Genomic DNA, 288358 nt, shown 5'->3' with positions numbered 1-288358 from the left:
CTCTTCTATAACTTTACCATTGATGAAAATAGTAATAGGATCCAGTACTCTTCTTCCAGTGAATGTGATACACCTACATTTTTCCAATGACAACTGCAGACCCCTAGAAATCATTCACTCATTAATGATATGAGTTGCCGCGTTCACCCTCTCTTGGACCTCAATTACCGTCCTGCCCTCAACTAGTACCGTGAGATCATCTGCATATGCCAAAACCTCAACTCCAGCAGGGAACATTCTGTGCAGGAGATCATCAATAACTAGCAACCATAGCAGCGGCCCCAGGACCGATCCCTGTAGCACCCCACCGTGCATCTCAAAATGAATTCTTCCTTTCTGGGCTTTTATCTTCTATCGGAAAGATAGTCCTCGATTTGCCTACATATATATAAGGGCTCAATCCCTTTGTGGCCATTGCCCTGTTTATGTGACTCCAACTGATTGAGCCAAAGGCATTCTTTATATCAAGTGAAATCATTAATGAAATGCGTCTTGTGCACCATGTGCCTCTTCTGACTTCATTAGCCCAGTCCGAAATCCTACAGATAGCCTTCACAGTGGACCGCCCCCGCCAGAAACCATACTGGTTTGGGCTAATCCCGACTCTCTGTTCTAGTTCCCGAATAATACGGCCCGCCAGCATTTTTTCCACGAGTATCCCCATGTATTCAAGAGGCTCAGGGGTCTGTAAGTAGCGTCCTCCTCCATGGGTGCACCTTTAGGAATGAGCACCACCTTGGCCTCTTTCCAACATGCGGGGAAAACTCTTCTCTCCAAACCGTAACTGGCAACCTCTAATACTTCCCAGGGAGTCTTCTGGACCAAACCTTTGATCACCGCAGCAGGGATTCTGTCTGGTCCAGGGCTCTTCTTTAAAGCCAGACGTTTGGCCGCTAGTTGCAGTTCATCTATAGTAAATCTCCTGCTCTCACATGGTGTGGGTCCACTATCATCAGCTATCATGCTAGGGAACAATCTCGCCACCTGCACTTCAGCATTAGCCTTATCCAAAATAGGTAATCGTCTGCCGAACTTCTTAGTTACTATACGATAAGCTTGGCCCCATGGGTCAGTATCGAGCTCACTGCAGAGATTATTCCAGCACTCTCTTTTCCTTTTCTTAATTGCTCTGTTAAGGGCCCTTCTAGTTTCAATATACCTTCTTGCTATATCCTGGTACTCTTCCCTACCATTTCTGAGAAGTCTCTGTTTTCTTCTCCTAAGGAACTGGAGCTCTTGTCTCATATTCCCGATCTCGGTCGTCCACCAACATACATTACGTCTCCTTGCAGCATTACTTGCCACTCTATCTATCTCTTGTCTAATTATATTTGATAAAGCTTCAGGGGTGTGCTGCTGCCTGCCTTTTAGTCTATCAGCTGTTCTACTGGGGTTTCATCTCCGGTAAACTCTTTCAAAGATAGTTTTTCCCCAAAAGAATCGACTACAATTTAATTCCGAAAATAATCTCTTTAAAAATGGAACACATTTTGTTTTGTAAAAAAATTATTAACAGACCGATGAATGACTGATCTGGCAAAGCAATCTACATCACAACCACGGTTTAGTTCTCCTTTTTCTATAAGGTGCGGTCAAAGATAAACATTCACAAATTCCTACTTCTTTCGATTCTATAGTAAAGTACGTATAGACTCTCCAGCTGAAACTGCAGGCCTTTCAACATTTTTTCACGATTTATTTAACACTTACTTTCTTCTCTACTTCTATCATATTCTTAAGAGTTTGAAAATGAATTCGTGAGTTCGACTATCTAAAACACACACAATACCAGTTATCTAAAATACTACACAATTTCATTATATTCAGCAAATCAGTAAAAGTATTAAATTCAATTTAAATTGTCCGTTACAAAATTGTACACTAGGCTCTTAAAATTCTTACTATCTCCAGCAACTACACAACAATTTTTTTATTGCCACCCAAAATATACAACTACTTCGAAATCAAACTACATTAACTTTACTGAATTGTTTATTGAAAAGCAAACCTAGATAATTTACACAATTTTAGAGCTAAGTTATTCACATATATTACTTAAATGTAAGAATAATGCAAATGATTGATTCATCATCAGGTAATTTGAATCATAAAGATTTTTTGATTACTTTTTAATGTTTGTGTACTTTTTAAAACAAAGGATTACCACTTAAATATGATGCAATTATAAACAATGATAAATTACAACAAAATCAAAGAATAAAAATACATTCATGGTATTGATTGCTAATAATGCACACAACACCCACACTGCAAATGAGATTTATTAGCTCCCAAAATATGTGATATATTATTATTTAAGAAATAAAAAATTGAATTATTATGGCCAAACGGCAAAATATTAGGAATAAATAAAAAATAAATATGATTTCTTGAGAATACATTATTACAATACTCAAATTATAGGGGTAACTTAAATTATACGAAAAAAGCAATTAAAGTCATGAACTTTTTTATAATACATTCAAGAATTGTTTGCCTCTAAAATATGTATTTCTTACAAACGTTTTCCATTTCTCATGCTCTTTACTAGTTTATGAGTTATAAAAGAAAATATTGTATTTTATTTTATTATTTTATTTTTATATTAATTTATAATAATTGATGCTACATTTATACATATTATTTATACATTTACTCAAAATCTCCAAGAACAAAATCTAGAATACTAGATCTGATTTGTTGTTCACATTCATATATCAGTGCAAAAAGTGAAATACTTACGGTACGATTTTAGTTTGTTGATATAAAAAAAGATAACTCAAATTTAAGATTTTGAGTTAATTAACTCAAAAAATTATCTCAAAAATATCAACAAATACTAACTGTTCAAAATGTAAATGTATCAGTAACTTCTGCAACTGACTAGTTTAAGGATACACTTTTTTTAACAAAAGGAATAAGCACATTTAACAATATTATTGTTCTATTTGAATACTGATAAATTGACTGGTTATAAAATGAACTAGTTCAATTCAGCTACATAAAGAAAAGAATCCAATCAGAGGATAGACAAAAAACTTAGCCCATTACGTAACAGTAATGAAATGACCTTGCTCTCTATCTGTAGAAGTAGTAGCAGATGGCAGCTTTCCTGTTTTAGTTTTATTTACTTGTTGATAAAGAAACTACATATAGAAAAAGCTGTTATTAACTGGTTTATTGCCACAAGACATTAACAAACCTATATAAAAATAAAAAAGATTAGTTTTTTACAGTATTATTTGGCATTACAATTTAGACTGGTATCTTAACAATGTAAAAAGATACCTAAATCTTTCAGTGTAAAAGTTCAAAATGAAAGTTAAAAATATTTTCAGAGGAGAAATTTTGCAATAATTTTATTCAGTAATAAAGTAGTACTTATCGGTATGCTTAGAATGTAAAACCATTAAAAAATCATTCATGAAGCATAGGTTGTTCAGAATTGATGAGAGACAGAATTATCTTGAATGTAAATGGAAATGTAATTATTTCATTAATCAAATAATTACACTGAAAAGAACTGATTTAAGAAAGCATTCACATTGTGTATAATGTACCATCAAGAATTGACTTTTATCAGAAACATAAATAAACAAAACAAACTATAGTAAAATGATCAATATTAACCATTCTAAAATAATAATCATAGTTTAAATACAGGTTTAGCCAATGAAGTTTTAAACTTAGTTAACTGTTTCAAAAGAAATAAATGAAAATATATACCTAAATTTTCAGTATTTTTATCACTAACATTGAGCAAATGCTAAAAAAATTCAGAGATTAGCTTTTTTTTAGATATTATGACAAATGATTTTAAGTGGTAAAATAAGAAAAAATTAAGTCTCAGCTACCAACACATATATAAAGCGGCAAGAGTCAAATTCGCCTTTCAGAAATATACATGCTATATTTTGTCAATATATTAGCTTTTATCAAATTTTCTCAATTACAGTTTAGGAGGGCAAGATTTTTTTGGGCTGGTGGATCATGCAGGTTAATAATGTTTGTAGATCTTTTAAAATGATTAAGTTTTCTTTTTTTAGTTTTTCTTAAGTAAAAAACAAAATTAAAAATCACAACAATAGTAAGAGCAAATCCTTTTAAGTTACATTTATTTTTTCATATAAACAGTAAGAATATTAATTGTAATCTCTTTAATGTATACTTTATTGTGTTTATTTATGTATTTTAAAAATTCTAGAAAATTTTATTTATCAGTACACCAGATCAAGAGACACATTATATTCAACTGTGTAGATTGCATAATTATGAGTTATTTTCTTGCCTCATGAACATCTTGCAGTTGCTGATGTTTCTGTTATGGATCATTAAACATTTTAATCATTTCCATCTCTGAAAGTAAATTTTGCTTCCAAAGATAAATATAAGGGAGAAAATGAATTATGAAAAACTGACTGATATTGTTAAACAGGAATAATGGGCACACTGATTCAACATTTTTTAGCCTCTTGATGTTCTCAATTCTGCCTTCCAAACAACTTAAAAAACAATATTTCATTTTTAACAATAATCATGTAGTTATGGGATTGAAGACACTCATAACCAAAGGTCTTGCAGATCTATCAATTATAGGAATAAGTTCTGTAAAAAAACATTGATGACAATTGATTGTATGTTAAAATAAAATCAAAAAACTGATAAAGCAAGCTAAATTCAGTCGTTGAATAATTCTTTTAAGAATTTTAAATACTAATTATATTATACCTAAAATAGCAGGAAACAAATCTTTTAACAGAGGATAGGTTTGTCTGTGAAGAATTGTACTTAGTAAAAAAGATCAATAATTATTTGATTTATGTTCTTAGAATGATTTCAATTAATTCAGTCCCTTCCTCCTCCAAATATTTTTTATGTTGCAAATCTTTTAAAATAAATCTCACCAGTAAATCTCAAAGAGATACAATGCATAATTCCTTATCCCTTTACTTCTAAATTCCCAGGGTTGATATAACTACAAAAATTTGTTGATAAAGAAATGTTTATATTAACCCACTTTTGTCATAAAAAAGTAGTCTGAAGATCAGTAAAATATTGTTAAAATCATCCAAATTTGAAAGAAAATTAATTTTTAATTAGTTCAAAACTTCAATCCAAACACTTTACATTGTTTTTAAAGTAAAATATTGATCAAAAATTGTCTTCATTTATATTTAAATTCTGCAAAGTGTTTTAAACTTGAGTTCAGAATGGTAGTACAGAGAAAGAATAAAAGAACAAGAATATAAAGATTGGACTATAATAAGTAATGCTGCCTCTTATTCCTCTTCTCTTCCTACTTCTTTTTTGATGTTTTCTTCTCTTTCTTCTATTTTTTTCTCTTATTTTAGTTAACATTTTTGCTGATAATACAAAAGTGAAACCAAATACTGAACTTCAGTATTTCTCCTAAGTTTAACTGAGATAATAAAGATGTTGTAACTGTCTTAGTTTTCTCATCTCATGTAAATTTTGTTCAAAAATTAAATCAAACTAACAAAAATATAAATTTATATATGAAATTCAGGGGGTTGATATGTTTAAAATATATTATTATTTCCGATTATTCCCCTTCAGGAGAATAATTAACTTGAGCCAGTCATGGCCTTACTTCCTTTTTCTCTTTTCTTTTCTTCTCAAAACCTCTCCATCTATTCACTATTTTTCTTCTTTCTCTTCTCCATTCACTGCCTTCCTATTGTTTCACTTTTTTGCTCTTGTTCAATTTTCTTATTTCTAATTTCATCCCTAAACTTCCTTCTGTTCATGACTTCTTCATCTGAGATATTCAATTTTTCCAGGTCGTCTTGTATTTCTTTCATCCAAATGGATTTCAACTTACTTTCCTTGACAATACTGAAAATTTTCTTAGTGCGTGTCTATCTTCACCGATTTTGCATAAGAGTTCATAAAATTGTAGACATCTTTTCCTAAACTTCTCGGTGATGGAGTCTATGTTTTCATTTAATTCCTTTATGGGACACTTGATCAAGGTTGATCAAGGGTCTCTGAGGACCACACTGTGAATTTTCTGTTCTTGCTTCTCAATTTCATGAATTTTGTCATTTCTCTGATAATTTTGTAGTTTCTGCTGCATACAAGGCCTCCAGCAAGACAACTGTCTTGTAATGCTGTAGTTTTGCATTACAAGACTTTTGTTATAATGATTCCATCTAAGCCTGTACGCTTTTTGTGGTTTGACTGTTCCTTCTGTGTTGGATATTGTATTCAGTCCCATGGGTTGGATGGTTTCTCCCAAGTACTTGAAGTGGGGTGCTTGTGAGATTTTGCCGTACTGTGTTTGCAGTGGAAATTTTCCAGTTGATTTGGTGTCCGTATATTGTGTCTTTTCATAAGAAATTTGGAGTCCGGTTTTACAGAATATTTCATGCAGTTTCTCCAATGCGAAAATGGCTTCGGCTTTGTTTGTTAACATAGCCAGGTCATTTGCAATGGCCAAGCATTTAATAGTAATTCTATTTCCTTTCTGTTTTCTGATTTGGATGCCTTTCATTTGTTTCTCCCATTCTCTGATTATCTTCTCCAAGATGATGTGAACTAAAGTGGAAATAAGCCATCCCCTTGTCGGACTCCTGTGTGAACTTCAAATGCTTTTGAGATTTCTCCCATGAATTTAAACTTTCAGATGGTTCTTGATAATACTTCCTGGATGATGACTGTAATCTTTCTTTTGACTCCAAATTTTTGTAGGGTATTAAACTATGTCTGTCGATAGAGACATAGGTTTTTTTAAAGTTGACAAATGTGACTGTGGTGTTCCGAGATCGTGTGATGTGTAGTATGGTCTTGAGGTTCCAGATTTATTCAATGCTTTTCTGAACCCTACCTGATACTCACCAATCTGCTGATCCGCTTGGGGGTCGAGTTGGTTAAGCAATGCTCTAGAGAGGAACTTATAGGTGACTGGGAAAAGTGATCCCCCTCTGTAATTGTTCGTATCTGTCCTGTCTTCTTTCTTATGGAGTGGGTGTATCAAGGCATTCTTCCATTCTTTCGGGATTTTCTGTGTTCTCTAGACATCCAATATTATTCTGTGAGTTTTAGGCATTATGTTTTTGTGGTCCAATTTCCAGAATTCCACAAAAATTCTATTTTGCCAGGAGTCTTGTTGTGTTTCAATTATTTAATTAAATTCACAACTCGTCGTGTGTTTGTGGAAGTGAGTCAGGATTTGGTGTAGGTTTTACAAACATTAATTGTACGAGGGCGCTTTGCAGTTGAGAATTGTATTAAAATATTTGGCTAGAATTTAAAAGTTAATTTTTCATGTTAGTTTCCAGGGTCCTGTTGAGTCATTGGAAGCACAGGCTAGGAGGTTGGTAGCAAGATTTTTTCTGAATGTCTTGTAGAAATTCCAGGTGTTGTTCTTGGTAAAGTCATGTTCTATTTCTTTCAGCCAATTATTGTCGTAATTGCGTTGAACTCGCCAAATAATTCTGAAGGACTTTTCCCTTATCACCATGAATTCTTGCCACTTTCCACTTGTTTTATGAATGTTGAAATTATTCCAGGCTCTAATCCTATCCTCAACAGCTTGATCACATGTGATGTTCCACCACCTGTATTTTCTCTTTCTCAAAGGTTGGCCTAATTTTATGGTTTCTTTCAGTTTCTCTGCGGATTCAGACCAATTCATGGTATCCACCCTATGGAGTTCATCACTGATCTTCTCCTCATGAGTTTTAGGTATTCGGGGTCAGTACAGAAAGTCTGAGTTATTCTTGTCTGTTTTCTACTGGGTTGAAATTTTACATTGATTTGGAATAGGTCAGACTCGAAGAATCCTTTCCTTGTTTTTACATTGAGCACTTCATTGAAATTTTTCCTAGAAATGGCAATGTGATCAATATGAAATTTTCAGAGCGTTTTATTGGGGATTTCCACATCTTTAGCTTATGTATGGGTTTCTGGAATTGCGTTGACATAACTTTGAGATTGAAGTTTTAACAGAAGTTTATGAAGCGTTCCCCATTTCTATTGGTCCTGTCGTGAGCAGTGTATGCTCCTGTGATTTTCCTGTATTTCTTCTCTTTACCTAATTTCCCGTTATTTATCTAGTAGAAACTTGAAGTGAAGTTTGGGAATCTTGTTAGTGGTTTCCTCCAAAAGTTCCCAGAAGTCTTCTATCACCTGCGGTTTTTTTCTGTTATAGTCGTTTGTTGGTGCGTGTTCATAAATCAGTGTTTACGCCTTGTTTCTTGATTTTACTGACAGCTTCAAAATTCTTTCCGATGGTGAGATAAAGTCAATGACAGAATCTGTGACTGACTTATGAACCACAAAACCTGTACCAAATTGTTTGGGTCTTGTATTTATCTGCACTGCGGGTTTTCCCTTATAAATCCTGTAGCTTTTTGAGTCAAAGTGGCATTCATCTGTAAACTGTATCTCTTGTACTAGCAGAATTTTAATGCTGAATCAGTCAAGCATATTCATTAGTATTTCAATTTTTCTGGTTTCAACAGTATGTTTACATTAAGTGTACCTATGAAGAACTGAAGAGTTTTTAAGAAGCTCCAATTCTTCTTCACATGGCATATCTGGTCACCCAGAATCCTACGACCAGAATGGGAGTTCAGTCTACTGATGGGGGCCTGGGATAGCGGATCTCTTTTCTGTTGTTTCCCATGGTTGTTCAAGCTGAACTTTTTTTGTGGTGACCTCTGGTGGAGATCATGTAGCTTAAAGACCTGATTCTTGAGATCAGGACATATGTTTAACAGTCACACCAACTAGGTGAACAGCACTGACCACCAGCCGCTGGAAACCAGAACAGACACTGGTGGATTTAATTAGTATTTGGTTTGCCCTGGGTATTCATTTCCCAAGTACCACCCATATCTAGGAGGATTTCCCCTATCGACCACCTGGTGAGGTGCCTAATGGAGGATCTAACAACCCCACACAGGGATGTGTTAATATTTTTGTATTTAAAATAAATTTATTAAAATAATGAAATCACTTTTGAAATTTACAAAAACTTGTATGCACACTGATAATATACCAACAATTTATTTCAACCCGTGTAACATAAGAAACCAGTTCTCAATGTCGTAGGATAAATCAGATGCCACTTGCTCTTACGCCGCAGAAAAACATATTTTATTACTGATAGGACTGACTTCAACTGTTTTATTAGAAAAACCACTGACAAATTACAGACGCAAACTGAAAAAAATCATATTAAAGAAAGTAAAACAAATTTGCTTCAGAATAAAGGACACTGTTACAGGCTACCCTTGGCTGAACTTTGTGGCAAAGAGGTATCATTTCTACGTTTATCTCAAAAGGTCATCAGTTTAAATCCAAAACAGACTTCAAATATTTGAGTTATATCTACCTGTGGAGAAACTAACCAATACAATTTAAAAGAAACGTATGTTTTATGGATCTACCGACACTTGGTTCGCATGAATAACAATAGACTTACAAAGAGAATATTGTAAATGGATAGTAGTCTTGTACAAACTCAGGTCTACCATTCCTGAGATGTATAGTTATTTGAATCCTAACCACCAAAGAACACCGTTATCCACAATCATAACAAAACTATACACTAACATAAAAGTAGCAGAAACACTAATCATTCTTAAAAACAAATTAAAATTCAATAAATGCATCACAGAAATCATGAACATACTGAACATTATTCTAAAATAAAATCACTTTATATTCAAAAAAAAATTTGACATGCAACCTAATAGTCTTTTTGTGGGTTGCCCTAATTCCAGTATTCTAGCTGAAATTTTTCTACAGTTCAAAGAAAAAACACATATATTCACCAACAATATTTACAAAAATAATATTGTAGTACAGATATATAGATAATTCAATCTTATTGACATAAGGCAACACAAAGCAATTTAACTATTAAAGTGTATAAACAAAATACACCACAAATTTGACTTCACCATCACAAACAAGTAGCACAGAATGCACAGAAAATCAACAATGACAGACAATGTCATCCATAACTCACATCATCCAACTTTACATTAACTAACTACTATTCCAGCTATACTTTTAGAAATATGTTTATAGATTTTTCAACACACCTGTCAGTTGACCACTACATAAAAGAACCTAACACTATAAAATATGTAGCGCAACAAATGGATACATACCAAATTCATTGATGCACTTCTATGTGAAATTAACAAAAAAGATAAAGAGAAACAAAACAAAAAATATATTCCATCCTACAACAATAAATAATTAAAGAAAAAAATAGCTTGCAAATTGTAAAATTCTGAAAATAATTTAGCTTTCAAAACAAAAATTAAAATAAATAATTATTATTTATTTTAATAAATAATAACACAATAGCCTGACACATACAATAAAAACTGTTCCAATGTTTAACATCAGAATTATTCAACAATGGTCAACATCAACGTTAATACCAGTCAAAATTTGTTAATACCACAGACACAAATCCACCAACCCACCGGATTGGTCTAGTGGTGAACCTGTCATCACAAATCAGCTGATTTAAAAAGTTGAGAGTTCTAAGGTTCAAATTCTTGTAAAAGCAGTTACTTTTATATGGATTTAAATACTAGATCGTGGATACCAATGTTCTTTAATGGTTGGGTTTTAGTTAACTACACATCTCAGGAATGGTCAACCTGAGACTGTACAAGACTACATTTCACTTGCATTCATACATATCATCCTCATTCATCCTCTAAAGTAATACCTTACAGTGGTTTCGGAGGCAAAACAGAAAAAAGAGAAGATCCAAATCACCGATATTAATGATAATTGATATTCTGCACAAAACAGAACACTTCTTAACACCTTTGAACATTATGAAATAAATTCAACTAAAAAAAAAAGGTAATAATAATTTAGCAAATACAACTTAAACCATTCCCATTTTTTTACTGCAATCTTAATACGTAACTAACTAATTGAAAAAAAAAAAAAAAATACCATCAGTAACATCAGCTGATGCATTTGTGAAAACAGCAGTACCAATCACTGAGGTTGGTAACAAAGATGACTAAAAATATTTTGAAGTAAGATTTTGAAAAAAAACTTTTTTTTATGAAATATGGTGTTGTATACTTTTAGAAAAGTTTACATTAAAAACAGCAAAATAACGCAATACAGCAGAATTAACTGTTACAAATTATGTAACAGAATCTGAAAACATATTCAATATTTTAACCTCAACATCAACCATATAGTCAGTGCTTTATCCTTGACATTGTTTGAACTTGACTTCATCAAAAAATATTGAATTTAGAAACACTCTAAATTTAACAAAAACAGTACATAAAATGAACAAATTCAAACATATCAATTGTAACATTTAACTATGTATTGAAGGGGTTTCCTAATCACTTTAGGATTGGTTCCAATAACAACAGAACTGTGATTCTGTTGCTCAGTGGTGTTGCCCACTAGCAACACTACTGATTAAGATGGTATATATCAACTCTGTAAAGATCTCGAAGTATATTTCCATGTATCTAGAATGCAAGATAATTTTTTTATCTCTTTAAAAGAAAATTGTATTAACTGCTTAGGTTTTTAATGTAGTTAACACAAGTAAGAGGTCTGAAAACTAAAGTATTTTTTAAATGATATATTTATAGATCTAGAACATATTTGTGACTACATTAAATTTGATTTTTATATAAATAAATTTTACTGTTAAGAATTAAAACAATTCTAGGTACAGGGTAAAGTTTACTAATAGAGTGCCGTTTTTGCTTTTGCAAATTGTGAATACTGTTTGCACAGATTTCAAATTATACATGTAGTGAACTACACTGTTTTTTATTATCACTTGGGCCACTTTTATTATCAAATAATTGATTTATTAAGAAAAAATCAAAACATTATCTTTCAGGCAACTCTACTTATAAATGATAATGACTCCATGTACCCCTCCTGTGTCTGGTCATGAGCCTGCTCAGCTTACCAATCACAGCATCGTCTCACTGCATTACCCTCTTCAAGTGCTCCGTATACAGCCTTCTTTCTTTCTTTCTTTCTTTTTCTTGTTTAGCTTCCGGTAACTACCATTTAGATAATACTTCAGAGGATGAATGAGGATGATATGTATGAGTGTGAATGAAGTATAGTCTTATACATTCTCAGTTCGACCATACCTGAGATGTGTGGTTAATTGAAACCCAGCTACCAAAGAACGCCGGTATCCACGATCTAGTATTCAAGTCCATGTAAAAATAGCTGGCTTTACTAGGACTTGAACACTGGAACTCTCGACTTCCAAATCAGCTGATTTGGGAAGATGCGTTCACCACTAGACCAACCCGGTGGGTTTCCGTATATAGCCTACTAGTTTGCGACCATGCGCCTAGATATTTAATACATCTAGACGTAAGGATTATTGTGTCACCTATTCTAACTCGTATTTCTCTGATTCTTCTACCTGTTAAGGCGACCACCAATGACTTATTAGGCGCTAATGTCAGTCCTCTCCCTTCAAGCCACCTTTGTATACTATCAACTACGGCTGCTGCACAATCCTCTATTTCTTGTTCCATCTTGCCGGTGATCAGGAGAGCCAGGTCATCGGCATAAGCTATCAGTTTGGCATCCCCTTCAAACTCCAGTCTCAATACTCCATAGTAATCAGTAGTGTTGCTAGTGGGCAACACCATTGAGCAACAGAATCACTGTTCTGTTGCAACTGGAACCAATCTTGAAGTGATTAGGAAACCCCTTCAATGCATAGTTAAGTGTTACAATTGATGTGTTTGAGTTGGTTCATTTAATATATTGTTTTTGTTAAATCTAGAGTGTTTCTAAATTTAAATTTTTTGATGAAGTTAAGTTCAAACAATATCAAGGATAAAGTATTAACTATATCCTTGATGTTAAAATCATTGAATATGTTTTTCAGATTCTGCGAGATGATTTGTAAGGGTTAATTCTGCTGTATTGTGTTATTTTGTTGTTTTTAATGTAAACTTTTCTAAAAATACACAAAACCTTATTTCATAATAAATTTTTTTTTTTAAAAACTTACTTCAAAATATTTTTAGTCATCTTTGTTACCATCCTCAGTGACTGGTATTTTATAAGAAATTTAGGATTGCAGCTCAAGAAATGGAGCAAGTAGGGTAGTGGAAGTTCAAAGAACAAAATTACATTAATCAATGATCAGATGACAAAATGAACTGATATACATGTAAAATAATAAAATCATGATTGATCTTCTGATATGCTTCAGCCAGACTATTTCTCGAAGATGAAATTGCATCATAATTTTAAAAGTATTGAAATATGTAACCAAATACTAATTATTTTTATTATTTTAATGTAAGTCTTACATGGTATAAGTAAATAACCATATGACATTGTACGCGTACAACATAAACTGTTTGAAGTGGTCAAAGATTTATTAAAATATATTTACCCAGCCCAGCAAAATTTAAGTAATTCTTTCCCTTCCCAGTAACAGAAAGTAAAAAATGACTCGCCTTATAATAAGGTCAATCATCAGTGAATCACTTCTTAAATGTACTTAACCTAATAAAAATATTTTTAGATATCAATTATGTGACTGACATAGCATGCTTCTCCACTCCCTTCTGCACTATGTTAATGTTTCAACTCCAACATTTTTTTTTTATAATAAATCTTCTAAATAAAATTATCTAAAGATAATGACATATAACACAACATAATGTAAAAATACTTTTAAAATTGTCTTTCTAACTTCAAAATCAATGTTTGATACTAACTGAAGCTGTTTGATTCTTCTATAATTTGTTTTATTTAACTTTTATAAACATTCTATTTTACTTTAAATACAAATATCGTTCTTTGGATTTACTTGGAATTTTTCCATACTAGGATCTTTCACAGTTAGTTAAGCAGCTCTTCTTCAGTGGAGTGCACTGCTGATATCAGTATCTATCTTAAAAAACTAGGAAACTTCTTTAGTATACAGTTAATATAAAACACCTCTTATTACTATGAAAAAAAGAATATATAGTCATTATAAAGAAATTCACTTCAATACTTACTTCATGAATACTTTCAAATGGCCTAGAAATACATGTAACACTAAGTGAAATGAAATTCCTATGGAACATTATGGGAAAATATGAAGATGTAGGGTTGGAAATGAAAATGAGGGAGAGATTTTGTATTTGGAAGCTAAAGAAGATAAAGTAAAACAGATTGTAGTGGTTTGGTTATGAATGAAGATGGGAGAATGGTGGGTTACAAAAACTAACTTTAAAATGATAATATGAAAACACCTACTGAGTGATGGAGCTAGATGGACATATGGAGATTTTTATCGAGAAATTACAGAAAATCTTAAAAAATGGATTTTGTTGTTTCACAACCCAACCCAGAATTAACTTGCTACAATGAGAAGATAGATATATATTCTTCCATTCTCTTTGATTTCATTATCTTTGTTTTACTCTCATTTATTTTGAGTTTGAATGTAACCCTTAATAATTCATCACTTCTTAACTCATTCCCAGCTAACAATACCATAATTTAATCTTAACAATGCTATTCTTTACACCATGAATTGTTGTTATATTGAACAATTTTTTGCTTTTATGTTTTTTATTACTTCTTTCAAATTATATAAACAAATTTAAAAGCAATAATGACAGACCTTCTCTCACTATTTTCTGTACACCTGCTTGATTTTTTTTTCTTTTACTTTTATTACAGCTAACTTATTCTTGTACAAATTATATGTAATTTTTCTTTCTCATTTTTCCATCCTGATATAAAATATATTTACCTCTTAAAATTTAATAATAATTTATGTTTTGTTCAATTCAATTATCCAGTTTCTGCAGTATGTTTTAAAATATGCAATTTGAAACAATCGCTACCTATGTAATTTTTGCCCTGTTTTTTTTCTTATTTTGGTGATACATTACAGAACAATTTATCTCTGAATGATTAATGGATATTAAGGTCTCAGATATTTTTAAGGTGTCTTTATTAAAATCACAATTAAGTTAGTTCACTTTTATATTTCCTATTATGATTATGATAGTATGATATGCTTCAGTTATGATATGCTTTCTTGACCTATTTTATTTGTTTTAGGGTAGTGTTCCTTTTTTTGTAGATTATTGAGTTATTAAAGACTTTTATTAAATTCCTGAATAAAAAATACAATACTTACTGATATAAAACTACAAATTGCTTAATTGCTTTCTGATTACATGTAATCTGGATTAGCAGACTAATTTTCTCAGCAGATGTATCATCATTGTTTATTATTTCTCAGGAAATGTACTATACTTATTTTAATTAATACGTTTTCTTAAAATTTCACATTCTTTTCTTTTTTACAGCAATTCTGAATTAATTATTTTGTTAGGCCTAAACCTACACAAAATGTTATTTATTTAAAAAAGCTCACACAGATTCTATGCGTAGAGTATACAAGTTGTAACCTACTTATTCACAAACAAACTGATAAACAAATATAGTAAACAATTTAAATAATAATCACAGGTAACAACATCAAGATTTTAACATTTGCAAGATTTTGAAACTTCATTAAGTACGAGTATATTCAGTAATGAATATAAAAAAAATATTTTTAAATACAATAATTTTAATATAATTATTTTATAAATATATTTAGAAAGGATACAATAATCGAATGTGCTGCATAGAAATGACGTTTCATTTATGAAATAAAACAGCATTTAAATTTAAAATTATTAATACCGATTTATACAGTTTTAGTAAAAAATTTAATTCTCCCCTCTACACCTGTGAGAAATGTACAAAATGAAATTTATGGTAAGTTAAGAGAGTTTTGGAACCACTACTTATGGTATTAGGTGTAACCAAGAAGATACATAATTGATACTTTCAAAGAAAATTATGTGATCATATATAAATTTACAACACTTTACTAATTGTAAATGTAATATTTTTGACATTTTCATCACTAAATTAACTGATATATTGTCACTTTTAATAATGAACAGGGTTCATATAAATTTTATTTTATCAAATCCTATTTGGATGTGTTGTTCCCTGCCTATATATTCTGTGAAACCTTTTGTTCAATTGAATTTAATGAATGTAAAAAGGGAACATCATTTACACTTAAAATTATTAATTTTGATTTATACAGATCTTAAAATTTTGATTTTTAAAATTTAAGTTCCCATTTACACCTGTGAGAAAAGTACAAAATCAAAATAATTATTAAACCATTAAAATCTTTTATCTATATGTGTGCTAAGTAAACAATCAAAAAATTTGTAGACAAGCTTATATGGATAGTAAGGCTTGTATGCTAAGAAAAATAAACAGTGAAATGCTCTCTCGTATGGAGAATTCTTCATTGAGTTAAATACATTGTTACATGTAGCCATACCAAGCCCGCCAAAATGTTGATGCACTACTGTATGAGTAACTTCATACAGTTACTCACTGTTTACTTCACTTCACTTTGTTTACCACAGTATAGTGGCTGTGTAGTGAACATCATTATTCTCCTCTAACAGAGAAATCAGTTGTAATTAGTGTGTCTTTTACCTTATACACTTGAGTTACATCTTAGCCATAAGATTGAGACATATAATGTAGTATAACAAATTCCCCTCTCTCAGTAGGAAAATGTTTATGCAATCAGAAATCAATGTTATAATGTTTAAAATCCAACTATTTTGTATATACATTCTTTAATCTGTTATTCTTATCAATATTTTTTTTTTTAAATTGTATTTTCTCCTCTTCAACTGCCAGGAGTGGTGAGTCTGATTTGGAATTCAATGTGACTTGTTATTATATTATCCCAACAAGTATATGATTAGAAATAAAGACAGTCATTTTAATACATTATTTATTTTAAAAATAATGATTGTCATTTGTGGTCAACTGCCCTTTATCTTTATTAGTACATCATCATATTACTGTGAAACATTGAGGTAAATAGTTTTTATATAATATATGGTTTGAATTTATTTTTTTTAAAGTACATATAATTGCTTCTTTTACTTCTTTATGATTGGTTTCATGGTTTATCCTTTATTTTTCACTAAACCCCAAACTCCATTATTCATTATCCAGATTCCATTACCCATTCGCTTTGCTGCAAAAGTCTTGTCTGTATCATTGTTGGATCCATCATTCTGGTTGCAAAAATTTTCAAAATTATTGAAACTTATTTCTGGTTTTGAAATAACAAAATGAATTCATTTAAGAAAAACAACCCAGTTTCCTCCCACATTGATTGCACTGTTACTCCGTCTGGATAAAAACTAACCTGGCCTCTGTTTTCTATCCTAAAAACATTTAATTATCATTTTTACTTTGAAATAAACAATTATAATGGTAAATGAAATATTTAATTAGTGATTACAAATTTCTAACATTACATATATAATTAATAACACATATTTAAAATTTCTCCCTGATAAGTTACAGTGCAATCATATTAATCAATGTTATAAATCTTTGCTTACTTATAGTGTGTCCAATATAAGAACTATCCTGTTGTACATAAACTTTTGTGGCGCACGTGGACTGCTTCCAAAAGTATGAATCACAATTTGCTAATAATTGTTTTTTGAACATTATATTCTAATTAAAATATATAACTGATTAAAAACTATCAAAGTAATTTTTATCATTTCTACAACTTTCCTTTGCCTTGAAAATAGACTGTTTTACAGTATAGAATACTCTCCTAATAATTCATTTGCATATTTAATTTTTTCATTATGGACAGCATTTCCAGATACTTCTCTCCTGATATTTTACTTCAAAATACCAAAATCCCAACAATGCCAGGCCAGATTTTTACTGGTTACACAGGTTTGTTCAACTTAGAGAGATTTATTGAGATAAATTTTATTGTTTTCTGAATACCAGCACATACAGCTGTGCCTGTTTATCTGACCTGTTAATTTTAAGTTAATTTCATAAATCCAAAACATATTTAAAAATGGATTTAAATCTCCTTATTCAACTCGATTTCACATCAGTCTACAAAACTATACCCTGGCAACCAAGATCACCTTTTACCAGATAATGTTTTAACTGTGGTATTTAACAAATATTTCTTAATGAAAAATTCTTTAATCTGATATGGGTTTCTCTTGTCTTTCAGCAAACATTGTTGATTTACTGTGAAATTTTACATTTAAACTTTTAATTTCTTTTCTTTCCTTACACAGTTTAAGGATTGTCCGCCTTCTCTTAGATTGTCCATAATATTACTATGCTCTTCAGAATGCTTTCTTAATTCACAGAAAGCCTTTTGTGTTGGTAAACTGAATAAAAATGACTGAATAATCAGTTATTAAATAATCAGAAGAACTAATAACATGTACTTCAGCTGGATAGTGATCAGTTATTTTAATGGTAAATTTAAGAAGCAAAAAAGAGAACCAGTCAAGTGATAGTGACATATCTAACAATAATGTAATGTAAAACTTCAGTTTTCAATCCAGCAGATAGTGTGACCGATATTCACATATGCCTGACATTCAGTACAAAAAATATACTGAAAATATTTGTTAAAATTCAATGATACAATACAAAAAGTAGAATAATATACGATTTAAACCTTGCAGTTTATTAGTAATATTACATCTATAGTACTTTCTTGACTGCAGGACCTTCTCTCTAACCTGCTTAATATTAAAATCAGACATATCAGCAAAATCAGGGTGGTCGCATATGAATAATACTTTAGCCTATGTAGAAAGTATCTGGTGTTTTATTCTTTTTAAAGCACTTTACTAAATAATGCCAATTAAAACTTTATTAACAATTGTTTCAACACAATAAAATTCTGGCATATTCTGTCATATTTAAACATAACATAAATATTCTTAATGAAAAGGTTCTTTATAATCATGTGATCAAAGAGGACACTTACAGACAAATTTATTAGATTCAATAACAATGGACAAACATCCACATCTTGAGAATAACCACATCTTTAAGAAACACCATTATTCTACAGTAAATGAGTATTAGCATAATGTAACAGATTTTTTGCGTTTTACACTTAGTCAAATTGCACTAACTAATAACATCTACTTAGAGTACATTGTTTGAAACAAAGAAAATAATAAAGGTTGATTGTTGCTCTGATGCACAGATTGGTTGTAAAGAATTGTCAAATCTTACAATTTCTTACAATGTTATTGATGCTTTGGAATAATTTTATATTATTCCTCAGAATGTTGTTAGTTCAGCTACAATATTAAAATGATGCAAGTATAACAATTCTAAACCTGTAATATAAAACCTGGGATTTTCCAAGGATTAATATTTCAGTCTGAAAGGAAAAAATGATTTAACTAAATTAATGCTTAACATCCTCCAAATAAATTTAAAAAATATTTGCAACAATATTTTGTGCCAAATAAAAAGCTTTAATAACTTAATAATATATAGAAAAGGAGCAGCAAATAGGAAGGAAAGTAAACAAATTATCTATACTTTTTGTTCTATAATTTATTTACACAAAGGTAGGGGTTCAACATATACAACATTTTTCTATGTAGTCACCTCCATTGCCAATCCATTTGACGCAGCAGTCCACAAGCTTGTGTATTCCTTCAAAGAAGAAGGTTTATGGTTAGTTCCAAAGCCTCTTTTGCACCATTTCCTGCAAGTCTAAGTTTGTGGAAAATTGACTACCTTGCAAAGCATCCTTGAGCTTTCCAAACAGATGAAAGTTGGTGGGAACACAATCTAGGGTTAAGGAGGGTGTACCATTATCTCAAATTTCAACTTGTTGATGGTTAGAATGGTGTAGCAAGCCATGTGTGGGTGGACGTTATCAGGCCACAGCAACACTTTCTTCAGCAATAGACTTTAAGGAAGCTGAGCTTGTCATGGATGATCTGATGGGGAGAACTGCGGCAATGTTTAAAGAAGGTGCTAACTCATCGATGATAACTCGCCTGTTCACCAGAACCATCTCTCAATCTTGTTTTGAATCTTGTCATCTGTAGTGGAGGTTGAAAGGCATCCTGCTGCCCCTTCATGTGTCACACTTTTTTGCCCACTTCTAAACTTCTCGATCCATGCAAAAACACTTTTAAGAGATAAAGATTGTATTATGATAAAAGTCTACTATGAATTTCAGCCCCGTCTAACCAGAGAAATCGGATCATTACTCATTTTTCCTCCTTGGTGCAAACTACTATCTGAGCTGACATGTTTACAATGAAATAGCTGAAAGGCAAATGACAAGATCGGGATCAAATTTTGTACATGAGACCACAGTCGTACCAACTCTAAGCAAACATGTGCTGAAGGCAGTATGACAACCTTGAAGGTGTGTCATTGTGACAAATGTTTATTTCATTTTTGACTTGCTCTTGTAAAATAGGCCAAGCAAGCATACCATAAGTGAAATAAATTACTAACAATAATAATAAGCAAACATAAAAAGAAACAGTAATTGTAATAAGGAAACATACAAGTAAACTAAATTATTTGAAATTTTAATAAACCTGCCTTCAATATCTGAGGCCTTAATATCCAATACTCTTCATAGATAAACTACTCTCTAATGCATCACCAAAATGAGAAAAAAACCAGGGTAAAAATTATGTAGATAGAGATTGTATGGTTTCAAGCATACTGGATAACATGTATCATGATTACTACCAAACCAATAAAACACACAATAGGTTAGGTTCCACATCTGGGTGCATCGTAAGCATTTTATGTTTGGCAGTGTAGAACATACCTGAAGTTGCCTCAATGAAAAGGTTGTCTCAAAAATAAAAAAATAAATCTGTTTTACAACTTATAATAATTGCATTAGTTATTAAAATTTACACCAGTCCCAATTTGTTCAACTCTCCATTCTCAAATCAGAAAAGTATGGATAAAAATATGATTTATAGTAAAAAAATAACAATTATTAATTAAATTACTAATAATTTACCATCAGTTATAGTAAATTAATTATTATTTACCACAAGAGCACTAGTTCACAGGAGCTTTAGGTAGTAGTTTTCAAAACATGTTGAAAAAATTGATCAAGTAACACTGGTCAACAAAATTTAATTATTTGTTTGTTAAATGAGAGTGAATGGCTGATTCTTATAGTATTTTTTTTGCTGATTTCATATATGTTAATAAATTTTTTCCATCGACCTCAGTTTTTTGTAATTGAGATTACTTTTGAAACAAACAAAAAATGTATGGTGAATGTAATATTACAATACATTACATCCATTTTGTACTCACAAAATCTATTTCTTTTGGATTTTCTGTTGTAATTTGCTATAGGTAAGTCCCTCTTTAGATTCCAGCAGTAGTTTCTTTGTAATTTTTAAAGAGTTCACTCAGAGTTTTCTGTAGTTACTGCTCTTATGAATTCCAAGAAATTTGTTTATCACATCTTGAAATGATATCCATGCAGCAACCTCCAAGTCATTCAAACATTCTTCAAATGCCAAATCACTCATTAGTTTTCTTATTTGTGGTCCAACAAATATACCTTCCTTTATTTTAGCATTGCTTATATTAGGGTATTTGTTTTTTAGAAACTGAAACCGTGCACCATTATGACCCATTGCTTTAACTAAATTTTTTAATAAACCTAGCTTAATGTGTAGTAGCGGAAGATTAACATTTTCTGGTTTTGCCACTGCCTGACTAACAACATTCTTCCCTCATACAGTCAGTACCTCTCTCTTTGGCCACTGCTCTTTTATGTAATGGTTTTTCCTATCCTCGCTGTCCCACTCGCACAAAAAGCAACAGAACTTAGTGCATCCAAATTACAGTCCAAGTAAAAGCACTATTACTTTCAGATCTGCAGAAATGTGCTATAAATATTTCTCATACTGAATCTTGCTCAATACAAGTTTCACATTTTCATAAAACTCCATCATGTGAACAGGATATGCTAATGGTATTGATGGGTATTTATCGCCAGTGTGAAATAGAACAGCTTTCAAATTAAGCTTTGACGACTCAATAAAAAGTTGCCATTCAACAGGATAGTGCATATGTTCCAAAGCTTCCAGTAAAGAGTCCACATCATTATAGAATACAAAGTTTTCTTACTGAAAGAAGAAAGGTTCATTCTGACTATCTCTCACGGAAAACACTTATTTTAGTGTTTGGTTGTAATCCTTGCATTCTTGATGCCAGTATTTCTGATTGATTCTTTGATAAATTTAGATCACGAACCAGGTCATTTAATTCTGATGATTTATTAGTATAACTATTTTCTAAAAAGTTTATATCTCTTTCTTTATCACCTGATAAGTCAGCGCAAGATTTGACGCTTTCATCTTCATCTAAGTTCTTTGTTTCTGGTGGTACTGGAATTGGAAGCTCTTAGCAAGCGGCACTGGCCACATGGCAGAGGAAATATCAGGCTCTTTAACAGTACATCTAGTTTTAGCTGTTGTCCCAGTTATTTTATTACATAAAAATAACAGTCTGTGGTGTAATCCTTTGGTTCTCTCCAAACCACTGGAATTGTAAATGACATGTGACAAAATCCATTTAGCCAATCAGTCAACAATGTTACACAAGAAGCACAGAAAATATCAGGAGCCCAAGATTTGTCCTGATCACCTAATTTACATCAAAATACAGTTCATACAACATTTTTATCAGTGAAGTTATATTTCTTTTCTGAGACTTCAATGTTACCTCATCACAGATGTAGCAGAAATTGTTTGGATGATTAATACAAGTGCAAGGCATTGTTAATACATAACAATGACTAATATTGCTTAAAAAGAAACTTTATAAACACACTAATTTAATAAACATATACTCACTTTACTGAACAACATATACCTGCATGCAAATAAAAAAACAAGCTACAAAACTTAATGTTACACACACAAGAACTCGCACTTGGATGTAAATTATAAATATTTCTCTAGTCTGGACGACAGGTTATATGTAAATATAATGATGACAGAAATAACTAATGAGTTTATAGTAAGATGAAAATAGGAAGAATGAGTCACATTCTTGTTCATTTTAATTAGTGTCTAATTAATGAACATGATGAATAATGTCTAACAAATCAATGTGATAAGAATTAAGAGACTGTAATAAATAAACAAAAGCTATTCAGCTGATAAATAATATAATAAAATACATTCACAAAAGCTATGCTTACGGAGTTCATGCATGATACTACTGGAAAATAAGAATGGTAGTTACAGAAAAACTAAGCCTGATAAAAGAGTTCTGATTTCATATTTGAAATCAGAATGAAAAACACTATACGAATCAGTTATTCACTCTCATTTAACGAAATCATAGTTGATCAGTGTACTCTTTGATTATTTTGCAGTAATGTTTTTAACCTTCTTATATCAATATAAAATCCTTGGTTTTTATTTGTATTTACAACTTATCAATGTCCTCAAAAGTTCTGGTATTTGTTTTATTTTCTGTACATAGTTATCTTACATCACACTAATATACTCCTCTTTGGAATGGTGATTTTCACATGACTGTGGAACACTATAAGATTTACAGTGTGTATTGAATACTGAGATTTACCTCTTAAGTTGAGAACAAAAGAAATAAATATGTAAAAAACCTGACTATTCACAATTGTCTTCATGCATGAGATATAAATTAACTGAATTTGAAAAAAATATTGTATTACATAGCTTTTGCAATAAAAGGCTAAAAAATATATTTTTTTTTTAATCTTAAATATAGTTAATGTAATATTTAAAAATGTTTTACAGCAAATATCAGAAATTTAGGAAAATGCATGTAGTTTTGTAAGTGTTACCTCCTTAAAAAAAAAACAAAAGCTATAGACAGAATTTTTTTTGCAGTTTCTTCAAGTATTTAGTATAATTATATATTTAAGATTATTTAAACTAGAAAGCAGCTGAATTCATAGTATAATTTAAATGCATTACATGATATGAACCCTGCTCCAAGGGCAGGAGCTCAAGAGTATTTCTTCATCACTGACAGGTTAGATGGAAATAAGGAAACAAAGAAAAAAACTGGTACTATCTGAAATAAATAAATAACAATGTGCAAAATGAACTAAAAAAACACAATTAAATACAACCACTATAACTAACATAGTACAAGATGTTTAGATCAAAGAAGAAGCTTGAAGAATAAGAATATGAATAAAATATAATTGGAAAGGCAAAGTAAGAAGATTAGGGGAATAAAGAACAACCATGCCCACAATAATGCTGGATCTTAGTTTAAAAGCACTAGAGCAGGAAAAACAAAGAGGTGAGAAATGAATAAATATATATATGCATAAAAATGCATTGAACAATGAAGCAATTGAATGTAAGTATTAAAAATATACAGTTCAAGATAGTAAAAAATTATGTTGAAGTATCAGAAAAATAACTAGCTTATTTTATAAAGATATTATTCTTTTTATAAATTATAATTAATTCAGTAATCAAAATTAATTATTACTAATTCTTATAAGAAATTACTTCTATAAGAAATATTCTTATTTTATAAAGAAAAATAAGTTAAAATAATAGTTTTAATCCTGGAAAATATCTGAAGTCAACCAAAAAAGATTTGGAAACTACTAGTATGCTCTAATAAAAATAGCAAACAGATTATACTTTTGAACATTTTCACTTGAAAAACAAATGAAAGAGAAGATATGCTTATGAATTTTCATGAAGTAACATTTTCTTTATGTTATGAGTACTTTCTTTAACAAAAAGAATGACAGAAATGGATAAGGATAAGTCCAATTAGTTTAACAAAACAAAAATTGATTTTTTATAGCAATATATCATAGGTATGCCAGTACAGGCCAGATCAGCAAAAGATAAAATTATCTGACTTTCATGGATAATAAAAGTAAAAAAAAATGATAAAAACAATAAAAATGATAAAATCGAAGAGTAAAGAGAGATTCATAAATTTCAAAAATTAAATAAATTTATAAATTAGCAAATCATAAGAGTAAGGAAATCAGAAACTAATAAAGTGCGAACTTCATAAATGAAATAATTACACAAATAAAAGTAACACCAACAAGACAAACAGAAAAATCTTACATAAACAAAACAATAAGCTGTATACAAAAAGGGCCAGCCTTACAACAAGGAAAGAAGTAATTAATGAAATTAGACAGTATATAAGAGTATATAACATAACTAAATAAATTCATTAAAAAATATAGAAAAGACATTAAGATAATATAATAAAAGAGCTAATAGAAAACAATAAAAACTTTAAAATGTTAGAATAGGATTTAGTACTTGTTAAAAATATATAATGACATTGAAAAATATGATGGAAAAAATCAAGTGATAGAAAAACCATATTATTTATTTTATTTTATTATTGGTTATTTATGTATTTATTTTTTTGAGGCTTGGTATTTAGGGTGCATAGTCTGTTTCATTTGATCACTGAATAATAATTCCATTTACAGTTTTTTACATATTGCGAAAAAGCTTCACAGCTTTTAGAAACTTGATGGCTCGGTTTATAGCCAGGTGATCATTTGCAAGGGCTTCTGTTATTTTGCCTTTCAGACCATATCTGGATTTGAGGTTGGTATCTAGATTGCATTCATTAATTACATGTTTCACTCAGTGAGGCTCCACAAGAGCAGATAGGTTGTTGCTGTCCCTGGAGGAGGTAAATGAAGTAATTCTCATATGCCCAATTCTTAGTCTGATGATGCAAAGTTGTTCACACCATCTGCACTCACCAGGCATAGGCCATCTTATTGACATCTCGCATGATGACCTGTAATTTTGTTTGTGGGGCAGTCCAGTTCAGCTGCCAAATGGTGATAATGTTAGTTAAGGTTGCTTTCCTCATATATTCTGGTATAATGACAATATCCTCTACTGGTAAGTTGTTTGCAGCAGTCTTAGTGGCAGCACCTGCTTCCTCATTGCCTTGAATGCCAACATGACCTGGGCTCCATGTTGTAGCTGAAAATGTCTGAGGAGCCTTAGTGTCTTTTGTTGTGGCACAGATCAAAGATCTTCCTGAATAAAAGATCAGCTGTTGATTTGTTGTCCGTGAATATAAGCTCCATGAATATATATAGATGACGAATTTGACGATACCATATGTTTCACAGAAGCACAATGCTTACACAGCATATGCTTCAGTAGTGAATATGCTCGCCTCCCTTGGAAGTGTCCATGTATGGAGAATTTGATAAGCTACAATGACGCAACCTACTCTTCTATCTGTCTTCGAACCGTCAGTGATCAAGTGATCCAACTTGTACTCATCAAGAATCAATCTAAACAGAACGCTCAATTCTGTTTAGGTGAAAGTTTTCTTGTTGCCATTCGCGATATCCTGATGATAGTAAAAACTCTTCATCATCCTAAGTGAGGTTTCACAGTATTTGTACAGGAACACTTTCAGAATTCTGATGTTGTAGTGCTGAGTTAATTCAGAAGCACGAATGACGGCGGACGAGTGTGTGTATGACATCGTTTATAAACTTCTTTCAGCTTTGGTCGTATTGTACTTGTATAGTTCAGATAACTAGGAAAAGATAAAATTTTCATCATGTATTTTAGTATCATCTTGTTCTGTCAGACGTCTAGTGGGTTTTGTGCCTGTTTCACAATACCGTTTGGCAGAAGGACTTGTATGAAATGCCGCCGATGCATAACACAGGCCTTCATTGTGAAGAGGGCCTTTTTAAACATGATTTCCTGCTGATGAGTATGCTGTGAAGCCATAGTTCGATCTTGGACAGTACTGTCGCTGTATGGAAATGTCCCTCTTAGCTCCATGATTTGTATGGGATATAACCTCATAAGATTCAAAATGAATTTGTACCTGGATGATAGATAATTTATATGTGGCCTTCATATTAAAAATTTGTTGAAAGTTTGACCAAAAAATTTAATACTGTCTTTATACTATAGGCAGGTGCTATTTGCAGTCAGGAGTGGGTCCAGATGCTGTTTTTTTTTAATAGAAGTGAAAGCAGGAGGTTTTAGCTATTGAAAATGAAAAATCAGTGTCTGTGGTATTTAACACTAATTTGTGTATTGCACCTTGCATTTTCCATTTAATCACTGCATGTGATGTGGCCAAATAGAATAGTACTAGATCATCTACATACATGCATTTTCCTACTGACACTTCTATACAATCAAATATGCTATACTTATATATATATATATATATATATATATATATATATATATATATATATATATATATATATATATATACTTTATTTTCAAGCTCATGTCAGATTGACAGTGAATGTCCAACACAACTTGAAAAGTTCTGTCTGTGAGAAAGCTGGAGGTGAATTTGGGTTAGTTACCTCTAAACTTCCATTCATACAGTCGTCTGAGAATGTTAAATCTGAAATTTTTTTCAAACACTCTCTAGATCGAAGAACAGAGCAACCATGAGCTTCTAGACAAAAGAATTTTGAATGGGATTTTCCAGATAGACTAACAGATTGGTGGTGGAATGATGTCTATGATATCAACACTGATTGACTTCAGAGATTGTGTTTTTCAAGACACCATGTGAGCTGAGAATTGGCCATTATTTCCAGTAATTATCCTAAACAGCATGTTAAAGACATGGGACGGTAGTTTACCATTTTCAGGGGATCTTTGCCAGATGTCAAGAGAGGGATAACCACAGCTTCTTTTCAAACCTTGGGATAGTTTTCCTGTATTAAATATCATTATATATATTCAGTAATCTTATCAGTACTGCGTTGGGTAGTTGACACAATATACTGTAATGAACGTTATCTAATTCCAGTGCTGTGTCTTCAGCAGGTTGAATGGTAAATTGCAGTTTGCTCATCGTGAATGACATGTTCCAGGCATAATCTGAGTTTGTGTTAAAAATAATATATTGTTCTGGTTCTTGTCATTTCAAAAAGAAAACTTCTGGGTAACTGGTAGTTTTACTAATTTGAGCATACTGTGTACCTAGAGCATTAGCAATTTCTTTTGTACTTCAGATTAGTTCCCCTTTGTGTTATATGTATGTAAGGGGACTGAATACTGATTTGCTTGAAATTGTTTGGATTTTCCACCATACATTGGTAACTGGGGTATACCTTTGTATTGCTGATATGTATTTCTACCAGCTAGACCGTTTCGCATCTAATATTTTCCTTCGAGCTTGAAGGTAACTTTATTATCACAGTTGGCTTATGATTATATCTATTAAGAGCTATTCTTTTTGCTCTTATTACCTCCTTGATCTTCCTGTTTCACCATGGTACTGGAATTTTGGATGAATGATCACATGTCCTTGGAATGAATTGCAATGCAGCAGATGTGATAGAGGAAGTGAAATTCATTACGTCTTCTTTCACATTAGTATTGATGAAATTCTTATGTACCATGGGTATATCTATCATTACTGGATGCTATTGGATTGGCTGTCACAGCTGGTGATTCCACCTCTGTTGGCAGGGGGTATGTGGAATGTATGGTGTGATCACAATCCTTTGACATTATCTTGCCCTGTGCTGTTCTGTTTGCAGATCTCTGCTAAGTATCTTTCTATAAAATTTGTTAATACCAGCATCAAGTCTTTTAGTATGTGAGCAGTCAAGGATGTGGTTTAGCTGCTTGAGCGTAATTAAGCTTTTCTGAGTTATTTGGGCAGACAACTCGTTTGGCCTCGAGATATTTGACTTTCAGTGTAGACTTCACCTCTTGTATGGCTACTTCCTGTTTTTATGTAAGGGAATACCACAACCTTGATGAGTGCTGCCCACCACAGTTGATACACTTCATCATTTCCAAGCAGTGTTCATCACTATGCATAGATTTCCCAGAGAGACATGTCTTAATTCTGGCACATTTGGAAGCAGTGTGTTCAAAACATAAAGACTGAAAACACTGCAATGATGGAGGAACAAAAGCTCGAACACTTAATCTATGTACACCGGCTTTTATATTGTCCAGTAAGTCAGTACAATTAAAAGTCAGCACAAGGGATGCAGAAAGAATCAGTTGTCCATCATATCTCACTGTGAGTCTCTTACAGGTAGTTACCCCTTGAGAAGCTAGTTCTTGAATGATTTCTTCCTCACTACAATTCAACAAATCTTTGCAGATGATGACACCCTTGGTGGTGTTCAGGGTATCATGGGAATTCATTACAATATCAATGTTACTGATTTTTCTCATTTCCATTAGCTTCTTACTTTCAGGATGTCAACATTTCTATAAGACCAGTAGATGATGTTTTCCTAATATTTTTAATGGCAGATCCAGCATAAGCATTAATTGACTTCTCAATCAAAAGACGACTGATTGTCTCAAAATTCTTCTCAGTTCTTTTGAAATGAAATGTTTTGGTACAATGATTGCATGCATTGCTTGTTTGGAAGAATTGATCAGAAACTTCAACTGTTGTCTTTCTTTTCTCTACCCTGCTGAAAGGGCTTTTTATTGGACGAGCGGTTTTTTAGGGGTCTCTCAATCATTTTTTTCTTAGTTAATTTCCATTCATATCTCATGAGTACTGAGATAAGTTTAGACCACTGCAGAAGAGCTCAAACATAGTGCAGCTTTTACAACAGGCTGGTTTAGCAGCTGTCTTCCTCTGTTCAGATGTGCTTTTGCTTATAGTCGATGTATTCGCTGGAGGCTTATCTTTATTACAGGCTTTATAAATTCCTTATGAGTGAGAGACTTCATTCTATTGTCAATTATTCTCTCAGTCATAATGGCCAATATGAGCGCAAATTTGCCGAGAAGCTAGTCTGTATCAACAGAAGTTGGAGCAAGAACTGCAGCCGCAGCCTGAGCATAAGTTGTTGCTCTAGGGTTGCAGGAGTGTACAATATTCTTCATCTCGATGTAGCTGACCTTCTGCAGGGTTTTGTCTTTCTGCACAGCTACCTCAATGTAAACAGGACAATTCCTCAATCTACATGAGTGTTCTTTACAGTTCACAAAGGAAGGAGAAACATTGCATGGTTCTCCTTCATGAATATTCTCATCAAACATGCATATTTGTGACCTTTTGCACCGAGCAGCAGTGTGCCCAATGACACCTGAAACATTCACATCAGGTTGGATGTTGCGGCACAAATGCCTGAACATCCAACCTGTGTATTCCTGCATGCACTTTCTCCGGCAGGGCTGATTTGTTGAAAGTAAGGACATGAGAGGCAGATGAAAGAACTTTGCCGTTCTTTTTCATGTATAGCCTTTGGCACTCAATCACTCCTTCAAGTGTCAACTGTTCTACAATTTCCTGCTCCATGCAATTGAGTGGATCCCGACAAATCACAACACCCTTTGAGGTATTAAGGATGCTGTGAGGATCAACTTGTACAGCAAACCTCACCTATCTTCTTTACCTCAAGAATGTTCTGTGACTAGCTGTCATTAACCACCTCTACATAAAGTCCATTGTAACAGATTTCCTTTACTGGATCTCCAACACAATTATTTATCTCCCAAGTGATAAGGAAAAGACTTATCCTTGAAAAATTACCTTCTTCTCTACTAATAACTAAATATTTTGGTTTAAAAAATACACTTGTACAGAGCTTGATGTATAGTTTTAGCCACTTTCTCTAAGCTTGCAGTCTCATAACTCTTCCTCCGTTTTGCTTCAGGTGAAACAGGTGGTTCAAGATGAGGGTGTTTATTACTTGATTCCTTTGTCACATTTGTTGATTGTTCAATTTGCAAGATGTTCAATCCCTTCTTTAGCAAAGCTAGCCTCGCTGGGGTACACCCCCACTCCAGGGCTACCAACTCTGGAGGTCTGGTCTGGTACTCTGGTGGAAGTGGCATATGTCCTGGCGAGAGTGGATGCCCAATCTCTGCAATGACTCCAGGCTCCTGCACACCAAAATACTCAGGGCTCTCATGCACCGACATAAATGGGTCCTTAACTACATGCTTGCCATCATGAGGAGCATGTGAAAAGTAGAAAGGACTCTGTTACACTACTATTACTTTGACCCTGGCCACAACATAGCCAGCTGTAAAGGTGGTGTGAATCCATTTTCTTAATTATTAAAATTTTTCATACCTGCAGGTGGCCGAAAATCCAGTCCTTTTATTGAGGCCAGCAGGTGGAATCAGGCCAAAGAAAATTCTATCTCCAAGGGAAAACACTCAGAGCCCCATTAGCCAGAATTATGAATAGTACACGCTTACAGCTGTTTCCACCCTGAACTTGGAACGCAGATGTTGTGTTCCAGATGTGGGGATTATCTACCTCAGGGCATTATAACAATAACAATAATAATAATAATAATAATAATAATAATAATAATAATAATAATAATAATAATAGTAATTATAATTATTATTATTATTATTTTTTAAAAAACTAAAAATAAAAACTTATTTATATCCAACAAAATAGAATATGAAACAAAAATCACTCTATAGATTAGACAAAAAAGTACCAGCAACAGAAATATGAGAAATAGAAAAAACATTAAAAAATCAAAATTAGCATCCAAGAGATTCTATGAGTTTGAAAAAAATTAAAAGCTGTTTGGCGTGTGCTTAAAAACAATAATGGTGCTACTTCATAAGCGGAATAATTGCATGTTTTTCAAGTATAAAAATGCTTATAAGAGAAAGCTAGAGAATTACTGATCAATCAGTTTCTTCTCGCTCATCTGTAAATTATTTTAAAAATTTCTTTAAACCAACAGTCAGTTTTACTAGAAGAACACCACCATGTTAATATTAACAATGAAAAAAAAAATTTCAGTGAACATACCATATTCAAAAAATAAATATTTAAACTTCAAAATGTAAAGAATATAACATATAATATTTAGCTTCTAAATTTTGAAGAAGGACTGAATTCAATTGAAGTTTGGATTACTGTGAAATTCTACCAAATCAAGAAACACATATCTCTGTTATTTAGAAAAATCTGTGAAATGCCGGATTAGGAAAAACTCACCTTTACTATTTGCAACTAGTTCTTCCTAACTATTTGCAGCTGGTTTATAGTGTTAAGCACACTGCAACAGGAGAAGAATAGCATCAGTAAATGTAGAAAAATTATTAATTTAAAATTTTCTAATTATATTAATCTGAAAGCAATAATTATCAGAAGTAATATACTAGTAATATCACAATGAAAATAAAGAAACATTTTTCTTGAATTGATTATTTTATACTTGTTTTTAATATTATATTTGGGGTTATTATATGTTTTACAAGATGCAATTTAGTAACAATGATAATAAAGTTAAGTGTATCACAAGAAATCTCTCTTCAAATGAACATTCAGAAAAAATATATGAAGTAAAAACATTAAAAAAGTTTTTTTTTTCATTTTTAATAATTCAGTGATACAAAAGGATTAATTATTAAAAAAACAAATTTAAATGCAGTTTTATTACTTTATTATAATTTTTTTTTTAAATAATAACATTTTTAAGAATAAATTTAAAATTGATTATTGTTTAAAAGTCTTTGCTTTATTCTAAAATTTTATTAGTATTTTGGATTTGCTTTGTTAAACCAACAAGTAAAGGAATATAGTATATAAATTCAATCAACTTACAATGAAGCCCTTTAAATCCATATTTCAGCATTTAAACCCTAGATAAAAATTAATACTCATAAAAACAAATGTTTTATTCCAAGTAAGATTTTAAACCTAAATTTTCAATAAAAAATCCTTCATTCCAATCAGATTGCAGAATTATTCATTCTTTTTCATAAATGAACAAATTATATCTAATTTACAGAATTTTATTTTCAAACACTATAGATTAATACAGTGCTTAGTAATAATTTAGAAACTATTTATTGTTATGGCACAGATATTGAAGAAAAAAGATCTAAAATTATTTATTTACATTATAGAAGTAAAGATAAAAAAAACTATATAATACTCATAGTCAAGTAACTGTTACAATCAGAAAGTACTGACTTGTAACTGGTTTACAGTCATCTGTTATTTAACTGCTGTTCATAATAAGATTTGTATGCAAGACTGTGTGAATTTTCTTCTTCTTTAAAAGAAATACGTGGATTATCTTGACCTTCTATAGTATGAAATGTAGTAGGTACTCGGCGATCTGGAATAGAGTATCCTTGTAGATTATATTTGTGTGGTGGGCTATGATAATAATCACTATGTCCATAAACTCCATAGTTTTGATGTACATCTGGTTTGCATAATTTAAAAAATGCTATTACACCTGGCACAACTAAAGCCAGGAATCCAAGCACCTTCTTAAATGAAGCCAGACCTAGAATTAGAGGAAGAAATAGAAGCAGCTTCAACTTGAATAATTTTAAAATGATCAGCATCGGCACAAAAAGCTTTTTCAATTTTGTCCTAGCTGAAACACAAATCAAATAATCATTAGATACATTTATGGATACTCTTTTAATAAATGAAAAATTAACTTTTAAATAATACAGTTAACAATTATTGAAATCAGAACTATAAACAAGTGATTACAGTTTTCTGAAGTGTTTATATATTAGAGAAAAACTTTGAGCTATAAATAAAAGAAAAATGGAAATTTGATTTGATCTATTTCTCTTCTTGCAACTGATTTTCATCTCTATCACATAAACATATTAGTAAAAAAACAAAAATATGTTTTATATTTTATGAAAATAATTAAAATGAAAACAACAACTATTTACATAAAACAGAAATTACTGAAATAGAAAGTTAATGTTAATAGTTATACCACAAATTACAAACCAGGTAGATGAAAAGTAACTTACACCCTCCCCTACCTCTTTTTATAATTGAGATAACTGGATGCGATTTGCAGCATTCTTCCTTGTACTGAGGGGCCAGTTCAATTTCATTTTAAGAGCTCCATGAGATTAGAAAAACTATACAATTAAAACTGAATTTCATTTCATAAAAAAATTTAAAGAAAAACATTTTTATTTCCATAGTTGAGAAAGTCAACCACTGATCAACATTTAAACAAAGGTAAGTTACATTTCTCAAAATTTACATTCATTGCTGATTTTGTTATCATAAGCTACAGATGTTATACTCAAAGTTTAACTGCATTAATGTTATTTTTAGATCAGGTTTCTTTTTTAAAAAGTAAGCTTAAAAAAGTTGAAATTACAAAGATCAAAAAATAAAAAAATTAAAGATATCAACATTATAAAAAACCTTAATTTATATTAAAAAAGTTTAATCTGACTTAAAAATTTGGTTTTGTTTTTTAATTTAGTTAAAAAACCATAATCTAATATTTTTCTAATTCAAGACAAGAGTAGAAATAGTAGTACTTTTATTTGGAGAAATAAAAAAATACAAAGGAATAGCTAATGCATTTAATGTGCAGCATCCTAATTATACAATTTCCAGGATCATAGTCACCAATTTAATAGAAAAACTTCAACACTGGTAGCATTTTAGTTCATAAAAAGCCTGGCCGATCCAGTACAGATGAAGTTCTTGAAGGAATATTAGCAGAAATCTCTATTAATAATTAACAATCAACAAAAGTAAATAGACAAAATAATAATTTATCTAGTTGGTCAGTACAAAAAATATTAAAAAACATAAATGCCATTCATACAAGATTCAAATAGTTAAAGAACATATTGAAGATGATTTTGATAGGAAGGTTGAATTCAGTGAAATTTTGACACAGAGATTATTTCTTGCTTCAACATATTGTTCACTGATGAAGCCTAATTTACTTTAAATGGTGCTCTTAATAGACATAACATCAAATACTGATCCTAAGAAAACCCTCACTGGTATCGTGAAAGTCATACCCAGCATCCAGAGTGGTTAAATGTATGGAGTGGAATAATAATAGCTGACACACCTCTTAAACCATTTCTCATTAATGATAAATTAGATGGTGATTGTATTATTTGTGCTACTGCTAAATTAACAGATAATTCCAGCTCTCAACAATTTGAGTGAGATAGCTAGTAGACCAAAAACAGACAATCTTTATCTAAGAGAAGATGTGATTTGAGAGATATGTTTTTCCATTTAAATTGTGCTCCTCTGCACCACACTTGCAACATTAGAAATGTGTTGAACCCGCAGTTTTCTAATTGGTGGATAAGTCAATGTGATCAGCAAGGTCACCTGACCTGAATCCCCTTGATTTCTTCCTGTGTTGGCATTTAAAATCGACCATTTATAGCTCATAACAAACTTCTTTTGAAGAATTAAGGAAATACATTCAGATAGAATGTAGCAAAATTTCACTAGAACGTTTTCAAGATGTGAGAGTAACTTTCAAGCAGCATCTGTATTACTGCATGGAGGAACAGGGAAGGCAGTTCAAACATTTATTATGTGATGAGGAGCAATAATATTTTTTAAACTAAATAATTTTATTAGGCGGTATTTTAATCCCATAAAATTACAAGTGTAGGACTTTCATTAAGTAAAAGGTAAAATCAATTGCACATGAAAAACTAATTAAATTGCAAACTGTTATTTACTAACGTTAAATTAAATTATTCATGACTAAGTTTAATTGAAAAAAGTCTTTGAAAAATTTTAATTTAATTTTTTTTTCAATTTTTAATTAACTTAATAACAAATTGGTCACCATTTTGGTTTAAATAGTCAGAATTTAATTTTTTTATACTATTTTGCTTGTCTTACAAAGGCCTTTAAAACAACATAACACATGTACCTATGTCCCATTTAAAATTTTTGAGCTGTCCCTATCCTCCACCTTCCTTGAAGGCCAATACTCTAAATTGGGGCTTACTAACTTAGCCTCTCTTATCGGATAAGAGTTCCAAAGAGAGAATCAGGATACCTCAAATAACAAAAAAATGAAAGGGGACTATATAACCATAGAGTTAGCTATCTAAAATACATTATTAGCCGCCATTTTGGATTGGGAGATCAGAATTTAGTTTTTATTGTATTATTTTTCTCATACTTTAAACTGAAATATCAAATGACTATTGGTCTCATTTGAAATTTTTGAGTTGCCTCCATCCCCCGCCATACAGTATTCAAAAAGAGTGAATTATACATTCTTTGAACAGCCCCTTGGTACAAGGAAGAATGCCACATACCAATACAGTTATCTCAATCATAAAAAGAGTGAGAGAATCATAACAGAGTGAAAGAGAGAGGGAGAGAGATATTAAATAACAGATGTTTTGTGAGTTTGAAATAAACTGTAAAAAATTTAATTAAAGAAATTTAAGTATATTTTTAAAGGTTTCCTTGAAAATATTATATGATGTAATTTTTTCATATACTGGTAGGTTATGAGGAGTATCTTACAAATTGATTGTCAGATAAGTTAAAAAATTTTAGCGAATAATGGAAACATAAAAATGTACACAATGAATAAGGTTCCTGCAACTTTCAGGAAGCAGTTAGTTTGCTAATTTAGGTGTGATGGTAATAGAAGATAACCTAAATAAACATAAGAACAGAGATTAAAAATGATAGCTACTGAAGGTAAAGCAGACGTAGATACAAAATCCACTTGATCGAAGCGAATGTAGTAATAAATCAAAGGAATGGCTGACGCGACATGTTTTCAAAACCCGATTTCGATATTGAAAGAAAGAGTGAAACAATAAACAGCAGATAACTATAATTTTGTTGAGACGTGAAACTACATTTTATAACTAAATTACGGATTGGTTTTTTGTTTTATTGTAATTGTAATTTTCTTTCCATTGTTTTTGTCACTGTAAAATCATATAAAAAATGTGAAGAAAAATTTATAGAATCATAAAATTACTTATATGTAAATTTAAGAATTTAAAAAAACCTTTTCCTGAATGAAACATCTCAGGCAGAACACTCAGGCATTTTACAAAATAATTTTATGTAGTAAAAGTCAGAAATGTTTTAAAATAACAATGTGTCAGTTTATTGTACAATTTATGGAATCTCGCCTCTCACAGTTAATGTTTTCTATACAACACCGTGTGCGAAAAACCGAAAAGATAAAACCAGGCGTACCTAAAATATGTTCTAATAAGTTCCATCGTTTAAATCTTAATACATTCTAAGATTTAAAAAATTTTTTTAAAGAGCAGTACTACAATTATTAAGGACATGCTAAAAAAATTTAAAAAATAATTTGACAAAAACTTTGACAAACGTTTGTGTGCTGCAAAAAGGTTTTAAATTTTATACTTATTATTATTATTATCGTTATCGTTATCATTATCATCATCATCATCATCATTATTATTATTTTTTATTTATTTTTTTATCCTTTGAATTTTTATGGGCATCGACTGCTAAGGTCATTAGCCCTCGTCATAATCTTTAAAAGAAACTACTATCACCATCTGGATCGTCATATGTAAGGGTGTAAAGGGCCCTTACATTTTATTTAAAAGCACAAACTACACAAAACATTTAAGACATAAAGACGAGGACAATCACAAACACTTATGGGGTGTAAAGGGCCCCAATATTAAAATTTGAGATAGGTTCACAAAAGACCATTAAATTAAAATTAAAATTAAAACTTATCATACCACATCTTTCCTTCTTTCTTCTACGAGTCTCATTTATAGTTTGTTTAAGCACCCTCGGGGCGATTAACAAATATAAATTTGTTAATCGCGAGTGACCGATTCTAAGTCTGGTCACCGCTACTTGTTCACGGCGAATCAACTTAAAGTCGCTTTTCCATTAATAAGGAGAATTTTAACTGAGTTTAGTTTTGTATTTAAACTCCTCCATTCAGCGTTCCACTTGCTTCTTACTATGTTTGTTAGACGGTTTTTAACATCTGCCACTCTTACAGGAAATACATCCAAATCATCACAGACTGTTGCCTTTCTGGCAGCTTCGTCTGCGATTTCATTACCTGTAATACCAGCATGCCCCGGAGTCCATACAAATACGCATCGCTGTCCTCGTTGTTTTAGTGCGTATAAAATGGACAGGATGTTTGCAATTAGGACATCCTTAATGTTATTGTTCCGAATTGCGACGAGTGCACTTAATGAATCGGAACATATTAGCACTCTCTCTTCGCAATAGTGTTCAGTGTAGCGAAGAGCTTGCTGAATTGCAGTGAGTTCTGCCGAGTAGACACTGGCCACATCTGGCAGTCTCCAAAAGTGGGCTTCTTCATTTACATATATCGAGCATCCAACACCATGTTCGGTTTTAGAACCGTCAGTATAAATTCTAATATGTTCTTCGTAACTACTGACGGTTGCCAAAAATTTCTTGCTGGATGATCACTGCTGGTTTCTTTTTTGTTTATCCTTGAGAGAGATCTAAACTTGTATTAACCGCTGGCAAGAGCCATGGCGGTATTTCTCTAGTAGAAATCGCTAGTGTCTCTGGTATAGCAATTTCATATTTTCTTCTTAATTCGTAATACCTAATTCCGGCTGGTCTGGAATAGGTAGCACGATGTTCATATATTGCAGCCATAGGATGATTCATAAACAATTTATTATTTATATGAGCAGGGAAAGCCCATACATTTGCTGCATATCTTAACAAAAGGATCTCTCTTCTATAATGTAGTGGCATTATTCCGGCTTCAGACATCAGACTAGCCGCCGGACTTGTGCGGAAAGCGCCTGTTGCATATCTTATTCCGTTATTATGTACTACGTCTAACTTTCTTAAGTGTGACTTTCTAGCGGATGAATATACAATACACCCGTAGTCTAGTTTAGATTGAACCAATGCTTTATACAATCTCAATAATGTCTCTTTGTCTGAGCCCCAATTTAAGTTCGATAAACATTTTATAATGTTTAGGGCTCTTTTGCATCTATCACTCAAGTCCTGTATATGTAATCCCCATGTAAGGGATTTATCCAATACTAATCCTAAATATCTTACATTGTCTTTATATTGTATTGGATTATCATCAATTGTCAACGCAGGACTTTGATGAGGAATTCTCTTCCTACAAAAGTGTACACAGCACGTTTTTTCTGGTGAAAATTGGAAACCGTTATTCTTTGCAACTTCATTTAGAGCATTGATCGCTCGTTCCAATTTGTACCTCACCATAGCAGTCTTGTTGCTGGCATACACAATTGCCAGATCATCAACATAGACGCTTTTTCTGATTTCTGCTGGAATGGCTAATATCAATTTATTGATGGCAATAGTAAACAAGGTACCGCTCAACGGCGAACCTTGTGGTATGCCATTTTCCAAATTTCTTACAGATGAATATTCGCTACTGACTCGTACTTGGAAGTACGGTCATTCATATAGTTGCTGAGCAGTATAGACAGATTGCCACGAATGCCCCATTCATGTATCTGGAGCATTATACCATGACGCCAGGTCATATCGAAAGCCTTCTGAAGGTCAAAGAAGACTCTGACACAATGTTTAATGAAGCTGTTATATATAAGTCCTCTAAGCTGATCATTTGATCAGTGGTAGAATGGCATTGCCGAAAACCTGCTTGATACGGTGATATCAGGTTTTCTTTTTCCAAAACCCAGACGAGTCGATTATTAATCATTTTTTCCAATATTTTCCCCATAGCACACGTCAAAGAAATAGGACGATAGCTATTGGGTCTGTTAAATTTTTATTTTCCTTTGGTACTGGAACAACATGAGCTTTTTTCCACTGCTGCGGGTACGTTCCATCCCGCCATATTTTATTATAAAGCTCTAATAATCTACGCTTTGCAGTGGTATTCAGCTGCCTGATCATATTATAGTGGATTTCATCCGGACCAGCAGCTGTGTTACCTGATTTTTCCAACGCTTTCGCGAATTCTTCCATTTTAAAGGGTACATTATATGAGTAATTATACTCAGTTTTGAAGTTTAGTAGACCTTCAACTTGTTCTTTTTTAGTGCGAAAATCTTCTTCGTAGTTGGCCGTTCTGCTGGCCTTTTCGAAGTGATTGGATAACAGCTCTGCAATTTCATATGGAGTGTCTTTTATTTCATCTTCATCTTGAAGGCTAGTTGTGGGAGCAAAATCATTGCACCCACAAATCGCCTTCACTTTCCTCCAAACATCTGATGCAGTAGTAGTTTTATCAATGGATGACACGTATTGCTGCCAGGATCGTTTCTTAGAATCTATCATGAGACGTTTTGCATTCGCCCTGTATTTCTTAAAGTCAATAAGATTTTCTGTGGTAGGACGTTTCTTAAAGGCGTTATAGGCTCTTTTCTTTCTTTTTATAGCTTCACTTATTTCATCGTTCCACCATGGAACGGGTTTTTTCGTAAGTTTCCCAGATGTTTTGGGAATATCTCTTGATGCCGACTCAATTATTGCATTTGTTATGGCGTCGACATCGTCTCCGATAACTCCAGTTGTTTCTGGGAGTATCGTTCTCGCTGTGAAGCTCATCCAGTCTGCCTTTTCAAATACCCATCTTTTTGGGATGTGGTATATTGTTCTTGTAACATCAGTTACAATTTGCACCGGGAAGTGATCGCTTCCATGCAAATCGTCTATGACATGGAAGCTATACCTCGGTGCTATCGATCCGCTTATAAGTGCAAGATCTATACAGGACGTCGATCCATCTCTGGCATTGAAAAAGGTTCCTGATCCGTCATTTAAAATAATAAGTTCTGAATTCATCAGGAACCCTTCCAGTTCTCTTCCACGGGGATCTACTCGAACCGATCCCCAAAGAGAATTATGAGCGTTAAAGTCACCCACCAGTAGGATAGGTGGGGGAAGCTCGGAAATTAGTCTTGCTATGTCATCCTTATTCCAATCAAAATTCGGCAAGTATATGCTGCAAACAGTGATCTGAAGCGGACGCTTCATTCTAACGGCGACCGCTTGTAGGTTTGTGTTTAGAACAACCGCTTCGGTGGTAGCTCTAGTCGATGTTAATATAGCTACTCCACCTCTAACTCTTACATTTGGCGGTTGATCTCGCCGAAATATATCAAATCCTTTTAATTTAAAATTTTCAATTCGGCGGAAATGCGTTTCTTGCAGACATATACACATCGGGTCTACGTCGTGTACCAAGCGTTGGAGCTCATGGATGTTTGAAACACATCCATTGATGTTCCATTGTACAATCGACTCGCTAATTTTTAATTAAATTATGTCCTAGGTTTTCCTTTCGGCCATCCTTTTTTTCTTTTCTTCTCCATATTGCGAACGGCATCATGTTCGCGGAGAACGTCGTCGCCGGTGTAGTTCCGGTCTCCGAATCGGAGACCACCGAAGTCGCCGACGACGACGGGCATGGATCGGCGCCGGTTTCTGGCGCCGATTGAGAGGCGGCAACCTGGCCGCTCCCTAACACGGGGGGGGGGGGGGGGAGTGGTCACCTGGGGGGGAACCGGCATATGTCCTGGCAGAGAGCGGATGCGCAGTCTCTGCACTGACTCCAGGCCCTTACACACTGAGGCTTTCAGGGCTCTCATGCTCCGAACAACATGGGCACCTTAACTACATGCTTGCCATCGCGGGGGGCATGTGGACAACGAAAGGTCTCCGTTACACCTGCAAATAACTTCGACCGTGGCCGCCACATCGCCAGCTCTAAGTTTGGTATATGTCCACTTCCTAATCCATAAATTGTTCATATCATGCAGGTAGCCGAAAAATCCAATCCATGAGGGGACCTGAAGGTGGAAACAGGTCAAAAGAAAAGCATATCCGAGGAATTTACTCGGAGCCCCGTTAGCCAGCTATATGTATTGTACATAAGTACGGCTGTTACCGCCCTGGACGTGGAACGTGATGTTGTGTTCCGGACGTGGGGATTACCTACCTCAGGGCATTATTATTATTATTATTATTATTATTATTATTTGATGGTACGCACAACTTTTATCTGACAAAAAACAGATTACAGAAATTATTAAAAAAAAAAAAAAAAAAAAAAAAAAAAAGAATTGAACGACAAATATAAAATCATTTTATCTTCCTTTGTTTTAATGAAAAAAGTTTATTTTAATTTTTTAAAATTAAAATAGATTTATTTTAGAACGATTTATTTTATATTAACGATTTATTTTAGAAAGATTTTCTCTTGGAACGACTTAAAGAAAAATGCTATGAAAGAGTTTGTATAGACTCAAGTAGAACCATATCCGACGGTTACTTAGTAGTAGTAGTAGTATAGATCCTGTTCACGCTTCCTATAAGTATGGTGAAAGTAACATTATACTTTCATAAAAATAGAAAAATAAAAAACAGGTTGGTAACCAATACCACCTACTATCGAATAAACTTATTATTCATGAACTTTTCTTTGCGTGATTCATCGTTGCAATAATAAGTAACAAAGTAACTGAAGAGTAACAAATGAGAATCACTTATAAAATATGGGAACATAGCGGAGTATGTTTCTTTTCTTACTAGTTACAAAACACAATATATTACTTTTTATAAAAGGTCAACTTTGCATGTCACCTAATACATACAGTACAAAATACATACATAACCTGTTCGTTGATATATTTTTAATTATTTGGAAAAATTGGAATGTTATATTTGTTGTTAAATCAGTTACACATTTCTTATGCATAACAAAAGGAGGTAAATTAATAATATTAAACATTTTATGAACGATGAGCCCGTCTCAAGGATTTTTAATGTGTCAGAGTTTATGTACAAATGAAAATTTGTAAATAGCAATCCGATATAATTTTAAATTTTATATGAAAGTAAAAAATAACAATAAATTTGATTTTATTCCGACTAACAATTACGAATAGGAAAAATAATATTTTAACTACTCTTTGTATTTGAAAGAATGTGAAAGTTTTTTCAATTGAGTTAAAACTTATTAAAAAATATGCAAAGTAGATGAAGAAACTGACAAATAGAACGTCTTGTTATTTTTAGTTTTACTACATGAAATATAATCGAAATAGCGAAGGAGAGTTAAATGTTTTCATCTGAACCACTAGATTCTTTGAAAGTACTTCAAATAATGAAATAAGAAAGTAAAAGGAAAAACAGTCTTATTTAATGGAAAGTTAAAATATATTAAATATTCAATTTCATTTAGTTATTTTAGAATAAATTACCACACGGTTGATATAATTCGTAAACTAATTAGCTTTCGTAATTAACAGCTAGATTAAGGAGATAAAAACAGTATCTGTTAGCATGAAATATATAATGATCACTACGATAATTATTCGTACGAGGTATTCGTTGGTTTTGAAATTTTATATTTAACACAAACTCGTAGTTTGTAAGTTTATCACAGGATTCAATAGGTATAACCAAAAATGATGCGATTTTTTAGGCGTTTTTCACGCGAAATTAGGCGTTTGAGAAATAAAATAAATTTTCCACAGAAAAACCTTTTAATGCTTAAAATATTTATTAAAAAACGAAATTAACAAACTAATTATCTCGTATTAAGAAACTGCATATTCAATACATTTTGAAAAATTCGAGTTCCAATCATTTTTTTTGTAAGCTATTTTCTTATAATGTTAAATGCGTTATTTAAATTTTGTAATATTTCTCCGGTGTGATACCTCCAGTGTTCTATATTTCTAATCTTCAGCTTATCAGCCGATAAGAAGAGCATAGAATACTTACCTTTCATTCTATAGAATACTTTCCTTATGACATACTAAGAACAAAAATGTCAGTGCATAACAAATGAAGGGATATTTTATAGGCCACTGCACATCGCTAAATTGATCTCAAAAATTACATTAGCAACCCTCAACAAATTTCTCACACGCAATGCATGCTTTGTTCTGCAGTACGAGTCGTACCTTTTTGAAACTAGACATTGTCAGTATTATGCTGTTCACGTTGATGCTGAAATAAAACCTCGATAATCTAAACATATCGTTCCTCAGTAACACTGATTGAATATCTATTAATATTATCTGAGAAATAACGATCTGTAATGCCCCCACTCTGATAAGACTCCGAACAACTTTCTCTGAGTTCAATCTTCGTTCATGAAGATTTCTCAGATCTGTTTATGATCATAAACAAAAAATTCTGCTTGTTAACAAACCTGAGATATAAAAACTAGTTTTATAAGATATCAGTAACATATTTAAAAGCAATAGATTTTTTGGATTAACTCCTGAATTTTAAAGAGCAAAATATACGAGGTAATTTACTTCGAACAATAGTAACTGCATGATTTGAATTTTCTGAGGATAAAAATAAGAATCTAAGTGAAGGATACAGTGAAAGCTGAGATTAGATCATTTTAAAATGCGAGTGCTTTCTTAAACGAGACGGGGAATTTACTGTACGGCAGATTATTACTTTTTGCATTATTTTTAGTAATGCGAATGGTTTTCAATAGCTCAGTCCTCTTCCACATTTCGAATCTGTATCATTCCACTTTCTTATTACGACAGAATAGTTTGTGAAGTTGAAACTGGTCCACTGTCTAGGTCAGAAAAATGTTGCCCAAGTGTTTGCTAAACTTGCACTACACTTTCGCTCTTTGTAAAACAATTCGAATCAAACACGATGTTGAATACTGAGTTCCCCCATTTTAGTAATGTTCAAAACTATTAATAATTTAAATTAAATTAGGGATTTTAAAGTTAAATATGTATTGAACGATTTTAGTACAGATGAAATTGAAAATAATGAATATTCCATTAGTTCAAATTCTCAGAGTACAGAGTAAATAGAATACTTTAGATAATTTACCCAGTTAAAATATAAAAATTATATTAAAAAAACCTAATGGAAAATAAACAAGAACGGTAATACATTTTTAGTATTAAAAATATATTAAAAGTGAACTTTCCGTTACCGATCAAGACTTTAAATAATGATTTTTTAAAGTCTTTACTTCATAAATTCAAAAAAATGTTAATGTCATAAAAGTTTAACATTATTTAACGAATTTTTTGGTGAGAAATTTTACAAATTAAGGTAAGAAAACTTAACGTCAATTTCTTTCAAATAAGTAGTATTTCCAATAGAGAATTTTTTATGCAATTCTGTATACATTCTAAGGATTTAAAGTCAAATGTTATAACAAAAACTTTTTCTTTTTTACGCATTTTAATCGAGAACTAAAATTGTAAAAATTTTAGTCGCAAACAAAAAATTAATAAAATTGTAGAGTTAGAGTTAGTTAAATGGTAATTTAACTATTCTAGCTTCGTTACGTTAACCAACAAATTTGGTTAACAAACTTGTAATTTCTAAATATAATATTTTTTAAATTTCTTGTTTAGTTATTTATCAAACGAAAATGAAAATTAGAGTGTATTACGTTAAATTAGGATGACGGTATTTACAATACTTTAATAAAATTATGTTCGTTGAATTTACTAAATATCATACATAACATATAACCTAAATGTTTTTTTAAAATTATTACATGCGTATATTTCGTATATTTTTACATTTAACTAAAAATAGTCAAAACATTAACATTAACTTAAATGAATTTTCAAACACATTTTATTGCATTCTAAAATGTTGAATAAGTAACAAAGATAGGAAGGACGTAACATTCTTTATAAATGATATATTCTTTGGCCTAGTGTAATCGCGTATGCCGTAATGTTGTACGCAATTTTGCAGCGATTTGTAAACAATTGTGTCGGTCAATTCGGTCATTGACCCTGCTGACATGTTAGTTTCCACGTAGGTTGAACGTGTCGCGTGAATTACACAAGGTCATAGTAAAAATATTCTTCCTTCATTTTCATTACTTACGAGTAACTCTCTGTTCTCTGGTGTCCTACAACTACTAACCGTATTTCTAAAAAAATGAATAAATTTAACGAAAATTATCATCATGAAAAATTGTTAAAAACACATTATATTTGTTTGTCATTTCTAATAAAAATTAATAAATTATTTAGCTTTATTGTTTAGTGCAGAAACAATATTACGATAGAAATGAGAATCTTTGAGAGTTAGTACTGTATTGCGGAAGTTCGTTTTCGGTTCGTAGGGAGAAATCGTAAGTACGTGTTCAGAGTGTCGAATTTTAAATTGTCTTCAGTATTGACAATATGTTTTCAAATGTCGCATTGCTAACCGATTTCCATGCGTACACATTCTAATCGAAATGTTAGTAAAATGATGTGAAACATTCTGTTTAATTCATGTGCCTCCGACATCATATTTAAGACATTCGTATCTAAACAAAAATCCCTCAAAAAACCTTTAACCCTTAAGATCCCTTGAAAAAATAAGCCTTCAAAAAAACATGTATCTCTACGAAGATGAACTTCTTCCTTTTTTTGAAGTGTAGAATTTCCCTGCTACAAGTAATTTGAGAGGAGTTGCTGTTTTCTTAGTTTTTATTACGTGACTAGCTAATGTGATCTGGTATCTTTAAACTCTAACCGGTTAGAGGAAGGTTCGGGGATCTCGCTTCCACCAATCGTTAATTTGATAGTTGAAGTTTGTAAGTTATGGTAGGTGGTCGTGGTTGGAAGAAGTCATAAGAAGGCAATAGTAAGTTGTGTAAATACACTGATGTAAATGTCTGCCGAGGCATTTACATCGGTGGCATCGGAGGCCAAACTGATGACTATGATGTGTTATCAGGTTTAGAGGGTCTAAAAGAAGACTTCCGGTAAAGCCCATCAGAACCAGGAATGACGTGAGTGGCGTGGTGACCGGGATCGTCACAAGGCGGGTGTCTTCTCCTAAGGGAATGAGGATGTTATTACACTTCAGTTTGCGTACTGTAAGTGAATTGCGTAACAAACTGCAGGTTTTTAATAGCGTAGAATAAAGGTATGACGTTATTTCTACTCTGAATTATCCCCTCATTACTTGCAGTTTCTCCGAATTCGTCATAATATTTTTGCATAAATAGTAATATTCCGTTTTAATCTAACTCATTCTTTTCATCGACCGCTAAGCTTTTCAAAATGATAGAAGGAAGTTTTGGAAACTGTATTTGAAATAGATGTAATTTATTTAATTACTTAATTTTAATCCAAATATTTTAGTCGTGTAATTAATAAATCAAAAACGTAATTTGTAGAACCGCAAACAGTTTTTTTAGGTTTTCAGATTTACAACAGTACATGAGAAAACATTGAAAAATAAATTGAGAATCACGTGAACTAAATAGAACTAGAACACTAGAACATATTACGTTAGCACGACGGTATGAGAGCTTAGGAATTTATAGTTTAGACACGCTTGGATAGAAAAGATGAGACGAATACTTCTATAATACCAGTATGAATCACATTCAGTCTGAAGGTCGTTTTCCATTTATATTACAGCAGTGTATACAGATGTAAACATCATTAACAAAAAGAACAGAAATTCTAATAAACACGACTCCTGGACTCTACTAATGATAATGACACTATATTTCGATATTTAATTATTAACAGTTTGTTTATCTATCCTGAACTACACTATTTTTCAATTCAGATGTTTATTTAACACGTTCCGACATGTCCGGTTGTAATATGAATATATATTATAATCTTCATGAGATATATCTAAACGCTTTTATGAACCATTGTACCCTGTCTTTAACCTGTTCATCCCCAGACCTAGAAATATTTTAACTTGTACAAGTACTATCGTTTATACTTCCTTGTACGCGTACAAGGAATTATACTTCCTTGTACGCGTACAAGGAAGTATTATAATCGCGAAAAATTTCGGTTTTCAGATTTCAACGGAAATATCCATTTCGACCAATTTCGGTGTGACGTCTGTACATACATATGTGCGTATGTATCTCGTATAACTCAAAAACGATTAGCCGTAGAATATTGAAATTTTGGATTTAGGACTGTTGTAACATCTAGTTGTGCATCTGTCTTTTTGATTGCAATCGAATGGTCCAAAAGTGTTCAAAAAAGTCCAAAATCCAAAAAGATTTGGATTTTTTACTTTTTTTTTAACTGCAGTAATAATTATTAATGATGTATTATGTAATTCACAGATAGCGATTTATAAGAAATATGTAAATGATCGCATGCAGAACTAACACCAATATTTATTGAAATATTGTAGTGATTATATTGATGAGCTGTGAGTTTATTGATATTTATTTATCGATAAACACTCAATTTCAAATTATTTCAACTGTTACTCTAAAACAACAATAAAGAATTTAACTTTTTGTTACTTCACACTTCAGTTTCATTGTTTGTAACGGCCACAGAGTTCTGTAACTTGAAGAAATTTAAATCATATGGTAAACATTTCAGGTTTTTTATTCAAGTTTAAATCAAAATACTTAATTAAGCAAATTTGCAGCTGAAAAGAGATGAACTGGATTTGAAAAAAATTGTTTTATCTTTATTTGATTCAAAGCTTGTTCTTTTCAACATAAATTAAGATATGACGAGTTTTATTAATTTCTGTGGTTCTCAATAATTAAGGAATTTTCTCAACAAATTAAAAATCGGTCTTACTACTTAAGAATAAATATTGAACAGGTTACCGAGATTTCACGTAATTATTAAATATTCTTGGCGTAAACTACCATTTTCTAACTTAGGCTGATCAGATAAAACCCGCTCAGATAATAATAAGCAAATTGTTTCTTAAATAATTGTTATTCAAGGACACTATATTTTTTGGGCCTTTGAAACATGAAATATAAAATAGTGAACATGAAGAGGAACTTCAATTCCAAGCAATATAAATCAGCGATTAACTGAACTGTTGTTCAAATAATAATTCGCTTTCATTAAGTTAGAATAAATACGATTGCTGATAACAGTGTACTATTTTATGTACATAAAGTATTTCGTCTACTTTTAATAAAGCGTTAGTTAGCAAGTTAAGAGAATAAATTAAACTCGACAGACCTTTTTTTAAGAATTCATATTATTAAAAATATGAACTCTAAAAACGAAACGTTTATAGTCTACATCAGTAAAAACACACGTTTCTACAAATTCTCATCATAGATATGACAGAAAAATGGAAGTACTGTATTCTACTAACTAGGTTGAAAATATAAGTACCCTAGATGTACAAAAAAACACAACACATAAAACTTTTATTTCCTGAAAATTAAAAGTTCGTTAAATGAAAACAATATTATTTCAGCACATTTATAATACTAAACAAAATAGTATCAATTAATTAAGAAATAAATAAGTAAAACTTACAAAACGGGCTGTCATTCTTATCCTCTAGTGTGTCTAATTCTGAATAAATTTCATCAACAAATCTAGGTGTATATCGCCCTTGTCCGGTAATATCATCGGGTACTTCGATTTCAAACGCCGTTGATTTAATAAATCGTTCCATCTTCCTCATTATAAACTTAACAAATTGATCCCATTCTGGTTCATCTGCCCTCGATTCTGTTGAAAATTCATATGGCTCTCTTGACAAGAGCTGCAGATGATTTTTTGGCATCCGCGTGAGGCTAACTTGATCGGAGAGAACATACTTTTCCTAAAAGAAAAAGCATCCTTTTAAAATACGTCATATGGGAATTACATAAAAATACGGTCTCAATTTCATACTAAATTCATTATTTCTAACTTACAAACAACACAAATAAATACAGTGGATATCTGTTAACAAATTTTGTATTATAGATGATTAATTAATACGCTAAAAGATAATTTTTAACTACTTAGGGGATGAAAAAGCATAAAATGCAGAATATAAACCATTCATATTGCATAAAGCCGTTAAATATTCCCGTAAACCACAGTATTTTTGGTATAATAAAAGAATCGTCAGTAATCACACAATTACAATTAATTTTAATTGTAAAGCTAAGAGCCATATTATCTCCTTAACACGGCATTTGTACACCCTTTTAGAATTTCTTTTTTGTTCCATTTATTCAACTGTACAGTCATCGTTTAATCCAATTTTTTCAACAACTGTTCAATCTCCGGCTCAAAAATTAAAAGTTTTTTGGAGTTATAAAATGTAAATTAAGGCATTAAAATTTAAAAATAATTTACGTTTAGTTAAGATCTTAAGTTAGTTAAGATCAAAATAAATATTCTCAAATAATATTACAAACTAATTATGAAATAATGGCACACAATAATTTATTGTGTTTTTTTTTATGATAATGAAATTTTTTATTCATAAAGATTGTATTTGTTTTTATTCAGAAAAAGAAATAGAATTACACAAAACAATACAAAAAACATACCGAATGAAAATTTAAATCGGTAAATGTAAGAACATTCAAGGGCAACACATAATGTTTGTAATACGCTGTTTTAATTTAACTTGCGTAACTTGGTGACAGTAAATGAAAAACCGTGACGTAGGAAAGTAAAAGGATACAGCTACAACAAAAAACAAATAATCAGACAAAAGGGAGAGTTGTAAAAAACTGGTAAAATAAAACTTGCTAATAAAGGCAGGATGGTAGGTGTGAATTAATACAGCTTCATTTAAAATGTATTCACAAAAGTACACAAAGCCCATAAAACACATTTACTAACTGTTTACTCACTTTTTTCCTGTTTAGCCTCCGGGAATCATCGTCAGGTGTTTCTTCAGAGAATGATATGTATGAGTCTAAGTGAAGTGTAGTCTTGTACAGTCTCAGTTCGACTGTTCTTGAGATGTGTGGTTAATTGAAACCCAACCAGCAAATAACACCGGTATCCACGATCTAGTATTCAAATCCATGTAAAAATAACTGACTTTACTAGGACTTGAACGCTGGAACTTTCGACTTCCAAATCAGCTGATTTGGGAAGACGCGTTCACCACTAGACCACCCGGTGGGTTAGACATGTTGCTCACTTTTTTTTTTTTTTTAACCTCCGGGGCCGCAGTTAAGCATTACTGTACAGAGGATGAGATGAATGATTTGTAGCGTGTGTGAAAAATGCCATGCCTGACCGGGGGATTCGAACCCGGGACCTCCGGGTTGCTCACTTGTGGAGAAATAAGTTAACGTACTGTTAAGTAAAGACCAGCTGCTTTTATTTCTAACCTAAAAAGATGGCAGATCGTTTAATTGACCTGTTGTTTTTCATGTTCCAAAGCAACATTATAAAATCCAGTTTGTGGGTTTTATCTTCGCACGATGACTAATATTCATTAACAATTCTATAATTATTAATTTTCCACGTTAATTAAAAGTCAGAAAACTGAAATGTTGTGATTTATGATTTAAGAAAAGACAAATTAAGGCGATAAATCCATTTCACTATTAAACTTTTTCTTCAATATAAGATTACAGAATTGAGGCGAGATTAGTTTTAAAATAAATAAGCATGATGAAGATGCCTGGAACGAATCGACCTTATCCATTAATATTAATAATAGTCTCAGGATAGATACAAGTACCCTGAGACTATACAACCATTTGTATTTATTAATAATCTTACTGTCCCTTTACACTTTAAGAAAATCATATTGCTGAATTCATCAACTTTAAAATTTCCTAAGTTTTATGAAACATTTTTTGTTTTTCGTTTTCCGTTCACTTCCAACTCATTATTGTTAACGTGACTATTGAAAGATGGGTACAAAAGTTTGAAGACTCTTGACTGACGCCTCAAATTAATTCTCATTTTAAACCAAAACCACAAATTGAATGATGAAAAATTAAGTAATATATGTGTTTATGTACTATTTTTTTTAAACCAGTATAAGTCAAACCAATTTCCCTCTTACAGTGGTATAACGTATTACTGATCTGTGACCTCTAGTAGGCTACATAAATTAATGAATTCTGAAAATTCATTCCTTTTAGCCATTCAAAATGCAATATTTTTCCCTTTCTACTGAGGAAAACTTTTCCAAACATTCCAAATATGTTTCGGTATGGCCTAATTGTCAATGTTAGCACTTAAGTAACTTAATAATAAAAAGTAACTATTCCCGTAACATGGGTTTAACTGTTTAATAAAGAACGTTTGGTTTTGTTATTAAATGATACTTTCATATTATTTTCCTGTAATAATTTCCATTTCCTTATTCCAGAAATATTTCAAGTCACTTTTGTTGTCGTATATGCACTTACTCTTTCTGATTTCTTTGATGTTCAATATTTATAATTCTATAAGTTGAAATCCTGATCTAAGACTACTTCAGGTTTGCCAAAATATATGAATTTCCTGGTTAAGTAACAGGTGACACGCGGGGTAAGTCAAATGACTGCCATCTCACTGTCGCTAAACTATGAATTTCCTGGTTAAGTAACGGGCAACACGCGGGATAAGTCAAATGCTGCCATCTCACTGTCGCTAAACTTTGTTACTACCCCTTAGACATTTCTGTTCCCTCTGCCAACGGGATTTCTTATCATTGAGCCGTCATCTCTAAATTTAGGCACACGTTCTAAAACTGGGCACTACTATCCGTTACCAAATGAACACAAGTGATTTTCAAAGTTAATATTCCCCGTCATCACCATCACATCCATTGATTATGTTCAGGTCTTATTGGAGTACTTATTAAAAAGGTTTTACTGGAGTGAAGTTATTAAAAATAAAATTTATCAAAAATTTCTGTTTTATTATTTCATATACCATTCTAAAATTATCTACAGTTTTCGCGTGTTGGTGTTGATTTTATGTCAACGTTTATTACTCGAATATGCTTTTCAATTTATTTACGGTAAAATTTGACTCGCAACAAAAAACTGTGATTATAAATTATTAAAATTATTATTACAAATAATTTACTTTTTTCACATTCTTTACAAATATTTGTAAAAGCACTCCAACTCGAACCAGTTTTTAAAAACAGACCAAACATTGAGTTTATTTCTTAAAAAAGCGACATGTATCAACCTTGTGAATTTGGAATAAGGTATGTTTCACTGGTGCATAAACGACCTCTACTTTTTTACTGATGATTGCAAGGATGCGAGATCTACCATTTAATAATACTTGCCATCAGCTGCAAAATACTTTGAGCATTGAGTTTGATATACCATCTATCAGAAAATTATTTTAATTCTCTGTTCCTCTACTTCTCGAAAGGCCTGCTTTTCAAAGAGTTATGTATCTTATACCTTGATTGGTTCTATTAACCTAAGTATTACCGTAATATAACAACAGGTTTTTCATCAATTAGATAACTAAATAAGTTTGAGAATAAAATTTTCTCATTTGCACAATGAGGTTATAGTTGGAAGAATGAGTTATATCCTTACACGTTTGCCTATCTATACAGATTTATTTTTGACTGCTATAAGTTAATTATTTTTAGTCACTTATCATTATTTTGTTTCTTACATAATTCATGCACTTTTATTTACTTTGTTTATATGGGATATTAAATTTATTAATTTACTGTCGTTTTTACTAAGTCCTTGTTATATTTATATATTTCGTTAATGGGATATAATGTGTCGTGATTAAGGATCATTATCCAGCACATTGCATCTAGGATGTTTCATTATACGAGATAATAGTTTTCGTGTATTTTTTATTAAAACTTTCATCTTTATTCAACTTCTAAAGTTAACCTATATAGCCTGTAGTTCGGTACGTAATTGTCGATCAACTGTCAGCTGTTCCTGGTAACAACAGCGGGATGACATATGCAAGTACGAGTTTACAGACTGTCAGAAAGCGTGGGTCTTTTATATCATGAAGAGATCCTAGAAAAATGTCACGCCGAAGGCTGATTAAGAAAGATATTGTCGACAATATAAGTGACCTTTCCTGAGTGAAGCTGATACTGACGGCGGATTCCTAAACGTATATGCTACCATGGCAGTCTGTACCGCTACTACGTACACCGAAGAAGTCGCATACTCTTTTACCGATGATTTTCTATTATCTAATCAGTACGAACACCTACCGATTGAAGTCACTAAAACAAATTAATCAGAAGAAGCCTGTTAGGTCCCCGCCAATTGTTATCTACGGCATCTAAGGAATAAAACTTTACAAGTTAATATAGAAACAGTTGCGACTAAAAATGACTACGTGTACGGATAATTAATAACAAACAGTTGCGAATAATTTCGAAGACTATGACTAAGTTAAGTGAGCAAAGTTGTTATTCGTGATCATCATTTTGGCTTCCAAAGTGGTCATTTCACTATCGAACAAACACATAGGATTACTAATTTCATTATCAGGTGTTTGGAAAGGGAGAAATATTTTTCGGCAGCCTTTATGGAAGTCCATCAGGCCTTTAAACTACTTTATAAACTCAAGTTGAGCTTGTCTCAGCCGTTTTTCTTGATCTTGCGTAACTACCTAGATGGTCGTTTTTCTCAGGTTAAATATAATTAGGAGTTGTCTAACCTTTTTGACATTCCGTCAAGAGTTCCAAAAGGTTCAGTTCTGGGACTGATTTCGTACTCCACCTTTACTGCAGACCTTTCTGGACTAGGAAGAACTGAGACCATCGTTTGCTGTTGACATGGCGAGCTTGGTAGTCGAGACGATGACCCAACGCTAGTCTCGGCTAATCTGTAATCTGAGTTGAATATAATCAGCGGGTGGCTAACTAAATGGAAGATAACAGTTAATCCGGTGTAATCAATTCATGAGATGTTTGCAGTGAGAAGAGGAGACTGCAAACGAGTCCATCTATACGGTGTTTGCATCCCACATTTTGAACATGTGCGGATTTTACATCTAAACCGTTACCTGACATGAAAAAAATATGCGAGAGAAAAGAGAAAGCGACTGAACATTAAGTTTAGGCGGATGTACTGGTTGCTAAACCGTAAGTCTCAGTTGTCATTGCCTAACATCAGTTTGTTAGGCAAACTTGTTTCTTAAAAATATACAAGTTTATTTTTTAAACCGGTTTGGAGTTACGGTATTCAACTTTGGGGTACAACATACCCCAGCAACACTGAAGTTATTCAACGGTTCCAGAATAACTTATTCGGGAACATAACGGAATTGCCGTGAGGAACAACGAGTTACTCCTACATGTAACGCATACTATTACTTATATGTATTCTTTTTTGGAGGTTTCAATGGATATCTCTCTTTCGTGTTATTGTTTTGTGATCCAATTTACTTATGGGTTCTACATATGTGGTTTCTATGTACGCGGTATACTCCGATTCTCATTGTAGCTGACATACAACGCACCCAATTAAAATAGCAGTATATTTTATACATCCGATTTATATTTTATATAAAGAAGAAGCAAACAATACAGACCTTAACCTTAAATACAAAATACAAAATGGATAAAAAAAAAAGTATGATTTTGGCTAAATTCAAGTAATCGAGAGCACAGTCGCATACACAGATTACGTAAGTTTGGACTTAAGATTGAAAACAACTAATTTAAAACATCAAGCAAGATTCCTCCCAATATTAACATTGTTAAAAGTAATTTCGTATCTGAAATGTGAACTTTTAGTTTCTAAAATAAAATTTTCCAGATTTTTAAAGTGTTAGAATTTATATTTTTCTTTAATAATATTAAAATAAAAAAAACATAAGCTTTAACAACAGCCCTAGGCATATATTACCAATCACTTCGGGGAGTTTTGTTATAAATTTAAACACAAGATGATATTTGTGCGCTGTAATTTTTTAATGATTTTATTATTTTAAATTACCAGAAAATAAAGAAGTGAGATGAGAAACTTAAATTTTTAATTCTGCAAATATTGTAATCCACACAAACATGTACGTACACTCCATTATTACATCCTACGTATATTTTTCATATTTTACTAAGTAGATTAACTTTCCACAATTAGCAACGATTCTTCCTTTCCAATCTCTCCCACTTTCTTCCCGAATTACGTATAAAATATTTGGGCCTGAAAGTTATAAAAGTACGTATTTAATATTTTTAGTTATTAATATTGCACCATTAAGATAGTGTTTTTGTGAAAATTATTCCGATCAATTTGCATCGTCACCGTTTGATATCGGGACTGTTTAAGTAAATCCGGATAAAGTTATTCGATATATACTGGTACAAATACCCAGCATAAAAAAATTGTACAATCAATAATACATAAGAATTCATAAGACTATGAAAACTTAAGCGTATATCACGATAAATTTCCTCAAATCTTAATATCAAAATTACAAATAAAATAAAATAATTACAACTTATAAAAGTCAAAAATAGATTTAGGAAACTGGCAAATGAACCAACAAAAGGACGAAAAACGTTTAAAGAATCCAAAATAATCGATTTACCAGCCAGGCACTGTATAACATACAGGCCGATACTACTGATTAATTCAATAATATTGAATTATTAATGGGATACATTTTTTAACTAATAATAATAATTTAAATTAGCCTGAATTATTTATTATTCATGTACGAGCGCTACGTAATGTAATCAATACAGTAACAACTCAGCAATATATAATCAAGAAAAATATTTATAATATTTTCCATAATTCTGTTTTCCACAACACCTACTGAAAAAGAAGTATACGAGTCAGAAATACGACATGCCGATTAGCTTACCTTATTTTTATTTGGATATATTATATTATTTTAACGAAATGTTTTATAAAGATTACAAAATGTTCTCAGTCATTGACTATAAATATATTGAAAAATAAGAACATTATTTTATGAATATGATAAGTCTCAGCCTTGGAGCATGTAATAAATAATTAATTATTGTACTTTACCTGAAGAAAAAAATCATCTAGCGTGGACAGTACGCGATGTTTAAAGCACTCATAAAGATCTCCATCGAGGCAAGCTTTGTTAGCTTTCGCTAAGTACGGATCTGTTTGTTGCGGAGTTTCAAGTCCAAGCCACTCGAGTAAGTTTTTACTCTGACGGTTTTTAGTTGAATTAGAAACTGTGATGTTGACCGGCTCGGCTCTTAACACGCTGAGTACAATCAGACAAAGCCAAACGTGTTTGGTACCTTCCATGTCACGACCGTTAGTTACAATGCCACACTGCACTATGTTCTCGTAGGAAGTTCCTCTCTGACTGAACCTTCTACAGCTACAGCGTATCTAGCGAAACAATAATACAAACATTGAAAGTTAACTGACCCACATCTTCTGACGTCTAGCATAATATATAAACATGACTTCCACCGGACGATTATAACACGTGCTCAGTAAATCATTCATTATTACAGCGTCCAAATTTTTTAGCAATGAAATTTTTTCAGAATTGTAATTCCATTCAGAATTTTTTTATTATAAGTTCATAAAATAAAATGATGGGTTGATATGTATTTTTAATAACTGTTAAAATTTACAATTTAACAAATTCGGTGGGAGGGGAATAGCACACTCGTTAGAATATCAAACAGATAATTAATTGACTTTTTCAAGTGAAATACTATCGATAATCACTTTTCGATTATACTATAGTTCTACAATGAAAAACAGCCACATTACAGAAAGTGCTTTTAAGATGGAAATGCAATTAAATTCGGCAACGATATACTCCATTACACTCATTAGGAAATAATTACTGTCTTCATTAAAACAACGCAAATATAAGTACTTTTAATTTCGAATTTAAAAAAAAAATTATATAAATTAAAAAGGGGTAATAATTAAAAATAATAAGAAAACACTTCACTTATTAAAAGACTTTTAATTTTTGTTTTAAATCGCATAAATCATTAAAAAAACTAATAAGTGTTCTGAAGGAAATACTAGTAAAAACTGAGTAACCAATTTGAGTATATAATTTCTGTCATCTACAAATATCTGCGTTACAATGAAATTGTCCACACTAAATTTCAAAGTAGATTCTTTCCTGTAGATTAGGAAATAAATGAATGGCTTCATCTTTTTAAGCAAATAGTTATTTATAGCGAAAATCCTCACTTTTGTTAACGGTTGGAGATTTTAGCTATTAAAATAACAGCTCAACCGTCTCTCCGCCCGCACCTTATGACATACTGACTGACGAAAATATAGATTATGGAAGCATCAACATCCACATCTACATGGCAGAGAGTCCACGTAAAAACCTTCGTCCAGGAGAACCTTTGTCATCGGACGCGAAGAGAAGGAAGAGCGTCGAGTTCAGTGTGCCGGAGAAGAACATCGGTACAAAGTTTCGATCTAAAAGCTTTGGACCAATTCCAAAGTATCTGGTGATAAAGAAGAAAGAAAGTTTTACCTTCCGCATCCCATGTTTTAACATTTAACTAACCTAAGTTTCCTGAGAAAATTAAGGGTGGGTTTCATAGACCGGATGTCCGTTCTTTCATCCCGTCGTCAAAGGACGGACGCAACGGACTCCATTGTGGTATTTGGGATGACGGAAATTCGGACCTACCGCTGCGAGATGCACTAGAAAACAGATCTGTCCCTGTGGTGATCCATTATATCCGGATGACCTCTGCAAGGATCCGCCGGTTTGTTTTAACTGCCATGGACATCATTCTGCTAGATCGCGAAATTGTCCGATATGTAAGGAGGAAGTAGCAATACAGTAGGAAAAGGCCATTCAAAATTCAGCTACTTCGAAGCCAGAAAGAATGTGTTCTGCAGATCACCGAAGCTTACGTCCTATGCTCAGGTTGCTGCGGCTCCTGCAACTTCTTTTAATCCAAAGGACATGATTTCTGAACTGGCACCAGCATGGTCGAACGTATCATCGACCATAAATTGAATAATCGACCGATTAGAGAAAGTAATCCAAAGCCTATGAAGAAAGAAGAGGATGTTTCTATACAAAAGTCTGTAACACAATCTAGCAATGAGCCTTCAACCAATCAAGAGGTCAAGGATACAGAAGCTAAATCGCCGAAGAAATTCCAAAAAAATGTACATATGGTAAAAGTTGAAATACACAAAAACCCCACAAAGGGAATTGAGACGCCTGAAATAAAGTTACTAGAAAAATAGGGCTTTGAAAGTCCAACAATGGAACTACCGAAAGCATAGAGGTTTTTGAATGAGAAGGTGGGCCACTTCAGCCGTCCCATAAACTTTAGCGGGGAGCGTTTTACTCTAACACGCCACTGACTGCCAGCCTGGCATGGCATTTTCACACACGTTACAAATCATTCATCTCATTCTCTGAAGCAATACGTAACGGTGGTCCCGGAGGTTTAAAAAAAAACATACGCTACTGACTACACAATCGGAGCTGGCATAATTTCATGCCGGCAGCGTGAGATCCTCCTTGACTTACTGCGGAGGATCAGAAGAATCCATTTCCGAGGCCTCAGACAATCTCGAGTTCAACATCGAAGCCTACAGGAAAATGGAGAAATAAAAAAGAAAGGATGGCCTAAGGGTAAACCTAGGAGATAAAAAAGGGAAAGCTGTTTTGTATGTATTTATAAATCAATTTGTGATTGATATAAATTATGTGATTTTTTTTTTTTTTGATAGTTATTTTGACAACATTTCGTTAGAAATGGTGAAGTGTTTTAAGTATTTTTAACTTGTTTCAAATGTTATTAATGTGTCGTGTTTAAGTAGCAAGGGCTCTTTACAGCCTTCTATCTTGTTTCATTGAGGTTTAAAATATCCTTTAACAAGCCTATTTATTAGATGATATGTACTAATAATACTAGTCTTCTGACTACGTCACTAGTGATTTATCAGGCAGGGAAAGTAATTTTGTTTTTTTATTTGTGAAGGGGCTAATGACCATAGTAGTCGATGCCCCTAGAACCTCAATAAAAAAATAGATAAATAAAAATACTGAACACAAGTTATTAATTGATAGATACACTAAAGGTACGTTTTAATATTTTAATTTGCATAGTTGATAAGTATTTATAAGTCTTGTGTTTTATTGCTAAAAATATTTTTTCTTAGTAAAATATAATATTTGCTCTTAAATACAATTCTGCCAAAATTGGAAGATGTACATTAATAATAAAAACATGAGTTGAAATGAGAACTTTCAAAAATGCTTAAGTAAACATGAAAATTTATATACATTAGATAATTAAGAGTAAACATCTTTTACATTTTTTTTAAAATTGAAAATAAAAAAAATAAGTTTCTCGTAAATAAAAATTTACTATTTTTTATAATTATAATTAATAGAAATATAATTTCAGGATTTTTTAAATATCCTGAAATATATATTTACAATCGGTTTGTAATTAGATAATCTAATAAATTGTAGTATATATATATATATATATTATAAAATATTGCAGTTTTAATATTAGGATTAATAACGTAACTAATATAACTAAACAATTTCCAAGCTTACATGCTATTTCTGAACAAAACAAAAACTTCTTGAAAGGCTATGATCTAATTTAGCTAATTACAACCAAAATTTAATCGACACTTTTTAAGAGCCGTAAACAGATCAATACTGCCGTGTTGATACTGCAATACTTTGTAATCTAAATCACGTACTTCTACAGAGAGTCCTGACAGAAACGTTATTTTGTTTAATGTTGAGGAATACACATGTAATCGAAATAGAAGCTTCCTCCCGAAACTTTTTTTAATACAGTTGAATTAAAAATAAACCTGACTGGGGTTTTTATTTAGTTACTGTAATAACTATTTTTTTTTTTTTTTTATTTATTATTGGATATTTTTTTTATTTCTTTTAATTACTCTAAATTGTATTTATTTGGCTGTACCGTATAAAAAAAAAATAATAAAAATATACTATGACTATTATTTGTCATTTTTATGATACTATTATGGTTTCTAACACAAGTAGCTTGCTCAGAAAATAAATAAAATGTCAACGATTATTTGGTATTTTCACATAAATGTTTATCTAAAAATAACAATGCATTTGGTCCTTTTAAATAAGTATAAATTAAAAAAAAAAAAAAAAAAATAGTTACAAAGCTAAATTACAATTTGGAAATTCAGAATATAAGAAAGTGCTGAAAATTGTAATACTTTTTTTAAGATTGCTTTAAAACGAAAAAATGTCAAAAACATGATTTTTATAAAATTGATTAATTAAAGAAAGAAATGGACAAGAATTTTAATTTTATCCACGGTCTTTTGAAAATAAGTAAATGCTTTTTCAAAGTTTTAATAATAATCACAAAGAAAACATCCCAACCCCGTAGGGGAAGTCTTGTAACGCTTCCGGTCGCCATACCCCCATCCCCGTTCATATCTCTGATGGTCTTTAACGGGAGTTCACAAAGGCAATACTGAAATCTTAAAATTTCTTACAGGTGAAAATGAAAAGTGATTAATGAAAATTGTAACTAATGAAAAAAAATAAGAAATAACTGCAGCCGTTAAGTCTCTAAAGTAATTTACCATATATTTTTTTTTAATTGTGGATTTTATTTTAGTACTTAAGGAAATTATTTCTGAAAAATAGCCCAGCCTCATTTAGCAATAATACTAATAATCTGCATGAATAATGATCATAAGATTTACGCATGAATAACGAACAGTTTAAGTGAAAGGCATGATGACTCAGTTTAGGGAAAGTTCTTGCATCATTTGGTACAAGAAAGTAAAAAACAAATATAAGGAAAGTTTCAATAATAAAAACTTAATTTAAGTGTGTGCTTGTATACCCACTTATATATTGTTTTATAACGAGTGTATAACGAACTATGCCATAGAAAGCAATACTGTTACTCAGAGACATAAGCTCTTTGAGCAATTAAAATAATTTTTTCTTCAATTTTGAAAATATTTAACAGCCTTCAATTAATTGCCTGACTGGTTTGAACACTTAAAAATTTTCTTCTAATTTTTTTTATGCTAATCTGAATTTAGCTTTTATTTTTTTCTAAAAATTTTATAGTTTTTTGGCGAGTAGTAGCGTATTAGCTGCGCGAATTCTTAGTTGTCTCGGTCCAGTAACAGAGAAAGTTTCTGTTGACAGAAATACAGAGAGCAAACCTTCATTTACAATCGTAGTTAAGAACACTCGGATCCATAATTTTGCCTTCGCCAAAGTTCCTTACGTCACTAATACATTATTACACTTTAGCAGCTAATCATAAATCTGCTTCAGTAAAACAAAGCTTGTCTTTGATCTTGTATGTATAGAAAACTTGTATGCATTAAAACTAAGCATAGTTTTAATCTATAATTAGCTATATCATCGTTGATGGTGGTATTAAGTGATTATTTTTATTCCTAAGAATTATTACCATGTCCAACGTACACAACTATCAACACTATAACCAAATCAAATATTAAGCAAAACATACGCTATAAATTATCTCATAAAACATAACTCATTTGATGTCAATAGAATCTCATCTGTCAGCAAATTAATAAAAAAAAAAATACGAAATATAATCATGATGTTAATAGTAATATACAAACTTAGCTTATTAAAAAACTGACTTACCTAATTCCAAAAATTAATCATATTATAATATTACCCCACTTCCAAATTGGCTCCATAAATAATTTTTACTATATTCACTAAATTTACACATTACCTAACACACAATTTAATTTCTTTCCAAGTTACACTATTTCTTCAATTCCTTTCAATAGGTTCTTCTCGTTGTCATCACTGTCGTTCTAGGAGCAGAAATCAGTTTCATGTAATTTTACAATAAAACTCTCGGAAATTTCATCTAACATCGGTTAAAGTAATAAATAATTTGTCCCACAATTTTTCGCTGTTTTTCAAACTGCCTTCCAGAAGTTTACATTATTCTATAAAATTTTCTTTCGCCAGTTCTGTTGTGTCTTTTAAACTGATTGTTACATTCTTTTGGCAATGTAATTTTTATCACTTACCCAGACATTCTCAATGCCATGATAAGGTAATAATTTGACAACAGTATGTCCTTTTTCAGCAGACAAAGAAACTATTTTAAGCAATTTAATTCACGGTTTATGTAACTTTATCAGCGGATGTAATTCAGGTTTGAACATTTCACATGAAAATGGTATTTAATTTTAGTAAGCCAGTCGATCGAGTCTTGTTCTTTTAAATTTGAATTAGGGGCTGGATTTATTTGAATATTGTGGTACGGTGCATTGTCCATGACTGTTACAGATCTCGATGACAGATTCGGTAGCAATTCTCAGGTTAAATATAATTAGGAGTTGTCTAACTTTTTTGACATTCGTCAAAAGTTCCACAAGGTTCGGTTCAGGAACTGATCTTGTTCTCAATCTTCACTGGAAACCTTCCTAGTCCGGGCCATGTCACTGTTGCATTATTTGATGATGACATCGCAATCTTGGCAGTCGACGATGACCCGACACTAGGCTCCGCTAATTTGTAATCCGACTTGGATATAATCAGCGGGTGGCTAACTAAATAAAAGATAAACGTTAATGCGGCATAATCAATTCATGTGATGGTTGCAGTGAGAAGAGGAGACTGATGCCAACGAGCCACCTTTTTCTTCCTCTGGTGAGGGGAGTGATCGCATTTACGGACAAAGCGTCAGGTACGCTAACAGGTTTCGCAAATGTTATGGTATGTAGCCTGCGCCTACCGACTAAACCTTCACCTCACCAGCCCCCCTTCCGAGGCAGGAAACCGCATTAAAGTGTTAGTCAGCCCAAGGAGATGCCTTGGAGCTCAGTGTGTTCAGAGTCACCGTGCATCATCACTGTCGCCCATCCACGCAAGCACGAACGAACGCCAACTCTGCAGAGGGCTGTCTGTCCCCTCTTCGCTCTACAGTATCCTTCACCTCACTTCTTGAGGTCTTCTGTGTTCTGTTGGACGGTCCGCATGTTATTATCGGGGAGCCTTGCCTCCTCATTTGAGTTGAGTCAGCCAAGTCACCTTAACCATGGTTGCATCTCGTGTCATCTCGCTATCTGTTCAGCAATCCACCCTGCTCCTTCTCTCGCACTGCTACTGCAAGCTACTCTCTGTCTTCCCTGAGCATATACTCCAGCATATTGTCCGGCATCAGTTGCAGAACCCCGAGGTCTCTCCATAGAGGCACCCACCTTCCACAGTCGAAGAAGGTGAGCTCTAGTGTATCTACTTCCCCGCAGTAGACACACCCAGGGTCTGCTCGTAGACTAAACCTGTGCAGGTAGGCTCCAAAATCGCCGTGGCCAACGAGGAGCTCTGTGTAAGGTAGTAATTCAGCTCCCCAATCCTTTTTCTTTGCCACGATTCAATACCTGTGATAAGCCTCCAGGTCCACCTTCCCTTCTTTGACTTGTTCCACTGTTCTTGCCAGGCCGCTGTAAGCTGCTGCCTGCAGCTTCGCTGGCGAAGTCTTGCCAGTATTCGTACCGTCTCCCCCGAAACTGTCCTGTACGCCGTTGTTATACTTAGCACAACCCTGCGCTGTACGGCCTGTAGCTTCCTCTTGTTTCTCGCCACTCTCATCGCCTCACACCAAGATGGCACAGCGTACAAGACGATTGCGACATGACCAGTCTTCTCCTTGAAGTCCTGGGTGCTCCAGTCCTGGCTATTACCGCCGCAGATCTCTCCGCCTTCTCGACAACATACTAGATATGCTCCGTGAAACCTCTATTCTTCTCGATGCCATTCACCTACAGGGTGATCTTCCTTAACCTTCTCCTCCAGCCATGGCCATGAGGCAATCCTGATGGCGGCATTCCCCGTCTCCACCACGTCCCCTAATACTAGCAGCATCAGGTCATCTGCATATGCCACAACCTCTGTGTCTCCGGGGTACTCTAGTCTGAGTACCCCGTCGAACACCACAACGATTCCACATGGATGGTGTTTTCATTTCACATTTTGATCATTTACGGTACCTAGATCTATACATTTTTTTTGTGTGTTAAAGAGGTGGAGGAACTCCATTTACGGGCGCCGAAGCAGTGCCGGATTATACATCTAAACCATTGCCTCACATGAAAAAAATATGCGAGAGAAAAGGGGAGGCAACTGAAAATTAACTTTAGGCGGATGTACTGATTGCTAAACAGTAAGCCTCAGTTGTCATTGCCTAACAAACTGCTGTTGTATAAAATAATTTTTAAGCCTGTTTGGAGCTAAGGTATTAAACTTTAACATGCATCAGCAATATTGAAGTTATTCAGCGGTTCCACAATAACTTATTCAGGAACATAACGGAATCGCCGTAGTATGTGAGGAACAACGAGATCCATGAGTGAGTATCTGGGGATGTCATACGCTAACGAGGTTCACATTTATTTCTCTAAATATTTCTTTCCCCAGTTCTGTTGTATCTTCTAAATTGAGTATTACAATCTTTTGGACATCGTAATTTTTAATACGGAATGATAAGGTGGTAATTTGACAACAGTATGTCCTTTTTCAACAAACAAAGAATCTATTTTGTCCGTTTTAAATCGCGATTTGTGTAGTTTTATCAACGTATAAAATTCAGGATTGAACATTTCATGTGAAAAGGGGCTGGATATATTAGAACATTGTGATACGTTGCGTTGTCCATGACTATTGCTGATCACGATAAAAGATTCGGTAACAATTGAGACACAACCCAATTTTGAAAATTATTTTAATTCACATCTTTATGGTATCACCCATTTTTTGACTCGATTTAAATATTAGTTATTAGATTTAACATATCAATCACTGAAAGCAGTATAAAAAACGATAGGTAGTGGTGCTAACGTACATGTTAAAGAAAAATTACCTCTAACAACTTCCCTTATCTGCCGTTGCCTTAGATATCAATATCGTCAAACTGTGAAAAAGCTAAACGTGTTCCACAAAAACTAATAACATTTCTGAAATCAGTGCAAAAACTTGGTTAAAAAACACATGATTATTACTCATCTGATATCATGGAGACTAGTATAATTAACTGATATTTCTTGAGCAATTTTAAGATGTACTTTCAGGAAGTAAATAATACTTCGAATTATCAAAAATAAAAATTTATTCTGAGTTTGTTTTAAGTATTAATGATGGTAGAAACTTGTATGGAATAACCATTGAAAAATGTAATCTTATAAGTCGAATAGAAAAATATTTTTTTAAATTTATAAATTTATTTTCTTAAGTGCAATATTTTTCTATAAAAAATATTGTTTCTATCTTATCATTTATTAATTTTTCTTTCAATAGTTCCCTTTTAAGTGTTAAATATTTTAAATACATATTATTCAGTTTTCATCTTTCTTCATTTTAATTTTATATTAGAAAAAACCATATTATTTATTATGCATAATCTCTCATTTGTTAATAATATGTATTTTTAAAATAATAGATGATAATAATAGTTGAAATGGGAAAATATTACAGAAAAACCATTGTTATATAACAATTGTTTATAATTTAAATACTTAAAACTTGATATATTGTAATATATTGAAAAGTTAAATAACGAATTAATATTAGTTACATAATTAATTTTTAAATATATAAATTAATTGATATTCATAATATAATATTTAAAAAAACAAAACAAATTAAATAAATTTTTAATAATTTACAGGAATATTTTGTTTTATTATATATTATAATAATTTTCTTTCTAATTTTCGTGACTTTTTTCAAATGATAATTTTATACACATGTGTAATTATATCTTATACAGATGAAGTATGAAATTTAAAAATAATATCAAATCTTATATCCTAAGCATAAGATTAAAATGAAATGAAGTAAAATAAAAATAAACCTTTTGTACTAAATGACAACGGAATATTAAGCTTTCACGTTTTTTTTTTTTTTTTTTATTTATTTTTAGGGGGTTCCGTTAGTGTGGAGAGAAAACGCCGCAGAAGGGAATGAACTTCAGAGGGTTCTGTCAGCGTAGAGGAAACACCGCAGAAGAAAGTGGATTCAGCGGATTCTGTCAACGGAGATGAAACGCAAAAGGAAGTGAGAGTTTAGCAGGTTCAGTCAGTAGAGAGGAAATGCCGCAGAAAGGAGGGGAGATCAGCTGGTTTTGTTAGCGAAGATCAGCGGGTCCTGTCAGCGACGAGAAAACGCCACAAAAGGAAGTGGAGGATGGTCAGGATGAGAGATACTACAGATCCCACGGGTACACATCCAAAGTGCTATAATGTGCAGTACTAGCGAGGGGAACGCCACAGAACGGAGAGGAGGGTTGTGGGATAGTGCACATCCGACGGGTGCCAGGAGGCGTTGGATGGGGTTTCGACCGGGACGCGTTGGGTGGGGCTCATCCAACGGGTAAAATTGTAAAATGCACATAATTCAGCTTGAATTGCTTTGTATCATAACGTTGCTATAATTATTGTTCCTTCAATATTATAAATTACTGATACTGTAATAATTTGTTGCTCATTCACTTAAGAATAGTTTGAAAATCAGAAAACTTATATTGATCTAATTGTTGGCACTTTTGTAAACGAACAATCCTAACCCATTTTATAAAGTATATATTTATTTACATTACACCTTTAATAATCTAGGTAAGTGAATTTAAAATATTGTTACAAAACCGGTATAACGGACCTGATTAACGGATTCCTGCCAATTAAGAAGAAAGTAGTATAAAATATAATAATGGAAGGAATCCAAAAAGGGGCTAAAAGAAGCTCTTTCTGGAATGCTAACAGATCTCTTTAACAATTGTCCTTTGTAATACTGCCCGCTGATACACCTAAACAGATGTTTTTCCGTGAGAAGAGTTACCGGACCGGGGTAGGAATTTTATAGGAAAATGTGAGAGCGAATGATCATTCTCACGCTTCGAGTTTTGTCCAGTCCTGCAGGTAAAGAAGACAGGAGTATAAATCCTCCGCGGAAGACCAGTTGACAGTCAGTCTGCGAGAGAATGCTACGATTGAGTTCTGCGAGACAGTTCTAAGCTACGAGTTATTATGCGAGTTTGAAGCGAGAGTCTTCTGCTAGGAGGTCAGTGAAGGAGAGAATTTCTAGTGCGTACAGGTTCGACGCGATCAAGGTGACGACACAAGTAATTCCAGTTACTGAAAACAAGAAGTGATTCAGTGAGTTACCGTTAGACATAGGAGAAAGAAATAATGTACTAAATTTCATTCATAAACTGGTAGAGTAGTTTTATTTGTGAACAGCAAAGGTATTTGTAGTAAAATAACTTTATACTTGGCTTATCTATTGTATTATTATTGTTAATACAAGGGGGGGTTGTTTAAAAGTGTTAAGATACGCGGTCATGCTAATGTCTTTTGTTAATGGGACTAAATTCTGGTTTTTAATATACCTGTAAATAAATTCTGACGATTACCTCTAATTCTGCTTTGTATGTAATCACTGTTTTATTATTATTATTGATTTGTCTTGTTTTACTTATGTTTTTAAACTAATAAATTGTAATTATATAAACACTTTCAGTTGTCAATATCTCAATTTCCTGATTGAGATACCGCGAACAAGACAATATATAAAAATTCAATCTCTCTATAAACGCTACTATAATGGACTTTTCACAATAAGATATAATCTTTGCAACATTGTTTCACTGTAATCAAACGATAATTATAATGTAGAGGATGGAAATGAAAAGAATGTTAGAAGAAGATGGTGTTACGAGAAAATAGAACATTGATTTATGAAAACTGGTTCCACAAACAGCCCAGATCATCAAATCTTATAATATTTTAATATTACACATTAGAATATATGTTAATATGCTTTGATGCTAACAAAAATATTATACTTAAAGTTTACACGGTACACAATTTTATTATAAACTAACTTACCTGAATTGTTAATGTAGGTCCGTCCAAGTCAATTATCGACTTGAGCGCTGGATGAAGAAACTAGAATATTCTGTAATCTTCCATGGAAAACATGTTGATGTTTATAAATAATAAGATTACCAATAAATATTAATAAAAACAGATTATTAACAGATAATACAGTGGAAACCGCGAATAACGAGCTCGCTTGTAACGAGACATTGGTTGCAACCAACGAACAACATTCCGAGATTTTTTTGGTTTTGTATCTCATTAATAATAAATTAACTTGCTTTTAGCGAGGTATCAATGCATCATAAACAAAAGGAAACAACTGTCTGTGAGTGATAAAATCCAAATTATCCAAGAACTTGCACGAGACCTATCAAATTCAGATGTTTGTAAAAAACTTGGACTTTCTTCGTCCACAGCTTCAACAGTATGGAAGAGTTGCGAGAAAATTACGAGTGCTCTTGAAAAAAATCACACAAACAAAAAAACTCAGGCTATGTGACAAAGACGACGTAGATAGCGCCCTCTTATCGTGGTTTAAAGTGAAAAGAAGTGAAAGTGTACTTATCGAGATCCAGTTTTAAAAATGCAGGCTAAAAAATTCGCTATAAATCTCCGCTACGCAGATTTTGTTTGAAGCAACGGATGCTTAAACCGTTTTAAAAACAAACATCAAATTATTTTTTTTTTTTAATTAATGGGGAAGCTAACAGTGTAGACAGTTCAGTGAGCAATTGGGCGAATGATAATTGGCTACTTATTAAATCGGGTAATAATGAAGAGGACATTTTTACTGCCGATGAAACCGGCTTGTTTTATAAATTAACCCCAATAAAAATTTTTAATTTAAACGTGAAAAATGTACTGGTGGTAAACAGTCAAAGGTCAGGATAACTATTTGTTATCTCAAATTCAACTGGGACAGAAACACGAAAACTTTTAGTAATAGGGAAATCAAGAAACCCAAGTTTTAAGAATATAAAAAAACTTCCCGTCGGTTACATGTCTAATTTTAAAGCACGGATGACTAATGATTTTCGAACAAGAAACTCATAAATGAGATTTGGAATTGCAAAAAAAAGAAACATAAAAATTTTATTATTGATCGATAATTGCCCCATTCATCTGTCACTGCAGAACTCAAAAAATATAAATCTTGTGTTTTTACCGCCTAATAGCACAGCAAAACTGCAACCGATGGATCAGGGGGTTATTCGCAGTATTAAAGTTCATTACAGTCGGTTAATGCTTTTAAAAGTTATTGAGAACATGGACAAAGAGAAAGAATTCCAAATGACGGTTTTAGACGCTATCTAATTTATGAAGCGACTTTGGTGTAATGCATCAGAAGTTACAATTCGAAACAGTTTTAAAAACTCCGATCTCGTTTCACGCCATATTTTGATGGAAGATTACCACGATGAATACGATATACCACTCTAGAATGGATTCATACTTTTAACTCGACATTAAATCAGCCTTTCAAGAATACTCAATAGTGACTACGCAACAGCCAATGATGACGTACATACTACAGAAATTCCGACTAATGAAGACATTATTAGTGAGGTAACTCATAGTCGTGCAGGTAACAGCGAAGCTGAGAATGAAAATGAAGATGAATCTACTACTCTCCCAGACGTATCAGTGATTGACGCCAAAGAATGTTTTAAAAAATTAACGGAATTTATTGAGACTAATAACATAAGTGATGAATTTGTAGAATACTTGAATAAACTACAAAACTGTTTTGATGATTACAGGTATAAGATTATTAAACAAAAATAAACGATTTTTTTAAGGTTGCATTTTTATATGTGCAATTAATTTTTGATGCATTATGTTAGAATGAAGAAAAAATAGATTAGAATGATTGTTTTAGATTTAATAAATACAGTTTGTACGTAAAAACGTGTGACGTGGGAATTTTTTGTGGTGTTCATTTGTTACTTTCCTCGATGATTTGGTAAGTTTTACTGTACACTTATTATCTTCTTTTTTTTTGTTAATTTTGTTAAACTCGTACAGTTTAGTTTAAAAGCAAAACATATTAGCGTCTAAAAATTATATTATATCTAAATTTTATTTGTTAAACTATAATACAAAACACTTATTTTAAAACAGCTTCTTCTTAGGTATACGTATATTTTGCATTATAATAGATAACGACGGCGTAAAATTTTACGATTTACGAGGTGGCAACTCGGAAGTACCGAGCACTCTGCTATAACGAACATATTTGATCGGCCCCTTGAATCTCGTTATACCCAAGTTTTACTGTATAATAATTCAAACACTATCCGCTCTAATTTATTATTGAATTTTTTTTATTAATAACGGCGGAAATTGGTAGCTTATGAAAGGATGCCATGCGTGATCGGGATTCGAATCCGGGACCTCCGCACGATATATCGAGACGCTGGTATGGAGATTAATGTATTAAGTAAAATAACTTAAAAGCTTAGGTAAAATAATTAGGTTCAAATCCTAATAAAGACGGTTACTTAATGAGGATTTGAATACTAGATCGTGTATACAGGTGTTCTTTGGTAATCGGGTTCCAATTAACCACACATTTCAGGAATGGTCGACCTGAGACTGTACAAAATTACACTTCTTTTACATTGTTACGTATCATCCTCATTCATCCTCTGAAGTAATATCTTACGGTGGTTCCAAAGGTAGACAGAAAAAAGAGAGGTAAAATAATTACACAATTAAGCAAAAATTATCAGTGCTCGTATCTCCACAGTCAGTTAAGTTAGAAAAATTATTTAAGTTTCTAATAATTACTAAAGTCTCATTATACCAACAATAATATTTTTTTCTTCATTTCTATTGGATAAGTTTTGTTGTTATTTATTGTTTTTTATTTGATTTTTTAAAGATTAATTTGTTTTATTTCTTGTTTTATAAAATCGTTTCTCGCTTTGTGTCTAAATTATTTCTGTTTCACCGTTCAATACCACCATTACGCATTTCAATATTATATTAATTCTGATATTTCCGTAGATAGATTAGGTACAAAATTTAATTTTGCATCTAGGTCCCAGCTTATCGACCATTATTAAAAATTACTGATAAAATGATGCATTTTACGTAGTTTTTATACATTTTTCAACTTCCACCCGCATTCTTCTGTTTTTCGAAGAAGTAATTTTCCACACAATAAAATTTAATTACAGAAGTTATACTATACAGACAAATTAATTTGATCGGCTTTTATTTATTATTCATATTTTTATGATTTGTTCTCGGTTTTTTACTTATATTTGATTTTTTTTTTAAAGAAATTTCTGTTAATTTGAAATTAATTAATTTGTTCAATATTGTAAACTATTTACTTGAAATTATAAGTTAAATAAATGAATCGTTTTTAATTAGATGAAGATTTTTTAATATTCAGTTTAGCCATAATTTCTTGAAATTTTGAAGCTTACTTAAAGATTAAGACGAAATATTAAGATTAAAAACATTTAACCAACTATTTACTAGTAATTTTTGTGTGGTGTTACAACATATCTGAGGATATTAATGAAAGAAAATCAACATGATTTTTGGACTCGGCAAGTGATACAAAAGATCTGTTTTTGTCTCATTTCTTCTTTTTTCCTTTACTTCAGAAAAATATTACGGGTGTAGTTATAGCCATTCTTTCTGGTCAACAACATCTTACCTTATTAAATTATAACTACGTAGACTTCATTATATTTACATTCATCGGATTGTATCTAAGCGATAATTTTTTTTTTGTATACGTCGATAATACATATAATATAAGATGTATCTTCCTTACAGCGTTTACTACTCGTTGAATGTAAAAGGAGATCCAGGATTATAAAAAGTTTTTAGTCATCTACCTTTTTGGAAACTGTATCATTTTTTCTGATTGATGATTTCGAAAAGGAAAATTGCTGTTTTCGGTTAGGGAAAATATGTCTAGCTATCAATCCATAAAGCTATGTTACTTGAATTTCTGTGACTATACTGAGAAAAAAGGTTTTTTTCTTAAAGAATTAATATACTACTGTTTAATCGACATAATTGTGAAATTAAATATAAATTTACCTTATTTTTCTATCGTTTGATTCTTATAGTTCTATCTTGGTTTTTCGGCGGTAGTTCCAGTGCTGTGTATGTTTACGGCTTTTATGAAAATTCTTTAAGGAAATCATATCCTTGTTCATTTTTGTTCGCTGTAAAATTAAACAAAAACAATTCAAGGAACTCCAAAATCGAGTATTAGAAATGATTTTAAGTGTCTTTTTTGCAGACAAACGATTTTAGATTTTGCAGTAAGGTAAGAACGCTTGTTTTTTATTTGTTGAATTACGCCCCAAAATTACATTAGTGTAACAAGAATAATGTCTATTGCCGTTAAAATCTTTTCGTTTTCTGCAAAATCATAGTCATCGACATCGACAGCTGAAACTGAAAAAGTACAATCGGGAAACGTTTTTAGCGTTATGAGGTATCCACATGAGAAAATGAGAAAGTTAGAGTATCTGTCTATAATGACACGTTACATAACAATATAAAGAATAAAGTATAAAATATGAAATTGCCATTTTTAAAACCCAGTGGTTGCTGAGTATAGTGTTTAATAAGAGTTGAAAACAATTGGTGCATTAATGAGGGACTGAATAACTGAATTTGTTTGTCTTCAGTCTAGTATTACCAAAAAGCACCGATTGAGGTATTACCATGCCAAATCGACCAAGAAGATTTTTTTTAGATTATGGGAAGTCAGTTGCTGCTAATTCAGGATCGGAATAGTCAAATTCAAATTATATTTATAAACTATTTGAAATCATTAAGTAAGTAGACTGGCCTGACCGTCAACCACTGTCATATCCACGGTAGAAAATTATTTCTTTTAAGCAGCGATTTCTTCTCTTTTTCTTTTTACGATCATTGCAAATATGCTAACTTTACAACCAAAAATTGTCAGTCTATTCTAGGTATTCTCTTTTGCGTGTAGAATTAGCTTTACTACGTAGAACCTGCTAAAATTTTTTAAATTCATATCGTCATGGTAATCACCCGTTTTTTGACGCGACTTAAATATCAGGAGAGCATTTTTTATAAAACCGTCTTCTTCTTCTTCCGCATTTACCATCATTACTCGAATCACTTCAGAAACGGGAACTTTCAGCTCTTCTGAGGAACCATCGGTCCATTCTTCATCTTTCGTGTGGGAAGAATGTATGTAGGTTTCATCTACGTATATGACTGGTCGATTTACTTCTCTTTACCGCGTTGTTCAGCGCAGATAATGTAATCTTTATCTCGTATATCATCATTACCAGTCAACAGTTTTCTGTTCTTTTCAGCTTTTATCACCGGATGACTAAATTTCTCATGACTATACGAAGAGCCCAAATGTCTCCCTCTAACGTTATTTTCTGTTTTACTAATGGCAAACGTTTTCTCACAAAGGGACATTATTCATCCGTAAATAAAACTCATTCACCGTCCTCCGAATAACACCTTTGTTGATATCGTCCAGGTCAGTTTTCAACTTCTTCGTTTTTTACGAGGAGTACTGAATTTACTTCCACTAGTTTCGTGTTGTTCTTGTTGCTTTAAAATGCGCTGAAGGAATCTAACATACAACGGTCGCTTTAGAAACACGGTTCTGAATTTGTTTTAAATTTTCTGCTTTTCCTTCTTCGGCTTCTTTCTTCATAAAATTATAAACATTGAGAACAACTGTTCAAGTCTGACTTTTAATTATCTTCTTTCCCCCAGTTTTGCCTGTTTTTGCCGACATTATGGGTTTATGTTTACATTACAACAAATTAAATTTACGATCAATTCAAATAACTTTTTTTTTTAAATAACTTTTCTTTAACGACACTAACACTATTTATAAAGTTATTAACAAATAACAGCTGCAAACAAAGGTCGATTATGTAATTTTAAAACCAGTTAATGGTTACAAAAAACGTATAAAATATTTTTAGAAAAGTACGTAACCACAATGTTTTACGCTCGGACTACTGCTCTCAACCAACAAGTTATTTAGGTGGGTTAATACCCACCTAAATTATTGCTGCGATGTGCGATGCTACGGCGCATCCAATTCCTATCCGCCATCATTGAACAAAAAGATGCACGATAAACTTCTCTTCTCTGGTTTATATTAAAAAACAATTTATTCTGAATTCTATTATGCCCCTTGGTTATCAATATTCTCCAGCAAATATAAAATTTTTAATTTATATTATATTAGGAAATAAGAGGGTTAAGATCTGTCTTGGTCATATTGTCAAAGACAATATGACCAAGACCGATTTCTATATACCGAAATTTTAGTATCCTTGTTTAATAAATTCAATTCTTTAAAACGTGAACCTAGGAATTCTGCTAGTTGTTTCGACAAATACACGTCACAAATTAGGTCACTCAGTTCTGCTTGTGTGATGTGGTGAGGTTCAGTATTTGATTCTTCTGGAATGTAATTAATACCTATTGAAGTTGAGGATTCATCATTTGAGCTTTGGTGGGAATCAGAAATTTATTTCCAAGAAGTTGGAGCAACTGGAATCGGTAAATCAACACTATGAAGTACTGGTCTCATAGCTGCATGAACATTTTGGTATGCAATACTGCTTCTATTGTTTGAATTGAAACCAGTAACATTTGTTAAGCAAAAATAACAGTCATCACAATTATCAGTAGGCTAACCCTAAATCATAGGTACGCCAAAAGGCAAAAGCTCTTTTTTTTCCTTTTAACCACTGAGTTAGTTTAACATAGCACTTGATGCATGCTACATGTGGAGCCCAGGATTTATCTTGGTCTCCCAAGGGAAAGTTAAAATAATGTTTGTAAGCAGTTTTCACCAGATTTGATACTGGTTCTCATTGACTTTTCGTGGTGAATTCCCGCAAACATAACAAAAAATATTTGGAGAATTTTTATAAACCCAATTTTATTTATTTAAAAATTTAAAATGTTTTAATGAATGAAAGAAAACTGAAATATTACAGAAATACTTACTTAATTTTAAAACAATAGTTACGTTTTAAATTATAATTATTTAAAATACTTCATAAAATTTGTTCACCATGGAGTGCAATAAAACAAGTATGAAACGCGCGCGCGCGCGCACACACATAACTTAACAAATCTTGATGTTCAGTAAAATAATACAAAATTGTTCTGTCACAAAAATCTTCCACTAAATTTATGGCATTACTTATGAAACAATCTTTATAATATATGCATGGTAAAACCACTACCACAACTAAAGAACACAGCAAGTCATACCAAGAGCTGAGCTCATACTGAAGAAAATGTCATCACGTTGCATTATTCATTACTTTACTCACTGACATGTCTATTCATGTCTGGCTTGTCATGAAATGGCATCATTCAATGTTATATATCAAATATAGATCTACAGCATCCATCACATTATAAATCAGATGTGAGTAAGCAAACAAACAGACATATTAACTTATTTGCATGGTTTGTTCCATGAATGATGGAACAAATAAATTTAAGAGGTTGTAACTTTAGAACGTTACATGATGGTTTGTTTCAGAATGCATATTCAGACTCAGCATATAAAATACTATATAGAACACCTACTCCCTTTCCAGTTTCAAATTTTATATTGACCAGTATTATTCATCAATTAGACTAATATAAACACTATATTTATAAATTAAATGACTTAAGAATTATATAAATGAATAGTTTACTTTATTTACTTAAGTTTCTTCTATCAGGATTTAGCAGGTGTTCAGTGTTTGACAGTTGTTAATTTAGTTTTATAAAAAAAAATTGTCTATGTATTCATACACTAATATATTAGTTACTGATTAATTAAGAGCTTAACAATTATTAAGTTAAAAAGTTATTCTAAACTGTGCTTTTAATTGTAATCTTTTTCATCAGACAGTAAATTTTAGTCATACAGCTTACCAATATATTATTTGATTTCTTCAAACATTTTCAGCTAGTCTGCCATCTTCAGGAGGAATTTATAATAATTTAGGATTAAAATATATAAAAATATAAAATTCACAAGATAAAATTAGGCATTTAACTAATGACTTTTTATAACATTTACAAAATTTCTATCTTTTGACAGTCAATTGTTATGTCTCTAATTTTATCTTGCGAATTTTATTTTTTTTTTATATATTTTAATTCTAAATTATTATAAATTCCTCCTGAAGATGGCAGAATAGGCGAAAATGTTTGAGAAAATCAAATAATATATTGGTAAGCTGTTTTTAATATTATATTTATAACAATGTATATTCTTTTATATTAAAAGGTCTCTACTTCTCTTCGACTTGAACAACTTTCAAATGCGGTTTAGATATATATTACAAATGATCTTTTCCTTTAGAAAAAGCTCAAATTTAAGACAAAAATTAGAATATGTGTAATAGATAATTAAGAAGCAGGAAGTAGGTTGTATGTAGAAGGTAACAGGTTGCACAGAATAAAAAGGAATGGAGAAGACTAAACAAGTCAAATAAATGATGATAAAAAAATTGTGTATCTTGAGATTTTTTTTATTCTATCATCATTTATTTGATAGATTATATTTCATGGATTTGAACATCCATGAACTTTTCCAGAAGCCATGTTGTAGCAAATAGAAATGAGAAAAATCACTTTTGTATTAAAAAGAATTGATGAAAATGTAGCAAAACACTAATAACTCTGTGAAACACAATGCACAGTTCATATAAGTGAAGCTAGACCGAATAAGATTTTAAGCTTTGCAGTAGCCAACAATGTCTGTATGTCATCATACAGATATGTTTGTACTCATCTACTTCTCTTGATACAGAGTATATATTTATTTATTTTTCTTAATTAAGCATGAATGCATATTATTTAAAAGTAAAAATATAGAAACTAGTCTTAATTGTAACCAGTAGTTGATCAAAATGAGTTTATTATAAAAAAAAAACATTTTATAGATTTATGTAAACCCTTTATGTGTTAACACAGTTTCAATAGCATATTTGAAATCAGCACCAAATTGCAGTGAGACATGTTGTATAATATGTTAAATACAAATTTTGTGTTTACTAGTGTAATTATTCTAGTCGTAGTTTAATCACAGATAAAAAATGGTTTTGATGTACATCTTCCTGCTGTCAGAGAAGACAATTATCACTTCTACATTATTTAAGAAACTCTCATGGAAAGGGGATGAAGCCATCTTCTTTTGATAAACATTCATTTATAAAATATCAGTAATGTTTGTTTATAGCAGCAATATTATTCATAAATTAGTTTTCCTGTAAAAAATTTATCTATAATAATTATATTTCCTTTTAATTTTAGATAAGATTAACCAAAATCTCATATTGCAAGGATATTCTGAAATAAAATCAAGAGATTTTCAAGTAGAAAGCAATAGAAAATGTACATAAAAGTATGTGTATGATTATAATTACTTCTATCATAAAAATTAAGATATCCTAATAAACAATGGGTAACGAAAAAAAAAATATTTTCATGTTTCCTTTTAATTTATTCTGTTTTGTTTTTCTATTTTAGTCATTTACAAATTGTGTTTTATTTTTCTGTTGCTTGTATGTGTTATGTGTTGTAGTAATGCCTCACAAGCAAAATTGCCACATTTTATTCTGATATAAATTATTCTGATAAGTTAGTAAACTGTTATAAGCCATAAACAAAACTTCCCTACAATATTAAATGAACTCATAGTATTAAATCCTTTTTTATAATCAAATAATATGATAATGAATAACATTAAGTGCATAAGCCAGAAATATAACTACATGGATTTTTATAAGATTTGACATATATGCATAAATGTTGAATGAATACAATACACAAATATAGCCTAAACAAATTATTAAAAATATATGATGCAATGTTTTTGTTTAGAATAGTTTACGTGTCAAATGTTTATAATGCAAAAAAGTATAAGACAGAATGAAAATTCAAACAAATGACAGCTGTACCAAGAAATTTGTGAGACATGCGTTAAATTGTTTCTAAGAATAGTGAGTTATACAAATTAACTTAAATGTTTCATTTTAAAGAAGGGGTTGTTTTGTGCTTTGTTTGTTAATATTGTATCTTTAATTTTGAACTATTAATACTAGCAGCTTTCTGTATAAGTGATGTGAAAATTTATTATTTTATTGCATATTAAGCCTCAGAATGTTTGATATAATAGTTATTGCTAAAATTTGATCAACAATGGTAATATAAGTTACAGACATACTTGGCCATTTTCAAGGTAAAGTTTTGTGCTTTATATTGTAATGATTCTGTTATCAACTGTTATAGTATGCACAGCAATGGTATAAAGAGATACTTTGGGTATGTGAGAAGTATAACTGTCAGTAAAATATAAATGTTTCATGAGATTCTGTCACAATTTTTGTCTACACCCACTCTCAAGATTTTTTATTGGTCTGTCCAACTCCTGTATTAATTTTGGATGTCAAATTTGTATTACAGCAGTTTTCACATTTTTCTGCTCTTACTTTCTTTTGCACGTAAAAAATAGCACTTTTATTAAAATCTTATGACATAGTGTCATAAATTAAGAATACTAATTTTAATATCCTATTAAGTCCAGTTTTCTAAGTCTTGTAATTCTAATAGGAAACCATCAATTCTCCCAGACTTATATTTGTTTAAATTTTTCACACCAACATATTCAAATCGTACTCTAAAGTCTACTTTAAAATCATCAATAGTTTCATCGTCTTCCTCTTATTATCTACTTATTTACATTACACTCCTTACTTTCAAAGTAACAGCTTTTTATTATATATTTCAGATTATAAGATATTTCAAATGAGTATAAAGATGAATAGATAGAAGTGCTGCCAATATGACATTCCACTGCTAATACATCCAATAATAGAGAAATATGGAATAAATGATTTATAGTAGTCACCATGGTCTCATGACAATCAAAGTAAATCATCCAAAAATCAAAATAAATCTAACTTATTCTATCAACTGCTTCTTAGTAAAATTAAATAACTTCTATGTGCAACCGCTTTTTTCCTTTAGTGAACAAAGTTAAGTTGTTACTTGTAATGGTTAGTCACACATCTGCATTACGGTACGTTGGCAGCTAATACACAATAACATATTTAGCTCAGTAAAAAAGTAAAGAGAAGCCATTTTCTTTCTCACATTTTCTAGTATGTTTGCTACCACAGACTTACAATCAGGAATTGTAAGAGGGATGCTCATCGTTTTTGACTATTTTTACATGTGACTTATAGGTTGTTTGTAACTCATATATTAGATTAAACAGAGAAAAAGTATAAATCCATCTTAATTTAGTTTCATAGATACTTGTGCTTTTAATAAGTTTACGGTATTAGTACTTTCCATTGGCTGATAAATGGAAAGCACGACAAAATTTATTTAAACTTAAAAAAATTACTTTTTAAATACTTGGAATTTTTGCTATCAGAAGTTATTTTCTGTGGTATAACCCAGCTTCCTTTTAAGTGGTTTTAACTAAAGTTGTTAGTGGTAGCAAGGTTGTTAGTACAGCTTTCTTTAGTATTTACTACTTTAATACTTGTTTGAATATTTCACCTTTATTGTGTTTGTTTGACATGTTATTTAATCAAATTCCGTAAGTTTGTATTTCACACTAAAACATGGCATGAATGTGTTATTTGTAAGATGTGAATGTTATGGTTGAAGTCTTTGTACGAGTATTGTGTTTCTATGCAATGACTTCCATAAGTTGATCTTTTTTTCTTCTTTATTTTCCAGTGATACCATATGTTGTGTGTATCTGTAGGAAATATGTTTCTAGTCTATCCAGAATATAACCCACTGGGTTGGTCTAGTGGTGAACGTGTCTTCCCAAATCAGCTGATTTGAAAGACGAGAGTTCCAGCATTTAAGTCCTAGTAAAGCCAGTTATTTTTACACGGATTTGAATACTAGATCGTGGATACCGGTGTTCTTTGGTGGTTGGGTTTCAATTAACCACACATCTCAGGACTGGTCGAACTGAGAAAGTACAAAGACTACACTTCATTTACACTCATACATATCATCCTCATTCATCCTCTGAAGAATTATCTAAACGGTAGTTACCGGAGGTTAAACAGGAAAAAGAAAAAAGAAAGACTATCAAGAATAATAATTAGTGTAATTATTGCAGCTTTATTTTCACACTCTTGAATGAGAGATTCTACCAGTGTGAGGTTTGTTAATTTTATATGACATTGAATAGCTTGTTTGTGGTTTTTGAATTCAACAGTGTTACCCTTCTTTTCTAAAACTGTTAGAAGAGATGTCAGCAGTATGTATTCATTGTTACTATATGTGCTAGTGACTTTTTCTATATTTTATAAACCATGTTATCTGAGAATTGAGTAGTTATTAATGTGTTTTTAGATATTTTATTGTATTGCAGTCTTAATTTTGGTTTAGTTGACAAACTTTAGAATATCAGGCAATGTAACATGTGTGAAGAGCTATATATTAGTGCTGTGTAAGAGTTATTATGTGTGTAATGGATTAGGATTAAGTTTTCTAATGATTGAAATATCGCACTGTACTATTTAAAGATTATTACTTTAAATGAATTTCATATAATTATAATTCATTACGTTGATAATAAAATTACATTTAAACAATTAGTATATGTTGAAATCATAAAGTTCTACAGTATTATTCTTACTATATCATGTCAGGCATTCTACTAATAAAAGCATATAAAACAATATTCATTATTATGAATTTCTTCTATATGAGTTTGTTTGTATATCATTCAGAGTTTTAACTATGCTCCTTTCTGAAAACTAACATAAATCACAATCAGTTTAACCCAATAGTGATCCACAAAAGGTTTTTTAAATCTTCACGTGTGTGATTCCATGTAAGATTACACCCACATTTGTCATAGCTGTAAATTACAAAGTATGCCTGTACTTTGAAAGTGATTGTGCTATATTTTACAAACGTTGAAGTCTATGCCTTGAGAAATTATTCCTACTATGCTGCATGATTCTTTCTCATGTTCTTGTCTGTGCTTCATTGGAGCATGGTATATATTCCCACATACACCAACACATTACGCAGAGGTTCATTTAAAAATATGAGCTCAACAAATCACTCAAAACCTAAATCTCTCTAAAATAAAATTCAAGAGGTATCAAAAGTGAAATGATTTAATAGCTACTCATGTGGCTACTCAATCATATTTTAAAATAGCTTACATTAAAACCAGGACAAAATCAAAAACACCTAATAATACAAAACATACATTACTAATATAGATTAACCAACATTAATACAAAATGTCAACTTTTATCAGAAAAGCAGCTATTCTAGCTCTCTTAACAAGAAAAATATAATTATATAAGATCATAGACAAAATAACAAAGAACACACTGACAAACATAATAACCCAGAAATGTAAAAAATAAATTGCAATGATAATACGAAATACTATATTGGGTAGAATGGATACATATATAAAGAACATAATTAAGCGATTCCTTTATAGTACAGTACAAAAGAAAATATTAAATTCACTGCATCCTGTAGAAACTAGATTGCACAATAGTAACCACACCATGCAAATCTTTAAATGTAGTATATAAAAGCCATGATTTCAATACAGTTGAATAATACACAGTTTTTAAAAAACAGTAAATTTACAAAACTAACATTAGAAAGACAAAACATAGATCAAATTTAATCCATTTAATATGGATGTGTGTGTGTGCGTGTGTGTGTATGTGTGTGTGTTTGCATAATATATATTTTGAACATTTGTATGTATCTATCATTAGATTCAATTTTTTTTTCTATTCTACATTTCAGTATAAACATTATCAACACTGTCACATTCAATACTAATGATGAAGGAGCTGAATTTATTTATACCTTTCAGACAGTTTTCTAGATTTTCTCAAATTGTGGATTTTCTGGATTAGATTTTTGAAAATTATTTGATTTTTAAGCAGTCTTTTTATAATTAATAATATCTATGTCTATGATTGTTATTGATGATTACAAAATGATTAATTCTGATGGCTTTTCTGTTATTTTTAAAGTGAATTAAATTTAAATTTGGCAGTCTATAAATTAGTACTGGTTTCAGTATTTGGTTCAGTGTTGTAAATTAATCTTTTTATGTATTTTGATGTAAGATTGTTAAGACAGCTTTAAACATATTGTTTGCAAATCAATTATAAATTTTATTTATTATATGTTACAAAAATATATAACAAGTTAAATCATTATCATACAATAAATACATAAATAAATAAATTCGATAATATGATTGAAAATAAATAAATTTATACAAATTATAAATAATTTGCCCATTAAATACTCTTCTGACATAAAAGACTACCCTTACCAAATCCCCATCAATGTACTTCAATTATCTTTTTCATAGATACTGTACATTGTTTATACAAGAATGTGCTTTAAAAAAATGTAATTACAATTAATACAATCAAAAAAGAAGTTAAATTTTGGTGTCCCCAAACATCTCTTTAAGTAGCACAAAACCAAACAGAAGATTTTTGTTTAAACTTCAAATATAGTTTTAACTATATTAATTTACAAGGGCAAAGAAGTAAAATAATCATTAAGAAAATCTGAACATACAACCCAAATAAAACCATTGTACAAATGCTAAGGTATGAATAAATAGCTTATTTTGCATTAAACCATTACTTTTTTTAAGAGTATAGATTTTTTCTTTGCTAGTGTTGTATGAAATTGCATAACAGATTTTATCAAATAAAAACTAGTTAGTAAATAAAAAATAAAAACAGATCACATAAATCTCTAAAACTGCATCGAGTTATTTACATACAATCTTTCTTTCTCTCTTTCTTTTTTTGTAAAATCTAAAATATACAAGGCAATCCTATTTGGCATCTGAATCTTCCTTAAGTGAACTAAATTTTTACAAATTTATCATTTATACTAATACAATACAGTAATAAATTTACGAAAATGTACAGATGTCATAAAGAACATGTGGTTTGATTTTAGGTTTATATAAAATTAGCTGTAGTGTCTTGAAATGAAGTGTAAACACATTTTGTAATGTCACTGTCATATATATTTCTGTAGGGATAGGATGTTTTTAAACAATACAAATTTCTCATACCTTGAATTCTATTTGTAAATTATTATGAATATTTTTCATTACTATGTTTAATTTCAACATATTTTCTTTCTAATACGAAATCATAGAATCATGTGATTTGAAGACTAGAACTTGTTTTACATAATCAGAAATAATTTTTTTTTAAATATTGTTATTAAAAATAACATTAGAAATTCTTTGTAAAAGATTTTCCTTCTAACACCAGTCTTAATGTAACACTTACTAATAAATTTCATGAAATAAAATATAATAAAAAATATTGTATAGCAAAAATATAAAGTTTCTAAATCTTAAGTAAAATATAATACCATACAGATACATATAAGGCACATATACCAATTCAGTAAAAATAAAAAAAATAGTACAATATAAGCACTATAAGAGAAAATCAAGTTTTCAAATCAAATCAAATTTTCTTTTGCAAATTCTTACAATTTTTCACCAATATAACGAGTTAGTCAAGTGGCTAACCTATAGACTGGTATTTTAAAAACAAATTATATAACACATCCACACACTCACAATCATGCAGCCTTAAATACTTACTAAAACTAAATTTAAATAAAGTACTATTTACTTTTATTTATTATTTTACATCTTAAATGTCTACACAAATTCTTTCTACGTACACATCAGTATCTAAAATTCGTTTGATTTAAAATGTTCAGAAATTGGCTTTTGATAAAACCAAACATGAATAATTAATTGAAGACTACAGTTATGATTAGATTTACAAACATACAAGTATGGACAAATTTAACGTGTACCTATTTATTTTCTGTTTCTGCTTCTAATTTGTAATTTTATTTTAATAACCTCAAATTTTTCTGATAATGCTTTACAATGACTTGAAATTCGTTCTAATTTAGCACTGGGCTATCATTCTTCTCTTCTAAAATTCTGTTCAATCCTTCTATTTTACACTTAAATGACATTTTTATATTTCAATTACATTTTTAATTTAATTGAAGGTAAGCATTAGTCTGTATGTATTTGAGTGAAACAATTATTCATATAAATAGATTAACAAACACTTTAAATGCAGAATTATCTTCTTTTTTAAAATGAAAATGGGAATTAAAAATATTTTATTCATTATCTTGAATAAAAATTGCAGCTCCTGAAATATGGTTGTACTTTGTTTAGTTATAGTGCAAAGAAGTAGTTGTAATACTGTAGTTTCTCTTTTTTTTTTTCTTGCACATGCAATTAATATATTTTGTGAAGCCATAGTCTCATTAACTGTATGAAGACTGATTATATTAATTCTTACTAGATACTCTCTCTGTATATATATATATATATATATATATATTTTAAAGAGGGAATCTGAGGCCCACATTTATTTAGAAATTTACTACCTCAACAGTTACAAGCGAAAATGTTCAGGTGACATACTAGACATAATAATAATGTACTGTCCTCTTATTAGTTAATTAGCTTTCAATTATAAATTTATCAATAAATCTAATAAACAATTTATTCTTGAATCCTTATAATTTTAAAACAATTTATTATAATTTAATTACTGGAAATATGTAACTTTTGTCTCAGTCTATGAAACAATTTTCTGATTAACACATTAAAATTCTCATGGTAAAATTAATAATCAGATAAAAACTAAGAATTATTTAATGTAATACATGAAAAGTGTAGATGGACCTGTAAAAAGACATAATAATAGCAAACAGAAAAGCAATCAAAGCACATAAATATGAATTCCACTGATGTAATATTGGTATTGGTTTTTATAAACTACACGTTCATATATAGTATAATAGAAAAAATTTATATTATATCTAGAAATTAAATTTGTAGAATTAGGCACAAATTCAAAAAAAGTGTCTAAAAAATTAAGTATTTAGATAAAATTATTTACTTCTTTTTATCATATTTTGATGTCAGTTCCATTTTTTCTTTTAAATGATTATTATAATTATCCAGTACTTAAAAGAAGAAATAATAATAAACATTTTTTTCTGTTTTAAAGAACTATGGAAAAAATTCCATCATTATTATTATTATTGTTATTAATAAGTAGCAGCTTTATTGAATATACTTATAAAACAATGAGTGCTGATAATTTTTAATTTTTCATAATTTATTTCCTTTGTTTAAAATTTAAATTCTATTTCTTTGTTATTTACCAACTTCATGGTTTATCATAAATGGATTGTCATATTTAAAAATTCTGATTTTTAAACTCAAAAATAATGTTTTACAGCACAGTCGCCGCATAAATAATTAATATAATGATTTTTAAGAATGAGTATTATATTTCTTTAATTAATTTTTTTTTGTATATTTAATGAATTTTAAAAATAAATTCCATGATTTTAATTTAGTCCTGTCATAATGGAACAATTTTTTTCATAATGAAAATTCGTGCTATAATTTCACATTAAAATTTCCTAGTTTTAATGTACAACCAACGTTTCATATTTTTTTAAATATTAAATCATATGCAAAAATTAACATCATTAGTTAACAAAAAACTGAATAAACTTCACAGTTATAGAATTTAATTTACATATTTAAGTTATTTGTAGGCCTGGTTACAAAAAGGGATCTTGAACATTATATTAACTTCTGTATTACATAAAAAACTAATTTTTTATTGTAAAATAAAATAGTTTATCATGTTATTTCTTTCTACATCAATAAACTATATTATGTTGTTGGTATGCAGGTATGTTTGTTGCTGGTATTAAAAGAAGAGATGAAGGTTAAAATAATTTAAAAATATAATTGACTTTCTTTCCTATTGATTTCCTTCATATTGTCTCCATACATAATGGAGATAACATCTCTATATCACAGAAAACTAATTCTAACCACCGAGTTACCTTTAATCTAGTTTCAAAAATTATGACCGGTAAAAGTTGATAAATATAATAAACCATCAGTTTGTAGCCTTCAATATTATAATTACTTCTTCAAGAATATTACATACTTAATGAAAATTGGTAGATGCCTGTTAAATCGTCATAACCTTTATTTGTTGTACTATAGTTAATAATATAAATATTGTTAGCTGAGCTGTAAGTTCCTGGCATGGACTAGCTTATTTATATCATTAAATGTTGTGAGCATTGGGGGAGCATCATTCGGTAAGGTAGGGTTGGCACATCCAGGATAGCGTCGCACACAGTCTACTCCCTCTTGACCTTCTTTTGCTGCCTTCATATATTTGAAGAACCGTAAGATCTCAGGATTGTCTGATGATGGTTTTCTGAGCTCATTTAGTTCCCTGAAACAAAAATATCATTGTAAAGAATGGTCATCATAAACCACTAAAATGTAAATTTTGTCAGTAGAATTGTTATGACGAAGAAATGCTTTTTTTATGATTTCCATTTCTTCAAAGAATTTAATCAATAAAAATTATTCACTTAACTTAAATAGACGTTAAAATTCTTAGCTACCTTTTTGTCCCATACCTCTATTTCTTTTTTCTCACTGAACCATTTTAAAAAAACATTACATATTAAATTTTACCTATACATTATACTACATTAAATTTGCATTACATATTTTCTATAAAGATTATTTGAACAGACTGACAGCAAATGAAAGTTAAGTTTATTTTCTCTCAAATTAATAAATCAACTAGGTTGATTTAGGATTACTATTATGAACTTCAGTATTTAATCAATCTCTTTTTTGGGTAAATTATTATATATTATCATTAGCTGACAGTTATTATAAATACATTGTTATTGCAGGATAATAATTGGATTTGGACCCAAATACTGGGTCCAAATTAGATTTTTGTCCAAATCCAATAAAAGTACTATGTCATGAGTTATCTTATTCTGACAGTATAAGATGATGTAAGATCAGTTGCTGAACCATATTTTAACTAAAAGATTGTTGTTACAAATAGTATAATTTCTAACAAAACAAAAATATAATTTCACAGGTCATTCTGAACACTATTATAACAAAACTAAGCGTTATATGTATGCATTATTGAAAAAATCTGATGTAGAAACCGCATGATTTCCTTGTACGCCTATTAAGTTACATATACACATATTTTAAAATGAAAAGTACATAAAATTTTATTTCATTAATAACTTCTGATATTTTTTCACTTTTTTTTTATTGTTATTATTGAATTATTATTTGTTGTAAATTTGTTTTTTGCAGTAAAATGTTAATAATTATTAATAAATCAATATATTTAAATTAAAAAAAAGTTTAAAAATAAGGAGATGAAGTCGAATTTGAACCGATGTGCCTTCCCCTTGCAAGATCCAAATATTTCATTAATTAAAATCTTATTTGGCTATAACTCTGGAACGAATAAAAATAAGTACCACTTATCGTTGAAAACCTCTTAATGAGGGGGGGAACAAAGGAGAAATTGCCTTCCTAAGAATATTTTTTGTTTAGTTTTACAAGTAGAATCCGAAAAAGTGTAGCCAGCCCACAATTTTAGAAACACACTGTAGATGAAATGCAAGGAATGAATAATTTCCAGTTTTTGGAACAAATTGTACTCATTGTACAGTAAATCACCATAAAACCAAATAGAAATTACAGTGTGCAATGGAACTCGATCAAGATATAAAAAAGATTGGGCATCAGATTTGTTGTAAATTCCTTTAGAACATTGTCTTCTGCTTGGACACACGATGAATCACTATATCATTTTGAATCGGCGAGTGTAGATAAAACTAGAATTAAAAATGATCAATGTATGTTCAACGGATTGCATAAACAGACAACTTCATTTCAATTTTTATCGAATCTTGCTCTAATTCAAGACATTTTATTTGAGCTACCGCTTCTTTCAACTTCTCTTCAACAAAAAAATATGTCTATCGTAAAAGCCAATAAAATAAGTTTGTAGAACTATCAGGTATATAGAAAATATGAAAGATAGAAAGAGACCGAAAATTCTGGAAGCAGAAACCGATGTTGAGAAAATGAATTTTAAAACAATAAAATTATATTCAAATAAAAAAATTACAACAATCAAACTCCGATCAATTATTAACCAGTGTCGTTAATAATTTGGAACATTGATTATTAACAACAAGGATCTCCTCCAAATTACAAATCCTCGAGACAATAACTGACCAGCCGATATACCGCTAGGATTTGGTCAGCACAAAGTAAAGTCGTTATGTAAGTGATTTCATTTGTCTTTTCTGAAAATGCTCAATGCATTAGAGAATAACTTGATAATAGTGGACGTCACGTGCCTTCAGGCTTAAAACCATTAATACAGAGTTTAAAAACAATAGCGTGTAGTTCTATGGAATTTGAAAGGAGTTTTAGTTTTATGAATTCAATAATTACAGACAAAAGATTTTCTTCTTATAAAAAATGTGAATAATTTAATGTTCGTGAAACTTCCATCAAGTATTATAAACAGGAACCAACCAAGTATTATAAAATACTGTCAGTAGAAATTAAGAAACTTGATAGTTTTTTGGTTATTCCGTTTTATTGACAAAGACATTTGAAAAAAAAATTCGTTCGTGGCACCTTTTTGGCCTATATAATAGAAATAATGAATTTAATTATTACAATATTTCTGAAATTTATATAGTAATTGTCTTTATTTATATATATAAAACCAACTACTCCACTTTTCATACTAAATAAATAATACAAAAATAAAGTGTTTAAACAAATACCTTTATTGTTATTTTGTTTAATGCCTAAAATAATATTCTCCCAAAAAATTAAAAAGGAAAATATTAAAAAATAAATAGTAACTAGTTTGAAAAAAACATCAAAAAACAATAGTAGAAAAATCCAGTTATAGAATTAGATAACAAGTAACTAATTGGAATTTTTTCTTCTTCTCTTAATTTTTAATAATACTTAGTATAAGAATTCTTACATGGTTGCAAAGAAAACACACATATTTATGCAAACAGCTGTATTCTAAAAGTTAAGAATGATTGTTTTTTGTTGCGTTCTACCTCTTGACAACTACCCCTACCCAAAATATCTAATACACTGTAGTGCACTACCTTTATATACCCAGCTTAAAACTGAAGTCAAAATTAATTTTTCTTTAGTTGGAGCAAGTAGGTTACATCTTAAAAAAATACAAAAAAAATTACAAAAGTATATTTGATTACATTTAAAAAATTATTTTTTAAAAAAGCTTTTATTTAACTAATAATATTAACATTAATAAAAAAAAGGAAACAAATTGGAAAAACCCTCTAAAAAATTAACATATAAGAATTAAATCAAATTGAGAATTTTAAACAAAAAAATATAATATATTAACAAATACAAAAATGCACTGAAAAGTAAAAAATAAATTATATAAATATCTAATAAATAACCAATAAATAAATGTAATAATTATTAAATTTTAAAATTAAAAGTAATGAAAATATTTAAAAAAGCGTGGCGCAGTTTTTATAATTTATTTAAACCAACACAACATTTATTCTTACAATAATTAATCTTCATTTTCATTTTCAATAACGACGCGAGGAGGCGGAAAGGTCTGCTGGAACCTCTCCAGTTGAGACTGACTAGCCACAAGTAACAATCTTGGAAAATGCACCCACTCGCTTTCTTTATACGTGTTCTCACATAGTTGAAATTCATCTTAGAATTCTGCTTGTAATCTAAGCCAAATTGAACGCACTCTTTCCGCTAAAAGTTTCATTTTAATTAATTATGAATTTTTATTTAATGTATTCATAATTAGGATTACAATTATAATAATGATAATAATTAATAATTTTTCAGATTACCGTCAAAATGTAATAACTTTGTGCAAGATTTCTAAATTTAATATTTATTTTTAATCTTATTAACTCTTAAAGGTCATCTCGGTGCAAATTTGAACCATCAAAGAATTAAAACCTGAGTTATTTTATTACAGATAAATGAAGTATATACGTATACTAAACAATCACATTAACAAAAAATATATTTTAAAAAACAGCAAATGTCTATAAATACTTATTCGAAAAGATTGTCATAAAAACTGCGCTTTTATTTAACTAAATATTTTCATTACTTTTAATTTTAAAATTTAATAATTATTACATTTATTTATTGATTATTTATTAGATATTTATATAATTTATTTTTTACTTTTCTTGCATTTTTATATTTGTTAATATATTATAATATTTTGTTTAAAATTCTCAATTTGATTTAATTCTTATTTTTTACTTTTTAGAGGGTTTTTCTAATTTGTTTCCTTTTTTTATTAATGTTAATATTAATATTAGTTAAATAAAAGCTTTTTTTAAAAAATAATTTTTTAAATGAAATCAAATATATTTTTGTAATTTTTTTTGTATTTTTTTATATTTTTTTCTTTTTAGTCTTAATGAACAATAAACTTTTTACATCCAAAAAAAATTCTTAATAATATTTATATCTGAATATTATTGTTTGTTTGTTTATTAAGACTAAAAAGTAGAAATATTTATTTTTACAAATCGAAGTTACATATGTGTATCGAATTCCATTGATTTTCATACGATAGATCAAAAGATACAGCAGTTGCAAGATTTGATTATTCCTAAAGCGAGTTAAATAAAAGCTTATCAAAATAAGCATTATTTTTATTCAAATTTGCAGTAGTGATTGCAATAATATTAAATTTACACTAATTTATTTAGTGTGACATCAAGGAACTCCATTGCCTGGTATGTGGCAAAATATCATAAGCATACTAGAAGAACATCCATTTAAAATGTAATAATTTTCATTGTAAAAATGGCTATTCCATTTAAAGGGTTTTATTTATTTTAGAATTAAATACTGGCAAGAGTTAAAAAGGGAGTCTACAGATTCAGCAACAATCTAGCGTTAGAAAAATAAATAACCAATAGTCATAGTTAACATAAGGCTCGTTAAGTTAAAGGTAGGTCGCCAGCCACCGTTATGCAAGTGGTAGCCTCTCGGCATTTCATCTGGAGGTCCCAGGTTTGAATCCTAGTCAGGCATGGCATTTTCACACATTCTAAAAATCATTCATCTCATCCTTTGAAGCAATACCTAACAGTGATCCTGGAGGTTAAAAAGAAAAAGGTTAAAGGTAGGTCACCATAAAATAAGATTTTAAATGTAACAATATGATTCTGTTACAAGGAAAAATAAAAAAAAAAACATTTTTTTAAATTTATCTTAATTGGATATCTTTGCACATTAAGAAATCCAAGAAAATAATACAAAATATTTTAAAGGTTATAAAAAAACTTAGTTTCAGATTACAGGGAAATTATTCTCACAAAGGACCTTTAGAATCTAATCTTATAGTTCCTTCTTTGGAAGAGTTATTGGTGATTCCAATAAAGAGGAGCTGCATAATTGTTCCTGAAAGGTCCTTCAAAAGAAAGGTTCCTTAAAGCCTGAAATATTCAATTTCAGCTTTTATTAATTTTAATATTATTATGTTTTATCATATTGTTTAATAAAAGTAAAAATGTTATTGTCCATTTGATAAAACATAAATTAAATGAAAATTGCTTTTAGACAGATAAAAAATCCATCTAGTTTTTCAATTCATCATGTTGAAATTACTAAAATTCGATTAACTTAGGGGTCACTTATAGAGAATAGAAATTATATAAAAAATATTTTGTTTGTATTCTTTGAATGCAAACATGATTTCTTACTGAATATTGAAGATTTAAATAGATAAGGTGGTAAATTAAACACTTCAGTTTTTTATGTGAAAAGATCAATCAGTTACTGACAGGCAATAAATATAATTGCTTCTTTAGTGGTTTCTATTGTTAAAAATCATTTTACTTGTTACTGTCAGCTACTGAATTGTCTAAAGCTGTCAGTAAAAAATTTACAGTGAATTATTTTTCTATAAATTCTAATCTGATTTAGGTGGTGTTGTAAACATCTCATACAACATAACATTGAAACATTATTTTCTACTACTAACTAAAAAAGCAGTTAGAAAATTCACATTGAATGGGTAGGATTTTGACAGGGGCAGAAAATAAAAATATGTCATGTAAAAGATACTGTTTTAATTAAAACTGTCTCATAAGATAACTGTTCTTTAGGACAGTTAATTAAGCATTAAATTACTTATTCTGTAAATTGATTCAACTTGTAGGCCTAACATTTGCAAAATGTTTAAATCTGAAAAAAAATCAAATTGTGATGTCAATTTCCATAAATTTTATCATAGTCTACAACCAGTTGTAATTACATGCAAACTGCTTGGTCTTTCCTCTCTACAAAATATCTGGACAGATGATGGAAGAAACCTGAAATATTCACGATGTGATATCAGCGTAATATGGTTTAGTACAATTACAGTAACCAATTTTTTTATTTTCTTAAACCCGAAGAGGTCTGATTATTTTTTAGCAAATATTTTTTTACACAGTATTAGAACAACTATGTCAGGAATAATGATACGTTGCACAGATTTCAATTTGTTGCAGTCAATAATAGATATTGAAAATTTTGATAGATTATTTTCCTACAAACCTGCAAAAGGTGCTAGAAAAAGGGGATTTTTATGGTTGTTGTTACTAATTTCGATTTATGTAATTTGTTTATTCCTTATGAATATATTAGAAGGCTTTACAAAAAAATCAATCTTGTTCACTACAATAAATATACTACCAAGATCAATAAATATAACAATTTTTATTATTTTTTGTACTGAATTAATAATTAGATTCGATTTTCTTTCTAATTTATGGACTGAAAAAAAAGAAGAAATTACTTCTTTTCAGCAGGAAGAATTGATCGATCAGCTAAGAATAAATCACGGACAACTTAGACTGATAAGTGCTAGTATAAGTGACTCATGTGGAATAAGAATTTCTTCATTTCTATTAAGTATGATAAATGAAGCAATACTGAATTTATATGATCCTGCCAAGTTTCCAATTAAAAGTATTTTGAGTATGTTATTTTACAGTGCATGTGATCTTTTTATGTTGTTTGTTTTGCTTACAGCATCTAACAGATTGATGGAAAAGGTTAGTACAATTTTTTTACTTTTTAATTCTTACAAAGTATAATAAAATATCTCCAGTATGAGTAACTGTTGTTGGTAGAATATTTACTAGCTTTGGATGAAATAATTTTTTTTAAACTAAGTTACAAATTACTCATCATTTTCTTTTACACTAATTTCTTTAAATTAATTACATATTTGTTTCTTATAACTTATTGCAACTTGAAATTATCTTGGCAAATACCAATAATAACAATAAGAGAAACAAATATTAGTAACTTAATTCTAAGAATGAAATTTAAAAAATACACTTGCATATTCCAATAAACAAATTGTGATTTTCAAGTACTGTTGTAAAAAATTAAAAAGTTAATAAAAAAAAATTATTACTGCCCCCAAATGATCTTCACCAACTTATTTGCATGGCAAATAATCATGACATTACTTACTAAAATAATGTTCTCTACTATATCTCACAGGACAAAATTCATTCACTCTTTAAAGATGTATTTCTAAGTTTTTGGCCTTACAAAATTTTGAATAAAAATAATAAATTGTTAAAAAATTATTATTATTATTTCGGACGGTCTCCGAGCCTGCAGTACTGGTGGTCGCCGGCGTCATACCCATTGCTATTACGGCAAGGGAGCGCAAGATGATCTACAGGAGGCGACGGGCAGGCGAAGACCAGGAGACCATTGCCAACGAGGAACGCACTCGCATGGCAAGAGACCTGGGACCACAGGACCAGAGGACGATGGACAGCAAGGCTTATCTCTTTGGTCAGACCGTGGATGGAGCGGCGGCATGGAGAGGTGGAGTACTACATGACCCAATTTTTAATGGGTCACAGGTACTTCCACACTTACCTCCATGTCATAGGGAAAGCACCGTCCCCCGACTGCCTCTATTGCCCTGGTGTACGAGACAACGCTGAGCAAACCTTTTTCAAATGTGCTCAGTGGGCGGCAGATCGAGGGACACCAGAGGCGGATCTCAGAGCCCCCACAATGCAGTTGCGATGATGCTCCATAATATGAGCAGCTAGGAAAAAGTAGCACATTCGTTAGCAATATTCTCAGGACCAAAAAGGTTGACCTGGATAGTCCCGCAAAATTAGGTAGCCCCTAATCAGATCAGACTAGTACAGCAGGACTCAATCAGACGTAAAGTGTTAAACGGTTCCAGGTCGAGTCCTGGTAGAAAGGGGGGTGGTTTTAGTCAGTAGTCTGCTGATAGTGATTGGATAATACCATCAGCGGGAGCCCGACATTCCGTGTGTAAATACATTTCCACCTCGCACCACAAAAAAAAAAAATTATTATTATTATTATCACTTATAGACAGCTAAGAGAAACAGCAGTTTGAATTGAAGTAAAGGTATCATTAGCACCTAAAATGATCCAAACTTCTGCCAAAAAATAATTTATTATTCTGCCAAATCAGTTAACTACATTAAATATTATTACTTACATGAGTGAGATAAAGTAAATTGATTCATTTTATGAATAACAGCATACAACAAGACCTCCTCATGATTTTGAGTATGTTATAAATACACAAATTCAGAATGGTAGATTTATAAATTACATTCATATAAAAAGGTTTCCATATTAACTTATTATTAAAGTACTCATGAACAAGATAATCATCATATTCTGTACGAGAAGTGAATTATTTTAATTTAAAATATTTTACCATATTTTATATGTGTTAAGGTTTAATTAATTTATTTATTAACACTGGTGAAAGTTATCTAACCCTCAATTACAGTCACTTTATTTTTAAAGTGTTTGAAAAATGCCAAGCCTGATAGGGATTTGAACATTGAACCTTCTAGATGAAAGGCAAAGATATTCAACCACTGGTGTCAGCACTAGTAACCAATAATAATAATAATAATAATAATAATAATAATAATAATAATAATAATAATAATAATGCCCCAGACAAATCTAACCCCTGTTCGTGCAGTAATATCTAAGCACATGTCCGGGGCATCCAACAATATAATACTTTGGTACTTCTAATGTTGGCCAACGGGGCAACAGTCTTGCTCAGGAGCTCCTTGTGGAGTATAGGTTTGGCGGTTCTGAGCTGTCCAAGCTAGTTGCGTTTGGGCTTCTCGGTTTCACTATTGCAGTGGGGGCGGGAGACATGACTGTGATCTGTTTTTGTTGACAATGGGCGGAGTGCCCATCCCTTTTCCCGGTTGTGGAGCGGAGTTAAGGATGGGGTGCTGTGAGCTTGCTCTGCTGAAGTCTTGCGCCGTCCAGCGTGAGCCAGTCGCTTCGACTCTTGGCAGGTAATGGCCCATGGGTAGAGATATCGGAGTGTTACTGCTACATGCGAGCCCCGGGATGTTGGTATTGCGGGTCAGGTAGTACCTGACTCCCAGACCTGGGTTAAGTATGTGGGAGGTTGCTGATATTTAAAAACTCTAAGAATCAGAAAGAAAACATTCTCCGGTATGTATTTCATCAGTATCAAAAAAAAGAACAAAACTATACATTATGTAAAAAGAAAACTGAGCTACAGGACTACACATGTATAAGATGAAACTTACTTGCTCCTACTATTTTGGCCATCACAAATCTGTGATGACTGAAATATTTGGTCACCGAAAGGAAGAAGGTGATTTTAGCAAGACAGCTAACATGATGCCCAGAGGCATCATGGAAGCTGTTGGAGGACCAGTTCAAAATGTGAGGAAGACTGCTATGGGATTGTTCATTGAAACAGTCAATGACATACATACGTCACATCTGCTGAAAACAGAGAAGATTGAATTGCTAGACATTGATATTTAAAGCATGATACCTTAAATATGTCAAGGGGTGTAGGTGTGAGTAGGGATTTGCTGAACTGCACCAAAGAGGAAATCTTCGAGGAGCAAGAAGTGATAGATTGTCGGTGATTGAACACCAACGCAATGGAGAAGTTCTATCCTCTGTGTCTCATGTATTGACATACAATAAGCCAAAGTACCCAGAAAAAATAAAATCTGGCTTTCACAAATTAGACGTCCATCTGATCATCCCTACACCACTGCGATGCCTTGCTGAGGTTTGGATATACAGCGGCACATTGCACAAAGAAATCTGTGTCTGTGGTAAACCATGTTCATCCCGACAATCTGTGCAGACATCCACCTGTCTGAGTGAATTATCACAGGAATCATTTGGCAAGATCTAGAAACTGTTTGATAAAGTGGAAGTAGCAATTCAGGAAATCAAGACAATTCAAAAGTGAGCTACTTCGAAGCAAAGAAAATCGTGAAAAATAGATCGTTGAAGTTACTATCATATGCACAGGCTGTTATCTCCTGCATCTTCTTTCAAAGCAAAAGATGTGATTGTGGGACTAGCACCGGCATTCTAAAGTATGGTTGAATGTATCGTGAACAACAAACTTGGAAATCGTTCAACCAGAGAAGACATCCCAAAGTGGGGAAGGAACCAGCAGTTCTCAAACAAAAGAGTTTGTCTCCTTTGATCAATGAACCTTCAACCAGTTACAAGGCGAAGGACAGTGAAAGAAGAATAGTCAAAAATCCTGAAGCTAAACTGAAAATAGTAAAAATCCTCATGCAGGGAACCGAGAAAATAGAGATAATTATTTGGAAAAACGAGTTCTTAACTAAAACAAAAATGGAGTCTTTAAAAAAACGAAGGCCTTTCAGGGAGAAGATGAGACTTTGGCTATCCCATATGTTCTAGCAGTGAGTGCATCTAGTCTTGACTGTGATGTACTTCTCACCATGCCACCAGAGCCAGTGTCATATGATGCCAGCAGCACGAGATCCGCTGCGATTTCCGTGGGGAATCTGAAGATTCTATCTTCGAGGCCTTTAGAAAGATGGAAAAGAGCAGCAAGGAAGGAATGTCTAAGGGAAGCCTAGGTGACAGAATGAAGAATGAGATTAAAATAATTTTGTTCATGTGATTTTGATGCATCATTTGAAGATTTGACAATATTTAATTGGAAATGGTTTAAATGTTTTAATGAAGAAGTGTTTTAATGAATAAGTTTTTAATGATTTTAAGTGGCAAGCACCCTTTACAACCTTGGCATTTTGTGTTTCTTTTGGGGTTTTAATCTCATGACAAGTTTTTAATTAGATGATGTATATTGACAAGACTAGACTTCTGATTATGATGCAAGTGGTTTTTATTGGAATGGAAAAGAAATACTTTATTTTCTTTTTTCTTTTGATGTGAAAAGGGGCTAATGACCAAAGTAGTCGATATCCATTAAAACCTCAAAAAAAAAAAAAATATTATGTATTATACTAAAATTAAGTTACAAATGTGTAATTTTTTCTTACAGAGCAAACATATATTGACTCTTTTTAGCCAGATTCCTGTAAGCAAAGTCACCCAATCTTGTCAAATTCAGGTAAGCATAACAATATGCAATACAATATTAAGGAAAAGGTATTATTTTTACAAGTTTAGCAATAATCAGAAGCAATCTGTTCTTTTTTCATCCTGTATGTAATGTGTTTATGTGATTAATCAATATATGTCTATTATTTGCCTTTGACATAGTTTGTTTCTTATATTTGCATAAAAATTTCTTTGTTTTGATAAAGTGCCTTTCTGTATAATTCAGTATCTATAAATTGGTGTGACATCTTTAATAGATTTATTTATATTTTTAAAGGATGAGAATGGAATTGGTCAATTTCATTTTCTGAACTAATTATCATCTACATAGAGGTCAACTAGTTCTTTATGATTGTTACTGTAAACCCCAATAAAACATATTTTTTATATTTAAAAATTTTTCTCTGGATTCTGGTGTTTCTTAGAAAATAAGACAAAGAATGTTTAATTACTCATAAGCTCAAAAAATAAAATATTGGATGGATTCAAGGCTTTAAAATATGCATAAGTCAAATAAAAAGAGATTATTACTCATAACAGTATAATTCACAAAGTATACCTTACTCTTTGTTAACAACATATGCTGTACAAAGTTCTGTCTAGTAAATAATTAAATACAGAATTAAGAGATTCATAAGCAGAAGGATTTAATAATTGTAATACATAATTAGATAAGAATGAAAAACAAATAAAATTTTACTATTTCTAACATCATAAGGCAAATAATTTTAAAAAAATATTAATCTGAAATCCATTGATAATAATATAGGGCAAAGATAAGTATTTATTTCAAAATTAAACGTTTTGATAATTTAGAAAGTATTCACTGAAATAAATTAAAGATTCACTTAATAAGCTGGGATAAATAGAAATTACTGGTATTAATTTAATTAAAAACATTAGCAGAAAATTAAGATTTCTTTTATTAATTTATGAAGTAGGCAGGGAACTATTTCCATTTTCCTAAGTTAAGAATTTTTTTTTGGGGGGGAAGCAAAAAATGCTTTCACCTTGTCATCGCCCAGAGTCAAGATGAGCTTACAAATAAACAAAGGGGGTATAATTTTTTTTTTCTTTTAGTTTACATCTCCAGTCACTACAGAAATTTATAATTTTCCTCATCTCTTCACCTTTGCTTCATTCATTTCTACATACTATTTTTGTTGAAAATTGTATCCGATGATTTGCTTTCTGAAAAATTTATTTACAAACCTTGAAAGACCTACAAATTATGATATGATGTAACTCAAAATCTTCTACAACTGTGCTCTGAAAAACATGGGTTTTATATATTGTGCCTGAGTTTATATTATATGAGTTTATATATATAACCTATGGATTTATTGTACCTGAGTTTATATTGTATCAAAGAAATAATTTTATTGTTTTCTCTCAAACTGAGCCTCAGTTCTTGTATACACTTTTCTCAGCCAAAAATTGGTTAAAAAAACCATTTCTACCAAATTAAAACTATAATAAATGTTTTGATCATGTAGAAATGAAACAGATTGAATGAATTTTGGAGAGATTGTAGAAATTTTGGTAATGTTTTCCTTCATGAACATTCATAACTTAAGTAGCTTACAGTAGGTTTAAATTAACTGTGATAAATTAACTAAACAGTCTTTAGATTGATATAATCAATTCCTTAAAAACTGGTCAATGATTACTAAGATCAAACTGCATTAATTAGGTTTTATTCACATTAAATGCTAGGAAAGATTTTATGTGTTTGCCATTTATTGAATTATTGTTTTGAATTGTCCAAATATATATCCTTTCCAATCAGTTATTAAGATTTTTATGTTACTATAGATGTTTAGCATGTGTAAGATGTTTCAAAAAGGTGATTTGAAAAATTAATTCAGCAACAGAGGCAATTGCACAACATGAATATACCTTAACTCCTTCATACCTTAACACTAAAAGATGAAAACTAGTCACATCAGAGCAACTTCAAATATTAAAAAAAACAGCTTCTGCATTAGCAATCACAATTTAAATCACCCATGGCTCTTCCAACAAATCATGAAATATGTAATCCTTTGAAGCCTAATTCTAACAGTAGCCTCACATCTAATGGTGTAGTCAGCATTTATAGCAAGAATTTCTGACAAAGCTTCGTTTAGGGATGAATGTAGCTCAGACTAAAGAGTTTTTTAACATTCACTTTGTATGAAATTATGTATACTTATTTCAAAAACAGTTTTATACAAATTTAAATGATCTCACTTTTTACTAATTTTTAAAGAAAACTTATTTTAACTTTTTAATAATCCTGAAAAATAATTTAAGTTGTAGGTTCATCAAAGATAAAGTAACATAATAAAAGTTATAAATCCCCATCTAAATAAGAGCAAGTAAATGTTTTTTATAGTGCAATAACATTGAGTCTACAAATACATTGTGGCATCTTCCACTAGCTTATCTACTGAATCTGCAATTAACTACAGTAACTTTGCTAAGAAATGTTAAATGAATAGTCCAGAAAAATAATTACAAATCAATATTCATGCTAAATATGTAAAAATTACATTTTTAATGACAGAGTAAAATATTTAGAAAATTATGAAAAACAGTAATTTTTACATGCAGGATTAGTTTTAATGAATTTAATTTGTTAATTCTGCGATGCCTCAATCTATAAACTTAAATTTTAAACTAATGATTAATTTATGTATCAGCATTTACTGATTCTTTACAAATACATACATTTTACTCTGGCATCAAGCTATGAGACAATTTCAAAATGGATGCATCGATAAAGAATCACTACTACTGCAAAAAGATTTTTATGACTATAGTTTAAGAATATAAACTGCAATAATTTTTTTTTAATTTTATTATCACATTGTATGCATTCAAATTAAGAATTTTTATAAGGAACTTTCTATTTATACTGCTTATAGAAAATAAACTGCATTTCAGATTGAACTGTTTATGACTCAAACATATGTGAAACACATTCAGATTTCTGCAAAGGGATTCTTTACTTTAGATAGACCACTTCTGATTTCGGTAAATTTAATTTTTCTAACTCATACTTGCCTTAATAATTAAGTAATTGTACTGTCATAATCATATATCTGATACAGAAAATTTGCATAGTACTGCAAGTATTGTGCTTAACATAAAGAAAATGCTATTTTCTTGTTTCTAGTTTATTAATCTGCTAACAGATGTTCAACATTTGAAGTTACAATTTTTGTGCTGACATTGGTTAGGTCATTGGTTAAAATTGTTAGCTTTAGTGCTAAATATTGCACTCACCCAACCAAAGAGAAATTGGAACAAAATTACTTCAGCAATCTTTAAGAATAACTAACTATATTGATTCACAAGAACTTATCATTACGGTTAATATTTCTATTCATAGATTTCTATCATTATTTTCAAGAAGAATTTGCCAGCAGTAACAAATTATCATCTCCTACCTTTAAAATATACTTCTGTCAACTAAAACCCACTTTGCACGAAAACAACTTTTAGCATCTTTAATAAGAGCAGTAAATATTAAGAATTGATTATTTGATTATAAGTATTAGTTCAAAAAAGTAGTTACATAAATTTCTTTTGTAAAGTTTCTACAACTTCTTCTTATTAGTTGAGGTAACTTGTTAGTTACATTTTTAATACATCCATCAATACAATTCACACAATTATTTTAATGTTTTTTTTGAAAAAATAGTTTTAACGTAACTTCAGGTAAGGTAACAGCGTTGTGTTAAGATGACTTATCTGGATAAATATTTTTGACTAAAAATTTCTGATTCATACTACTTAGAAAATTAAAATAAATATCATAAACCAATAAAATGTAATATACTGTAGAATTTTATATTTTACTAACATCAAAATGATGTTAATTTTTTTTTTATATTGTGTTTCAATTACAGCATTTACCATTGGCAATTTTTATGAGCTGAGAAAACATAATCAAGTATGCTAAAAAAAAAAATTACATTTACCCTTATAAATACAAGGTAATCAGAAAAAAAACCAGTAACAATAAAGTATTATAAATTAATGCAATTTTTATAAAACAAAAAATTATACTATTTAATTGTATTAATTGAATTCATACCATGATACATTGAATACATACCATGATATTTTATACCACAATTATTGGTATAGACTTCTGATATAAATACCTTAGTATGTAATAGTAATAATTTAGTGAATTATAAAATACCAAACTGTATAAAATATATATCACACATTTTATACTGTAGTCTTAACCTGCCTTATATCAGTCTGCAATTTATGTTTTTCCTATTTCATCCATCCTTTGTAATTATTTTTTCTGAATACAAACTTCTTGAACTTCCTATGTTGTATTCTGTACTTGTTCTCCAGTCATAATATTTTCCTCATTGTCACCTCCTTTTTTATACACTCAGAAAGGTATTTTACTTTTTTACCACCTTCCTTTTTTAGCAACATTTTTAACATAAAAATATTTAGCACTTATAACTATGTATAGAAATTATTAAAATTATCTGGCATATTTAAACTAATAAAGAATACCATCAGACAAGACACCAAAAATGGAAGACAAGACTCCATACTTTCAAGATTTTGACAAGAGACCATCTTTCTAAAAAATTTGATGTGAAAAACAAATAACTCATAGTTAAACAGATCATTCAATTAAAAAAATTTAGGTCAAAAATTTTGTTGTAAATAATGCAAGGTGAGATAAGACTAACGCAAAAAGTTTAGTTTAAGCAAATAATTAAGCGTTTAAGTTTAATAAAGATTTAATTAACACAAAAAGACTTACTGAAATCATTGTATACAAGTTTAGTTTATAAAGTCTGTGTTCATAAAGTTTAAGCTATGGAGAGCAACTGCACGCTTGCACTGCTTGGAAGTGACTGACCGTTTATCGTAAATCGCTGCACTTCCCTCCACTTGTCTATGAGAATCCCCAAAAACTTTTTCTTTACTGGCAAGGATGGTCGTGATGATTGCTTACCTCAAAGAAAAATCTACAATATGTCTTATTAATTCAACATTTTTTTTTTACAAAATCTGAATTTATATAAAATAGCTCCTTGTCTAACTAAAAAAATTTCATTGAAGTAATAATTAATAAATAAATTGGTGTGGAATGTTGTTTCAGGTTGTTATGACATGGGCAACCTACTTCATACTGTGTGTACAATTAAAAGAAGAAATAAATATAGTACTAAAGCAAATTGCTTCATTCCTAAGAATTACCATCATACCGTTGTTACCTTTTCAATTCTAATACCATAAACTACTACGATTCTTCAAAAGAATTAATTTTCACAAAAGTAATTTCTGTAGTACAAAGGTAAGTCAAAAAGAAAAGGGAAATTTTGATTTCCCTCCTAATCACTTATATGGTAGTAATGATTATTCTGCAATAATCATAACCTCTTTCAGCTGTTCATTGAAAGTATTGTTTCATTGTTAGCTATTGGTGATTGTGTTTAAAAGACTGTTTAAAATGAGTGCTCTTTTGTCTGATTGTACCAAGGAAGAAATGTGAGCAGTGATATATTTCCTCAGTTCAGAAGGGGTGAAAACAGCAGAGATTGTTAGTCGAATGCAGCAGCAATATGGAGAGAGTTGTTTGAGTGGAAGCAAGATCTGTGAATCGCTTTAAAAATGATAGGATTTCTCTCTGTGTTGAACAGCGGCAAGGTAGGCTTTCCACTTCAAAAACTAACAACAATATTCAAGCAGTTAAACAAATGATTCTTGGTAATCGACAAATTACAGTTGATGACATTGCAAGTGAGTTGAATGTAAGCCATAGCTCAGCATTTTCAATCATCCATGATTCTTTAAACTTTCAAAATGTCTGTGCTCACTGGGTTCCATGTCAATTGACCAGCATTCAAAAAGAAAATCGTTTGAAAATTTCCCAGAAGCTTTTGAAATGTTATGAAGATGAAGAAGACTCATTTCTTAAGCGAATCATAACTGTTGATGAGACATGGGTCCATCACTTTGAACCTGAGAATAAGCAACAAAGTTTAGTGAGGAAACATCCTTCTCCCACAGCAAAAAATTTCAAAATTTAGATGTTTGCAGGAAAGGTGGTGATGATGATATTTTGGAATATGGAAGGTTCATTTTTGGTTTACCTCACACCTAAAGATCAATCAGTAAATAATGACAACTACTATGAGCTTAAAACATTTATTACTTTACATTGATGAAGTATGAAATTTTAGAACCATTTTATTTTTTATTGAACATAAATTAAAAATACAAATATTGCATTCTGTTAGAGGGCTGGGAAAATTACAAAATATTATTTTATAAAATTTTCTCTTGCTTAGCAAAGTTTAAGTTCTCTTTGTAATCCATGGGGATATTTATCAATAGATATTACTAAAATAGACTAACTATCTAACATTATGAAACATAGTATTAAATATCTCAATACTACGAGTATGTGGATTTTTATCAATATATCTAGATTATGAGGGGAATTTATAAATTATTGTGTGGAAAAGTCTTTTGTGGTTAAGAATACACTGCAGGAATTTTTTTTAAGTTGAGTAAAATATCAGATTATTGCTTAAAGTAGAAATACAAACATGATAAAATTAAAAATCATTATCAAGAAAACTAAGTTACTTACCGACTTAATTGTGCTGAAACTAGATTGCTAAATGGAGCAAATTTAGCAGGGTTGCTGTACATATCACAAACAAGTCTTTCTCTGCAATTTTCTGCTGAATACCTATACATACAAATTAGCAAGTATTTATACATATATACTTTTCAGACTACTAAAAAATAAAAATACAAGCACCTACATGAATAAAAAGCACAATAGTAATAATAAATAAAATAGGCAGTTCTCATTCCCTCAGGAACTCAGTTCCTCTATGATATAAAACATTTGTAATGTTTGTGGAGAAAGTTAAATAGTAATTTACATCTGATAAATTTTCCTTGCATTTATATGTTGATCATACCCATGGATTTTCCTCTATTATGATTCCAATCAAGTAAACATTCAGACATTTGTGTAGACAAAATACTTTCTTCATACAGATTACAGGAAAAATATTCTTTGAACTGCATTAATTATTTGACAATTGAAAGAAATTTATAAATAATTAATTACTGTTATCTTATTCTATTTCTTGAATTATTTTTTTCAGATGAAGTTTAGTCCTAGAATAAATTAAGATTACAAAATTTTCATATACTGTATAATTCTGAAGTGTTAAATAAACTTTGACTCTAAAAAAAAAAAAAAAAGATGTGTAATAAAGTCAACAAATTTTAGTAAAATGAATAATTAAAAGTTTTTTTAATTTTTAAGATTACCATAACTTTAATATTATGCAATATCTTAAATTATAATACTTCCAATTAAGTTTTACTGTCTTTATTTATAAAAAATTAATCAGGGGTATGTCTTTTGACCATCCTTGGACATGACCACTCTTAAGTAATGACCCTTAGTTATATTAATTTAAGCTTTTAAGAGCCTATACATAGCAGAGATGGCTAGAAAAATTAGTGGCCCAAAAACCATTGAAATAAAATACTATAATTTTTAAATATTTATTGTTTTTAAAATTAATATTCCAGAAAAAAGGGTATTACAGGAGCTTGCTGACAGAAGGTAATGTGCACTTTTTGCTACTTTCTCATATGTCTCAACAAACAAGTATTTTTTTAATTCCTTTTGTTTTACACTGTAATTACCTCTGACTATCTAAATAAATATAATGAGGCAAACATTTGACTGTACCACCAAATTCAAATCTTATCATTAAACTTTATTTACACAGAAATTCAAAGAATTTAGAAACATTTATCTATACATTTTAATAGTTACTTAAAGGTCCCAAGATTAAATAAAAAACTTTGATCTTATTTTTTTCTGACTGAAAATAGCAATATGCTAATTGCTTTTGCAACTATATTATGCTATTGACCTTTTTATAGAATGAAGTACTATGAATTAAACCAAGGGATAAGAATACTTCTTACAGCAAGCGTTCCAATCATTTCTTCAATCATGTCAATCAGTTCTTCATTGTTCGATCCTTTAGGACTACTTGCTCCTATAATTCTTCAATATAAAGTGCTCATACAAGAGTTATGGTGTGCCAACCTTCACTGGGATGAAGTTCTTCCTGCTCCTTTAGCAGAAAAATAGAATTTTCCGTACTCTCAACTCAAATCTTCAAGTAATTTTAAGATTCCTAGATTAGTTAAAATTGGTTTTAGGGTCAGCAATACACGGATTTTGTGATGCAAGTAGCAGCGCATATGGTGCATGTCTTTTCATCAGATCTGTTGATAGCAACGAACACACTCAAACCCACTTATTGTGTTCAAAATCGAGTGCTGCTTCAGTGGCTGTAAAGAGCATGAAATTTCACCTGCGAAGAGTCATGGGAAATTCTGTTCTCAACTACAAAGAATTATCTACCCTGTTAATCCAAATAGAGACATGTTTAAATTCAAGACCATTATATTTTTACCTTCATCTGACACCTCTGATTCCGTTCCACTCACTCCTGGACATTTTTTAATTTTTACTCCTTTAACTTCCTTACCTGACCCTGATTTCTCAGTCATTAACGTAAATAAGCTCGCTAGGTGACAGCTTACATAAAAATTACTAAAAGATTTTTGGAAAGCATGGTCTAACGACTACTTACATTCTCTACAACAAAGATGTAAGTGCAAGGTTTCAAATACCAACATTTACATTGGTAATCTGGTTATAAGTAAGGAAAATAGCCTTCTTTCACTCATGTGGAAATTAGGAGTAATAGTTCAAGTGCATCCAGGCAAGGATGGACTCACTAGACTAGTAGACGTACAACAAATAACACCACCATAAAAAGAGCCATTAATAAACTGATTATTATTCCAAATTTAGATTATTGGGATGATATGAGTCATTCTAAATCCAATCAATGATTTTTTTTTCTTTTAACGTCATTTCATTGTAATTTTTATACGGTGTGTTATGTTTTCACACCCTCTTGCCGTCGGGTGCTGAAACCTAGCGGTGGCTTGGGTGCCCACGGCAAACTATGGTTGCCAGACTATCACGCCACTCTACGTCACAACCTGCTCCCTCGAGCACTGTACGTAGCGTCTTCTACCATTCTACACTCATACCTGACCCAAGGCGGTGGCGTCCGGATGGACTATCTCAATTCTTGTTCGGATGAACATTACTTTTATTAGTAATTATTTAGTACTTTTATTCGTTTTATTTAGTTTATGATTGCTATCTTTAACGTTAAATTATAAGTTACAATTGTTATGTTTCAAAATTATTTTAAACCGCTAAAACGGCGTACAATTAAACAATCCTTCAGTAATCAACAAGGTGTTGTCTTCATTCATCACCTATGAACACATACAGACCACCCTCGCTCTAAAATCTACCGCAGCGCTGTTAACCAAGGGCGTCCCGTCGACGTCGCAACCCCCTTTTTTTTCGGCCCGGAAGACCACAAAAAACATGTTGCGACGTCGACAGGACGCCCTTGGTTAACAGCGTTGCGGTAGATTTTAGAGCGAGGTTGGACTGTATGTGTTCATAGGTGATGAATGAAGACAATACCTTGTTGATTACTGAAGGATTGTTTAATTGTACTAAAATAACAGGTAATAAAAGCAGTTATTTTAATAGCCTTCAAAAGAAATAACAAGAGAATTGACACAACACATTAGCTCCAGACATTAGGCATTCATCAATTTCATGTGAAACTTTCTCCTGTTACAATTGAAAAAAAAATTTTGTTTGGTGCAGCAGTCACAAAAACTAAAAATGCAGAAATAATGTTTATAATGTTAATAAATGTAAATAATTAATGTTTATAAATGTTTAATAATAATGCAAAAATGAGAAAGTCAGAAATCCAGTGTTTTAAGTTAAATCCATTGCATATAGATTATATACTATTTGGAAATATTCCATAAGGTATAAAAATTTCATTCATTATATCAGCAGTTATTCAAATTAAGAGTCAAAATGATCTGTTGTCAGAGACTGATGGAAGCCCTAATCACTCAGAGGTAGACCAATGTAAGTGATTTTCTGTTTTATTAAAATGTATTGAGTAAAAATATACCTCAGATGTCTCCTTTTGTTTGTTGTTTATTATTCTTTGAACAACTGTGTATTTTTAATGTTTTTTTTTATTTTCTGTTGTTTAATTTATTTAGCTCTCTGAGAAATCATGCTCATGCTCATAACACTTCTAACATGGATATTATTTTTTCTTAATTAATTTTCTATAATAATAATATGAATTGTAGAATAATATGGATATAGAAAATGTATGATTTATAAGTTTATTTGCTAATTTATACAATCCTCTGTAAGTTTTTTAAGTGTTAATCCATAAATAAAAATAATAAGGAAAAATTGCAGTTGTTATGACCAGTTTAAAATTATCATAATCTAAGGAAATGAACTTTATATAACTTGTAAAGATAAGATAGATCTACTTCCTAAATTAAATCACGTAACAAGCCTAAAAATTTAAGTGTGTAATTAATAAACATAAATACATAAATATAAATCTGATGATAATGATAAGGGCATGATTAACATTAAAATATTTTTGGTAGTGGCTTGGTGTCCTTGAATGAAATAAACTATTTCACATAATTCTACTGCTTAAGGAAGATCTATATAATAGTATAGAATTCTCCTAACGTTGATTGTAAAAGTACACAAAAGATGTAACTAAAAATTTGTGTTTCATGCTGATAAATTTCAGATAAGAAAAGGAATTCAGTAATAATAAAGAAAACTATTAAATTCATTAAGTCGAAAAGAATGAAACTGCACTTCAATTCTGAATGTGCAAAAGGAAGGTGAGTAGTAATATTTTCTGAAACCCAGTGAGTTATATAATGCATTATTCATAAGTCCATGAAATATTTGAAGTAGTTACCATCATAAATTATGAAACAAGTACTGATTTGTATAACATTAAATGCAAGAAATATTTAAAATTAAAAAGAAATTCAAAGAAAAGTGTGTATGGTTTAGTTGCTGTGGTTCATGTGTTGCTAGATGGTAGCAGTAGCAAAGACAATGCTGATCAATATGAGAAGACATTTTGTGATAGAATACACTAAAACCATGCCCTTGTGATGGTATAGTGATAATTTTGAACAGAATTTCAGGACAGCATCATGAAGTGGTAAGAAAAATTTCAGGTTGAAAGCATCCGATTAGTAGATATCCAGCTGAGACATTCAGAGCCAAGTGAAGAGACTGCAGATCATATTGAACAAGCCTATGCAAATTAACCCGTCTCAAAATCCACAGCATAAGCAAGCTTACAATTCATCATCTAACAACCAACAGTTTAGTGATTTCTTGATAAGAAAAGGAGGGTTGATGCTGTAACTTTCAGGTTTCAATATTAATGAAAAGAAGTTTATATTAATTTATGTAGATATGCATATTCAAAAATCTAAGTTTCATAAACCTAAGTTATAGGTTTCCAAAAATCACTAGTTTTAATGATAATATTTTTCATGTTTTTGTATACAATAAACTGACACAATTTATTAATATGGTGAATCAAAAATACCTGTGTAGTTACTGAATATATGTTAGATCAGTTAAAGGTAAATATTCTTGTGCTGTTCCAAATTTCAAAGTGTACAGCCCATTTTTGCACAGAGTCTATCATCTCAGAGTAAACATACCTACTCATGATGGAAAACTGGCTGTTTCCATAGCTTGGTGAAAACAGGAATGATTACATACACGAAGGTGACTCCATAATCCACCCCATAATCATAAAATAAAATGCGATGTTATCTCATTGAAAACTTGCCACTACATAGGACATGCAAGTCAGATGATGATAATGCAATCACTGGAGTAAATAATAAACAACATGCAATTTTCTCTTATAGAGATCTGTGAAGCATACAGTTTGTACCTTACTAAATATTGATTTCATAGAACTCCAAAACTGTATCAATATTGTTGTAAATATAAGACTAATAAACAGCAATATTCTCAACCTCATATGCGATGAGGAGTATCATCTAGATATCTACATAGGTGAACACATTGAATGTTTCTGAGGTATATAAGAAAAGTTGGAAAGCTAAACTTCATTTTAATTTAATACAATCTGGAATCTCCTTCAAAATTTTTTAATAATAATTATTAAAAATGTTCATGAACTCATGAATAAGTTGCTAAAAGATTAATTATTAACTTCAGTACATCAGTTCATCCATCTGTTTCTGAGCATTATCTTCCTCAATTGTTCTCTGCTACTTTTATCTGACATATCTAAAAACTCTTATTAAATAAAAATTTAATTCAATTAATCATAAATTAATACATGTATTGTGTCAAAAAGTATTCAGATGCAAAGCAGTTTCATTTTTGTTAAGAGAATTAAAACTAGGCATAATTTATCATGTTTTCATTTTGTCATTTATTAATGCCAAATTATTTTATGGAGTGCTCTCCATCATGTTTTAATTTGGAAAAAGTTTTGAAAATTCTGAAAAATGCCATTAGTTTAATAGTAAATATGAAATAAATATAACTCAATAAATATACTTTTTTCAACACATTTACATTTGTTTGGTTAAAACTATACATTAGATGAAATCAAATTTATATGGAATCTTTATTGTTAAAAAAGAATGAAGACAGGAGGTGGTTAATTATAATCCAAATAATATAAAAATATTGTACAAATTAAAATATATTCAAAAGCTGATTAAACAAATTTTTAATTGATAGTGTATTCTCTTTGACTGATGTATTCTTCCCTTTTAAAAAGAAAGGTATAACTTTTTTTACAGTTTGTTGGTTGGTTGATAAATAATATCATAAACATAAAGAAAATGAAAGCTTAATTATCTTACATCTAATGTGGAACAAAATATGTATAAAGTTATAAGATTAATAAATTTTAAAATACTTACCCAAGCTGCTTAAATATACTATCTAGCCTTGAAAGAAGAGGACTATAGAAAGGGTCGTAATTGGCAAGGAGATGTGATGATGATGGTATCTGATGGAACAACTTGTAATCTTGCTGTTTATCCTTAGAATAGAAACTGCCTTGATGTTTAGTAGTTGATGGCTGAGGAAAAGGTAGTTTTGACTGAAACCTGTAACAAAATTTGTTTCTTTATTAAAAAAAGAAGTAGAAAATGACTTGTGAATATTATGCAATTTTTTTTTTCAACTTTAAAAAGTATGTATGAAATATAATGAAAAATAAAGGTTCAGTAAGACTGCAGTTATTTATGAATATGGTGAAGGTAAGATAAAGGATAATAAAATTATGATTTACATATGAGATGGTGAGATGGCGTATGAGTTTATAATTAAAATTCATAGGGGGGTTGTTTAATTATTTCTTTCTCAGAAATTATAAATTTTGATTGCGTTTTATTATATTTGCTAATGTAGTGTTTATTTATTTAAATGTCTGATCATCTGACTTACTTGTTTGTTAACTGAACATAAAAATACTTATACTGCAAAATCAGTTACCTCTACTCCAGCTCAGCGATAATCTGAGCTGATAATCTCATAAATAGAAATTTATATTTCAGATTTTTGTTCATTTCTACCATTTATTTTAAAATTATGTTATACACAGTTATTTCAAAAAAATTATCATTAAGTTTTCTGAACTCAAAAAATTGGCTTAAGAAGTAATAGATGAAAATATTATCTTTTTTAAAACAGACAAATGATAATGACAAAACTGGACAAAACCAGGGTTTAGCCAATTTATCTTAAATAATTTTCATTGGTGTGAATGAGCTGGATTAACCAGTGAAGAAAGACATAAATAAAGAATTTAAATATGATAATTGTTTTTACCATCAACCTACATTCTACTCCATTTAGTTTTATACAATTCTTTATTTTGATAAAAATCAGTTATTTTGCAAATACTCAGGAGACAAAAAAGTGAAATTATGTTTTCAAGATCCCTTCACTAGTGAAAGAAATTAAGCACAAAAAATCTTCTTCTGGATAGCAAATAGGCAAAAAATTACTAAGCTGAAAAAATAAGTAATGCAGAAACTAGTTTGCAAGTTCTTTATTATTTGAGAAAATAAAACACCATACGTATCCATATTTAATATTTTAAAGTTGCAGTGTTAAATTGGCAGTTAAGAAGGTGAAATTGTATATAATTAGATCAATCTCCACACTCAACAAATAAATTGAATGAAGTGTAAACAATAACTCCTAAATGAAAGTAATGATACAATACAGAATATTCAAGGGAACTAATGGTTACAGAAACAAAATAGGAAGAAAACAAATTTATGTAGTCTTATATCATCTTAGCTATTTCCCCTATGAATCACATCAACTATAAAAATAACTACCCAGAAAATGATATCAGTACCTTTTCATGATAAGCAGTTATTAAATTTATACAGAAAAATTACACCAGCCATTGTTTAACTGTTGTGACCAAAAGGAACCATATTATTAAGTATAGCTTTAGCTGCTGGAAACTTATTTCCTTTATACCTAAATCTTCAATTATCCATTCTTGAGGTTAGCCAGCCATGAATCATCAAGTTGTAGGAGTTATATTTCATGATTTGGTAAAACATTTCTTCCAGCATTCTGGTCTTCCATTATTATATAAAAATTCTGCTACAATTAATTATGATAATTAATGATCAATAAATCAATTGTTATTGATTTATGGGTTGTGGTGATTATTATAACTGAAAAATACAAGGGTTAAGTCAATTATTTTCCGCAATGTAGTTATAAATTTTATTGCAATACAAATAAGAAACTTACATGTACATCATTTTTAACATAGCCCCCTTGCATTTCAACGCATTTAGTCCATCGTTGCACAAGCTTCCTGATGCCCTCACAAAAAAAGGTTTTCGACTGAGCTGCGAGCCAGGAATGCACCGCTTCTTTCACTGTTTCGTTCGAGGTAAATCAATGGCCCCTTAATGCCACTTTGAGTGGACCAAACAAGTGGTAGTCAGAAGAGGCAAGATCAGGACTACATGGAGGATTAACCAGTACTTCAAAGTTGAGTTTCTGGAGCGTTTCAGCAGTGTGGGCTGCAGTATGTAGACGAGCATTGTCGTGCAATAACACACCTTTCGACAGCAGTCCTCGGGGTTTGCTACGAATTGCAGGCTTCAGCTTGGTAGTAAGCAGCTCACTGTAACGCCCACTGTTTATTGTCGTGCCCCTTTCCTCATAATGTTCCAGTACTGGGTCTTGTGAGTCCCAAAAAACCGTAAGCATCAGTTTTCCTGCGGTTGATGGTTGGGTCTTGAAATTTTTTTTTGGAGGGCGAATTTGGATGTTTCCATTCCATACTCTGCCGTGTACTCTCCGGCTCGTAATGATGGATCCATGTTTTGTCTCCAGTGATGATTCGTCTAAGAAGATATCCCATTCGTTACCATAGCGATCCAAATGTTTTTGACAGATGTTCAAGCGCGTTTGTTTATGCAAACGCTGTGCGAGTTGTTTTGGGACCCATTTTGCACAGACTTCATGAAACCCAAGTCTGTTGTGGATGATTTCGTAGGCAGAACCGTGACTAATTTGCAGACGATGTGCCACTTCATCAATTGTTACTCGCCTGACTAGGAAAACCATATCACGTGCACGCTCAATGTTTTCTTTATTTGTGGCGGTAAACGGTTGTCCGGCTCTTTCGTCGTGCGTAACGCTTGTGCGACCATTTTTGAATATTTCAATCCATTCGTAGACACTCCGTTGCGGCAACACACTGTTCCCGTACTGTACCGAAAGTCTTCGATGAATTTCGGCCCCTGATACACCTTCCGACCACAAAAAACGGATAGCTGATCGTTGCTCTTCTTTGGTGCAAACAGAAAGCGGAACACCCATGGTTAACGACAGGACAGCGATAATGGAACTAACCTAGCAGCATCAAACCTGCACAGACATAACGACAATTAAACTACGCATTCGTCATCTACGCAACACGACAGTACTACCAACATAAACAAAAATATAACTAAACTGCGGATAATAATTGACTTACCCTCGTATTAGTAGTATATATTTTTTATGACACTAAATGTTAAGTACAAGGCTCTGTCATCCTAAAATCTAATAATGTTTTAATAACTGACCATATTATATTATCTTTTTTTTTAAAAGTATTTAAGTGTAACAGAAGATTTAAAACAACTGTATTCATTAGGAGAAGGTATGAAAAAGATATTCCAATTTTACAGTGAGATTCGGAAGTTTCAGTGATAATAATTTACATGAATTTGTAAAGTAATGAGGAGAGCGAAGATAACTAATATTTTTCAATTGAACTACTAACAATCTACAGTGCAGTTATTTGTCTACATAACCACTCTTAAATGAAGATCCCCTCCAATTAACCCAGTGTAACTGGTAACTGGTACTTCAGGTAACTGTAATGGATCTTTAACATTAAAATAAAAGTTGTTAACACTGCTTTAAACAATAAATGAGGAAAACAAATCAAGAAATTAAGATTATTGCTTGCTTCATACTGAAACAGTTAAAACTTTTGTGTACTATACTTTTTGTCATTCTTTCTATTGTTGTTCTGCCATAACACTGAATCAATAGAAATACTTTGAAAGATTTATTTCTAAAAAATATGAAATTTCTTTTTGGCATTATTTTGTAAATAAATAGATAAGTTGCTCAGATGAATACACACGGATGTAATAATGAACAGATAATAAATGACGTTTTAATTGATGACAGTGAATCCTAATCAATAATTGCTGCACATTGAAAAAAATAATGAAAAATGTAAATACTATCATAATTAAAACTTGCTTTATGTTATTGCTACAATTTTAATTTGTATCTTAAGTGATTCTTCCATCATGCAGTAGGAGGATATAATGTACCTACTTGATGTATTATTAAGATAAATAAGATAAAGAAATCTAGGTAGGCAAATATTATTAAAATAATAGCTCAGAAGATACCTATTCACACTGCAAGCTAATTAAATCAATAAGTACTCTCAGTTATTGATGCAAAAGAATAATGGTTAAAATCAATGATAGTATTACTGAAATAACCCTTGTAAATAATTACTTACTTGGAGTCAAATAGCTCACCCAAAGTTGTTTATTTTGATTATTTACACTTCGAACCAGACCCTAAATCAGTTAAGATGAAAATCACCTTATTTGAAAAAATATTAATGCCCATTACAATATTTTCAAAAATCTACTATTTCTCTACAGTCTGGCATTATAAGGTTCAAATGATAGATTTATTACTGATATCACTCTTGCTATTTTCTTACACTTTCTATTAGCTCAAATACTGATAAGTAATATGTTGATTGTTAGTTTAAAATTTAAAACAAAAGAAATTTTGGAGACAACAGTAAAAGACATTTACAGAATTTTATTATGTTTTGAAACAATTTTCTTCTCAAGACACCTAGAGACACTTTAGACTGTTTTAGACACTTTTTGACCATATAGTTAGAGCTTGATAAGAAAAAATAATTTAACATACGCATTAATATTAGAATGCAAAGTCTATTGAAATACAAAGGATAATGTGTACACAAGAACATTTTTCTTACATTTCCCAAGAATATTTTTAATAACTGAGCATATTATATAACAATTTTTATAAAAATATTTATGTGTAATTATTAGTTTTTAATAATCTATTGTCCTTTATACTTTGGCTTAATTCCCTTAAAATAGAATTAATTACAAGGATGGAATTATTTTCAATAATGGAAGATAGAAAGAAATACCTGTTTTAGTTAAAATATTAAGTTGATAATGATTGTTTGTAATGATTAGGTTCTTATCCTTGAAATAATCAGCAATTCTGTTTCACCTGAACTATGATTATGTTGGTCTATACAAGATATTTTCTTATTTTCATTATTTATTTGTTTAAAATACATATAGAGTGATTTGACTGTGCAGGGTATATTCATATTTCTGTAGATTGTATTAAACAGAAGATAATATACATTGCAGGAAATTTTAAAGAAATAAGCCATCGAAAAATTAACAGAAAAGGGGCACTATTTATTTATAGCTTTCTACAACAATTCATTTTTATTGCACTTTGCAAATGCCCTCCAGCTATTATTTGATAATATAAATACATATACTCATACACTTACATCATATAGATTCCATATAGATTTCATTGATTCTGGTTTTTATTTTGCAGAAATTCCTCTACAAGTGATCCTTAATATATTTCTTCCACATAACATTGTGTAAAATTGTTAAATGACAAAATAACACGGTTGCCCACAAGGCTGGTCTAGAGGTTAACTCATCAATTGTTAGTTATTTAACAGCTGAATTTAGAATTCAAAGGTTCTGAGGCTCAAATCCTAGTAAAAGGTAGCTGCTTTAATACAAATTTGAATACTAGTCAATGGATACCTGTTGTACTTTGGTGGTTTGGGTTCAATTAACCACATATCTTGGAATGTTTCGCCTGAGTCTGTACAAGACTATACCTCATTTACATGAAGTACATACCTTCTTCATCTCATTGGGCCATGGGGGGATTGCTTATTGTTCATTATCTGAACAGATTGCAATGTACACATTAGGAAAATAAAATTACACGGTGACACATATAATTGTTTTTATGTTCGTCATCATTATTACTTAAGAATGGTTCATTATAGTGCAAAAGCTATTCTAAAGTCATTCTGATATTCAAAATACTTATAATCAAAACTTCAAGGAAATTACAAAACTAAATGTACAATAATTATACATATTCCAGAATCTCAAACAAACTTTTCTTATGTTCCGTAGTAGTACTTATCCTTTTTTTTTAATATACCTTGTTAAACACTCCCAACATCCCTGGCCTCCGCTGTTAGGCTATGCGCAGGAATGTCAGAGTGTCGTGGCAGTCGACTGCCCCCCTGTCTTGCCTTTTCTGTGGCATCCCATCGGGGGTCCTCTCAGTTTCAACAAGATGCAGTAGCCCTCCCTTCTGAACGACCACTACATCCCTCCACTGAGAGGCTACCCTTCCCGTCCCTACACTAGGTTGCCGACTGCGCCTTGCGCGCAGCCGGCAGACCGCCGCGTCCCACCTCTCATACCTGAGGGTCACAGATGCGTCATTGGAACACCCTGACTAACCCTCATTAGTAGTACTTATCCTACCTCTGCATTCCTTTACTTGTTTTGAACAGGTCGCAGTTTCTGGCCTTTTAAATTTCTTGAAAATGGGTGCTTTAGATGGGTGCAGTCATTTGTATGCTTATTAAAATTAAAATAAATGACATTGAAAATAAAACTTAAATTTAAATAAAACTGAAAATGTTTAAATAGAATTGATTTAATAAAAAAATAATAGACTTAAAAGACATTCTAAACAATAAATACTGTTCACTTTGTTTGATTTTTTAAGGGCAACCTAATTTCTTTATTAATTTCATTATTAACATTTAAGTTTATTTTATATTTCTATCTACAATTGAAAGTTCTGCTGAACTGAAAACTAAGTAATGAAATATAAAATTCAATGTTTTGAAAAGTTAATTAAAAAAATAAATTAAGAATGAAAACATAAATAGCCTACTTTAAATATTTTCAAATTTATGATAAATTAATTTTTGGTAGGACAAAAGTAGGTCCTTGGGAAATTTTTATATGGTCTTAATTAATTTTATAAAAATTCATTAATAAGATGCAAAGTTTCTGATCTAGATCCGTGCATCCTAAGTTGCTATTTTCGTATAAGTAAGCTGTTTGACCAGTTTATGCAACTGGAATGGAAGAACATGTCAAATTTCAAGCGGAACTGAGCGAATACTTAGGAAGGTGAAGCAGAGCTCAACGGAACCGGCCTCGGATGACCTGAACCAAAAGTCCGATTTCATAATCTAAGCAAAACCTGTTAAGGGGTACTGTTACGTTCAATTGCAGGCTGTTTATATTAAAGCAACACTACCACACCCGGGTTAGTATTTTATACCTATTTTTTATTTTCTTCTCATTAAATACCATATTAACATTTGTCCATCAATAAATTATTACAACCAATTAACAAATATTTTATTTTAAATGAATTTGGAACTGAAAAATGTTGGTATGAATGAATTTTTGTATTAATTTACATAACGAGCGCTGCTCCAATTTTTCCTAAAATGAAATAACTCTAAAAGCAATTATTTCAGTCTGCGTTGTTATTTTTTTGTCCATTTTCTCTATTCCATTAATTTGAAAATATCGATTAATATACAAGAGTTTACATACATATACATACACCTACAAGACTCATGGCCAGTTGTAAATATATATACATACACCGTGTTTAATTTAGTATAAATTATATTTAAGAGTAGCGTGAATAGAATTGTTATTCAAATTTGCTTAGAATATATAAACAGACTTATGTAATCTTTCAAAAACTGTATAACATAGTCATGTATTACAGTCGCAGGCATACGCATATATTCACATACACACAATTTCAATGCAATAGATGTAATTATATTTTAAGTTTTTAATTTTGTATGAATCAACAAGTAAAATTCTAGTTACAGCAGCTCACTAAAAGTAGAAAATTTAATGTCAGCGGCTTAGTTTATAGACACTTTTACAAAAGAGTAGGCTGTATTTTTGTGTGCTTTAAATGAATTAACGTAAAACGGGGAGGGGATCGCTTTATTAAATAAACAAAATAAATCATTAATTTTTTGTTTTGAAAATATACTGCTTTTGTAAAGGCAACTTAAATTCCCTAAAAAAACGGATTGTCAGTATAAGAACTCAAGAAAAAGATAAAACCAAACATATTATCAATATTAGCAATTTGTGGTTCCTCTTGTATCCTAGTTATTTTACTTGCGTCACAGCTATAAGAGAAACTACTACTAGCCTTGAAACCTCTTCGTTGAAACTCAAAAACTCATATAAAAAAAATTATATTTTAATATCAAACGAACAGCGGCTTCTCTTACCTTCAAAATATCAAAACATTTTGAACCGTTTCTTAAAGATACAATTGAAAAATTTTAAGATTGGAGAAAAGTAGAATTATATATTGACTTGTTTGGAAGTCTCATAAAATGCTATCTTATCCGGAGAGGCTGATACCGGTTTGCTAGGCAAATGGGGGTATTTATACAATTGCAAATAGTGATTTAATTTATTTATTTATTATTTTTTTTGTATGCTCTAAGTCGGTGATTCTCAACTTTTCTAGCTACACGACCCCCACAAAATAAAAAAGATATATAATGAAAATTTCACGACCTCCCAACCACAACTCAATGAAACTTAATTAAAAATATTTGGCTTCGTTGATAGCGACGGGTATGAACATACATGTATGAGGTGACCAAAAATGAGCAACTTGCAGATTCCAGCTTGATGTGTACGTGCTCGTTGTAATTTGGTCTGCTTGCATGATATTCCCTGTGAAAGTGTCTGGTTCGAACAAGCATGTGATACGTTTGAACACGTAGTCGTGCTGTCAGCAGTATAAAAGAGGTGTAAGGGATTGCAGAACGTCAGTTTAGTTTCGAAGCGGGTGTCTGGTGCCATTATTTAAGTTTTTAAAAACTAGTTCATTGAAAAAAATGAGGTTTCGGGTTTTTAGTGGGGTCAAACAGTGTAACTGTTTTTTACTTCCTTGTACGAAGTAAAGGACGTCTCTACGTATGTACATATGTATGTATGTAGGTACGTATCTCACAAACTCAAAAAAAATTAGCCTTAGCATGTTGAAATTTTGGATTTAGGACTGTTGTAACATCTAATTGTGCACCTTCCTTTTTGATTGCAGTCGACTGAACCAAGAGTGTCCCAAGAAGCCCAAAATCAAAAAAAAAATGGATTTTCGAGTTTTCTTAACAGCAGTAATAAGCCCTCACTGAAAGATTTTCAACTATATATCATAATTGGTACTTTTTTCACTGGTTCCAGAGTTATAGCCAAATAAAATTTTAATTAAATATTTTCATCTTACAAGGGAAAGGCACATCGGTTCAAATTCGACTTCATTTACTTTTTTTTTTAAATTTAATATATTGATTTATTAATAATTGTTATCCTCTGATTGTAAAAAAGTTTTACGATAAATAATAATAATAATAATAAAAATATGATAAAATATCAGAAGTTATTAATGGAATGAAATTTTATGCGCTTTTCATTTTAAAAAAAATGTGTATATCTAATGTAATAGGCGTACAAGGAAATCATGTGGTGCCCACAACAGATTTTTTTTTCAATTAGAAAATTATGAATTTGTAAAAATAGAAGTGAGCAGTCTACATCCAGTGAATCAATCGGTTTGTAAAAAAAAAAAAAAAAATCAAGACTGTACAATGACAGTTATTTAAATTATGGTTTTACCTTATAGAAGTCAAACGGTTATTGCAAGGGAAAGTGTAGACCCGTTTTTATAATATTTTTTTACAGAACGAGTATATGTTGTTGTTGGCTTACTTAGCTGTTGTGTTTTCGTATTTAAACGACTTGAATGTGAATTTACAAGGATGTAGTAAAAACATTTTATTAATGACTAAGTTCACGCTTTCATTAAGAAGCTTGATATCTGAATTATTCGCCTTCAAAGCAAAAATGCTGATATATTTCCACTCGCTTTCGATTATATTGAGAAAAATTTGGATGAAGAAGACACTAATATCCAACACAGTTTGGATAGCATGAAGATGCATTTGCGTGAGCTAAAAATCCAGTTGGCGGAGAATTTCCCGGAAGATATAAATGATTTCTCGAAGAGATGGGAACTGAATCCATTTAGTGAAAACATTGTTGCTGCTGCTAAATTACCGGTTGAAATTCACCATTAGCTCATAGAAATGTCTGCCGATATAACGTTACAACTACAATTCACATCTGAAGATTTAGACACATTTCGGCTTGTTTGTTGAAGTGCATATGAAAATTTAGTCACAGAAGAGTCAAAAATATTAATCCCTTTCACCACGTCTTACCTCTGTGGAAAGAGTTTTTTTCTATGGTTGCGATAAAAACTAAATATAGAAATCGTCTTTTACCACTTGAATACGATTTGCTTTTGTGTGTTTCTAACATATTTTCACGTATGGAGAAACTTCTAAGCGAAAACAAACACAACCATCTCATTAATTTATCTTCTTTACAAGTGTACTTATAAATATAAATAAAATGTTTATAAGTTATTTTTTTCTCATAATATAATTCCATTGTTATTTTGTAAAATTGTAGGCTAATTTCGTGATCCCTCTTTCATATCACCGCAATCCAAACGGGGTCGCAATTCCCAGGTTAAGAAACACTCCTCAAATCTAATAATTGTGTGGGACTTTGACAGTCTCTATCTTCCAATAGAGGGACTAGCCAATTTACACTGGTTGAAATGATTTTTGTAACATTAATAAAAACTTTTTTGTGTTTAATTTTACTTGTTATTAAAATATCTATTCATAGAAAAGTTCAGCCACTTCCCATTTACAAGTACCTGGTAACCTTTTTTGAATTACCCGAAAATGTTTACATCTGTCTTTTCTAGGTATTCGCACCGCATTCTATGAGCCTTTAAAGACTATTATGTTTCTTTAAAGTTTAGTTTAACTTGTCTTGAGTACAGTCAAGTGTATTTTAGTCGTTTTATTATATTTTATATAACATGGCAAGTTCTAGTCGTCGATGTTGCCAAAATCCAGCGGATAAGTTTTGTTATTTATGAGGAAGATTTACTTTAAAGTCACAAACTTTGAAATTTTAAAGTTTCTTGATTTTTTCTCAGGAAATCAAAAAACCTACTTTTTAATTTTAAGTGCCAAATTGAAGTTCAAGATAAACCTTGGGCTTCTCATGTTTGCTGTGTGAGTTACCTTATGAAATCTGTTAGATAAAAACACAAGTGTTTTACTTTACCGAAAACGGTATATAATTTTTTTTATAAAGTGGAAGGATCGCTATGCATCTGTTACAATATTGAGGATTTTTAATGAATGAACTTAATACGGAACATATACGTTCTGAGTGGCATATTTTCATAGCTACACCTAACACAGCCTAAAAACAGTCTTACTTCATAATGGAAACAAAAACCGTTTGTTTCTTTAGGTCATTCAGTGACAATGGAAGAAAACTATGATAACTTGACTACCAAACTAAATGAAGTAAAATATGAACAGTGGGATATGATCATCAGCAGGATATTTTTGGAGATTTAAAAATGATAGTTATATTGGTAGGGCTTCATGGGGGTTTTACAAAATATTGTTGTTTTTTCACGCCTGTGAGACAGTCGGGCAAAACAAGAACATTTCATTAAGAATGACTGGCCACAAGGAAGATCTTTTGAACCAGGCACTTCAATATATAGTAAACTTCCTTCGTTGATCCAAAAAAAGTGCTTCTCCCGCCTTTCCATATTATGCTTGGGTTAATGAAAAACATTGTTAAAGCAAAGGACAAAGAAGGTATTGGTTTCAAGTACTTAAAAGAATTATTTTCCCAGTTAAGTGATGCAAAATTAAAAGAAAACATCTTTATTGGACCTTAAATTAGGAAACACTTAAATGACCCCCTTTTTAAAGAAAAATTAAATGACAAAGAATTGGCAGCTTGGAACTGTTTTGTAAGTGTAACGAAGGGATTTCTAGGTAAAAAGAAAGTTGAGAACTATAAAACCCTCATAGATGATTTCTTAAAAGCCTATGAGTTACTAGGATGTCGCACGTTCTTAAAAATGAAAAAATATTTGGACTCTCATTTTGATTTTTTCCGGAAAATTTAGGTGCAGTAACTGATAAACAAAAAAAAAAGATTTCATCAGGATATCAGGACAATAGAAACACGGTACCAGGCTCGCTTGTAACCATCTATAACGGGCGACTTCGGTAGTTTTTAAAAAAAGAAGATTTAGTGACCACAAGAGAAAAAAGTGAAATATTTTGATATTGTATGGTACCTTTATGTAACAGTGTATTTTTTATTACGTAGGGTCCTTAATAAAACGTATTTAATTAAATGCAACATGTTTTAAATGTAAATATATTTTTTATTCGATGTACATTAACTGAAAAAATATACCGTCTTCTGTTTTTAGTCAAACCCTCAACTCTTGTAAAAAAGAAACTATAAGATTTGCAGTATTTTTCATATCATCTTCGGGCTTAGGACCACAGAATACTTTTAATACAGCTAATTTCATCAATGTTACTAAAAAAATGTAAATTTTTTGATTGATGATAACCTGGGACCTGACACTAGTGAGAGGAATTGTAAAAATGTTTTCCAGTGAGTCGTTAAACACCAAAGGAAAGATTTCTAAGCTATTAATCTCAATTTCCTAGGATCAGGGATTTGACAGATACTGCAGTGAAAAATGCTTTTTATTCTTCTCGTACATATATGTGTAATCTTATCGTTTCTCTTTAAATACCTACGAATCGTTACAAAAGACCTGTACGAGTTTCTTTACGTACCCTCTGACTGTTTCAGCTATGCTGAATTTTGATTTTTAATTAACCCGACAACAAATAAACACGTAGAGTGTTTATTTAAAACATTCCATGCTTTCAAATTTAAAAAATTTTTATTTAAAAATGTTAATTCTTCGTAAAAAACTGGCAAATCATAAGTGAAATAAATCAATGCACTATCTTTGCTTTCTAGTTGTTTTGGTAATGTGAAAGGTTAGATTATTTGGCCAATATGCAAACCATACGCAGGACATCTTTATAAGACATCCACAAAATCTAACAATCTTGTTTTAACTTCTCTTTCATCATGCTTAGTCATATATTTGACATCGCCTCCTGCATATTTTTATTAAATCTCATATTTTGAAGCCCTTTAAAAATTAAAAAAAAATAAATAAATAACCTTTAGTTAGTATAAATAAGTAGAAATCTTATTTAAACCAGAAAAAATCTACTAATCAATCCTTTTAAAAGAATATTAAACATCTCATCAGGAAAAGTGTTATCTATACAGTTATGTAAATATTATATATAAAAGCATTACACTCTATTATAATTATCTATATTGATGAAAGATGAACTTTATAAAGTAAAATAAATGCCAAGCTTGATCGAGACTTAAAATTAACAAAATTTAGTCAAAGGCCGAGATGCTACTACTCGGCTAGTTAACAATACATAACATTTTTTACCGTGGTGTAGATATTCATCCTTTGCGCTTTATTTGAGAGATAAGTATTTTAAGAATATTAAATGATATGATTCTTTAGGAACGTATTTTACGTGATTGTATGATTTCCATAATTTATTAAGGCCTCTGTAAGTTTTGTAGTGCAATTACTTTGTGATCACCAAGTGTTATCGGTTTGGTTTAATGATGCAGTAGTTGAAAACGACTATTGTAGTGGTTAAGTCCAAAAAGGCTCCAAAAAGGTATTACTATTAAAATACAACAAAGTAAATACACTAATATTAATTTTTTTATTTTCACTTTCAATCACCAGATATACAGAATGTATCTCGATATTATCCCGGTCCTTTCATAACCTACTTTACTCGTAAAAATAATTGAAAATGTTTATATAAACATATATCCTAAAATGCTTCGTTTGCGAGTTACGGCTAGTGAAAGATTTCGCTCGGATTTCAGCTACCCCGGTGAAATTAGATCAAACTGAAATCTTTAGGACATTAGATAAAGAGCAGAATTAGTGATTTCTTATGGCTTTGACCAGAAAATGCTAATAACATAGATCCCAGAACCGTATCTCTAATAATTTTTGAAAAATGTGGAGTGAAAACCAATAAATTGAAGTAAAAAACCTTTTTTTATGCTTCACGTACAATAACTTTGTTAAATGGGTGATAAACACATCAAACTTTTAAACAAATTTATAAAAAATTTAATTCTGAACAAAACGGTGTAAGCTGGATAAGCTGGATAAGTTGAATAAAACAAAGAAAAGTTAGAAAAAATTGAACTTTATTTAGAAAAAGTATATTGCTGATATATTTATCAGCAAAGTACTTATCCAATGTAAACAAATTTTTTTTTTTTTTTGGTGAAGTATGAAATTTGAAAAAAGGAAATTTACTGTTAAAAATATCTGTTAAAAAATAAAAACTGGAAATTACATTTGTAAAATAAAAATTACTTAATTTTTTTATTAATGACAGAAATAAAATAAATTATTTGGAAAATTATTATTTCAAATTTGGCAGTAAAACACCAGCTAATCAACGACGTGCAATACTGTATTAGTGTTTAAATCATTCAGTAAGGTACATTAATTATATCGGGTAATATAAACTGCTTGTCATCAGCGAAGTTTTTCTGTTGATTTTAGTTTGAACGTGATCGGTTTGCCTTTGAAGTTATGCCGTATTTATTTACAAGAGAGGAATTTGTTGATATGGTATTCATTCTCACTGTGTGTAATGGTAACGCTACAGCTGCTGCAGTAGACATGAAATACGATTTCCGAATCGCAGGATTCCAGATCCCAAAACAAGCGCGACTTTTCGCAATCTTCTGGAAACAGGTTCACTCCTAACATTGGTCCTAATATCCAGCTACGAACGATCTGTCCAATGCAATGCTGTTATTGATGAAATTATTATCAATGCAGTTCAGGCGTCAGTACACGATTTCTTTCTAAGATGACCGGAGTTACGCATTCGATAGTTTGGAGGACACTTAAACAAAACAATTCTTATTCTTATCGTAAACTGACAGTTCAATATCTATACCCAGGAGACGGTCCGCTTTGCTTTGAGTTCTGCAACTCGTAGAATACAAGTCGAAAATTCTACAAGTATGTTTTGTTTAACGACGAGGCCAATTTCACTCGAGATGGCGTCAGCAACTTACACAATAACCATACTGGGCAGAAGTAAATCCTCGTTAAACGTGTAAGGCAATTTTCAACACCGATTTAGCGTCAACGGTGCGGCCTTCTTCATTATCAGCTGTTTGGACCTTTCATATTACGTGGCCACTTAAATGCTGAGGACTGCTTGGACTTTCTCTAACAAGAATTGACGCAGCTACTTGAAGATGTTCCTCTAGCGATGAAACGTAAAGTATACTTCCAGCACGATGGCGCGCCTCCCACTTTTCTTGTGCCTTTTCCACTTACTTAAAACTTAAATCATTTCCCTGAGAAATGCATTGGTCGTGGAGGTCAGATCCACATTCCTGGCTACCAAGATCGTCTGCTTTAGCAGCTTTAGATTTTTGCGTCTGAGGATGAAAAATACTGTATACAAAACAAAGATACGTTCTCGTGACGAATTAATTGTCCGCATTCTGGATTCGGCTGAGCAACTTAAGGACAGTCCTGAAGAACCAAAAAGCGCAACAAAAGCAGTACAGAAGCATGCCAATGAAATATATCGAAAATGGCGAGCTCATTTTTTAAATTTATTGTAAACTGTTACGAATAATGCGTTTTGGTCTAGTGAGCTGTTTATAAATAGAATTCGAATTTTTCTAACACTTCTTTGTTTTATTCAACTTATCTTGCACTATTTTGTTTAAAATTAAATTCACTACAAGTTTTATTAAAATTTTTCTGTACTTATTAGCCATGTATAAAAAATAAATGATTTATTTTTTACACATTATGTGATTTGTGTAAAACACATAAAAAATAGGGGTTTTCCCCCAATTTATTTGTATTTACCCCAGATTTATCAAAAGTTACTGCAGATAAGGTTCTGGGAATTATTTTATTCAATTTTTCTAGCCAAAAACCATAAAAAACACTAATTCTACTCCTTATTTAATCCTAAAAATTTCAGTACGACTCCATTTCTCCGGTGTAGCTGAAATCCGAGTGAAATATTTACTAACCATAACTTGCAAACTAAGCATTTTAGGACTTATGATTTCTACGAACTTTTTCATTATTTTCACGAGTAGAATATGATATCAAAGGCCCGGGAGAACTTCGTGATACACTCTGTATATCAAACAAGCTTCGCAATGAACATAAAAAATGACTTAACAATATACTTCAGATAAAATTATTTTTATAATAATTCTGTAAATATTATTATTGATTTCATCATTATTTTCTATTTAGAAGTATCTTAGTCTTATAATAAAGATATGTAATAATTTATAAAGTTCTTTGAACCTAAATTAAATTTTCAATAGACAAAAACAAATTATTTTATAACAGAAATGTTATAAGTTAATGTTGTTATAAGTTAATGTTGTTATAAGTAACAGAGAATGAAAATTATGTATAATAAATTATTATTATTATTCTACTAAAACATAAAACATCGTAAACTGAGTAGGTTGGAAACCATCTAAATAATCCTACGACAAAGGGATATTGTAACGATTAGAATAAAAATTTCCATCGTTTGAAAGTAAAACCACTAAAGAATACATTTTTGACGTGCTAAGATATAATATTACGGTACTTACAGCTACCAGTCGACGGCTGTTAGCTCTATCGAATGTCACGATCAAAGTATTGAAAAAAATATTTTTCTAAAGATATGATTCAGATAACCTTCAACTCGGCTCTTTTCAAGATAGTCACGAAATTTCAATTCACAGCTTTTTTTAAAGTGATAAATCAGACATCTTTTACTCTTTCTTTTCATTCTACGTCATATTTTTGTGCTTTTAAATTAATATACTTCTGTTCTAACTTTTTCATTTTCTTTTCTTCTGCATTGTTTTTAAGTTGTGAAAGAGCGAACATCAATAGTTATGGTTATGAGCCCGATGGAATTAGTAACGAATAAAAACATGCCATGCCTAATCCGAATTCGAACCCGGGACGTCTCGGCACAATATGCCGAAATGCTATACTCTGAAGTTTGTGAACCCGTGTCACAATCCACTGGTATTTCGAAATGATCCATTAGTAGAATAATAAAAGAGTCAAAAGAAATTTGTGAAAACACAAATACATCTTTTAGTATTCCAGGTAAAAAACACAAAGTACCGAAACGAATAATTCATGTAAATGAATAGACATTGACGACTTCGACAAATGCGTAATCAGACATACAGTACATTAGTACATTGAATAAAAGATTGTACCCGCTTTAAAAAAATCTGTTACCAATTTTACTAGAATCTATTAATTTTCAGGGAGGGAAAACTAGTCTTAATAAATTTTGAAAAAACTGGGATTTAACTGAGTAAAAACAAAAAATAACCGTAAAACTTTAATTGAAACACACAACATACAATTAAAATGCATACAATACTTAACTCATTTACAATGATACCACCAAGAAAAAAGACTTATTATTTACAGTGACAAGACTTACATTCTAGTAACCACACCAGACCAAAAAACTGACATGACAACTCACCTGAAGATTTTACTGCTCTTATATGAAAGGGCTAGAGACTAATTATAATCCATGCTGGGAGTATAAATTGTTTTGTTCCAAATGCATTGTTATATTACAAATTAAATCAGATTGATGATTATCATGATAATGATAATTTTATCCCTCAATTTATGAAAAGAAAGATGGTAAAAGCATTTATAAACAAGATGAAATAAAGAAATGATGGGAATAATAGTTAAAGAACCTATATGTAGCAAGAAAGAAACATGGGAAGCTGAGGTCCAAGAAGAGGTTGTAGAAGAGGAGAAAGCCCCATCATTTTTGAGATCTGAAATTATACAAGCTATTAAAGACTGAAAAACAGAAATGCAACAGGAGTAGATAAACTTTCAATAGAACTTTAAATGTAAGATGAAGGAATAAATGAAATATTCTCAGTGTGCAAGGAAATTTATGATAATGGAGTATTACCAGAAGATTTTGTTAAAACAACAATAATACTTACACCTAAAAAGGTTGGAACCAAAAAATGTAAAGAACATAGTTTAATACAACATGCTGCAGAAATAATACTGAGAGTTATGAATAGGAGGTTGATTTAAAAATAGAGGAAAATGCTGTACAAAAACAGTTTGGGTTCAGAAAAAGAACAAAGGAAGCTATAATAAGATTGATCAGAATGATTGAAGAGAAAAGTTTTGAGTGAGGAAGAAGATTGAGCTTATGTTTTAGTTATGGAAAAGGCATTTGACAGAGTACAGTGAGAAAAGTTATCTGACATTTTAAAGAAATGAGAGTTGATTGATAGGATCAGAGAATCGTATACAAAGTAAACAGCAACTGTGAAAATAAATGAGAATCTTGCAAATTAGTTAGAATTAGGAAGAGGAGAAAGGCAAGGCTGCTGTTGATCACAAATACTGTTCATCCTTTATGTCAAGGAAATGTTGAAAGAAATATTGTATGACCAAAAAGGAGTAAGCATAGTTGGAAGAAATATAAATTGTGTCAGATTTGCTGACAATCTGCTGATTATAGTTAAAGACCCGTTACAAGGAATGATAAAACCATTAGAAATAGGGAAGAAACATGGGATGAAAATGAGTGTGAGGAAAACAAAAGTTATGAAGGTAAATGAGAGGAAAGATATGGATGTTGTAACAACGTAATGAAAAATAGAAGAAGTAAAAAGATACAGATATCTCATGACAGTACTAACTGAAGGCTGCAGGAGAAAAGAAGAGATTAAGATGAGAATTGCAATGGCAAAGGAAGTTTTTCTTTTTATACAGAAAAACCTACTTTGCAGCAACATGGATCTGAATTTGAGGAAAATATTGATAAAATACTATGTTTGGAGTATATTTTTGTATGGTTGTGAAACATGGTAGTGGGGAAAAAGGAAAAAGATAAGATCAAGGTTTTTGAGATGTGGGTTTGGAGGAGGATGGAGAAGATAAAATGGGTGGATAGAGTAAATAACATAGAAGTATTAAGAAGAATAAATGAAGACTGAACAATACTGGTGACTATCAGAAGGAGGAAAGGAAACTGGATCAGGCATATAATTAAGGGAAAAAGAATAATAAATACAGTTCTTGAAGGCTCCATTGAGGATGAAAAAGAGGCAGGAAGAGGCTGATGTTAATATGTGACGTAAATAGTAGTGAAGGTTATGATGAGATGAAAAGAATAGCATGAGACAGAAACAGATGGAGACAACAGTGTGCCAGGGACCTGCCAACAGGCAGATAAACAATACGATGAAAACAATGTGATGCCAACAGGTAGATAATATGATGATGATGAATAAAAAGTTATTTCTATCACAGATTTTCTTTCTTAATTACTCATATGAGTTAAAAATGAAGAGAGGTCTCCTTTTCCCCAAATTCAAATTCAGATAATTTAATTTTTTTTTAATATTAAAATTCAAAAGCAAAGATTCTAATACAAAGAAAAGTATCCTTTTTACTACTTTTTTTCTTAAATTAAACTTTATGCCAGTTCAAAATACCAAAATTTTCATTTAAATCTTTCCTATTAAACACTTATCAACTGTTCACAGACAGAAAAGTGACTGAGAATAAAATGAGATCTCTCTCGAATTTTTACGCGAGTGCATAAATATATATATAGTTAACATATACGATAAACTTTTTAGCTTATGTCGTATCTACGTAAGGTCAGAAAATGGGAGTTGACTCCATATATTACTTATCATGTCATATTTAGTTTAAATTTTAGGTTATATAGTATAAATTACTATTAATTATTATGATAGCCACTCTTTTTGTAAGAACAAAAAATTAATTACTTCAAAACTAATAAACAGTTACATTAATAGGTTAACTTAATCAATTATTAGTTACTTTTAAGTACACTATTCTGTTTTCTTTGTTTTCTCCTTTAAAATTAAATATTAATTGTAAAAAAATAATAATGCATAATATTATGCATTGTAATTAAAAACATAATAATAATACAAAAGAAATAACAATTATCATTTTAAAATAATATTTATTATTTAAAAGATATGGGTAGATTTCAGTATTGGAAGACAAGACTATATTCTACAGCAAAAACTCAATAAATTGAGTTTATTGCTGATTTGCATACATGCTAACACGTTATTGTCCACTAACTCAAACTAATAAATATAGGGACCTAACAAAAAGGATCAAAAATTAATCTGACACCAAGGTGATACATAAGAATTACTATCATTAATGTTAAAAATTATAGTTAATAAATGTTCATCTTTAAACTGATTATGGTTGCATGTGACCTTCATTTAATCTTTCACCAGTGGCAAGATTTTATTAGATCAAGCATTTTGGGATAAACCCCTCGGAATTAAATACTACATCCATGTCTGGGTTTGGCGAAACATAATCATTTGAATCGAATTTTTATTTTTCGACAAATGTCCATACCAATAATATTGAAGAAGAAATTTAATGAAAAATGCCAGTCATTTTTGGTAAACATACGAGTATTTCACTATAACGTTCTTCTTACTGTATACCAGTATGTATGGTATGTATGAATATATATGTATAAATATATGTATATATAGAACTACTCCACACCTAACCAGCACAAATCCATGTGAATAAGCCAGGAAGGGGTAGGTGCAGAGAAAACTGCTTATCACTGGAAAAAAGACAATTTTCTGGCGAAAAGGTATTGTATTCTACCATTGCAGTATAATTATTTCTGTCATCTTTAGATACGATTCATAAGCCAATTGAGAAACTCACACTTGAAACTTTTGTGAAGTGGTAAATGTTGTACCTTGTATGGTAGTAATTGGTTATGCATTTATCGGTCAAAACGTTTCATTTCTATTAGTACACAAGCGCGCGCTCGCTCACGCACACACACACACACATTAATAATAATAATAATAATATTATTTATTGATTAAAAAAATATTTAAACTGACAATGCCAAATCCTATTATGAGATAATGAATTAATTATATTATATAACCGATACTCATAAGGTTAAATTTTGAATGCTGCAAAAATACATAAAAGTGTTAAGATAAATATTTTTCATAAGAAACGTTCAAGGTAAATTCTTTCAACAAAACTCGATGTATATTTTAATCATTAACTATTAAAAATATGATGAGCAAGGGTTTGAAAAATGCGATGCTAACAAAAGCGCATATATACTTCACTGGAAGTACATTGCAGGTAATGTAATTTGCATAATGAAACTTGTTCAAATGAATTGATTAGATTAGTTTATACAAAAGAATCAATTCAACACAACAGAGCAATAAAAATCAAAAGGATGTGCGTGACTTAAAGCGTGCTACGAATAACGTTCATGCTAAAACGTAAATTGCTTATCGGCTATTTTCTACTTCCTCGGAAGAAACCGTTGAAGCACAACGACCCGCATGAGAAATTCAGATAATTTGAATTTTATTTTCGCTATTCATGTCATTAATTGTCCCACACGATAATCATATTTCAGTAGGTAACGTTCGTTTGGACACGCTTCTGTTATTAAAGCGTTTCCTTTAACACGTTCTTCCTATTAACACCTTAAGATATAAATTATTTATGTGAACTCTTCAAAGTAAATAGCTACTTAAAAAGAAAGCCGAATGTATTAAAATTTCTAATTGAAATTTCTACCGTACCAGAACTTCTATCGATTTAGATAAGTAATCTTGCAACAAAAATAAATTGCAAATAATCTATTTTATAAAAGTAGTTTATGTTTTCATTGTGTCATATAGTGAGGTTTTCTTGGAAATCAAACAATTCTTTAAATACATATTTTGTTATAAATGATGTACAATGGCTTGTTTTCGAAAGGTTCTCTGTTTCTCCTTCAACAAAACAAAAACTGGTGATATGAATTATATAACTGAATCATGTAAGAATTATTTGAATTCCAGTTATATGGATTGCGGGAAATGTTTTTCGGATACTACATCCTACAATAAATTAATATTTTCCTGTTAAGTGTATGGAAGGATGAAATCTTTATCATCACCATCTTAACTGATTGATTTGAACGACCGAGTAGAATTTGGTAGTAACTATTACAATTTAATATTGAGTAGAATTAAAGAAATCAATTATCTAGCTGAACCGGCACTAAAATAATACATGAAAGAAATAATAAATACAATTTGTACATAAAACATATGAGGTGAAATATAGTTCGGATACACCAGGATCATAAATCTTATTGGACATTGAAAAAAAGAAATAAACAACTTTAATAGCGATAAATTCTTTTAAGTGTTTCTAAGATTTCTTATCGGTGTATGATTAGTAAGTACTAAAAACATTTTTGTAATTTTTACTAAATATATCTAATTTAATCTGCAACTGGGCTAAACTATATATCTACGCGTCCCATATCAAATAGGAATACGTCTCATATAATAGGAATATCTTAACACAAAAATTGTTCGACTTCAGGATCTCTTTAAAATGAACTGTCATCTTTTCCATTTAGAAAATCTAAAGTAATTAATAATTGAGAGTTGTAGAAGTTTGTACTACAAGTTTCTGATATAAAGAAGATTAATGAATTAACAAAAAATAAACCCGTTGGGAATTAACTTGTTTCTGTCCGTTAAGTTTTCATCCTCATGCAACGACAGCGGAGTAGAAATAACGAAATTGTCAAAAGGTAATTCAAACCGTGATAAAGACATATACGAGTATTTTTGTCATTTATAAGAGGGGCCTTCCTCCATTTCGATGAAAATCAAAATGAATTACTTTAATGAAAATATTTTATTAGATAACACAAAATATATTTTTTAATGAAATAAAAAAAATTAAACCAGATAACATTTCCTAACACCTAGTTTTTTTTTTTATAAAGTATCTTTTTAAAATATCGAATTTGGCTTCACTCTGTCATTCACAGTCATTAAACATTTTAAGACAAGATTAGTTATCAAATTTTGAACAGGTATTAAGAGAAATTTTATTTTTATCTTGACCAACATATTGAATGTTTTGAAAGTTTATTCATAAATGAATATATGACTAGGGTATCTACAGAGTAATTCAGGAAGAAAGGGAAAAGGGAAACTGATTCTAGAGCTTAAGGTGAAAAAAATTATATAAACATATGTCCGAAAACATTTTGTTATCGAGTTACTGCTAGCGAAAAATTTCGCCCAGATTTCGGTTCTTCCGGTGAAATGAGGTCATACTGAGATTTTTAAAACGTTATATAAGGGATAAACTTTATGATTTCTTATGTATTTTGACCTCAAAAATAAAGTAAAAAAGATTCCAGAACTGTATTAGTTTTCATGATATCCAGTGCAAAACAGAAAGGTTCGGTGATGAAAAGCACGTTTTTTTAGGTTTGAAGTACATTAAGTTTGTTAAATTACTAATAAATGTGTAAATTTTATTATCAACGTGTACTTTACTTGTGAAAAAATTGATATAAGAAGTCTATGAAAAACAAAAAAAAAAATCAACTTTTATTATTAAAAACAAAACAGCGATTTTGAAAAATTAGATTGGCAACGCTAAATGTATGCTTCGAAATTAATTTCAATACTAATCACTGTTGTCATGAAATAATTGTGATTACGTGTTAATAATAAACGTTCGGCGATTTAATTATTTTTGACGTAGTTTTGATTGTGGTTAATTATTTTTGATAATCAAGTTATGTAGTGTAGTTGTGTTTGTTATACTCTGAACTGTACCTCCATTTTTCCAATTGAATCTAAATTCAAAAAAGTTAAACTGATTTTGAAATATGCTGATGTGATTTTTATGTATGGCTTTTGCGATAGAACTGCTACAGTTGCGGTGGAAGAATGCCGACGTAGGTATCCTGGACGGACCCACCGGGTTGGTCTAGTGGTGAACGCGTCTTTCCAAATCAGCTGATTTGGAAGCCGAGAGTTCCAGCGTTCAAGTCCTAGTAAAGCTAGTTATTTTTACATGGATTTGAATGCTAGATCGTGGATACCGGTGTTCTTTGGTGGTTGGATTTCAATTAACCACACATCTCATGATTGGTCGAACTGAGAATGTACAAGACCACACTTCATTTACACTCATACAATCATCCTCATTCATCCACTGAAGTATTATCTAAAAACGGTAGTTACCGGAGGCTAAACAGGAAAAAGAAAGGTATCCTGGACGGATAGTTCCAAACTACAAAGTATTTTGTAGAATTTTTAATAATCTTCCCGACAATGGTACACTTTCCAGCGCACATGTTTCATCAGTACATAGTGAAGAAAGGGATAACATTCTTCAGGTGGTACAGCTTATTCCTACAATGAGCACGAGAAGATTTTCTACACAACTCAAAATTCCACAAACGATGGTATGGAGAGTATTACCTACTCACGAACCGCGTCCTTATCTTGTTCAAAAAGTTCAACACCTCCAGCTTGGAGCCATGCAGACGATTGCAATTTTGTCACTGGTTCCCAATTGTCAAAACATAATTCCGTTCATACTATTTTCGGACGAAGCTACTTTAATCATTATGATAAAAACAACACACGAAATTCATCACATCGCTGATCTTAAGAAAATTCACATGATGTAGTCGAATAAAATTTCCAGTAGCGATTTTCGGTGAAAGTTTGGTGTGGTGTGATCGACAACCAGTTAATGAGCCTTTTCATACTAGAACAACGTGTCACGGGGAGAAATTATATGAATTTTTAAACAAAGAATTTCTTACAGTGCTTGAAAATTTCTCATCGGAGAAAAAGATTGAAATGTACAATCAACTTGATGGAGCACCAACACGTTTCATGAATGAAGTAAGATAATCCTTAGATAAAAATATCTACTGTTAAATAGACGTAGAAGGCTGGTAAGTTAGTCACCGAGATCACCGGACCTTACTTCCTTAGATTTCTGATTATAGGGATGGATGAAATGCGAGGTATACAAGCAAAAAGTAGACAAACTTGATGAACTGATAGCTCGCATTCTCAGTACTGCTGTCCTCACCAAGTAACGCGAAGATATCATTAGATTGGCAACATTAAATGTTAGGAAAAAAGCTGAAAACTGTATCGATGTCAGTGGTGGAATTTTCAAACATTTATTTCAGATTAATGCAGTATAAACCACGGTGAGTATTTTTTTAAAGTAAAGTGAAAGTATTTTAATTTTTCAAAGGTTTAAATTTATTGAATAAAAACGGTTTTAAATAACAAATAAGTTACATCTGTGAACTTTTTACTTATTTCAACCTCTAGAATTAGTTACTAAATTATTTCCCTTTCCTTCTGAATCACTCTGTTTATATAAATATATATATATTTACTGTATATACCTTTCTTTGCAGATGAAGTAGGTAGTACATTGGTTACCAAACCGATCAAAATCAGATACTGTGGTTCATTGGAATAACATTTTATCATAAACATATTTTTATAAACCACAATATCCGTTAAATCTAAGCAGAATATCCTATTTTGAAATTACATAAAATTTAAATAGTCGTAAAAATAAATCAGAACTTTTAGAACGTACAAAAGATATGAGTTAAAAGAAACCCCACATGCCAAGAGTTGAGGCTGCTTAGCCATGTTGGGGAGTACAAACGTTTTCTGTTTAGATTAATCACAAGGAATGAAAATAACTCAGTGTGCTCTTTTTATTGCAAAACAAAATTTTCTTGATTTTATTTATTTGTGATTAACTTTTATTCATGTTCACGTGGTTTTAACTTTTGTTTGCAGTAAGCAAATAAATGAATTAACTATTTTTGAGTAAAATAAAAATAAAAGTGTATATTTGTCAATCAGAAGAAAAATTCAAAATACGTTTAGCAAAAATGTGTAAGATTACATGTTGTATTTTTAATCTAAAAATTATTAATAATTTTAGTTGTTTAATGGATTTTTACACTATTAACTGAAATATTATTAAAATCATTTCGAAAAATCAAGACATGTCTCGTGGCAAAGTTTTCCCTTATTTATGTTTTATTCGTAAAGAAATCATTTTGAATTTCCCAAAACAAAAAGGCAAACGTAACAGGATTAATAATTTAAAACCTTGCTGATATTCTTCAATTACTTGTAACGTAAATATGAGTTTTATGTACAGAAAATGTATTTCCTTACCTTCAGAAGTTTAAAAACTCGACAAAAATAATTTAACGATGAAATTGACGTTGCGTTTAAAAAAATAAGAAAAATTATCATTTTATAGTTAAATAAAAAAGTTTCTTCTTTTTTTTTTAAAGGAGCAATGATAGTTAAAGCGGTTAATTCACACTAAAAAATCTAAAAATTAAGATTGCTTTCAATTTGATAGAAAGTAGGGAAAGTGCGCCTAATTTGCACCCCTGCTTAATTGCACCACTATTGTAGCGACGAAAGGATGTTGTTTACAACAATCCAAGGGGATAATATGTGAACTTAAGCTACATTAAAGTTCCTGCACCGAGTTCCATCATGCCCGTGCATAGCTCCGCTATAAACAACTATTGTGAAATTGTCTTTCTTTTGTTATTTTCGTGCGTTGTTAAAGTACTGATAACACTCTCTTGTACACGGTGAGTAAAATTTCAATTACTTAGTCTTAAAGTAGTCAGACCTAGTAGTAAAATAACTTCAAGCTTGATTAAAAGTTTTTATCCTAACCTACGTCAACTCGGAATTTGTACAATATGGCAGTTTTGCCTAAATTGTCCCACGCTGGTTTTCCTATACGTATTTTACGTATAAAATACGTCGAACGAACTTTTTATTTCAGACGGTGAATAAAGGCAGAGAGCACGGCCTATGGCTGGAGGAAGATATGGAGACGACAATTGCTACCTATAACAATGGAGTTATTGGACTTAACGCCATTTGTAAAACTTATCGAGTACCAAAGAAAAGCTTGAAACGGCGGCTTGAAGAGAAAAACAACTTCATACAGACGCTAAATAATTTTCTGGTCATCCCCAAGACTTGCCTCTTGAAATTGAAAATCAATTAGCATATTTTAGAACAAACCGCAGGGGAAAAGTGGTATTACTCATTTATATTGGTATTACCGGAGACCAATTTCTCGGAGTTGATTGGGAACCAATTCCTTTTCAAGCCAAAATTTTTATGAAAATTCAAAATTGTATTAAACTAAATAGACAAACTAAAAGAGCCATATAGACAAAGCATTTTTTCAGAGTTATAAATTAACTTTTCTGCCTTTCTTTAGGCATGAATTTAACAGATCAGATTTGGTGGACGCTCTTCTTTTTTAGAACTGTATTTCGCCCCAACTTGTCACAGATATGCCTCACAGCAAAATTATTGAATCTTAAATCAGTAACTTATTAGTTGAATATCAATGAAACATCACTCAACTTCGGTCTTCTTGAAAATTAATCACTGCAGAAGAGTATTACTGTAGAAATTAAAATAAAGAAAGGTTAGTTGATAGTAGTATTTCATTAATTCAATTTATTTCTGCAGATTAAAATATTTTTAACAAAAATTTATTTTCAGCTGAAATAAAACTGGATTACTGAAATTTTTGTAGGGTAATGACCTGTATTCCAAAATAAGGTAACTAGTAAAAAGGAGGCCAATATTTTCTTAGTAACGATGAACGAGTAATATTTAACAGCACTGGTCGCATAGCTTCAACGTTACACACTACAGGTTTCTGTTACTCTTCAACTAGTCGATCTGTACAAAGTAACGGCGATTAAAACTCAGAAACGAAATGACCTTTTAAATTATTAAGACATTAAATGCAAATTAAGTATCGACATTTATTTGCTTCGCCTAACTGATATTCATTATTTTAAAAATACGTAAAACTGGGAAAAAATTAACGAATTTACTAAAATTAAACTAAAAACCAGTAACAATAATAAATCTCCCACAGTTGAAATAAATCTTTCAAAATAAATTCCATAAACTGGTTATGCTGAAAAACAACTAGCCTATATTTTAAATTCAAACTTATGTTTCTTTGATCAGGTGTTTTTTTAAATATCTAGTCATGAGATGGTTTAAAAAAACAGCTGGTCAAAGAAACATATATTTGAATTAAAATTAGGCTAGTTCACGGATAAAAAAAATTTCTATCTTTAAAAAAAAAGTTTTACTACTATTTTAAATGGCGTTTAGTATAAACAGACACTTGATTAAATCAGAATTAAAGATGCAGGAATTTTTGGGTTAAGCCAAAATAAATAAATTTTGTTAACTTATTTTCCTGTAGTAAAATCAAATTTTATCAATAAAACAATTTACTATTTTTGTAAGAATGAAAATATGAAACTATATATGTGCCATTACAGAATTTTTAAATCCGTAATCCAAAACAAGTACTTTATCTTTAATACTTTATTTATGCAAGTTTTTATCTTTACTGAGAAACAAAATAGTAATTGTTTTATAGTGGCCACAGTACTGAAAATGTCCATGAAAAACGTTCTCAAAACTACTAAAAGAAGACAAAACTACGTTCTTAAATTTACTTAATAATTTTTCTAATAATCTCTTAATGACGTTTTGTAGTACTGAAACTCTACAGCGTAAAAACAAGCAAAAAATGAAATAATTTTTATTCGTAATCCTACAGGTTTCCTTCAAGTAAATTGAAACTCTTAAGAGTAACGCAGAATAAAACAAGGTTTAATGTGAATAGAAAAATGCAATTTTTGATTAGCGGTTCGTAAGACAAATCTCAAACTTTTTTTTTTGGTTTAACCTCCGGGTCCGCAGTTCCCGCGGACCCGGGAACTGCCTCTGCGGGTTCCCGCAGTGGTTGAGATGAATGCTTTGTAGCCTGTGTGAAAAATGCCATGCCTGACCGGGATTCGAACCCAGGACTTCCGGGTGAAAGGCCGAGACGCTACCACTCGCGCCACGGAGGCCGGCAAATCTCAAAGACTAGCGTTTGTTTATTGTGACGCTTAATTTACAATGATATTGACTGATAACAATGAGAGATGATCATTATTAGCAATCTAACGGAATAAGTAATTTCATTTTTTTAAGGATTCAGCATAACATTAACTCACAGTAAATAATGATTAATTAAAAATAACAATGTATACAGAACAGTTTATTCTATTATTTATACAATATATAAACAGATGTGTAACAATATGTACAGAATGACTTTTTTTTAAATGTACATTACTAACGATTTATGTCATGGATGAGAGTTTAATTACGAGAGGAAAGGAGATTACGGCCTTCGATGTATATTCATACTATTAAAGATAATACGATATTTTTTTATAATAATAAGCAAACGTGTAATTTTTTCCTCTGATTTCAATCTTTAATTTTACTCTTAAACAAGAGTAAAATATAGGACAGTAATATTTCAGTTCATAATTTGTAAAAAGTCAAATAAATTCAAATTAGATGGAAAGGTTCCACAAGCAATTACTTATTTTGTTTAATTTCTTTTTAGGTAAAATAGAAGTGATTTTTTATTCAAGTTAGTTTTCTTTACATCACAAATTAATTAATATTCGGAAAATGATTTACTGGTTTTTTTTGGTTTTTTTTTGTAAACAGAATTGAAGGAGATTCAACAATATGGTAAATTGCTGTTGTTACGAAGAAAAAACACATTTAACATTACCTCAAGAAATTTATTTTAGAGTTCATTTACTTGAGTGTCTACCTCAGTGATGTAGTACGAGAACGTAGAACAGTGCATTTTGTAAAAACCTAATTACTGCTATTACTAAAACGTAAGATACAAATCACCTGTCACTAACAGATACTACTAACAAACGAATTATTAATATTTTGATATCGGCATTGATCCTAATTTTGTCGAATCCACAGAATTACTATTACTACGCACCGTTTAACAACATTTAATGCCAACTGTTTTAGGTATAATTTTAATTTTTTTTTTCACTTAAAAAAACCATTTTACCAATATTTATAATCTTTGCAATATAATAATCACTTGTAGATCGTTTTCACATTTCGGAAATCGAAATACTTTTCTTTATTTTCAATAAAATCTTATAGATCTAGCAAGTAGGGACATATCGTCATTTCAAAACAAAATGATTAAGATAGGACTGACCAGAAGATAAAATAAAAATACTAGCATGTTAAAAAACATAAATACTAAAAAAATTATGAATTGTACATACGTTTCTCTTGAAGAATCGATGCGTCTATGAGGACAAGAAATGATCCCTTCAGTCCATCCCATTATACTTAATTTTTACTCACTTCAGTTATTTAGGATATGATTTATTGCTATTTTAAAAATTACTTTGCATAAAACTGAATTTTTTAATTAAAAAAAATACCAATTACAATTTCAAAAAATTGCCTTCGAAAAATATTATTGATTTTTCTACTGAAAAAAGTTATCTATTTATCACTTATTCATTTACAGAATTATCACTTAGCGTTACACTACTTTAAGTCGACTGTATCTCATACTATTATGGTTGTTATTATCTTTAAGAGGTCACGCTGCTGCTTTATATTTTTGTTTTCTTATAGTAAAAGTTGTTTTTTTTTATTTTAATAAAGAAAATTTAGCGAATTGCATGAGATTTGTCAACAACCTAGAATAAAAATAATAAAATAAGGAAGTACACGAAATTATTACGAACGTTTACTCACTCATGAGTCCTTTGATTCATACACAAATTGTATAGCACAAGAAATATATATTTCTTTATATTTTATAAGAAATAAATATAGTTTATTTTATATTTACACAACAAACAAAAGAAGAATAAAACTTTTCATGAAAAATAAGCTTTTGATAGTGGTAAATAGGTGACATTTTTTAAGATCCCTATTTTAAACGATTTAACAATAATAATTGAAGAATACAAAGGTAATATTTGAAATTTAATCGAAAATATCTTAAGCAAAAATGAATAATATATTTTTAATAAAAAATTTTTTTTAAACAACTATTTTCCATAAAATTAATTTTTTTCATTAGATAGAAGATATTATTTTTCATTCGAAGCTTAGGTCTCTCAAACACCCACAAAAAACGTTTTACTAATTTTGTCTTTATTAATTGCATTTAAACTAATTAATGGCGTTAAAAACTCGCCGATTAAAGGAAATTAAATAAGCGATCATCTTAGTACAACTTTTTTTTTGGATAGGGTTCTTGGGCTTTTAGAAAACTGCGAAAATAATGCAGAAGAAAAAATTCTCTCTTTTGTAAAATTGTTAAAAACAAGCATCCTTGGAAAGAATCTATCTCATATAATTTTTAATCAAACTGACAGTAATGTACCTTAAGTTATCAAAAATGTTATAGAATTATTTTTTTTTGTGAAATTAATGTTATTAATTATACTATTAATTAATTATAATAATAGTACATAATTATACTGCTAAAGATAAAATGATGTTTTAATAATAAGCATTTTTCCTCAAATTTCAATCTTTAATATTACTGTTAAACAAGAGTAAAATGTAGGACAGTGATAAAGAAATGTAGAAAAAATGTAACACACACACACACACAATCTTTAGTAGTTTGTTTCATTTTGTTTGACGTTAACGTTGTACAACGTTGTATTAGAATAGTTTGTCTGCCCTCTTATTACGGTAACGATAAATGAAAAGACGTTTCAGTGGAACTGTACTAAAAAATTAGAACGTTGAATATTCAACGTGAATATTAGATTAGTTGTTGAACATGATCAGAATACTCATTCGCTGATATAGAAGCGTAATGAATACAAATACGCATATGTTTTATGCGTCTGCTAAGATCAAAGACGAGTATTGCACCGAAGTAGTCCTTTACAAACAAAGAACCTTTTATTAATATAATAATAGATTTATAGATGGCTTTTTTACAGTCTTCCAATCTGTAGTCCCCAATTTTATAAAAAAAAAAAAAAATTAATCTGATTTTTCTTTATTTACTCCTATTATTCAAATGAGCCTGAATAGCTTCAAATTACTGTGAAAAACAATGTTAACGCAGTACTTGCCCGAACAAGAATGCCCTCAGAATTTTCATGTCTAAGAGCCGTTCTTTTCAAATTTATCAGTATACTATTAACAAAATGCGGATCACATACATCTTCTGGTTTCTAGTCTTTCTAGAATCCGGCAATTTTTTACTAGCGAATATCAGATCTATCTATGTCCTGAATATTTTTTTATACTAGTGAAATACATATAATTTAAGTAGATAACTTCTGTACTAATAAGTAAACAGTACATTGTATATATTATAATATATTATATTGTCATTTTCTGCAAGGTTTTCTAGTCGATAACAGTAATCAGTTTTTATGATTTCGATAAAGGTATCTATGGTGGCTATGTATCATATTACTGATGCGGAAGAATACCGAAAGTGAATTGTATAATTTTGTATTTTTGTATATATTGCAAAAAATATTTGTATACGGTCGCAATATTAATTCAATCTTAATAAATTAATCAACTTGTACCCAATTAAACAATTTTAATCAACTAAAATCTAGTATGATAATTTTTAAACCAAACAATACAGTTATTAAAATTTTTTACCTCGTTTTTCCTTACAAATTTTATATTCCACACACAGTATTGTGTAGAATAAATTGCAACATCCACTAATCAGACCGCAGTATCCCACTAAAAGAATTTAAAAAATGTAGAAAGATCTGGCAAGTAAAAAGTAGTAAAGAATAAAATTTCCTGTCAAAGAAGGCCACTATGGAAAATGTCCAACTGTATTAATGCAAGTTTGACAAAATTTGCATACTTTAAATATTTTTTCGCAAATTTTTTACATCTCATTCTCACGTACATGTAGATCATAAAAAACCACGGGTAATCTTTGAGTTATAAAAAGGAAATTAGCGTATACCTTTTACCTTTTTACCCTTTCCTTATTTGGAGTACCGTTTTTAATGAAAAACCGTGAAAATAGTAACTAAATTATATTAAAATAATTTTCTTATTATGCTGTGGCATCCAGTCATTAAAATTAAATATCATGTCGAATATACTTTCTTCATACTAATGTTCAATAGCTTTAATGATAAATTAAATCGGTAGCTTTATACCGATTAGAGAATTTTTAAAACTTCTTACTCTAATTTAATTTTTTGTAATTCACACCTTCTTTTCTATTTCTTGATTTTTCAGTAAAACATTGAGAAAATTTCAATCTGAATGAGTTATTTTATAAATAACTGTTATTTTTTCTTAATATTAAGTGATTTTAGTGGTAGCATTTGGATAAGATATTTCATTGCATTGCCAAAGTAAGCTAGCAACAAAAACGTAAAAAATTATTATTAGAACAAGTTATACTAAAAGCTGCTTAATAAAAACTCCACTATAATAATTTGATTAATATTTCCTAATTTAACTGAAAACTCATTTAAATTAACACGGCTTCAAACTAAAAAGAGATTTCGTAATTAAAACGAAATTTCATTATTCTATTGTTAACGCATTAAATTCTGCTGACTGTAATTTATGTTTTAATAAAACTATTACTGATTAACCAAACTCTGATGCCTCTAAAAAATAAAGAATACCTAAATAGTAGTATGTTAATAAATCATTTTTACAAACAATAAAATGTTCATGCCCATAAATGGACATTCTTGAAATTTATTGTAACTTATTTATACAGTGATAGTTGAAAGCAATAACAAGAAGTCCATTATAAAGGGTTATGATACAAATATAACAAGTGCGGTAAACAGAGCATAACTTATTGGTGGCAGAGAGTTTAAAGTTACGAGTTAGGAGTTAAAGAAATGTAGAACATTTTTTAAATGCATCTCCTTAGAACGATAATATAAAATATAAATAAGTCACTTATTTCATTAAACAATCCACATAAAATACAAACCGAGTACATAACTCTTAGCGAAAAAATAATGTACACATAGAAAGTTTAGATTCTAACTGATTAAGTTAGAAAAAAATAATGCGATAATACGCTTATCAATTTTTATTTTCACGAATTCTTATTCCCAATAAGAAAACAAAAATAAACAATTAAGATCAATTTCGGTCGAAAGGGATAAATAAAAAGGCATATAAACATCTATCTAAAGGGTTAATTTACTTCAGTTTTGAACAAAATGCAAAGGTATCAATGAAATATCAGTATTCTGAGCAATTAAATCCAAGAATTCCTTTTGTTGACAACAATAATGTGATTGTCATAAGATAAGAACTATAATAAAATTAGCTGTCTTTTTATTTATACGTTTATTATTTACTGATTAATTTTACTAAGCAGTTCCCTGTTTTAATGTAAATTAGGAGATTTTTATTTTTTTTACTCTAATAGTTGATTTAATTATATTATAATACTTAAATTTGGGCTGGTTATGCGGAAGAGAATTTCAACTTTGCTTGATGTTACTAAATTCCATGAAAAAGTCGCCTTAATCCAAACGCTCACATCCGTACGTTGTCTAAAGAATAAATATATTCAAAATATTACGTTGTCTAAAGTATAAATATATTCAAAATATTAACAATCATATACGATAATTAATGTTAAATTGTTCTTTTACGATACTTTCACCCTCACAAAAAAATTTTAATTCACAATTCGATAGTTAGGAAAATGTAACAGCGATTGTGAGCCGATGTATGAACAGTAAAAACAAAGAAAAAGTGAAATCGTTCGCTTTCTTTACAATAATAACTTATACAGTAAAGTCTATTTTCAGGATGTCTTATTTGTTTTTACTCAGAACATTTTAAAAGGATAAGTTTAGAAGATATTATTTTACATAACAGAGTAAACTAAAATTTTTATAACTTTTTTTCACTTAGGGAAAAGCTTAAGTTATTCACTAAAAAGTGAAAAATAAACTTTCTTCCAAGTAAAAAGCATAATAGTAAACACAGATTTAATTTTCCAATTCTTTTTCTGATTATTTTCTCTTAAAATGAAATACTCTCTCTAAATATGTTTTGTTCTGGCCTCCATTTGAATGTGATGAGTACAAAATAGACAATTAGTTATCTATTTTATGTATTATTATCGTTAGGTATGATTGTAGTTTTCGTTTTTTTAAGTTCGGTTTCCTTAACAGGAGCATTAGAAGTATTCCATTCTTTTTTGGTCAATAATATCTATCAAATGAGTTAAATTCTGTTTTCCAGATGTTACAATAGTAGAGCTGCCTATTATTTTAAAACGTTGATATTATATGTTTTATCTCAACCTAAAACTTTAATCCGCCAGCACAATAATATTATGGATTTGGTTTTAAAGCAGCCGTTTCACTAAATTTTATTCTACACTTTAACGTAACTTAAATTACTGTTTGTTGGATCGAAAAAAGCGTAACTTTTTCTTCACAATGTTCAGAAATGATTTTTATTTTTAACCTAAAATTTAAAATGGGCAATATTTACATCAGAATTTAATAGAATTAACAAGTTGAATATACTATCACTTTAGCAAATGTGTAGCTTTTCTTTTCTTTGAAATGAGATGGTGATAAAATGGATCAGTTTTAAACAATCCAACAAATGAGATATATTAAAATAAGAAACAAAAAATATTTTTATCAAATATCTATTAAAAATTTAGTACATGTATTCGGAAAATTAATGAAATTGCTGGTTTCTACGCCTAATAATAGCCTACCCAAGATTATACTTTCGAAAATTAATTGGGTTATCAGTATTTGTAGTTTGACGATAATTAATGAAAAAGAAAATTCACGTCATAAATATTCTTTAAACACTGCTGATTAGAAATTAATTACACTAACTGCAAAGGTCATTACCGACGTTAGTAAAACCCATTATTTAATATGAATTAATGTTACTCGTGCAAATAGGACTAGTAATCATTAAACATGGCCGAAATCATTGGTTCAAATGGTACTCATAATCGTGGCGCGGAGTCATCGGTCAGTACTTATTACCAGTCACTGTAGTATGTCAACGAACGGTACATGATACATAATTGAAAAAAAAACTCGTTCATTTTAGCCCCTCCTATATGCGTCCCTTAATTAACCTCCATTATCCTACCTATTATTATTAACACCGTTTAGTGAAAGTATTTAACCTTGTACTTCATTTGATTCGATGTATCCTAAGTGACTTACTTACTTTCTTTTTTTCTTGTAAGTTTGAAAAACCTGAACAACACATAAAACCTACGCTGTTAATATTTCTTAATATTTTATACAACAAAGAATTTTTCATTACATTTCTGTCATGGGCCAATTTTTTTCTATGTAAATAATATATACATATATTATTTACATTGTGTACCATTTATACTGTAGTACATTATACCTATATGCACTATAATACTATATTGCTAAACATAAACACCATTACGGCAATATAATAATGTACACTAGTATTTTGTAGTAAAATCTGTGCGATACGCTTCAAAAAGCACGTAAATTATAAAATGGTAAGGATGAACTTATTTGTTTTTAATGAAAATCGTTTAACAGTCATCACCTCCTCACTTATTGATGATAGTTGAAAACACTTTTACTTTCCTGGCATCATAGCTTTATAGCTATACTATACGAAAGAAAGTATGACAGTCAAAATATGGGTTATGATTATTTTGTATTTCTCGAAGTTTCATAACCCAGGGATCCTCAAAAAACAAAGAAAGTATGGGGTAAATGAGGGGAGAAGTACAATATGTATGTATATACGTACGTTGGCGTGTTTGAATTACGTCTATTGGCCTGAATTACAGTTTACAAAATAATTCAATTTAATGACGAACCAAACAAATATAAACGTATCGTAATTTTTTAATCCCGTTATGTTTACAGGGATTTAATGACTTAATTTCAAAGAAAGAATATTTACAACCTACTAAAGAATCAGGTATCACTGATAAAAATAGGTACTGAAATACCTACATAGGTATTATACCATATACCGTATATACAATATATAGGTACTGAAATAGAATACTATAACTAAAGAAATGGTACCTATGCAAAAAGAAATTTCAATAGAATTGAAGGAAAAATTTCAGAGTGGAGTAACGATCCATGAGCAACAAATAAAGGTGTTACAACTCTCTCGCGGCAGTGTTCTATCGACAGACCCGAAGTGAATATGTAAGATATTCTGAATGGTATGCTTTTTTTATTGCTAGCAGAAAAATTTACTTGAAAATAAATAAGATTGATACAAAGATAATGAAATGTGACAGAAAAGTAGATAATGAAGAATTAAATATTAAAATAACCTAATTTAATACACCAGCAATGAAGAAACTTTGTTATTCAGGAAATAGGTGGACAAAATAACGCAGATATTAAAAGTAAATTTTGATAGTCTCATTTTTTGTAAGAAAAAAACCCCTCTGAATATAAATTGTAGATCTAAGGATTAGAAAGATATTTTTTTAAATATTCATTTGGAGCGTAACACTTACAGTACCAAAACATGGACGACAGGAAAAGCAATTTTTAAACCACATTCCTTTAAAGTGATGTTAAAAGATGATGTTGATATTAGATGGATGGTAACATTTAAATTAAGAGATCTTAAAATGGATAGGAGAGGAGAGGAGAGAAATTTGCGGCAGATTTTTGTAAAAGAATCTAGCTCAGTTGGACTAAAACGTCCTGATTTAATTAATTTAATGAGAGGGTCGTAGAAAATATAAGCCCTGCAGAGCAAGATAAGATAAGAATATACAAAACAGATAATCCAGCGGTAGGATTTATAAGTATAGTGAGGACAAAAGGTCACTACAGAACAGAAAATAATGGACGGTACCGTCCAACTAGTAAAGATTTTAGGCGGTTGAAGCGACTACATGTATTGGACCTAGGAACCTAAAACTGATACTCCGGATGAGGCTTCTCTTCTTCAGTTATACATTATCTAAGTATTTATGTTTATCTTTATCTTTATGATTATTTATGTTTCTGGTGTCATTTGTTTTTGTTGCTTTTTCTTTCACCTCGTGGTGTTACTCGTACAACTGAACGTTTTTATGGATTTTAGTGTTTAGTTGCCTGGTGTTTATCATTGCACATACTATCTTTGATTTATTGTTATGTTTTTAGAATTTATTTAATTAAGGTATTTCAAGGAAAATACTTTCCATTTGCTTACGGAAATAAAATTTACTTATGGTTTCTACTTACCAAACCCACTATAAATATAATTGGATGTACAGAAAGATTTACAAAATGATCCATAGATTTTTTTTTCATATTTATACTAATTTATTAATTTATTTCATATTTATATTCATAGTTTATTTTGAAAATATCGCGAAATATTTTTAAAATATTCGTGAGTGAAATTTGTTTTTCTTTAAGGAGTTTTTTATTTAGTTCTCTAACGTCAGAACATTTTTTTATAACATTAAAATTGAAATTTAAAACATACCTTCACTCCCAATTAAAAGAGACCTTTAAATTTATAAAACTTGTGGGTTATGCAAATCTTTAAAATAACATCACACCCAAGAAAACACATACAAATACTTGTACATCTTTATATGTAGTTTTATCTTTCGGTAAATTTTCTCTTTCGTAATCGCATATCTTCTTTTGTAACGCTTTACAGCTCTCTAAACTGATTTCTTTGATTAGAAATGGAATTAATCCATTTTATGTGTATCTGTTTGCGTTTTAAGAACGTCTGTGACTCATTCACTGTCATATACTGACTCATACACTATTATACGGTGAAAATTATTTTTCTACCCGGCTCAGCACATTTCCAAAGTACTTCTGCTGCATAAATAAACAACCCTTATTCCCTCGATTGGTGCAACTGAGGATCTATTGCTGCAAAATACATTCCATTCTATCTGGACCAGATCTCTGTTACGATTCATCGATTTCGTCGGTCAGATTAGATACCCCAATTTTCTTGTTTAAACCGAGACCGCTCAAATCTACCGTATGTTTCAAATATATGAATTATCAGATTGATTTCCATAATAAGAAATAATTATCGATAAGAATAACTAATCAAATAAATCATTAAAAATAAATCATTCAAACCATGAAAATTTGCATGAGAGGATTCACGAAAAATTATTTGCCGTAAAAGTTTAAAAAAAAATTAATAGCCTAAAGATTTTCTATATCGAACAAGACCCTAAAAATGTAAACAAGCTATCATTAAAGAAAGCTGATTTAAAATTTACCTTAAAATGTCCTTTAAAAAAAAATAATATTCCTGTTTTTCTTCCGTTTTAAAATCAAACAAATTTTTTTGTTTGTAAAACTTTCTTAAAACGTTTGTTTGGGTTAAAAAACTTTGTGACACTTTACCTGATTCATTAGGTACACCATATAGATTTTTTCGTTTGAGTACGAATTGAAAAAAAAATAATTTAATCAGAAAGAAAGATATAATCTAAATTATCACATGGGATAAAACGTTTTAATAAACTGGTTATGTTCTCAATATATCTACTTATTAAAACCAGTTTCCGATTATTTCTTATGAAACAAAAGATCATGAAAGATTTTTATCAGGAAACTTATTCACTGAAAATTTAGAAACAATGTAAATAAACAAAGAAACACATTTTCATTGTAAAAATGAAAAAAAGAACGTAAATAATACAAATTAATAATGAGTGTGTCCAGAATTTTGAAGTATATTAGGATATTCAGGGGGTTTGATTACGTTCAAAATCATTAAAAAGGAAACTGATTTTAATTTTGGTAGAAAATTTTGAACCAGTACATGGATCACAGTTGGGAAAAAGTCTGATAGTATTATTATCCGTTAAAAAAAAATGAAATAATTCTTTGAAAAATAAATTTTGTGTTATATTGATTTGATTTGATAGAAAAAAAAATGTAAACTTTCTCATAGTTTTGTTTAAAAAAATGTTATTTATAATTATTACTTTGGTTTAATAAATATTAAGTTATAAAGTAATTAAATCTGAAGTTAAAATTTTTATTATAATTTATTAGATTTATCCTTCTACAGAATAGTTATAATTTTTCCTCTTATTTAAAATGTTAATTATGTTAACAAAATAAGATTTTAAACGCTTACAGTACCAGAAATAATGTTATGAATTATGTCAGCAGTTACGAAATATTCTCATTATAATAGATATTTTTAATTCAAAAACCTTTTAAAATGGATAACACTTATTTGTAATAAAATATTTTCTAATGAATTCTTTAAAAAAACACAATATCCTACACCGGTAGTACATTTCATATTATCTCTTTAATCCTCATATTATCCTACGATTCCTTGGGGAAATAAACGATAAAATTTGATAGCTTTATTTAGTCTAAATAACTCTGATAACTTAATTCATTTATTCTTTGTTTCATATAAAGAACACAATAATATACTACCAGTAAATAAAATAAAGGTTTGCGATTATAAATTGCTGAAGTTAAACGGCAACAAAATATCAGACGTCAAGCAGATATTTTTATTTCAATTTGCAATTAACGCTATAAAATAATGAAATTAAAAATACTCAAAGCTTTACTTTTCATGATGATTTTAAAACAAAAATTATTTTATTTAATATGGAACAAATTTTATTTTGGTCAAAAAAAATTCAAAAGTGTTGAAAATCAGAAACATTTTCATATGACTAATTTTTATTTTTATTCATATCATATATATGAATCAACAGAGTAAGAATTAACAAGATATGAATCAAAGAGAACACTAAAAAATGAAAGAAAACTACATGATTCATTAAAAGAGACAATAGACTAGCTTCAGTCTCAAGCAAATCTAGAACGAAGGTGCTGTTCATGTTCATTAGTAGGTACGTGTAACAGACAATGTTCTAATGATTTCATATCAGATATTTTATTCTTTTTTTTTTTAAGTAAATATACAAAACGCACAGCTATACCTCTCAGGATATTTGCTTCCAAAGCCGCCTGAACCAGTGCCAAACAGACTAGAACCAGAAGAACTCGATCCTGCACTTCCACTAGGATAGGCCGGGAGCGGCTGACGGCCTATCGCGCTCTGAAGCATTGTTAATCCTTGAGCATAATGACCGCCTTCAGGTGGATATGACCAAACGCCATAGTGGTCAGAACCTGCTGCTTCAGTGTCATAGCCTCCCGTCTGATCCTAAACATAAAAATTAAATAAGTTATCACATTAGTCTACTTTAAAACTAGACAGCACAGAATAACAATAAAAAGGTTAAAAACGTAGTTGACTAAATTACAAGCAAATCCTACAGAACGTAATGGTAGACTTCTTTCTTCCTGAAATGTCATTTTACATCAAAACTTTAAGGCATATTCAGTAGTTACAGATAGGCCTCTCAACCCGTTAGCTTAAACAAACCTATTTTAATAAAATTACACCTTCAACATTTTATTCCGTTTCCAGCAAAATTTATTTGCCAAGAATATTTATTCATTATTCAACGTTAAACAAAGTACAAAAATAATATTTACTATTCTATCTTAAAGTGCTAATTTAAGTAAATATGTATATTTATACACACAGTGATTCAGGAGGAAAGAGAAATAATTTGGGAACGATTTTAGAATTGAAATAAAAGAAAAGTTCATACAAACATATATCCAAAAACGCTTTGTTATCGAGAAACAGATTTTGGTTCCCCCGGTGAAACGAGGTCATACTGAGATTTTAAGGCGTTGTGTAAGAAGAAAAATTAATGATTTTTTTATGTGTTTTGACCTGAAAAATAAAATAAAACAGATCCCAGGACTCTATCTTCATTACTTTTTATGATACCCAATGTAAAACTGAAAGGTTCGGTGACGAAAAACAGGTTTTATTTAAATTTGAAGTACAATAACTTTGTTAAATGACTAATAAATGAGTAAATTTTATTGCGAAAGCTTGTAGACAGATTAACTCTGAGAAAACTATGGTAATAAAACCTGGAAAAAACAAAAACAAAAAAAAAACAGAAAAATGTTATGAAATTGTAAAAATTAAAAAATGTTTTTATTACAATTAATTTAGTGCTTTAAAAATTAAAATAGTTTTAATTTACTTTTTAAAAAATACTCATTGCAGTTTATAGTGTATTAATTTACAATAAATGTTCGAAAATTCTACCATTGACATCGATGTACTTTTCAACTCGTTTCCTTACATTTACTGTCACCAAAGTAATGATTTCTTCACATTCCTTGATAAGGGCAGCAGCATTTACAATGCGATCGATCAATATGTACACACGTGATCGATCAGTCACGTGTGTCTACTTTTTGTTTCTACACCTCGCTTTTTAATCATTCCTAAAAGAAGTAATCTAAGGGAGAATCTAAGAGAGTAAGGTTCGTGATCTAAGTAGCCAATTAATCGTCCCTCTACCTCCAAACCATTTATCAGTAAATTTTTCATCTAAAAATTGTCTTTCTTTATTCGTGAAATGTACTGGTGCCCATCAAACTGATAATACTTTTCAATCTGTTTCGCCCATGAGAAACTTTCAAGCGCTATAAGAAATCTTATGTTTAAAAATTCCAGATAATTTCTTCCCCGTGACACGTTGTTCTAATATGAAGAGGACTATTAATTGGTTATAGATTACACCACACCAAACGTTCACCGAAAATCGTTGCTCGAAATTTGATTCAACCACAAGTGTGGTTTTCCATCGATGTGAATTCTATTCGTTCTAAATCGCTTTACGTAAAAAGAAGTTCTTTACTTCTTTACGTAAAAGAAGTTTCGTCCGAGAATACAATGAACAGAATTAAGTAATAATTATTGTTAACGCATTGACAAAACTGCAGTCGTCTGGCATGGTCTCCAAGCTGGAGGTGTTGAACTTTCTGAACATGATAGAACGCAGTCCGTGAGCGTGTAATGTCCTCCATACCGTACATTATGGAACCTTGACTCCTGTAGAAATTCTTCGCGTGCTCGTTGTAGAACTAAAATGTACCGCTTGAAGAATTCTTTCCCTTTCATACAAAATACCTTACGATTTGGAACTATTTGTCCGGGATACCTAAGTCGGTATTTTTCAATCGCAGCTGGAGAAATTCCATCGCAAAACCCGTATACAATTTTTCAAAACAAAGAACTCAAAATAGAGTTTCAGCTTTATAAATTCAAATTCAATTTGTAAAATGTTTATCAGTTTAGCGTACAATAAATACAAATTCATTGTTTAACTTGATTCTCAAAAATAATTAAACGCAATCAAAATTGTGTTAAAAACAATTAAACCGCCTAAAGTTTATTATTAACACATAAACACAATTTTATGAAAACAATGAGAAATATTCATATTAATTTTGAAGAATACAGTTGGTGTTGTCAACCAGCTGTTTTTAATTTTCTCAGATTCGTATTTTTCTGTATATTTTTTTCTGTTTCCATAAAAAAACTTCATTTCTTTTTTTGTTTTTCATAGACCTTTTACATCAAATTTTTAAATTTAAATTCTTTACAAATTTAGCCGATAAAATTAGGGACATTAGTCATTTATCAATGTTATTGTACCTAAAAAAACGTATTTTTTGCCGCCGAACTTTTCTGTTTTACTTTGGATATGATGAAAACTAAGGAAGGTACACTTCTAGAACCTGTTTTATTAGATTTTTCAAGGTCAAAGCACATACTAAATCAGCAGGTTTACCCCTTATATAAAGTCTTAAATATTTCAGTAGAACCTCATTTAATCGGTGAAACCGAAATCTGAGCGAGATGTTTCGCTAGCCGTACCTCGATTACACAACGTTTTCGGAAAAATGCTTGTATAAATGTTTTTCACTTATTTCAAGCTCTAAAATCATTTCCCAAAATATTTATCTTTCTTCCTGAATCATTCTTTACGTAGAAGTATAAACTTACTACGGAATGATAGACAACAGAGAACTGGTGTTGTCAGCGGGAGTCGAAAGTATTACAAAAATAAGTCGGTGAAATATAAATTTATTAGATAATTCATAAGACAATTTATGACATTATATTACAATTGAAATTTAAACGGAAAAACAAACATTAAATAAAAGATAAGCGTATTATGGAATAATAATACGCTTCCTAATAACGTATACTATTCCTAATAACTTGTAATCCTATCATAACTTCCTAAAGACAAATTAAAAATTAACAAGAACTGTTTGAAACAGTTTTTAGCATCATAAGTAGTAAAACCAAATAGTACATCGAAAAAATAAAAAAACAAGTAATACATACTCACAAGAATAAAGCGTTTTTTACAATAATTATCTACAGTGACGACTAAGTATTTGACATATTTGACTTTCTCAGAAACGAGGTAATTTTATACGTAACTGGTGTGTCGCATTTAGGTTTGTGAGATTTAATATTAGCATTAGGTGGAAGTCTATTTGCTTTATGTAAACAGGTTATATATTTGTTCTGTTATTTTCAGACTAAGTGAGTGTATATTTATCAACATTTTATTCTACTTATACCTATTCCAGCTGATTTGTAAATATTTATCTATGAATCTTCAGAAAAGGTAAGGTCAATATCATTCGCAAAGGATAAATATAACGTTATATTTTTCAATATGATTAATAAGTAAATCGTTGACATACATTCGGAAACTCTGACGCAGTCCTAACTTGGCTGATGATTTTTTATCAGTTTTTCCATTTGCTATAATAATTTGAAGTCTGACTTTGAGGTAACTTTCGAACATCTTGTGTGCTAAGCCTCGTATTCCACAATTTTCCAACTTATTTACCAAAATTGTATGTAGTATCGTGTCAAAAGGTTTCACTAGATCCAAAAGCACTGTTAAGGCTTTTTTTGTTTTTTTTTTTTTTATTTGGAATGATTGAAATAAATCTAAACTATTTCATTTACAGTCTAGATCGCATCCGCGTTAAATTACTAAGCTTGGAAATCATATTGATTTTGAGCTCTTAATTTATTATTTTTAGGTTATTTTAGGAGCTGAAATTTAATAATTTTTTCATTATTTATAAACATTTCTTATAATGTTGAAAGTTTTCTTTAATTTCTTCATCAAAAGTGAATTTTTTATTAAGAAAATTATTTTAGAATTTTCAATTATTTAAATCTTTAACATTATTGTTTATTTGTTGCAATATAAACATGTTAAATAACTGAAAAATAAGGTGTTAGTAATCAATGCAGTGAAAAGATTGTGAGAAATATGTGGAAACAAGCGACACAGAATTTCCCATAAACGTCAATTAATCATTTATTAGTTTACTTGTAGAAGATTGTAAGTTACTGAATAAATAGACTTTTATTTCAAGGACTTAGTTGCGGTGGAATACTCTCACCAAGTAAATACAAACAATTTGGCTAATGTACTTCTAAGTGCCATAAAAAATAATTTTAAAATTAATAATAAAATTTACTTTTATTTTTTTGTGTTTTAATCTTTTTCTTTCTGTTTGTTGTGTGGGTGTGTGTGTGCGCGCGCGCGCGCACGTTTAATTTTTTGCAGATCTCTGTTTCATCAAAACATATACGTACAAAATTTAGATTAAAAATACAGTTAAATTATCAATAATATAGGGAGTTATGTTTATCATTTCAGTCACTGATATACAGAGTGAACTACTTTGCAATTATTAGAATCTGTAGAATATAACTGAACTATTGTTTTTGGTACCATAATTTGAATATACTCGTATTTTTAAATCTAAGTTTCATTCTTGTTAATCCAATTATCAACATAGCCAAACTTTACTCGTTCATTAATTACATTTGCATTGCTGTTTTTTTGTCTTTTTTTTTATTTTGTATTCTATCTCCCGAGAGTAATGTACTCAAATATGTTATTTATTTCCAATATTTTCATGTTACCTACAATTGAAAATCTACAGTTAACATCCTTAATAGGATCAACATAACTAGATTTCTGTTTATTATGTGCGCCTGTAAAGTTTTCTAAAACCGTTATTTATAGTCTCTATTTATTATTCCTACATTCCTATGAAGGAGTTTTTATAATTTTCCTCCCTTGTTTCCTTTTACGAACTCAAACTTTGTTATAAATATTATAATCAGATTTTTTTTATAAATTATTTAATTTAATTTTTTTTTTCTTATCTATAAAGACAATTTGAATTTTTTTTTTAATAAGTGTTATTATAATTTAGTCGTGTTATAAAAAATTTTTTTTTTACTTTTAATATTATAAATTTATCTATTTCATTTGTAAGTTAAATTTTGAATATTAATAGATGTAATTTATCACCCCTAATTCTTTATAATAATTCAACTCTAATTTCCTTTGTTAATACAGTGTAGTTTTCATCAAATAAAAAAAAAACCTCTCGATAGAACAATTTTTATCTGAAAAAGAACCTTAAAGGATATTTTAAAGGAAGTCTCTAATGTAAAGTGATCTAATATGTATGTATAAGTGAAATAAAGTAAAAATAGAAACAATAATCAGCAGATAATAAAAAAGAATAAGAATAAGTAAATGAACGAAAAACAATAATAAAACAAGCAATTAAAAATAAATAAAATGTTCTATCTAAGCAAATAAGAGGGTGAAAAAAAATATATATCAAATAAAAATTATCAAAGAACAAAATTAACCAAAATACAAAGTATTAGTAAATATTAATTCTAAACAAACCGTATTAAGTTAATATTTGATATGAGACATTAGCTAACAGTACTGTCAAATTCGTATGGCAATAAGTTGTTTCAGTCGTTTTTAAAATGTAGTATAGAAGTTAGTTACAAAAAATAAGCATAAATCTATTTCACAAACCGTAACTGAAAATAAATGAGATAGGTGTTACTTGTCATCCCAAAAACTTATTGAAATTGTTTAAGAGTAAACTTTTTCAAACGACTTTGAAAGTTTTGCTAAAAAAAAATAATACAATTAACAGAGAAAAAAATCAAACAAAAATATTTACCGATAAGGGATAAAGTCCAAGAAAATTTTAAAAAAGTTTACATAAAAAGTATTTGTACAATATAAGTTTTTTAAGAGAAAACAAAATAAGTGAGAAAATGACAGAAAAGCACTTTAGATATGAAGATGGTGAAATTTATGTTCAAGATCTCAAAAAAATGTTACTTAAAAGGTTATATGGTTTTAATTTATCTCACTATCACAAATTTTCATCGATTGCGAAATACGAGGAGAAAACTGAATCATTAAAGAAAAGAAACCCGACTGAGATTTCAAAAATGCGGTAGGAAAAGACGTTTAAATCGTTAGTAATTTAGGTTTTGTTTCATAAATGTTTTGAAAGAATACAAAAGATTACGTGGAAAATAATCGTTTTGATTCACAAAGGAAGTACTATCCCAAGAATACATATATAAGTAATCAACTCTTTTAACGGTACCGTGATCAACCACATCAGATCAATAGTTTTTAAATTATACTTTAACCTGCCGACAGGCACAGAAAAATTATATTTACTATACAATAAAATTTAAAGTAATCAAACCATAGTAATTTAAGATTTAATAAAAAAAAAATTTTTCTTTGGTGCAAAAACAATAGATTGATTAAATTTAAATAAGTCTGAGTTATATCCGATTAATTTAGAAAAGTCTGAGTTGTGTGTCTCCACTTCAGTGCCATAAAGCAGTATGAACTGAAAGTACTTAAAATAGGATATTACTTTGAATTTAAATATCAGGAATCTCTTTTTAATATTACGATTTTCATTACAATAATTCATTACACTCCCATACTATACATTATCGAAAGTCATTGGACCCATATATTTATGTTTATTCAAACTAACTTAGTTTACTTCAATGGCAACTGGAAAATTTCTGTAACAGCGGAAGAACGTTCAGTAATCAAATTAACCTTCATGTATGAATGTAAATAAAGTGTAGTCTTGTACAGTCTCAGGTCGACCATTCCTGAGATGTATGGTTAATTGAAACCCAACCACCAAAGAACACCAGTATCCACGATCTAGTATTCAAATCCGTATAAAAGTAACTGCCTTTACTAGGATTTGAATCTTAGAACTCTCGACTTTGAAATCAGCTGATTTTCACCAATAGACCAACCCGGTGGGTCAAATCAAATTAACCTACCTCACTTTTTATTGTTTAACTTTCCTTCCTCATTGCGTGGTGGGATAAATTCATCTCAAGTAAGTCAATTCACCTGCAGCTAAACTGACATATTATTACCATTTATACTAATTTGTTATTACATTTTTATCAAAATATGCTAATCCTAATACATCAAATCAGTTAAAAAAGGAGTTGTTTTTTCCATTTTTTTTTCTCCTGTAAGGTAATCAGCTTTATTTAAAAGAAATGTTTTTAAAAAATAAGTTGTTTTATTATTTACACAGGAAAACCGCTTAAGCATATACGTTACTCGAGGATTTACGGAGGTAACTAAAGACTGTTAACAAGAAAAAACTCATTTATTCGTTATTCCTATTTCACAAGAAAATAAACTAAATGATTTTAATCTTACTGGAGTTTTTTCTACTCTCATATAGCTGTAAACTGCTTTCCGAAAAATGCTGACAGATTTTTTCCCTTATTATAATCAAGGAACCTATTTAACTAAACTGCTAGATATTTTAAAATTTAAGAAAATTCTCTTTTAACATCTTTATTTCGAGATTGTATTGACTCGTATCAGACTGCAAGCCTAATTAAATAAATTGGTCTGTTCTAAGTAAAACCCGTGTAAAGAAGATGCTACTTGAATACAAACCTAATCAGACCTTCAGCAAAAACTATGGTAACATTGTTTTTTTGTTATTTAAGAATAACTTAATGAGCAGTGTTCCGATAACTTATCCTGAACAATAAATTAAAAATAAAAGTCTAATGAATCAGTATAAAGAAAAAGGCAGTTTTTTAGATTAAAATAAAATTGAGTTGCCCTAATAAAATTTTTTACAGAGCTTTATTTTTACGTAGAATTTTAAATTGTTATTTCATTAAAGTTTGTTGTTTCATTAAATGTAATATTAAAAATTATTTAAAATTTAATTTTTATTATGTTTTATGTATTTAAGTTTTAGTAAACAGTTTTGTGAGAGTTTCTACTACAATCGGTAGATTACATACAACAAATAAAAATTTTATAGGTAATGCAGTAGTACGATTGATGTAGTTAAGATAATACTAAAATAATTACAAAAGACTAGGTCATGTTCCAGATACGTTGAACAAATGCGGAAACACGAAATGTATGTGGGAGACACAAATAATGACACTTCTTATAAAATTATTATACTGTTTAAGAAATTGTTAAAAATCCCTTCGCTAGAGCTAAATTTAAATTACTTCAGAATTAATTTATAAATTTGTACACTTTTCAATGCACTTTAAAAACGTAAAAATAGAATGTAGATATATTTTACGACAAAATATTTACATCTCAAACGTTTATGCATCTGAAAATTACTTTAAAAATAAAATTTGAATATCAATTCATAATATGAAAATTTCAACGAAAAACTATACGGATTTAACATTAGACTAATACATTAGAACAACTCCAAATTACAGCCAAGGTAAAAAATAGTGAAAAAATTCAAATAATAAGGAACATAATTCAATTAATTTGACATTCTTTTTTTCTAATACAAATAACGCATCCAAACTAAAAACGAAACTTCTCGAAAAAATTAGTGAAAGATGTTTTTATGTACCGAAAGGGCATTTTTGATAGTTCAAGTAAAACTGCTTCACGACCTGTATCTTTGAATTAATAGATGTTTAACGGTGTGATTAGATAGAATAAATGATTGATTACTGATTATGTATGCCATAGATGTAATAATAAAATGATTGCGTGGAATATTAATGGAAATTTTTCATTAAGTTAAAAACTTCATCTTTAAAACCCCCACTTCTGGATGATGTCTTCACCCTTAAAAGAAAAATTGTAGATATAATTAACCACATTAAACTAATCTTCGTTATATTAACCTTACATGTTAGATCTTCAATCTTCGTTGCATTAAGCTTTTATCTTCGTTAAATACGTAGAAGAAATTATGCTAAACGATTATTAAGCTGAATTTTCAATCTCTCACGTATTGGAATAATATTAATCAATCAAAATATCATTACTGGGAAAATTCCTTCAGGTATATTTGAAAATTAAAGAAAATTACAAAATTTATAAAACATTGTAAAAATTCTTAAAACCGCAATTTAGTTCTAGTAGGCAGTGAAAACTTTGTATACTACACTTGAAACCTTGTACTTTTATAAGATATATCTAAAAACAAAGTTACCTTAAAAATAAAAAAATATCTTTAAACCACTTAAATCGAGAAACATATCTCATTAGAAATGGCTGGGCCTGAACTGTTCCTCATTGTTTATTAGACAAAAAACTGAAATTAACATCAAATGTAAGTTATTCCTACAGGCATGCTCTTTAAAACTTGCAATAATTTTCTAAACCGAACTAGTTACTGTTGAGAGCGGTGCTAACATGAAAATAAAGGAATCTTTTCCTTTATTGAAATGGAAGAAGGAAAAAACTGCTAACCGGCCACACGTATGCAATAAGAAGTTTAAAAATTCTAAAATTTAACTATCTATTTGTATATAATTAGCCGTTATTATTATACTTTTTTTTTAATCTTAGCCTATGATTGTTCTTATTATAAATATATATATATATAGATATTGTTTCATTTTAATCGCGCCAGGAAATTTTCTCGTAAATTACACACAATACAAAATAACACCTAAACAATACTCAGATTGATTACTAGTTACTCAGATTGAAGGGGGATACCTCATGATGACTTTGAACTTGACCTTGGATGTTATTTTAAGATTAAGAGGATTTCTTCAAATGGAATAACCTATTTTTCACCCCACCAATGAAAGGAGCAGAAAATTTTGCATTGAAATATGTGGCCACAATATGACCTTAGACCTTTTTTCTGGGTGTTTAATTTTAATTTCCCCATGTTATTTTCTCGTAAACTACGCACAATACAAAACAATTATCTAAATAAAAGTTACTGAGATTGAAGATAGACACCTCTTGGTGACCTTGGATTTGACCTTGTGCTTGACCTTGCACTTATTTAAAGGTTAATACGATTTTTTCGTACGGAATGACCTGTTTTTGACCCCCACCACTGAAAAGAGCAGAAGCTTTTACATTGGAATATGTAGTCACACATATGACGTTGGTCCTTCTTCGAAGGTCATAGCCTAATCATTAGAGATAGTGTTATACGAGTTACATGTTTTTGAAGGTCATACAATATTCCTGGAATATTTATATTCCAAGCCATTTATCTCGCAAACTACGGGAAAGAACATAAAAATGACTTTACACTATCGTGTAACACTATCTCTGATGGTTAGCCATACGACCTTCAAAAATCCCAAGGTCATATGTGTGACTAAATATTCCAATGTAAAATTTTCTGCTCTTTTCATTGGTGGGGGTCAAAAATAGATCATTCTGTTTTTTTTTTTAAATCGTGTTAACCTTTATATAAGAGAAAGGTCAAGCAAAGTCAAATCCAAGGTCACTATGATATGTCTCTCCCAATTTGAGTAACTTTTGTTTAGATAATTTTTTTGTATTATGCGTAGTTTACGAGAAAATTGCGTGGGGCGATTAAAATGAAACACTCTGTATGTATATGTATATTTTTGCTGTTGAATCAACCTATTTTAGTTTAATTCATTCTGCTTGTTATCTTTTTACAACCCAAGGAAAAAACTGCTTCCGAATTATGTTTATGTTATTCTTCAAAAATTTAATAATTTTTCCTTTGAATTTTATCACCTAATCTTCTGAAATTTTGTTTGCATTTTAGTTAATATGTAGCAAGCCATCTTGTTGGTTGTAACTTTTGGGCAATATTGGCTCACCCGGTTGTTGGCTTCCCCCCTGAATAAAAACCTGAAACTTAAAATTAACCCTATTAAGGTTAATCCTTTATTACTTTTATCTACCTGTTTTAACTGTTCATTAAAAACTTATGTAAACATTATTTTCTATTAATTAAATAATTTTTATTCTGATTTTTTAATTCTTCGTGTAATGAGAGAAAATACAAATAACTACACCAAGGAAAAATAAATGTGATTAACAAGTATGAAGTTTAAACTTCAGCTAATTATCATTATTTTTTGTATTATAACCGTCTGACACCGACGGTTAATGAGAAAATGCACTACAAACTGGACTGAACGGTACCAATTTCATACCATTTTTTTCCGTGTAACAGATATGCAGATTAACTATGGTTTTTGTTTACAGCATGGCCATTTTTATAGTTTTAATAAAAATAAAACCCATTTGTGAGTTAATTGATTCGTAGCTCTCAGATTGTTTTGTGATCATTTTAAAAAAGGTTGTTGTCCTAAGCCATAGTTTTAAGTAGCACAACGTTTTGTATACAGCTCTATTGCTATCTAACAAACGCACAAAGACAGTTACTTTCATCTGTCAATATTCAGCCACACCTTATAACACTTGCACAGATTCACTAATATCGAACACGAGATAGATTGCACGGCATCATTTCTTCATACATTAAGTTTACAAATTTAATTTAACATTTTTTTGATTTGTATTTCACTTTATCTTTTTAATGATGTCTAAATAAAACAGTGATTTTTATTCTTCAAAAGATAATCGAGTGAACATCACTTTCACCGTAATGTTTTCCAACACTTCAATGCTCAATGAATCGATGACAGATTTTTACCGTTTAACGTCTAAGATAAACATATTGATATTTTTTAATAAAAACAAGACATAAATTTGATTGCATAAGTAGTATGTTTTTTTTTAGTGTAGTAATTTATTTAGCCTAGTTTTAAGTAATAAAATTACAATCTATATTAGTCAGAGCAGCTTTTCTAGTGGGTTATATTATTGCAATTAATTCTATACTTAAAACATTCTCGTACCTCTATTCTGCTAAAAATAACAAGGAACAGTTATCAGCCGATTCATGATAATTTTTATTTATCTAATAATTTAAACTTACTTAGAAGTGAAAATCATTTTTTGTTTTATTATAGTTAAATATTTCTAATTTTAAAAAGCCTATTCTTTGAAGTAGTTACTGACAATACATCACAAACGGTTTAAATTCTATTTCTTCCACCACCGCTCTGAAAGTGCAACTGATTTGAAGAAAGAATGATGTCTCAGTAAGAAGTATAGTTAAAATAAAGTTATTTTCTGCGGGTTTAATTCAACTACTTCAAGATAAAATTTATGGCCTAGACTGCTCTTAGTATAGGTATGTTTTCTGAAATACGAATTTCCCAAGCTGTGTAATCAGAGTAAGCACCAGTATTGAAAATTAATAACAAGATCTACAGAATATAAGATTTCTAGTTCCATGATTTTGGCTTTTCATATTGCCGTATACTTTTTTTTACAGTAAATGTAATAATCACTACTGTATAACCACTGATCTAATCTTATGTAAAAATAGTCTATTTAAGGAAAACTTTTCGTACAAACATACGTCCGAAAACGCTTTGTTATTGAGTTAAGCTTAGCGAAAAATTTGCCCGGATTTCATTCAGTTCCCTCAGTGAAATGAGACATATAAAATTAAAGCTTATATTAGGAGTAGATTCGATGGTTTCGCATATTTTTTGACCGGAAAAATTTAATAAAGCAGGTACCAGAACTGTATCTCCGTAATTATTATGATATCCAACGTAAAACAGAAACATTTGGTGACGAAAAACACGTTGTTTTTAGGTTTGAAGTACAATAACATCGTTAAGTGACTAAAAACTGGGTAAATTTTGTTATCAAAATGTGTAGAGAATTTGATTATAAAAAAATTGATTTATGAAATTCTATGAAAAAAATAAAATTATTAAAAACAAAAATTATGAATGTTAAAAAAATGAAAACATTTACGAATTTTTACAAATTAATAAACGGCTGTTTTTAATAAAATAAATCTAGACCTTTGAATACTTTTTTCTTTTTTTTCAATCGATTGCCAAAAGGATTGCGACCATAAGTAAAATTGTATGGCTAAGAATAATGCGTCAGGAGACTAAGCAAAAGTAGTCCACCTTAAAATACAATATTAATAACATGCATCACCTCTCATGACAAACGAAGCAATTAGATAATAAAAACAAAGATAACAGATCAATAAAACCAACAGATTAGAGTTAGATAAAAGAGATAATAATAAAATCACAAAACATATCCAAGTAAAGTCACAAATAATAAAGTCAGATAAAAATAGCACGGATTCTAAAAGTTTTAACTATATTTAACTTAATAACTACAGTATAATCATCATTATAGTATCACTACAGTATCATCATGCCACCATTCATGCCTTCAAATATCAGTGAGATCCAGTAAATGAAGTCTCCTCAATCGTCTTACTTCCTCACCATCGTCAAGTAAATTCAGCGCCAGATGATTCACATACTTTGATATGTAATCTCTACTGGTTCTCCTACTCCCTCACGAACACATAGCGATCCATAAAGCCCCTGATACCATTCTAAGCACCTTATTTGAAACCGTTGGATGATTTCAACATCACTATTACAAGCATATTTGTGCATCATATCTCCATGCTGATTTCAGGAAAACTTTATACAACAATTTATTCGTCAAGGACAAATGAGACTGTCTACGAAGGAGCCAGTGCATTCGTGCAAGTTCAGCATTCAGTTGTTTCCTCTATTCTCTTATGTAACCCTTTCAGATCAATCGACGATAAAGATATAACCCTAGGTACCGTACTGTGACCGCGTCAGGAATGATAGTATTGTCCAGTTGAACCGGAGGGTAATTATTATTCCTCATGGTAAATTTCACGTTATTCGATTTGGCAGAATTGACTTTCACCTTCCGTCTATGCAGCCACTCGTTGATAAAGTCGAGTGCAGCTTGCAGTTTGTCCGAAGCAAACTGCAAGCTTGTAATAACGGTCGGGTTACTACCTACAGCCTAAATCATTGTGACGTCTGCGAAGGATCTGTGACACCTTCTGTACTGGGAAGCTGGGTAGTGTATATAAAATATACGATCGGACAGATAGATTAATAGAGTTAACAGATAGATTTATAGGATCAGTCTATAGGTTATAGACTGATAAATCATCTATGCAGATAGATAATTCCTGGTTGCACTTAACTTGAGAAAATCTCCCTCTAGGTAAATTACGCACATCTTGGTAACTCAAAATAGATCGGTTGAGATAGGCTTGACTTCAGTTTGGAAAGGAAATCGGGAATTCAAACGTTGTTGAATGCTTGTTGAACGTCTAGGAAAGCTGCCGAACAGTAATCCTTTCTTTCTAGGCACTCTCTGATCACATTAACAATTTGTTGGGCCTGCTCGATGGATGAATAACCGCCTTTGAAACCAAAGTGGTGATCATGGATAACGTTACCCTGCTCTTAGACTAATCTTTGAACGAACAGCCTTTCCAAAGACCTTTCGAAGACGAAAGTATAGAATTGCTTTCAAAGCAAGCTTGTAGGCCTGTACGAAGACACATCATTTGCGGGTTTATTCATCTTTTAAAAATCATAATGAACTACGATACCTTCCTCTCCGAGGAAAATCATGTGGTCCGAAGCATCGCATTGAACATAATTTCGGGTAAAATGTTCATTTAATACATGATACGTAACCATATACGAGTAGATTACTATTTCAAGAAAAAAAAATATTTTTTTTTTAGATTGATGTGTAAAAAACACCGATGTAATGTAACATTGTTTGTTTAAAACTCAGGATTGGCTGCGTCAATCTGAATAAATCTTTATTACTGTTCTGTTGAAACTTGATTATAGTGTAAATTTAAAAAAGTAATTCTAAACACTCTTCCATGATTGGATAAACGGTGTGACTAAATACAGAGAGCTGTCGTAATTTTTCGTACAGGTAATCTATCGTACAGTAATATTTTGAGTAAATGAGTGACCGGCTAAACCCATTATGTAAAACATAGTAATAAGTTCCTGCAAATTAAATTTAGAAAATAAACTTAAATTTATTCTTATATATAATTTATGAAAAGTCAAATGAACTCCAATCTTCACGATATATTAGCGGATTTAGTTGAAAATGTTACTGTTTCACAATTTTTGTACACAGATTTCAAGCAGACAATTTTAACTAAATTTTTTCAAGTATTATGTGAAATGGATAATTTTTCATGATCCTTTCAGAAAAATTTACGCTTAAGTTTTTCGAGAAAACTCTATTAGAGTTCACAGTTTTCCTAAGTAATCGAGTTACTTAATTTGTCGTGAGGACCCGCCTCTGAAGGATAAAGAATAAAAGTTAAGTCTATAAACTTCAACGTTCTTTTCTATTTTCATGCTATTTTTGAGTTTCATTCAAAACTAAACCGAAATCCCATTATTTAATTTCGTTACTAATAAATATCATCTCGGCTCATTAATCCGAATTCTTTCTATTATTCTGTTTGTAAGAAATTAAAAATATGTTATCAATATTTTGTTTTAACAGCAAAGCGTGGTTTAACGAAATCGAAAGAATAACTTATTTTAACAGAACATTGCAATTTATAAGATAGATCGCTCATCTCTCAGTTATGAGTAATCTGTATTTCGTTTCTAGAAGAGTAAATAGAATGAAATTAGAGAAATTAAATTACATCGACAAAATACTTGTATTTAAACTGAGCCAACACTATAAATTTAACCGGGTGAAGACTGATTAGAACCAATAAGAGTGAGAATTAAGTTATTACGACTTCAGAAATAAGTAAACAGACTGTAACGGATTTATAAACTAATACTGTACAATTCTAATATGTTCATAAAATACAAATCGAGTATGCCGCATAAACGGAGAATACCTTTTTAAAAAACTTATACAATTTCAACTGAGACAGGTTGAAAGTGATCGTCACGTTTTATCCGATTAATTGCTTTGTATAACGGCTGAGCAATCAATGAGAGAAATTGTACATGAAGACATGATCTGTACTTAAAAAATAATGGAAAGGTGAAAGGACTGGGTATTGTAGGTGAACAGATATCCATTGCGCCGACTTAATTCTCGTTATTAATTTTCATCCTTCCTTACCGATGTGTAATTTAAAAAAAATAAATAAAAGAACAAATACAAAAGAAGATAATATAATTTTCAAAAAATTAAATTAATTTTTAAAGATTAATAAGACAATTACTTTTTCACTGCTGACAATGATTAAACGATTTGAATATCATAAAATTCATATAGTGGAAAAATCGTAGATGACTGAAGATTTAACGTCTACGCTAAAGTTAATATTTTACTTAAGATAACAAAAATTGCAAAAGATATGTAGATCTTCCTAACAGATAACAAAAAGACTTTTCTATTTGAAAGATTTTATCTTCTACTTTTTAGTTTCTATACGTTTCTCTGCTTTTGGTTCTAGTTAAATAACAAAAGTTTAAACTCAGGTAATCGTTAAGTGCAGTATTTAGTAACAAGAGGTTATTTCTAAGTGGAATTTTATTTTTACCATATGAGAAGACTGTAAAATAGTATCGCTGAAAAGTAATCATTAACTGAGAAGAGTAATTAAATTACACTTATAACTGAGCAGTAAAACGTAGTTAACTAACAAACGAGGCAGTAGAATTGAATTGCAACAAAAATTTTCGTGATTAAAGCTAATAATAATTAAAATATTAAAGTTTCAGTAAGTGAACAGACAAATTTTAAAACCGAAAAAGCAGTAGTCGTCAAATATTTTTTAAACTTTTAGATTTTAGTGATAAGAATAAATTAGATCACGTATCTCTTTCGCTACTTCTCTATACACGTACCTTCTATTTAACAAATAGTTTTCTGATTTTTTATTATTTGTGAATTCTTTCAGTCTCGTGTTTCAACAAAGAAACTATTTCATAGTTAAGTATACTTAAAAGAAATAGAATTAAGGAACTTTTTCTAGGTTTACAAAAAATTTAAATAAATCATATAAAAATAGTATTACCACACATTACAAAAAAAAAACATTCAAGACCGGAGATTTAAAAATTAATTAACCAGAAGTAGGCGTATTATTGTATTTCCGGGGATATTTGGAAGTAAATGTTAAAAATTTCGTTTCGCGTAAAAGAATTTAGAAGAAAACATGATAAAAAAAGTGGAAGTCGATGTGACGTATTTTTATGAAAGATTTTACTGAAGATTTTCACGAAACTAATTTTTTTTTTTTAATTATTTTGAAAAGTCATGAAAAAGCTCTTCATTTTTGTATATTTAGTCTTACCAATTTTCTTCATTTTTGGACCAAGAAGTTGTACAGGATAAATTTCTTAAATTAGACTATTTTTGTATGACGAAAAAGTTGTGACATTTTAACTTTACCATCAATAAGATCGGAGTTTCGAAATTGTAAAGTAGTATAAATTCTTTATTACTGAGGACAGAAATAAAGGAAATATCTCATTTCTCAGGAAATATTTGATCTATAAACTTAACTAATTAATATACTGCAACAAAATCTCGTATAGCCAGTTATGTTGTCTGTAAAGAATACAATGTATTATCATTTCTTGTTTCATAAAAGAGATTAAAGAAAATAGTGAAATTTTTGATACAAGGCTTGCAATAAAACACAAAATTGTTGAAACAAGGTGTTCAGTTTTTGGTCAAGGTCGCAGACACAACGTTGTTCGAGAAACCACAGTTTTGCCGATTTCGCATTAACGAACTAGGGTTTGTCAACAAATCAGTGAATGTGTTATAAACAACATAACCCAAGAATGTTTATTATTACAATTCTGACCTGTGTGCGAATGCCGTTACCAGCTGTTGCCAGTATGTTCTCTGTGTGCGCTGGGTGTGTTAGCTTCAGTGCTGTGTACATTGTTCTTTTGTTGTCAATATATCCTCGCGTCAAACTCTTTACAAGACTAGTTATCTAAAGACTTTATTTAATGTTTTACTTTCTGCTCACGGCTGTTTCTGTATTGTCGGAAAAGCTAGATTAGATTTTTTTTAAGTGAAATGTTGTGCTCGGTAAGGCTCGTCGTGCTGTGTTTTCGTACTGTAAGTTAATTATGTGTCTGAATTCATGTTTTTTTTATTTTTATTTTGTGAATGTAATTGTAATGTTTATTCAATTGTTCTTAGTTACGTCTTCTGTTCTTGTAACATAAATGTTATACATCATATTGTTCTCCATTATTACAGTCGATGCCTAAACTCTTCTTGCGTTTCTGGTACAATTATAAATTAAACAAACTTCAAATAACGTTGATGTGCTATTTTATTTGTTTTTCCCCTCTTTCGTATTCACTACCCAATCCAGACCATCAGATCCTCTCAGAATATTTTTTGGTCCCCGGGCCGGATCTGGGTAGTGAATTTTTTGGACTGATCGTGAGATTGGGTATAGGACATCGTCACCGTACAGCTCGTGTTTTCGCGTCAGCGCTGACACATTTGCTATGTAGTTCGGCGGTCGGGTTTTGCTCCAACGGAGTTGGGCATCATTTGTTGAGTCCGTGGCCAATGAGACCAAGTCGGTCAAGTTTCCCACCATGGGAGCGTCGGAGTACCAATCGAAATTAGATCTGCTGGAATCCACGTAGTCTCGTTTCGACGACCTCCACGAGAAGTTACTTAGTTCAACGGATCCAGCGATCACGGAGGATGCTTACGTTAAGGACGAGGTCTATGAGACGTGCATGCTCAGTTATTCACTCACTCGGGACTCTCAGGGTATCACACAAAGGGGTGAGAGTGTTGACCGCTCAAAGTCGTTTCGGAGGGGTAACACCCCAGCTGCTCAATTCAACAATCCGGCGATTGGAGGACACTCTTCCGGACATTGCTCTGCCTCAGTTCTCAGTGAGTTCTCAGGATGGCTCTCTTTCCGAGATCTTTTTAATTCATTAGTGGGCTGCAACACGGTACTGTCCAGAGTTGTAAAAATGCAGTATCTAAGGACCAGCCTCAAGGGCGAGGCAGCTCAATTTATTAACCATCTCCCGATCACAGATGACTCTTTTAATATCGCCTGGGGATTAGTCTCTGCTCGCTACGACGAATCTACTCTGCCGACGGATTCATCTCGGCATTCCGGCGGTTCGTCTCACGTCGAGGTCGCTGTCAGTGTTTATATTCTGATTGTGGAATCAACTTCGTTGGAGCGGATCAACATCTAAAACGGCTATTTTCTCGCGGGACACTGGAATATGCAGCTCTATCGTCTGTGTTACTCAACAATGGCACTCAGTCATCGTTCAATCCTCCTGCTGCTCCCCATTTTGGAGGAAAGTGGGAAGCAGCCGTGAAATCAGTGAAGTTTCACTTGCTCGCACAGTCCGGGACGTTGCGCTCACGTACGAGGAGCTCAGCACGCTTCTAACACAAATTGAGGCCGTACTCAACTCTCGGCCGCTCGAACCTTTCTCAGAGGACCCGACGCTTTCTCGATGCTCACACCAGGTCACTTTCTCATTGGGGAAGCTCCCATTACGGTACCAGGACCTTCTCTGCCTCAGCTTCCAATCTCTAGACTTACACGATGGCAGCTCATTCAACAACGTCTACAGTCGTTCTGGAAGGCCTAGTCATCTAGTTATCTTTAGCAGCAGCAGTCCATCTCCAAGTGGCACCACCCCACTCTTGGTTCTTGGTTCTGCTCACAGGTGAGCGGTTTCCCCCTTCAAAATGGCCGTTTGCTCGTGTTCTTGCTCTTCACCCTGGGAAGGATGGGCTCACTCGAGTGGTTACACTTAAAACCGCTATCTCTACTCTTACAAGACCTATCTCAAAGTTTGCTCTTCTGCCCATTTGCACCCAACCCTGATAATAATTCTATGTGCCGACCGAAAATCGTCAACAACTCCATTGCTGACTGAGGGGGGGGGGATAATGTTCAGTTTTTGGTCAAGGTCGCAGACACAACGTTGTTCGAGAAACGAACAATCTCAATTTTTTCGAAAAATATTTTTTAAAAAAGTAGAATAATTGTCGGGATATTGCAAATATAACTAAACACTTCATTAAGTCCATAAGTATTTCCAAAAACACTCCTTATCTGTTTATTATATTTCCCTATATTTTTCTCTGTAAAATAAAATTCTTAACATTTAGAGTGAACTATATCTTAAAATACAATAATATAGCTACTTTGAACAAAAAAAAGCCATCTTTTTTTAAAAGAAACTTTGTGGGACAATATTAGTTCTAATATAAGTGTTACTGATTTAAATACAACTTAGACAGATTAAAATATACAAGATAACGGATGACTTCTTAGCCGACTAGATGTAATGGATAATTCACCGTCAGTGGTGGATGGTTACAGCGAATCGGATCGACGGAGATGCAGCCTATCCAGACCCCCAATGGAATCGCTGTTTGTGAAATAGGAAGCTCTAACAAATTTAACATTGTAAATTTTTCAGTTTTAGTAAACAAATCGGCCAATACGTTTTTTTAACCTCAGAAAAAACTTTTAAAACGCAGACATTTTCTGTGTATTCTGCACCTGAAAACTGAGAACCAGAAATCTGTATTTCTAGTTTGAAATGAAAAATAATTAAAAAATAAATTAAAAATGTTTTATAACATTAACACAAAGCTAATGTAAAAAAAAGCAACACTACATATTAGACTAGAATACTATTCAAGGTTATAAAACAATTTTTTTATTCTGATGAATAAAACAAATTTTTTGAAAGTTGTTAAACTTTTAGAAATATTTTTTTTGGTAATTTGGACCCTCCCTTAGGTATTCCAGGAATCCACAAATAGTAACTGTATTTATTGGGAGTGTATGTGTGAAAATTTACGCACCCATTTGAATATCAATTCTTTCAGACTGATATAAATATCCTTTAATATATTTTTAATTACAATTTTGAACTCTACTAAATTAAAGTCCCTCCTACCAACATTTAACGTACCAGAAGAAATTTTTATAAAGATAATACGAAACGTTTTAAGAATTAGTTTTTAAATGAATCGTTTCCAAGAAATACGATGTAAAGAAATAGTTTTTTCAATATTTTTTTATGAAAATTCCTCCGGCTGTTGTAAATATGTAGAAAGTATAGTATTCTATATTGAGTAACAATAAATATATTCAAATTTTATGAAATTTAATGATATCGAACAAATCGTTTCTGATAGATTCAACTTTGAAATTTCATGGAGTAGTGGTCCGTGTTTGTCATACAAAATTAGTAATTTTGGCATTTACCTTAAACTTATTGCAATATAAAAGAGGTTCTGCTTACATTATTACGATGTAACTGTTTACCGAGTACATTGGAGACTTCCCAATATTCATTGCGCGTTAAATGTACTGTTTAATGTAATATTGCTAATATTTTTCTAAAAAGTAAATCGAAAAAATGCTTTTAAAGTCAAGTAATAGTAATAAAGTTCCGTGTTCGGTGAATGAGATACTTCATTTTTATTCGTAAATTTAACTTAAAAATTACACAGAACGATACGTATACTCTCTCAAGACTATGACTGTGACTTGAATATTCTCATTAGCCAACTATTGCGCGTATTTATCCATTATATTAGAAGTAGATATAAATTAGTCATAAAAAATTTAGAACAGTATAATTTTAAAAGCTAAGCTATAACTTGTGAGCGCATTAACCTACTGACCTGAAACTTTCAACGTTATATATTTAACAAATAAATATAAATCTTATGTTGCTATTCTAGTGGTTTGAAACGCTAAAAACTGACAAAATTAGATTTCAGTTAAAAAAAAATCATTTTAAATTTTAGATCACTGATCTCCGTAATACAAAGGAATAAATTGTTAAGTTTACTTATGTTCTTATGACTTACTATCACATCGAATAAAATCATGTACAATTTCAAAAAATTAATAATAAATTAAACGGTTTCTTGAAAGAGAAGGTGTGCTTTTGTAACTTATGAAATATCTATGATATAGCATTAAATTGTTACAAAATGAACAGATGGTTTTATAATAAAAAAATTTTAATTTCTGTTATTTTCGCACTGTTCTATTAGGCCTGAATGTCAAATTGCAGCCTAGCGACTACCTCATAAAAAATATGGATCTGCAGCTGGGCAGAAAAGGAATTAAGTTAGTACAAAATAGCTTTTAGAAACTAAAAACTTGTATTCAGTGTAATTAAATATATTCGGGAATCTGGTAGAAATAAAAACTTATACATAAAATTATATAAAGTGTAAAATAGCAAAAAGTTCAAATTCAGTAGACTACAAAAGTAAAGACAAATATAAAAAACTCTAATTTTTAAACTGGAGTGCTTTAACTCGAGTTTAGTAGCGTTTTGTATAAAATTTTAGAAAGAATGGTTTATTTGTAAGCTAAGCAATAGGTATGAATAAAACTATTTTATTCAAACTCCAATTTATTATTAAATACATATTTTGAATACATGTCGGCCTTCTCCAGTCTAAATCTGCTGTAGTATTTGCTGCTAATATTAAACTTTTGAGGTTTTTTAAAAAAACGGAACGAGTTTTCAGGATAAAAAATGGACTGCCAGATCGTTGAGCTGATTAATATGAATCATGTAGACTATAATTAGTAAAATGATATGTAATTTGAATCAATAAAAACCTACCTTAAAGTCAAAATCGTTAATATTTTCACCACCAGTATTGGACGGCGAAGACCCAGAAGAAGAAGAAGCAAAATTCGTTACTCCTTTGCCGACTATTTTCCCGATGCCTCCGAGGATACTCGGTAAAAACATGGCAATCAGGACAGACTTAACAATTTGAACGCCGATAAACAACGGGAGAAGTAGCTTTTTCAATCCAAAAGCAAGAAATCCCAAGCCAAAACCCGTTAAGAATGAGTTCTTGCCGAAAGCGAACCTCGCTGAAACATTTAAAATTTAATAATTAGAAAATATTAATTGAAATTTTATTTAATAATCAGATTAAAATTATAATTTTAAATGTTATTAAATTATAAATAAAAACTATAATACGCTATTTAACCAAATTACATAAAGTGTTCCTCTTTCTTAATTCATAAATCTTTCAGTGTAAATTCAAAATACGGGTTATACTATGAACATGAGTTTTACGGGAACGCTATAAAAGAAATAAAATAATTTTTGATTCGTGTACATCAGTGTAACTAAAATTTTATAACAGAACCATTTCTTATATCGTTTACCTGGGATATGTTTCTTTTTTTGGTTTGTTGAGTATCTTCAGAATAAGAAATGGAAGATACGTTAGCACATTCATTATACAAATAGTGATTTCCAGCAATAAAAATCAAAGAAAATAAAACTTGAAATGACGTTCGTACAAAATATTTTTGAAGTGTTATATAGGTTTCACTCAAATGTGAAGTAGTTAAATATAAAAAGAATTCAATTTTTATTTTAAGCAGTCTGCTATCATACAGTTTTCGTCTAAATTTTCATTTTGCAAAAATCTTCTCTTTTTTTATTCAAAATACTTTGAGTGAAATGTTTACTTTTAATTAATGTTTTTTTCCTAGGGAATTCAGAAAGGCAAAGAATAGAAGCTTGTGAAATGTGGCTTTTGTATAAGAATGATGAATATTTTTTACAAGCGAACGACGGCGTGAGTTACTATCGACCCAGAAATACAATAAAATAATGATAAAAACAATTTTAATAAATAAAAAAATTAATTAAGTTTTTACGAAATTATTTTAATGAAATTTATAGATTAAATAATAGTACCAATACGAATTTAAAATTTCTGTGCCGGTATAAAATACATAAACAAGAAAAGTGACGTTTAAAAAAAGTTAATAAAAATTAAAAGAATGTTGAAAATTAAGTGGGTTAAAGCTAGAAATGAAGTTTTTTGACCAAAAGGATAAAACAATGCCTACGGCAAATTCTTACTGCAAGAAAAACTAGGTTGGTGGGTCACATGCCTTAAGAAACTCCAGGTTAGTTAAAGTATTTTTAAAGAAGAGAAGGTAAACAATTATTATAGGAGACTAATGTTAACAAGAATAAAATAAATAATAAAATTGTAAGAAGTATTGAAAATTGAATTTAAAAAATTTGCTCAGAACAAAAAAGAATGTACATCGAATGAGTTATGAGACTGAAGACAAAATAGTGTGTAAAATACAACCTAAAATTTCACTACGGCCTGTATTTCGTATTACAGTCCCATTTTTCGAAAATTTTCCATAAAAATGTAAGCGTAACTACCAGAAACAACTGAGCTCTAACTGTTAATATCGGCTACAGTTTAGTTGCTAGTTAATTCATATTCCACTTTTTTTGTCAAAAATATTTCTCTTAAAATCCAACTTACATTATGTCGGCGAATGTACGTACTGATGTAAAACTGACGTGACTGTGTATAGCTGAATATCAGTTAGTATTTCACTAACTGTATTCTTATGTCAATTACTCTATTCTTTAGAGTATATTACTGTATTCTGTAAAATTAATCATATATTACGAATATGCCAACTAACCTATGGTCTAGGACTGGACAATAGAAACATAGTCTAAATGATAGTTTGACTGTTCCTGGTGACGGGAAGGCAATTGAATAAACAAATGAATATATATTTTTATTCTACCAAAATATTTTTAACAGTTCTAAATATTAAACATTATATTATATTTTAAATAGTACTCAAATAAGAAAGTATTGTTTTGTCCGTTCTATTTATATCAACCAAAATGATAAATCTGCGTGAAGGAAAACTTGATGTGATTCGTCAGTTATTTTTCTTGATTCCTACAAACATCTACAATATTTGATTCCTACAAATATTTTTTTAAATTTCCAAGATATTATATTTTATAGTATTGATAAAAAAACAGTAATATTAAGAAAATAAACTAAAAAAAAATTATTTGATTTTACTTAAACTTCAGTAAATTTATACAATCTCAAATTTAATAAATTAAACAATATTATTTTAATATTGTTTCTCGGAGAAAATTTAATCTATTCTTATTTCCAGCTCTGTTTTGAATATCTTCTTCTAATAAAGCAAGAAAATTTTCAGTAATTCTTTACAAAAAGATTATACATAAAATCTAGAATTAAATCATCATTTTGACTATTATACAATAACCATCAGTAAAATGAAAAAAAAAGAATGCAAAAAAGTAAATAAATAGAAATTCTGTTGAAATGAAATAAATAAACAAAAAAAAAATGAAGAAGTAATAATAAATACTAATTAAAGAATAAACAATAGTTTCAAAACATCACAAAATGAGTATTTTTTCTGGCTGTGTTTGTAGAAAAGAATAAAAAATATCGTTTTTTTTAGTCAATTACAGTAAATATCGCAATTACATTGGCAATCTGAAGTGAACTTTTCATCGGTCTCGATGTTGTTGTTACATTTACGCTTTCCACTAGTTTGCCTAAACACAATAGTTGTAAGTATTTCTACTGCATTCTGTAAACACTGTTGGAAATAATGGTTTTGTAGTATTTATTTTGTGATATTAAAAATTCTCTAATTTATTACGAAGATTCTATTAAGAGATTCGATTTAAGTAGTAATTTAGTTTTAAAATAGCGATTACTTTCAACTTTCATTCCACTGAAACTAGATAAAAAATTTGGTAAACAACAATATATCTTTATGCATGCGGGCAACTGACAATGGATATTCATAATAAATCTCTGTCACTCCAAGAAGAATTTAGATAATTTGTGAAATATTTTGCGATACTTTGAAGGAAGAAGCCTCAATATCTCTATATCTAACATACGAAAGAAGGTATAGATAAAATCTATTTCATCAGAATTTTTTTCAATGAAAAACTGATTTAGGCGTAGATTTCATTATGAAATTTGTTTCTTGAAATGTAGGCTATACACTAGGAGAGAAATATGTTGTTCGTGTACTCATAGTTCCAACTTATAACAAAGCTTTAATTAAGTAAATGAATAATCTAAACAGCAAAGGAAATATATATATATTTTTTTTTTTTTTCTCGTTTGTTCAACGCGGTCCAAAGAGACCTCTTTGGGGACCGCGTTGCACAAGAGATGTCTTCCGTCTGTTTTCCCAATACAATTTCATTTCGTCTCGTTTAACTCGTTTTTGTTCATCAGTCCACTGCCTCCCAGTTCTACTCTTATCTGTAAGTTTCCGGAAAATGTGTTTATTAATTTTATCTCTAAACTCAGTTCTGTTACACTCATCGCCTTCGTTCAGTTGTAGTTCGCTGAAGTCCTTCTTAACTTCGACTACCCAATCCGTAGTCGCTTTCATATTTGTTAAAAAACTAAAGACGCGCTTCGTTAACCTATCATCCGACATCCAGAGTATATGACCGTAGAACTTGACCCTTCGTTTTCTCATCGTCGACGTCAGCGGTTCGTTGTTCCCTTTATAAAGTTCTTCGTTACTTCTTAGTCTGTAAGATCAGTCTTCTAGTTTTCTTGGTCCCAATATTTTCCTCAAGATTCTTCTTTCACGTATTTCCATTTCCTTCAGTTCATTCTTTTTCCTGAGTATCAAACATTCTGATGCATAGAGTGCCTCTGGTTTGAGCACGGTATTGTAGTGTCTTATTTTTGATCCGTATGATATAATTTTTTTGTTGTAGATATTCTTTGTTATCCCGTATGCTCTTTCTAATTTCCTGGTCCTTTCAGTGTTAGCTGCCTCATCGAGTCCATTAGTTTGAATAATTTCTCCAAGATATTTGAAACGATCGATTCTCCTGATATTCCCTCCTTTTGTTTTTATTTCTTTCTCCTTGTGATGTCGGTATTTCATGTATTCCGTCTTCTCGTAAGATATCTGTAGTCCTGTCCTTATGGCTATTTCCTCTAGTAACTCTATCGATTCTCTAGCCTCTTCAACATTTTTGGTATTTCTTTTAATCCGTTTTCCTCTTTCTTCTTCCGCCATTCCCTTATTATTTTCTCGAGGATTAGATTAAACAATATTGGCGACAGCCCATCTCCCTGCCTCAATCCCGTTTTAACTTCAAAGGGCCCTGATATTTCTCCCATAAATTTTATTTTGGACTGCGTATTTGTCAACGTTTGTCCTATTAACGTTTGCGTCTTCCTGTCTACTCCGAATTCCTTGAGCGTTTCCATCATTGACTGTCTGTCTATTGAATCGTATACCTTCTTGAAATCTACAAATGTTACTACGATGTTAATTATATATATATATAAATTTTTTTTTATTAATTAAAAGGAAGGATTCCAACGGTAGAGTTAACAAATCCCTTCTCAAATTGTAATAACAAAAGTTTCGTTGGTGAGCAATATATATATATAGGATTTTCGTGTTGATGATATTTTAGAAAATCCACATTCAAATGGTGAATTTTTATCTCGTCTTATATATATATATATATATAAAATATATTTGTTATATACAAAATATTCATAACATTAGTAAGATGTGATTTTGTAACTGTAGTTATATTTTTCTTAGGTTTAGTTAATAATACAATTTTTAGCGTAAATGGTATTTATAAATCACATATCCATAATGTGACAAAATGTTTGAATCCCTTTGTGATAATTCTTCTAATATTGAGTACAATATTTTCTTTTATAGGGGTATTAAAGAATTTATTTTTTAGAAAAATCTAGTGAGCGGTATGAATGTCTTGAAACTGCCACCTGTTTTGCTGTCTATCTCTACTTGCTATAAATTCATCTACTAAGACAGAATAAAGGTCTCCAGATATATGATAGTGTACGAACTTTAAATGATGAAAGATTCTAATCCAACAAGAAAAATAAAAAAATAAATTATATTCAAAAAAAGAGCTTATCCACCTTAATATTCATGTAACCAACATATATTTGTTAAAAATCATTTTGTTGTTAACCTTCTATCTTTTGTAAAATCCCTTTTTGGATAATTTTAATACTTTTACATCTTACCTGTTGATTTTAATCTGACCTGTTGTTAAAGATTTCCAGTTTTAATATGTCTATTTTTAAAGCTGATTTCAATCTTCTTAGTTTAAAATGGATAATGAGACGTTGAATGATGTTTTTTTTCTCAGGCTGTGTAAATGCAGCTTCAGACATTTTTTTTTTAAATAAGCTAAACTCATATATATCTTTTTATTATAAAAAATTAGCTAAAAATAAACCTTTTTTTTTAATTTAGCTTTGAACCACCCAAGCATTAGGTTTTTCAATTAAAATTCGGGAAAGGTTATATAAAAAGTGAAATCATTAACCAAAAATCAAAAACATTAACCATTAAACCAAAAATAATTTACTTCTTTGTTAAGTAAAAACGCAAAACGAAATAATTCGATATGGAATATCATTAAAGAAGCGACCAACAAACAAGATATAAATATTTCATCACAAGTTTATGATATTAAAATTAGTGAATCTCACACTCAGCAATAACACACTCACATTCAATAATTAAATCGATAATATATTTTGATATATGATTTTCGGAGGTTAGAGCTGACATTAAAAAGAATATATTAACCAGCCCAAAATTAGAGGTCGTTTTTGATGAAAAAATGTTTAATGTAATAAATCTTTAGTCCATGTTTTTTTTTTTGTTTTTTTTAGCTAGCGGACGGAAATGTTATACATTACATTATTTAAGAAGTCTCGAACAACAATACTTCTTCCCGATTTCCATCTTATTACTCTAACCTGCTCTTTCGCTAAGATCTTTGAAAAATGTCGTAAAAGTAGACTTGGTTTTCAAAAAGATTGAAGCACTATTAATCCTCTTCTAGAAATTACTAAAGGTTATATCAGAATTTTTGGATAGTAAAAATAATTGTTTTGGTGTCTTTCTTGATGTAAACAAAGAACTTTCGACTGTGTAGATCAGATACGTTTTGAGAATCTCTAAAATACAATGATATTTAAGTGTCATCTAATAGAGTTAGAGATTCTATATTAAGTATAGTTCTCCATTGACAAGTCGATGAAAAGTGCGTCAGATCGATTTTAGGTTTTATTTTGTTTTTTATAAATATTAATAGGTTGTGCATTAGCAGATTCAGTTTGTCCAAGACAATATTTTTCCCTTGCTGATGGAACACCACTGTTTGAAAACGGCTCGCAGAAAATATTTTAATTAAGACAATTAAGCTGAATCGCAGTTATAAAACATTGGGTTATTAATAACCTTTTAGCTATGAATTATGACAAAAATAAATTTTATAATGTAGTAATAATGACAGCACGCCTATTTTTAATAATGCAGTTGTTCATAATGCTAGTTGTATCTGAAATAATCAGCGCCTTATTGAAAAATTACATTTTTCATATGACATTAAGAATAATTGTAGGTAAAAATTAAAAATTTGATTTGCATATTGTCAATGTTACTAAGTACATATATTCGTTGTTCTGAAGTTACATATACAAACATTACTTAACACATTACTTAATATTACATTACTTAACATTACTTAATACAACATTACTTAGAAAAATTATCATTCTCTTGTGCAGTTTGTTATTTCATATGAAAGCATATTCTGTTCAAATACATATGATTGTTAAAGCCTGCAAATATTTCACTGAATAATTAATTAAACTTATATGAAATAAACACTTATTCTCTAACTCAGATTTTTAAGGAAATTAATGTTTTTAACGTATCTAAATTGTATAAAAGTTTATTATTACTTTTTTTCAAGAATTTGTATTATTTGGTAGATATATTGGATAAACGTGGTTTTACGACTCAAAGAACCCGTAATATTAGCCTACCTACATCTAGGACAACTTCATTCAGAAGAAAATTCTATGTAATTGGCGCTTAGTTCCTCGTTAAATATAATTTAGACATGGACTTTTACTGTAATAAGCCATTAAAAGTTTTTAAGAAAGTTTATAATTCCTTACTATAAATTTAAATGTTAAAAATAATTAAATTTAAATAAAAAATAAATTTATTGATAATTCTCAACAACAAATTATTTTTTTCTTGTTTGTTATTAAGTTTTCACTTAATTAAATTATACTTAACATTCATGTACTTAGTATTGTTGAAACTTAATACTGTAGAATGTATTATTTCTAGTAGAAAAAACTATCTTTAAATTGTACTGACAGCATTTGTAATAATGTACTCTTATAATGTTTGAAACCATTGCTGAACCTCTTTTTCGATAACAGTGCAGATTTTTATTTATGTTTGCGTATAGATAATTTATTTTTAATGATAATTATATAACACCTGGTTTGTATACACGAAAAGCTACATTTTTTCCTAATTTGATCGTTGAAATCTGTTCAACTACTGAACAAGAATCCCCCCCCCCCACCATGGTTCAATGAGATGAGAGAAGGATAAGCATGGCATTTATAAGGTGTAGTCGGTACAATCTCAGACCGACCATTCCTGAGACGTATAGTTAATTGAACCCCAACCATTAAATTATACCGCTATCCACTGTCTAGTATTCAAATCTGTATAAAAGTAACTAACTTTTACAAGAATTTGAACATCAGAACCTTCGACTTCGAAATCAGCTGTTAAACAACTGAATTGCGACGACGAGTTAACCACTAGATCAGTGTAGTGGGCTGAAAAGCTGAAAGTATTATTTTTTTCTTGTTGTAAATGAATGAATAAGATAAACAGACAAATAAGAGATAAAAAAAGGCCTCATCAATCATATCGATATGTTTCAACGACCTTATTGAATTCAGAAATGGTAGTTAATATTGAAGTTCTAGCAAGTGTAGCTATTCTTTTTCTAAATTCACAGGTAAAAGAAAATTCAAAAAGTGGTTTATGTCAAAATAATGTTTGAGATATAGTTGTGGTATGAAGGAAGCCAGTGCTATTACAATTGATCATTAATTATAATGTAAGGTATGTGTTTACATATTGGCTGACCTAATCGTCTAGAGTTTTCTAGACGATTGAGACAGACAAGGATTTAAAAAAGTAATTATTTTGATCCCATTTGGGATTACGCATTTTCAAAAGCTGGATTGGTTTAGAATAGAAAATTATGGACGCTCAACTCAGCCACTAACAGAAAAGAAATGTATTAAAAGTTATTTATATCTGGAAAAAAAATACTAAGTTACACTAACGTAAAGAATTTTTAAACTTATTACGAGCTGGCAATAGAAAGTAAAAAGTAATGCAAAAGACGTTTTAGTATGTAACAAGCAGTATTGGATATATATATATATATATATATATATATATATATATATATATATATATCGCAAATCAGTTTATAGTAGTTATCTTTAATAGTTAACTTGTTTAAAGGAAGAAACTAATAATGTAAATTTAATACATCTGAAGTGATTAATAATAATTATTCGCATAATAATTTTTTGATAGAATCTTCTGTCTTTGACATCTACGTTTTAAAATCTGTGACTCTGAAGTTATATTTGACGATGAAAATTCTAGCAGATTAAATAATTTGAAGCGATTAGGGATCGATTCTGGATCAAATAATGATACCGGTGATGGACAACAGGCAATAAATAATGTTGAAGAACCATCAAGAAAAGTAACTGAACATTATGAAGAGAAAAAATGATGACGAGGAAAAATCAGACGATCCAAGAGTGCTAATTGAATACACCAAAAGCTAAGAGAATTTCTTTACTCGTTTCACGAACATTATTTTAATTTGCATTTACCTCCACTTTTCTCAAAACGTTTGATTAAGGTCTGAAATTTTTACAGCTTGCGGTCTTTGCACCCATCATAATTTTTTAAAGCCATAAAATACGTATTTAAAACATTATCCTAATAGATTATATAAAGCTACTTATGACAATTTTTCATAGAATGCTTTTTAAAGAATAAATTTTCAATTTGAATGTAAGAACTTAAAAAGCATGAATATATATATATATATATATATATATATATATATATATGAAGGTTCAGTCAACATCTGTAAAAATTTGAGAGCCGTGTTGAATAGCTTCAAAAATATGATTGTCAATATAATTAATTTAATATTATCGATTTTCAGGACACAGGGTCTCAGCGTAACAATAAAAAAATAAATGATGTAAAATTAACTAATTTTTCACTATGCTTGAAAATCCTTAGTCATCTTTATTAAATTAAATGCATATAAAATACTCACAGTAAAATAGAGTGGCAGTACTATCTATAACAGTTAACTATGAACAATGTTATATAGTTAATCGCTTAAAATTTTATTAATTTATTTATATATGATTAAGGGTAAAATTTGGTTTTGTGATAATTTTATGAATGTATCAAATTTATTTATTAATTTAATTTTCTTTTTATGTCTTGGTGTTTAATAAAAGATTTGTAAAAAATCTGGTGTGTTATGATAACGTGAAAGAATCTGAAAAATTTGATCCAAGACTACCAACTATTCAAAATTTAAACCGCAAAGATGCGATATAGTTGTGATCTACAGTATGTTTTTGTATTACGTTTATTAGCGGTGTAAGATAAATTAATGCAGAAAGAAAAAATTATAATTTAATTAATTTTAACAAAACGCTTACGCTGGCTCTAATTAATGAAACGATACTACATAAAAACGTGATTTTCTCTTCAACTATAATTTAGGAAGCAGTCAATTTGTTAACATAGATTCTAATTCTAAACTTAATGCGGTGTTAGTTGCGGATATTTAATGCAGGACATTTATGTAATTTCTGCCAAGTTAATCAAATTTCATAGTAAATTTTTTTTGGATGTAGTGTATGAATTGTAAAATTTTTAACATTAACTTGAATAAAATTAAACGAAAAAATTGTTAATTTACCAAAAACTATGTCAATTGCTTAATCAACATAATCAAATATTTTACTCCCATATTGTACTTATTTAAAAAGAAACGCGCTTAAATGAGCATGAATTGAAGAGATTTTTTAAGTTTAAAATTAGTCTTTTGAAAATGTATGAATAGGATTCACAACTCTCAGTTTGTTCGAGATGTTGCATAGTAAAAAACGCCAACCTATATACATTTTTTCTTTTTTTAATACGATAAACCCTAAGAACTAATTATACATTGCACGCACAACTGCTGAAAAGATGTATGAACAGCGGTGTTTTACTGAATACGAACACGTACACGTATATTTGAGTGTATATACACTGTAAGCCACATACAAACTACGAGAATATAGCACTATTACCGAAGAAAATCAAGTTCTATGTCAGATGCCACAGGTTTGTCTCAGTTTATGTTGAACTTTCATTTGTAAGTAGTGTTTATTATATGTACAGCGAAAAATACAGCTGTAACATAAAACTAATTTAAAAAGAATATTTATTTATAAGTGAACGTACAAATACGAATGCACATCTATCGAAGAAGACAAATAATAGAAATAACAATTAGTCACCATTAAAATGAAAACATTATGCACAAGCATATACATAAACAAACAAAAAAAATAAATATATATATATATATATTTATGTGTGTGTGTGTGTGTGTGTGTGTGTGTGTGTGTGCTTTTGGACAGAGGTTAAGCGATTTTTCGCCTAATAGATTAAATTTATGCTCGGGTTCATGGATAAGAGATTGTTGCACAACAGCAGATAATGTTACAGTAGGATGAACCATAACTTCCAAACACAAACAATCTCTCTCTCTCTCTCTCTCTCTCTGTGTGTGTGTGTGGGGGGGTGTATGTGCGCGCGCGTGTGGATGTGGGTGTGCATTTGTGTGTGTGGGTATATCTGTGCCAGTTTCTTACGACTGTAACATTTATTTTACTTAAGGTGCAAGAGCCATCGGTTGCCTCTCCTAAATAGAGGTTGCTTTCTCTGAATGAAATGATGTTCATTATACAGCCTAATAGTAAACAGATAGAATGTGACAGTGAAAGGGTTCTAAGAGATACCATAGTTCACCTACATTACGGCGGGTTTGGAGTACTTAGCGCAGCAGTATTTTCAGGAAAAGAACATTAAATCTCTTTTCTTCTCACTGTTCCTATTTCTGGAAATACCTAGTCTTAAACTTAGCTGTACGCTATTTTTGATTTGTATTTAGCGTCGTGCACAATTGTACCTGCAGCACTGAGGTTATGGCAACCGGCAGATATAACATGTAAATCTAATACGATAGAGCTTATTTTTAGTCTATGCAACAGACAACATCTAGATATTACGTAAATAAAGATTCATGTGACTTCTCTCCAATAAATGTAAAAATATGGTTTTAAATCTTACCACTGAAAAGTTTTGTGCCCGGGAAGTCTGTTTCAACATAAGCAATCTACATAATCAGAAACATTACAATTCACTTTTAAATATTTTTAACAATTTCCATGTTTTTAGGTTCCAAACTTCTAGAATTTTAAAGACTATAGATTTACAACGAAAAATGTAAGACATTTAAATACCGAACTATTCTTCCAAATAAGTAAATCAAATCTAATTACCAGTTAATAGAAATAAAATTCAATATGGGTTTTTATATTTTATGAAAAAGGTAGCTCAGGAAAATAATTATGATTATTAAGAAGAGTCATGTATTAATATACAGAATATATGTATATAAATTATTAGAACTGAAAGTTATAAATGACGCAGCAATAACTTAAAATAAATATTTAAGTGAATTAAAAATATTTTTATAATTAAAATAGAAAAAAAATACACTCATTAGTATCAGTGATGCAAAATAACTGGATAATTTAGCGAGTACAAATAGTTGTCTAAGCGATAAATTCATGTTAGGAAAGTGTGACAAATTTTAAAAGTATAAATTGCACACTTAATCGTAAACCTAATGGTGATTGAAACCGGATTATAATCTAGGATTCAGTAGCAAAGATGCAATTATCAATGCAGAAGTAAAACCTCAATAGGGAAAATAACTGTTCTTATAATTCTCGCTTCGTTATTCACAATATTAACTCTGCAGTCACTAGAAATTCTGTTTGCTTCATAAAGGCTAAACAAATTAAAACTTTTATTTTCATAAATATTACATTTCACCACAAAATTATCTTCTGCATCTTTTTTTTTTGAGTTATTACGAACAAATTAATTGTTTAAATCAACTGAATAAAAATTAGTTTTGTAACCTAATCAAAACAAATAAAAAATACGATCTAAATAAAAAAACCTCAACTTAAAGTAGATTATAGCTCTATTACCGGATTTATTAGATTATCTACCTAAAAGTTTCAAAAATCTTGAACCAGTCAGCTGACATTTTTCTACTTTAAAAAATGAGAAACGACAAAATTAATATCCCATAATGAAAACAAATTCTTCAAAGAAATCGCCTCCCTTTACAACAGTATGAAATTAAATCGTTTGAAAATATATTTTCTTACGAAAAAAATACACTTCATAACGTACTTCAGAAAGTAATCCTACTTTTTATAACTTACTTCATAGAGTAACCTATAGTAGACGCCATGAAAGATGACGCTTGTGTTTAAGCTATTATATCTCAGTTAAAAAAAACTATACAATAAAAATGAAAGTATCGTCGAAAACTGCAATTATTTTTGCGCTATCGGAATTGGCTGATTTTGGTTACCGTCATTTATTTGAAAATTAGCCCGTGAAAAGCGGAAAATTCACGATTTTTTGCACTTTTTTCAGAACGTTAGCTTTAAATTATTATAAAATCAAAACCGATCGAGATAAAAATGTTCTACTTTTGGATGTAGGTTTAAGCGATTTTTCGCCTAATAGAATTAAACTTTATGCTCCCATTCATGGATGAGAAATTGTTGTTCAATAGCAGATAATGTTATAGTAGAATGACTCGTAACTTTAACAACTCGTGTTATAGTTGCTATATGTTTTAGGTGTGTATGTCTCATATTATGACATTGTATATTAGTATAAATTAATTGCAATGTCATTCTTCAGTATGATGGATTCATTAAGCCCTCATCTGTGATATCTAATAATGTAATTGGATTTTTGATTTCCATAAGTTCAGTTCGTGTCGGTTTCTTATCGAGTTTATTTAACGGTGCCGCGTTATGTCAACAACAGTTCGAATAATATGTTATTTGCGTTTTTTTTTTATCCGGTTATAAGTTAAATTTTTTTTTGTTTTTCGTAATTTTTCAGCGCTTATCTTAAGTGTAATATGGAAGCACCTTCGTTTTTCGGTCCACATGGCCGTACAATTAAGAGTGGTTTGAAAAATGTAATCTAAAACGTACACAATTTTTTTCAAAAGCTATCTGACTTCGAATTCCGTAGCGATTAACTTCGATAAAGTTCAAGAGCTCTCTACCGAAGCATACGGCATAAGTCGGAGGTCAGTACAAAGGATATGTAGGACAGCTAGGGAGTGCGATAGTTGTGATAGTTTCGATCAGTTTGAAACGCTAGGGAAAAATAGGCCATAAAATGCAAATCTGTTACTGGACGATTTCAACCTTCATATATTGCGCAGAATCATATATCTATGATTGGAATGAAATCCCTACCGTTAAGAAGCTCAGGGAAGAAATATGGGAAAAACTGGATATAAATCTATCATCTACTACTGTTCGTCTTTTTTTTAAAAAAAAATGGTTTTTGTTACAAAAATTTGTCAGATAGTCGATATTTCTTGATGGAAAAACCTGATATTGTACCAAAAGGGTTGAATTTTTAAAGACAATTCCCAAATTAAAAGCGTCAGGTAATGATCGACCCAAATTTTACAGAGATGAGACCTGAGTTAATCAAAATCATTCTCATAAATACATATGGCAAGATTCAAAGAAAAATGGAAGGATTAAATTATCCATCGGAAAAGGCTGTTGTTTACTAAAGAGTTATGCAGGTTCGGCTAAAACAGTATATTAAAGATAGTAAATGGGGTTTTCAACAGCAAATCGAAAGCCGATTCAGCTTATCATTCAGAAATGATCAGCGATAGTTTTAAAAAATGGTTTACAAATGACTTTTTGAATTACTTGAAAAAGGGAGAGTAATAATAATGGATAAAAAAAATTATACCTCCGTTGTGGTGAATAAACCATCATCAACTGGAGGAAAGCTGAAATCAAACAGTGGCTTCAAAAAAATCGGTTACTTGCAATGATACTGAAACTAAACAAGAGCTGTTGCAAAATTTACTTCCGTATAAGAATAAACGTATACTGTATGAAATTGGTGTTACAGGCAACGAGAAAGGATGAGCGCAAGTGAAAAGCAAAGTTGCTGATTGAAATTGAACTTTCAAATTGACAGACGTTAAGAAATTAATTAATGAGGAATTAGAAAACGTTACAGCAGAGGTCTGGGAAAAATTTGTTTTGCATACAGAAAAAATATCGCATAGTATTTCTGTAATGAAGTCATGTGAGTTGATGCTGAATATTCAAAACACACTATCATTCACGAAAATGATTTTGATAGTTCAGACAACAACGAAGAAGAGGATGAAGCCTTGAGAGAACGGCTTCTAGACTGAGAAATGTAAGTAATCGTTATAAACATTTTTTTACAAATTATTATATAATTTTAAACCGAAGTCTTAACTATATTTATTCAAACTTCTATTGGTAGAATTTAGAGCTAGTATGGACTGTATTTTTTTGATGAGACAGTAGATGATGAAATGAAGCAACGCTATGTTCTTCTTGAATGGTTATATTTCATTTGTTGTCACCCTTGACATTTTAATTGAATTACAATAGTTACATTAAACTTAGGAGTGTATGACACTTTACTCATAATTGAACTTGAACATCATCAAGAAACTATGAGTCTCCTTGGACTGAAATGAAAACGCGACCGCACTTTGTGGGATCCTGACGTAGAATATAACTAACACTAATTGTTCATCCGGACGAAATGAATAATGCGATCGCGCTGGGCGGGATTCTAACGGAGAATACTTGTACGAGCCTCACCTCCGATTAGCGCCAGCACCCACTAGATCGCAGCACCGACGGTCGACGTGAACGGAACATCTATGAAAACGTTTTCTCTACTAGAATAAAATATTAAAAATAAATTATGTGTAAGCAGTTACACATTTTTTTAAATTTCAGTTTTATGATAAATTGTTTACTAATGTGATTTTAATGGCTTTTTGTTATCTGTTATTCTATTTATACAGTTGAGTCTTTGATAGAAATATTGTGAATAGTTGTAAAAATAAAAATATATGGAAATAACAACATCAACAGTAATAATAATCTCTTTTTTTTGTTTAACCTCCGGAACCACCGTAAGGTATTACTTCAGAAGATGAGTGAGGATGATATGTATGAATGTAAATGAAGTATAGTCTTGTATAGTCTCAGGTCGAGCATTCCTGAAACGTGTGATTAATTGAAACCTGACAACCAAAGTACACCGGTATTCACGATCTAGTATTCAAATCAGTATAAAAGTCACTGCCTTTACTAGGATTTGAACCTTAGAACTCTCAACTTCGAAATCAGCTGATTTGCGATGACGAGTTTAACCACTAGACTATAATAATAATAACAATAATAATAATAATAATATTTACATTTGTAGTAGTATTTACAAAAATTATAATTTACAATATTAACGAAGTATAGAGTAATGTGTGTGAAAGGCGATATTAAACCCTGCCTGCAAGTCGCTGGTCTGTGTAGCAACGAACAGGATGCACGCTCAACTTCTAGTTGCGACTGTAATTTTGAATGATCGTTTCATACCTTTCCCACTTCAATTAAAGGCTTAATATTACATATTTATTTTCAAAACACCGTCATCTTTTTCAAATTGTTTCAAGGACCACGATGTATTTTTTCCCCGTAAAATATTTATTGAAATTAAAGATACGGTTGTCTCGTTAAAAACGTTCGGCACGCTTAATTAATAGTAGTGTTGAGCTTAATCATAATTAAAATTATTGAGAAAAAATCGTGAGTTTTCCGCTTTTCATGTCCTAATTTTCAAACTAATGACGGTAACCAAGATCAGCCGAATCCATTTAGCGAAAAAATAATTGCAGTTTTTGACTACATCTTCATTTTTATTATACTAATTTTTTTTTACTAAAATATAATAATTTAAACAGAAGCGCTATATTTCATGACGACCCTATTACTTTAATATCTTTTATTTTAAATGACAAACATGATGGAGAGTATTCTCCGTTTCATCAGATTTCATATCATTTCTCCAGAATTTTGTAGTTTTGGAACATCACATCGGAGACTCCGAAGTAAATTATCTAGTGAGTATCAATCACTCGATAACAATAAATAATGTTACTTTATTCTGGGCGTATAGAACAGTCCGCCTAACTTCGGTATTATTTATAAAATCTAGGGAAAAAAGTACTAAAATAATATTACATACTTTTAAAAAAAATTTCTTGAAATTGAACTAAAATAATTTGAATACTAAATATTTACTCATTTTTAGATAATTATGTCTGCGTTTGTGAGTACTGAATGTAACCAGATATTAAAAAAGGGAAATAGTTGACAAGAAAGCATGAAAATAAACCTAATCTAAAATGCCAGTTAACTGCAGTTATAGTTATAACACTGAATGAAAACAATCCTATTAAAGATTAATAAGGCTGAGCATATAGGAAGTATGGACATTTAAAACATACCACTCACTTTAGTTAAAAAACAAATATTAATGAAAAATAAGAAAATACGTGTCTGGGACTAGTACATAAATGTAGCATAAAGTTTAAAAGAACTTCATGACAAATGTTTTCATCTAGGTTAGTATGTGGAACGTATGCGAAACCGACGGTTTTTTGTGACTTTCGAGGCCGCATCTACTCTACTTGCCGCGTTTCGATAATGATTTCCTTTCTTTCATGAATAACGATCACGTACAAAATTCCATGTATATGAAAAGTGGACAGCATAACAACAAAAACAAAAATATGCAAATATTAAACTACAATACTCTGAACGTTGTGCTACATGCAAGTATTACAGATGCAGTTTACACTTTTTTTTCGTTTATTACCTTAAGTGATATACACAGAACAAAAAATAAATGGATTGTAAAATTATTAATTACATTTCGTGTCAAATAAGAGTAAATTTCAATTCTTTACAAGAAAGATAGAAGCATTACAATCGTTAAACCGATATTACAAAGCGTATAATGAACGACAACCCGGACTTTGGGAAATTACTTTTGTTTCATAGCAGTCAATTGCGGTTAATTAGAAACGTCAGCCAAAGATAACTCATAACGTCAGGTAAGAAAGCCTCTACTTCTCTTTGTTTAAACATCCTTCATTATATTAGTCTAAGTAGGACATTTTAGTCAAATCATCTTAATTATTAACTTGTACTGATCGGTAACAATTCTTTAAAATAACACAATGAGAGTTAATTGGAACAAAATAAAGTATTGAACACGAAAATAAAATTTCAAGACTTGAAGACGTCTCTTCCATAATACAATATATTTTACTCGTTTTTCTTTTTCTTAATTTATCTTAAGAATAGTACTTAGTTCTAAAAATAAAATTGTAGTAGTTTATCCATCTGTTAATAAAGATCAACCCTTCTTTTTTTTGTAATTTACAATTCATGCCTTATGAAAAAAAACACAATTTTTAAACCTATCGTCTGACGTTTTACTGTCTGATTCTCTGACAGAAAAACGTTTCTCAGAAGGTTAAAATTTTATTAAAACTATTCAACCTATCTTATCCGAATAGTAAAATATTTTTATATTAACCGATATTGAAGGTAGGTTACACTTTATCATAAAATCTTCTCCCTTTTCTTATTTTTTCTTTTATTTACATTTTCCACTTATCATTTTTACTTCCTATCCAAACGATTATACGGACTAAAAACTTGCTCAAATAAAAATCGATTCTGTTTTTCTATAGATTCTCATTTTCTAAAGATTTTTAAAACATATTTTATTAGTAATCTTTTTCTCATATATTGGTCGTTTAAGTTGGTTCCATTTATATATATAGTAGTCTCGAGTAATAAATTTGAAAAGAAAACCAAATCTACCACCAGTATGAAGCCAAACTACATAAACTTCAGCTTGAAATATGAAAAATAATATGAAAACGTTGGCCAAATATAAACTTCTTTCTACTGAGCAGCACCAGTAATTTATGCTACACGTATATAAATTGATATTACCGGCTGAATTTAAATAAATAAACTCTGTTATATATTATTATGTGCGAGATAAAAAGTTTGAATATATTTTTTAAAGTATTTATTATACGTTATCTTAACGTAATAAAATAAAATCTATTAGACTTTAATGGCATCATGAAAATTTAGTCACTTTCTCTATGGAACCTGCTACCAGAAATGTTATTTAAACACCAGTAAATATCTTGTATTACACTTAGGGTGAAAACTTTTACTCGGTGTTAAAATAACATTTTAAACTGGTTTAAATACATGTAAACTGTGTCGACTTTCTTTCAAAACCCTTACCTGAACTTTCTCTCAGATTAATTTGCAGCTTGTATCATACGGTTAAAAAATAAAAGTTTTAAATTGTTTTATGCTGAAGAATTATTAAAAACGAAAGTAGTCAAATTAAAAAAATATGCCATATGATTTTACTTCCAGTTTTAAATTAGAGGTAAATGAAAAATGCATTAACTTAAACGAGAATTAATTTTAAATTTGTTAGATGAAGTGATGTCTGAATTATTGAAAAAAAAGAAGGATACAGATTTGAATACAGGAATAAACGATCAAATCTTGCGCCTTGCAATATGTAAACAGTACAGATTTGTGCTTACTAGTACTTTGTGCGTGACTGGTGGCGATCATGGTAACTGGTAAATGAACGAAGTAAGCGTGACAACAATACGCGATGGTTAGCAAGGTACATAAATAACTATTGATAGTTACTGGTTTAACTTGCACGTCCAAAATGCTTTATTTTTTGATTTTGTGCTTTTTGCGCTGTCATTCTCCATTTTAAAAAAAGATAGTATTTTTTTTAATTAGGTTATTAATTTCTTGAACTACTAAATTAAATGTGTAATGCAGAATTAAAGAAAAATAATTAATAAATATAGAATTTTCAAAATAAAAAAAATTCAATATTTTTCTCTATTGCGGGAATCGCTTGTTCATATAGCCATATACAACATAAAGTTAATTATTCAGAATATTACCTCATGAAAAATTACGATATAAAACAAACGATCTCTGTTTTAATTTTTACTATTGATCTGATATTGGAAATGCCTAGACAAATTTACATCTTAAATCATTCTCAAAATTCAACCACTATATTAGAAAAAAAAAATGTCAGATCGGACCAGTGATATTTGAGTTTTAAGCGAAGATCAAAACAAACCATCATGCAATGATGAACTTACCAATAGACATGCAAATATTAACAGGAGCATTTTGATTAATATATAATTTTTTTTATATATTACATTTTTACAAAATAATATTGTTAAAAACAGCAGTCAAATACAATGCTTCAGACGTAAGGAACAGAAAAATATTCTTCAAAACTGTTAAAATTTTAATGAAAATTTTACTTTATTAGATAAACTGATTATTTTTTGTTTATTTAATTACATTAATAAAAAAGATTGCAATACCTCTCTGCTATTGTAAATGCCTTAGCATTGTTTTACGCCTATGTAGAAATGACTCAATTCGAAACGGTTCGACCATTAAACTCGACTGAGTTCATTATAATAATATTAATTAAAACTGAAATAAACAAATAAACATATAATCTTAGCTGCACTAATTAATTTTATAAAGTACACATCTTATGCTCATTAAAGAAATCCCACTAATGGGTTTATCTCTGTTAATATTTACGTTTGAATGAATCTAACGTTCTTTCAAAGTAAAGACGCTTTGGTTTTGACGTCTACCAAAATGACGATGAGGCGTCAAAATGGGAGAAATTTCAACATATTTTAAGGAGGATGCACTCATACAGTAACAAAAAATTCCTATAAATCTAATATATTAGTTTATATAAGTCAAAGTACGACCTCTATTAATTTTAAACAATCACAATTATACTTATTTTAACTTTATCTTATAGAGGTCCGGCAAGTGAACGCTGCCGAAAAGCCTGCAAAAACCCCAAAATTATTATTTTTTGCGTAAGAAATAATCAGGGTCATTAAATTAAATTAAATTAAATTTTCAGACCAGCTCACTACATGAGTATTAGAATGATTGATAATTATACTTTGAGTAATTATAGATTTTGTTTTTTGTTCATTTATTTGATATATTCAAACATAAACACTGACAAAGAGAAAACGTCATCGCCTTCTTAGCATTACTTAGTGCGCACTTGTAACGTCGCGCGGTGTTTTCTAACATTAAATTGTGCAGTAAATATCATACATTAATGTGAATTCAATTTTAATTAATATATTAAGGGCCTACGTATTGTGATGAATCTGTTTATAGAACGCATGTTATGAAACGCATTTTAGATTTTACTATATCGATCAATTACTCGCACAACAACTAAAGTATCTTAAGTACTTTATTCCTAGTGTTATATTAATGAAGTTATATATCATATCAATGCATTAATTGTTCTAAAATATTATATTTCTCAAATTTTTTCTCAATTTAATATATTCTCCCCGGAATAAATTCCTGTCATAATGTACTTTGCCTGACCGTAATCATAACTTATCCCGATCTGGGACAATAACTGACGTTATTAGTAATTTCGAAATATTCTAATTATTAATTAAAAATGAAACAGATATTTTATAATACCTTTCCAAACATCAAGTCGTAAAAAACGAACGGAACTACAATGTAGATTGTTATAAAAAAAAAATTATATAAATTTTAACAAAACTGTAAATATTTTTAAAAAATATTTCAAAATATTACGTTACAAAATATGTCACTACTAGCAGCGGTTTATCAAACACTGTTACGTCATAAAAATAAAACATGAAGATCACTTTTAACATAATACATATTATTTGAGATGTTTTAATCTAAGTTTGAGTGCCTCTTTAATTTCTGGAGATAAAGAAACTTGTTGCATTAGATATTTGTGCGTTATTTGTAGGCATTTGTGCAGTATTGGGCGTTTTCTGTCGTGGACATATCTTTATTTCTCCATGAACTATGAGCGGTGGGGATGCCCATCATCTGAAGTAGCCTTGAAGATTTCTTTGGGCGAGGCTGTTTATCTCGTGGGTAGATCGTCCTTTTCCATTATCTTTCATTCCTTCATCTTCGAGATTTTCTGTCGGTTCTAACTAAATAAATTCCCGATGATTTGTGTCTAAGGATGTAACCATTTTTTTCTTGATATTTGTTTGGTTTTGTGGTGAAGGCAGTTCTGCCTACGGACTTGTGAGGTGAATTCGTTTCCTATGGGAAGACCGGCGTGGACCTAGATGATTATTGGTCAAATCCGGACTTCTCTTCTAATATATACAAAAGCACACATACCCGTATATATAAACAACTTTACGCAGTAATTTATTTTTATATTAAAAATGAGAATAGTTATACAAATTTTGAATGAAATAAGCAAACCAATAAATACATATTGAGTATAAATTAGCCTTTTAATTTATCTCAGTGATTTCTGTCACACTGAATAAGTAGGTTATCTGACATACTTTCATCATAAGCATATGATCTTCAATACTACTAGTAATTCATCAAATGATTAACCAGATAAAAATAAAAATTTCCTACAATTATAACATTTATTACTGCATTCTCTTATCTACTGTAATAGATATTTTCAAAAGTAATCTACGTAAAGGCTAGACATGCATTACTAAATTTCATAAATAATATTTATTTTAAAGTAAATACAAACAAATGATTTCACCTGCTCCTTCAATATCTATTCTATTACGTTATAAAAGCATAAAATTATGATGCTGTAACTGTGGCAATCAATAGTCTAGAATTGTGCTATTTAGCCAAGTTGCACAAGTCAAGTTTCCAGAATCCTAAAGTGTAAACTTTTAATTTGTTAGATGAGCTACATATTAGACATTCCAATTCATAGAAAAAAATATATGATAAAAAGATAACTAAATGAGAACCGCAGATAAGATCTGCTTACGTAGGAGATGAAATGAAACATAAATGGCTAGTTATTAATTGGTACATAGTGGTGAAATACTTCATTTATAAAGTTTATCGCTTTTATGTAAAACAAGAGTACACATTTTTCGCTGAGTTCTCGATTGTAATAATTACGCAATGTGAATTTTTTCTAGTTCTTTCCTTCACTCATTGTGATTGGCTGAGGAAGATATCTTAAAAAAATTTATATGAAACTCGGTAAATTCTACAAAAGAAAAACCAAAACCAACTTAGCTTTTATATTAATTAGGTTAACCGTTTTCTCAATTTATTTAATGGAATTTCATATAAAATTCTCTGTATCCTGTGATTTCATAATCAAACTGACAACGTTTTTTTTAAAAAGAATAGTGGAAAAAACGAGCACAAACTGCGATGGTTTAATTTTTTCCTTCCCTCATTTACATATGGTACGATGGTGTGTCGGTAACAGAGTGATTGACACAAAAACGTCCAATCAGTCCACACTGTAATATTTTTTTTAAATGTTAAAAATATATTAATACTTTACTCATTTATATAGAAATGGGGACATAAAAGATACTAACAAAGACAAGATATTACTCTATTTTACATCTTCATTGATACATTATCTAGCATGCAAAACTTTACGCTGATCTGTTGAATTATTTTAGCCATTAATTAGATACAAATAAAAAGTGTTCTACAAAATCAAAATAAATCTAAGCATTCTGGCTGCATAGAGAATATTATAAAGAGGTTTATATTAGAGATAAACTCTAGTCTCTCGTAAGCATCTCCTTTGCATTCATGAAACACACCATGGATACGCCTTAAACACGAATTTCCCATTACTCACATATAACCTACATGCAACCCAAATTACTCACTTATAATAGATTTTACTGGTTATGTTTTACTGGTTCGAAACCAGTAAAAAATTTTTGAGAAATAACCAATGTTGGTTAAATTTGCTTTATGTATTCATTGATCTGTAATGCTGCATTTAAACCAAATGTAAGTATCCGAATGGATGTTCACCTCGCACCTCAATTTTATTTTATTCTATCAAATCTGTAGCTCAGAACTGTCACTGACACGTTCATCCGTTACCACAATTCGTTACAAATATAGCATAAAAATGTTTTTTCCAAAAAAATTGTAGTGTGTGTGTGTATGTATGTATGTATATATATATATATATATATAAAACAATTATATAGTAACAGGAAGTAAGTTAATAAGTAATAAAGAATGAATAAATTGCGTGAGTTGAGCAACGACCCGACTGTATGACAAGGTTCGCTGAGCGTATCGCCTTAAGGCTAACTGACCGAATACTTAAGTTCATAACGTGTCATTTATCTTGGAATTCTTATAATTAGCCGTTAATGTGTAGTTCTGCGCTCTAGTTGGATATCTGTGTCAGCCGCAGCGAACGGGTGGAGGTGTGTGGTAGTACCCACATAATACATATACAACACACAACAAAGATTTAGAGTCTGCCTTCGCAGTATACAAGAGAATGGGACGATCTTCTCGACTGCACCATGGCCGGTCACGTACGATAGGCCGGTCACGTGACTGTACCTAATGAGTAGATACGGAAAGACCCAATAAAATTCCGTGAAATTCAACTTTCTCATGCGAAGTGAGAACGAGATGAATATCAATAAATAGCTCGAATAATATTTGTAAATTGTGTTTTTAATAGCAAATAACGTTTAACGGAGTTCTTTCCACAATCTGTGCTTTCGATGGTTATAAACTAGCGTCCATCAACAGAATTGGGGCCAGGAAAAACAAAATTGGCTAAGTATAACGTTAGAAAATAATTGGCAACTCCCAAAAAAGGAAAGTAAACGCTAATCCTCTGTATCACCCGTTATTTGGCAGATAGACTCACTGATAAAGGAATATCAAAAGACAACAACACAATACAATAGGGCAGACTAAATTTATTACTATTTTCATTCTTTTTGATTAGATATAAATGAAAAAGAAATATAAAAAATTAAACAGTATAAAAGTAAACTTATTTAATTAAATAAGTCTCTGTTATTTATTAGTCTCTGTTACGTAGGTGCGCGAAAGTTCACGGTACGTGAAAAAGCTTATTTAGATTTATACAACATTAAATCTCGTAACATGCGTTAACCAAAGCTCTATCCATGCCAGACTCTAAGAATATCCGTAAGGATTTCGAATATTAAAGCCGTCATAAATTGTTCAACCTCAAAATAAGCAGAGCACTTTACTAAAGTCCGCGATCATAATAGCGCACATACATATAATTCAAAAAGCACAGTCGAAATATTTTATTTTTATCGTGCTTCAAATATTTTTACTTTCAAATACGATCTGTATTAGAAAAAAGAATATGATTTTGTCAATACAATCTTAATAAATATAATTTACAAACTTCTTATAAATAGAAAAAGATAATTTTTTGTATAACTAAGTTTTTCCACTTTGGACAGATAAAAAGTTTTCTCCAAATTTGGACCGGAATTCACATCCGATACTTATTTTCGTATTAGTCATATTGTTTTTATTTCTAATTAGTTATAACCACTCTCAGAATGTATCATTACATCTGAAGATTGTAGTGGGCAACTCAACTTCTCTCACAGAAGAAAAACATTTCTAGCGAGTGATTCTATTATTTTTCCTCAGTTACAATAAGACGTTCAAAATTTGAAACGACCAAGGCTTGAATACAACTGTTACGTGTAATTTTAAAAAACTGGGGCAACCCGTATAGTAACTGAAACCATATACTTCAGAGACTCGGCCAGAGCTAAAACCACCTAGTTTTCGTGTCAAAAGACCTACAGTTTCAAGACGATACGAATATAACCAAACAGTTGAGAAAATTTAAAATAACAATACGGTTCATACGATACCACTCATCTATCACGTGGTTGGGTCTACGTGGTTTACATAAACGATAAAAGTATAACGAGTAAGATATTTTTGTTATCTTGGAGATAATCGATTTTAGTATTATTGATAACCATTAAATCGTATAGCTATTATAATAGTAATTCTCTGATTCTGCAAAATTAAGATTTGAATCAGTGTATAGATTTGAATGTTCAAGTTTACAGAATATCTCGATTTCAAATATCGGCACGGCTGAAGATTACTCGACTCGATTCAGGATAATAATAATTACAGAACTAAATAGGACAGTAACTTGAACTATCAGTATACAGTGAGATGAAATATAATATGAACTACAAAGTAGTACATTACTTTAGAAATTAAATTATTTACTTAACCACAGACAAGTATGCGTTCTTATTGATACACAAAATTACATTATGAGTACGCTAATTATATGAGAAAAGAGAGAAAAAACAAATAAATTTATTGAATGATACATACGGATTTCTTTAGAGATAGCTCTTGCTGTTCCGTTGACAAACTCCGGAATATTAATTTCCATTACATGATTCTTAGAAAACTTTTCGATACGTCTAAGTAACTTTAATCCATCATCTTTTATTTCTGTGCTATCATAAGTGTCCTCTAAACTTACGTTAACTCTTTTACGTACGACTACTCCGTCCATTAGTTTCACCAAACCTTCACATTCAACACCTTGACACTGACCATTCACTTCCCGGATTAAAAGATTACTGTCCACTTCATTAACACTTCTATCTGTCACTGAAAGTTCGGTAGTAGTAATAGTTCTAGAACTAGAATTTGTACCTTTCTCGGGAGTAGCGGACGTAACACTTATTGGTTCCTGTGAAATCACAAAGCTAACATTCACCCAAAGTAGCATAAAAGCCCAAAAATGTATCGCCATTTCTAAACTTTCCTAGTTTAAGGATCTTACTTGATTTCACTTGATAACACATTCACAAATTTACAAAGCCCCCTTTCTTCGTCTACAGTGCATTCCTTCTTCGTCTACAGTGCATTATTATAAAGATATCTGAAACAAAGAAAATTAAAAAAAAATAATTAAACAAGAAACAGGTATTTTCGTTTATCATTAAAGTGTAAAACATTACTGCATTTATACCTTCGGTATTCTGAGAACAAGGAAAGGATTTGACTACAAAGTTGTATTAGCATCGTTTATTTATTCTTATATAGTGGCGAAGTAATTATGCATGAAAAAAATTACCTAAAATTTATTTTTCTGGGTGAGAGGTGGGAGTAATTTTTGATAAAGTTTTATTGTAAAATTATCATTTTATGTTTAAATAAACGAAAGAAAAATATTATAAATTCAAAAAATTAGTATAATTTATTTTTTCTGCCAGATGACAACTCCCAGATGACCTTCCAAGAAAGTTTTTTTGATTTTTCTATATTTATTATGTTAAATGGAAGTAATTAAAAAAATTTTCATTAAAAAATGTACAACCAATAAAATGTTACCTAAGATTTCTTTTTTGGTAATAAGGGGTAAATTTTGATGAAATTTTATTACAATATTATTAATAAAAGTTTACTATTTAAACTTTTAATACTATTAAAACTGTAAACAAGTCCAAAAAAGTTTGAAAAATTCAAAAAATCGATATTTTTAAAGTTTAATAAGCTCCCCACCACCAAATTGTCTAAAAATTATTTTTATAGATTGTTTGAACTATTACTATGCCTAGGAAAATATTAAAAAGAATTCGGTAATATTATTTAGGAATATATTAAAAAAATATGCAATAAATAAACATATAGCTTTTTCAATTTTTGGGGAAGGGAGAATTTTGGGGTAGTTGTGTTTTTAAATAGTAATATAAGCATGCACGCGTGTATTGAGCTTAATATAAGTAAGATTATCTTTGCAAAATTTTGAAAAAATTGACCCTAACAAACCACCACACCACACATGAAAATAAATATTGAACCCAAATTTTACCTAAAAATTTCCCCATATACACGATCTGTTTACAACATTTCTTTAAAATAGATTTATCCATTCAAAAGGTTTTAAGATTCAAACACGCCAAAGCACGTACATACATAAATACGTACGTACGTTACCCTCCCACTTTTTTGGGGGGGGCCCCTGGATAATGAAACGTCGTACAAAAAAAGCTCATACACCATTTTTTGACTGATTGCCATACTTTCCTTCTTGCAGCATAGCTCTAGTGATATGATGCTAGGAAAGTAAAAGAGGACAGTGGATCATTTTTCTCGAAAAGCCTGTATAAACGATTTTTCCGGTTGATTTTTTATTTTTTATTTTTATCTACAGAATAGCCTTTTTTTTTCTTTTAAGGTACTACTTCAGAGGATGAATGAGGATGATTTGTATGGATGTAAACAAAGTGTAGTCTTGTACAGTCTCAAGTCGACCATTCCTGAGGTGAGTGGTTAATTGAAATCCAACCACCAAAGAACACCGGTATCCACTATCTAGTATTAAAATCGATATAAAAGTAACTGCCTTTACTAGGATTTGAACCTTAGAACTCTCTACTTTGAAATCAACTGATTTGCGATGTCGAGTTCACCACTAGACCAAACCGGTGAGTAGAAAATACCTTTAGTTAAATATAATATTTTATTATTATATTTCTTTATTATGAAAGTGTGAATGAACCGAGATCACAATTTAGATTCAGACAAAAGCAGTGACAAAAGAAAATTATAATTATAAACAAACATTTCCACTTAAACGTCAAATGTATCCCATTAAATCATATGAAAAAAATAATTAATTAATTAATAGCAATTAAAATTAATCCAGTAGGTACTGTTGGTTTACAGTTCTTAATAGAGATAGAGAATCAGGTTTTAACGGAATATTTATAAATAAAGTATAAAATTAGTGCAAATATTATTTCCTAAAAGTCAGATAACTTCAGATAAACGTATTTTTTTAAGTTTATGTATTTAAAAAACCTAAAATTAATTATCTTGTACATGCAACATTTTTTTCTGTTTTTAATAGTGAACACCTAAAAAGTTTCTTTAAAAATATAATTTTTAAAATATGTAGGATAGATTATTTTTCAAAACAACTGCTACAATTATTGATTGTTTTCAGATGTTTACTATTCTGTAATAACAATTTACGAATAAATTTATAGAAATCTAGTAATCTGAATTTAATCATATAATACTCATATGCTAATATTTCCGGTAGGGGAGAAAGTTTATTTAATTCAGAATCAAATTCAAATGCATAGAAGAAACTATCAAACAAATAGTTTGAGCTTCTAATAAACCAGTAAATAGTTTGAGCTTCTAATAAACCAGTATCTCCAATTCGTATCACTTTCAAATCTGCCACAATTACTGTATTTCAGTCTCTTAAAAATTAATAAAACACTTTATTTTAGAGTTTTATTTACAAGTCAGGATCTAATTAATTTTTTTATTAGTACAGTAAAACCGGTATCTTGCAGAAGCCACATCTAAACGTTACTCTAACCTACATTAGACCTGACAGCAGTCGACTTAGACTGGCGGGAGTTTCCTCCAAACCAGTTTCCAAGAGCGGGTACAGCTACTTACTTCCGTTGTGTTATTGTTTTTTTTTTTTTTCAGTAAAAAAAATGTTAAACTTATTCCTTACAAAAATTCAGATATACTCATTCCGAATGTGGTTAAAAAGCAATTGGAAAATATTTTATTGAAATTATATTTAAGTTCGTATATTTAGTGCTAATGGAATTTGATAGAAAATAAACTATACCCTCATCGGGATTACTAGTTATTTTGCATGTTTTAAGTTCAACATGTGCTTTAACTTAATGTACTTCTAAAGTAAATAACATATCATATCGTTTAAAGTGGTCTTACCAACATAAGACTGAATCCTGATTTATTTTTACCCCTAGTATCTAATACATCATCCCAACCCCGTAGGGGAAGACACCCGCCTTGTGACGCTTCCGGTCGTCACACCAACCCCCCCCCCCTCCGTTACTAGCCGTGATGGGCTTTAACGAGAGTCGTCTTTCGCCCTCTAACTTTTTACATCTCATAGTAATAAGCCAGGCCTCGTTGGAATGCCACCGATGTAAATGCCTCGGTAAACATTTACATCGGTGATTTTTAAACTCAGCTTTTGCCTTTGCTGTAGGCCTCGTCCGAACATTTTGAATGTCCTACACCGTTGCCCTCTGAACTAGCTAACCGAGCTCGCGGAAGCACGAACCCCGCGCCTAACTTTTATTTACCCAATTTCTAGTAAATGTTTCGAAATTCGAGGCAAATTAACAACATACCACCAAAAATGTTGTTCGCAACAACGAAATTTAGTCCTAGTTCCCTTGGTGAATTACTTCAGTTCATACCCATGACTAGGTTAATTTACGAACTCCGGTCTAGTCTTCAAGGGAGAGTACCTAAAACTCGATGTGTTTCTAATATTTGGCTAACACCAACGGTAATATTTAGCACTGCTCGTTCTCAGGTGATGATTTTATGCGGAAGGGGAATGTCAACCTCGTTAAAAAACCTAGTTAAAGAGCCGCTGCCTAGAGTTAAGAATGACAACTGGTCAACAGCCTACACAGCGGAGAAGGAATTAGATTCCCAATGGAGTAGAGGGTGGAACAGCCTAGAGTGATGGCTAGAATAAATTACCTTGCAGTTCAGAGGCAGCAAGATGGCAGACCAATAATGAGCTTAATCCATGCAGTGCTCACAGGATTTTTTGAAGTAATGGCAGAAACCAAATTAGCCCCAAAATGGAATAGAAAACATCGATTAAGAAAAGGAACACGAAAAACTCACTAAAAAAAAGGATAAATAGTTTTTGGTACAAGGAATGTGTTCGGTCGACAGTGAATAAGAAACATGAACTATCATGTGCTCTAAAGGAGAAAGGAGTAAATAGGGCATTCATCTCTAAAACAAAAAAGAAGCTACATGGCAACAAATATAATAGAAGATTATTTAACATTTTGAAAAGGTGTGTAACAGAACCAACGAGCAAGTAAAGAGATAGCTCTGTTTAATCAAAAAGGTTGGAAAGTCGGATCAGAACATATGAATATATCTTAGATGGAAAAATATTATTTAGACTGAAGCAGATAAGAGGAAATATCGCTCTCATAAGTGCATATGCACAGGAGGAGGGAAAGATAAATGAACTGGAAGTTTTTTATGAAAGACTTCAGAAAATAGTAAATAAATACTTCAAGTGAATATCTGGTGAATTAAATGCTAGGCTGGAAAACTATACTACCCCGGATGTGTAGGTAGTTTTGTTGAAAGTACGATTAATGAGAACAGACACTTGTTGAGAGACTTTATTAGCTTTAATGATTTATATATTCAGAATACTTTCTTCAAAAAGAGAGTTCATAAATACACAGGGATAGCTCAATATCTTATGTCATTAATTGACTACTGCATAAGAAATAAGAAATTAGCACAAGAAGTAGATGTAAGAGTACACCTTGCTTCTGATATCGGTTCAGTCACTACTTCTTAATCAGGAAGGTAGATATGTGTACGAGATGGAGGTCGATGTCTAACAAAAACATAAAAGCTATAAAGTGCATAAAAGTCTATAAGTGCATTTACTACAGAGGGAAAGTATAAGATTTATCTTCCAGCAGAGACTGAATGTAGAATTGAAGAATAGAGAAATAAAGTCAGATATATAGGAAGAGTGAAACAACTTGAAAAACCTATACATAAAGTTTCTATGGAGGTTCTGGGGAAAAATAAAAAGTTTCGAAAGAGGAATGAACTAAAAATGAAGATAAAGGAGAACAAAAAGGTAATTAAGAAGAAGAATATTGCTTACAGGAATTTAATATATAATCCCACGGAAAGAAAAAGTACTTGTATAAAGAAAAAAGAAATACTGAAATGAAAGTGGTTAGGAAGAACCATCAAGATTCCTGGGAAAAGTTTATTGCAGAGGTTGATAATGGTCTTTGTGAATGACAGTTCTTTTCTTATAAAGCATTAAAATATCCTATGTAATGAACAATGTGACTACCAAATTAAACATCATTGAGAAGAAGTGGATGGAAGTGTTATAAAAAAATTATGGTTTACAAGGAGATTCTCTCAAAGAAGAATTGCCTGATAAGGGGACAAGGGGTATGGACAACATTATAATTGCAAAAGTCATTGAAGCGATAAAGACCTTGAAGGATTGCAAAGCTACTGGTATGGATGGACTCAATTTGGAATGTTTGAAATGAGGTTGTATTCTACTACACCTAAGATTGCTTTATCTGTACAATATGTTTTCAAACTGGTAAAGTTGGCAGAGTTAAAGTAGGATTAACTTTGAGTTGGCGTAGAGTGAAGGTTATCCCATTGTTTAAAAAAGATTACAGAGATGAGTGTGAAAATTATAGGGACATTAGTTTGTTGGATGGTATATATAAATTATACTCCAGGATTTTAAGTTGTAGGTTTAAACTGTAGCTGAGCATGTTGTCGGAGAGGAACAGATGAGTTCAGAAAACATAGCTCGACAACAAATGCCATTTTTACTCTAGACCAGATTTTAGAAAACAGATGGAATACAATTTTTAAACACACTTAGCATTTGTTGAGTTTGAACAGCCTTTGTTGGTCTGGACAGGAAGAAGCTGTGGAATATATTCATTAGTAGGGGATTCCCTTTCCATCTTGTTGGAGTCATAAATAGTTTATATAAGGATACTAAAATAAATGTTTAAACAGGTAGACAGCTAACAAAAGAGGTTAAGAAAGACAAACAAAGGAGTTAGGCAAGGCATATGCATCTCTCGGCCACTTTTCAATTTATATTTATACAATGTTATCCATAAGTGGTGACAAGGTTTAGACTCAGCAACATTTAAGCTCAGACGTATGTATTATTACTTTAGCATATGCAGATGTCGTTATGATTCAGGAGACAGAAGATAAGTTGCCCTACATTTCTTGAAATATACAATAATTTTCTTGGGAAAGGAAAGTTGTAACTCAGTCTTTTACACCAAAAATATAAAGTAAAAATAAACCAAATCTGTACTATGAATATTCATACTACTATTAAGAAACTATATTAATCTTTGGCGCTATGCAGCATTTTTATTGATAATTTTACTCCAGTGAGATAAAAAACCGAGATCATTCCTAGAAAATGTTAAATATTAGTTAAACATTTTAATTAGATTCGATAAAATAATTTTAGTAAGTATGAAGAAAGAAAAGGCTTATCTTTTAAGAGTTATATCTTACAAACAACCAGATGTAAAATATTATTTTATACTGAAGTAAATAGTGAAATATCATAACGGGTGTGCTAATATAATTCTTGTACAGGATTCTACGTTTAAGTAAAACGATTTTTTTCTTTTCTAATAAACGGCTGTAATTCTACCAATATTTTTTGGAAATTCTACTTTCCTTCACAATCCTTTTTTCATTCCGTTGTTAATTAAAATTATGAAACTGCGGAAACATCAAAACAGTGTTAATAAAATACGACCTCAGTACAAAAAAAAATGTCCTTTCTTTGCTGTGATGAGAATAGAAACATATTTTATACGCCAACCATATTAAAATCGTTTATCAGAAACTCTACTACTTAAACGACAAATAAAACGTTGTTCTTAAATACACTTTTTTTTATAAAATACATGAACAAACTTTAGGCCATTGATTGCACTACCGGGAAAACCTTTGATAAATGGGGGTACTTTTTAAACTTAATTTACTATAATTCCTACAATTTTGCTACAAACTTAGGCTCGCAACAGAAACGTGAAAAAAAATTTTAATTTGGGAAAATTAAATTTTTCTACAAGATAGTTCGTAACATATAGTTGTCAAAAAGAACTTCTTTATTTCGGGATCTTTTTTATTATTTTTATTTAGTCTATAACCTGATTTATGGAATTTTTTTATACATACTTAAAAGTGAAGATAAATAATTGTAATATAAACAAATTTTATAATCCTTTTTATATTTTTTATTGAACCTGTATCTTGCTTTGTGAATTTGTTTTTTTTTTTCTATAATTACAAACATAATAAACAACTGCAATTATAAAAAATTGATTAAAAAGTTGTTAATAATTTTTCTTTTACTACTAAATTGTATTTATAATTACAATAAAGGTACTCGTTTTACTGTTCTAGCTATTTTTGGTAGCTATTAGTCATTAGTTATCTTAATCAGATATTTTTAACACCATATGTGTAATTTTTCAGTCTATTATGAAGTTATTTCCCAATACGTCACGTTAACAAATTATAAAAAGTACCATAACTGTAATGAAGGCAAGCATCCTGACACGAATCACAAAACATGCACAAAAGTGACTCATTTATTAGTAAGAGAAACGCGGATCCAGTGACAGATTTACAAAGAAATATAAAGATTGAAGTAGTTTACTGTTTTCATCTTTATTGAGAACATAAATACTGATTTACTTCAGCGTGCCAAGCCTCCAAAATGCAAATGATATTTAACCCTAAAAATGATACCATAATTTTCTTCCCCAAAGGGACTGACTGTATTCTGGACATCATTAATCTCATTAGAAAGTGGCTTTTATACCTCAAATGCTTTACATGTCAAAACGATAAGAAATACTAGAAAAAACCAGTGTAATATTACTTATCAACATGTGTTCAATCAACAATATCTTGCCAAGCATCAAACCTTCATTTACTATTATTTACTTCATATTTTATTTTTGACTCAGCACAATGAAAACGATTGGCAAGATTAGTTAAAACGAAGTAAATGAGACATCAGTAAGTATTATTCCAAGTTTTTAGCTGAGAACAGAATAGAACGTGTTGGTGATGCTGTGAAGCTCAACACATATAATAATACGATTTAAATGAACAATATCTTAAAACTACAAATATTTTGAACGAAAGATATGCTTTACGAGTATTTTTCATGGTGACAGTATTTTTCTTATAACTGATACAAAATGTAGACAAGACCAAAGAAGTACGATTCACGATTTTTTTTTATTTCAATAGTTTACTTCCATTGTCATTAGTTTATTTAATGTATAAAAAATAATAATTACCAAGTCCGTTCTAACGTTCATTTAATTGTGGCATCCGTTCTAAATATGTATTTCTATTCCGTTTTATACATATGTATACATATTCTAATGATTACTAACCTTAATAAGTAAATTAGTAAAACAACTAATCGATTTTAATTTCTGCAACTTCCTTCCCGACATTTATTTCATAAACATCATTCTATTCCGCAAAATGCGGGATATTCTGAGTGAGATGAATAGACTACATATCCTTCTAATTAATCAACGTTAACTTCAAAACGGAAAGATGAAGATAATTATCGAGCTGATCTTCCATGTTTGCTATATACCTGTGTGCAAGCGTAAATATATATTCAGACAAATGAAATGTGATGAGAGAAATAGATGTTTAAAGTCGGAAAAAGATTCCAAAAAAAGATTGAAATGTGAACCAGTGAATATACCTAACCATTGTGATTAAAATCAAAAGTATATCTAGTTCATGTCTTCTGACATTTTTGAATAACTTCTTATTCGCAAAAATAAGAAACACGGTTTTTTGCGGAATTTTATTTTTATTTTTTTAGTGAGGTTATTATAGCGGAAAAAAGGAAACATGTCAAAACAATGTAGCTAAAGTTGTTGATTTGTTAAGCAAAATAGTAATGTTGTTAGAAATTACATTTAAGGAAGTTGGCGATACAAATATTTAAAATATTATTTGGATCGTTTTCTGATTGCATTACCCGAAGTAGAAAAAATTCTCTGGAGAGGAAAGTTATAGCTTCTATATTTACATGTTTATCAATTTATCTTTCTTTTAATTAACGTGAATTTTGTATGTAAATAATTTTTGTTTTTTGTTTTTTGATGTGTATGTTACCTAATAAAAGATTACGACATAAATATTATTATCAGGAATAAAGCGTGTAAATAAGAAATAATCATTCAAATTATTATTAGAATCTCAAAAAATATATCGTAATAACCCATCATTAAAAGTTTTAAATGCGTGCAACTAGCATAACCCTGAAGACTTCCTCAAATGTCGCGGTGAACCTTTTTAAAACGAAATGAGCGATGTTTCTTACACACATATTGTCAATGTGGTTGTAGGAAGAAACGTTGGCTTTTAGAAGAATTACATTTTTAACAACAAAGCATTACTATCCTTCAAAACGAAAACTTAGAGCTTCTGGAAGACGTGAATATTTTCTTTGGAATTTCTAGACATTTTACGATAGTAGAATTCAAATAATTACTATAACGTAGACTCTTTTATCAGGAATTAACAGAAAACATTATCTGCTTTTAGACGGTTGATCGTTATTTCCAAAATAAGAGAAAGTATAATAGAAATTACCCATGAAAAAAGAACAATACTTTTTTTACATTTAGAAAAAATTACTTGTGATATTAATTACTTTGTTTAAAAAAAACCACTTGTTACTTTTTAAACGTAACCACACAATGCAACTTTTTTTTAAGTCTAATTTTTCTGAAGTCCATCAGTATAAAAGTGTTAAAATCGTATAATCATAATAAAAAAGCCTATTTATTTAAAAATTACAGATAATTTCAAGTTTGATAATACTAGAATACGATGATGGATCGAAATAATAAAAAGTGTAAGACTCTTACTAGGAATCGAATCAAGAACTTTATGCGTAACGAGAAAGATGAAGAACCGTGCAGTAATCGGTTGTTAACATTATTTTACAACATAACTGTTTAAACAGATATTAATAAGGGATTTGGGAGAACATTTTACGCTAAATTAATTTGAAATATATGCTGCATATTTTTACACGACATTGATTTTGCTTGAAACAAATAAGCCTCCCCTATTTTTTGTTAATTTCTCATTAACTTACTTTGTTGTACATACAGTTTGTAATAAATCACAAATTAATACGAATATTCACAATATTTCATGAATATTAATTGTAATATTCACAAAATAATATAATATTTTAAGGTGTATATTATTATTTTATACATCATAAAATAATAACTTGTTATCACAAAATAACAATAACGACATTGAACTCTAAAGAACAGCTAACAGAACTGAAATGTATAATTCGTATGTAAAACAAACTTTCATAGTGACTTAACAATAAATTATAACAATTTCAATAAATGTAAGGTGTGGTACTGATCACAAAAACGAGATTACTAAATGTAAATAGAAATTTGCTAATTTGAATATTTTAACAGTTAAGAATATTTCATCACAGTCAAGGATTAGAGTGAACAAATCATAACCTGAAGCGTGAAAGTCTGCACTTTCTAGATCAAGATTACACTGATGGAATACTACTACTGTTCACTACTGTTTTCGTAAAAATTGCTAATAACCACTGATACTAATTTATAATTAATGAACAATAAAATTATATTTCTTTAATATTTCCTTATAATATTATATAATTATATTAATATTATATATTTCCTTACAATAAAGTTATTTCTTATTATTTTTTACGTGTATATCAATAAATATGTTATGTAAAAACGGTTTTTGCTACAGCAAAACAGCTTCGTATATATGTAGCACTGTAATTCAATATGTATTCATTTTATAAATATTTTTATGTATTCCAAAATAAATAATCATAAAATTAATATTTATTCATTTCAATAGATGTACTCATTTATTAGATGGGTATACATATTTTTGTTACCGTAACCGAGTGGTTTTAAACCGACCTATGTAAGAAGCAACATGTAACAAGATGCAGTCGTAACAATGAACAAAATAAAAAACTACTGAAGTAACAAGCATTCCATGTCAATCTTATAAGGAAAAGTAAGGTATGTATTGGTTTTCCGTAGTGTTCTTCAGGTTTCTAAATTCACGTCTGCAGGTTTTTGATATACCGAAATGCTGATGTTATTTTTGCCGTACTAACGATACCTTCATCATGATCGCATGGACTGGGTTTGCAGTCTACAAATTACGTTTACACAATAAGATCTTACCTCATGAATCTCATATGCATTACATGCATCACAGCCACAACATGTGGCGCAAAAAAAACAACATTTACTGCTTTCTGTTGACAAAAAGTCCATTACATACATTCCCTGTTCTCTGCATAGTAAATTCTCAACAGACTTATGTCGACATCACGATTGATGATGATTTAAAGAACCAGAATAAATAAAAAAAATGTAGAATTTAGAAACCATAATACAAAGAAGGTTGATTATTTTACTCTACTACTTTACTTACTAAAAATAAAAAGATAACTTTTTTTGATAAAAAGATAACTTTTTTGGTAAATAACTTTTGTTTGTTTATTGTAACACATAAAACAAGGAAAATAATAATTATTTAATGGGAAAATCTATCAAAGTTTCGGCTGAGTATCTTTTCTCTTTTTATTCGTACACAATTATCTACTCATATACATTATTAAGTATTTATAATGCAAAAATAAGTTTTATTCATTATTAATGCACATATAATGAAAAAAATACATTCAGTAAAGTTACGAAATTAGGAAAAAACTTCTCTGGTGCTAACACGTACGTTCTTTGAAACTGAAAACAAAAATTCAATGTTGTAATTAATATGTACAATAAAGAATTATACACAAGCTATTTAAGTAGAGCACGAGAATGTATCGCAAAATATTTTTCTATTACTCATATAGAATTGAAAGAGAACATATTTTTTTAAAAAATACGGATCAACATGTTTTAAACCAAAAATTTTCATTTCTTAAGAAAAAAATAATAATTACTTGAACTTCATCCGTACAGGTTAAATAAATAAATATTTTGAAAAAATAAATTTTTCATTCAGATGGTAATTCCAGGTTGAGATTTTAGTCTTATATAAGAACATAAAAATAAACTTGAATATATTAATATTAGTAACATCATAATAATTAATATATATAAATTACATCATAATCATTAATATTAGAAGTTAAGAAATCACCTTTAAGAAGTATTGTTTCAACGACATACCGCCGGTGAAGGAGTTCTGAAGCAAAGATACGATATTTTAATACTAGCTTTAGTACAAGGTAAAAGGTTTGAAGTCAACAAACCTGTACGAGGTCATGATCAAAGTCGTATTGCATTTTCATTATCATTAACAATGTCAGTAGAGTGAATAAAAAAGCATGTTCACTGTAGTCTTATAGAAGAACATAAAAATAATATATAAAAACTTGGTGTCTATAACAAATATTTTCTTAACTACCACCCTCATTAAAACACTTCAAATGCAGATGCAACGTTATATACCAGGTTTCGAACAAATGCGTATACGTGAAACCATTTCCAATTTAAAAAAAAAAATTAATTCTTAAGATATTATTTTAATACCTGTATTAAAAATTATCCTTTTTTCTGTTGTGACTAACATATTTTAATTATAATTGGAGAAATTTCGATAACATAATTCTGCGTTCACGGCCATTTGTTTTTATTTATTTACCATTATTTATTTATTTTATTCTTATATTTAAACTTCTTAATCACGTCCTTCACAATATACCTTTATTTACTTTTGTTATTTAGACAAACGTAAATGTAAGCAATGTTTATTTATGTTGTTATTTTACTATTATTTGAAAAATCTCATTTATTTTCATTTAATTTTAAGTAGCTATTTATATAAATAGACCTGATATTACCAGAGTAACTCACAACTACGTACAAAATATTGTAATATTGAAATATATATTACATTATCCAAGCACCAATAATATTTTTGATTATACAAAAAACCAGTTAATGACAAAAATAGACAAGTTTTAAACATTTAATTTTCTAAACATTCTTCTACCTTAATTAGAACGATTAATAAGTCCGACGATTCATTAAATATTCAATAATCGTTGATTAAAGTTTGATAAACAATTCCTCATGACACTTACTATTCTGTTACTGAAGTTTTGAAAAATATCAGGCATTTTCCTTAATTCAGCTCTATGTTATTAATATTAAAAATGGAACACCTTATCCTAAATTATTAATATTTTTATTATTCTTTCAGAAAAAAAGCAAATCCCAATTTTTTACTCGTTAAGATGGTGACAGGCTCTCGTGAAAATTGTAAGTTACAATATAGCCAACATTTAAAACAGGATTGAGACGAAGTTATTTTTAATTTATAAAATAGTGATATACGAGTATTTTACTGAATCAGTTCAGCAGATCTTGTAAGACGTATATAAAATAGATATAAACAAGAGATAATATTATAGCTAATGTTATTCAAGTTTGAATGGATTTCGAAGATTTCTTAAAAATCGGAACCCACGTGATGTATTATCAATAATTTCACAGTAGCCTGTAAGCTATAGTACGCCAAGGAATAGAATACTTTTAACCATAACTAAAAGACAAAATGATATTTCGTAATAACCTTAAAACTAGCAAATATGGCCAAACGTTTTAAACCACTTCAAATAAAAATCAATAAATACGAAGGCGCTAAAGAACTCTCTCAAACAAAAATAGAACTCTAACATCTTATTACATCATTAACTTTATCTCTATTTCTATTCTAAATCAATTTCGATAGAATTATGAAATAACCTAATCAAAAAAGTTCTAAGCTAAGTCGTATCTTCCTAACATTTCAAAAATTGAATTTTAGTCTCTAACATTTAAAATAAAAATATTGATCTGTCATGCAAATTATAGTACTTACCAGAAAATGTAAATAATACAATCTGCAGCACTTAGTTCTTTTCTATAAACAAAAATCAGATGGATATCAAACGGAATTAGAAACGTAAAATTACCTATAAAATTGATCTACGGTAACTTAGACGAAACAAACGGAATATAATTTAGGAGAAATCCACTTGTGGTTCAAATCCGACCGCAGCCACATTACAACTGACAGAGATAAGTAGGACACCTCCTTCTTCATTACCTAGGTCCGACTCCCTCCTTTTAAATTAAGAACCACCCTCCCGACACCGATTCTAAGTTTGTGTCAAATATATTTGCCGTATGCCGAAAGCCTGTCCTGCCAGTACTTGTTCAAAATTTAAAATATTGATTCTTTCTTCGTATTAAATTTATTAATACACACATTAAATTCGACTAGCAGCAGTTTACAAACCTATAAAAATTTATATGTAAAACTGGATCGGTTTATATGCCCAAAAATAAATAACCCATTGAATAATTAATTACATTTCATTGTTTATCAACATTAAAATTCCTCACGGTGGAGACTATTTGCGTAAGCGTAAAAAAATAGCCCAGATAAATAAAATGTATAGGAAAATACCAAACAGGAGTACATTGTTCCATTTCTACGTGGTTTCGTTCGAATACGATAACCGAAACAAGACTTTGCAAGGAAAATTCCGCTTAGATTTTAGGCAAATATTAACCTATTTCTATTTTTAAATATTTCTTAAGAAAAAATTTCAAATTTATTTCTTTTTCATTTCATTATTTTATGTCAGTGATGTTTCTGTATGTAATTTATGAAATAGATATAGGTTAAATTGTAGTAGAAAAATGCTAGACCTTTACCGGGAAACTTGAGACAAAGTGATCTAGAGAACAGCATAATAACTTCTACACCAACTGGCCAGCCGCATTCATGTAAATAAATAATTATACTCTTATACATTTCTAAACAAATAAAAGTGAAATTTTATTAATATTGTATAAAAAAGAAGACACTTTCAACCAGTATTTTCTTCATTTCCGGAGAACCAACTGACGTCAAAAAAGTAGCAATATTAGGTAAAAATCATAGGTAACTAGTTTGACGTCTTCTTTTTTAGATTCCAATCCCAGCTTCAGTATCTTAAAATCAAGAACATAATAACATGTTAGTTTCACATGTCAGTTTCACTATTTGAAAATATAATTTTTATAATGTTGACTTTTCTCTCCTAAACTCTCTCCCTTCCTCTCCACTCTTCATGTAGCCCTCATGAGTAGCTGTAAACTTACTTTCCTCTTTTTACTAAATTAGAACTTGTTCATGTAAAAGAGTTTTATGGTCACTCCGCACTAACAAAAAAAAAACCTTCAAAACTGGTAAATCATTAAATCAGTCTAATGGCCGATAGTTATTCGTTCACTCAACATGAATAACCAGTTTCTAGATATCAGTGGATATTCCAGTTTTGATGATATTCCACGACTTTTCTCATTTAAATGAAAAATTAATGTTTGTCAAAAAATGTCATATATTTTTTCGGTTCTTATCTCTTCTAGCTTTTTCTAATACAGAACGTAAGAATAGCATTTATTCTTCTGCCTTTTGATATAAGACCTACATCTCTTTCAGGTACAATCATATTGCAAGCCATAGTTTTGTAAAACTTTTTATCTCTAGCTCCTCTTAAACCGTAGTACTTTAATACTTAAACTGCAAATTAAAGTTTTTTAATCTTATTAAAATGTTATTAGATCTCGCAACTTTATTTAATATCTATCTACCTTTTCTAAATGTAACCGGAATTAAACTGGTTAAATATATCAGTTAATTTTAAAACTAATAAAGTAATTTTTTATCAAAAACCAACCTTAATGTAGTAGGAAACGAGTAGAAGAATGCTACGACCTCTATTAAATTAGATAAAATTTCAAAATATTTGCCTACAAAATCGTAACATTTAAATGTGTTATTTTTGTTAGAAAGAACGATCTGATCGTTGGCAAACACAAGGGAGTCAGCATAAAATTATCACTCTCTATATAACTGTTAAAACTTACACAGACATATTCACATATTCTTCTATTCTTTACTGACATTGTATATCACAGATTAAATTTCGAATTCTTGGGTAAACCGTAAAACTTAGGAAGTGATAAAAATTAGATAAGTCAAAAACTGGTAACAAGTCAACACTAAATAAGAAGTGAAATGCTCTTAGAAATTACAAATAAAAACGGTTTATTGGTGTTTAATAAAAAGAATCTAAGACCAGATACACTATTATGATTAGCCAGTGAAAATGTTCAGTTTTGGTCACGGTAGCATAAGTTAGTTGGTCATAGGTAGTAAAATTATACCTTTAAAAGAACTTTGAATTTGATAAAATTTTGTATGATTGTACAATATATCAAAGTAAAATTTAAATAAAGAAAAGCATAATAACTACGCTCCTCAAGAAAGTATTTAATTTAAATACTGTATAATAACACCAATTTATGAATACTTACAACGGGAAACAAAAGCAGGACCAGCTTATTTTATTTACAGTTTTAATAATACTTTCCTATAATTATTAATCAAGAAGAATTAATTCTATTCTACAAAAAAATATATATATAAAATAATTAGAAAAATATATGTTTTTTTTTAAATTTCTTGTTCGTTTATGTACTAACCTAAAACAATCGTATTTTTTTAACTTATTCCTGTTAAACCTTCATTCTGTTAAACAAAACGTTTAAAAAAACGAATCTTTAATATACACAAAATTTCTTTGTTTCAATACATTTACTTTGTTTAATTACGTTTTAATTAAATAGTAAAAATTAGGAGGTCAAAATGGTATAAAATATTATCACGTACGCTGTAATCATTTTGTATTTTAACTAGGCCATCGCATCTAGAGTTAATAGCTTATACCTAACCTTAAATATCAAATATAATTTGAAAATATCCCTTATATTTTAATCAGAAGACTTGACATAAGTTAATAATAGAATAATCAATTAGTAACATTTTTGGGAGGTTGTATTAGCTCTCGATGCGTTCGAACGTGTTTTTTTCCCGCTCCGTATTTCTGCAGTTTTCCTTACGGTTCTGTGTTATAATTTAGTTGTTTTTTTTTCTGTTTTTGAGTTAGTTTTGTTGTTTTATGTTACTGTTAGTCGTTCTGTTTCGTTTTTGTTTGTTTTAAATGTTATTTTCTGGTGTTTGCCTACGGTAAGCAAAGACTGTTTGCTTGGTTGCACAGCTGTTAGTATTCTCTTTTTTTTATTTTTTTATATTTAGCCTCCGGAACCACCGTAAGATATTACTTCAGAGAATGAATGAGTTTGGTATACATGAATGTGAATGAAGTGTATTCTGCGCAGTCTCAGGTCGAACACTCCTGAGAAGTGTGGTTAGACCCAACCACCAAAGAACACCGGAATCCACGATCTAGTATTCAAAGCAGTATAAAAGTTTTAAAACCTTTACTAGGATTTCAACCTTAGAACTCTTGATTTCGAAATCAGCTGATTTGCGATGATGTGTTAACCACTAGACCAGCCCGGTGGGTAGCTGTTGGTATTAATTTATTCAGTTTGTTTACATCGTTTGTTATTTTTGTTTCATTTTACATTACATTTTTTAATTTACCTTTTTACCTTTTTTTAATTTTTTGTTGTTGTTGGACTACGAACGATCTGCTTCCAGATGATACTTCGGTTGTTGAAACTTCTTATCATTGATGTCGAAGGGAAGGTGTAGGTTTTCGCTCTGAGAATTTGTCTTCTGAGATTACTGAGACGTTAATTTGTAGCCTGGCTAGAAATAAAGCCCCCGGATATAACTGTATCACAGTGGAACTTCTTGTTCGCATGTTGCCAGTGATTCTTGGTCCCCTGACTAGGGGTTTTAATAGGATGCTTTTTCCTGGATATTTCCCAGCGTGTTGGAAACGTGATGATTGAAATTTCTCTTCAAAAGTGGCGACAAGAACCCCACTGTAAGTTCTTCTTACCGGCCTCTGACCCTCTTGCCTGTAGTAGATAAGGTTTTCGAGAAGGTCTTGTACCTCCGTATGAATAGTAGGTTGACTTCTAACTATATGTTGATGGACAACCTGTATGGTTTCCGCCCTGGCAAGGGCAGAGAGGGTGCTACTCATAGGGTAATGGATTTGGTTTCGACCAGCGAGTGAAAATATGTACTCGGCGTCTTTTTGAACATATCCGAGGCCTTCAGTAACTTGTAGTGGCCCTCTGCATTGGTTCAGTTGCAACAGCGTGGCTGCACGCAAAATGAGATTGAGACTCTCCCGAGTTATTTCAGCAACAGAACCGTCGTTCTGACAGCGGTTTGGAAGTAAGAAAGACCCTGTCAAAAGGTTGTCCACAGGGCACTGTTCTAGGTCACTCGTCTGGGTCGTTGAGTTCGACTCTCCAATGCGGTTGCGGTTACTTAGTGGTTGCCGCATCGTGGCTTATGCGGACGATGAGTTGCTGCTGGTTGAGGGTAACTCGCGTGCTGAGATAGAGCTCAGAGCGACACAGACATGCAAAGTAATAAGGTTATAGATTCTTCAGCATAAGATGGGTTTCAGAACGGAGAAAAACACTACTGTCTATCTTAAAGGTCGTCTAGCCGTGACCCGTCACCCACGATATGTCATCGTTCAAAAATATCTGGGTGTCATCCTTGATGAGAGGCTTCAATTCAGGGAGCACCTTCAGTTTATTGCAAGGAAGACCTATTGATACCTTCTTTTGTGTTGGTAGAGACATTCATCCCGACTGCGGGTTGAATTATCATACCATGCATATTCTTTACAAAGGTGTCTGCAAGTCCATAATGTTGTACGCCGCGCCCATTTGGACTCATCGTTTACAATTTCAATGTTGTAGGGACATTTTATTGCGAGCCCAGCGTCTTCTATTGTTAGCTGTTGTCGGAGGCTACAGAACTGTTTCGAGAGAGGAAATCTCTGTGTTCGCTGGCATAAAACCCATTGATATTATAACTACGGAACGGCAAACGGTAGCAACCGGAACGGCAAACGGTAGCAAACGGTATGTTTTTAAGAAGGGAGGCCTTCTTACTTCTGGGCGTATACTGGAAATTGAAGACCAAGATTTTGATTCTTGACAAGTCAGGTGTAACGATTCTTCTACCGGTCGATACACGCATGGTATCCAAATGTTAGGGAGCCGGGAGAAATTTGGTGGGTCTCCCCCAATCGGTACACAACTCAATTCCTTTCAGGACATGGTGCTTTCAGGAATAGTTTGGCTGGGTTTGGTTTGACTGATTCGGGTTTGTGCCCGGACTATAGGGTCGATGACACTACGGACCATGTCCTTTATGTTTGTCCCCGGTACGAGGCTGAACGTATCAGAGTTGTTAGGGAGCTCGAGAGAATAAATTCCTTTCTTGATCTGCGAGTCGACTGGAAAACTCGCAGAAAACAGACTATCGTGGCTGGCTTCCTCCGTTTCCTCGCCCTGAGCAGAACGACTGAACGGGTGTAAATAGAGTAGCACTCCGGGTGGCTAGAGACCGCTTGGACATTTGATTGGTCGGAAGTAGGCGTGTTGCATCGAGCCACGGTTAGTTAGTAAATTAATGGTGACTATTGTTATGATTTTGGCTGTCGGCGAAACAACTACTACACTGACGAGAGTATGGGCAACCATGCAGCCGTGAGGTGTACCGTCGTTTTGAATGAGTAAACGTCACTATCGTCGGAATGGCGACTGCACTGCCGAGGGTATGGATTCCCATGCAGCCGTGAGGTTAGCGGCATCTTGACGATGGTTGTAAGTGAAAGTAAATGTTAAGCGGGACTCTGCGATGGAGCTGAGTGGGAGTAGGAGGTATGTCCGCCTCTCCCTGGTAAACCACACCGGAGTCCATAAAAGAAACCAATTCAGGGGTATGAACTGAAAGTTTGAGTTCACTAAGGGAACTAGGAATAAATTTCGTTGTTGCGAACAACATTTTTGGTGGTATGTTATTTATTAAATTGCCGTGAATATTATGAGACATTATTATTTATGAGACGCACAAATCGGTTCTGTAAAGTGTAGAACTAGGCGGGGGATTTGTGCTTCCGCGAACTCGGTTAGCTAGTTCAGAGGGCAACTATGTAGGACATTCAAGATGTCCGGATGAAGCCTGCAGCGACGGCAAAACTGATTTTATAAATCACTGATGTAAATGTTTACCGTGGCATTTACTTCAGTGGCATCCCAACGAGGCCTGACTTATTAGTATGAGATGTAAAAAGTTAGAGGGCGAAAGACGACTTCCGTTAAAGCCCAATATGGCTTGCCGGGGGGGGGGGGTGGCGACCGGATGTCTTTTCCTTCGGGGCTGAGATATGTTGTTTGACTATGACTGAAAAGAATTTTTCGTTTGAAAAGAATAGCTTTGTAGATAGACTGCAAATGGAAGATTAATTAATTTGTAACTTAGTATATTACCTTATTTATTAAAGTATACCAAAGCATAACGCAATATTATCTAAAAAAAACAAATGCAATTTTCTTCATTGTTATTTAACCGCACAACTTTCTTAAGCAAACGAAACCATAATCAATGGGTTAAAAAATGTTCAAATAAAAGTTTTAAAAGTTGAATGATTAAAGAATAAACGGTTATTAATCTGTAAAGATTTAAACACTCCTAGTTGTAAGAGAATTTGTATAAAATTCGTTACGATCAATTAATTATAATATTTTACACAAATAAATTTACGAATAAAAACAACAAAACTTGTTTAAGTTGGATTATGTCAATATGCCTCATTTTACCTTAAGAAATTCGTTTTCTTTAGATAGTAAAACTATTTTGTCATATAGCCATATTCTAATAAACCTATGAAAAAAAACTAAAACTGTAGAATTACTATCAAGGATATGAAGCTAATTACTATCAAGCGTATACAATATTCGAACTAAGAAATCTTTATATTAACTCTAAGAAAAACGGCTATTGACAAACAAGTTTTCAAACTCCCACGTTAAAAACATGTAAAATAAGTTACAAAAAGGAAATAGACAATAACGAGATCAATTAATAGCTTTATCCGTTTTAGAAAGTACTGACCTATCATACCACTTTCATTATAAAGTTTAAGTTACGCGAAAGTGGTTTTTTAAAAACCTTGAAAATTTTGTAGGATAATATAACTGACTTTGGATTCATAAAGCTGGCTTCAAAATATTCCTATACATAAATGCTGTGATATAGACATTCAAACATCCGTAACTCTTACTGCAAATTTCTCTTTTATAAGTTACATTTTTATAAATAACGTTTGTTGTGAATTGTACATTGTACATAATCTCTCGCATCAAGTAACGCGAGATAGATATTCGAACGTGTTTTAAAACTAGTTTTTTATTTTCCATTTGTTTTCAAGTAATTTTTGTTAATCTTTTGCAGATATATAACTCTAACTCTGGCAACATTTACCGAAATGAGTAAATAAACATACACTTCCACAACATTTATCTGGTACTAAGATAGATTCTAACAGCTCGGTTTTTATCTTAAAAAAAGATTTTCTTTTAAAAGTAAACAGAAAACTGGTCCCTACAAGCATTAAAATAATCCATTCATTATTATTAAAATAATCCATTCATGAATCTGACCCGACTGCGATACAAAAACTAACACAAATTTTCTGTTATTGTTGAACTTTGTATGATACAGCCTTACTAATAATTCTGTAACTGTGGCGGATTTTTAAAGGTCCTCAAAATCTTTAATTAAAATACAAACAATGTGAAACAATAGACATTTCGATTAAATTAACAATAAAATATAAAATTTATAATAAAGTAATAATCATTTTTATTAAGCCGATCTCCGTGGCGAAGTGGGAACGTTTTGGCCTATCATCCTGAAATACCGGGTTCGAATTCCGACCAGGCATGGCATTTTTCGCACAGTACAAAATTTCCATTTCATATTCCTACAGCACAAGTTTTACGCTTGGTGTATAATTCATCATAAAAAAATTTTTATGACAACTGAATGAATTTTGATATAACTACTGAATGAAAAACCAAAAGAAAATTAAACCTGCTTTTTAAATTTCGTTACGAATCGTAATGCTGTTTGAAACAAAAATTGTAGTCCCGAGAATTTCAGTAAGACTTTATTTCATCCTTGGAACAGAAATCAATGCGAAATATTTCGCTAACCTTAACTCATAACCAAGTAGCCTCTGGAAAATTCCGTCTGCTTCAAGACTGCCACAACTCTAAATTCGATTTTTGAATTTTGGTCATATTATTACTCTATTAAACATCTTCGATATCAAAAAGAACCATAATTCTAATTCGTATATAGTAGCTCGTATTAGAAGATAACTCGTAATTGTTTATAAAAAAAATAGATACAAATAAAATTGATGTAACAAGAAATGTGGCACTTCTGAAATACAAGGCGGTAGTTTTTAATTAAGACAAAGGGCTACAAAACAAAATGTGACAGATTTCTTTGTCTCACTGATTTTTAACAATCAATAACCTTCGGTTCAGGAGGGTCGATTCTTGTACAGGCATGCGGACTGGAGAAAATTTGTTAACTTTCTTTCGGCCAGGCTTCGAGTTTTGGATCGGAGTCTGAATGTCTTGGATCTGGAGAACCTGGCAGAGGGTTTGTCGACTGCTTTCATTGACGACGCTGAGTGTTCAACTTCCCGTAGTTCGGGTTGGAAGAGGTTTGCACCGTATTGGAGAAGGAAGTTGTCAGACTTAAAGAGGGCTGTCTGTCGATTACGGAGGGCGCCTCAGCTTGAGGGTCCTGCGGAACGGCGGGCGGTTCTTGTTGTTGAATACAGAAAATGGAGATCTCATTATTATTATAAAGTTTGGACTGCGAAGAGGGATTCCTGGCGTTCCTCTGTTTACGAGCAGGGGAACAAGGATCCCTGGGGCGTGGTATATAGGGTCTTGGGACACAAACGACAAAAAAATGTTCTTCTGTCCGCTATCTCGACCAGGTTTTGGGTAGTTTCAGACAAGTCTGAAATTCTTCACAAATTATTTGACGATTCGCTGTCCAATGATAGTGAATCTGAAGAGACCGCATATCAGCGTGAGGTCGCTCAGTTTCGCAGAGGTGCAGTGTCCTTGGAAATAACTGAGTTCGAGGTGCTATCTGCAATTTAGGTACGAGCAAGGCCCCAGGGGTTTCGATGGAATAACGATGGAACTTCTTGTTCGCTCGGTTGGGGTGATGTGAGAGTTTTCACACAAATATTTAATAAATTGTTTGGCGGATACTTCCCTGTGTGTTGAAAGAAGGAGATTGCTGTTTAAAGGTGGTGACAAGGATCTCGCTGTTACTTCGTCGTATAGGGCCTTGACGTTGCTTCCTGTTATTCGTAAGGTCTTTGAAAAGGTTCTGAACTTGCGTATAAATGAGAGGCTGACTTTGCAAGGCTTATTGATGAAGAACCAGAACGGGTTTCGTCCCGAAAAGGGTACATACTCCATGTAATGAGTAACGTGACCAGTGAGGTGGTATATGTCTAGGAATTTTCCTGGACATTTCCGGAGAATTTAATAATCTATGATGGCCCTCTGCCATTTACCAACTCCAGAGGAGAGAATGTACAGAAAGTCAATTGCAGGTCATGCAAAGTTACTTCAGTCATCGGGATGTGCTATACCACGAGGGCAGCCATGAAGTTGGCCAGTCGCTGTCCAAGGGATGTCCCCACGGCAGCGTGTTAGGTCCTTTGTTGTGGGATTCTCTGCTGAGGCTGAGGTTGCCCAACGGGTGTCGCATCATGGCTTATGCTGACGATGGGCTCTTCGTGTTCTAGAGATGCTCGCGGAGGGAGGTAGAACTCCGAGCCACTCAAGCTTGCAGGATGCTTGAGCTGTGGGGTCATCAACATAAAATGACGTTTAGCCTGGAGAAGACCACGATCATGCTCCTCAAAGGTAGTTTGGCAGTGAGTCGGCAAATTCGAGTTTCGAAGCCAGACCAGCGTATCAAATATTTTCAGGTTCAAAAATACCTCGGGGTCTTTCTTGATGAGAAACTTTAAGAAGCACCTTCAATACGTCACGGAGAAGGCCTGTAGTGCCTTCTTGGATATTCGACGTGTGGTCAAACCAGACTAGAGCCTTAACTTTAAGCCATAAGCATCCTATACAAGAGCGTGTGAGAGTCTATTATGTTATATTCGGCGCTTGTTTGGGCGAATAGGCTAAAATATAAAAATTTTCGGAACATATTATTGAGAGCTCAACGTCTTACATTTTTAACGGTAACAGATGGTTACCGTACTAGTTCACGGGAAACAATCTTGGTGATTGCAGGCGTAAAACCGATAGATTTGATTGCTTCTGAGAAGCAGGAGCGTTATGTTGCTAAAACGTTCAGTGAGTTGACTTCAGATAAAATTCGAGAATTGAATAACATGGCAATGCCTTGTGGCAAGTTAGGGGGCGATAAGACAGAGGGTGGGCGTTATACGCACGATCTGTTTCCAAATGTTGTTGGATTACGGGACGCCTCTTGGGTACACCATAATAAATATGTGATGTAATCTATTTCCGGCCATGGCGCTTTCAGGGACAGATGGCAGAAATTTGACCTAGTTGATTCGGGAAGTATCTTCAGTGTGGACAACTGGATGATGTCCTTTATTAATGCACAAAGTATGAGTTGATGTGCACGGAGACCATCATCGGCTTCATCTTCTCGGATCGGCATTGGATCTCCGTTTAAACTGGAGAATGGGCAATTGTGGATAATTTCATAGTCTAACAAAAGAAAGGATTGCTGAAGGGATATAGAGCCCCATTTAGATTTTTCCCACACTTTTACTTTTGTTATTGTTCTATTTTCAGTTATGTTTTCTTTTAATTTTGTTTGTTTTAGTTGTTGCAGTGTTCGTGTTTTATGTTTTATATTCTTTTTTTTTGCATTGTGTGTTGAACTTACTTATACGTATTCGGGTAGGTAGTTCAGTTCCTTCGTTGTCGTTATAATTTAGTTCATTCAGTCTTGTTTAAGACTTGGTTGATATGTTTTGTTTGAGTTGGATAGTAATACACCGATGGGAATGTCGCTTATGGCATTCGCATCGGTGGCATCCTGGCTTATGCGGACTGAATTATGTCATATGCCGAGGTTTTAAAGACCACCTCCGGTAAAGCCCTGAAGGGCTAGGTACGGATTGGGTGGTGGAGGGTGTCTTCCCCTATCGAGTCAGCATGTTTTATTGAACCAACAGGTCTTCAGATTCAACTAAACTGTTGCACTTGATTAGCGCAATTATTATGATAAGTTAGCGCAAGCTAAAAATCGACAGGCTTCTTGAAATTCGTTCACTGTCATTCTCTTCAAGTATATTGAAAAGATCCAGTGGTTTTTATTAAACTATATTTATTTAAATTGGCTAAAAAAAATCGACAAATTTGGTATAAACTAATATCGATTTACGTCGAAGTTGTAGAATACTCCATTAATTTGCAGTCACTTTTACCACTTCATTTGCAGTCATTTAGCGAATACTCAAAGTAAGTAATGAAAAATCTGCTGAAAAGCGTTATGCTCCTCCCGTTATTTTCATGAACCAGAACGATTTCTCCATCGTAAAAAAACAATCATATTACAACATTTCAATGTTTGTTGCTTATAAATGAAAACCTTAATTCATAACCTCAATAATGAAGAAATGCAACTCTAGCCACTAAAATGGTCTCATAAAAGTATTCGAAATAAATGATCGTATAAGTCTCAATATTTTTCATCTAAACGATTAAAATTCAGTAAAAAAAAATCTAAGGAAATATTCACTTTCAGACTGATTTGCATATAAAAGCAGATATGAAATACATGTATATAAAAAGTATGTATAATTTTTAAACAGATTTTCAGTGCTTATTTTGATACCAAATCTTAATACTTTTTAATAGATTTCATGAGGATATTCAAATAATTTAAGTTAATTATTATTATACGCTTTTACACTCATTAAATATAAACCTTTTAAGCAAATTGTTCACTTATGGGTCATTTTTTTAATTCATTACATTCCCGTTTATTGGAAAGTCTAGTCAACCTTTTTTTTTATTAATCTTGCTGCTTTACTTTTTCAAATCCTGACATGACATGGTAGGATATATATATACCATTATATAATATATAATTGTATACATAGTAGTTTCTGCAATAAACAAAGCAGACAGCTGGGGTAAAGATAAATAATCATATGTTTGAAGCTAATAATTTAATTATCAGTGGTCAGTGGCATCATTAACAACATGAAAAAAATATGTAAGAAATTAAATTTTTATGAGCATTATTAGAAGGTAGTTTTATTTTATTTATGTTTTATATTTATAGAAATACCATTTAATTTCTTTTTTACTGTGTAAAAAAAGTGTATTCATTTAAAGCTATCTAAACGAATGAAAGACAAAGATTAAATACTTGGTTATAAGATAATCCCAAAACCAATAACTTGGATGCAAATGATTACCTACGAAGAGTAGATAAAAAAGAATGTTGTTAACTATACGTAATGTTAACTTTCACTAAACTTATGTTACATAAGTTTTTGTTAAAACGGAACAAAACCTCGCTAATTCATCATTTTTTTCTATACATATATATACTCAATTTTCCCCTCACAAATTTCCTTTATGTGTAAAAATTTCAGTGGACTGATTCAGTGTATATCAATAGATAAAATGAAATTTATATATGTGATATATAGCTGTCATTAGTTAAAAAACAGAGTTTTCCAAATACGGAAGGCTGAATCTTCTTCCAAATTGTAATATAAAGCCAAAGGTTTCATATTTTCAAGAAGAATGATAATGTAGAATCAAAGTACTTAAGCTTAACCTTGGTACAAAATCAGGTAAACCTTCCTACAGCTCTGATACAGTTCAGACAGCGATAAAATATTCGCTGGATATCTTAATGTATACCATTCTTAAGCACACAATCAATCACCCACTAGATTAAAAAATAATGATAGTTACTAGTTTAAATATTAACGAATGAGGCGGCCCTCTGATTTAACAGTTTAATAATAATTACAAAAGATGATCTCTGGCTCTGTGATCCAAGTATTACAAATGAGGAAAAGCTTACATTCTCTGCGGAGTGAGATCGTTATTTTATTTCAACAAACAACATTACACGCTTTATTCTTGAAAGCAAAAATTGTGCATTAGTGCAAAATTGCGCAAAAGCTGATTAAAATATAAACAAATTAAGATCAAAAATACATTAAAAGTAATTAAATTGCGGAGACACCTTCATCAGATATAAGATTTAATGACATCTATCATCTTTTTTAGCAATAAAGAGAACTTGGCTTGAGTTTGCCATTACGCGCATGTTTTTCGTAAAATTTTGAATTTTAAAAGACAATACTGGAAGTATTTAACTCACTACGGTGAGTCTGATAAAATGTAAATAATTTTTTTTCTATTTTCGAATAAGAAATAGGATTATAACGAAAAAAATATAAACATTCAACCAAGAAAAATCACTCATAAACAAGTTCATCTTTATTAAATTGCAGTTAAAGTAATTATCAACACAACCATTTTTGATTATTACCGAAAGATAATAATAATCAAGCAGAAACAAGCGTTGGCTACCTCTTTCACGCACACAAAGCTGGCACTACATCTGTTCTTTATCGAACTTCTCTTATCAGCACTGATTATAGCTGGCTAGCGACTTAGCTTCTAAGAGAAATCTTTTAAAACTTATGACTTATAAATGTTAAGTCATTAATTATATTTTCATAAATAATATACGTCAATTAGAAAGTTTAAAAAGTAAACGTAAATATTACTCTGAATTCCGAACGTAACCTAACATATGCATTAATAATTTCCCTTCGCTCTGTCATACTTTTGGAACCAGCAAGATAAATATTCTAGTACCATAAATTCGTAAATAGTAAAATAGCAGTAACAGTAGTAGTAGTAGTAGTAATAGTAGTAGCTGTTGTTTTTATCTCCGTAAGTAAAACCAATTAAATCTGTCCGTGTGTTTTTATTCAGCGCAAATATTGCTAATTTATATAAAATGCGAACAAACAGATAAACCACTCTACCTCTAGAGACCGAAAAATACGAAATATAATATATAATAATGTAATTTTCATTAACACTGAAAATAAAACATCGCAGCGATTTTAAACTGTTTTCTAAGTAATGTTTTTAATGAGAGGTGGTAACTCAATTTTTTTAATTTTTAAAATGTTTATAACACATTTTCTACATAGATTTAATTAATGAATTCAGCTGAAGATTAAACATTCATTAAAAATGCAAAATTTATGAAAAGGTAAACCGAAAAATGAGGAGCAAGTTAAGAAAGAACTGAAAGCAACGAAATAATTAAGAGCACTAGGGAATTTTCTTCGAATCACAGCTTTTTTTTAAATGAGAAATGATTAAATCACTACAAGTCCAATTCACCTAAAATTTTTACGGTTATGTTTGTAGGAAAGTAACTAATGTTGATTTTTATTATCTGTGATGAATTTTTCCTTAAATTTTACTTAAAATTAAGCCGACCACTGTTCATACCAAAAAGTGAACTCAAAGTTGTTAGAATCTACACACTTACAAATTACACACAAATTTTATCAAAACATTTGTCTGATAGTGTGATTTTTATTTGTTGATTCACAGTACTAGAATTATTACAATAGATACTACTCGAAAATATGTTCAACTTGCCAATTGTTCTTATTTCAACTACAATTGACCAAAATTTATAATCAATTCAAATTCTTTTGTTGAGGTTTCGCCCTTATTCGATGAAATACAGTTTTCAAACCGGAATTAGCTACTTGCTATCAAACATATCTTTTATTGATGAAGAAATTAAATCTGCACAATACGTTCCAATAATTCCCAACAATTGCCATTCATTAATTGATAAAACATCAACCGTCCATTTTTCTATATACCAAGCACCTTTACCTTCTTTCAGTTTCTAAACAATCTATTAAAAAATATTTTTTTATGAAATTTAGGGGGCTCTTCTCCCTCATTGGATAAATTATGTTTTTAACATATCATGATCTTTATAGAATAGGTTTATTCCCCAAAGTATTTGCAGAACAAAAATTAAAGCACATTTAGATTGGAATACATTATCAATAATAAATTACAAAATACATTAAGGGCTTGTCAATCAGAAGAAGGAATGGGGTGCACAACATCATCATATAATCAGCAGACTGAACAGTACGGTACATTTCACAGTTATTTATTTCTCAAACTAAATTGAACAGTTATTATTTTAATACTGTGTAAGGCAGTTTTATCAAAATACGCAAAGTGATCGCAAAAATAGTTGAAACTGTGGGGAGCATCACTGTTAACGAATGGAGTGAGAAAGTTTGTCTGTTACAAACTCAAAACTCAAATTCTATCTCGAAAAGCTCGTCAATTTCAAAACAATATAAATAGACATTTGTACTATGATCTTCCAAGCATAACTGATCCACAACAAATTAAACAAGTTTAAATTTAACTGAAATGTAATTTAAATAACCATTTAAACAAAAAGCCGTAAAATCGTTCATTTAAAGCTCACCTCTATGTAAAGAAGTTATAAGTTTCGTAATTTTAAATTTAGATTTCTTTAAGAAAATATTACGGCAAGATAAAACAGTTAATTTATAGATGTATTTGATTACTTCTTTGTGCGATACAAGGGTAATTTTATTCTGAAATAGCGCAAACATTTAAAAGTAATAAACATAATAATTACTACTACTATTATTAATTAAAACAAATTGTGTGGTGTCGTTTTATTTTAGTTACATAATAAATTATTTTGTATACTACGTACTGATAGTATAATTTCATAAGTGCATTTGTCAGAAAAGAAGTTAAAACTGATCATTTTTATTCTGTATAGATACGTAAAGTATTGCACAACATTAAAATTAAAATGATGGCGTACTTACAACATACAAAGATATACATAATTAATTGTATTACCAACGGAATAAAAATATAAAATCAATTTCGATAAAATCAATTTAAGAAGTGAAACTACTACTTGGAAAGCAGACTGGAAACTAGTCTTCTTCTCAGTAAACGTCTTCTATTCCTCACAAAATCTTTAAGCAAATTGGTTGAGAATGACCATCCGTATAAGGCAATCAGAAATCGACATAGAATATACATTTTTCAGTCCTTAAAAACGAGTTACCGCACTTGAGTATTTACTCTTATTAACCGAACTAAAAACCGCTACGGTGAGTGTAACACGTATCCTATTAAATAAACATGTTAATAAGCGTACTAATATCATAAAAAACAGCTAAATACGGTAGGCAACTTAACAATTATTATAACAGAACATTGTTATCTTTCAATAGTTACAATTCTGAGTGAAATGTGTTCTTTCTTACACACGTACTTAATTTGAATACGTTTTAAAAACACTACGATTATATAGCATTACAAAACTCTATCTTTTTTTTCATTGAGTAAACTACTTCGTTTTTGTAAAGTTAATTAGTCTAACAATACCATTTCGGAATAAATATATCCTGATATTAGTCACTGAAAAGCTTTTTAAAAGCTGAAGTACTTCTTAAAAGACAAAACAGGTTAAGCTATAATTTCTACTGTAGTTGTAAGCAATAATGCAGAAATTGAAGAATTTAAGAAACAAATATTTATTATAATATTATCAATCGATAAGGTAAAAACAATGGTTTGGTTACCTCGTTATCGTGTGAAATATGTAGTCGTCCGAGAGAACAGTTGGTGAGCGAGACGACTAACGCGTTAAGGACGAGCAGGACCAAGAACCTGCAAACGAAGACTGATCCTAGAAGGCAAGGTCGAGTTCCTGCCACAACCAGGTCACTAGGTCATATCGCACTAAGACTGGGAGCGTGCCCCGCTTAACCGTCCGACCACTCCCTACCACTCAGGATCGAAATGTTCACTCTTAGTCCCCACGCATTATCTTTAGGTGCAACCGGTAACTGCTAGAGGTTACCTCATACGCATACTTTAATAATAAAAATAAAAACACACCGACACCTTCACTTAAATGCTCCACAGTAGTACGCAAGTATTATCATATCAATAAACTTACTTTTCAGGTGATTAGGCAGATACGGTTTAAACACAACGCTTAAAATACTGCACGCCAACAGATTTTTTTTTGTACTAAGAAATCTAATAAAGTTAATGTTATACACTATGATATCAAAAATCACAAAAAAATAGAATAGGAGAATATTCACATCTGTAATTCACAGATAAAATCAGTACATAGCGAAAAGTATTAATTTATATGACTTATTTCTATTTAACCGAACAGAATTTTTTTTTTTTTTTATTGTATCCTTCATTATAATTTGGAGAGGCGAAAACCATAACTATAAGAATTATGTTTAATAATAGCGTAATTGACGACTAATACCTCTAAAAATTGTTTGGATGTAATAATATTATTTTATTACTTTAAGCATTACATAAACTTAATAAAATTAACATTAAGTAACTTAAAATATTGATTAAATATAACTAATGGTACGTTATAACGTTAATAAGGAATGTTATTCGTAAGGCACAAAATTTTTTCTGTTATAGTAGTAAAATTCTGAACGATTTTGGTTTCAAATGTAATTAAACCATATAGACAATACACGTAGTCACAAGAAGCAAAAATCCGACAACGTTTAACTTGTGCGATCTACGTAAACCGGATTATCAAACACGGCTTCACCTGTCAGCATTTATTTACACCATTCAGTTCTAAGGTTGTTAATCTCCGAGATGTTCCAGTTGTTTTCGGAACGAATGAACCTTAGGAGAAGGAATTCTTGTTTTTCCCAAATTATAATATGACATATTCAATATTTACTCGGTATATATTTAAACAGATCCAAAAACGTTCGAGTATTATGAAACTAGGTAATGTCAATACATTTTTAATGAAACGAATCTAAGTCACAGCGATTTAACCCTTAATTTGGCAAAAAATTATGTTAATAATTATATCTTTAATTTGTTGCCCCATACCTTTCAATTTGATTATAAATGAAGGGAAAATATTATTATTTTTTTTTCTTTTACTTACCCATGTTGTAAACCCGTTAAAAACTTTGTATCTTTTTAGATACATACCCAGGGATGGTAGCTTTAATGTGAGACTGTATCCAAAAGTTGCACATTATCAGGGCTGATGCCTTTTTCTTTTATTATGAGAATAGTGTAAATTGCCAGAGATATTGATAAAAGGCAAGGAACAAACGACAAAACACATAGACAATAAGATAATTTATAAAAGTAAAACTTTTAATAATTTAACAATTAAAAATGCATATAGAATTAATATTTATTCATAAAATATTACTGATAACAAATTTTAAGTAGCCTACATAAAATATTAATAAAACTATTAATAAACTACAAAAATAAAGCTTCTTGTATAACATACACAGGACTGTATTGAAATAATGATAACATTAACTGTTAAAATTAATTATATAAAATATTATTAAATGTAGATTAGATAACATGTTTTAATAATCACAAAACCAAGGATTTTTGCGGTATTCCAAAAACAGTTTTTATTCTGTGTAAGGCATTACCATAACTCACATTTGATGCAACTAACATGTGACTCCATTTTTACAATATCGGCATCTGCTTTTTGTTGTCATTTCGGGGAAATGTTCAAAACCATCATAGCATAGATCATCATTTGGCATACTTCGTAAAGTTTGGATGACATCCACTCTTGCCAAAGTTGCTGGCACATAAGTTTTTGCCCTCATTCAAAAGCCAATTTACCATCCTTAATCTGAATTGTTTCAGTGGCGTCTTAATGCCTTTTTATCACCTTGTCACCTGTAGAGCAGCTTTGTTCATGTCCATGTGTTATTTACTCATATCAAAAATTTGGGAAAAAATTGACATGTACCAACGGTGTCTTTTCAGCTCTTTTCTACAGAGAGCAATAAACATATTGGCAAGGTCAACCCCACCCATAAATAGGTTATATTTCTTCACTATATGAAGGAGGACATAGTACATCCTCTTATAAAATGTTTTATTGGTGGCTACTGACTTTACAATCTTGTTCTTTATAAACCTTTTAACAGTCCCCATTGGTTCAACTTCATAAAAGTATTGGCCAACCAAACTATTTTATTATCATTCCATTTTACAGTACACACGTTTTCGTCGTTTCACACTTTAATATCTAAGCTTCCTCTACCCTTTTTTCAAGAGCTTTATCACTCAGTAAAAGACATATCTAAGGTGAACTCCACTCAGGTGGTGGGTAATTATAAAATATCTAATACTTGGTAATATGTTATCCAGAATAACAAGATGGTACCATAGATAATATTTTATCATGACAGTTGTGGAAGAACTTCTTTGAAAAAGAATATTGCACTTTTTTTTGGATATTTAAAAAAAAAGTGTTTGTTCTTCTTTTGTATTTTTCTTTTATTGAACCCTGTAAAAGTAAAAGAACCTCTTATTAGGTGATGGATTGCCTAATTGGAAAATTTATAAATATACACAGTAAAGAAAAATAAAAAGAGTTATTAGTCATATTATTTTCAGTAACTAAGTACAGTAACTTCAGTAATTTACAATTAGTATTTCTTATAGTAATTCAAAAATATCAAACAAATGAATAACTGAAAGAATGCAATCAGTTCAGTTATTCAAATAGTATCCATTGAATAGCTGTTCAATAAGCCCTAGAAATTAAATTTTGGTAATTTATAATGTGATACAAAATATGTACAGCAAATAAAGGTATACCTATAGGTGTACCTATATAAGTTTATACTCTTAGGTACCTGCATATGTAGGTACATTATATATATATATATATATAAAGGATGGACTACATACAGGTCTTTGAGTAAGCAACACTTTAACCTTCTGCAAATAAACAGGACTTGCTGATGGCATTGCATTACTCTTCTATTTTTACATTTTAGATGGCTTTCCCCAAGATCCCTATCTACTTCACTACATGGCTGGTTCTACTAATGCTCTTTATTTAAAAAAAAAAATTAAGTTCCTGCTGAGTTTAACTTTGATAATGTTTGAGAGGCTCTTCTCTTTCTTCCCATTTACTGTGATAAAATGTTCTCTTATGGCATTTTTCTCAACTGATATCCTCTCCATTGGTTGATAGAAGAATTCCCATGGTCTACTTTTCTTTTTGCTGTAGTTAGATCATAGTATATCAGCAACCCTGTCCAACACTCATTTTATCTGTTTTTGGCAGTATCCTCTGCTGCGAGGTTCTCCCTAGTATATCTACCATCCAACTTTTTAACATTCTGTACTCCTAATTTATCAGTTTTTTGCTAACACAATGATCTTGAGCTGTAGAAGATAGGAGCCATACAATTAGTAAATGATCTCCATGGGTATTATACTTCCCACACACTCAGTTCACTAACTGGTTAACTTCTAGCAGTAGTAAAATGTACATTGGAGACCTCTCCATTGTAGAGTAATTTCCATTGAGAGAAGTTTAGAAGCTTCTTTCATTAAGCAGGACTTAGTTGAGAATTAAAAATGGTTTGGATCTAGTGTCAAATGCAGTACTTAAGTTATTATTTTTAGTTTTGCATCTTGAATCTTTTTGCAATCTCTTTATTAATGATAGTCTATTAATATAACGTTAACATATTCTGTAATATTTATGCATTCATGTTCTCTTTCCGCAACTACCTCCAAAGCAGAAATGCAATTGTTAGAATCATTTGGTAAAATCAGTTTTCTCAACTGATGTTCCAGATTCTTTAAGTTTTCTTTTTTTTATCAAATGCTTTTAAGTAGTAGTTTAAGTTTCCATTGGAAAACTATGAATTTGTTTTCTTAAAAATGTTTATTTATCATATTTTTATTTGCATAGTTTTTTTTTATGGTAACAAAAATTTTCTTTCCATTTTTATTATTTCACTTTTTCTGTTTAGCCTTCAGAACCAATGTAAGGTATTACTTCAGAGGATGAATGAGGATGATATGTATGAATGTAAACAAAGTTTAGTCTTGTTCAGTCTTAGGTAGACCATTCCTGAGATGTGTGGTTAATTGAGACCCAAACACCAAAGAGCACTGATATCCACGATCTAGTATTCAAATCCGCATAAAAGTCACTGCCTTTACTAGGATTTGAACCTTAGAGCTCTTGACTTCGAAATCAGCTGTTTTGCAATGACTCATTTTCATTATCTGATATATTATAAGTTGCTTTCTGTTAAGTTTTTCAGAATAAGTTTCTTACATTCAATATTCTCTGCTAGGCTTCAGATGGATTTGTGGGAACATATCAGTTATATTCCTTCAATCTTCTTATTTTAATAACATTTCGGACTTGGATTTCCAGTTGTGGAAGTTCACATCTCAATAGTAGTCCACTAGTCCACTAGAAATGTGTTCCAAATGAACGCATTGGTAGATTCTATAATTCTAGATTCTAGGCTATAATTCTTTTATAGATATGGGATTTTTCATAATTAGTTGTTAACGGGCATTGAGAGTTAAAATGTAAGTAATTTCCCCACTGTAATTTTTAGGCTCTTTTAATCGAGCAGTTCAATATGAGAAACTCCCTGGAAGTTGGAAGTCGGCACATCTGATGTTGATCCTGAAGGAAGAGGGGAAATTCAGATACATTGCCCATACAAATACATTAAGGAAGGTCTTTAAGGCCCTATTTGCAGGACGTCTGGAGGTGGAATTGGAACGACGAGGAGGTTGGTCCAATAAAAAGTATGGATTTCGTGAAAAGAGATCCACTCTGATGCAATCAAAAAGTGATGAGAATGGTGAATGAGGCGGCGTCGGGTACTCGACGTACAAGGAAGATTCCGCTGGTAATACTAGTCGACTCAGGGTGGCGCAGGCATACAGGTCAGTGTTGCTGAAGGCAGTGCTGGTGATAACAGCAATTCCTCCGATGGACCTACTAGCGGTTGAACGTCTTGAAAGATATGAGGGTAGAAACGCCGCGGTTGCCAGGAGAGAATTGATCGAGAAATGGCAAGAGAGATGGTTCCACGCGGTTACCGGTAAATGGGCCTTCAAGTTGATACCGCGGATCAAGATCTGGATCGAGAGAAGCCATGAGGGTGGACTTTTGGACGGTTCAATGGCTTACGGGTCATGGATCGCTCGAGATCTACCTCCATGCCAAGGGCAGACGCGGCTCACCTCTATGTCACTACTGTGACGACGAGGACGACGTAGAACATACTTTTCTCAGATGTCCAAGATGGGTTTCGAAGCGACCCTTTGATAGGGCGGTTTCACCTGAGGAGGTGATGGAGAGTATGATCGACTCGGGCGCAGGTTGGTGCTTGAGATGGTTTAAAAGAGTTCCCTCCGTGAAATTACAAGAAGAAGGAAGAGAATAGAGTAGTATACAGTCCCGAAGTGGGGGTGGAAGGCCAGTCCTCAGTGGTGGACGGCGGGAGTTCAACAGGATCGTCGCCGCTGGGTGCTCCCGGGGGACCCCGGAAGCCCTTGCGGAGGGACCACACCCGGAGTACCAGTAGGCACGCGTGGTGACGATGTATACCTCACTAGGTGGTTCCGCCATCATGCCTTGAGAGAGAGAGGGTTTTTAGTGGGTCCCCGCCTTACGCGGGAAACCCTACACACCCAGCGATACGGGCCGCTGGGCGTCTGGCAGCAGATTTTTCTTCCTGCAACGCAAAACAAAAAAAAGGTACATCTTTTGGGAATAGATGATTCACGAGAATATCTGAGTATAACTATACGAGAATAACTGAGAAGCAGTTAATTTAAGTAGACCTGCATAAATAAGCCTTATTCTTATCTTATTTCAAAACATAAATACACTTTACATATATTTTTCATTGTCAGTCATTTTGGTAACGAAACTACGATTAATGAAACAGGCTATACAAAGAAAACACATCAATGAAAAAACATTACAACCTCTTTGGTAACCTCGAATATGAAATTTTTCCTCAATAATCATTTCCAAATGTAAGGAGAGAAAAGCATTAAACATTTATATTATAAAATTTTTCTACTTCACAAACAAAAATACTTTTTTATCAATAGCTTTGTGGCACCAGCGTTATTATTGTGTGTGTGTGTGTGTGTGTGTGTGTGTGTGTGTGTGTGTGTGTGTGTGTGTGTGTGTGTGTGTGTGTGTGTGTGTGTGCGTGTGTGTGTGTGTGTGTGTAAGATTTAGTTAAATGTATGTAATCTTTGGAAATACCTTACAACTGACAACTAATAACGGTTCAACAAAACGTTTCCATGTAAAAACTTGCACATAGATTCGGGGGAAGCTGCAAGACTAAAATGTATTTTTACTAATGGTAATGTGAAAAGTGTTACGTCTGCATCAAAAGTAGTTTTGTTTTTTTTTAGATCTGCTGCTCTAATGATGTCTTTTGTGATAATAGTTAAGTATTACTGTTCTGTTAGTTGAATACTGGACAGCATTCAAAATAAAAATATATTCTAACTAGAAATTCATCCAACGGCCCACATATTCATTTTAACTTTTCTTTTCTTTTTGAATAACATTTTTATTAAGTAGGTTTAAATTTTAATACCGATCTTCTTTCTTGTTACATATTTCCTTCGTTCGTATTTTGTAGTGAATCTGACAAATTGGATTCTTCTTTAAAACCCCTCTGTCTAAGCAAAGCGCCTTCTCTTTACCATCTGTCAGAGATGATAAAAATCCCAAAGAACTTCACAGAAATGCGTAAATACATTTTGCACTAGACTTTCCTTGAATCGAAAACCGTCGAGAGTCATATTATATAAATATTATTCGCAAATTCTTTCCAGAATAAACAAGAAACTTGAAGACTTCATCGATGGTAGGTAAATAAGAAAAAGCAAATAATTTAAACTTTAATTATTTAAAAAGAATCCACCGAATACAATTATTTTATAAACTGTCAACTTACTGCAAAAACTATTAACAAAATGACTTAACAGTTCTGTTTTTTTTTGTTTTTTTTAAATACTGGTATACGCCGATGAAGTTCACTTTTTTGAACAATTAACTAATAAAAAGAAGTTTTCCGGTTCGTTTTCTGTCTTAGATTTCAATTTGTTCTTAACACCACCTATATTTCAAGTTGAGAATTTATACTACGATTCATTCCATTACCTACGAAAAAATGAATGTAAGAATTAAGTCATTAAAACGTCGTTAGGTTAAAAAGTGGACAAAATAACTATATTTTATATAACAAATGCAATAAACTATAATGTGAGTGTACGAAAATTAAAGAAGAAAATGTACAACAAAAAAATTAATAAATAAAAATCATTAAATTGTGTGACTCCTGTTCCAAAGAGTGCTCAGCAACGATTTACTTATAAACAAATAAATGCTTGTCCGTGACATACTTGTTTTGCTGAAGAATAAACAGACCGTTGTTGTAAAGTATTTTTAAATGATACGTATAAAAATAAGATAAAATAAAAGGGACTTATGTGTGACCGTCATCAATTTACAATATCCATGTGAAGAGAAGCAATGAATTGTATTTAGTTACTAAAACACAACATCTATGAACAAACTTGATAGACTCGTATTCCTTAATGGATCGGATAGTTAGTTGATTTATACTGTCCTTCCCAGTTTTATTAAACCATAATCAGTGTAAAGTGATCGATGTACAAGTAACATCATTCAGAGTCGCTTTTACATTTCATTACTTCTGTTATTAAATTCCCTGTTATTATGGGCTAATATACAACTGTATGTTCGGTTCACTGAAGAAGATAATGAGAAACTTTACTCTTTAATTTTCCTAATAAGCCAGGTAAGGGACGTTTGTTATTCATAAAAACAATCTGCACCATTTTCAGAAATGACTTGAAGTTCATCTTTCAAGTTATTTGGTGCTTATATTCTATAAGAGGAGAATACTGAATGACAAAAATGTAAATTAACTTAACCGATTTTTGTTCCAAAATTTGTGCAAATGTTTAACTTAGAAAATAGTGTAGTTAAAACTTTTTGATTGGACTTTGTCTTATCTAACAGATTCATTTTTTAAATATGTATAAATTTATGTTTTACTTGTTTAAACACATACAAATTTACCGTATAGAAAAATTACTAAGATAAAATATATACACTTTATTCGTGTTTTTAGGAAATCATTTGTTTTCCAAACAGTAACTTTTCAGTCCTTATTTTAAGAGGAATTTTACCTTTTCCATTATTATTCTACTCCTTATTTTATGATTGATGATTGCAACCTTTCTTTATATTTATTCAGTGTTGATAACTTCTTACGACAGATTTGATTGTACTTTCGATTTTACAGTTTTATTATTTGACAGTGTAATTAACAGTCAGCTTTCCCAAGATCGTCTAAAGTTCGGTGTTATATTTTGCGTACTGGTTCCAGAAGACTTTCTGAATTTTAAGAAATATTCATCACGCAATTTAAAACTTTTGTTTCATGATTATAACGTAAAAAATTTTAATTACTCTTTAATTTATTTTTTTATTAAAAAGTGTCCAGTCATGGTTAGCACTTTAAAAAAAATTTATCGTAAAAGAAAAAATTCTTGGAATATGTACATTTCCGTGTGGATGTCCATAAATTTGAAAAAATTAATGTTTTTTTATTATTATATTTCCCTTTTACTTAGGATTTACTTAGCTTTTACTTTAGTTTTTAACTTATTTATAATTTCAGAACAATTTTTTTTTTAATCGATAGAATAATTGTTACTTAATTTTTTTTAGATGAAAAATGTTTATCTTTTTTTATAAAAGAAGAAATTATCCTTTTTTTAATAAAGGGTAAAGGTTATTTCAATAAAGGACACAAGTAAACCATAACATAAAAATAAAAAATAATTACAGTAAATTATGAAAAAAGGTAAACTATGGCGAGTTGAGTTTCTTATATAACATCGTTCAACATAAATTTCTATAAATTCATGCATAATGCTTCATATTAAAAAAAAAAACTTTCTATTTTCTGCACAGATGGATTATCAAACTGAACACATAAATGAGTTGCTCATGTAGTTATCAAATGTAATTTCTCTACAGGAATTATTTACAGAATACATTCATAAAACAAATGTAAATGGAGAAAATAACCACTAGCTCCACTCGGTACCGTCTTTTCTATTTTACATGTCCAACTTTCTCTGATCGTAAGATCCTCTGAGATGAACTTGTAACTTGTTTCACATATGAAAGGATTCCAACTTTCAGTTCAAGATTATATTTTCAATTATCATATTCTTTTTTATTATTAATTTATTCTACTGCAACATATAACAAATTTAGTTATGTGAAAGTATTTCTCTTTTATTGACCTTCGTATGACTAACAATAAACGTATAAACAAATTATGAAACTGCTAATTAAATACTTTCCGTGCACATAGTACACACTGTACGCATAATACTAACAGAAAGAAAACCACAAACGGGTAAAATTTACTCGATTGTGGTGTAGTTTAATTTTTAACCTTTAATCTTCGTGGTGTAGTTTTTAAAACTACACCGTGAAGTTATTTTTTTATAAATCTACGAAGAAACAAAATTTAAAGCAATTTTAACTTAATTAGCGTTTTTTTCGCTTATGTGTTCCGGACCCTTTTTTTACATCTAAACCATTTTTACTTAAATAAAAGTCTCCAACAAGCGTAAAGTACTCAGAATATAAACAAGTCATGTCATTTATTATTTTTTTAAAAACACCTCACTGAAATTATAGAGTTAGAGAATTATGTCGTCAGTAAATTATTATTTGAGCAGTAGCGAAGACTTAGGTGAAATAAGAAGGCTCGTAGAAAGTTCAGACCGTTTGATTATAAAAATCTTTAATATGAAAATATTTAACCTAAGGGTAAGCAAACACTTATTCTTAGAGCAAGAGCCATGCAATTCCTGTTCAGATATGGAACTACTTTTTGCGATATTGTAAGATCCGATTTGTAGGCAAAATGAATTATTTATTAGCTGTAAGAGATGACGTAAAACACTATTTTGCTAAAGAAAATAATGAAGGTAAGAAAAGGCCGATTTTATTTTTAAAAATGCAAGAAGATTCTCTGTTTGTTGACGTAAGGGAACGTCGTATATGCACCGATTTCAACAGACAGAATGTCAAGATTTTAATCTCACTGAAGAAGTATTTCTGAAACATAATTTTCTTTCAAAATTATGAAGCTGTAGCGCAGCAACAGAATCTGAACTAATGGTGATACATAGCAACGAAAGTGTTGTGAACTACTTTCGATGCTACATTAATTATTTTAGATACTTTAACGTTTTTAATTTTTATATTTTTTCAGTCTAAATATTTATTTATTTTATTAAAAGCAATCTGATATTATTGTAAAACGTTTTACACGTATTGTTTTAGAGTTACTTTAGTTTTGAAATAAAAATATTTAATTTTACTTTTAAAAGATACTTAATTCATTATTTGTTATAATAACAAACTTATCCGCATTATTTATTTACAACGTTAAAACTAAAATTAAGTTTCAAAACTGATGAAAATAACAGGTCCATTTTAGAGAATTTCCAAGAGTTCTACTTTCTTAAAACAGCAGTAAATAGTTGTTTGGACAAGATAAGTTACGTAATATGTAGGTTTAAAGTTTCCTTTTTGGCAAAACAATAAAAATAGATGAATATATATATTAAAGATTCTCATTTTTTTGTTTTTACTCAACTTTGAGTAATTGCTTTATTAATTTTTTTTTTTTAATACAGTAATTTTTTTGTTCATATTTGCTTTATTGATTACAATATTGCAATCATAACTTGTAAGACAATTGCAAAAATGTTTAGACGTTTTCCTCAATAAATATTTACTTCAAAAAATGGTAATTTGTTCTGGGGATCAAAGTCATTATCATAGACTTCTAAAAAAAAAAAATCCTTTTTTCTGATAAAATGTAACCAATTCTACCCAGAATTGTCAATGATTTATTTTACAAATAAATCTTTAAAAAAATATAATTTTATTCACCCTGTTTAATAATAGCAATCATTTTATTAAAATTACAGAATTTTTATTTCAACTATTTTCAGTAAACTTTAGCTCAAAACTTGTCTCCACCAAACTTGATACTGCTGAACAAGGTATAGTATTACTTGATTTAAAAATCAAGCAATTTAAAAAAGATCTTTTTTAAATACTGCAAAATTACTTTTTTCAAAATAAACAGATATGATTAAAAAAATAGGAGATTTTGTTAGTAGAATGCGAACTTGGAGTTTAGTGTTTCACTTTTCTTCCGAAAGGTTCTGGGTTGGAAATCCCGGTCAAACTTGGTATTTTTGACACGATAAAAATATCTATCATCCAAAATGAAAAATGTATGGTAACAAGAATCGGAAATAAAATCAAGCGTATTAAACGATAAATACAATTCTCATTATTGTATAAAGATAATCCAATAAAAAAGTACGTACTCGGATGCTGATGGTTTAGTGTTTAAAGTGAAAAGTCTTATTAAAATTTATTGTTACTGAAAAAAAATAGAGAACTTGTAATCAGCCAATCGCAAATATGCTGCTGCTATGATAACCTACCCTATTTTTTAAATCCAACTCCTAAATCATATTTACTTTAATTAATATGAGCTTATTTTAGTCGATAAAACAATAAGAAAATTAATTATATGTCAGCTACCATTTATTTATTTATTTATTTATTTTTTTGTTAAAACAACTTAACGAATTATCGCTTGAAAAAGATGAACAACAATACGAGTATGTCACATTGCTCCAAACTATGTAAAACTTTTATAAAATTTTGTTGAAAGTTTACAAAAAGTGTAAATAATAAAATAAATGTTCAGAAACAAGAGAAAAATTAACTTCTAGCAGAAACTAATTACAAAATACGAGGCATATTCATAAAGTAAGGGCCGTTTTGTCATTAAAAAATATTAACTCGTGAAAAAAGTTTTTACTTACAATTTTAGTTTACTACATATTCACTTCACTTTTCCACATAATCGCCATTGTTCTAAGCGCTTTTCTCACCAGTTTCTTTAACTCCTCTGCATAAAAGTTTGCCGCCTGGGAATTGAACCAGTTGTAAACGGCAGTCTTGAGTTCCTCATCGTTTTCAAACCGTGGTCCACCAAGCCACTTTTTCAAATGCAAGAAGAGGAAGTAGTCGCTAGGTACAAGGTCGGAACTATACGAGGGTGGTCAAAAAATTCCGAATGAAAATTTTGAATCTTCATCTTGATTATGGCAGCTGTGTGAGGACGCGCGTTGTCGTGAAGGAGGATTACGCCGGATGACAGTTTACCGCGTCGTCGATTTTGGATCGCACTACTCAGTTTGATGAGTGTTTTGCAATACACATCAGCTATAATTGTTGATCCGAGTTCCATGAAATCAACCAAAATTACGCCCTTTTCGTCCCAAAAAACGGTAGCCAACATTTTTTGACTCGAGTACGGAGATGGGTTATTTTCGGTTTTGGGGAAATTGAATGGCATTGACTGTTGTTTCGATACTACATTGGTGAAGAATATCCACATCTTGTCGCCGTAACAATGTGGGAAAACAAATCATCTCCATCTTGTCGATAGCGGTCCAAACACGCTCGTCCACTGCACATTCTTTGCTCTTTGTGTTGGTCGGTGAGCATTTTCGGAATCCATCTTGCACACAATTTGTGATATCGGAGCTTTTCTGTGAAAATCGTGTAGATAGAGGTGCATCCAACATGCGGAAATTCATCAGCCAGATCACACTAATCGTCAATAGCCGATCACATCGCAGTTTTCCGTTAAATTTTTCAACGTTTTCGTCGGTCTGAATATTGGGCCTGCCACTCCGCTCTTCATCGTGCACGTTTGTGCGGCTATTTTTAAAGTCTCGACATCATTGTCTAACCTTTCCTTCACTCATTATTATAGGTCCATACACTAGGAACAACTCCCGATGAATTTCAGCAGCTGAAGATTCTTTTACACACAATAATCGAATCACAGCGCGCACTTCACAACTGGCGGGAGAAACGATTGTCACAGACATTGCGATCTGCATTCACCGGCAGGCAAACTACTACTTAATCAAAACAACAATTGAAATGGCTTTGTAAATAGCCGACAGATGGCCCTGCGTACGTGAAACTGACTTCAGACCGCTAATAATTAAATATAAGCCGACGACCCTTACTTTATGAATATGCCTCGTATATAGCCGCAAAAAATAATAAAGGATAAACAAATTATACTTATGAATCACAACTAATTAAGGAGAGAATGCAAAGGGTTCCCTACAAAAACGAAAAGTAAGTCTGACACTTAATTGCAGACTTTGAAATACTTTTCAGTTTCGGCCATATCATCCAAAACATCATCGTTTCTCTGTACTAGTTTAAACCGACGACCCAATGGCGTAAAATGTACACAGTCAAGTTGCACGGCAGTTATCCGAAAGGCATATTGTAGCATTACCAAACGACATGCGTTAACTTGGTGTGTCCCAAAAGATGATGACAAAATACAACTTCTTCACGACGACTGTATCGTACTGACGACTTCCAAGGCAGCACACTAATTACTTCACTACTTATGTTATCCATTCATTTTGCCAAACTGCCTTCAGCCAGTGTTAAAAATTGCATACAGTCAGAAGAAATAATATTATTTTGGAAATTTTTCTTTGCTCAAGCTCCTTCAACAGATGAGTTGCAACATCAACAGACGCAAAGAATTAAAATTTGTCAAAAATGCTCGAAGTGCAGATAGTCATTGGTGAGGCATATGAAATATGGAAATGACCTGAGTAAGTACAAAAGAATAACCAGTCTTCTTAGATCTAAATAGTGACCATGTTTAGATCCATCAGTATAATCATAAATAACTGGATCTAGGTTTATCTTGGATGAAAGTTAGCAAAATTCCTATCGTGATATCAGATTCATATTTTTTTTCCTTTATTTAATCAGCTGAAGATGACAATGAAGATGTGAAGTATCCATGGTATTCAAGTACACTGGATGGACACCAAATGTATCCGGCAGTTTAAGATCCTACCTGATAAATAAATGCAACTCTCTAACACTCATTTGCTCTTTCAATTGAAGATGCTATGAAATAGCCACGTAGTTTAATAACAAATATTACTTATAAAGGACACTGAGATTGTTTTTACGCAACACATCTGAGCTGTACGCAACATATGTATGAATAGCTGATGCGTATGGGTTCAATACTCTAGCCTAAAATGCTCACTATTATACTAAATCGGAATGCACCAGTAGCAACTCGAAGAAAGCATAGATTGGATCAATATTCATACAGTTGTTTTCTTAACAGAAAAATAAAAAAATGACAAACAAAAAAACCCGATAAAGACCTTAACAAGGCTGTGAAAATTTTCATCATACAACATTTCCTTGTCTGGAAATATCAGTTACCTGCCACACGTATCAAATCTAATAGTTTTAAACATCCAATTTGAATTTTTTTTCTATTTAGCCTCTGGAACCACCGTAAGGTATTACTTCAGATGATGAATGAAAATGATATGTATGAATGTAAATGAAGTGTAGTCTTGTACAGTCTCAGGTCGACCATTCCTGAGAATGTGTGGTTAATTAAAGCCCAACCACCAAAGGACATCGATATCCACGATCTTGTTTCATCTAATTTAAGTTTGCCTAAACATCATAGTTCATCTAATTTAAGTTCACCTATATATATAAAACCCATGTTATGCATCGTTAAAATAAAAACTTACAAATTTTACACAATATGATATTTCTTTTTCACGTACAAATAATTTTTGTGTGTTTCTCTTTCATACTAGAAAAAAACACAGATACGCATGCTGTTTTAGAATTTTAAAATTTAAACCGTAAATTCTTTGACCAAAATTTTATTGAAAAAAATTGAATTTTGAAGTGAACACTGACAGTCGTTAATGAGCAGGATGAGAGAGCAAAATTGTATTATAAAGATGAATACATTTCAGGATTTTTAGTGCATTTTACAATATTCTTTGTAAGTATAAAAAATAATGCTACACTAAGGGCATGTGTCGTGTGGTACATTATTTTCTTGGTAAATAGTCTGAAAACTATTACTCAAATGCTCTGATGCAATAAGTGACCTCTTATCAAGATACCAAACCAGTCTATAATTTACTGTTCCCTCCACCATGACACAATCTCTGTAGATCAGATTGAATCCAGCTGTATAGTACCAGTGATTGTTGGTGCAACCCTAGATAGATTCAGTAATACAGTGTTCTGCTGTAGTGGACAGTTAGTTTGCTGATTCTCATAGGAACAAAATTTTTCTAAAAGTAACAAAGTTTGTGATTGATGGTTCTAGGCCAAGTTTTCTTATCATTCATCAAATTAAGGAAGGAAAGTCACAGGAGAACATGTCACTCTTTACTGTAAATTGAGACTAATGATTAATGTTGCTAAGACTATTATGAAGTTAAGTTCTGAGGATAACTTTTTGAGGTTAACATAATAGACAAAAGCCTTTTAAATTGGATAATATGGCTAATAATTGGCACTGTCGAGCCACATATAACAAGTTTAAATCAAGATGTGATTTTCTGATACAACCTGCTGGATCTTAATAGATCCAGGAGGTGTGTTGGATTTTTATGAAGAATTAAAGATGCAGTACGTGACTAGTCATGTTTTCTACACAGGTTTTTAAGCAATTTTCTCACCGTTTCACAAGAGCTTAGAAAACCCTATTTTGATCTTCACAATTCAGTTCCTTTCAAAGAGGATGAATATCAATGTTTCTTTGCCCGTGTTTATTGTCTCGCTGCAAAAGAGATCAGAACAAACATTCAAAAGAATATTCATGTTTATAAAGAAGGGAAAGCAGTTTTAAAAAACAGAAAATTTCCTTCGTGGCTACTTGTCCCGGATTATAAAAAAACAGAACTCCACAAACTTAGACCAACCAAATTTATTATTTTTTGCAGCGACCTTTGCTAAAAGACCTGAGGAGTATATTTCTTGAGATGAAGTAAAGATTATGGTTCAAATTCTGACTCAGCAAGTTGTGTTTCATACTAAGTGATGATTTTGACTGACTAGATGCCAAACAACCTAACAGAAGTAATCATTTTAAATGAAAAACTCATCATTCCCTCACCAATCCATTACCATTTGAGTTGAACAGATGGCTCATACATCTCTCAAAACCCATTCAAAGGGAAATCCCTTAAGGATCATGGGGAGTTTACCTATAAATCCTTAAATTAAAACACTTATGGCTGCAGTTACCAAATTTTGTTGAAGAAATAATTAAGGCTGTAGCTCCAATAATGGTCTGTAAGCCCAAAGCCCTTTTGGTAACACAGATATGAATTCTCCTTAGTTTCTTTCTATATACTCATCAAATAATATCCAATAATTTTAATCTACTGTGTTGGCATGACCTTTTTGGACTACTGATGTCATTTACTAATTTTCAATATCATTTCATTATCTCAATAGAAGATTGTATGCATTCTTTAAAGATTATGAAAAAAATGTTTTTCTCTTTATTGTAAAAATGAATGAAAGTAATTTAAGTAATAGAAATGTGATATTAAAAACATCAATTAAAAAGAAATTATATAAAATTTTGAAGAATGCAAAGAATTAACTTAGGAAATTACAATGGTTATTTACCAATATTTATTTTATAACTTGTTGAAAGTTTTTAATAAAAGAATTAGATTAATTAAATCAAAAACAACTTAAGGAGAAACTTTTGAAGAAAAGTGAAGCTACCATTTGACTCAACCAAATAAATTGTAACTATATTATAAGAATTACATATAATTAATTTTAAAAACATTCCTAATTGCCCTATTGATTATGTTCATAGTAATACTAACTGCCTTTATTTTGATAACCCAGATTTGACTATCACAGGCTTTTATGAAGCTTGTAAAGGAAAGTTTTAAGAAAAAATTGCAAATGACTGACTACAGCTACTGACTACAGTTGTTAAACTGAAATCAGATCTTTGTGACAACTGCAAGGAAAGTGAACTGAAACTCCTTAAGAATCCAAAAGATCAATGTTTATTAACAAAGTCTACAAGAAAAAGTAAGAAACTTATTACTCAATAAAAATTATTTAAGAAAAAATAAAATTAAAATTTTAAAAATTAAAGTAAAATTAAAAAAATTATTAGTTTGATATTTTTAATTTAAATCCATTATTATAATATATTTGATTTATTCTATTATAATTTTTTCTCAGTAGAAGCATTCATTTTGTTTTTGTCCAGTTAACATTCTTTTCTCTTAAATCCAAGATTCTCTTAACTATACTTCCATATCTAAATTGATATAATATTTCATCATATCCTCCTAAGAATAATCCACGAACATATAACTGTGGAAAATTTGTATAATTGTTGTACAGCCTCAACAAATCTTTCATTTTAGCATCTTTTGTAATATCACATGTCTTAATTGGAAACCTAGAACAAATAATTATGCATAAGAATGAATCTTTATGTAACATTTTTTTTTAAGAAACACATCAGTGGCTAAGTTCTATAATGCTACAATTCAAATGTCAATATTTAGTTTCACACATCAAATTAATCCTTACTGCTTGCTCTTTTCAACTCCATACTGATAAAAACACGAAATCTCATTGCAAAATTGTTTAAAACAGTTAAGGCTTTAGAGACTTTTCTTGCATTCAACATTTTACAAATAATTTTATCAGACATTGCCTGTTGGTATGATTATACAATAATAATAATAATTTATACAAACTACTTACCAACAACTTTTTTATGTGTTCAGTTAATTTCAGATACCAAATCCAAGATGGATTTCAGGAACTCAAAAACTTTTATATTATTCTTAAAATAAAAAAACTAAAACTCATTCATTGTATGGAAAATGTATAAATGTACAACAGTAGTCATCATGTTTTAAAAAATTATGTCGACTTAGCATACAGTCACAATAAAATTTTTCATTGTTAAGAGTGGAAACTTTTATTTCACCATCATAATGGAAACTCTTACAAAGCGACTTACATACAATGAATGAGTTTCAGTTTTTTTTATTTTAATAATAATATTAAAGTTTTTTGAGTTCCTGAAGATGGATTTGGTATCCAAAAGTACTTTGACACATATAAAAAAAGTTGTTGGTAAGTGGTTTTTATAAATTATTATTATTTATACAAATCTACAGAACTATAGTTTGAGTAACAGAAGTATTAGATAGAAGATTATTTGTATTTCTGTACAACTGTAAGTCAAAACAGTCCAGTATAGAAATGAAAATAGTACAGCACTGTGCCACTGTGCATTGAGGAAACTGTGAGTTGATTGGTAAGTGAAGTTAGTATTTTTTTGTTCTGATAATTTTGTTTCAATTTATCTAATCACTACTTACAGTGATAAGTAACATTATATAGAGAAAGAATTGTTAATCTTTTAGCTGAATATTCTTAGAATAACTTCGTAGACTTATATAGGTTATGTTACCAAATCTTGTTTATTAGAATAATGTACCTCATTAAATTTAATATAAAACACTAATTAAAAAAATTTATTTTTTTGATTGTCAATTGAAAATAAGATTCTGTTGCTAAGTCTAATTTTGCAACAAACATAAAATGAAAATAAAATTGCATAACAAGTACAGCTTAATAATTAAAAATGTATAAGTTAGCTGCAATTTATTATGAATTAATATATTATGTGATTATCAAAACTAATTTGTAACTTCATGTTGGAAAAAGCTAAACTGTTACATAAAATAAGGTGTTTAAAATGATACAAACATATAACATTATAAAAAATATAAGGGTTTTTTTAGCTCCTTTTAATGGAAACTACATGAATCTCATCTATACATTTAGATATCTGAGACATAAATTAATAGGACTATTACACCATGTAAACCAAACAACTACAATATAAACTAATCTAAATGCTTGTTAACTTGAATAATAATAACAATAGTAACAGTTTAATTTAAATGCCCTCCTCTCACCCCTTCTAGCCATTACAGCCTTTATGAAAATACCTAACCTACACAGGATAACAGAGAAGGCCTAGCTAATGACAAGAAGACAAGCAGCAGAACAGTAAAAACCATGGTATGCAGCAGTAACCTATTAATTACTGAGAATAGTTAAAGAAATGATCTAAAATATTCCATAAACTTGCAATATTACTACTTGAAATAGTATGAAGTCAAGGAATTAATTAACAAGTGTACACTAGGTCGAAAAATAATATTATATTCTAAGTGTACATCTTAATTTCACTAAACCTACATCATATATGACAAAACAATTTTAACAGAACTTATTCATACCTCATTACAATAAAAAATAGATTACAAATTCTACTCAGCAGAAACATCAAGGTGATCATCAGTTACACTTATTTAGTAGAAGTATTATAAGCAAATATCTCCAATTATTCTCCAACTGAGCTTCTCATTAAACACATCAATTTTGCTTTCATTAATGAAATTAAGGCTTTTGACACATCTGGCCAGTGGAGATAATGTACCTTGCTGATAATATTTAAATGATTTATGTCTCTTACTATTAACATTACGAATTCTACTGGAGATATTAACATCAATGTATCCATGCATTGTCTGATATTTAACATTACATTTTGCATTTTTTTCTTCTTGTATCTGAGGATGCAATGCCCAAAATATTACATTTCATTACAGGTGAGCTCTGGTGCACAATCAACCCTCTTTGTTGTAAACCACATGGTGTTGGATCCATTATTCACATTAATGGTGAAGCTCACTCTTCCAGAATGCCAGATATGGCTAATGTTTATTTGGCAGAGCTCACTTCTATATAGCAAAGCTATTTGCTTCACCAAATATTTCTGCAAAGAGAGAGTACTTATGTATTACAACTCTTTAAGCACATTAACTACCATTTGGGACAAAAACATTAAGGATCATCTATGTAAAGGCCCTTTACATCTTAGTGTAGCATTTCTTTTTTTATTTGGTATCGTCTAGCAATTTGTATATTTTAGTTAAATGTATTTAATGTTTAATTTTTTGTTTTGTTTAAATGTCAGGGCTCTGTACACCTTTTCCATCTGAAGATCCTATTAGTGATCTTTCCTCAAATTTTAAGCAATGTGACCCAGGACTAATTACATAAGAAGTCTGATGCCCATATATCAACAAAAAAATAATAATGTTTTATATTTTCTAATTCTACTTGAATTCAAACATAGCAAAAATGTTCAAAATTGTGATCAAAATATTATAAGAGCATCATCATAATTTTTCTAATTAGTTTCTGTGTAAATTTTTTTGTATACCAACATCTACAAATTTATGTTACTGAGTTAATTAGTAAATTATATTACTATAGCTGATTTTGTTCTTTTTGTTTATTTCAAATGTAGCTTATAATATTGGTACATTATACTGTAATAAAGCAAAAGAGCATGACTAGTTTGGCAGAATCATCAATACCAACTGAACTAGAAACTGTTTGTCGAAATGAACAGTTATCAATATTTAAATAGAATTGAGAGAAGCAGATATAATTATTTTTCTTATTTCAGTTAGCTTTAAATTTTTTTCTAAGTTTCTCATCGAATATTAACACAAAAATATTTTGAATTTTGAGCACTGCTTTCTTCTTCTTCATTGTACATTATACCTTAACTACTATGAATATTTTGATCTGTCTAGGATTTTTAGCATCTGCACTTGCAACGTGATGGTTATTATTTAAAATATTTTTGATTAATTAGTTTTCTTTTGTGAACTAGAAAAGTTTTGGTTAAAATATCACTGATACCTTCATAAATATTTTTTCATGAGTTGTTTATTTCACATCTTTGCAGTGAAAGAAGAAAAAAGTTTTATAAACTCTATCTAAAGAAAACTATTTTCTCATTCCAGGTTGTGTTTTTTTTCTTATTTCACAAAATAAGTAAACCAAGTTAATCATGACTTGTTTTAATTTATTTGTTTACAACCTTAATCTGTGACCTTGTTCAATATATATGCAGTAAATATTTTCTTAGTTTTGATGAACATTATGTATTTAGATGTACTTTAAATCACTAAATTTCAGATTTTAAATTGATATTAAATATGACAGCATTTTTATGAATTCCTATTGGATATCAAAAATAAAGATTTCATCAATTGTATTTGTATAGCCTTAAAATTTTTCAAAGTTTACAGGGTATTTTTAAGTCAATAAGTAGGTTATTGTGTATAAAACTAGCCTACTATTATATTGGGTTATCCAATCTAATAATGTAAGTATTAATATTGTTCTGATTCAGTAATGTCCTTTGCTACATTATTAATATTTGTATTTATTAATAGCCTTTTCTTTCTTACTATACCAGTAAAAGTAGCAGCAGCTGTTTCTAGAAGTGTCAGATTAACTTTATGATAAAGCAAATACTTAAAGTATAAAATTCTATGTTAGACACAGAGAACTAAATAAAAATTATTATTTAGCTGGAAATTGGAACACAGTCATTGTTCAATATTTTAGTGTAAATCTTATTACAGAATTGTGATGCCAAAAACCCAGCTCAGACAATATATTGAATTCAAGATTTTATTACAACAATTAAGTTGTTTGAATTAACTTCCATTAACTAGCCTAACATTAAACATGTTTCTTTGGAGATTGTCAAACAGCACCTTGGCATAACTTTTGTTCATTTTCGTGAGCAATTAAAATCTGACATCCAAATTCAATAAGAAAATTTTTGGCAGTAATAAGCTGTTTATGAAGGATTTCATTTTCTTTCTTAGAAGTCTCCCATAGTGACTGTAGAACCTTATTTTATTGCTTCAGGTTTTAAAAACCGAGTACCAGTAGTGCATACAAACCAGACTTTGTTATAAAGATGTATTTCATAAACAAATACATCAACTTCAAAATATATCAGTATATTATCAAGGATGGAGAATCTCTCCTGTCCTTTAGTTCCCACCAAATACACTGACATATTGATGACATTTTTTGAATGGCATGAGCAGCATCGTTAAACCCAAAACATTCAGCGAAATCTCATCCTTTGAACTAGAATTCTAGAAATATGTCATTCTAAAGTAGGTACTCTGACAGCAAGTTGACATTGTTTGCAAACGAAAGACATGATGATATGAAGAAAAAACCAATGATTAATTAATTTATAAATTCTAATCATACTATGTCAATTATGTAAATGGAATGACTTTACTAGGCTGCAGCTGTTGGCCAGAAATGTCCCACCAATAAACATATTCCACATTAACAAAGAAATGGTATTGTGTGTATCTATGTATAAAATCCATGTGTTATAGGGTTGTTTAACATTACTGTCCATGAAGATGGTGTATGTTAATTTCTGATTCTTTGTTACTGTACCAGTGATACAATAATTTAAAAAGATTCTAATGTATTGAAACTTTAAAGCTCAATATCTCAGTTTTGATATGGCGTAACATATGGTTTAGTTATTTTTTTATAACTACCTTAAATTTTGCTAAAATATTTTCATATTTCTTTTCCAGTAAAGGAATGCTGATACCAAGTTAAATACTGAAGAATTTAATACCACTAATAACAACTTCTAATTGAAAAATATGGAAAGGAAGATGAATATACTATTACATCTCTAATTAACCAAACAGATGTAAGTAAATGTAAATTTATTTTGTATTAATGCATGTAATAGTCTACAATGATGTGGAAGTAGCATTTCTGAAAATGAAAATTCATAATCTGTAGAGGCGAATACTGCAGCTTTTACTAACAAAGCCATAAAGTAAACACTAGAAAATGGCAAATCAGAAAAAAGTCATGGAAATCAGAGATTAGAAAAAAGAGAAAAGGAATTTTGGAGTACTTACACAGAAATGGGTAAATTCATTTACCAAGAATTGTGAAATATGCTTGTAAAAAAATAATTTTTTTCCTGTTTTTTTTTTTAATTTAAAATTATATACGTAAAAGAATATATAAATAAATATATGTCTTCAATAAATCATGAGCAGAAGGAAAAAGTACATGAACTGAGAAAAGTAATCTTCATACTAAATTTGTTAAGAGCAATATGAAATATTGAACACGCACTAAGAGTGTAAACATACACAATGGATGTTGATTCTCAAACACTTAATGTTTGGCAATAAATGATAATCATATTAGAATATGCCAAGATTTTTAAAAGTATACTGGTCATAAGTAAACAAAGACTTTATTTTTTGTTGTGGAAAATACTCAAAGTATATTTTTAGAAGCAGATCTTGCTATAGGTGAAAAGTATTGATACTACAAGCTGTCTGTAAAGAACCTTGTAAAAAACGTCTTTTCAAATACATTTTTCATCAAAATTTAATATAGTTTTTAAAACTTAAACTCATTAGTGAAAAGTATAGAAATAAGTCCAAACCCTCATCTGATTAAGTAATATCTTATGATCAACATATCAATGACAAGATGCAAATAACCCTCTTAAATGAAGAATCCTTTTAATAAAGAAAAAATCTATTTTGATTTTAAAAATGTGTTTTCATTACAAAGAAGTGGGAATTTTAAATTATTTTTATAAAAGGAAGCTTAATACATATTATAATTTTACAGCTTGCTACAGCTACGTTGTTATTAATATAGTGATGTGTCACACATTATGGCATGAATTAATAGAAGATTGTACAGCAACCACATTTTCAGTGTTCTAACAAGAATCTTAAATGCTACAATTAAAAAAAAAAATACAGACATTAACAATCTGTTTTCTTTACTTAAAATATAGCAAGAAATCAAAATGCTAATAAAAAGTCAAGATCTTTAATCAATTGAAATGATATATCCACCTGGTTTCCTTAAGCATTTTAATTACTTCTTCACTATATCCACACAATGGTTTTTTTTTTTCTCCTTTGATAAAGAGTATTATTTCTGCTTTGCTAAAAAAATGTTTCATTCTGTAAAAAATTTAAATAAGTAATTCAATTTTCCTTGAATTTAAATTAAGTAGTGTGTAAGCAGTAAAATAGAGGTATGATAGCAATATTTATACAATATGTTTTATATATAAATAAAAATTACATTTACAAGTCAATAGATATAGTTTTAATTTATTTAATTAAAAAAAACCTCAATCATCGATATATGACTACATTTTTTACCTATGACAGATTAGATCTGTCAGAAGTCATAACAATTTCTTTTTCAAACCAGATCCATTGTTTAAAAATCCCAGCATGTGCATCTACACCACATTCTTTCAAGAAAATCAAAGAAAATGGTAACAATGATTAAAGGGCAATAAGATAATCAGAAGTTCTTTTTTTTGTTGGAATCTTCACTGATCTCATACAAAACTCTAAATTATTATTATCAAGATACCACAGTAGTAAGTGGTTCACTGCTCTCTGCATCAGCTTGCCTAAAGGTTATAGAGATACTGAGTAGTAACTGGAGTCATCTGACTTGTCTTTTCTAGGTAAAGGAAAAACAAACAATGCCTCACTTCAGAAGGCAAGAAATGTATGTTTTTCAAAAATCTTTTTATATAAATTGACAAAATTATTAATGTGAATTTGCTTAACATACAGAATGTTTATTCTTACAGGTAGAGAAATATTGTTCATCATTATAACCAACACCATTGTGTCCTAAACCAACATAACAGCATGTACAATAGCCACCATGTAACAGCGAGCCTGGATGATAAGTCCGCATGTCACTGCTATACTATTGTTCTCTGTAGCATTGGCACACCATAATTAGTCATCTCTTAGTAGCATAAACATGATCAATTGGTTTGTAAACAACAACTGCTGTTTACAAACCAATGTATTTTTGTGAATTTACAGTATTAAGAAAGTGACATCGTGTTTCAAGTCCAAAATAATAATTTTTATTTTATTTTTGTTTCTCTTTTGCATTTCCATGTGTATAAAGTTCAGTTCTGTGGTTCTGCCTCTCGGTATGGTTCTTTTGGCATGTGTCGTGTATTTTGTTACATATCCAGTTAATGTACAATTCCATATTTTGTAAAAGCTTTTTATCATAGTTTACAGTTCAAACTTTTTAAAGTAGTTCATTCACATGTGAATAGTTATGGTTAAATTTAAGTCTGTTGCAAAAGATAAAAAATGTTGAAGTCAGGTGCGCAAAATTGTAAACAACTTGTATGATTTCATGAAGAAAGAATCTTTAGCTGTAGGAAAATTAAAAAATGACAAGCACTTAATTGCTATACAGAAGTGTGAAGAGAGAACTGCAGCTGCCTGTGGTATTTCCAGAACTCAGATTCAAAGCCTAAGAAAATACAAAAAAAACTTCAAAATACAAAAAAAGGGTGATGAATGTTCATTCATCACCCTGAAAAAGAAAAAGAAACATTCTAAACCAGTTACTGGCTTAGTTGATTTTGATACAGGTGTGGTTAGATAAACTGTGAATGAATTTCATTCAAACATAGGGGAGCTACCAACAACTCTTTAAAAAATACTCTTTAACAACTCTTTAACAAACTCTTTAAAAAATTGAAAATTAAAATTAATTTTAACGGCAGTGAAACTAGTTTAAGAAGAATTCTTAAAGAATTAGGTTTTAAGTGGCGCAAAACAAAAAACTAAAGAAAAATTTTTGTTGAAAAACTAGATATTAGGCAGAAAAAGATTTCATATTTGCAGGCAATCAATGATTTTAGAAAATGTAACTGAGCGATCATATACTTAGATGAATCCTATGTTTTATCATCTCATTCAATGGCAAAATTATGGGCCAACGACAGCGGTGCAGGACTTCATTTACCAATAAATAAAGGTGAACACTTAATTATAATTCACGCCGGAAGTGAATGGGCTTTATTCCAAATGCAATGTTAACTTGGACAGTCAAATCAAAAAGTAGTGATTACCATGATTGCATGAATACTAAAAATTACTTAAAGAAAAATGGGCTGAAAAAAAGTTAGTTCCTAATCTTTCTCCTGAGTTTGTAGTAGTTGTTGACAATGTTCCATATCATAAATCATAATAACCTTTCTGAATAACTTCCAGTGTTACCAAGGAAGAAACAAAACATGACTGTTTGGCAGCAGAAACAAAATATTCCATTTCCATATCAAATGCATTAACCACAATTGTATGAACTGGTTAAGTTGAACAAAAGTAACAGAAAATGATACCAATTTGACTTGGAAAAAAGTGGTCATCAAGTTCTCTGGCTTACCATCCTGATTTAAACCCAATCGAGATGGTATGGTCAGAGGTAAAACAACGTGTTACGAGCCACAACACATCGTTTAAGATGTCAGAAGTACAGAATTCTATGAAGATAAAATGAATTCGATGAACAATGAACACTGGAAACCTTACTGTGAAAAGTTTAAATAAAATCAAAGGTGACTATTGGAGGTAAGAATTGTTAATAAATTCTCTGATAGAATTTTTTCACTCTCTTTATGTAGTAACAGTGATAGTAGTGATAAATACACTGAAGATAATGATGACAGTGAGGAGAGCATTCTAGCTGAGGAATTAAATGGATAATTCATTTTCCATTAAGTAATTAAAATTACAGTAATAACCACCTATTATAATATTTACCGTGTATTTAGTAATAAATAATATTTTGTCATCCATTATTACATTTTAGTGCAAACCAGTACAGAATTAGTCGATTGTATTTGATTTCAAAATTGTTGCATTTATTTGTTAAAAATAAAACAATTATTTGGTAAGAGGGATTATTAAGAACGAGAGACATGTTTTTATATTGGGTAGTAATTGTCACCACTCCAAGATCACCGATACTTAGCAGCAACTGGGTGTGTATATATATATATATATATATTATATATTATATATACTCAATTTTTTGACTGTATGGAGTGTACTCATTTTTTATCTATATTTTTTCAGTTTTATCTGGCAATAATTTTATATTGTTTATATAATTTTATTATTTATTCTATTGTATAATTTATTTATATATATATATATATATACACACACACACACGAGTATACGTACCAGGTGGATGAAAAGTAACTTTCATCCCCTCTAACTTATTTTATAATTGAGATAACTGGATGGGTTTTGTGGCATTCTTCCTTGTATTGAGGGGTTATTTTAATTAATGTATATTTTACTCTTTGATTTTTGGTTTGCAGGAAGGTAAGTGGCAACACAAAAATTTCAAATGAGTTCAATAGTCATTTGATACATCATTTTAAAGAGCTTAATGAGACGACAAAGATGATTCAATTAAAACTAAATTCTGATCACCCAACCCAAAATGGCGGCCAACAATGTGTTTTCAAATAACTACGATTGTATGCTGCTCTGTAATTTTTTTGTTATTTGAGGTATCCTGTTTCCCTCTGCAAATCTTCTCCAATAAGAGAGGCTAACTCAGTAAGGCTCTTTTTATAGTATTCATCCTTCAGAGGGGTAGCTAAAAAATTTTAAATTAGACATATAGTCATGGATTCATTGTTTTAAATGTCTTTTGAGACAACCAAAACTGCATCAAAAAATTAAATTCTGACTATTTGAACTAAAATAGCAACCACAATTAAAAGTTGAGAAAATTTGTTATTAAAATTTTCTAAAATACTTCTTTTAATGCATTATATGCTTCTTTGTCTATTAATGTTAATTATTCCCAAACAATTGACATTTGTAATATCATCTTAAGTTTGATATGAAAGCCTGAACACAAGAAAATTACCATAACTTCATTCACATTGCTGTATAAGAGAAATAAAATGTAAATATATTAGACATTACAGCAGGTCTCTCTTTACCATTTTCACATGGGTTTATTGTTTTTAATTTATTTCAATATATTCTTTTGGATGTGTAGCGAATATCTGTCTTACCGACATATATTATATCGCAATTCTCACAATCCAGAGACTATAGACCCCTTATTTGTTAAGGTTTGAATCATTACTGTTTATAGTCTTATAATTATTATTAATATATTTAATTTATTTATTATTTGTAATGTATATATTTATTTTTTTATTAGATTTTTTTAATTTTTTGACTGTATGGAGTATACTCATTTTTTATCTATATTTTTTTCAGTTTTATCAATAATAAAACTGCAATAATTTTATATTGTTTATATAATTTTATTATTTTTTCTACTTTATAATTTATTAATAGTATTAATATTATAACCGTTTTTAAGGGCAATATTTTTAGCCATTTCTATTTCATTGTTTAAAGAAATTTTATCATGTTTTAAATATGTATGGCTCTATATAAAATCGCATTAAAAACAGCCATCTTTTGTGACCATGGATGAAATGAATTATAGTTAATTATTGTATAATTTGAAGAAGGTTTACGATATATTTCTCAATTTATTTTGTTATTTATTTTATTGTTGTATATTTTCCTATGTAAGAAATTGCTAATGTAAACAAATTTAAAATTAAACCAAATATAAAATATAACAAAATTTTCAAAAAATAGTCACACCCAATTATATTAATATCCCTAATAAAAATTAAAGTATATCAGCTATCTTCACTAGAAATAAAGCTAAAATAATCTGAATTAATAACGAAATAAAAAACTTATACATTAACCAACAAAAGATGTTTTTAACATATTCGATATTTTACTTAAGAAGAAAATTACAGCTATATTTTGTTTTGTTTTTATAAACAATTCTTATGAACGATTTCTTATGAAATCTACCTAATTATATCTTTAGGCATATTTAATACAGGGCGTTTCATAATGTTCTTCGGACTTTCGAAAATTCATTAACAAAAAACTATTTCACTCATAAGAATAAAATAAGTACTGTACGAAAGAGTACTTCAATAGTTTTTTCCACATATACTAGGCAGTTAGTAAACCATTTGCGCGCTATGCTATATTCGCAACATAATTTAATCATGTCATTTAATTCGTTGTCAATTAAATCTTTTTTACTATTTTTTAAATGTTTTTTAATGATTGATAACGATTTAGTTATATCTACAATTGGACACATACAGGGCGTTTCATAATGTTCTTAGGAATTACAAAAATTCAGTACAAAAACTAACTCCCCGATGGGGAGTCTTATTCTTTAAGACTTTGGGGGTTGGCGTTCCCGCGGACCTAGCCTCTGTAGCTTTTCTTCCCACTACACACTTAGCTGCAGAATACTTTACACTATACACACCAAGAACACTACACGAATTACAACATATACATTTACTCAACTACACAACATCCAACACAATTTTCTGTTTCATTTACACCTGGTGGTGTTGCGACATCTTACGAAACGCAACCGTAACCTAAGGTGGGAACTACCGAGACGATAGGTGAATGGCTCTACGTAGTGAGTCTCGAACGATGTTCTCTGGGCACCAGAGCAAACCCAGTTGTATTTAGCTCTAGCTCCAGTACGCGTGCGCTCTGCTGGAGTGGTCTATTATATCGCCGGTTCTCGTGGGACCAAAATTTCAGTTCCTTCAGCAAATTCTATGATAGGTGGTGGTCCATCTGAAAAACCACAAATTTCAGTCTAGTGAAAAGGCCTCGGTCAGCTTCGTCTGACGAGGATAATCTTGCTACAGCGGACGAAGATGGTGTCAGTTGTAAGAATGTTCCCTTTGTTGTTATTCGAAATAATCAGGAAGGTGGCTCCCTTCAAAAGGTCTCACCTTTCCTAATTAACAAATGCGTCACAGGTCGTGTTGGTTCTCCGAGGAACATTAAAAAATTACGTGATGGAACAATTCTGGTGGAAACATTTAACGATGAGCAAAGTCGCTCCCTATTACGTCTCACCAATACGGGCGGGATAAATTTAAGTACGACATACCACAAGACCCTAAATACCAGCCGAGGAGTAATTTTTTGTCGTGACCTTCTGGAAAAGGTCAACTTCGTACTCAAGGTGTTGTAGAAGTGAAACGTATACAACAGAATGGAACAGAGGAACCGACACCGTCTCTTATACTGACATTCGGTCTTCCTGTTCCACCAGAGAAGATTAAAGTGGGTTACTTCTCCGTTCGGGTACGCCCATTCATATCCAACCCACGGCGATGTTTCAGATGCCAAAGGTATGGTCACACTACAACATCTTGTTCAAGAACGGAGATCTGTGCTCAATGTGCTAACGAAGGTCACAATGACACTAACTGCGAGGAAAGTGAAAAATCTGCGAACTGCAGTGGTTCACATACAGCCCGCTCCCGATATTGCCCAACCTTTAAGGAAGAGAAGGCAATTCTCAAAATCTGTACTGAGCAGAAACTATCTTTCCCGGCTGATCGCAGGGAATATAGAAAGATAGTTAACTCACAGAACCTCGTCAAACCAGATGTATCTTTTGCCACCGCTATGTCAAAACAAACTCCTAAAAAATGTTCATAATCAGCAGTGCTGATCCTGCAATGAACTTAAGAAACTCGTTCAGATACTTTCTGATCAAGTTACTTCGCTTACAGCCACTATTTCAGAGCTGACAAAAGATGAACGTATTTCCTACGTCGCAGTAAATGAATCCAACAGTGTGATCCATACGAAAGTTTCTGTTCCCAAAGTCCGGGCAGAGACTACCACAGCTGGCAGTAAGCCAACTAATAAGCTCCCCGTTAAGAGAACCCACATAACCACCCCCTCTGGGATGTCAATAGCGGCATCCCATTCTAATAAGTCTCCTCCACCATCACCCCATATACTGGAGCATATGGTTGAAGAACCTCCCGACCCAAAGGCGTCGGAGTTATCTAAAATAAAGAATACGAAAAAGAAAAACCGAATCACATACAACTAAATTTTATAGGTTTCCTAAGTATATTTATTTATTTATTTATTTTTCATTTGTTTATATTTTTTCCCTTATGAACATTATTCAGTGGAATGTTAGAGGTCTTCGGTCCCGCATTGAAGATATTGGAGTACTGGCACACGTACATGATCCGATAATCATGTGTTTCCAGGAAACTCATCTTCTACAAAATGACCCAATAGCACTCAGAGGATACTTCTGTGAGAGATAAGACTGTATAGTAGACAGTAGAGAAAGTGGTGGAGTGGCTATTTTCATGAAGGATGAGGTATCGGCTACAAGGATTCAACTGACCACTCTCGTTCCTGCTGTTGCAGTAAAGATCTCTATCCCCTTCAAGTTACATATCTGCAATCAGTATCTCTCACCGAACACTGAGTTCAGTGCTCTGGATATCTCAAATCTCCTCACACAAATTCCATCTCCATCGTTAATAGTAGGAGACTTCAATGCCCACCATGTTTCCTGGGGATCGACCTTCTGCTCCACTCGAGGAAATGTAGTACACAGTGTGAGACAAGACTTAGACCTTTGTTTGCTGAATAATGGATCTCACACATTCATGTCTTTATCATCTGGTACTATGTCTAACATCCGATCTCTCCATATGTTCACCAAATTTACTCCCTCATCTTGATAGGTCTGTTTGTGATGACTTTCACGGCAGTGACCACAAAGTAATTATTATTGGTTTTGGTGTGGACCACGAGGTTAAGAGAAGGCCACGGAGGTGGATTGTTGAAAGGGCAGATTGGGATGGATATCATAAAGCCTTCCAATCACAGTATGACGACGGTGCAAACATCCTTGAACAATGTTCCTCTTTTACGTCCATGATACTTGAAACTGCCAGCAGATATATCCCACAAACATCGGGTAATCCTAAACGTCCTTCCGTTCCATGGTGGAATGATGATTGCAAATGTGCTATTAAGAATCGACGGCGAGCACTACGCGAATTTAATAATAGACTTACAACTGATCATCTAAATTTGTACCGCAGGGTTAGAGCGGTATGCCGTCGCTTCTTCTTGAACGCTAAGAGGAATTAATGGACGAAATATGTGAACACCATCTCACGTACTACTCTCACGTCTACTGTGTGGAAAAAAATCCATGCAATTTTCAGATCACCAAGACAATCTACTCTCGGTCTCATTGATGAAGGAGAACTCCTTTCATCATCTTCGGCTGTAGCAAATACTTTAGCGAAATCTTTCCGCTCGGTGTATCTCACTTCATCATATAATAACGATTTTTAGAGGTACAAAGTACAGATAGAAATATTGTCGTTAAACACTAGTGATTCTGTTGGTGAATTGAATACTCCATTCGTATTTAAAGAATGTTACACGCACTTAAGAACTCGCATGACACTTCCCCTGGAGCAGACAACATTCACCTTGGTATACTTTCACACCTTCCTAACTCAGCACTACAACATCTTTTGAATATTTACAATGGTTTATTCTCTGAACAAGTCTTTCCGCCCGGCTGGTCAGAACCATTTATTATAACAGTACTAAAGCCTGGTAAAGACAAAACCGAACCATCAAGCTACCGCCCTATTTCTTTAACAAGCGTGTTGTGTAAAATAATAGAGAGAATGGTAAACCGCAGGCATACATGGTACTTGGAGAAACATGGCTTTCTATCTTCGGAACGGTGTAGTTTCTGACAAGGACGATCTTGCATTGACTGTTTAGTATCAGTGGAAACAGCCGTACAAAACGCCTTCCTAAACCGCCAACACCTCGATGCTATCTTCCTCGATATAAAAAAAGGCATACGACACTGCCTGGCGACATGGTATTCTTAACACCCTCAAGAGATGGGGAATCAAGAGCAATATGCTTGCTTTTATCCGGGGATTCTTAAATCACCGAACGTTTCGTGTTCGTGCAGATGATTCACTTTCAGATAGTGGCGTCTTGGAGAATGGAGTACCTCAAGGTAATGTATTAAGTGCCACCTTGTTTTCTGTAGCCATAAACAGCATTACCAATTGTGTACAGGCTCCTGTCTCATGTTCTCTATTTGTTGACGATTTGTTATTTACATTGCGAGCCGTTCAACGCCCACTACAGAGCGACTACTACAGAACACTATATTTCGCCTTGAGGCTTCGTCCAGAACTACTGGTTTCACATTTTCATCCGACAAAACAAAATGTGTAGTCTTTTCTCGGCTACGAAACCCTTCTATTCCGCAAGTCTTTCTGAATAGAGAGCTTATTTATCTCTTCTTACGTCAAGTTTCTAGGTTTGCTTTTTGGTAGCCACCTTACTTGGGTCAAACATATAAAGGAATTAAGGACAAAATGTTCCAAACTTTTAGATATGATGCGGGTCCTTAGTAAAACCAATCGGGGAACCGATCGGTCATGTATGTTACGTTTTTACTATTCCCTTGTTCGTTCCCGTTTAGATTATGGTTGTGTTGCCTACTCTTCAGCTCGTCAAACCGTGCTTAAAATGCTGAACGGTGTACATCATGCTTTTCTTCGGCTTGCCACATGTGCGTTTAGATCAAGCCCTATCGCAAGCTTTTAGACGAGACGAGTTTTTGTTATCTTATTTTGCCCGTCTCAAAGGACAGCTAAATCACCCGGCTTTTGACCCAGTTCTTAGAAATCCTAATTTAAGAAAGTATGAGGACCGTCCACGCTGCACTGCACCTGTAAGTGTACCCGACGTCTGCTGCAACATATAAATGTTGACACTCCCTCGTTCTTTTCATCATGTCCGTGCTCGAATCCTCCGTGGAGAATAAACCTTGTAAATTTTACATTTGACCTTACAACATACGATAAACAATCAACACCACCTACTGTTTTCCGGCAAATGTTTCAGTGTATTCTCACCAAGACGAACCCAGACGCGGTGATATACACTGATGGATCGAAACAAGACATACTGTTGTCAATGAAAGAACTACTTTTGTTGTCAATGAAAGAACTTATATGTTTGACCTACCCGGTATTACGAGTGTAGAACCTACCGCTGAACTACTCGCTATAAATAAGGCTCTAAATATCATTAACCCTAAATATAGACACATTCTTATTTGCAGTGACTCGTGTAGTGCTCTCCAGGCGTTAGAAACTTTAATTCCAAACATCCTGTCGTCATTGAAATGTACAATGCAATCGCTGAGTTGAGTAATCGCAACACAGAAGTAAGTTTTTGCTGGGTCCCTAGCCACATAGGGATTCCAGGTAATGAACAAGCAGATTATGCTACCAAAGAAGCGTGTATTCAACCTCCTTTCACCACCCGAGTTACTACCTTTGATTTTATTAATCGTGTAAAACAATCACTGAGAGCAAAGTGGCAAAGTGACTGGGCGACTACCGTCGATAATAAACTCCGACGGATTAAGGATTCAGTGTTGTCATGGGACTCCTCTTGCAGAAAAACTCGTCGTGAGGAAGTAGTCCTCTGCCGATTACGGATAGGACATACGAGGATCACACACGAGTACCTAATGTCAGGAGGACACGCACCCGTATGCACACGATGCAACTGCCGCATGACTGTGTACCATATTCTCATAGACTGCATACGTTATGCGGCGTTGCGTCGTAAATTTAATCTACCCAGAAATATCTGTGGTGTCTTGTTCAATAATAACGAAGTTTTGAACCGGATGTTTCTGTTTTTGCGTAGTACCAGGTTACTGCAAAATATTTAATATTATCATATATATATATTTATGCTAGAAGAGTTTTTGATAATTTTTTCCTTTACTTTCAACTTTGATTTTTTTTTGTTCTATGTCTTTAATTTTATTATCTGAGAAGGGGTTTGCACAACCTATCGGAATTAGGTAAGTTTTATATGGTTTCTTTTTTCTATTATTTTAACTTTTATATTTTAAAGACTCCGTCTGCGATGTTAGTTGTGTTTTATCTCAATTTTTTATTTTTGTTTTAATAAATTTTTATTATATGATTTATATTAATTTTAAACCTTATAAGTTTTATTTATGAGTTATTTTACCTTTTTATTAAAGAAAATTCCGGGCGATGATAACGCACAGGCGTTTTTCGCCCCCCCCCCTCAAAAAAAAGTATTTCAGTTATCTAAATGAAAGTTGTACGAGGTGATGCAGGGTCTCAAACAGTTTTTGTTAAAATCTATAAATGTTCAATATGTGCTCCTCTGGTGACACGGCACACATCAACACGAAAGTCTAGCTCTTGCCAAACTCGTTCTAACATGTCATTTTCGATAGAGTTGATTGCATTGATTATGCGATCCTTTAGCTCAGCGATATCCTGCGGCAATGGTGGAATAAACAACACCTTACCTTTCACGTAACCCCAAAGAAAGAAATCACATGGCGTGAGGTCTGGTGATCTTGGTGGCCACAGCACAATGTGTTGGTCTTCTTCAGACGCACGTCCTATCCAGCGCCGAGGTAATGTTGTGTTAAGGTACTGTCCAACCTCGTTATGAAAATGGGCAGGACAACCATCTTGCTGGAAAATGAAGTCGTTGAGCAGCTGAGGCATAAGCCATAATTGTAACACATCCATGTATATCATGCCGGTTACTGTCGTTTCCATAAAAAAAACGGCCCATACACTGCCTCACGAGAGATCGCACAAAACACGTTTACTTTCGGAGAATCCCGAATGTGTTTCACATAAGCGTGTGGGTTTTCAGTTCCCCAAACTCGCACGTTATGACGGTTTTCTAATATGGAAAGTTGCTTTTTCGCTGAAAATTATCTTGTTTAGAAAACCTTCATCTAACAACATCTTTTCCTGTAACTGTAAACAAAAATCGAGCCTACGAGTTGTATCTCCATCAGAAAGACGCTGGATTGATTGAAGATGGTACGTTTTGCACAATAAACGTTTACGGAGAACTCTCCACACTGTTGTTTACGGAATTCCTAATTCTCTGCCTGCAGCCGCAGTCGATTTTGACGGGCTGCGAATGAAACTTGGACGCACATGTTCGACATTGACTTCTGAGGTTGATGGATGACCAGTTGACATTCGCTTGCACAAGCAACCAGTTTCACTGAATTGTTTATACCATGCACGAATTGAATTGTTACTTGGTGGCTCCTTATGAAATTTCAACCGAAACGCACGTTGCACAAAAATTACTGACTTTGACAAGTAAAATTGTAACACACAAAACGACTTCTCGCATCCCGTGGCAGCCATTTTCTCTACTGTCGACGCATAGCGAGCAAATGGTTTACTAACTGCCTAGTATATGTGGAAAAAACTATTGAAGTACTCTTTCGTACAGTACTTATTTTATTCTTATGAGTGAAATAGTTTTTTGTTAATGAATTTTCGAAACTTCGAAAAACATAATGAAACGCCCTGTATTAAATATGCCTAAAGATATAATTAGGTAGATTTCATAAGAAAGCTACCTATTGTAATGGCTACCATGATTCGATTTCCGGAAAATTTTGACATATTTTCGCCTTTCACATCCCCAGACCCCAAAATCACCGTCAGTTCAAAAGTTTATGTACATTTACGTATACGAATATATATATATATATATATATATATATATATATATATATATATATGTATACATTTACATTTCACTTTCTTGTTGACACGATAACTGCCGTAATTTTGCGCCGATCACTTTCAGATTGATACATAAAATATAACGATCCCACAATCTCGGTCGAGTTCGTTAATGGGTAAAATCAGACCGTAGGGACGAAATGGGGGGGGGGCTTTATAAAAACAAAACAAAATATAGCTGTAATTTTCTTCTTAAGTAAAATATCGAATATGTTAAAAACATCTTTTGTTGGTTAATGTATAAGTTTTTTATTTCGTTATTAATTCAGATTATTTTAGCTTTATTTCTAGTGAAGATAGCTGATATACTTTAATTTTTATTAGGGATATTAATATAATTGGGTGTGACTATTTTTTGAAAATTTTGTTATATTTTATATTTGGTTTAATTTTAAATTTGTTTACATTAGCAATTTCTTACATAGGAAAATATACAACAATAAAATAAATAACAAAATAAATTGAGAAATATATCGTAAACCTTCTTCAAATTATACAATAATTAACTATAATTCATTTCATCCATGGTCAATTCTAATTTTGCTGAACATATTTTAGATAATGGTCATACTTACAATCCAATTTATAGAAATTGGATTAAACATTTTATTTACGTATTACTAAACATTTATAAAAATTTTAGATTTCTCATACAAATCATTTTGAGAAATTCCACATATACAGTAATCAAAGAAATCTAATTAATGAACAGAATTTTTTTTAAAAAGATAGATTATTTAAACAAGTAATAAATCTATATATATAAAAAGGTTAAGTTCGTTTGTGTACGGCTTCAAAAACTCAAAATGTTCTGCACCGATTGAGCTCAAATATTAGCACGATATATAACCCGCATCAAAGATTGTTTTCATCTATTTTTAATAAATCTTTCCATCTATTTTTAATTTGTACATTTTTTTAATAAATAAGAGGCTAATAAATCAGATGGAAATGTAAACAAAGGAAAACCAATCAGATCAATGCAAGATGGCCGCTGTCAAACACAACGATCAATCACAAAGAGCCCGTATGGCCGTTGCCAATGAAAACAAAATCACAACTGATTAAGTAACAAATTTCTTTGAATTATATTTAACAGTCGTTTTTTGGTCTTTTAGCATTCTTTGCTATGTAAAAGCAAAGAACAAAATTCACAAATAGTAACACTGAAACCACACAACTAAGTATTCGTTTTTTTTGTTTTTTTTCGAACCTCCGAAACCAATTTTATACGGACTATAATTACTTGCGAAACCCTTTGCAATGATTGAACATTAACTTAAACCTCTTCAAAAATTATTCCTTTTGAATAAAGCCACATTTTGATATCATTGTTTTTCTATAACACGGCTGGAATTCTTTTCGTTTAATGATAAGAAACGTTGTCGAAGACAATAACCGAATTCTCTTCCAAAGGACATAATACACCGCTAAACTATTTCTAAGTAATCTAAGTAATTCAAATTCGTGTAATTTTTTTACGAATCGCGTTTTTATCAAAATCTCACCGTTTTCTCAATTGACCTACGGGGTTTTGTTTTCTTTGGAGACCGTAATTCATTAGTAGATTCATACTCGAGAATCACGTTGTACACTGAAGCAGCACAACTTCTACTTACGTTAGCAGTTTATTAACATCTGAAATCAACGCCGTTTGATTATTCTGTAAATTGTAAGCAATACTCTGCTTTTGTAAGCATTTAAAAAGATGTGTTTTTTTGCACGACTTAAGGGTTTTTTTCGCACCCAACAAATCTTTATATGTAAAAATGTTAAGTTCGTTTGTGTACGCTTCAAAAACTCAAAATGTTCTGCACCGATTGAACTCAAATTTTAGCACGATATATAACACGCATCAAACATTGCTTTTATCTAATTTTCGCATCAGTCACATACCCGCGACTGCGAGAAAACAGTTTTTTTAACGGTCAGCTGTGTACCAGTGACCGCGCCATCTGCCGGAAGCGAGGGGGACACTCACCATCTTGGCTAACGACAACCGCAGTCACATTGAAACAATACCTGTTCCCAGTTACATTGTTTATTAACAAAAAAAAAAAAACGTATCCACTTGCGTCTGATTCAGATTATTATACAATCTGAATTAAATATTCACTTTAATCGAGGTACTTTTGTGTGATCGTGTCGTGATTGAGCTGCGCCTTTCACCAAGCTCTGAATTTATTAGAAAACGACCAACAGTGGGATATATGTATTAATGACACGTGCAACACTGCACATCCAAACCAAATTCGCGCATTATTCGCAATTATATTGACCGCTTGCTTCCCTTCATCTCCCACAGAGTTATGGGAAAGATATCGATCGCATAAGGCTGTGGATATTTTGCATAGAGTACGCCTAGAAAATACCAATATGACCATGGAATTTACAGAAGGCATTTACAACGAAGCATTGATAAATATTGAAGTGCTTAGCTATTGCAAATAAAGTTCTTAGTCAATTGGGAATGCCAGCACCCACCCGAGCTGCGATTGCTTCATTTGATGTGGATTTACGCCGTGAACAGAGTTACAACATTGGTGATCTTCAGTCATATGTCCAATCAAACATTCCCAAATTAACGCGTGAACAGAAAGGCATTTATGATCGCATAATGCAAATGATAAATGACGGAGTTGGCGGGACCTTCTTCTTGGATGCGCCAGGAGAAACTGGGAAAACATTCATTAGCAATGGGATTGATTCTAGCAATGGTTTGATCAAAAAATGACAATTATCCTGTTGCGGAATATTAATCAGCCAAAACTCTGCAACGGCACGCGACTTGCAGTTAAGAAATTGATGAATAACGTAGTGGAAGCAACGATTTTAACGGGGCCTTTCAAAGGTGAAGATGACCTCATTCCTCGAATACCCATAATCCCGACCGATACACCATTTTAATTTAAAAGATTTCAATTCCCAATTCGATTGGCATTTGCAATCACAATCAATAAAGCTCAAGCTCAATCTTTAGAATTGTGTGGTTTAGATTTAGATGCGGATTGCTTCTCACATGGGCAACTGTATGTTGCGTGTTCCCGAGTTGGCAAACCAGATAGCCTTTATATCTACGCAGACAGTGGAAAAACAAAATATATTGTATATCCACAAGCATTGCAAAATTAAACTTCTATGAAACGTTTGCTTTGTTTTGTTTCACATTTCTCATCCATGCAACCACAATGTGCCATAGCGAAGCGGCGGCACATTGTGGCGGGTAGAGCTAGTACAAATATAAAAAAATAACAATCATAACTAAAATATAATTTCTGATAACGTGGTTTTTCTTTTAATTAAATTTCAATCCACTAGAATATCATTATATTCTCTTCAGTATACTGTTAACATGCAGTCATGACTGTATACATATTTTAATTCTTGACTTAATTATAATATTTTAACTCCTGATGATGGTTTGAAGAAACCGAAAGATCTGGACGACTTTACACTTATTTGATAGTAAGGTGGATATATCACTTATTAATTACTTTAATAATAATTCAATTAAAACTAGCCATGATGGTCATTTATTTCACAAATAAAGAATGTAAATGTCTTTTATTGTACAATATTGCATAATTTACTAACAAAACACTGTATATGAGTAACATGATCAACAAACACAGAAAAAAAGACATTTAACAGTACAGCTATATACTCACGTACTTTTCATTTACTTCTTGTGGACTATATTGAAAGGGTTCATAATCTTTGAGTTCATAGCTACCGAGATCATAAATATCATATCCAGTACTTAAGTACATTGGGCCAAAAATAATAAATGAAAAAACCTATAACAAAAGGAGAAGCGTAAAATTATTTTAAGATTTGTTAATTATGCAAAAATGTAATCTGATGTGGATACTTCATGACTTCCTTTTACGCGTATTAAATTACATACACACATTATTTAAAATGAAAAGTACTTAAAATTTTGTTTCATTAATAATTTGTGATAATTTTTCATATTTCTTTTTATTCTTATTATTGAGTTATTATTTATTGTAAATCTTTTTTTACAATCAGTGGTTAATAATTATTAATAAATTAATATATTTTAACGATGTACTTTTCCCTTCTAAGATCCAAATATTTCATTACTTAAAATTTTATTTGTCTATATCTCTGGAACCAATCAAAATACGATATATATATCGATGAAAAGCTCTCAGTGAGGGCATATTACTGCAGTTAAGAAAAAGTTCAAAATCCAAATTTTTGGATTTTGGGCTTTTTTGGATATTTTTGGTCAAGTCGATGGCAATCAAAACGGGAGGTGCACAACTAGATGTTACAAAGTCAAAAATCCAAAATTTCAATATTCTACGGCTAATCATTTTTGAGCTATACGAGATACGTACGCACAGACGTCACGCCGAAACTAAAAATGGATTCAGAGATGGCCAAAATGGATATTTCCGTTGAAATCTAATAACCGAAATTTTTGGCGATCACATTACTTCCTTTACTTCGTATAAGGAAGTAATAATAGTTTCAAAACAGTAAAAAAATGTATAATAATTTTCAGATTTATTTTAATGATACAAAAAGTTCTAAATCCTGAAATAAAAAAATAAGGGAAAATCAAGAAGCCCTAAGTTCACTTAAGATTCTTGTTTAATTTAAAGGGCAAATATTACCACTTTTGAAGAGCGAAATTATTGCTCCATTTATGTTTGGAATTTGGGTCATTTTACTTTATAAATTCACTAAAAGTCTTTTGTAATGAATAAAGCCCTCCAATTCACTTGCTTGAAATTAAAAAGCACTTACTCAAGTAAATAAAGAAAGGGCTTTCTTCAAACATGCAATCAGTTATATTGTTACATTGCCCTGATCCACACGATCGTGCCAGTCACAACAAGAAACAATGAGCGTATTCTCACTGTCCATCTCGCTCAAGTTCCGATCCAATCACGTTCCGGCACCGGTGGTGTCGAAGAATATTTTGCTGGAGTGTGTTGTACTCGTAGTGTGAATAGATTTTAGTTTTCCAACTTGAATCATTTAACGGTGAGTCTTGTCTCCTTTAGAATAGTTTCCTACCAATTCAATTATTATTATTATTTTTTTATTTTATTTTTTTTGAATTTTTACGGTCATCGACTACTAAGGTCATTAGCCCTCGTCATTCTTTAAAAGAAATTAGTATCACCGTCAGGATCGTCATATGTAAGAGTGTAAAGGGCCCTTACATTTTATTTAAAAGCACAAACTACACAAAATATTAAGACACAAAAGACAAGTACAACCCACAAAACTTACGGGGTGTAAAGGGGCCCGATATTAAAATTTAAGATAAGGTTCTCAAAAGACCATGAAATTAAAAATTCAACTTATCAATACCATTTCTTTCTTCTACGAGTCTCGTTTATAGTTTGTTTAAGCACCCTCGGGGCGACCAGAACCGCCGTTGAGCAGTATATCAGTCGCGCCAGGGTGCCGTGGCAGTTCTCCTTCTTATAAACAGGCTACAGGCATGCACCGCGCACACCCATAGCCTCGCGCCCTATATCCACCCTTGAGGGTCCCCCATGCCATCATCGGACACATCCCGACTCACTGCTCTTGAATGCAGACAAGCCAGGGTGGCCTAGGCAAGAGGGCTACCTCCCGTCACCATAGGTACCACGCTTCGAGACTCCCATATATAAATAAATGAAACTACCTCTTAGAGACTCTCTATCACAGCTTTAAATATTTCACTTTTACAGACTTCTAAGAAGTCCACTGGCGTGTAAAAATGCAACTATCTTTCTTCATTTCCATTATCCAGATCAGCAGTAATATAATTTCTAAGACGGAACCTCTTTCTGAGGTCCACATAAATGGTACACTCTTCTATTAGATGCTTGATTGTCAGTGTTTTATTACAAACACCGCACATTGGTCTCTCTTCGCCAGTTAACAAATATGAATTTGTCAATCGCGTGTGACCGATTCTAAGTCTGGTCACCGCTACTTGTTCATGGCGAGTCAACTTAAAGTCGCTTTTCCATTTATATGGAGAAGTTTTTACTGAGTTTAATTTTGTATTTAAACTCCTCCATTCAGTATTCCACTTGTTTTTTAATACGTTAGTTAGACAGTTTTTAACATCTGCCACTCTTACAGGAAATGCATACAAATCATCGCAGACTGTTGCCTTTCTGGCAGCTTCGTCTGCGCTCTCATTACCTGTAATACCAACATGCCCTGGAGTCCATATAAATACACATCGCTGTCCTCGTTGATTTAGAACGTATAAAATGGACAGGATGTTTGCAATTAGGACATCCTTAATGTTCTTGTTCCGAATTGCGACAAGTGCACTTAAAGAATCGGAACATATTAGCACTCTCTCTTCGCAATAGTGTTCAGTGTAGCGAAGAGCTTGCTGAATTGCAGTAAGTTCTGCCGTGTAGACACTGGCCACATATGGCAGTTTCCAAAAGTGGGCTTCTCCATTTACATATATGGAGCATCCAACACCATGTTCGGTTTTAGAACCGTCAGTATACATTCTAATATGTTCTTCGTAACTACTGACGGTTGCCAAAAATTCCTGTTGGATGATCACTGCTGGTTTCTTTTTTATTTCTCCTTGAGAGAGATCCAATCTTGTATTTACCGCTGGCAAGAGCCGTGGCGGTATTTCTCTAGTAGAAATTGCTAATGTATCTGGAATGGCAATTTCGTATTTACTTCTTAATTCGTGGTACCTAATTCCGGCTGGTCTGGAATAGGTAGCACGACGTTCGTATAATGCAGCCATAGGATGGTTGTTGAAAAGTTTATTATTTATATGGGCAGGATAAGCCCATATATTTGCTGCGTATCTTAGTAAAAGGATCTCTCTTCTATAATGTAGTGGCATTATTCCGGCTTCAGACATCAGACTAGCCGCCGGACTTGTGCGGAAAGCGCCTGTTTCATATCTTATTCCGCTATTATGAATTACGTTTAACTTTTTTAAATGCGACTTCCTAGTGGATGAATATACAATACATCCGTAGTCGAGTTTCGATTGAACCAATGCCTTATACAATCTCAATAATGTCTCTTTGTCTGAGCCCCAATTTAAGTTCGATAAACATTTTATAATGTTTAGGGCTCTTTTGCATCTATCACTCAGTCCTGTATATGTAATCCCCACGTAAGGGATTTATGCAATACTAGTCCTAAATATCTTACGTTGTCTTTATATTGTATTGGATTATCACCAATTGTCAAGGCAGGACTTTGATGAGGAATTCTCTTCCTATAAAAGTGTACACAGCACGTTTTTTCTGGTGAGAATTGGAATCCGTTATTCCTTGCAACTTCATTTAGAGCGTTGATCGCTCTTTGCAATTTGTACTTCACCATAGCAGTCTTGTTGCTGGCATACACAATTGCCAAATCATCAACATAGACGCTTTTGCTGATTTCTACTGGAATGGCTAATATCAATTTATTAATGGCAATGGTAAACAAGGTACCGCTCAACGGCGAACCTTGTGGTATGCCATTTTCCAAAATTCTTACAGATGAATATTCATTATTGACTCGTACTTGGAAAGTACGATCATTCATATAGTTGCTCAGTAAGACTGGCAGATTGCCACGAATGCCCCATTCATGTATCTGGAGCATTATACCATGACGCCAGGTCATATCGAAAGCCTTCTGAAGATCAAAGAAGACTCCGACGCAATGCTTCCTTGTGATAAAGCTGTTATATATAACGTTCTCTAAGTTGATCATTTGATCAGTGGTATTGCCGAAAACCTGCTTGATACGGTGATATCAGGTTTTCTTTTTCCAAAACCCAGACGAGTCGATTATTAATCATTTTTTCGAGTATTTTTCCCATAGCACACGTCAAGGAAATAGGACGGTAGCTATTGGGATCTGTTAAATTTTTATTTTTCTTTGGTACTGGAACAACGTGACCTTTTTTCCACTGCTGTGGGTACATTCCATCCCGCCATATTTGATTATAAAGTTCTAATAATCTGCGTTTTGCAGTGGTATTCAGCTGCCTGATCATATTATAATGGATTTCATCCGGACCAGCAGCTGTGTTGCCTGCTTTCTCCAACACTTTCGCGAATTCTTCCATTTTAAATGGTACATTATAAGAGTAATTATACTCAGTTCTGAAGTTTAGTAGACCTTCAAGTTCTTCCTTTTTCATTTGAAAATCTTCTTCGTAGTTGGCCGTTTTGCTGGCCTTCTCGAAGTGATTGGATAATATCTCTGCGATTTCGTTTGGAGTGTCCTTATATCACCTTCATCTTGAAGGCTAGTTATGGGAGCAAAATCATTGCGCCCACAAATCGCCTTCACTTTCCTCCAAACATCTGATGCAGAAGTAGCTCTATCAATGGATGACACATATTGTTGCCAGGATCGTGTCTTCGAATCTATCATAAGACGTTTTGCATACGCCCTGTATTTTTTAAAGGCAATAAGATTCTCTGTGGTTGGGCGTTTCTTAAAGGCTTTATACGTTCTTTTCTTTCTTTTAATAGCTTCATTAATTTCATCGTTCCACCATGGAACGGGTTTCTTTGTAAGTTTCCCAGATGTTTTGGGAATAAACCTCGATGCCGACTCAAGTATCGCATTTGTTATAGCGTCGACATCGTCTCCGATAACTCCAGTTGTTTCAGGGAGTATCGTTCTAGCTATGAAGCTCGTCCAATCTGCCTTTTCAAACAACCATCTTTTAGAGATGGGATATATTTTTCTTGTAATATCAGTAACAATTTGCACCGGGAAATGATCGCTTCCTTGCAAATCTTCTATAACATGGAAGGTGTACCTCGGTGCTATCGATCCGCTTATAAGTGCAAGATCAATACAGGACGTCGATCCATCTCTGGCATTGAAAAAGGTTCCTGACCCGTCGTTTAAAAGAATAAGTTCAGAATTCATCAGTAACCTTTCCATTCTCTTCCGCGGGGATCTACTCGATCCGATTCCCAGAGAGAATTATGAGCATTAAAGTCACCCACCATTAAAACAGGTGGGGGAAGCTCAGAGATTAGTCTTGCTATATCATCCTTATTCCAATCAAAATTCGGCAAGTAGACAGTGACCTGAAGCGGACGCTTCATTCTAATGGCGACCGCTTGTAGATAAGTGTTTAGAACAACCGCTTCGGTGATAGCTCTGGTCGATGTTAATATGGCTACTCCACCTCTAACTCTTACATTTGGCGGTTGATCTCGCCGAAATATATCGAATCCTTTTAATTTAAAATTTTCATTTCGGCGGAAATGCGTTTCTTGCAGACATATACAAATCGGGTCTACATTATGTACCAAGCGTTGGAGCTCATGGATGTTTGAAAAACATCCATTGATGTTCCATTGTACAATCGACACGCTAATTTTTAATTAAATTATTGTCTGGGTTTGCCTTTCGGCCACCCTTTTTTCCTTTTTTTTTCCATCTTACGAACAGCATCGTGTTCGTGGAGAAGGTCGTCGCCCGTAAAGCTTCTGGTCTCCGAATCGGAGACCACCAAAACCGCCGACGACGACGGGCATGGATCGGCACCGGTTACAGGCGCCAATTGTGGGGCGGCAACCTGGCCGACCACAGACATGGGGGTCGCACCAGTCACCGCCTGTGGAAAGGGGGACACTCGCACCCCCCCCCCTCCCACCGGTGTGGATTTTTGTGGCCTCTGTGGTTTAGAGGCCACCTCAGTTGCGGGAGGCTTGGGAGCCTCCATAACAGTCTGTGTAGGTATCAACTTTTTCTTGTCATCAAGAATCTCACTGAGACGGACTTGGAATTCTGCTTTGGCGTCGGTTTTCTTCAGAACAAGAGCAACTTTCGGTGTTTTATCTTCAGGAGGCTGTACTAATATCTTTGGCTTTATAGGATCTTTATTGAAAGGTTTCATTTTATTATCAATAATTCTTTCAATCATGTTAGCCAACGTCGGAGCAAGTTTACTGATGAGTTGACTTTCATCGACAGCAACTGGAGCAGGAACAGGAACGGCAGCCGCAGCCTGAGCATAAGTTGTTGTTGCTCTAGGCTTGCGGGCGTTAACAATTTTCTTTGCTTCGAAGTAGCTGACCTTTTGCAGGCTTTTTACTTCCTGCACACCCACCTCGTTCTTGTAGACAGGACAGTTCCTGGATCTACAAGAATGCGTTCCTTTACAGTTGATGCATGTAGGAGGCTCTTTGCGTGGCTCTCCCTCATGCAACTCATCGCCGCACACGCATATTTGCGGTCTCTCACATCTTACGGCGGTATGACCAAATCGCTGGCACTTAAAGCATCTCATTGGTTGAGGGACAAATGCCCGCACATCCAATCGATATATTCCCGCTCTGACTTTCTCCGGCAAAGTAGGCCGGTTAAATGTGAGAACATGAGATGCTGAAGGAAGGACTTCGCCATTCCTTCTCATGTTAAGTCGGCGACACTCTATTACTCCTTGAGCTGCCAGTTCTTCTACAATCTCTTGCTCCGAACAATTTAAAAGATCCCGACAGACCACAACACCCCTTGAGGTGTTGAGTGTGCCATGGCGATCAACACGTACAGCCAAATCTCCTATTTTTTCAGCCCTAGGATCTTCTGAGACTGTATATCATTTACAGTCTCTACATGAAGTCCCGTGAAAGTTTTTCTAATTTCCTTAACAGGGCCTCCAGCACATTTATTTATTTCTCGAGCAATGAGGAAGGGACCTTCGACAAATTGCCGTCTTCCTTTGTGATTACTAAATATTTAGGCTTCGGAACGTTGCTCTTGAAAAAAGCTTTTTGTAAGCTTTTCCTAGCCTCAACTTCAATTTTCCTTGACTCGGCACTCTAACGACGTTTCGCCTCGGGCGAAACAGCCGGTTCTAAACGAGGGTGTTAACGTGCACCCTCTGCCACGTTAGTTTGTTCAGGAATATTCATGAACATTTATCCCTTCTGTAGCAAGGCTAGCCGCCGGGGTACACCCCTACTCCAGGGCTACTAACCTTGGAGGTCCGATCCGGTACTCCGGTGGAACCGGCATATGTCCTGGCAGAGAGCGGATGCGCAGTCTCTGCACTGACTCCAGGCTCCTACTCACCGAAGCTTTCAGAGCTCCCATGCACCGACATACATGGGCACCATTGCTACATGCTTGCCATGCAGGGGGCATGTGGAAAACGGAAGGATCTCCGTTACACCTGCAATAACATTGATCCTGACCGCCACATCGCCAGCTCTAAGTTTGGTATGTATCTGCTTCCTAATCATTAAATTGTTCATATCCTGCAGGTAACCGAAAAATCCAATCCATGTGAGGACCTGAAGGTGGAAACAGGTCAAAAAGAGTACTAAATCCGAGGAATTTACTCGGAGCCCCGTTAGCCAGCTATAAGTATTGTACATAAGTACAGCTGTTACCACCCTGTACCTGGAACATAGATGTTGTGTTCCGGACGTGGGGATTACCTACCTCAGGGCATTATTATTATTATTCTCTTGGGCAAGCCCAGTAAAAAGCATCCTGGCCGGCCCAAAGGCAAGGCGCAGGAGCTATAACTATTGTTCTGACATGCATTGTATATGGTAACATGAACTATTGAATACTATGGGTGAAATATATGAATGAAAGACAAAATACCAGACATAAAAATTTATGAACTGCCAGATGTTAACGGCCATTGTCCCCCGTCTGCAGCTCCATCTGATGACGATCAGGTGGCCCTTCAAGAACAGGCGTTATCTTATCGCTCGAGCTTGTGATGCACCGACGGACCAAGCGGCATGTATCCAGCAACACAGCCTTCTGCATTGGTCGGAACAGATTTGCTGGTGCTCCAACGGATCTTAATGAACCATGCAGAGAACGTGGAATCTCTCCCATCGCGCCCAAAACCACCGGGACCACCATTACGCTCTCCTGGTCCCAAATCTCCCTGACTTGGTCTGCAAGATCCCTATACTTCACTAGTTTTTCCGTGTACTTCTTCACTATGTTGGTGGACAATGGGATTGTGACATCAATCAGGAAGGTGATCTTTTCCTGCTTCTTGGTCAGAACGATGTCTGGCCTATTATGCTCCACTGTCCTGTCCGTCAGAACAGTACGATCGTAGTACAGTTTATACTGATCGTCCTCTAATACAGGCTGAGGAGCATACTTAAAATACGGGACTGAGACGGCAAGGAGACCCAGGTCCAAAGCGAGTCTCCGATGAAGTATCTTCGCCACGTTGTTATGTCGGACTGTATATTCCCTTGGAGCTAAAAACTGACACTCGCTAACGACATGTTCGATGGACTCGTTGGTCGATCCACAAAGACGGCACAAGTCAATGGTTACAGCAGGATCCTTGACGACATGCTTTCTGTAGCTGAGTGTGCTGACGACCCTATCCTGTATAGCAAATACAAGGCCCTCCGTCTCAGCAAACAACTCGGCATACTCCAGTAAAATTTAATGTTACCCTATTTTAACATTTCAACTCGAAATTTCATATAATCAAAAAATTGAATTTAAGATATTCACATGAAAATTGCACAAAAAAAATCTTCATTTGTTACCGAAAAATTGCAAAACCAGTAATATAATTCAAAAAAATACTAAAATTTGATGTTACCCTATTTTATCCCTTAAACTCGGAATTTATTTAAAATCAGATATGCTGACAAAAATAATCGGTCGATACCTAAAGATGTTTGGTGTTATTTCAACTGCGGGAGCGACTCGTCATAAAAAAGGAGCATGAGAATTTAGCGGCTCGCCACCTAGCGGCCCGAATGAGAAGTGCAGCGCCGTAACGGATTACTTATTATTTACACATCTTAATAAATAATTTTTCATCTTGATATAGCCTATGACACTTTGGATTATACAATGAAGCTACTGTTAATATTTGGTAGCGATTAGTTCAGCAGCTTCTGAGATTTTTTTCTAACATACAAAAACGTTTCCTCTTTATATAATAGTGAGATGAGATGAGCTATTCTAATTCATGAAAATAGAAAATACAGAGTGATTCACGTAATGTTACCGGCTCTTTAATGTTACCGGACCCATGTTTAAAATATTAAACATGAGTCCGGAAACATTCCGTTCGCGAGTTACTCTAGCGAAAGATTTTGCCCTGATTCCTGGGCAAAGAGTGAAATAAAACCATACTGAAATTCTAGGAGCCCAAATAAAGGGTAGACTTGATGGTTTCTTATGGTTTTTGATAGGACAAATTGAATAAATCAGGTTCCAGAACTACGTATATTTCCAGTATTCTTCCCAATATCCGACATAAAACAAAAATATCTGTTGTCTAAAAACATGCTTTTTTTCGTTTGTAACACAAAAAAGTTTTTAAATGACTAATAAATAATTGCGTAAAATTTCATATCAAAAATTGTAGAGAATTTAATTCTGAAAAAATTTATGTAAAATAAGTTCAAGAAATTTGATTTTATTACTAATACTTACTGCATGAATACTTTTAAATGTAATCAAACATAGAAAATGAAGCTAACATACAATTGATGCAATGCTAAAAAAATAAAAGTCTAATTGATGAGTTTAATAAAGTTTACAGTAAATTTTCAAAATCCTTCTACTTCAATATATTTGGCTGCACGCCAAAAGCAAATACATTTACGCTGGGTTATGCCTATGATTTTCATTATTTATATTATTCACAGGAATAGTATATAAAAAAAAAATTTCGTAATACTTCTTTTTCTATAAATAGCATAAATCTGTCTGTCAACATTTATCAAATAAACGTGGTTATGAAATTATATTTTGGTAGAGTGGCACCATCTCTGACATTCACCCAAAAGATTTTGGATTCAAATACCAGCCAGTTCATATTCTACAAAATTCATTTCTCATCATAAAAAACAACAGGAAGAAGATAGCAGTGATTGGACATAAGTCTTTGGTTATAAATAAAATTATTAAAGTAAGGTTTTGTTCTTTAATTTCACCTTTTTTGTTGTGGAGATTTACATATATATTTCGGTTGAACCTAATGTTTCAACACTTGTGGTTTTGCATCTCATTAAAGGTATTCATGAATTTATTCAGTAAGTTTTCTTCATTAATTAATTACGCCAAACAAGGGTGTTGGCAGTTTTATGTGGATGTAGTTAGAAGATGGTTTTGTTTGGTCTGTGTTTTTGTAGTTTTTGAGTGATTTTAAGCCTTAGCTTTTGTTTAATTCGGGTTTAAAATAATCCTAAGAGATTTCTATATTAGTTGATATTGTTTGCTGTTTGAATATTTTAATTATTGTTTGTTGTTTAATTATTGTCAGATTAATTGTGTGGAGTCATCATAACCTAAAAACAGATTTCTACACTAGTATACCAGCTCTTGTAGTCTTATTTTTTCTGTTAAGACTCCGAGAATTACCGTTCAGATATTACTTCAGAGGATGAATGAGGATGATACGTATGAGTGTAAGTGAAGTGTAGTCTTGTACAGTCTCAGTTCGACCATTCCTGAGATCTGTGGGTAATTTAAACCCAACCACCAAAGAACACCGGTATCCACGATCTAGTATTCAAATCCGTATAGAAGTAACTACCTTTACTACGACCAACTACCACCACTAGACCAACACGTTAAGTTAGCTCGTGCTGTCTAATTCTAATTGGCTTTACTGAGAAAGCATGTTCTCATTTTCCTGTAGGTTATGACTCGCATTGTTAAATTCAAGAATTATTTTTAGTCACGAATTATTAAAACAAATTTAAACTTTTTTTAATCAAGTGAAAATATAAATCTAAGTTTTATTGTTGTTGTTGTTGTTGTTGTTGTTGTTGCTGCTGCTGCTGCTATTGCTGTTGCTGTTGTTGTTGTTATTGTTGTTTCTCTGACATACGTACATACAAACCTAATCAATCGTCCATCGCGTCAGGTATAATGTAAGCTTCACCTCATTTTAAAATTGGCAGCACGTTTTCGGACAACCAGTTCTGAAATCTGTCGGCTAAAGATAATTTACACACGGTCAACAATTACCAAGAATCTGGCTCATTAATAAAAAAAAGTATGCGGATGACAATGTTTAAGTAGGTCGAAATTGTACTCACGGGTACGGTCCGCATCTTTAAGGTCTTGTCATTTAATGCCCCATTATTGTTTTATGGTATCACTTATCGAAAAATTAACCTATATCGTGCGTTTTGAACCAAAACGCCTTACCGCCGTTTCCTTTTGTGATTATAAACCTGTAACAGTGGAAATTGATAGTATTTGATATGGTAAAATTCTGATGGAAAAAATTTATCTTCTACAAGTTTATAATCTTAAAAGTAAAAACCCGATAAAGATAAAATTTGTTTAATGATGCTTTATCTTTAAAAAATTCCTTATTGTTTAATATATTGAATTTATAACACTGGAGCGTATGAAAACTAATAATGTGGTTTGTTTTATACAATTTAAAACTTCACAATGTGTAGCAGAAATTATTGAGCATACTATTAAATTAGCAACATCTACTTTGTATCTCATTTCATACTGTTCCAGAGCACTCTATCTTTGAATGACTGTATAAAAATATTATTTAGCGGCTACATGCAAATTTTTAATAATCAGTGAGGAAAAGAAATAATAATTCAGAGATGAAAACACAGCTACCAATTTAAAATCACTAGTTGGTATTTCTGTTTCTTTGACAACTAAACTAGAAATAGTCATTTATCATAATTCTACAACAGTACTGGCTGATAAATTAAGGAATTCAGATTCCATTAAAATATATTTAATACACTACGTACCTATACATATTCTATATCTATATAATATTCTATATCTATATAGATATTCTATATCTATTGAATAGATTCTTTAATAATTATTTATCAACAATACAAACGTTGTAGCCCTTAAAGGCTTAATCGAAACGGTGAAAAATGAAACGAATACTTTTAAAGACTTGATAATAAAAGTAAGGTTTTATTTGATACTGTAATCATAATATTTGATATTGATACTGTAAATCGTGACAATTTATATATTATTTATTTTTATGTTAACGAACCACTTCACTTCAATATTTATTTCTAATTTAGAATGTAAAAACAATAAAAAATCTCGTTGTATCTTCAAAATGAACATTTTTAACACCTCAAGGTGGATTATCCTGAAGCTGCAAGACAGAAGGGAACCATTAAGAAACTGATTTGTTAAGTGACTTTTCTTTTACTTTTAATAATATTGACTTTATAAACGTAATGCATAGACAATAATTTTTTATAAGCCTTTCAATCAATAAATATAAAGTGTAGTTTATTTATACAATGCTGCAACTCTTGACGATCTAGCAAAACATGACAGTGAAAAAGATCAAGAATGATTTTAATGGTCATCATAGGTACTATCAATGATGATGATGATAATGAACTAGATGAAACGATTTTTTTTATTAGAGTTGGCAATTTTTTTTTTTAAATATACCTTGCCCCCAGTTGTGGAAAAATATGCGTATATTACTCGTGGAAGTTTTAAATAATTAAAATTTTCCACTAAAATTAATAAATACGCAAATATAAAATTACAAATTTACTTAAAATGCGAGTGTGGCAAAATAAATAATAAATTTTACTACTCTGAAACTTACAATGCTGGATTTAAGGCTTTTTTTTTGTGAGGTTAGTACTACTATAAAAATGTAAGCGTAAACAGAAATAAAAAAAACACGATTACCAGGATAGTAGAAGATATTTCAGCATTCATACTTCATCTAAATCAAAACATTTCCTGACAATTAAATACGCAATTAAAACTCAAATATCACAGATGATCGACTAACAATTTAATATTAACAACTAAAAATAATCTATTGCAAAATTGTATCGGTAAATACAAATATTAGATAAGACAATATAGATGTGTTATCACACTGTTAAAGATAATTTAATAAAATATCAACTTAAAAATTATATTAATAGCAATATTTAAAATAATTTTTAAAATTTTAAATATATCAAAATAACTCCTACCTATGCATCGATCAAAATTGATCGCTGCGCATCAATATTAACAAAAGCGAGTATTAAACAAAAATAGGTGAAAAAGAATTTCAAAATACAAAAAAAAATAATAAAACCAGATTATTTCACACAAGCTTACCTGCATGGTGTTTCTCAAGGTTCCAGATCTTACCTATAACCACAAGGAAACTAATATTTCAAAACATTTAGCACACAAAGTTGTTTCAAATTTTTTATTCTTATAGTTCTTCCACAGCAAGTAAATCACAAAAATAGATCTCTCAAAACATTGAATTTTATTTTAAACTCTCAAAAGAGATTTTGTAAAATTCGTTAAAAATCTGTTTTCTTTTATTTTCATTATCGCTAGGGTTGTTCAATAAACGCATTCTCGCACGTGGCATACAAAAAAAAAAAAAAAAACAATTATATGTGAAGATGCAATCCAAACTCGCCGTTCAAAATAAAAAAAAACCTTTCTAGGAAAATCATTTTACATTTTTTCATCCGTTGAAACAATTAATTAAAATGTATTCTGAACAAGCAGATTTAAAAAAATGAATAATTTTACCAGAAGAAGTCTGAGTTTAATTTTGTATCCAATTTAATCAGTCCTATTTAAAGTTAATTTTACTGGGTCTTTTAACAATGTAACCGACCAGAAAGTATTATTATATTAGTCAAGTCTTTGAAGAAATGTGAAATGACCCAGATAATTTCATTCGAATTTTTAATAAGCATTAGCAGTGTAAATTTTCATGTCACCTATCAAAGTTTTAGAATAGACTTTTTTTAAATGAGCGAAAACACGTGAAGGTTATAATCACCCTCGATAAAAATCAATAAAAACATTAAAAAATAATACACATTACTAAATAACATGAAATAAAAGCTACAACGAAAACAAAATCACATAAGAATCAGATAAAAAAAAAAAAAACAGATAAGAATTAAACATAAATAAAACAACAGTGTGGGGGTGCAATGTGGGTTTTAATAACTGTTATAAACTACAAAACACAAAAACTCTATAAAAACAAAAATTGAAAACTAAAAATAGAATAGACAATATTACTCAATAAAATATTAAAAGAAAAAAAAAACAGTAATGCAAGTGAAGATGTAAAGAGCAACACTTGCATAAACTATAGAAAAAAAAATCAAGATAAACAAAATAATAAAACATGAATTAAACATTAAGAGACAATTAAATGGGTAAATCAATTAAATGGGCTAATACAAACTGAAAACACCAAGCTAAAACGGTAAATTTAAATTTATAACTGGCTTTTATCCTCCTGCACGAAAAAGGTACTTCGCAAAATAACAAATACAAATACAACTGTTTCCTGTAAGGTTTTGTGCAACAAGATGGGTGAAAGATGTCTCGGTTGCTGAAAGAGCTATTACCATTCAGCTCCAAGTAATCTTGTTTTTGGAAATAAGAATAAGCCAAGATATGCCGTATCTTCCTAATTTTTTCAGACGATATAGGATTCAGGTAAAGATCAATTACACTGCCCAAAAATGACATGTCATTGAATCTCCAAACTACGAGCTAATCGGTCATTTTTATGGTAATTTTTGAATTCAGCAGATAGAAATGCATAAGAATAAGTTATTTTTATGCCCGAAACATTTTCTTTGTTGGGCTTCTTTAAAAATACCATCAACTCGGATGCAACATGTCCTTTAAAATTCACTTTCTCCATTTATACCTGGACGTTTTCCCTCCTAGTTGTGGAGTTGTCAGTGATGATCACGGAGAAAGAAAGGCATCAATAAAACGTTAGTCAAGGTGCGATAATGCTACTATTGGCTTTATTTACAAGACGACATTGAAAATTGATGCAAGCTGTGCAACTTGTGAGGTTAGTTGAGGACCCAGATTGTGTAGCCAAGGCATCATACATTACTACAATGTGGGCAACATCATTCAAGAACGTCACCATCAATACAGCTGGACCTTTACCATCACCAACAGAAGAAATAAGTATCTGCTAGTAATCATGGATTACTAGCAGTAAAGTGCAGCCTTCTAGCCACAAAATGGCCAGAAACCTTATTTTACCAAACCAAGAAACATCATCGGTAGCAGACACTCTGGAAAATGAATTTTTCTACTGCTTCAAGGTTCCGAAGAAAACACAATGACCAAGGTTGGAACTTTAAATTTCATCTTTTGCAAGAAGTCAGTCATCTCATTGCGAAAGGTCATTTCAGTTTATCAGCATGACCAGGGCAAGAAACTATCTACCTCTCTTTAGATGGCTTACTGATCAGCTGTAAGTGCCAAGATGTTGTTGGAAAGAGAGCTGAGGCTATCATGCGATTTTCTCTTTAGTTCGCCGTTTGGGAAACAGCAACCTATAATACCGTACACAATGATATCAGTTAATTACCTAACAGAAATTCATTCATTATGCCTGACAACAGTTAAAGATGGCCAATGACTGCATGAAAGCAAGATATGATCTAAACGTAAAATTCAGCTAGATTTCAAGACATAGATAAAATGTGGATCTACTATCTAAGGAAGGAAGTTGGTAGATGTCTGAAACTTCAGACCGATTGGGAAGGATCTTACCACTGTATTGAACAGAATCAACAATGTATTCTACAGAATTCAGCTTAATTCAAGAATGAAGATCATAGTTCATCAGGACCACCTGGTGCCTTATCAAGTACCACTTATATCATTGAAAAGGTCTCAATGAGAGCTTATTACTGTAGTTAAGAAAAAATCCAAAATTCAGATTCTTTGGATTCTGGGTTTTTGGGGACATTTTTGGTCTAGTCGATTGCAGTCAGAAAGGGAGGTCACAATTAGATGTTACAACAGTGCTAAATCCAAAATTTTAACATTCTATGGCTAATCGTTTTTGAGTTTACGAGATAAATTCGTACGTACAGACGAAACGCCGAAACTAGTCAAAATGGATTAAGGGATGGCCAAAATGGATATTTCCGTTGAAATCTGAAAAACGAAATATTTGGTGATTACAATACTTCCTTGTATTCCGTACAAGGAAGTAAATGAATGTTTTTTTTTGTCTCGTATTTGTTCCTACAGCATTCATCCGGTTCGGATGAAACATCGGTGAGTTGTGCGCACGCTCGCGAAGGTTTATGAATTAGTTTAAACCCGCTATATTTTGAAAAATTGTATTTATGGTCCGATTTGGTTCATATTCAGAATATATATTAGTTACGTGAAAAGAAAATGTTTGCCAAAACTATACCCGCCAGGTGGCGCCGGTGTCGAGATATTTATGAAAAAAATATACAAATAGACTTTCTTCTATATATATATATATATTGTCGCCGAATGGCTTCGACGGTACGTGGTACTTCACAACCTTTTAGTAGCCCTGAAAAGGGCTGTTGCTGTCGTCGATTAGCTTCGACGTCTCGTTGAAATATAACCTCGTGGTAGCCCTGAAAAGGACCGTTTTTGGCGTTAGCTCTGAGAAGAGCTGTTGGGTTCGGAAGCTGGTCTCCGGCGATGTCGACTTGGCTGTAGTCGAGGAGTTGCGGCTCGTCCATTGAAATCGGACCGGGCTTCCCCTCAGCGGCAGTTGGATCCCTACTGCAGCGTGCAGTGGTGGCCCCCAGAGACCCGCAAAATTAATTTTAATAGAGTAGTTACTCTTTCATATTATAACTAAACAGTATTTTAATTAGAAAGTTAAACTAAATAAGAAAATATCTGTCTCTAATTTGTTGTTGAGTGTTGCGATTCCAGATAGAAAATACGTAATAGGTGGATATATTCTTAAACAATCTTGGACTGTCAGCAATAACAATTTTATAGATATTTATGAATTTTTAATGTCTATGAAAGTTAAGGTATTTAATGCTAGAAAATTTCAAGCTGAAAAATATAAAGGGAAAAATATTAAATATTATATCGTTGTTATTGTTGTTGAGCTACAGAGATGCGTAGATGATAAATGTAATTTTTTTAAAGTTAATTTACACAGCAGTACTCGATATCACCAAACGTATGCAAAAATCAAACCGACTTGAATGAACAATATTTAGATAAAATTAACGAATCTTTCGAAAGGTTTATTCAAATGGGTAGCGGTTGGGTTATGAATAAAAAATATTTTATTCATAACCCAACTGGATCTTTCAGTATCAGAATTCGACCCGCTTTATGGTGGAAACAGTTCATACTTACCATTACCGAAAGCTTTAATTAAGAAACACGCTATAATAAATTTGATAAATGTCGATGATCAAAAACGTTTCTTATAGTGTATTCTAG

At 31.2% G+C, this 288358-nt stretch overlaps 4 protein-coding genes across 8 annotated transcripts; 1 reads left to right on the top strand and 3 right to left on the bottom strand.

The window, feature by feature from the left end:
- Nucleotides 1-32371: 32371 nt before the first annotated feature.
- Osi2 (DUF1676 domain-containing protein Osi2) lies at nucleotides 32372-56641 on the bottom strand. Its single transcript, XM_075354857.1, has 3 exons — nucleotides 56342-56641; nucleotides 48927-49218; nucleotides 32372-33283 (listed from the first exon to the last, which is right to left on the bottom strand). The coding sequence occupies exons 1-3, from the start codon at nucleotides 56591-56593 to the stop codon at nucleotides 32886-32888; spliced, it is 942 nt and encodes a 313-aa protein (XP_075210972.1). The 5' UTR covers nucleotides 56594-56641; the 3' UTR covers nucleotides 32372-32885.
- A 29251-nt stretch (nucleotides 56642-85892) lies between these two features.
- Nucleotides 85893-230632, bottom strand: Osi24 (Protein). Of its 3 annotated transcripts, none has more exons than XM_075354854.1 (7): nucleotides 230501-230632; nucleotides 199570-200128; nucleotides 173871-174130; nucleotides 151243-151469; nucleotides 110607-110795; nucleotides 104284-104385; nucleotides 85893-86586 (listed from the first exon to the last, which is right to left on the bottom strand). In XM_075354854.1, the coding sequence occupies exons 2-7, from the start codon at nucleotides 199997-199999 to the stop codon at nucleotides 86367-86369; spliced, it is 1428 nt and encodes a 475-aa protein (XP_075210969.1). In that variant the 5' UTR covers nucleotides 200000-200128; nucleotides 230501-230632; the 3' UTR covers nucleotides 85893-86366. The 3 variants fall into 3 exon arrangements, with proteins under 3 accessions (XP_075210969.1, XP_075210970.1, XP_075210971.1); XM_075354855.1 differs by lacking the exon at nucleotides 230501-230632 and adding an exon at nucleotides 213784-213939; XM_075354856.1 differs by lacking the exon at nucleotides 230501-230632 and adding an exon at nucleotides 212059-212179.
- LOC142318524 (uncharacterized) lies at nucleotides 92702-102915 on the top strand. Its single transcript, XM_075355089.1, has 5 exons — nucleotides 92702-92851; nucleotides 93044-93292; nucleotides 97600-97668; nucleotides 100587-100676; nucleotides 102787-102915. Exons 1-5 carry the CDS (start codon nucleotides 92702-92704, stop codon nucleotides 102913-102915), a joined length of 687 nt encoding a protein of 228 aa, XP_075211204.1.
- A 17333-nt stretch (nucleotides 230633-247965) lies between the features above and the next one.
- On the bottom strand, nucleotides 247966-283906 carry LOC142318281 (putative monothiol glutaredoxin ycf64-like). 3 transcript variants are annotated; one of them, XM_075354851.1, is made up of 5 exons: nucleotides 283799-283882; nucleotides 282181-282318; nucleotides 270812-270936; nucleotides 254616-254726; nucleotides 247966-248242 (listed from the first exon to the last, which is right to left on the bottom strand). In XM_075354851.1, exons 2-5 carry the CDS (start codon nucleotides 282193-282195, stop codon nucleotides 248029-248031), a joined length of 465 nt encoding a protein of 154 aa, XP_075210966.1. In that variant the 5' UTR covers nucleotides 282196-282318; nucleotides 283799-283882; the 3' UTR covers nucleotides 247966-248028. The 3 variants fall into 3 exon arrangements, with proteins under 3 accessions (XP_075210966.1, XP_075210965.1, XP_075210968.1); XM_075354850.1 differs by lacking the exon at nucleotides 282181-282318 and having other exon boundaries at nucleotides 283799-283906; XM_075354853.1 differs by lacking the exons at nucleotides 254616-254726; nucleotides 282181-282318 and having other exon boundaries at nucleotides 283799-283906.
- Nucleotides 283907-288358: the final 4452 nt, after the last annotated feature.

Source organism: Lycorma delicatula, chromosome 1 (genome assembly GCF_047948215.1).
Source record: "Lycorma delicatula isolate Av1 chromosome 1, ASM4794821v1, whole genome shotgun sequence".
Taxonomy (NCBI): Eukaryota; Metazoa; Arthropoda; class Insecta; order Hemiptera; family Fulgoridae; genus Lycorma; species Lycorma delicatula.
This window is presented reverse-complemented; position numbering and strand designations above follow the sequence as displayed.

Excerpts from the sequence above, each read along its gene's own strand:
- Osi2 (XM_075354857.1), bottom strand. The coding sequence starts at position 56,593 with ATGGAAGGTACCAAACACGTTTGGCTTTGTCTGATTGTACTCAGCGTG. Across the intron at positions 49,219-56,341 it reads TAGATGATTTTTTTCTTCAG|GAAAAGTATGTTCTCTCCGA; the intron begins GTAAAGTACAAT and ends TTTTTCTTTTAG. Across the intron at positions 33,284-48,926 it reads TAAGAATGACAGCCCGTTTT|CTAGGACAAAATTGAAAAAG; the intron begins GTAAGTTTTACT and ends TTTGTGTTTCAG.
- Osi24 (XM_075354854.1), bottom strand. The coding sequence starts at position 199,999 with ATGGCGATACATTTTTGGGCTTTTATGCTACTTTGGGTGAATGTTAGC. Across the intron at positions 151,470-173,870 it reads TTAACGATTTTGACTTTAAG|GATCAGACGGGAGGCTATGA; the intron begins GTAGGTTTTTAT and ends TTTTATGTTTAG. Across the intron at positions 110,796-151,242 it reads GGAAGCAAATATCCTGAGAG|GTTTCAGTCAAAACTACCTT; the intron begins GTATAGCTGTGC and ends ATTTTGTTACAG.
- LOC142318281 (XM_075354850.1), bottom strand. The coding sequence starts at position 283,828 with ATGAATGCTGAAATATCTTCTACTATCCTG. Across the intron at positions 270,937-283,798 it reads AAATATCTTCTACTATCCTG|GTTTTTTCATTTATTATTTT; the intron begins GTAATCGTGTTT and ends CTTTTGTTATAG. Across the intron at positions 248,243-254,615 it reads AAAATGCTTAAGGAAACCAG|GTTTCCAATTAAGACATGTG; the intron begins GTGGATATATCA and ends TATTTGTTCTAG.
- LOC142318524 (XM_075355089.1), top strand. The coding sequence starts at position 92,702 with ATGTCAGGAATAATGATACGTTGCACAGATTTCAATTTGTTGCAGTCA. Across the intron at positions 92,852-93,043 it reads TGTTACTAATTTCGATTTAT|CAGGAAGAATTGATCGATCA; the intron begins GTAATTTGTTTA and ends ACTTCTTTTCAG. Across the intron at positions 97,669-100,586 it reads CCCAATCTTGTCAAATTCAG|ATTGAACTGTTTATGACTCA; the intron begins GTAAGCATAACA and ends ACTGCATTTCAG.